This window comes from Labeo rohita, chromosome 21, assembly GCF_022985175.1.
Source record: "Labeo rohita strain BAU-BD-2019 chromosome 21, IGBB_LRoh.1.0, whole genome shotgun sequence".
Lineage (NCBI taxonomy): Eukaryota > Metazoa > Chordata > Actinopteri > Cypriniformes > Cyprinidae > Labeo > Labeo rohita.
Window position 1 is genome coordinate 10942740 of NC_066889.1, and position 245782 is coordinate 11188521.

Here is a 245782-nt window from a genome sequence, read left to right on the forward strand (position 1 = left end):
ATGCATTTTATTCCTTTTTCATTCATGGTATTCATTTAGTAGCTGTTGATTACTCTTGTCTATCTTTAGTAACATTTATTATTTTACAACTTCTGTCTTCCTTGTGTTGATAATACAGTAAGAGGTTCTACAAGTTAGAGATCTCAGCAATCTTTATTATGTGGCATACTCATAACCACACATTAAGTGATCCAAAAATCATAACGTCATCTGTGACATGAGCACCCATCACTACACTAAAAGCAAAATTCTCTACAACGGAAAGAAATTCACAAAATATTTTCATGTAAAATGATCTTTACTTAATATCCTAATGATTTTTTGCGTAAAAGAAACATTGATCATTTTGACTCATACAATGTATTCTTGGCTATTGCTGCAAATACAGTAGTCAACATTTGAAATGGATCAAAACTTTTCATCAAAGTTGTCCTAAAACTAAAATAGTACCCGTTCTTGTCTTAGGACAACTTCGATTAACTTCTTTGATCCACTTCAAATGTTGACTAATGTATACCCATGCTACTTATGACCGGTTTTTTGTCCAGGGTCACATATGTGACACTTGAGTGCATTAAATGTCCAACAATTTTTGATGTCCAATTTTTTCGGTTATTTTAAGAGTAGGGATGGAAATCTTCAGGCACTTTTACGATCTGATCCGATTCCGATTCTGGGAGTCACGATCCGATTCCAAAACTATTCTTGATCTACATTTCCCCCCACTGCTGTGCAAATACATCTGTACAACTTTACATTTTAACCAAAATTGCAGTTTCTTTGCTTTTTGTTTATAATTGGAATCTCTGTATGTCAGTACTGCCATCTTAAAAGAACACTGTTTAATTATTCAGTTTAATTACAATTTTCATTATCAACTCATTATCACTATGCATCACATTCTCAGTTTTCAATATTTCTGCACTTGGCTACATTTTCATAGAAATTTTATATCAAATTTATTTTTTGCAAACTTTGTTTTTTTATTATATAAACAGGCTACTTATAAACAGTCGCTTATTTAAAATAAGTGTTCTTTAAGTATCTAAAAGTTTTCAGACAATAGTTATAGGTTTTTCTTTTTTCCTCTGCATTATTGCCGTTTGATTATTACTGATGAGATCATTTGTCCTGCTCTGAAAACATAGCTGACTGTGTGAACATCAATTTCGTATAAAAGTATTCGAAAATGGAAGTGCATTTAACCGCAGCCGCAATCGATCTTAAGGACAACAAACACAAAGCGCACGTGAAAGTCCAGTCCGTCAGTGCGCGAGTTTCGTGCATCTGATAGTTTCCCGCATTCCAAAAGGCATTAATGAAAGCATATCTAAAGTAAAACACGGCGGGTGGAAGCACACACTTTCAAGCAATGCGCACGTGTCTAACTGCTTTCACACCGACCGTGGAAAGCGCTGCGCTATGAAACCCACTCATTGCATTTGCTTGCGCCCCCCGAGGACGGCTTGTTTCTGCGTAGGCCAAACCACGCGCCTAAGCCGTGTAGGCCGCGCTTAAAGTTCAAAATAAAGTTCACCGCGTTCGGTGTGAAAGCCGCTTCTCACAGCGCAAATTCTATGCAATGAAGCCCGCCACGTCACTAGGGCGCACACGTGCCACATGCGGGGAAAAAAACATGCCCGGAATCCATTCTGAAATATTCGTTGAAGAGAGAATCGCGATGCATCGGAGAATCGATTTTTTTCTCCCACCCCTATTCAAGAGCATCATCCAGGTATTTCAAAGTGCACTTTTTGATTTTGGAATTTTCAGTGTAAACACATTCTTTGCATTTATGCTACAAAATGTCATAAAATAGTAAGCAAGTACGCAATTTGGGAGGCACCCAAGTGGCAACCTCCCGATCTCCCTCTTGAAGCCAACACGGAAGTGACTAAAACTGCAATTCATCGACTGGCCGCTAGAGACTGGCTGCAAAAGGGAGTCAATCCCATAGACTCCCCATGTTAAAATGCCCAACTTCACAGCAGAAAAAAAAATGTTTACAGCCTGGTTCAAAAAGTGATTTTGGTCTATATAGCTAATTTTGCCCTTCATGTCAACTCTGAGGGGGTGAATTTTTTTATAACTCATCCGTTTAATTTATATTAAGTTCTGCATAATTTAGGGCGTGGCCAATTAAAAGTGACAGGTGGATTGCCGCTGCTGTCGTGCTAGGTGGGCGTGGTTTCAGCAACCAGCTCAACCCACATCCCGCCTCTTTGCCCATTTTCGATTATCCGGGAGTGACGTGCAATGACGCGATTCCAAGATGGCGACAGCTGACTCCCGCCCACTAAGAGCTTCAAAAATGCTCTTCAGAAATCTACGGGTGACGTCACGGACACTACGTCTATGTTTTTTACAGTCTATGGAGGCACCTCATGAGACCATAAGGGTGTCCCATACTTCATTTTAACTTCCAGAAGGGTGCTCGCGAGCGCCCCCCTTGCGGTCGCTATTGTGTCCCATACTTCATTTTAGCTTCCAGAAGGGTGCTCGCGAGCGCCCCCTTGCGGTCGCTATGCGCACTTCTACCAAGCCCGAACTGATGCGGTTGTGGCTAGAGGGGATACAGCTCAGACCGGAAACTAAGATTAAAATGAATTGTTCTACCTATTAGATTGTGTTTTATGAACGTCTACACCTACCCCAACCCTAAACCTAGCCCCTACTATAATATAAAAACCCAGTAGCCAGAGCTGTATCCCTTTTAGCCTTTACCCACCCACCGATGCGAGCCCCTTCGAGTTCCGCAGCAGACATCTAACGTTACCCGACAGTCAAAGCGGCATTGCGTCACGACAGTGTGGACTCAATAAAAGACCGCGACTGCGGGTTTAGCGTGCGGTTTGGGACAGGGCCAATAAGAGTTGAAAAAGAAAATCAGATTTCTTACAATATTTAAAAATGTTTAAAAAAAAAAAATAAAAAAAATAAAAAAATAGTTCCTGTTCCGTCCGTTAAAACTGACGACTACGATGACGTAAAGAAGGAGCGAGAGCCCATTGCCTAACTTTATTTCCGGTTTGTGACGAAATCAGCGCGGGATTGTGTCCCGCGCTCAGAACTATTCATAACAAGAGCTTGTGTAAGCGGCTGCTGAGAGACCGGCCAAAAGAAAAACACTTTATCCATCATTAACACCCGATTGTTATTACTATTTTTTAATACTGCTTTTTTTTCAGTGCTTTCTACGGTACCAGAGACCTCAGTCATGCACGTGATTAAGAGAGGTAAAGTCTTCTTCTCCAATTAGTTGCAAAATTTCCAGTATAGTGAAATAATATAACATTTGTATGCTAATATAAACAAGTATAAATATTGTTTATGTAATGTTCACATGACAAGGAAGTCCAATCTTTAAGTCAAACATGTATTGACCTTAATCGTGTAGCACTAGTAGTGTCGAAAACATAAAGAGAAGGCGAATGTGTTCATATAAGGTGTTGATTAAGGTCGTAGGTTTATTGATTGTAGGTTATTATATTGATTTTCCAACTACATAACGTTACTTTTGCGTATGCTATGTGTTCATGTTAGCTGCACCTTATGACTAGCTGCGTTCTTTGTTCAAAGTTGGCGCGAACCTCTTCATTGACTAGATTATTGCCAATAGTAAAATATTTGACTTGAATGGCAGACGCTACATAAATCGTCGACAGGTTATGCTAGCTTATAATTGTTTTGATATAATTATTAGCATCATATTTTTACGCACTTTTCATGTTTTTATTAGGAGTTCTTAACATGTTCATCTATTCTTGATCATAAGTGGTATGCTCGACTTATTTTGTTACCTTGGACCACAAAACCAGCCATTTATACATCTCAATTTCTTCTGAAAGCTGAATATATATAAGCCTTCTATTCATGTATGGTGTGTTAGGATAGGATAGTATTTTAAAATCTGGTTCTTAGCAATGCAAATTAGTAATCAAAATTTACGTTTTGATATATTTGCGGTAGTAAATGTTCAAAATATCTGCATGAAACCTGATCTTTACTTAATATGTTAATGATTTTTGTCCATACAATGTATTCATTGGCTATAGTTACAAATATACTTGTGCTACTTAAAACTGGTTTTGTGGTCTAGGGTCACATAATAATATTAATAGCTTGATTTTATTCATCTGGTGTTTTTCTTGTCTCAGATGGGCGCCAGGAGCGTGTTATGTTCGACAAAATCACATCACGCATCCAGAAACTTTGCTATGGACTCAACTCCGAGTTTGTTGATCCTGTAAGTTATGAAATGCATTAACCTCTTAAGTTTGTTACACTTTCTAAGGTCAACCATTGCCTATTCCAATAGTTTCAATAGTAGATGCCACACAGACCCCCAAAACATGATCATCCTTGCTAAGAATTTTTTTTTTTTTTTTTTTTTCTTTGATGCTTTGATTTATTTCTCTCTCTCTCTCTCTCTCTCTCTCTCTCTCTCTCTCTATATATATATATATATATATATATATATATATATATATATATTATATATATATATTATAAATAATATATTGTGTTTTGTTTTAATCTAATATTTTTTTATTAATAATCTAATAATAATCTCTAATATTTATTGTATAATTTTATTATATTTATTATATAATAATTATTATAATCTAATAAATAATCTAATTTAACTTTAATCTCTTTTTTTGCACATTTTATACGTCTCTAAACACTCCCCCAGCACGTCCTAGAGTTCCTCAGACCCCAGTTTGAAAACCCCTGGCCTAGTCGCTATTACAGTTAGTTAACAAGATTGTTAGAAAATCCAAAACCATAGTAATAGTTAAACACATAAACCATAAAGAACTAACAATTTCAGTGTACACACAAGCATCATTTAGAAGCTTGCACAACATCCTGTCCTTATTCTTAAGTCTTCCTTATTGCCCTGTATTAAAGGGATAGTTCACCCAAAAATGAAAATTATGTCATTAATTACTCACCCTCATGTCGTTCCAAACCCGTAAGATCTTCGCTTGTGTTCCGAAGATAAACGAAGGTCTTAGGGGGTTGGAAAAACATGAGGGTGAGTAATTAATGACACAATTTTCATTTTTCGGTGAATTATTCCTTCAAAATAACAAATTATCTTCTAAGAAGTCAAATGTAAAGCTCTGAACCTCAATCAAATCTGTTTGATTTGCAGACTCAGATCACCATGAAGGTGATTCAGGGTCTTTACAGCGGCGTTACCACAGTAGAGCTGGACACCCTGGCTGCTGAGATCGCTGCAACGCTCACTACCAAACACCCTGACTATGCCATCCTGGCGGCCCGCATCGCTGTGTCCAACCTGCACAAAGAAACCAAGAAGGTCTTTAGTGGTGAGTTGCTATGCATCCCTTGTTTCTTGTCTACAGGACAATCTAAATTGAATCATAATGCTTTTATTTGCTGCTTATCATTTGCCTCCTCCAATAACAGAGGTTATGGAGGACCTCTACAACTATGTGAATCCTCTGAATGACCGCCACTCGCCTATGATTTCCAAGGAAACGCTTGACATTGTTTTGGCCAACAAAGACGTAAGTATGATATGCATATGTATGATTGGTCTTTTTTTTTTTTTTTTTTTCCCAGCAAAGTCATATTATGGGTTAAACGGGGTTCCCACGCTTCATGAAAGTACTTGAATATCAGACACGTGGATCCAAGGCCTGGAAAGTACTTGAAAACAAAAATAGGTCCTTGAAAGCGCTTGAATTAAATATGAAATTAATTTTGTTTAGTAGAATGGTGCTATTTTAAAAATTTTACTATATGTGCGGTCAAAGACTAAATGAAATGGCGTTAATGATTAAGGTGGAGATGGGGTAGCGCAAAAATAAAATCTTAGCATGCAAGCTGATGCGCGCATTGCGCAGCCCTGCATTAACCTATGAAGAAGCAGTGCATTTGCGACTGAAAACTACTGTGTGCGACTATAAAAAAAAAATATTTAAGAGCATCTGCAAATGGCCCTATCAGCATATTTGTGCTTGTGGTGAGGGGAGCTTCAGAGGTTTCTAACGTACTTACAACGTGTTTTTGCAGCAGTGAGTAAGTAATGTATTACAGACATATGTTGATTCCTTGAACACAACTACATTTACATGCAAAATTTTTGGTTCATTCTGACTGAATTAATTCCGATTGATGAATCTGAATGTGGTGTTTACATAAACAATAAATAAAGTGATCAGGTTTATGTGCGCATTTGTCACAAGCTTCAAATTAGAATTGATTTTTTTTTTTTTTTTTTAATTTACATTTTACTTTAATTTTAAAGTATCTTTCTGTTATTTAAATCATTTAATATTTCTATATTCAAAATATTATATATAAAACATTAAACTCAACATGAAGTTATGAATTTCACTGCACTCATGTGACCTCTGAGCCTCATTAAAGCATGTAAAAATACACTTACAAGCCACTTTTTTGTTCTGCACCTCTGTAATACAATTTTTTTTTTATATTGATTTCACTTGATTAGTAACTTATTCTTTTTCTAGTTGTTTTTATTCTGTTGTTTTAATTACAAATTTTTAAAAAAAGCTTATAAATATAATTTTTTGAATTCGACAGAAGATGATTATCGATTAGAAGGTGCTCCTGAAATTTTTGACTGTGCTCCTATTTTTTATTTTTTTTTAAGAAAAGTGTAGAGCCCTTTTTTAATTATTTTTTTTTTTAATAAATTTAAAAATTGAGAAATTCTTGTTAAATGTAAATATTTTACAAGAATTACAGTAAAAAACTGTTTGATGCAAGAATGTATATGTTTATCAATATTTGAGAAATTCAAAATTCCTTTTTTTTTTTTTTTTGAGGAAAACGTTTTATAATTTTTCTCTATATAGTGGACTTCTGTGATGCCCCGAGTTTGAACTTCCAAAATGCAGTTTAAATGCAGCTTCAAATGATCCTAGCAGAGGAAGAAGCAAAACGATTGGTTATTTTCATAAAAATTATTTATTTTACAGGGCTTAGAGTGTGACCTAATTTCTCAATAGTGCGACTAAAAAAAAACTGACCAGCCGTTTGAGGGCAAAAAAAAAAAAAAAAAGTTTCCGTGATTGTGGTTCAACAGACACACATTAGGCCCATATCATGGTCTAAACCAATCAGAGATAGTGAAGGGAGTGTGAGAAGACCATGGCCTGAGTTTAGTGATGCGCGGGTGGCGGTTATATCCGCGGGCGCTGCGGATAACCCGCGGGTCGGGTAATTTAAAAAAATGCCTTCTGATTATTTGCGAGTGGGTCGCGGGTGGATGAGATAAATCAACAATGACGTAAATATTAACTACATTTTCTAAAATGTGAAACCGTTTTAAATACTTTTTTCAACAGGCAAACAATTTCATTTTTGTGTGTGTATGTGTCTGTTCGCCTGCTCGAAAAGTTGTGACAGAAAAGGTGACATTCCAAATAAAGTTTGAAGGGAGTTACGCCTGTGTTAATGCCATTGAATAGGGTAATATGCAGTGGTGTAGTGCAGAACCTGCATATACCCATTTCTTTATCAGTCGACTTTGTGTATACCCAATTCTAAATCCCCTCTGATGTGCATAAAAACGATAAGGACCATGGCGCCGGCTTCCTTTGAAATATGTTTGATGATTGCGCCCATGCCAGCACCTGATTTGCTGCCTGTTCATACGCGAGAGCATGTCAAGGGAGGCACGCCGAGTATTAAATTAAGAATTATTATTGATTACTAATTTGAATCAGTACATTATAACGAAAACAATACATTAAAAATGTAAATAATTAGTTTTTTACGATCAGAAATTTCTTAAATTGGGTGAACCCCTGTAAACTTTTGTCCAAGGATCCAGTAGGCGTTCAAACACCCAACCAATTTCATCAGAGATTGCGGAGAGTCAGGTCCAGATGTCATTTACGTTATTTTTTTTTAGCGTGGAATTGGCTTAAAAGCAAGAATGATTATTAGCTTATGTAAGTGTGCAGATCAGCTGAATCTGCTGTTAAAAATGAAACATCCATTCATCATATCATCATGCAAAAATAAGAATTAGAATAATTGTAAATGGCGATTAAATGCAATGCGGTCGAAAATGTGGGTGCACCTAACTTTTGTGCTGGTGCACCTAAGAAAAAAGGCGCACCAGTGCAAAAAGTTAGTCTAGAGCCCTGATTTTATTTAATTTATATACTTATATATATATATATATATATAGAACCTTGTTCTTTTATTAAACAAACAAATTAAAAAAACGTCTCGGTTACATATGGTAACCGAGATGTTTTGTCAGTGTATGACACTAGGGGTCACTCTTGGGAGCCCAAACACCTCTGATAGTTTTGAGAAAGGCCAATGAAATTGGGTGTGCAGATTTTGCATAGCTGGCCACGCCCCGGCCATCCGGGTATAAATAAGGCAGCGCATGCTCTGCTCACTCGTTCTGATCTTCAACTCACTCAGAGGCGGTCCAGAGTTGTGGCATGGAGGATTACGTCTCCGTTCCCTCCATCAGGGAACGAGGGTTACCATATGTAACTGAGACATTCCCGATCTGTCGTACACTTTGAGTTGTGTCAGTGTACGACACTAGGGGTCCCTATATACGCACGACACTAGGGGTCCCTATATAAGCACGCCACAAGTCTGGCCATGTCACGAATGATAGGGCGCAGATAGTAACAAGCCAAAGTGTTAACATAAGTGCAGCTCACCTCTTCGTGACCTTCCAACGTCCAAGAACTGACCTGTTACAGCAGTGTCCTGCAGCCAAGCCTTCCTCAGTGGAGTGGCTGTGTGTCTTGAGAACGTTGGGAAGTGACTGTTTCCCATAGGAAAAAGGCACTATGGAGATCACAACCTGCCCAGAGGGGGAGTATAAAGTGAATAACATTAGTGACGAGACCTGAGGGCCCCAGTGTGGACCCGGACAGGTCAAAAGATCCTCCTTCCCTGGGCTGCCCATCTCAGGAACGCTTTGAAGCCTGACGAGGGTTCTTTGTGGCCTGTGGACGGGCTGGCGGTGCCACCTGCCTACGAGAACTGGACCGTTGGGCGGGTCTAGCTGCAGGACCGGCAGGCTGCAGGGCCTGAGCTGTTCTTGTAGGGGGCCTCCCTCGGCGTGGAGCAGGTGGGGGTTGCTGCCTCGGTGGAACTGGGCTAGGCACTCGCTGCACGCCAAGGCAGGATGTGTTTGATAGCCTCACCGTGGGGAACTGCTGGGCAAAGTCGGTTTCACCAAAGAGATCAGCCTGGGAGATGGGAGCGTCAAGAAAGCAAACCTTCTCGGCATCTCGCATCTCGGCCAGGTTTAGCCACAGGTGTTGCTCCTGGACCACCGTAGAGGACATCGCCCTTCCCAGAGCCTGCGCTGTGACCTTCGTTGCTCGTAGAGCATAGTCAGTCACCGAGCGCAGTTCCTGCAGTAGCTCTGGTCGGGAGCACCCTCGTGCAGATCTTTAAGAACCTTGGCTTGATAGACCTGCAGGATAGCCATGGCGTGCAGGGTGGATGCAGCTTGACCAGAGGTCATGTAAGCCTTCCCTACGAGAGCAGGCGAAAAAACTCTCCACCTGGGGAACCTCCGTACACCCCCTCGCCGGACCGCCATCGAGGGTGGTGAGGGACGGAGAGTTGGTATATCGTTATCTAGACGACAGAGGGGCTTTCCACGATTTCGTCAACTCTTTATGCACTTCCGGGAAAAACGGGACCGGGGACGAACGTGGCTTTGAGTCACGTCCTTTACCCAGGAACCAATCGTCCAGCCTAGAAGGTTCAGGGCTGGGCGGGGGAACCTACACAACCCTGATCTCCTTGGCTGGCAGTTAAAGTGCGGCGGTCATTTCAGCATCCGCCACCGACTGAGACTCAGCCGCCGGAGCGGTGAGTTCAGCAGAGGCGTCAGCTTCTGATGGCGCACGCCCTCGTCTGTAAATGTTAAAACGCAAAAAAATGGTTTAAATATGATTCCTCCATGTTCCGCTTGGCTCAATATGAATGAATGGCAGAGATGCGGTTTTGTGTACTAGACAAATTGTGAAGCACACGGGAGGCTTGCGGTGGTTTTCGGCTTTTGGGTCTTATTATATGACGACATGAACACATGAACTTAATCTCCAGAAGTGCTGTGAGACTCATGTCATGTGAGTTTTACCGTTTTATTTGAGAAAATTAGCATCATATCATAGTGTGCACACAAAAACTAACCGGCAACCTGTCAAAATAAAAATACAGTTTAACATGTAACAGAAATGTATTAGTCTTGTATTACTTTAGTACAGTGTAATGTAGGTGCTTATATATTTCTATTTCTGGCAAATTTAAATAAAACAATTAAATACTAAAAAAAAATAAATATTACAAGATTAACCACCTAATTGTAGAAAAAAATTACAATTATTTTTTTTTTTTTTTTTTTTTTTTTTTTTTTTTTTTTTTAAACAGAATATTCACACAATTTTTCTTCCATGTATTAATTTTAACAGAAAAACCTCTGTTTGTTTGGCAACAAATAATAGGTTTTTATTTTAAATTTCATTAAAAATAAATAAATGTTTAATGCCTTCATTTAATTATCAGAAAAACTAAAACACAAGAATTTTTGTTAAAAATGTTGAAATTATTGTTATTTTTTTTTTTACTTATTGTTTCACTGAAATAAATGTACAGAGAGTAAAGAGAGAAGTAACTGTTAACGAAAAAAGTACCGTACCGTGCCGTAGATCCAATGACGAAGAGGTGAATGATGCCGCTTCTCACACAGATGCTGCATTCGGCTCCGAAAAACAAAACGAGTGAGCAGAACATGCGCTGCCCTATTTATATCCGGATGGCCGGGCCGGGGCGTGGCAAAATTTGCACACCCAATTTCATTGGCCTTTCTCAAAACTATCCAGGTATACCCGGCTGCAGCCTGCAGAACAGGGCGGGGCTGCACGTGCACAAATGCTTTCATTGGCTAATGACATCTAATGACGTAGTCAACTCTGTAAACAGGAAATGCGGTTACGAGGATAGTTCAAGCTACGATTCATTCGTGATATTAAATATGTTACATATAAAATATTAAAAAATATATTATAAATTCGTTAATTATCTAAATGTGATATTAATAAATGGTTCAGTTGGCTAATGACATGTAATGACGTAGACACCTCTGTATACAGGAAGTGCGGTTAAGAGCACAGGTGAAGATAGATACATATAGATAGAGAAAAATTGGGCAAAATTTCATTATTATTTCTAAGCAAGCATCCACTTCCTGCTTTTGACCCGTCATATTTTTGTGCATTAAGAACTGTATGTTGCAACGATTAATGTTTATTTGCAAATTTAAATTATTTATGGGATTTTTTTTTTTTTTTATTTACGCATTTACTTGTATTTAATGTATTTTTTTGTCACCAACTTAACACTTAAAGTTTCTTTGAAAATGTTGTCTTAGAATTATGAATTGATAAAGTGCCATTTTTATAAGAACTACATGACCGCTATTGCTTGGTTCTGATAACAGAACCTTTCACAATAAATTGTGTGTACATGTAGAGATAAAATATAGAGATTATCTCATGTTAAAGAAAGTTGGAAGTCCAAAAGCGTTGGACTAAACAATATATGAAGAGGAATAAACTCAAAGAACATGAAGATAATGCAGTTTGAGTATTTAATTTTATTGGTCATACAAAACAGCAGTTTAACATCACTGTTTTATTAGCAGAGGCCCACCTGTTGTGTCTTCTGTTGTTACCACATACATTTAACATGTAATAATACACACGCACAAACACACACACACAGACACACAAGTTCCCTCCAGGATAAAAAACAAGACCAACACACACAAACCTTTTGGGTTAACATTGATTCTCCCTTCTACTACGTTCCACAGGCATTCTAGCACTGGCACGTAAAACAGGAGTCCATATCCTCTATATTGTCATAGAATCCTCTCAAGCAGCCACGCCTCCTATTACATTAAAACCCAGAGTAGGATTTGAACAACATTTTGCAATCAAACATTACAACTAATCAAATAAGACAAAACTCGTAGCTCAACTACTCACCAACGCAGCGACAGAGTGGAAATAAAATCCTGCTGAGGGCATTGGTGTCATTAACCAATGATATAATTTGTGGGTGGGGTGACACATGTAGCCCTGCCCCACATGCAGCTCCACCCCGTTCTGCAGGCTGCAGCCAGGACCTTCTCAAACTATCGGAGGTGTTTGGGCTCCCAAGAGCGACCCCTAGTGTCGTACACTGACACAACTCGGAGTGTACAACAGATAGGGAACGGATGTACTCTATAGCGCGGAATGCCACAGAATTTGTCAATTTTGGATGAATAAAGCAAAAGTAGGTCTCTCACTTAATTCAAATTGCGATATGGACTAGTGCCTGTAAAATTTAAAACGCAAAAAGATGGTTTAAATATGAATCCTCCATGCTCCGCTTGTCTCTGTATGAATGAATGATGGAGACGCGGTTTTGTTTACTAGACAAATAGTAAAGCACACGGGAGGCTTGCGGTGGTTTTTGGCTTTTGGGTCTCATATGACGACAAGAACACACAAACTTAATCTCGTGAAGTGCTGTGAGAGTCACTTCATGTGAATTTTACCGTTTCATTTGAGAAAATTAGCATCATATCATAGTGTGCACACAGAAAACTAACTGGCAACATTTTAAAATAAAAATGCGGTTTAACATGTAACAGAAATGTATTAGTCTTGTATTACTTTAGTACAGTAGTATAATATACAGTACAGTATAATGTAGGTGCTTATTAGGGATGCAACAATACAGTTAGTCCACGGTTCAATACGTACCTCGGTTTTTAACCACGGTTTTCGGTTCGGTTCAGTTCTGATATCTTGTCATTTCAGTGTGGTTTTTTGGAACAAATTAACAAAATACTCCCGTAAACCTCTGTACACTAGAAAAAGCGTGGTTTAGTATATGTCTGCTTAATTTTTCTTTTGAGAGAGGTATTTTTTCGATTTTTATGCAAAATAGAATGGGTTTCATTCATATTGGACTCCAGAGGGCGCCCTTGTGCAACAAAACCACATATGCTTTAAAGAAGTAACACTGATTATGTTCCGTTCCAGCTTCTCTAATATGGATAAAAGCATTGCTGTTGCTATAGCTGATTAAAAACAAGATATAACGTTAAACGTTTTGAATGATGAATTGTAAGGACAATAAACACTTGTCTGCAATAATATATGGTTTATCTGTGTTCTTCAAGCCGTCGTGTATTTTCATAAGCCATTGCTAATCGACATACATAGAATATGAGCATAGAATTTATTGTCTGCCTCATTTTGTGATAAGAATTCACATCAGATCACACAAGGAAGTTATCACAAACACTTGACTGATTTTGTGAATGAAAAACAAGTTATAATGTTTTTATAACTTCTGTTTTTATAACTTTTGTTGGACAACAGGTTTAGAAAGGCTTATTGCATGTCATTAGAAGGGAAGATGCTCTGCGTGTGTTGCTTTTTCAAATATAAGCGGGGAAGCATTTCCTCATTTCCAAATCATGGGCACACACACAGCAAATTCCGAGAAAAATAAAATAAAATATTTCAATGCAGAACTGAAAAACACAATTCACAAGCGTGTATTGAACCATGGATGTCGTACCAAACGGGTTCGATATTATATTGAGTATTATGACATCCCTAGTGCTTATATATTCCTATTTCTGGCAAATTTAAATAAAACAATTAAATGCTAAAAAAAATAAATATTACAAGATGAACCACCTAATTGTAGAAAAAAATTTACAATTATTATTTTTTTTTTTAAAAAAAACAGAGTATTCACACAATTTTTCTTCCATGTATTGATTTTAACAGAAACGCTGTTTGTTTGGCAACAAATTTCATTAAAAATAAATAAATGTTTAATGCCTTAATTTAATTATCAGAAAAATTAAAACAAGAATTTTTGTTCAAAATGTTGAAATTGAGATTTTTTTTTTTTTACGTATTTTTTTACTGAAAAAAATGTACAGAGAGTAAAGAGAAAAGTAACTGTTAACAAAAAAAGTACCATACTGTACCATTGGACACTGCAAACACTGCGTGTTCACCGTTAACTTCAAAATCGCCCTATATCACTATTTTACCTTTTTTGTTAAGGGTGCTTGATCTTCTTTGCAAGTTCACTTTGCATAGACTGGGTTGGTACTTCTGCAGCGATGTAGGATAATTTTGAAATGATTTTTGAAGTTGAGGGAGAAAATACGATAAGAGTTATTCGACATACACTAACTGTCTTGAGCCAGAATATACTTGAGCCAGTTCAGGCAGAGCAAGACAAGATGAGTGTTTGAGATGGAAAAAGTATATAAATTGTATTTTATTTTATTTTTTTTTTATTTTTTTTTAATGAAAATAACCAATCGTTTTGCTAGACAAGACCCTTCTTCTTCGGTTGGGATCATTTACAACTGCATTTGGAATCGTTTAAAGCCGCATTTAAACTGCATTTTGGAAATTTAAACTCAGCACCATAGCAGTCAATTTATGTGGAGAAAAATCCTGAAATGTTTTCCTCAAAAAACACAACTTGTTTATGACTAAAGAAAGAATCTTGGATGACAAGGGGTCTGTACATTATCTGTAAATTTTTGTTCTGGAACTGAACTTCTCCTTCAAGTATTTAGAATTAATGTAATTTTTCCTTACCTCCCTAGCGCCTCAACTCAGCCATCATTTTTGACAGAGACTTCTCTTACAACTTCTTTGGCTTCAAGGTAATTCCAACATAGAATATGGAGAATATACACTTGTATACCTAAATATAAAAGTGACTTTGTGGTGTTAATATTAGTTTTTAATGGCTCCTTTAGACACTGGAGCGCTCCTATTTGCTGAAGATCAATGGAAAGGGTATGTCATGATATTCTTATTTGCATTCTTATTTGCATAAAGTGGAACAACAGAACACTATAGTAAATACTAAAATGGAAAGATGACCATTTTAAATAAAGAAAATGCAACTGAAAAAGCAAAAAGAGCAAAGGGACTGACCTGAATAATAAAAATGGAAAATGTTCCTGTGACACGTTGACTGCTTTGTTTTCAGTTGCTGAGCGGCCACAACACATGCTGATGAGAGTGTCCGTGGGAATCCATAAGGAGGACATCGCGGCAGCTATAGAAACCTACAACCTGCTGTCTGAGAAGTGGTTCACTCATGCTTCTCCTACACTTTTCAATGCTGGCACCAACCGCCCACAGCTCTCCAGGTAAATACCAGGAAGGAAAACATACAATCACTATGCACCAATCAGACACAAGGGGGAAGTTTTTCAAACAAATGTTCTGACTTTGGTGTTGGTGAAGTCAATAGACTTCTATGCATCATGTTTAATTCAAGAAACTTTGTTCTGACAAATGTCTAGTTGCTTCCTGCTTGCTATGAAGGATGACAGTATTGAGGGGATCTATGACACCCTGAAGCAGTGCGCCCTCATTTCTAAGTCTGCTGGAGGTATCGGGGTGGCAGTGAGCTGCATTAGAGCCACTGGAAGCTACATAGCAGGGGTGAGTTTTCTCCATCCTCAGCCTTAGATTTACTAGTGTTATTAAACTTAGCCTTTGGGTTAATTAAATTTTTTTTTGTTGTTGTTGTTTTAGACTAATGGCAACTCAAATGGCCTGGTTCCTATGCTCCGTGTCTACAACAACACAGCACGCTATGTGGACCAAGGAGGAAATAAGGTAAGACATTTTAAATGTAACATTCAAGAGAGGGTTTAAGTTGGGCTTAAAAAAACTGACATTTTCTCTCCTTATCCATCAGAGGCCAGGAGCTTTTGCGATGTACCTGGAGCCTTGGCATTTTGACATTTTTGACTTCCTGGAGCTTAAAAAGAACACTGGTAAAGAGGAGCAGAGGGCTAGAGATCTGTTTTACGCCCTCTGGATTCCTGATCTCTTCATGAAGCGAGTGGAGACCAATGGGGTAGACACACTTTAAACTATAAAAAACTGAGATGTATCTTAAATACAGTTGTGCTGAATATTTAGCTTTGCCATCATAGATATAAATGACATTTTAAAATATATTCTAATAGGAAAGTAGTTATTTTAAAAGGTAGTAATATTTCAGGATATTACTGTTACTTTACTTTTGATCAAATAAATGCACAAAAAAATGCATTAGAAATGAAAATAAATGAATGGTTGTGTAATTGTTTGTGATTGTATATTTATTTCCTTAACCACTTAGCTTTATTTTAAGCAAACTCATGTGTGACCTTCTTCCCATGTAGGACTGGTCTCTGATGTGCCCCAATGACTCTCCTGGGCTGGATGAGTGCTGGGGAGAGGAATTTGAGAAGCTCTACACAAAGTATGAAAATAGTAGTATTGCTACTAGTATAAAACTGTTGATGTTTATTAATATCACTGTATAATAATATTCATTGCTCTTTTGTTTCAGATATGAGCAGGAGGGCAGAGCTAAGCGTGTGGTGAAGGCTCAGCAGCTGTGGTATGCCATCATTGAGTCTCAGACAGAGACCGGCACACCCTACATGCTCTACAAGGATGCCTGCAACCGCAAGAGCAACCAGCAGAACCTGGGCACCATCAAGTGCAGTAACTTGTGCACAGAGATTGTCGAGTACACCAGTAAAGATGAGGTAAGGAGTGGAGAATACGTGACTTTTTGACTTCATTTAAAAGTGCTTTTATGAAGGGCCAAATTCTTTCTTGCAGGTGGCTGTTTGCAACCTGGCATCCATTGCACTTAACATGTATGTCACTCCAGAGCGAACTTTTGACTTCCAGAAGTTGGCCTCCGTTACAAAAGTCATTGTGAAGAACCTGAATAAAATCATTGACATCAACTACTACCCAGTGCAAGAGGTGAAGTGCTGTTTTTTTCTGCTTTAGCCATTACATATTGTAATTTCTGCAGAGGCTGATCTTATTTTTCTCATACAACAGGCAGAGAACTCCAACAAGCGTCACAGGCCGATTGGTATTGGCGTTCAGGGACTGGCCGATGCTTTCATCCTCATGCGCTTCCCCTTTGAGAGCGCAGAGGCTCAACGCCTGAACATACAGATCTTTGAAACCATCTACTATGCTGCACTGGAGTCCAGCTGTGAGCTGGCTGCAGAAGTTGGGCCGTATGAGACCTACCCTGGGTCTCCTGTGAGCAAGGGCGTAAGTTTGACGTTATAGTATTTTAAAGTATTAATTCCCATCCACTAATTAGAGAAAGAGTTCACCCAACAATGAAAATTGTCATTAGTTACTCAACCTCATGTCATTCCAAACCTGTAGGACCTTTGTTCATCTTTGGAACACAAATTAAATTTTTTTTTTTTTTTTTTTTTTGATGAAATCTGAGCGCTTTCTGACCCTGCATAGACAGCAATGTAATTACCACATTGAAAGCCCAGAAAAGTGCAATGCATCTGGGTTCTATGTCAGAATGCCAGCTCCTGTGTCAGCAACACCACATGTATGTATCATGGTACTCTTGTGAATAGGTGTTGACTGACAGGGAAGAGAAGAAACTGTTTAAAAAAAAAAAAAAAAAAAAGTTGTTACTTTTGTTGTTTTTGCGCACAAAAAGTATTCTCGTAGCGTCACAACATTATGGTTGAACCACTGATGTCTGATGTCCTTACTGCCTTTCTGGGCCTTGAATGTGGTTGCTGTTCATGCAGGGTCAGAAAGTTCTCAGATTTCATCAAAAATATCTTAATGAATATCTTCTGAAGATGAACAAAGGTCTTACAGGTTTGGAACGACACAAGGGTGTGTGAATGACAGAATTGCATTTTTTTTTTTTTTTTTTTTTTTTTTTGAGTGAACGGTCCCTTTAAGGCCTTAAAAGGGTCTTAAATCAGGGCAGAAAGTCTTAAATATAGACATACAGTCTTGTTTTTTGAGAACTTGTATTTAATTTTTACGATTCCATGCTTAAAACAATAACCAATAGCGCCAGTGGGTTATGAAAAGTTGTTTAATTGTTCTGAGTCTGTTGGCAGATATTTGTTCTTGTTTTAAAATCTGCAGAAAACTTGTGTAAGGAAATTGCATATCATTTGAGATGTACAGAGCTCTAATTGTTCCTGGTCTGATTTTACAGATCCTACAGTATGATATGTGGGAAAAGACACCAACAGACCTGTGGGACTGGGCGGCACTCAAGGAGAAGATCGCAAAGTTAGTAACTACTTGTGTGATTCAGAATCAAAGTGAATCTGTGGAAGACCAGGAAGTATCAGGGGAATTAAAAACATTGACGAGAAAGTGTATTAATACATAACATAATACAGACAAATATGAGATACAAAATAATAGAGTAATACAGAATAATTAAAAATATTGATTTTATGGGATTTTTTTTTTTAAAAAGTATTTACCTTTTTAGTGCTACGTTTGCTGTCAGCTGTCTTCTAGTTGTATTTCCAGATTTATACAGATTTATGAACGAACCGCTCATTTTAAACAGGGTCAATACATGTTATGTTTTTATAAATCATTATTTATACATTAAAGTCCCCATAAGATAAAAATCTATAATCTATTATGTTTCAAAACAATGACAGAATTTACGTTTACAAAAATACACGCATACAAAACTTTCAGTCTTTAACTTCTGCCAATATGGATCAATGGTTTTGATGACATCACCCAACACTTCTGCTTCTCATCAAACTTTGTCCAGTCAAATGCTCTCTAGAATCCAAAACGTCCCGTCCATTACACTATAAATAGATATAAACAGACTTAAATTTGCTTTCCAATGGTGTGAATGAAGTCTGTTTTCGTGGTCATGCGAACCGCTGCAGCGCATGCACAGTCTGCTCCAGAAATGATAGCATGGAGCGGATCATATGTGCAGTTCGGCACAGACAGCAAAAACCTATCAGACCCATTTGAATTCTACACAGAATTATTTTATTATTATTATTTATTTTTTTTTTTTTTGTGATATCGATGAGATTGCGGCTGTCATACGCTGTCAAATGTGGCTTTTTGAGTTCAACGGCTCTGGCCCAAGCTGTGATATAAACAAAATGATATTGGCTATTTAAAAAAGGAGAGGGGACTGCTTGATATTTCTCGGCCTGTCTTCCTGTTTCAGTTTAAATTACGCCAACACAGAATAACGCTGTGTGTTTCAAAGCACTTCAGTGGACCTTTACAAAAATCCTTATACATAGTTACATATCTCATATTTATTTTTGCTCCTCAGGCATGGAGTGCGTAACAGTCTGCTGCTGGCTCCCATGCCAACTGCCTCCACTGCTCAGATCCTGGGCAACAATGAGTCAATCGAGCCGTACACTAGCAACATCTACACACGCAGAGTTCTGTCTGGAGAGTTTCAGGTGAGTCTGGCGTTACAGTGAAAGTTTGCAAGAACAGATAAGCTGATGTCTTTGTATATAATTAACTGTTGGGTTACATTTACCTCTAGATTGTGAACCCGCATCTTCTCAAAGACCTCACGGAACGAGGACTTTGGAATGAAGAAATGAAAAACCAGCTAATTGCTCAGAACGGATCCATCCAGGTTAGTTAGCATTTCCAATTTGGATCTTTTTTTCCTGTTTTTGCTTTTTGTGTACCTTTCTAAACATCCTTCTTTTTGCAGAGCATTCCCACAATACCAGATGACCTAAAGGAGCTGTATAAGACCGTGTGGGAGATCTCTCAAAAGACCGTCTTAAAGATGGCTGCAGACAGAGGAGCTTTCATTGACCAGAGCCAGTCCCTCAACATCCACATTGCTGAACCCAACTATGGCAAACTGACCAGCATGCACTTCTATGGCTGGAAGCAGGTAAGCCAGATACTTCCTGAGCAAGGTTTGGAAGTCTAGAAATTCAATAGAAATCAAGGGATCAACGGTACATGTGCTGTTCTCCACAGGGTCTTAAAACGGGAATGTACTACTTGAGAACTAAACCAGCCGCCAACCCCATCCAGTTCACTCTCAACAAAGAAAAACTGAAGGAGACGCAGAAAACTCCAAGTGATGAGGAGGAAACCAAAGAACGCAACAAAGCAGCTATGGTTTGTTCGCTGGAGAACCGTGACGAGTGTCTGATGTGTGGCTCATGAACTCAGCTTCTGTTGACAGTGACCATTATGATGGTTAACAGTATGCCATTTGTACAGTATTAATCCTTTTTAAATGGGAATGGAAATAGAATAATTATTAATTTACTTTTCTTGTATACTATGCTTCTGTATACAATAACAATAAAGAATTCAGGAAAAAATCAAACTTGGTTCACATTTATGAAGAGGTTTTGGATTAATCTTGAATATGATGCTTGAGGTGGAATTTCATAGAATTCATGGTTAAGGGTTGGTGATACGACAGCACTTGCACGTTGAAAAAAAAATAATTTGTTATATGCAGACAAGATGGGGAATTATATTTTTGGAAGGGTATGTATGATTTGTTTAGCTTTATTAAAATAAAGTATTGAATTTGAGTCATTTTTGAGTTTCACTTATTTACAATTAAACACCTTATAACTGATAATAACACAAAGTTCTATCATGAAAGATGGTGCCAGCTGATTTAACTCAACCTGATGTAATCATGTCATTATTTGCATGTCATAACCAACTGGTTTTAGTTGCATCAGCAGCCAATGAGCTTGCTGCTTAACATTCAAATACTTGGCTAATGTTTGCTATATAAATTGCAGTGCACTTTAGATACCCTCCACCTTCCCCAGCTCCACCTGTATAGACCTGTTATGGGAAAACATAACAGATCTGTTCCACCAAGACCAAGTTTTGGCCATGCAAACTTTTCTCGAGTTTTAATGACAAATATATTAGTGCTACAGATATTGTTGGCTGATGTAATCCCACCAGCATTACCCTGTGTGCCGTAACTGGTCATATATTCCTATGGTTATGGGAACAGGTGTGACGTTCCAGTAGAGGAGCATAGGGAGGGTCTGAGGCTGCAGGTGATTGGTTAATGAATAATCTTTGAGGCCTCATGGGAAAAGCAGCTATTGTCACAAACAGCAAGTGTTGAACAAGCTGCAACATGTACACATGGTCTCTGGGGTGATAAATGTGCTCTCATGCATTTCTGTAACCACCTCTGCATCTATGTATTCAGGGGGGTTTTATATTGAGTTAAACTGATTAAATTATTGCTTTAATAGAAATCAATTTCTATTATGACATTGCATATTTATTATGAGTACAATATTATGGAATGGTGCTCTATGGATTTTAATAACGACATGACTTTCTTCAACAATGACTTAATCTACATGATTTACAAATTATTTTACAGTTTCAGAGGACCAACAACAGACCTGTGCTTCTCTCAAAGTTCATTACATGATATATACAATGGCCTCAAAAAGTATTTTGTCACATAATGTACACTTAAAAACAGACCGCTGTTGAAAAATTTAAGGGAAGCAAAAAAAAAAAAAAAAAGTCATATTGTGAAATTTACAGTTTAAAACTTATTTTCTATGTTAATGTTTTTAGAAATGTATTTTTTTCCTGTCATGGCATAGCTGAATTCATAGCAGGCATTATCCACCTTATTTTTCCTGCAAGCAGCGTTGCCAGGTCTGCGGTTTTCCAGTACAATTGGGCTAAGTTACTTTAACACTTGCCGTGGGTTGTTTCTCATATCCGCAGTTGTAAGATTCAGCTCCTGGAATGTGAATTTTACCAAAGCCAATAAAAGGTAAGCCTGCAACCTTTAGCCAAAAAAGCGTAAAGCATAAAAACAGCTAAAGCTAATGCTTCCGGTCTGGGAAAGACCAGAGGGAGTTTTCTTTGAATGGATGTCAATGGAGGAAAGCCTTCACTACACTGAATAAACAGCTTTTTTTGAGGAAATAGCTTATCGTTTATTGAATAGACAGCCTATCTTCTAAACAATAGTTTTGAATTGAACTATTTTTAGAGTTTACACCAAAAAAACAGTTTTATAAGAGAAGTCACAGACTTTTTGCGACAGGTGATATTCAGCTTACGACACTTTCTATTTTTTCCTATGGTGTCTGTAAACGGCGATTGAGTGTCGCACAACTCTGAACTGGAATTCAATGATGTCAAGGCTCTAATGTAATTGGTTATTAAGGGACATGTGATCCAAGTTAGCTGTTACACTTTCTCCAATAGTAAGAAAGACAGACCCTCTCATATCCCAATAGTGAGAAAATCTCAGATTTTACTACGGGAACTGTTCCAAAAAAAACTTGTATTTCAACCCTACGATTTTTACGAGTGGAATCCCCGCAGTGAAACACAACTGGGCTAGTTTTAAGTGGAAATTGGGCAGGTTTTATTGTGAAAACCTGGCAACCCTGCAAGCAAAAGCAGGCACTTTATGGATCTGGCTTCCTGTTTAATCCACATTCAGTTATTTTTAGCTGTACAAAACAGCTTGTTTTATTGCTTGATATTGCAAATTGGTGTGTCTTACCATATTGTTTTAATGCATTAATTGAATACATACATAATCTTAATTATGAACACACTAGTTTGTAATGCAAACAGTTTTACTGTTTATTGCACGTTGTTATTCTTCTCAGCTAATGAACCTGAAGTCTCGCCCATTGGCAGATTTCTCAGAAATCTTCAGAAAAGACTTTCAGTGCGTTCCAAACGAGTTATATCGCCCTCCAAAGAACACTTAAAAGTGAAAACAATCATGGCCGCCATTTTGAAGCATCGCTCCAAATCAAAGTGCTCAATACTGGGCACTTCAAGGCGAATAAAAGATTTTGAAGAGTATAACTGATGGACACTTCGGTCCCCATGATTCTTTGCATGGTGACAGCATCTCCATATGGGCATGGTATGATGAAATGGATGGCGAAATGCACTTGAAACTGCAGTTTGGTCCCCTACACCCTTCAACCCTTTCGAAGCTCTCACTCCAAAGGGTAAGCCCTTTGAAGGAAATAGGACATAGGGATGAGCCCTTCCGAATGGAACGCAGGGTTTGTAAACTTTTAAATGCTAAAACGATAGTTAATGTGATGAACTATGAATGTGTGAACAGACTCTAAACATTCACTAAGTTACTTTTATAAAAAAGTTTAAAGCTCCAGATTCATTTGTTTTCAGGTGCGACTTGGTTTGATATTTTGTGTGACAAGAGTGTCCAAATATTTTCTGAGGCCATTGCAACAAAGCGTTTTATTATCTTTCAACACTAAAAATGCTCTGAGCTAGGTTCATGGTTCTCATAAGCTAGTCATTTTGAACTAATCTTATACAAACTGATTTCAATTTTAAGGACCGCTAGTTGAGAGGTCAAATTCTTGAGAACCGAAACCGGTGTCTTGGGAGTCATCGCTGCCAGTTGGAGATGATGCTTGGTTTGCAATGAAACTGAAATTCCTTTCTAGCTTTTCCTCTATCCTCTTTGCTAAGAAACTCACTAGGTTTGCTTTATTCAGGTCAATCTTGATGCCCTCACCTGTATTCTCACTGATGACGTCAACTATGTCCTCATTTATATCTTCTGTCGTTCCACTACTTTCCTCAACCTCTCCATTTTCCTCAGTTTCTGCTTCATTTTGATCTGTTTCTCCTGTCGCCTCATCTGTATTATCATTCACTTCCTCCGCTATCATCTCATCTTCTCTGTTCCCACTAGCTTCACTTTCAGCATCTGTGTTGGACTCTATATCTATAACTGTCTCGCTTGTATTCTCTGCATCTGTATTCTTTTCAGCCTCCTCCTCCTTCTCTTCATCCATGCTAATCTCAGTGACATCATCATTTCCTGTCTCCACGTCCCCCTCTTCTTCTCCCCCCTCAGTCTCATTCATGTCTTCCACAGCATTATCTATTTCTCCCTCACTACTTTGCTCTTCATTTGACTTCCTGTCTGGCTCTGTATCAGCGGGCGGTGACTCCTGCACGTCTGCAGTCTCTTCATCATTCTCTTCCACAGTCTTCTCCGCTGGTTCTTCATGGAGTATAGGCTCATGTAATGGAACAGTGCTTCTCTCATTGCTGTTGAAGCCCCTAAAGTTGTTTTTGGCTCCAAGGATGTACTTTCCCAGGAAAGAAGATCCTCCTGACGGGTTTCCTTTGGGGTTGTCTGAGTGGTCAAACAGGTTCATTTGAATGTGTTTCATTTCAGTGTGTAGCTGGCCGATCACTTTGCTCAGCTCTGTAATCCTGTTCCCAACGTCTGGAAGAAAGACATTCCAGATCATGTCAGCATTTGAAATTTGCATGTGAAAACTACAGTTTGAATAAAGTTATATACTCTGCTGTATAAAGGGGGCCAGAGCCCAATCTAGGGGCCTCAAGATGATCCATAAATGCCTTAAAATAGGACAAAACAACAAAAAATTAAGACATTTCTTATTTTAATTCCCCTTAACTTTGAACGTGAACATGAATTCCCACAGTATTGAAAAAAGTGGTGTTTAAAGTTTCTAGAGATAAAGATTTCTAGACCTGGAAAAGTCATGTAAATTAATAAAATCTTAAAACTCCATGGGTATCTTTATATATTTTTGTATTTATACCAAGCTCATTAGTCCTTATCTAGTAAATCACGAACATTTGTAAAAGTAATGGAGCTTTCAAATACTGTTGTGGACAAAATGCATTATACTGACACTACCAGTCAAAAGTTTTTGAACAGTAAGATTTTTAAAGTCTCTTCTGCTCACCAAGCCTACATTTATTTGATCCAAAATACCAAAGCAGTAATACTGTGAAATATTTTACTATTTAACATAACTGCTTATAACTCTATTTGAATATATGTATTTTATTCCTGTGATCAAAGTTAAATGTTCTCAATTTTCTATTCATCAAAGACACCTGGAAAATTCTACTGTTTTTCGAGCAGCAAATCAGAATATTACAATAATTTCTGAAGGATCATGTGACTGGAGTAATGACGCTAAAAATGTAGCTTTGAAATCACAGGAATAAATTACATTTTAAAATATATTCAAACAGAAAAGAGTTATTTTAAATAGTAAAAATATTTTACATTTTGGATCAAATTCAGGCGTGGTGAGCAGACGAGACTTCTTTAAAAAACAATAAAAATCATACTGTTCAAAAACTTTTGAGTGGTAGTGTATATGTATATATATTTCTGAAAGAAAAAGAAGTTGATATATTTCAAATCTGTGCTAAAATGTCTACTAAAAGTACATTTTAACAAATATCAGACTAAACAAATCCAGTCAGATTTTATGGGGTCTTTAACAAAACATGACGAACACATCCAGAAAACCTTGTCAGTCTTACCTTTGCGTTTTGTCTCTTCAAACTCTCTCCTGGCAGACTCAATGTAGCGCTGAACCAGAGCGCGGATGACCTGCTGTCTGTAGGGAATGCGGTTCTCCCCTGCACCCATGTCATCCTTCTGTGTTGTATTTCAAAAAGAGACATAGGAGTAATGTTTGTCAAACATGCTAAAGTCATTTCTTATAAATGTTCAAAAATAGCGATGAACAACATTACTGAGCACGTCAACAAGACTATGCAAGTTTTTCAAAATTTAATATAGAGTAAACATGAGTTGTAATCCTAAAAGACTAAAAAAAGTGTACCATAGATGCAAGCGGAGGGTAGTCTGGAGCAGAGTTACAGTTGAAGCAGCAGCAGCAGATTCGTCTGACAATTCCTCTAAAATATAAAGAAAATAAAAACACTGGGATCAAAATGACATTTTCTCTTCTGCAATTTGTTTAAACTAAACTGAGTGCCACTTAAAAATAAGATGATGGAATAAATGATCAATTTATCAGTTTAAAAATATGAATGAAAAAAATCACTTGTCAAACTGACAAATAAATAGCGTTCATCTAGGCAGCCTTTAATTTAATTGATTTATGTTTTAATAATAAATGTAATAATCACTTTTCAAATGTACAAATATCTGTTTTTATACATTTAAATTTAGTTAAATCCAATTGTAATTATTAAACTTATAAATCACATTTCATTTTGACCAATAAACAGCAGTTTATTTAATTAATATAATTTAAATATCACTTTTCAAACGTCTAAATAATAAATAGATTATAATTTTATCCAATGCATTTTAGAATCATAGTAAAATCTATAAAACTATAATATAATAAATTAATATACAGTTGAGGTCAAACATTTACATACACCTTGCAGAATCTGCAAAAAGTTAATTATTTTACCAAAATAAGAGGGATCATACAAAATGCATGTTACTCTCAAATAAGATATTTCACATGAAAGATATTTACATATAGTCCACAAGAGAAAATATTCATAAAAATGACCCCATTCAAAAGTTTACAGGAACTTGATTTGTAATTTTGTATTATTACCTGAATGATCCACAGCTGTGTTTTTTTGTTTAGTGATAGTTGTTCATGAGTCCCTTGTTTGTCCTGAACAGTTAAACTGTCCACTGTTCTTCAGAAAAATCCTAGAAGTTCCACAAATTCTTTGGTTTTTCAGCATTTTTTTGTATTTAAACCCTTTCCAACACTGACTGTATGATTCTGAGATCCATCTTTTCACACTGAGGACAACTGAGGGACTCATATACAACTATAACAGATGGTCCAAACGCCTACTGATGCTCCAGAAGGAAAAATGACGCATCAAGAGCCGGGGGTGTAAACTTTTGAACAGAATGAGGATGTGTACATTTTTCCATTTAGTACTGCCCTTCACAAGCTACAGAAGATACTTAGATGTTTTCCAGAAGAAAAAAACAATTTAAATTTACCCTGATCTTCAAATTTCAAAAGTTTTCATGCCCCAGCTCTTAATGCATCATTTTTCCTTCTGGAGCATCAGTGAGTGTTTGAACCTTCTGTAATAGTTGCATGTAATAGTATGAGTTCTTCAGTTGTCCTCAGTGTGAAAAGATGGATCTTAAAATCATATGGTCATTGGTGGAAAAAGGTTAAAATAGACAAAAACGCTGAAAAACTAAAGAATTTGTGGAACTTGAAGGATTTTTCTGAAGAACAGCAGGCGGTTTAACTGTTCAGGACAAACAAGGGACTCATGAACAACTATTACTAAACAACCAAAACAGCTGCTGATCATTCAGGTAACAACAGTATTAAGAATTAAGTGTATGTAAACTTTTGAACGGGGTAATTTTTATAAATTCAACTATTATTTTCTTATGTGGACTATATGCAAACATCTTTTATGTGAAATATCTTTTTCAGGTCAGTACTAAATAAAAAATAACATGCATTTTGTATGATCCCTATGTTTTGCTCTTAAGTTAACTCTTCCATTTTATTTTTAGGTGGTACTCCTAGTCCTCAATAACGGACATCAAATAAGAGCTTCAAATAAGCAACCTCAAAAGATAGAAAACGGCCTTTGGAGAGGGGATGATGTTGAAGGGGACAGGCATAGTCAGTCCTTCTCTGAAGTAACTCAGGTAGAGCTTTGAACGGGCAAATTTCCACTCTACATCAGCATCATCCTACAGGGAAGAACAATTTAGGTGAAACGCCAAGCTTATATTGTTACTGTACATATGTTACATCAGAGTCAGTTTCTCAAGCTCACCTCAATCTTCTGAAAAGAGTTGGTGATCATAGCAATGAGCATGTTTAGGAGTACAATGACAATGACCAGGGTGTAGATACCGTAAAGGATTCTGCCAACAAACTCAGCCAAAACAAACTCAGGCATGTCCACATACGTTTGGTCAGCCATACCAAACATAGTCCAGAAGAGGAAGCTGAATGTTTCATTTAACCTGTATATATAAACAGATGTGGTGTTGCTCCATTATGAATATTATCTAAAGCTTTATCTAACTGAATAAAACATAAATTACCTTCCAAGATTAGGGGAAATCATATATGGGACATAGATATTGTTGACGCCACACAGGAAGGCAGTTCCAATGATCACCAAAATGAACATGAATCTAGAGAGAAAAAGAAGCATTCCTTAAATCTTCTTTCAAGATATTTAAAGGGGTCATCGGATGCCCATTTTCCACAAGTTGATATGATTCTTTAGGGTCTTAATGAAAAGTCTATAATATACTTTGGTTAAAAATGATCAATGGTAGTGTAAAACAACACCCTTTTTACCTTGCCAAAATCAGCTCTTCAAAAATCATCCTGTTCTAGTCAAGGTTGCTTTAAATGTTAATGAGCTCTGCTCGCCCCGCCCCTCTCTTCTCTCTGTGGAGTGACGAGCCTATTTACTTTAGCCGCGTTTAGCCGCTAAACTTGCTAACTAGCACTTTATACTCACTTCTGCTGTAAGTGAAACTGGATGACGAATGATTTGCGTGAACATAGACGGATATATGTAGATCGGGAGGCGCATTCCATTCACAAACAAACATAATCCACTGCATCTTCAGCGGCTCAGAGTCGGGAGTAAATGACGACCACTATGTTCATTATTACATCCAGCAACACAACACCTCAATCGCTCAGTCGGAGATATACTTGTCTAACTTACATTCCTGCTCCGGCATCAAAACAATGGAGGTCTGACTGTGACAGCTGATTTAGGGCGGGTCTGAGGTAAGACGCTCATGTCAATCAACTATCATGGGAGCGGCCTCTGTTGGCATCTGAGAACGCCTCGATTTGAAAAAGGGGATATTATTTCTCCAGATTAATCATTATAGGGTAGATGTGTATATACACTGCCAACACACATTAATGTTCAAACAACATGTAAAAGTGAACTTTGCAACCGATGACCCCTTTAATCAACAGGACGCAGCTGAATACCTCATCATGTCGTCAATCATCTTTCCAATGGAGATCTGCAGGGTACCAAGAGACTCGTGTGCTGGTAGGATGTAGGCCAGGCGAGTGAAACTCAGCATGCTGGTCACCGCAAACAGCACCTCGGCGATGAACTGGGGATCCTCCTGATGCCACTCATTACGCACTGTACAGCCACAAATACATTACTGTAGCAGGCCAATGAGTTGCCATATTGTAGGCTAAATTGTGATGGTTAGTGAAATATTTTCTCTCACTGGTCTCGGTGAAGTAGACACACTCCTCCTCTTTGTCAGGCAACTGGCAGAGGAAGTGGACCTTGAGCATGATGACCACTCTCAGGGCGAATGAAGCCAGATACATGCTAAGAACCATCACATCCAGACAGTTCCACCAGTCTAGAAAATAGCTCTTCAAGCCCTCGATCCAAATTTCCTTACACTCAAACCAGAAAAACCCTGTTTGACAAGATTACAAGACCTCTCAATTATTGTCAATTATTATCATGTGTAATGCTCACAAATATAAAGACCTGAAGTTGAAGATCTTGCCGGAAAATGTATTTTTTCATGAAATGGGGTTCCTGAGACCTACCAACTACCCAGACCATGTGGAAGGAGTTGTGCAGGATGGTCTGCTCACGAGAGGCAAAGCTGTCTCGATACACCTCCATGGCAATGGATTCTCCCAGAAGCGTGATCAGGAACCACATATATGAAGCTGAATGGAGAAGGAATTTGATAACTGGGATCCTTAGGGTCTTTCCCAACTGAGAAGAAAACAGAAGATGGTTCATTTTTAAGTAGGAAATGTCTGTTATAATAGTCCTGCAATGGACCATCTGCTCAGGGTATTTCCCTGCCTTCAGACACTGGGATAGATTCCAGCATCCCTACAGTTTTTTGGAAAGTGGGTGAATGGATGGAAGTCTGTTACACTGTAACAACAAACCTATAAAATCGACTCGATAAAACAGAGGAAATAATTTGCACTCAATTTTTTGGGGTTGATTTCTTTCAATTAGTCGAGTCAAAGACTACATATATTAAACAGGTATAACACACACAAAGAAATTAGGTAAAGCCTACCCAACATTTCTTAATACAGGACACAACTAATTACTTATAAAAAGTAAGTAATATGAATTCTTGATTGTTTTTGTATGATTAAAATTCTTCTGTAGTCACCAATCAATTTTTTGCAATGAACAAACAAAAATGTATTTGTCACTGCACTGACATTAGTACAGCTATTGCTCTTTGGTTGTGGGGCAACATATATGCATTCTAAATTTATTATTGAAGCCACCCACAACCTAGCCATAAGCTCTTCGCTTCAGCACAACACCAACCACAAAAACCAACTGAATAGAAATTCTCAGAAAGCATGCTGAAAACCAAAAATTAACTGCCCAGTTTCGATTAATGTAAGAAAAAAAAAGCTGGTAGTTACAGTTTCACTTTTACATAAACTGCTGTTCAAAAGTTTAGGATCATTCAGGTTTTTTGTTTCTTATGCTCATTTCTTATGCCAAGGCTGTATCTATTTGATTAAAAACACAGAAAAAAAAATGTTGTTAAATATTATTGCAATTTAAAATAACAGTTTTCTATTCTACTTCTACTTTAAAATGTAATTTATTCCTTTGAAGCAAGGCTGAATTTTCATTAGCTATTACTCCAGTCTTCAGTGTCACATGATCCTTCAGAAATCATTTTAATATGTTGATTTATTATCAGTGTTGGAAACAGTGCTGCTTAATATTTTTTGGGGTTTGTTTTATTATTATTTTTTTTTAGGATTCATTGATAAACAAAAAGCTAAAAAGAACAGTGTTTATTCAAAATAACAATTTTTTGTTACAGTATACCCTACTGTTCAAAAGTTTGGGGTCAGCAATTTTTTTTTTTTAATTTAGCAAGGATGTGTTAAATGGATAAAAAGTGATAGTAGACTTGTATTGTTAGAAATTATTTCTATTTTGAATAAATACTGTTCTTTTAACTTGTTATTCATCAAAGAATCAAAGAAAAAGTATCACAGGTTCCAAAAGACATGAAGCAGCACAACGGTTACCAACACTGATAATAAATCAGCAAATTAGAATGATTTCTGAAGGATCATGTGACACTGAAGACTGAAGTAATGGCTGATGAAAATTTAGTGCTGTGTCACAGAAATACATTTTTTTTAAGTATTTTAAACAAGGAAACCAATATTAGACACTGCAATAATATTTCACAATCTTTTCTGTATTAATACAGCCTTGATGAGCATAAGAGACTTCATTAAAAATCTTACTGATCTCAGACTTCTAAATGGCAGTGTATTTAAGTTGATTACATAGTCAGGTAGAGTCAAATAGAAACCAAATGTTGAGCAACTGTGTGACTTCAACTCATTTTAATTAAAGGAACTGTTCACCCAAAAAAGAAAAATTGCTGAAAATGTACTCACTTTCTGGTCATCCAAGATCTAGATAAGTTTGTTTCTTCATCTAAACAGATTTGGAGAAATTTAGCATTACATCACTTGCTTATCAATGGATCCTCTGCAGTGAATGGGTGCCGTCACGAGTCCAAATAGCTGATAAAAACATCACAATAATTCACAAGTAATCCACACAACTCCAATCCATCAGTTAATGCCTTGTGAAGTGAAAAGCTGTGTGTTTGTAAAAAATCCACTTTAACTTTAACTTCTGTCACTTCTTGTTAAAATGTGAACCCGTGGTCGTGCCGGTAGCCTTGTGGTTAGTGCGCTGCTCACGGCGACCCGAGTTCGATTCCTGTCTTGAGGTCCTTTGCCGATCCCACTCTTTTCTCTCTACCTAATACTTTCCTGTTTTCTTTCCACTGTCAAGCCGATCCACTGTTCTATCTGAATAATAAAGTAACAACAGCCCCAAAAAAAGTGAACCTATAATAATGCATTCTCCAGTAAGAAAGTCCATTTTTTTCCTCTCACATCAAGATCCACTTAAATATTTGTTTAGAACTTAAAAAAGGACTCTTTTTTTTAAGCCAAAAGAAGGTAAAAATGAAAGCTGTTAACTTCACAGGATATTAATTAATGGACTGGACGCATGTGGATTACCTGTGGACTACTGTGATGTTTTTATCAGCTGTTTGAACTTTCATTCTGACGGCACCCATTCACTGCAGAGGATCCATTGGTGAGCAAGTGATGTAATGCTAAATTTCTCCAAATCTGTTTTGATGAAGAAACAAACTGATCTACATCCGCGTAAATTTTCGTTTGTGGGCAAACTATTGCTTAAAGTAATAGTTTACAGCATTGAATGCTTGAATATTTGAATATATTTGGTGAAAACCTTTGACTTCGGTGCAATCCAGTAGATGAGGGAAAGGATAGGCATGGTCAGGAAGATCCCAAAAGACACCAGGAGCTTCCAGGCCGTTCTGCTGCCCCTCCAGCCTGAAAGGTTCCCACACCAGATAGAAGAGAGCACCTGCTGGCAGATCGGGTGGGCTACAAACTAAAGTACAAACAATGGTTAGCAAAATCAATAAACAGCAATGCATGTTTTTCCTTGTTTAAAGCTTAGGATCGTACTTGTTTTTGATTATAGTTGACGGCAAGCCTTAAGCGAGCCAGGTTTGGGATGCCCTCCTCAAATGCCTGCTGGTCCAGTTCGTCCTCGCTGTCCTCATCCTTATCCCCAAGGCTGTTCAGGATGGTGGTGACCTCACTTTGGTTCCGGCACATTCCAAGCAGCTCCACGGCAAACTCCTGGCACAACTGCTCCAGGGCAAGATACTGAGGCTGTATGAAGCAAACGAGACAGGTTGAGGAAAATAATGGTACATTTTAGTAACACAATAAGGAGTGTAGCGCTACTCAACCTTAAATTCAGGTTCCTTTTTAGACAGCTTGCGGAGATCCCGGCTGAGTCGAAAGGCACTGAGCATGGCATCTTCTGCGGTGATGGATAGGTAAGCACGGCTGGCAATTCCTCGGTAGGTATTGATACGAGACAAAGAGAACTTGAGCAAATCGTACTGACGACCGTTTCTGCACTCCAGACACACGCATGAGATTTTATGCGGCCAAGGAATTTCATGACCTTTCTGATTGAGCATTGTCACAATGTCATATAAATCCTTCTGACAGGCCAGTGTCAATGGTGTCACTCCAGGAGCAAATTGGGAATCATCAATGGAGTGGTCAAAAATGGCCATTGAGAAAGAGCGCACATCCATCTTGTTTCCTTTCTCTAGATCAAGCCGATCCAGGAGGCGTTTGACCACACGAGGCTGGTTGGTGTCCACGGCCACCAGAAGAGCTTCGTGAATCTGCCGGAAATCAAACTTGACTCCTTGGAGAAGGTTGTCCATGGTGTCCTCGTTGCCCAGTCGGATGGACAAGTTCAGCGCTTCTCGCCATAGCCTGTCCTCGGAGTCGTCCAGCTGGCGGATGATGCCGTCACCTGTCTTCAGCAGCGAAGAGACCATGTTCACGTTGCCCTCTCGGATGGCCCCGAGGAGCTCCGGAGGGAAGCGAAACTTCTTGTTCACAATCTCGCGCCATTGTTCTGGCTATTCGGATGGGAGATAAAAATAATTTTAATACACAGCAACACCAAAATATTCATAAAACAGCAATACAACACTGAGGGCTAGACATCTGTTGGAATAAAGGCATATATGTGACCCTGGACTACAAAAACAGTCATAAGAGTCAGTTTTTTGAAACTGGGATTTATACATCATCTGAAAGCTGAATAAATAAGCTTTCCATTGATGTATGTTAGGATAAGACCATATTTGGTTGAGATACAACTATTTGAAAACCACCTTAAAATTTGTCCAAAATAAGTTCTTAGCAGTACATATTACTAATCAAAAATTAAGTTTTGATATATTTACAGTAGGAAATTTACAAAATATCTTCATGGAACATGACCTTAAATTCATATCCTAATGATTTTTGTCATAAAAGAAAAATTTATAATTTTGACCTATAAAATATATTTTTGGCTATTGCTACAAATACACCTGTGCTACTTATGACTGGTTTTGTGGTCCAGGGTCACATACAGATTATTTCTTGTATCATTTCACTAGTCAAACACGGTTTCTTTTTTTAAAAAGTAAAGCACATCTACACTGTAAAAAACAATTTGTTGAGTCAACATAAAATAATTTGTAACCTGGCTGCCTTAAAAATTTAAGTTCAGTCAACTTAAAAAATTTTATTCAACTTGAAATGTTAAATTATACTAAGTGACAACTTAGGTATGAGTTGAACCAACTTAAAATTTTAAGGCAGCTGGGATACTTACCCATTTGTTAAGTTTAGCAAACACAAATATCTAAGTTGTTAGTACAACTTAACATTTCAAGTTGACTAAACTTATTTTAATAGACTGAACTTAAAATTTTAAGGCAGCAGGGCAACAAATTATTTTAAGCTGACTCAACAAATTGTGTTTTTTATTTTTTACAGTGTAGACAATGCCACACAATATATAGTCAATAAATATGTACATACATGAAAATGTGAGATTCAGACCAACTGGGGGGGTCTCGACACATTTTCAAGGTTTAAATCAAGATGTAGGGCCCTATAAAATCCATTTTATTTGTAGCCAATTTTATTTTACTTTTCTCCAAATTCCATTTTATTATTATTTTTTTAAATTTCCATTTTAAAGTCCATTTAATTTAATTTTTTTTAATTAAATATATATATAAATATATATATATATATATATATTTTTTTTTTTAAATTTTAATTAAAAATTAAAAATTTTATATATATATATATATATATATATATTAAAAGTTGAACAAAAAATAAATTTTTAAGGGCCTATGAAATACATCAAATTAAGTTTTATTTTTACCAAATTCTGTTCTCCATATATTCACAGACAATAATCCATATCGCATTTTGATTTAAGTGTACCACGTTATACAGTAAATTCCATTTTTATGACTGGATTCCATGATTCCGTCCACGTTTTTTGCCTTGCGGAAATCATAGGGCCCTAAAGACGTTTGCTGACATTGGATTTATTTTTTTCAATTTAACAACTACCATTTTAATTTAAGAAATAGGATATTCTCGTGATTTTCAAATATAGGAAGGAATTTTAGATTTTTATATTGAAAAAGTCATGGAAATTATTAAAATCTCAAAAAGTCCTGTCATTTTTCTTTTTATTTCAATAAACATACATTTTTCTAGTGATGTGAAGCTCTAAATATAGGGTAGAAATAGCTATTGCTGAGTAAAATTACTAAAATCTGAACTACATTCACTAGTAATAAAAAATATAAACCCTGAAAAATATTAAGTTTTTATTTAAAATAGAAATATGGTAGGAGGCCTTCAGATATGGTTTTATACAATGAGAGTGAAAAGGTTAGGTTGAGAACCAAGATTTCATATATATATATATATATATATATATATATAGATATAGATATAGATATATAGATAGATATAGATATATATATATATACACACACACACACACACACACACACACATATATATATACACACATACACACTACCAGCCAAAAGATGTTTTTTTTAAGAATTCTCTTCTGCTCTCCATGCCTGATCCTTGATCCAAAATACAGCAAAAACAGTACAATTTTGAGATATTTTGACTATTTAAACTGCTTTCTATTGGAATATATTTCAAAATGTAATTTATTGCTGTTATCAAAGCTAATTTTTCAGCATCATTACTATAGTTTTATTATTAAAAAACATTTGTTCAAAAACATTTGACTGGTAGTGTATATTACATTTACTTAGCTTTTACGCTTTTATACTAAGCAACTTACAAATGAGAACAATAGATGCAATCAAACCAACAAAAGAGCAACAATACACATAGTATTTAATACGTATTTTTTCTATTATTTTAGGTCACTAATGAATATTCTACTGAAATTTGTAACTTTTTATCCAAGATATTATGCTGCTAATGAAATTTGTCACAAAAGAATGGAAAAAAGTAATAAATTATATAACCACACTGCTAATTTTGTAGTGCCTTAAATATCAGATCTCACAAATAGACAATAGACAATGCTTACAAAACATATTCACAAAATGCAACATGCATGTTTCTTACCGTTAGGTTTTCCATCATCAGATACACTGGGGATATAAATATTACAGTGAAATTGTATCAATGGATGTCCCACATATCTACTGTATATCCAAAAAGCAAACAAAGCAGCTCCAAAAGCCAGTCAGTAACAGTGTTTTATGAGGCTCTAATCCTGATCTGAGCAGAGTGATTAAGACACTAGTTATGCGAGTCCACTGGTTTGCCACCACTGAGGAGTCAAAACACGGGTGAATGATTTCATTCTGAACAAACCAAATAACAGGTAGAATTCCCTAAAGGACACAACCAATTAAAAACGCAACCGTAACATAATGTTGCATCCCATTAGAGCTCACTAAGGACTTCTGAATTTCCACTCCCCGATCAGTGCATTTCCTCCTTTCAACACCTCTGTAAACACCAGGGCTCAACAATAAGGCAGGCCCCATGACACAGGGTCAGTGTCTGAAAGCGTTTAGGCTGTAATTAAAAATGAATAACATAAATTATTAAAATAATATTTTTTATTTAAAAAGTAAATATTTTAGAGTTTTTTTTTTCCTGACACATATGCACTACAGTTTAAAAGTTTGGGGTCTGTAAGGGAATATTATTAAGAAAATAATACTTTTGCTCAGAAAGGACACACTACATTGATCAAAAGTTACAGTTACAACATTTACAATGTTAAAAAACATTTCTATTTCAAATAAATGCATTTCTTCAGGAGTCTACGATAAATAGAAAGTTCAAATGACTTTCTATTTATCGTAGACTCCTGAAGAAATGCATCCGTTTCCACAAAAATATTATGCAGCTCAACTATTTTCAGTTGATAATAATAAGAAATTTGTTTTAAGCAACAAATCAGCATATTAAAGTGATTTCTGGAGACAGATAGATAGATTCAAGACAAGATTCAAGAAATTGCTGATAAAATTTCAGCTTTGCCATCACAGGAATAACCTATATTTTAAAATATATTCAAACAGCAAAATAATATTTCAAAGTATTACTGTTTTTACTGTATTTACTGTAATAATTGCAGATTTTCTGATTGCATATAGTTACCTTTTAAACCAAAATAATGCATTTATTTTGTTGTTGACCAAGTAAAAAAAAAAAATCTAAACATATGTGAACTTTCTAAATAATATATTTGACATTTATGAGAATATATTGTAATTAATTACAAACAATGGTTTAATTTAATATCCTAATATCACAGAATAAATGAAAAGCAGATAAGATGACAAACATATTTATACTGAAAACATGTTTGCCAGTCATTTCATAATGACCGATGTTATAAACTGTCTCTAAAAACAATAACAACAGTCTTCGGGAGTCTTGTATATTCTACTAATTTCATAAGCCAGTAGAATACACAATGTTTACTGACAGGAGTTTTGTCCAAGGCCTGCGAAACCAAGAGAATACCTGATTTTAATTTGCATGCTGCTATACTGAAACAGTTTCCGAGACCACGGTGTTCTTCTCTCAGTTCAGCCATACAGTACTTGGCTCTACCGTGTCGCCACAGGTGCTGGCGTGCTGCTGGATACGGTCTGGGGGGAATCGGAAGGAGCAAAGAGGACAAGGAACCATATGCTCATCTGTGCCAGAGCCAAAAACAGAAGAGTGTGGTGAGCTCATGACCTCTGTTTCTTCCCTGAGTCCCATGAGGTCCACTGAATCAGAATCCAGGCAGGTGGAGGCATGGAAAGGCAGATAATCAGGACTGAAGGATTCTATGTGGACAAAAAGCAAAAGGAATAGAAGAATTAATATAATAAATTATGACCCAAAGTGGGCTGCAGATCTATGTGCTTGTGGATGTGGATGTACACAATCACATTACCTCCACACAGAGGACATCTTGTTTCAGGAGAGTCCTGCGGAGCCTGGTGGGCACTTCTGTGTGGGCTTGTTGAGCTGGGTTCATGGGTGAATGTTGTAGGTCTGGATCTCTTCCGTGAAGGGCCACTGTTTATAAGACTCTGCCTGAATGACCACAGTTGAATACAGAATACACAGGTCTATAAAAGTTATATACAGAGTGAAGAATATATACAAGAGTCTAGAGAGTCTGGGACCACTGATTTAAGGGTATGAAAACTTATGCAATGTACTTATTTCAGTTGTGACAATTCTATTTTTGCTTTGTCATAATGGTGTATGGAGTGTAGATTGATGTGGGGAAAAAGCAGTTTAACATATGGCAGCAACATAACAAAACGTAAAAAATGAAGGGGTATGAATACTTTTGCAAGGCTCTTTATATAAACACTGAATCACTTTAAAGATTTAAAAAGTCAAATGTGCTTTTTTCAAATGTGCTCTGCAGACACCAATTTGTCTATCCTTCATATCAGACCTTTTTTTCTCACTTCATACCGTGCTTTAGATGTCTTCCTTTGTTCCTGAGGAGTCTTTTTTTGGTCACTGGAAGTCCTAAATCCACCTAATATGGCCCGTAAAGACAGAAACAACTTTGGATTATTAAAAGCATTATTTCCCCACTCTGTCTGTGTGGTGGCAAATAACAACTTGCCTGGTGGGGTTTTCACGTTATCTTCTCTCTGAGGTGTTGTGCTGGATGTAGAACTGCTGGGGGATGTTGACAAGGAGCGTCTGTTTGAGTGGGCGGCTTTGACCATGCGTTCTGCCCGACTCAAACTCCCTGGATTCCCTTGGGCATTTGAGGAGACATCCCTGAAAGGGAGTACAGAGTGTTTTCTGAATATCATGCTACTACAATCTAGTTTTGAGATAAAGAGTAAGTGTCAGACACCCAAATCACACACCCCGTGATTCGTCCAAAGAATGTGTTTTGGATAGCTGGGCTGGAAAGCCACTCCAACACAGATGTCATCTTTTCTGGTGTGTGCTGTGAAACAATTTATGACAGTTAAACCCAACTGCAACGGTCGCTGTGCTACTGGATATATGGTATAAAAGGCAGTTTGTTTTAAACGCAACAATACTTTCAGCAAATCTCTCACCAGTTGTTCAGCAGCAATATCTTCATTTTGCACTGAGGAATCTTCGGCTTCATCTTCCACGGTGCGGATGCGCAGAAAGGACAGACCAAACTGTGACCGTTTGTTGAAAGGCTGAGTGCAGGTGACTCGCAGTCTGTCCCAGCTCTCCTCAGCAGCCTGAGGGAGAAAATCAGCTGAAAATAGACAAATTTAAGACATTACTTAAAGTCTTTCCATTTCAATGAACACAATCAAATCTTATGCTTTTGCAGACAGTTCACAAATGTATCCCTCTCGTAGTCATTTTAGACAGAATAGTTTTACATTTTAAATATTTACAATTCTTTATTTAATCGGTATGTACAAAACTTTGTGGCTTTGGCACTTGAAATCTGAACACACACAAAACAATTGTGGACATGATTAGAAATAACATAATGGGCTTAATAAATAGTAACATCTGTGATCTTCACAACCAAAAATCAGAAGAAAAAAGAAATACAAAATTTTACAAAATATATACACTACCAGTCGAAAGTTTTTGAACAGGAAGATTTTTAAAGTTTTCAAAGAAGTCTCTTTTACTCACCAGTGCTCCATTTATTTGATCCAAAGTACAGCCAAAACTGTACAATTTTGAAATATTTTTACTATTTAAAATAACTGTTTTCTATTTGAATGTATTTTAAAATGTAATTTATTCCTGTGATTTCAAAGCTGAATTTTTAGCATCATTACTCCAGTCACATGATTCTTCAGAAATCATTCTTATATTCTGATTTGCTGCTCATTTTTTTTAATTATTATTAATATGTTGAAAACAGCTGAGTATCTTGACCTTTACTCAAGATCCAAAGATTTAAACATTGAAAATAATAATAATAAAAATATGTTGCTTGAAAAGCAAATCAGCATATTAAAATGATTTCTGAAGGATCATGTGACACTGAAGACCTTGATGCTGAAAATTTATCTTTGACCACAGGAATAAATTACATTTTAAATTATATTCAAATAGAAAGCAGTTATTTTAAATAGTAAAAAAAATTCACAATTTTACTGTTGTAAATGTCTACAATTTACTTTGCTGTACTCTGAATCAAATAAATGCAGGTTTAGTAAGCAGAAGAAAACTTTTGACTGGTAGTGTATACAATTTCTTGGTGTACAGTCTACAAATTAGTCATACTGAAGTAGTCTTGGATAATGCTGAAATACATATCCAAACTGAAACGATTAGTAATAATGTCTAAAAATACTTGTATAATCAACTAGGGACTACATTTTCTATATGACTCCCACCAAACGGCACCAATCTGCCTTCTATGCTTGGATTTTTAAATAAGTTAGCTCTATTTATTAACTTAAACACTTTAATTTAAAACAATTTTCCTAGTATTTACAGTATTTTATATAGAAATAAATGATGCATCATTTACAGATTGTTTAGTACTAAGAAATCTGCATAATTCAAAAATAAACTAAAAATATTAGTGAAGTAAAATATAGTACATTCATTCTTTGTTAAAAAAAAAAAACTCTTTCGTCTGTTTTGACTACCAAGGGTCACATATGTAAACCTAAATGAGGAATACCAGAGGGCTGAGTTTGAAGCAAAGTGAGAGATTTGCATTCATTATACCTTTTTTAAACATGCGCACATTTTGACGACCAGTCCCCTCTTTCGAGTCTGTTGGACTCATTAGGGTTGCGGTGGGCAGCAGGGTGATATAAGGATGGTCTAATGACCAGGACGATCGTCCGACATCAATTTGAATGAATGCAGAGCCACAGTTGCCTTTACAAAGGAAAACAGGAATATCATAAACATTAATATGTCAAGAATCAGATATCAGATAATAGTAGGTGATTTTAAGTTAACACCAACACACCAACATCAATGAATCCTATAGCAGATACTCGCTCCATCTGTAATTCTGCCCTGAGGACTCCACTGCGCTCCTGGACGCTGCACAACCACGGTCTGCTGCTGTTACTGCCATCACACAGATTATTCACACCATTCTTACTATCCTGCAATTCAGTCATGTAAGAAAGAAAGTTATTAGACATTAACGCTTTAATAACTTTCATTAAACAGATTTGGAAACATTGTTACACTACTTAATAACATGGTAAGTATCATGTAACGCACATTCAAAAAGTAGGAAGCAAAGTTACATTACTTTCATATACATATATGTGACCCTGGACCACAAAACCAGTCTTAAGTTGCTGGGGTGTATTTGTAGCAATAGCCAAAAATACATTGTATGGGTCAAATTTATTGATTTTTCTATTTATTGAAGATCATGTTCCATGAAGATATTTCATAAAATTCCTTCTTATATATTAAAACTTAATTTTTGATTAGTAATATGCATTATCAAGAACTTTATTTGGACAACTTTAAAGGCGATTTTCTCAATATTTAGATTTTTTTGCACCCTCAGATTCCATATATTCAAATAGTTGTATCTCGGTCAAATATCGTCCTATCCTAACAACAACCATACATTAATGGAAAGCTTATTTATTCAGCTTTCAGGTGATGTATAAATCTTAATTTCGACAAATTGACCCTTATGATTGGTTTTGTGGTCCTGGGTCACATATATTTGATCTCCGTGTTGTAACAGTACAGGTACGAGAACAGTTTATGTAAAACATCATTTGAATCTGTATAAACTCTTTATCATTACGTAATGTTGTTCATGAAAGTTATCATCATAAAACGTCAGATATTACAAGAATTAATTAATCACTGTTTAACCGTTAACATAACAGTTTTACCACATATTTACCTGTGATGTAAACGAAACGATATGTTTTATTTTGATGGGAGCCATCGCGAAAACAACTCATTTACGTGTTGCGTCATCACGTATTCGTTTTTCCCGCCTGAAATCGATAACTCCACCCACAGTGTCTTCTCATCCGGTTCAGGCAAAACATCAGATGATGCCCTCTTGTGGCTTTTATAATTAGTAGAAAATAATAATAACGCATGTATTTATTACACAGAGGCAAATTATTTAATATCCAACATCTACACTGTGTAAAATACCATTAAGAAATCCCAAATAATAACTGTTACGAAAATGTTAAAACGTTAAAACGACAAAAAGCAATTAAGCTAATATCAAATGAATTTTATGAAAAAAAGATTACACATATTCTGTATCATATTTAGAGATAATAAGGGTGTATAAACTCGTAACATTATATTTCATGTGTTCTTCCACTACAGTTCATATTTCCAGTTCTTGCTCCAGCCCAGTAAACTCATCTGGTTTTGATGCCAGCTGTTCTGTGAGCTAACGAACAGAATTCCCCTAGCTGTCCTGTGGAAAAGCTAAAGACAGCTGCAGACATATATCTGCCCCTTAAAGGGGGAATTACACTGAGCTTTGTGCACATTTAAAAACGCAGAAGAAACCATAAGCCTGACTATTAAAAATGAAAGGGAAAAAACAAACTTATTTTTCTATTAAGAATGATACTTAATGATAAAATATCTGTGTCTTGTCTTACATGCAGCCTGAGTACAACCAAACTGAAAACTTGTAAGATGTTTAGGCTTTAGTTAACCATTGCACGGAAGAAATCAAATTGATAATTTCGAACCGTTCACAAATGAGTTGTTATTGTGACTTTCCCTTCTCCCGCTGTTCTCGGGCCCCTCCTGTAAATCTGTTGTATGTGGGTGTGGGGAATCAGGGGGCCGCCGTAACCCACTGGCTCCACTCCAATAATCAAAACATCTGTCTCCCATCCCCGTCGTCATGTAAACTTCAGAGACATACCATCATCCTACATGAACAGGAAATCAAATAAACACAATCTATGCATGAACTTTCCCTTTAGTTCTCTCGTTTGTAGCTCTGATTTAGAAACATCTTCTATAAAGAGTGATTTTAGGATCATAAGCTCACTGATACGGAGGCAGGAAACAACTGGTAAACAGTTTGTGAATGTATAAATTCCAGTCTTTATGTTTTCCTGTTAGACCAAATGACTGCACTGAGGATTTATTTCTTATTTAGTTTAACATACTCCTTTCAAAAAACATGAATACATTTTTTCCTTATTTCCTAGAAGTTAAAACATGTTTTAAGAATGTGCCTTTAAACGAGATAAGACAAAAAACAGACTAACCACATGTTTAAAAAGCAAATGTGTTATTGAAAAGCAGATTTGAGATAGCAGTGTGGGTACTGCCTTACAAAATACAATAAAACACACCTCTAAGAATGAAAATGCTTAATACACTACCAGTCCAAACATTTTTGTAAAAAGCAACAGTGAGATGTTTAATGTTTTTAAAGAACTCACCAAGCCTGCATTTATTTGATCCAAAATACAGCAAAAACAGTAAAATTTTGAAATATTTTTACTATTTAAAATAACCACTTTCTATTTAAATATATTTTAAAATGTAATTTATTCCTGTGATCAAAGCTAAATTTTCAGCATCATTACTTTAGTCTTCAGTGTCACGATTCTTCAGAAACCATTCTAATATGATGATTTGCTGTTCAACAAACAATATTAGTAGTATTATGATCAATATTTAAAACAGTCCTTTACATATCCTTTTTCCAGGATTCTTTGATGAATAGAAAGATCCTAAGATCAGCATTTATGTGAAATAAAAAGATTTATATTATACACTCTATACCATTCAAAAGCTTGGAGTCAGTAATACTTTTATTTAGCATATAAATAGATCAAAAGTGATGATAAAGACATTTATAATGTTATAAAAAAAAAAGATTTCTATTTCGGACAAATGCTGTTCTTCTGAACTTTCTATTCATCAAAGAAATATGAAAAATTCTACTCAGCTGTTTTCAACATTAAAATAATAATAAATGTTCAGAATCAGAATGTTAGGGTCATGTGACTGGAGTAATGATGCTAAAATCAGCTTTGAAATCAGAAATAAATTACATTTTAAAATATATTCAAATAGAAAACAGTTATTTTAAATAGTAAAAATATTTCAAATTTTTACTGTTTTTGCTGCACTTTGGATCAAATAAATGCAGGCTTGGTGAGCAAAAGAGACTTTGTTAAAAAACATTAAAAATCTTAGTGTTCAAAAACTTTTGACTGGTAGTGTAAGTGAATAAACAAACAAACAAACATAGGTGTAGCCTACACATATAATCATATTTTAAAAAAGATTATCATTAATTTAATATATATTTGAGGGTTAATCCATTTAACCAAATCAATATGTGCCTATTCATAATATATGTGATATTTTACACTGCAAAGTGTAACATGTTTTATGTAAATTTACAAAACTACTTGTACTAAAACTGCTTAAGGGACGATTCACTCAAAAATTAAAATTCTGTTATCATTTAGTCACCCTCAAGTATGAGTTCCTTTCTTCTTTTGACCACAAAAATAGATATTTTGAAGAATGTTGGCAACCAAAGAGTTGCTGGTAGCCATTTACTTCCATACTATGAAAAAAAAACACTATGGATGTCAATGGCAACCATCAACTATTTGGTTACCAACATTCTTCTTACCAAACTATCTTCTTTTGTGTGTAATAGAAGAAAGAAACTCATACAGGTTTGGAACAAGTGTAGAGTATATGTACATAATTTTCTATTTTTAGGTAGACCATCCCTCACTCGCTGACTACCATAATTTATGATTGACATAATTATTTTATCACTTTACTACAGCCCCCACAGCAGGTGAAAAGTATGTATTGCACATGTAAACAGGTAATACGGGAGGCATGAGGCGGTGTCAAATGAAAACCGAGACGGCAGGATGGAGAGCGGATGATACTGTATACCGTCTATCGTTAAACTCTTTCAGCTGTTATTCCGCGCAGCTGCGTTTTTACAGCTGCATCGCTAACCTCTTGTCGCTACAACTCGAAGGACCTGCCATTACGATGATATTCTTGTCATCCAAAGCTCTTTATCACGTTGGACTTCTTGTGTGTGGTGGTAGGTAAAATCAAACTTATTTAGTTAGTTCTCAGAGATGGACATGGATTCTCCAGCCCCTCCTCAGTGCGTGCTGGAGTCATTGGACAGGAATGCCGCGGCATCCGAAGGCAACTCTGAATATTTACAGTCTGTTAGTAGCGAATCGAGCTCATTCATCATGGTTCAGCCCAAAAATCGTCTCGAAGTGCCATCTAAGTTGTGGGTGACAGCGGTGGTGGTCATCGTGATTGTCCTGCAAGTTGCGTCGACCACAGGACTCTTCATATACTTGAACATGTCAATGGCACAGGTAAAACTGCTTGCAACAAGGAGTTGCATTACTAATATTGTAATATTCAGTGATTGAATAGTTTATCTAACAACTTTATCTTATTTGTAAAACCTGTATAGCCTAACATTTGTATAGCCTAATAATAATGGAGATCATATGGAAATGGCATTAAAGTTTTTTCAGCCTGCAGGCTGACATGCTGTCATCTTGATATCAGGTTTACACGTTTTCATTGTGTCAGCACCTCTTTTTTTCTTGAGTATAGTCTTGAGATGGTGATTACTGCTTTTATTTAGCTGCCAGAAGAATTAGGTCATAAACAGTTCTGATGCAAACATCAAGTGAATAAATTCAGCGATATAATTGTGTTCATCAGCTTTTGTAAGGGGTCCTTTGTGTTCTGACACATTTATGTTTTGCGTGGGAAAGTTGTCAAACTCTTGACAGAAATTGTCCCGTGAGGCAAGCTGCATAATGGACTGAATGTAAATGATTTTATGTGTTATTGTTGATATTGTTTCAGAAGAACGTTTTTGACTGGATGTTAAAACTCATTCATTAAAAGTAACACCAGGGGCCGGTTGCATAAAGGGGTTAGACCAGTCTTAAAAAGTAAGTCAGCCAAATTTTTCTTTATGTCTGGTCCTAATGTTTTATATTCAGTTACAGAAAAATGTAGATTAGTCCAAGCTGAATCCAACAAATAAGACTGATTACTCTTTGGTTAACTGCTAGTTGATCAGACTAGTACTTAAGACGCTGTCTTAACATAGAGGCTAAGTTTATGCAACTGGCCCCAGAGGCTAAAAGTGGTTTAGAAAACTCTCCTCAAAGATAAACAAAGATTTGGGGCTCTCTACCCGCATAAATACAAACTTTAATTAAATGAGAGAAAGGCTGTCAGGTTTAATTAGCATATTAATTACTTTTAAATCCTCTGCTTTATGAGAGTTCAAGGTCAGTGGTTTTGAAGAGGGGGGTTTTGCAGTTTGGGCTGCATGTGTTGAGCACGGTAGTCACAATATGCAAGGGGTCCTGAAAACAATAAAACTGTGCCAAAATATAAACCGCAGAAGCTTTAGTTCCGATATCTGTACCTACATAGTCTAGTCTGTTTTTCTAGTGACTGAGGGATTTGTAGGTATTTAGAAAACTTGTAATATTTTTTTCTTATCATATATTATTGTGGTTTCTGGCAAAATAGTTTTCCGTTGTGGGAATTTGTTTGTTCGGCCCCCAAAGGCCTCTGTTTTTCAGTGTGTGTGTCTATAGGAAAAATCGAGAACGAGAGCGGAGAATGATTGTGAGTAAAAAAGTATTGTTTTCTTGTGTTATTATTTTAACATTTTTAACCCTTTCACACTTTGGCTGTCATTTTCGTTTGAATAAATGTCACTAACTTCCCTGATGAAATTTAGCACTTTTAGATGATTTTTGGTTGTTTAGATCTTATTTATGTGTAAATAAATAAGGCCATCATTTGTATAAGCAATTATGCAAACTTTTTGAACTTTACTACAGTAAAAATCTACACTTCTTTAAGTTGAAACTAAGAAAATATAAGACTTTATTATGTATTTGGGCCAGATTGCTGCCATCTTACATTTTAGACTTGGTGGGGGCTTTGGTACTTTGGATGTTTTACAGTCTCAATTCTTCATTTTTGTGTTTTTGTTCAGTATTGTGGCTGATATATATTTCATTCAACACATATTTTTGAAAATGCTATGCCTTAGGGTCTTTTCCATTCATTTCCTATGGTCAGGCAGTTTTAACAACAGCCAAGGTTTGACTTTTTTATGACCACACACTCAGTTGTCCAGTTTTTTTTTTTCCCAATTCACTGAACCACAATTTAAACCAGCACCAGGAATTCGTTTTTATAATTAAAAAAATAAAGCAAAACAAAAATCAGTCTAAAACTACACATGAAAACTACACTACAAATCGACATTTATTTTTGACTTATGAAAGTTCCTGGACTTGTGAATATGTCATTGACAGGCACGGACGCAAGGTGTGGTGGAGGAGCTGAGATGTCTTGGTCTTCTGAATGCTTTGGAGAAAGAACAGGATGTACCTGATGACCTGGTCCAGCTCTTTGGCGAACCATGCATTAAACTGGCTGAAGGACTCAAAGCCTACATCTCCAAGGTAAAGAGATTCTGTATATTTAATAACCATCTAAGTACATCAAAAGCATGTGCTTTTTATCACACAAGTCTTTAGTTTGTAATGGAAATTAGTCTGTTTATGGCATTTCCCATGGCATTTGGGCCTAGAGCCCTTTAGACATGCACATGACCAGTGGGAGACTAGCTGCATGAAAACCACAAAGCACTGGAAACCTTTAACACACAAAAACATTAAGCATTTACAGATTGCTTAATGTGCATTTACATTTACTTACAGATTTCAGGTCCCTCATTTTTAGTCAACTATGTGTTTGCCCTTAGTCAATTTTACTTAAAAATGTTAAAAATTAATAGTACAGTTGAAGTCAAAAGTTTACATACACCTTGCCGAATCTGCAAAATGTTAATTATTTTACCAAAATAGAAAGGATCATACAAAATTGATTTTGAGATCAATCTTTTCACACTGAGGAGAGTTGAGGGACTCGTATGCAACTATTACAGAAAGTTCAAACGCTCACTGATGCTCCAGAAGGAAATACGATGCATTACGAGCCAGGGGTGTAAACCTTTGAACGGAATCAGGATGTGTACATTTTTCTTATTTGTCTAAATATCATATTTTTTTTTTTCATTTAGTACTGCCCTTTAGAAGCTACAGAAAATACTTAGATATTCCCCAGAAGACAAAATAAGTTCAATTTAGCATTGTTTTCTTTATGGAGCATCAGTGAGCATTTGAACCTTCTGTAATAGTTGCATATGACTCCCTCAGTTGTCCTCAGTGTGAAAAGATGGATCTCAAAATCATATGTTCATTGTCGGGACGGGTTCATATACACAAAATGCTGAAAAACCAAAGAATTTGTGGGACCTGAATGATTTTTCTGAAGAACAGTGGGCAGTTTAACTGTTTAGGACAAACAAGGGACTCATGAACAACTATCACCAAAAAAAAAACACAACTGTGGATCATTCAGGTAACAACACAGTATTAAGAATCAAGTGTATGTAAACTTTTGAACTGGGTCATTTTTATAAATTCAGCTATTATTTTCTCTTGTGGACTATATGTAAACATCTTTTATGTGAAATATCCTTTTCAGGTCAGTACTAAATAAACAATAACATGCATTTCGTAGGATCCCTCTTATTTTGGTAAAAAAATTAACATTTTGCAGATTCTGCAAGGTGGATGTAAACTTTTGACTTCAACTGTATGTTTGAAAAATGTTTAAAATCATAGACATGTGTACGATAAGACTCATATCAGTCATATCAGAAACCTAACAAAAAGTGAGCACGTCCCCAGCCATGTTGAAATCACATGACCAGATAGACACTATTCACTTTATCACTGTAATCTCTGACTGTGAATAACACATATCTACAGTGGCATCAGTAGCTGAATTTTTTTGCTATTGCATAATGCTGCATCAACACTACTAGGTGTCTAAGTCCAAGACGACTGCCATATCGGCAGACTGCAGGATGTAATAAATATTTGATTTGGCCTCTTGTGCTAAAAAGTGCTCCAGATAAATCAAATGTAATGAAGCCTATTCTCTCTCATTTGTGGCTTTATTGTTTTTGTTCCACTGTGGTGTTCCAGAAAACAGCTAGGATTGTCTTTCTGACATGGACTTGAATGTGGAAAATGGCTTTTTCAACCATATCAGGAGGGTGCGCTTCAGTAGCACCCTGTAATTTGCAGAAATTTATGTATAAACATGTCTTTTGTTTTCTGTATTTTCTCACAAATCTAAGTACATTCATTTTTTGCTTTCTTTTAGGTCACAGAAACCATAATCTCCAAACACACCTTTCAAGGTAACGTGACACCACAGGAATTCAAGTGTTTCTTCCACTTCAGTTGAAGAAAATCTTTCTGCTGTTACCCGAACTAACCTACAGTCTCTTTTAAAATTTAGTACATCTGTATTTTTATATGACTTCTTCCTTTTGCTCTGTTGATTTGTTTACCCTTTGTTCTGTACTGTGTTTCACAGAAAGAGTTGCTATCCCACCACGTACAAAATTACTCACCACTGGCAGCCCACGGCCGTCAGCTCATCTTACTCTCAGAGACAGTGGACTGCAGGGTGAGTTTGCCAGCATGTTTGGGTGTGTGCATTACAAAAGCCTTTACTTATGTCAGCAAAAAGTCCTTAGAGTTTCTACAGCTTTCTCGTCCTTCTGGAAACAATCTTCACAAACCGCTTCATTAGGAATTCAGTAAAGTAACAAAACATTTCTGCCTCGATACTAAAACTGATATCTCACATGAAAACAGAAACAAAATTAGTTCAACAAATGCTTTGTGATCACAAACAAATCTCAGTAGATCCCCCCACATTCCCCAAAAGAGCCACGTGAAAGAGTTAATGGGTCATGGAAAAACAAGCTTTGCATAGTTTAAAGGGAAAGTTCACCCAAAAATGAAAATTCTGTCATTAATTACTCACCCTCATGTCATTCCAAACTCATAAGACCTTCATTCATCTTCACAACACAAGATGTTTTTGATGAAATTTGAGAGCTTTCAGACCCTGCACAGACAGCAACACAACTGACACGTTAAAGGTCCAGAAAGGTAGTAAGGACATTGTTAAAATAGTCCATGTGACATCAGTGGTTCAACCACTGAACGTGTCAGTTGCGTTGCTGTCTATGCAGGGTCAGAAAGCTCTCGGATTTCACCAAAAATATTGATTCATTTTTTCATGTTTTGTTATGTTGCTGCCTTAAGTTAAACTGCCTTTTTTTCCACATCAATCTACACTCCATACACCATAATGGCAAGACTAAATGATTCCATTGCATAAGTATTCAAACCTTAATCTGGGACAGGTGAAATTTAGTTCAGGAGCATTCATATTGCTTGTAGATCTTACTACACTTCAAATGAAGTTAACCTGTGGCAAATTCAATTGAATGGGTATGATTTTAAAAGTCTTAACAAAATGTCTAACAGCTAAAAATGCATATCAGAGCAAAAACCAAGCCCTGAGGTGCTGAGGTGCCTGCAGAGCTCAAAAACAGGATTACATTAAGCCACACATCTGGGGGAAGAGTTCAGAAAAACTTCTGCTGCATTGAAGGCTCAGAGAAGCATGTAGTCTTAATGGAAGAAGTTTAAAACAACCAGGACTCTTCCTAGGGCTGGCCTCCTGGCCAAACTGAGCAACTGACGCAGAAGGACTTTGGTTAGACTTGTGACCAAAAACCTGATGGTCACTCTAGCTGAGCTCCATGATCATATGTTGAGATAGGAGAAACCTACGGAGGGGCAAACATAACTATAATACTCCACCAATCTGGGGTTTATGGCGGTGTGGCAAGACTCAATCCTCTCCTCAGTAAAAAAAAATGAAAGCACACATGGAATTTGCAAAAAAAGCACCTAAAGGACCCTCAGACTATGAGAAACAAGATTCTCTGGTCTGATCAACCTCAATTCCAAGCATCATGTTCATGTCCAATCATGTCCAAGATCTTCTTATCACCTGCAGAGTACCATCCCAAAAGTAAAGTGTGCTGGTAGCAGTTTGCAAAAAAAGCACCTAAAGGACCCTCAGACAATGAGAAACAAGATTCTCTGGTCTGATTAACCTCAATTCCAAGCATCATGTTCATGTCCAATCATGTCCAAGATTTTCTTATCACCTGCAGAGTACCATCCCAAAAGTAAAGTGTGCTGGTAGCAGCCTCATGCTGAATGTCCTTGAGTGACACAGCCACAGCCTGGGCTTGAATGCAATCAGATATTTCTGGAGAAACCTGAAAATGTGCATCTGCCCCTATCCAACCCGAGAGAGCTTGAGAGGTGAAGAGGTGAGGTGAAGCAGATAACTGCCAAATCCTGATGTGCAAAGCCTGTCATATCATACCCAATAAAAATTGAGGCCGTAAAGGTGCTTCAAGTAAGTACTGAGTTAAGGGTGTGAATACTTATGCAATGTACGTATTTCAGTTTTTGTTATTTTTAATAAATTTTCCAAGTTTTTGCTTTGAAACGTGAAAAAAATGAAGGCGTATGAAGGCGTAAATGAGATTCTCTGGCCTGATTAACCTCAATTCCAAGCAACATGTTCATGTCCAATCATGTCCAAGATCTTCTTATCACCTGCAGAGTACCACCCCAAAAGTAAAGTGTGCTGGTAGCAGCCTCATGCTGTGGGGCTGTTTCTCAGCAGCAGGGACTGGAGGACTAGTCAGAGTAGAAGAAAAGCTCAGTGCACCAAAATACTGAGATAGCCTTAATGAAAACCCAGTCAAGAGCATTCAGAACCTCAGACTGGGCAGAAGGTTCACCTTCCAACAGGACAATGAGCTTAAGCACACAGCAATAGTGGCTAATAGACAAGTCTGTGAATGTCCTTGAGTGGCACAGCCAGAGCCTGGAGCTTGAATGCAATCAGATATTTCTGGAGAAACCTGAAAATGTGCATCTGCCCCCATCCAACCCAACGGAGCTTGAGAGGTGAAGAGGTGAGGTGAAGAAAAGCAGATAACTGCCAAATCCTGATGTGCAAAGCTTGTCGTATCATACCTAAAACCACTTGAGGCTGTAAAGGTGCTTCAAGTAAATACTGAGTTAAGGGTGTGAATACTTATGCAATGTACATATTTCAGTTTTTGTTATTTTTAATAAATTTGCCAAGTTTTTGCTTTGAAACGTGTAAAAAATGAAGGTGTATGAATACTTTCGCAAGGCACTGTATCTTAAATTGTGTTCTGAAGATGAACGAAGGTCTTACAGGTTTGCAACAGCATGAGATTGAGCAATTAATGACAAAATTTTTTTTTTTGGGTGAACTATCCCTTAAAGAAGGACTGATCATGCTTCTGTACACTGAGATGATCAAATTTTGTTGCATCTTCTTCCCTTGTAACACCAGGTACGACATCCTTAACCCCTCAGACCGACCTTCACCAGTCCTGTCGCCATCCCGTTCGTTCCTGGGGGAACCAAAGTTTTGGCTCCCACCTGCACAACATGACCGTGTCCAACGGACACCTGCGTATCCCCCGCGCAGGCCGCTACTACCTGTACGCCCAAGTCTACTTCCGTTATCTAACCCTCTCGGCCGACAATTACCACTCAGGCTCTGTCAGCCACCAGGTGGTGCAGTGCGTCTACAAGAAGACTGCTTACGCCCGCCCTATTCAACTCCTGAAAGGTGTGGGTACCAAATGTTGGTCTCCAGACAGCGAGAACGCCCTTCACTCTATCTACCAGGGAGGCTTGTTTGAACTTCGTGCGGGTGATGAGATCTTCATCTCCGTGTCTTCTCCCACAGCTGTATACGCAGAGGACTCCTCCAGCTACTTTGGGGCCTTCCTGTTTGACCTCTGAGGAACGCTGTTGGGGCTTGTGGTCTCATTCTAAGGGAAAGGAAATTGTTCCTGATGGAAAGCCTCACGTGGGAACTGTGAAGCACAAATAATCCACCATTTAATGGGCTCAAAAGACCAATCCACTCAATAAAACATCTAGTTATTGTGGTCTGAAGACTATTTGACCTTCATAAGCTGAATTTTAAGATTCAGTAGAGTGTTAACTCTGGAGTGCTATCTAAATGAGCATATCTGTGAGGGCTTTGTGAAGACGTTTCTTAGAAAGAAAACCTGAAAATGAGGATTATGACCTTCACTATTTAACCACATGAAAAGCCTAAATAAGTTGTTAAAATTAAGACTTACCTTTAACAAATGCACAAAACTTTGTGCACCCAAACCATGCCAGATTAACACTTTCCAACTCTTTTTTTTATGTTAGACTGTTTGTGTTGTTCATTCTTTTCTACAAAAGACAAGAAGTCTGGGGCAGTGTGAGCAATCATGGACCAGATGTCTCCAGATAATTAAAGGAAACTTTTGGGGAAATGCTATGCCACACATACAGCATTATGAGTCAAACCTGTGTCATTCATTGATGTCTGAAGTACAATAGATTACAGCCAAAACAGGGTAAGATGATAAGTGAGACTCTGCATCACTCAAATATGACTCAAATTCATGGGAACCACTCGATCTCGGGTCCTTTTCGTCAGAAAACACTAGCTATTCGCTTTACCGCTTACGCCACCGGAGACATACATAATTAGCCGTCTTTTGTAGCTTTGTCACGTTAGTGGATAGAGGTAAAATACATCATAAAGGCACTGAACTACATAAAGGACCCACCCACATTTATTTTGCTTTCGACGCCCATGCTCAAATTTATCAAAACAATCTAAAGTTAAACTTACACCTTTCAAAGAATTGTTTCATTAATTACTTACCCCCATGTCGTTCCAAACCCGTAAAAGCTTCGTTCGTCTTTGGAAGACAAATTAAGATATTTTGTATGCGTTCTGACAGCTCTCTGACAATCCCATAGACAGCAATGTAATTACAGTTTTTTTCAGTTGCTAACATCCTTTTGTCCAGTCTCTAGTCACATTTTCAAAACTCTTAACACAAATAGCACAACATCCGGCTGTTGTGACCATACCATGAACACAATTTGTGTTGTTTTACACAATATGCAATCAATTATCATGTTTCTAAAATGCTTACATTTTCTTTTCATACAAGCTTACCCAAAACCAAAATCATGGATCTTTTTAGTCTTATTTACAAATGCTTAAACACAGCATGTCAGAAATGAAGATCTAATGTTCCAAACCTTAAGTATAGTATTAAGCTTCTACTTCTGCAACAACAACAGCTCAAAAGTATTGAAAAAAAATATCTCTTTATAAAATACTGTAACAACTGATTAGCACCTTTAAGTAACAAGATCACTGAAATATTTAGAAAAGCTGATTCCATTCTCAGTTTGAGGAATAGTCAGGTGTTGAAGCTCTTTCCATTACATCAACAACACAAGAGAACAACACAAAAAATCAGAGAGAGAAAAAAAAATAATGCCTGGCAGAGGGAGAGGACTAGTTCAGAAAAACAGGAGAAGAGTTAGGAGAAAGGAGTAAGAATGTGTTGGACTGTGCATTTTTATGTTTGTATGTTTGTTTTTTTTCCCCTTTACACATGTGAAACCAATGAAAGCTTATTTCTGCCATAGAATATAAAGGGTAATTTGACTTTTGTATCTCACAATTCTGATTTTTTTTTTTTTTTTTTTTTTTTTTTTTGCAATTGTGAATATACAGTATCTCAAAATTCTGATAAAGTCTGAATTGCAAGATGTAAACTCACAATTCCAGTAGAAGTCTGAATTGTGAGATCAAAAGATTATTGTTTTTATTTTATTTCTCTTATACTGTGACGGAAACAAGTTTGCATAGTAACCAAAGGCCGTGTATGTTAGATTTTCTCTTGTACATTCTATAAAGTGACTTATTGACGCATTCAGTAGTATGTTGCCAAGAACAAACACATTCAACACAACACATTCAGTAAAAAAGGTAAAACGGGTTTCAGTTGAAGGTAAACTGAAAGCTAAATTACAGAACAAAAATATTAATTTTTATATTGTCTATTATATGCAGGTAGAACTGAAATATGACAAGCAATGCAGTTTTTGTAAAGCCATCAATTGTTAGTATTTTGACAGTCACTGTGCTATGATTGACTATATGTTTCTGTTGGATAGAAACTAGTGGTGATGTTTTGACTGCATGACTCTATTTTGAATCAGGTTTGATGTGTTTTGAATGAGTTAGTATATGTAGAAAAGGGTATTCAGCATTTTGAAATGTAGAGTTTGTAATCATTTAACAAAATGTGGTTTTGGCCACAAAATGAACTGTTTGGTTAATTGTGTGATGTAGGTGTGTTGCTGTGTTAAGAGTTAAAAAAAAATACTTTAAGTATTGGTAAATGCTTGTTAGCAATTGAAAAAAACTGTAACACGATCAACGTCCATAAACGTAACAATGAGATCGGTAAAATAACCCATGTGGCATCAGGGGTTCAACCGTAATTTTACGCAAAGAAAACAAAAATAACTCGTCTCCTCCGCGTCACACTAGCGCCATTTTGGAGCGTGTCCGTTGAACGTAAAGAACGTACGTTATCCTGTGTCAGCTGCTTCACGCGGATACCCTGTTTACGTCGTTTACTATAAAGTTGCTTTGCAACGATTTGTATCGTTAAAGCGCTATACAAATAAACTTGAATTGAATTACACTTTCATTTAAATCAAAATAGCTGGTCTGCGGGACGCAGCTGATACAGAACAGCGTACGTTGTTTACGTTCAACGGACACGCTCCAAAATGGCGCTAGTGTGACGCGGAGGAGACGAGTTATTTTTGTTTGATTTGCGTACAAAAAGTATTCTCGTAGCTTCAAAATTACGGTTGAACCCCTGATGTCACATGGATTTTTTTTACTGATCTCCTTGCTACGTTTCTGGACGTTGATCGTGTTAATTACATTGCTGTTTATGGGAGGGTCAGAGAGTTGTCAGAATGCACCAGAAATATCTTAACTGGTGTTCCGAAGATAAACGAATCTTTTACGGGTTTGGAACGGCATGGGGGTAAGTGATCAATGACAAAATTTCATTTTGGGTTTGTGTAACCCTTTAATTTTTGATTGGTAATATGTATTACTAAGAACTTCATTTAGACAGCTTTAAAAGCGATTTTCTTCATATTTAGATTTTTTGCACCCTCAGATTCCAGATTTTCTAATAGTTGTATCCCGCCCATACATCAGCTGAAAGCGTATTTATTCAGCTTTCAGTCAGGGTTGCCAACTCTCACGCATTTGGCGTGAGACACACACTTTCAGGCTCTGTCTCGCGCTCTCACTTTGCCCATGTAAATCTCACATTATGTTTTAATACATAATTCAAACGATAAATACGATAAATAAATTTTGGCGCACGTAAAGTGGCGTAAATCGTAAAATGTAGCCCTTCTGTTAATGCCAGAGCCATTGAGAAACAGAGCTGAGACAAGCTTCGATCTCGCCGGCGTCGCCGCCACGCGGTCACGTGATTCACGAAACTCAAAACAAACCAGCGTTGACAGTACATTTGAATGTGTTTAAGTAGGATAGAGAGGACAACATAGATAATGTTGGTAAACATTACAGCATATTATGCATTGATTTTTACACCGATGACATTTACAGTGTAATTTTATTCTGGAGATTGACGGAGAGGCAACCCTTACGAAAAAACAATATAGTTTTAATAAAACCAAAAAACCATAGTTACTATAGTTAAACCATGGTAACCACAAATTAACCATGGTCTTGCTACATTAACCATAGTTTAACCATGGTATTTGTAGAAAAACTATGGTTATACAAATGGTAATCAATGCGCCAAAAAAACATGGTTACTACACTTTTACTATAATAAAACCATGGTTAATTTTCGTGAGGTTTTCTTGTATTTAACCCTCAGGTATTGTTTACTTATAATGTGACCATACAGTTTAACTATTTTTCAGTTAAATAAATGTTCTATATTTTAGTTCAGTAATATTTATTTGATATTTTAAGGAGATCATTTAGTACTAAATACTATTTGTCCAATAATTATGGTCCATTAATGGCTTAATATATATATATATATATATATATTTATGTGTGTGTGTGTGTGTGTAGCTTTAGGGTTAGGGTTGGGTTAGGGGATAGACAATATCATTTGTTCAGTATTAAAACTATAGCAGTCTATGGAAAGTCCCCACAAAAACAAACTTGTGTGTGTTTGTGTGTGTGTTACTTATATTAAAATTAGTGTAGTATTTAAGGTTAAATAGAGGATTTTAAATTCCAATGCAAAGAGGCAAATTAGTCATTTTGTGGTCGGAAAACAAAATCATTTTCATTTGTAATGCCATAGTTTACCCACTCGTTCTTCATTTGAATAAATATTTTGAAATGATTAACCACTATATTTTTAAATGTGAAATTTAAAAAGTTAATAACTTACATCCTTTTTTAATGATACTTGTATAAGTACACACAATGAATGCAAGCAAATACTGAATTTAATACACGTTTAAATGGTGCTAAAAAGGCATTCAGCTGCATTATTATCCCCTTATATGTACAGTATATACATATAGATAGACATGGAATCGAGATCACTGGGACATATGATGTCCCTAAGTTAGCTATGTTTTGTGAACGACTAAATGCTATTGTGGATTGTCTCATTTTCTCTTTGTGACACACAGAAAGTTAGTCAGTATAGCAAACGAAGAGTGCCTCAGATTACAGATGTGATACTGATTTTATGCAACTGTTCATCAATAAACAAAAAGTTAATATTAAGAGACTTACGTTTTAGACAGCATTTTGCCTGTTTTTGCTCTTTTTCGCCAACAAGTAAGTTAACCATTTAAAAAAACACAGCAACAGCACTGGTTTGCATCTTTGAGCAACATGAAGGTGTTTTGTTCTTGAATGAATCACCCGTTAAATGATTCAGTTCAATCGCAATGACTCACTTACAACAGTGACTTGCTGACACCGACTGGTGGTATTGATTTCACATTTAAGTATCTTCATTTTAAAAATACACGTAAATATCAGTATTTAGTGTTTTTTAAAATAAAGTATTATTTATGCATTTGTAACTGCAAGTTATATATTTAGTATTGCTCTTTAATAATGAAAAATGACTTCTTATCCGATTACTCAGGATAGAATACTTGATTACTAAAATAATCGATAGCTGCAGCCCTACTTATGACTGGTTTTGTGGTCCATGGTCACATTTAAATATCCAGGACACAGACAACATGAAGAACAACATTCATCACCAAATATCACAATTCACACCGAAAAGAAACACTGAAAAGCATGTTACATGTTACTATATTTCATGTAGTGCTTACAAATAAATTACAATGATAATGTGACATTCATATTTAACACTAATGAATAACGCTGACATAAAAAACAAGTTTACACAATTTAAACAATGAGTATAACAAACCCAAAAAATGACTGCGCACAAACCATTACATATTTTTGCAACAATAATTAGTACACAATGCTCATAAAGTGGCCCTTTATTTATCAAAATGAGTGGCATTTTGATAAAAAATGGAAATTCTGTGAAAGTTAGCTAAACCAACCAAGCTAATGTGCCACTGGAGAAGTTTTAAGCATTTTCTTTATGAAGACGTTAGCATTCACTCTGTGTCCCACTGTGAGATTCAAAAACGTAGAATGGTGTGATATGCTAGCAGAGGAATTTAAATTGTCAAATAAGGTTGAGCCAGATAGACGCAGACTTTAAACGTTAAAATGGAAATGATGTCTGTATAATAAAATTACACAATTCAAATGACTACATATTGCATGCTCAGGTTACATTTGGACATGCATGTGACAGGAATATAAATGGTACAGGCAATGCATACAAGCAGCATTTTTTAATGGAGAAAACTTGCATACCTTTCAGTCAAGCTTCAGAAAATGTTGATTATATGATAATTAGAGATTGTGAAAAGAGAAGGTATTCAGAATTAAAAGGCAAAATCTATAATGTAATGCCATTCAGCATTGATTGCACATACATACAGTCCAAAAATAATGCCAACCTAACTTGCATAGGGAAATGCTACATAATATGTGGTTTTAACAGTGGTATTACAACATTTGATAACCATATAGACTACAAATCAAATATTTCGGGTTAGTGCTATTTTTTTTTTTTTAAAGAAATGAATACTTTTATTCAACAAGGACGCATTAAATTGATCAAAAGTGACATTCTTTTAATCTTATTATTTTTATTTATACAGACTTCTATTTCAAATAAATGCAGTTCTTCTGAACTTTATATTCAACTTTGAAACCTGAAAAGAGAAATGTTTCTTAAACACCAAATTAGCATATCAGAATGATTTCTGAAGCATCATGTGACACTGAAAACTGAACTAATGATGCTGAAAATCCAGCTTTGCAATCACAGGAGTAAATTACATTTAAAAATATATTAAAATAGAACAAAAGAGAAATATTATTTCACAATATTAGTGTTTTACTATGTTTCTGATCAAATAAATGCAGCCTTGGTGAGCATAAGAGACTTATTTCAAAAACATAAAACATGTTACTGACCTCAAATGTTTGAATGGTAGCGTAAAAATGAAGTTGTCATTTTGAAAAGTGCATGTACTATGAAAATATATACAGAACGAGTCTTTTAATGTGTCATTTCTTGGCAGAAACTACACAGTGCTGATTATGACTGATTACAAAGTCTGGAAATGTGGTACAGACTTGACAAAATAAGGAAACTGTAAATCAGCAGACTCATAAAGCGTACAACGACTAAATTATAACATTCATCCCGAGAGCGTTCAGATGCTGGAATACTTGCAAGTGCTCATTTAAAAATAAAAAAAAGGCTAAAAGTGTATATGAACATGTAAACAACAAATAATGCTTTTAACTTAAGATTACCATCCATTCCGTAGTGGAAGGCAGGAGTACTCTAGGGAAATATGCAATGCACATCTGTTACCAATTGCTTGTGACTTCCTTTGGACATACACAAGAATGTCTCTTAAAATCTGAAAGCTGAGAATGTGTTTTGGGTTTGAGTAATACGATCCAACAGAGTGTCTATATTTAGATTTATGCTACAAAATGTTATGCTTGTGATATGTTTTGATGCATTGATATGTTATGATAGGTTGACTACCTGCAAACACCAACACTTGGCTGCACTCAATCCCACCATTAAGCTAGTTGCCAGAGTGCATAGAACGCTGCTGAAGGTCCTCCATCCTGCAGTTGTAGCGCCTGCGCTGATGAGGCTCTACAAATGGATTCACAGTGTGAATGGACGCTACCCCAGTACTGACAGTTCTGTAGTGCAAATCATTTGGCCAGACTGGTGTTTTCTGCCCAGTGGGTGGTTTCAAACTGACTGGTGTTTCCTAACAGCCAGTTTGGCACTTCAGTTGAAGAGAATAGAGTCAGGGTCTCGGTTGGCCATCTGGGCCATATGTTTCAGAATGTCCTTTTTGGTGATGATGCCTAGTAAACGCCTGTGGAAAAACAGTAACAACAGAAGCTATTTTGAGCTTAGGCAAATATGTGATGTGTATGATGGTGTTTTAGTATAATGTTAAAAAAAAAAACATTAAATAAAGTTGAAATATTTCAAGAATAAAGTCGAAATTATGAGAATAGTGTCAAAATGTTTAGAACATAAAGTCAAAAATTCTAAAACAAATTCGAAATTACGAAAATAAGGTCGAAATGTTTTGAGAGTAAAGTCAAAATTACGAGAATAAAGTCAAAATGTTTCGAAAAAGTCAAAATGTGTTGAGAACAAAGTTGAAATGTTTGGAGAATAAAGTCAAAAATTTAAGAATAAAGTTGAAATTACGAGAATAAAGTCAAAATGTTTTGAAAATAAAGTCAAAATGTTACGAGAATAAAGTAAAAAATTCGAGAATAAAGTCAAAATGTTTGGAGAATAAAGTCGAAATGTTATGAGAATAAAGTCGAAATTTTAAGAATAAAGCTGAAATTACGAGAATAATGTCAAAATGTTTTGAAAAAGTCGAAATGTTACAAGAATAAAGTCAAAAATTAAAGAATAAAGTTGAAATGTTTGGAGAAAGTCGAAATGTTATGAGAATAAAGTCGAAAATTTAAGAATAAAGTTGAAATTACGAGAATAATGTCAAAATGTTTTGAAAATAAAGTCGAAATGTTACAAGAATAAAGTCAAAAATTTAAGAATAAAGTCGAAATTACAAGATTAAAGTCAGTGTTTTGAGAATAAACTCGAAATGTTTCGAGAACAAAGTTGAAATATTACAAGAATAAATTCGAAATGTTTTGAGAATAAAGTCGAAATAACGAAAGTAAAGTAGAAATTACAAGAATAAAGTTGAAATTACTAAAATAAAGTCAAAATTCCAGAATAAAGTCAAAATGTTCCAAAAATAATGTTGAAATATTACAAGAATAAAGTAAAAAATTTGAGAATAAAGTCGAAATTAGAAGAATAAAGTTGAAATGTTTCAAGAATAAGGTTGAAATAATGAAAATAAAGTAGAAGTTACAAGAATAAAGTTAAAATTATGAAAATAAAGTCAAAATGACAGAATAGAGTCAAAATGTTTCGAAAATAAAGTTGAAATGTTATGAGAATAAAGTCGAAAATTCGAGGAAGTCGAAATTACGGGATTAATGTTAATGTTTTGAGAATAAACTCCAAATGTTTTGAGAATAAAGTTGAAATATTACAAGAATGAAGTCTTGAGAAAGTTGAAATGTTGAGATACTAAAGCCGAAATAATGAAAATAAAGTAGAAATTATGAGAATAAAGTCAAAATGTTTGAAGAATAAAGTCAAAATGTCAAAAGAATAAAGTAAAAAAAAATTGAGAATAAAGTCGAAATTCCAAGAATAAAGTCGAAATATTTTGAGAGTAAAGTCGAAATGTTTTGAGAATAAAGTTGAAATTTCGAGAATAAAGTTGAAATGTTACAAGAATAAAGTAAAAAAATGAAGAATAAAGTTGAAATTACGAGAATAAAGTCTAAATGTTTCAGGAATAAAGTCGAAATGTTTCGAGACTGAAGTCGAAATTTCAAGAATAAAGTCAAAATTACGAGAATTAAGTCAAAGCAATTAAAGATATAATATTTTGAAAGTATAGCCTTTTGAAAGTATATTTTATTATCAGAAATCATACCATGTGTTATAATAACAGGGACAATATGCTTAGAAATAATATTTTACATTCATTAGGCCTATTTGTTGTGCTCCAGGTACCCAACAATAGCAAAAAGCTTTGTGCTTTTGGTACTTTAAATACAAAATTAAGTCTCAGCTTTCAAAATCAGTTTTATAACGAAATACAAACTATGTGTCTTGCAATAATGTGTTTTACACGCTCTTTAATGTGGTGGGACAGGTCGACTTTATTCTCAAAATATTAAGACTTTACTCTCAAAATATTACAACGTTACTCTCATAACATTTCACTTGACATTTCGACTTTATTTTCAAAATATTACAACTTCACTCTCGTAATCATAGTTTTTTTTTCTTTTTTTACGTGGCACTAAAATGCCATCATATGATGTGTAATAATTGTGACACACTGAATAATATTAGTTGAGAACTTTAAAACTGACAGGCTAAGCTAAGCAAACCCAGGTTTTACCCGTTGTGAGTGACGAGACACTGGCGCAGGCCCAGCTTGCGGAAGATGTCCACCACAATGTCCATGGCAGTGTGGTCGGTAACAGTAAATGGGCTGAGATCCATGATACCACGAAGCTTCAACGGAGGAGGACTGTTGGGGGGCTGTGGAGGTGTGTATTCAGTGAAGAAGATTCGGGAGGCACTAACCACACCTTCTTGACGCTGACGGGCATTTTCTGCAAGAGCAAAACAGAGAATAATAAACCTTCTCATTACTGACCTACAGTATAACTCACATGATCCCTGTAAGAAGGAATGTTTAAACTGCTTTGTCCATACAATGAAAGTCAATAGGGTCCAAATTACCTTTGAACTCTATTAACTTTTATTGTATGGACAAAAAAAAATCATTGTGCTTTACAGACAGAAAGTCATACAGATTTTAAATAACATGAGGTCAGAATTATCATTTTTGGGTGAACTACTTCTTAAATCCAGTTAATGAGCAGAGATAAATCCAATAAATCACAATAAGCTTTATGCTTTTTTACTTTTAATATGAAACAAAGTAACAGATTTCAAATTCTGTCCATTTTATTATAATATTTAAACAATAAATGCTGTTTTGGCATTGTTTAATGTTTAATGTAACAGATTGCTGTGGCGCCTCAGTTCAAAGAGAAGCGGCACGTTAACTGATCATCTCCTTCGTTTTAATACAAGCTTCAGCATGAAATAAACATGAAAACGCATTGTGTATCTTCTTGGGGCTTATTGCTTTAATACAACTTACCAAAGTCCATATCCTGTCTCATGTAATCACTCAATCATTGTTTCAACCATGCAGAGATGCCAATATAACAGCTTGTAAACAGTATGTCACATAAGGTCACATTTACCTCAGGAAAAACATATTCGGTGACCATATGCTTGTTAGTCAGCTAGAAAAATTAACTCTAGAGAGGAGCATTTTGCTAAATATATGCACTATATAACATTCATTACAATTTTTACTGTTCTTCAATATTTATGTTTGAATAATTCTGTCAAGTCTTTATGACAGACACTGTTTAAATGTTTATATTTCAAAAAACAAATTGGAGTAGTAAATAGTATTTAAATAGTAAAAATATTTTAATATTATACTATTTTTGGCGTACTTTTGATCACATAAATGCAGGCTTGGTGAACAGAAGAAACTTCTACATTAAAAAAAAAAAGAAAAATGTTACTGTTCAAAAACTTTTGACTGGTAGTCTAACTTTTTATTATAAAAAATTCTTTGAGTGTAATTTAAGCATTTGTATACAGTTTATTTTAACCTTCAATATTATAGTAATTGAAGCAATTTGGAAATTGAATCAAAACGCAAGCTTGTGAATCAGAATCGAATCGTGAAATTGGTGTCAAAACCCAGTCCTAACGAAAGATGCATAAAAAGTCCACCTAGAATTGTAATCTCTTACCAATAGAGATGACCAGATCTCTGCGCTGCACAAAGCCCACAAGTCTCTGAGACTCGTGTGAGACCACCACAGGGAAACCGCTGTATGATGTTTCAGCAATGAGCGACTCGACTTCTTCCACGCTCATACCATCCTGCGTGATCACGGAGAGTGGGGGGTCACTGCGGCGGGGTCGCATTACATCCATAGCCAGCGTCTTGTGGCTGAATTCCTCCTTGGGCTCCAGGAAGGGGTAACCGTTAAGACGGATGTGAGCCTCATAAATACCTTCTCGACCCAGAGCATCTGCCACCCATTTACTAGTCATGGTGGCAGCCATGAGAGGCACAATGTATTCCAGGCCGCCCGTTAGCTCAAACATAATGACCACCAGAGAGACTGTCATACGAGTCACACCGCCTATGAAAGAAAGACAGACCTGGATAAAAGTACCTGGATGAGTCACTAATGGCACATTTCTAACAGAAGACTGTTTGAATAGACTCTTACCCAGACAGGCGGTAGCGCCCACCATAGCGTAGAGGCCGGGGGTGATGCAGTCTGCTCCAGGTGAGCACCAACCTCTGAAGATTACCCAGTCATGGTGGTAATATGCCAGCTGCTCCATACCCACACCAAGCAGCCTGCCTGCAATCGCTCCCACAGCCATACTGGGGATGAAGAGGCCAGAGGGCACCTGGAGGAACATACGAAAATAAATTCAGACACTATGGATAATTGGAAGAAAGGATGGATGGGTGGATGATGGAAAAAAGGAAGATGGATGAATGGATGGAATGATGATAAAAGGAGGAATTAATGGGAAAGAAAAAAGAAAGAAAGGATTATAAAAGGAGGAAACAAAGAAAAAAAGAATGAATGAATGGTGGATGATGAAAGGTAGGTAGAATAGAACAGAAGAACAAAGAAATGGATGGATGAATGTATTTATGGAAGAAAGGAACAGAAGGAAAGGATGAATGGATCAACTGAAGAAAGACAGGATGAATGGAGGGATGGATGGATGATGAAAGAAGGGAAAATAGAATGGATGGAAGGAGAGAAAGGAGGAAGGAAGGAAGAAAAAACTGCATGTATGGCAGAAATTTTCTTTGGCAATAAAAGTGAGTTGAGTTGAAAGATGGATGGATAAAAACATTTTTGGATAGATGGATGGAAGAAAGGATGGGTGAATGGATGGATGAAAGGAATATATGATGAATAGGTAGAGGGATAAATGGATGGAAAAAAGAAAGAATAGATGATAGATGGATGGGTGGAAGGATGAATGGATGGAATAAAGTAAGACAGAATAGATGAATGGATGGATGGACAGAAGGATGGAAGTATGGATAGATGAAGGAAGTGAAGGATGGATGGATGAATAAATGAAAGAAAGAAAGAAAGAAAGGATGGATAAGAAAGGATAGATGAGAAAGGATAAAGAAAGAAAGAAAGGATGATGGATGGAAAAAAGGAATATGTGATAGATCAATGGGCGAAGGGATGAATGAATGAAATGAAGTAAGATAGAATAGATGAATGGCTTTGTGGGTGGAAAGAAGGATGGAAGTATGGATAGATGAAGGAAGAGGAGGATAGATGGATGGATGAATGTAAGAAAGAAAGAAAGGATGGATGGATGGATTACTGGAAGACAGAAAAGGAGGAAGGATGAGTGGATAGAGGAAAGAAAGACTAGATGGATGGATAGACAAATAGAAGGATGGATGAAAGGAAAGAAGATAATATGGGGCTTTGACCCTGTACCTTCATGCCGAAGGTCACCACTGTGATGAGCATCTTGAAGACCAGGGCCAGTGAGAGCTGCCACATGGCGGTGTAGACATCCTGTCCTGCTGGCCTATCGGGCAGAGAATCACTGCTGCTCTTGGTGACGCTCACATTGGCATAGTTACACAGCTGCGAGGAATCCAGCAGACCGCAATCGTTGAACAGCTCAGAGATCAGTTCACTGGTGCTCATCCGCGTGTAGCTGTTGGGGAATGCCAGCAGAGCCGTGACTGCCGTAACAACCAGCACCTCTAAAACAGGGTAGTGACCCAGCCTTGTAGTCTTACGCCGACGACACCACGCAATGTTTGCACGGATGAAGAAAGCTCCCCAAATTCCCCCGAAAATACCCAACAGAACAAAGGGTATGAGCTCCAGCAAATGCCAAGGGGAGTGGAACTCCACGTAGAAGAGCACCAGCCTGCTGTTACCAAACGGGTTGATGGACCGAAGGGTGAAGGCTGCCACCAACGCAGCAAAGAAAGAGCGCCACAGCGTCTTCAGAGGGAAATAATAACTCACCTACAGGATAAAGTGAGAATGATTCTAGTTAATAAAATGACACTAGATAATGTTGAGAGTAGGCATATATACAGTTGAAGTCAAAAGTTTGCAGAATATTTTACCAAAAAAAAGGGATCAATCAAAATGCATGTTATTTTTTTATTTAGTACTGACCTAAATAAGATATTTCACATAAGTTTACATACGCTTGATACTTAATACTGTGTTGTTACCTGAATGATCCACAACTGTTTTTTTTTTTTTTTGTTTAGAGATAGTTGTTCATGAATCCCTTGTTTGTCTTGAACAGTTTAACTGCCCGCTGCTCTTCAGAAAAGTCCTTCAGATCCCACAAATTCTTTAGTTTTTCAGCATTTTTGTGTATTTGAACCCTTTCCAACAATGACTGTATGATTTTAAGATTCATCTTTTTACATTCAGGAAAACTGAGGGACTCATATGCAACTATTGCAGAAGGTTCAAACACTCACTGATGCTCCAGAAGGAAAAATGATGCATTAAGAGCCAGAGGGTGAAAACTTATGAACAGAATGGAGAAGAGAATGCTTCTGAAGCATCAGTGAGCATTTGAACCTTCTGTAATAGTTGCATATGAGATCCTCAGCTGCCCTCAAAATCATGATCTCAAAATTATGCAATCATTGTTGGAAAGGGTTCAAATACACAAAAAAGCAGAAAAAACAAAGAATTTGTGGGACCCAAAGATTTTTTCGGAAGAACAGCAGGCCGTATTTGAACTTTTGACCTCAATTGTAAGTAATGTATGTTTAAAAGTGTTCTTGCCTCTTCCAGACTGAACAGAACTCCACCAATCGGTGCGCCAAAAGCTACTGACACACCAACAGCTGCTGCAGCAGATAATACCTAATCAACATACAAACAGAAGACAGACAGAACTGAAACAATAGACCAAGCTTATCACACAAAAGGCTTAAATTAACAAATGTAAAAATAAAACATGATCTTATATTTGGTCTCGTTTTTATAAGAAAAATATTCCACCAATGAGTAAGTTTTAAACATAAAACTACAAAAACAGGCAACCAGAATGTCCTTAGAGGAAAACCGCAAAAATGTAACAACAAAAGAGTGAGAGTGATGGAAGTAAGTGCCAAGCTCCTTTAAAACACTGATCAAATGTTTGGTGTTGGTAAGAATCTTTAAAGGAGAACTCCACTTCCAAAACAAAGATTCACATATAATGTACTCACCCCCTTGTTATCCAAGATGTTCATGTCTTTCTTTCTTCAGTCTTAAAGAAAATATGTTTTTTGAGGAAAACATTTCAGCATTTTTCTCCATATAATGGACTGATATGGTGCCCCGAGTTTGAACTTCCAAAATGCAGTTTAAATGCAGCTTCAAACGATCCCAATGCGTTTGTAAATGATCCCAGCCGAGAAAGAAGCTATTGGTTATTTTCATAAAAATAATACAATTTATATCCTTTTTAATCTCAAACGCTTGTCTAGTCTTACTCTGCCTGAACTGTTTTTTAAGGTTCATGACAGTTAGGGTATGTCGAAAAACTCCCATCTCATGTTCTCCCTCAAATTCAAAATCTTCCTATATCGCTGTTTTACCTTTTTTGTTATGCGCGTTTGATCTTCTTTGCATGTTCACTTTGCAAAGACTGAGTCGGTACTTCTGCAGCGATGTAGGATGATTTTAAAATGATTTTTGAAGTTGAGGGAGAAAATATGATTGGAGTTTTTCGACATACCCTAGCTGTCTTGAGCCAGAATACACAGAATTCAGGGAGAGCAAGACAAGACGAGTGTCTGAGATTAAAAAGTATTTAAACTTTATTTTTTTAAAATGAAAACAACCAATCGTTTCGCTAGATAAGACCCTTCTTCCTCAGCTGGGATCATTTACAACCTCATTTGGGATCGTTTGAAGCTGCATTTAAACTGCATTTTGGAAGTTCAAACTCAGGACACCATATCAGTCCATTATATGGAGAAAAATCCTGAAATGTTTTCCTCAAAAAACATAATTTCTTTACGACTGAAGAAAGAAAGACATGTACATCTTGGATGACAAGGGGGTGAGTACATTATATGTGAATCTTTGTTTTGGAAGTGGACTTCTCCTTTAATTTATTTATTGATTTAAAGGGACAATTCATCATACCTCTCGTCTCTTTGCCTCGTTCCTGCGGTACTTGGTAAACAGGTGGCACAGGATGTTCCCACAGCAACAGGCCACATGGACCAGAGGCCCTTCTTTGCCCAGACTGAGTCCAGATGACACAGCCAGCACCAGGGTGATGGTTTTAATCATAAGAGTCCATTTACCCAGGTAGCCCCTGATGATAAACCCACTCAGGATGGTCTTGATCTAGAGTGTCAAACAAGAATTAGGACACTTTAACAGTCACCTTTAACATGTGTGTCAAAACCTCAGATTAAATATTATACTAGTAATAAAATTCTTTTGCTTACCTCAGGTATTCCCGAGCCACAGGCATACGGGGCAAAGGCCCTGACTAAAGACACAGCCAGGAAGGAGAAAAGCAGTGCCCAGCACACATACATCAGGTAATTCATGATGTAGGCGAAAGGACCGTCATTAGTACCGACAATGAGCTCTGCCCAGCTTTTCCAGTTAGGGCATTTGTCTCTCTCCTGGAAGGTCATCTCGTTGGAGTTCCAGCAGCAGTGCTCATGATTAAACCAGAAGCCATTCAGACACACTCCTTCCTTCAGATCTGTCATCCAATGGGCAGAGATGTCAATGCCACCAGCCAGGGCACCTGAAAACAAACAGAACAATACACGCTATAAAACATCATGGAGAAGCCAGATGATATTTCATAGGAAATTTAAAGATCTTTTTAACTTCATGATACTTATGCTTTAATATTATAGAAACAAACCTACCTGACATCAGTCCCACAAGCAGCATGAGAAGCCAGCCAGAGAAAGCATCACTGATACTCTTCATCAGAGCCCAGGCTGACTCTTTACTCTTGGTAGCAATCTAACATTAAGAGAAATACAAGCTAGAAAGTACAGCTCAACAGCATTTTCTTGGTTGAGTTAATACCACATGCATGATTTCTTTCTTTCTGAACACAGATGATGTTTAAAAACAAGGTTCGATAGGGCCTCATGATTTCCACGATGCAGAAAACCTGGACGGAATTGCAGAATCAAGTCATAAAAATAGAATTTACTGTATAATGTGGAATGTCGCAGAATTTGCCAAATTTTGGATTAATAAATCAAATGTAGGTCAGTACACTTTAAATCAAAATCATTCATTTTGTATGACGTGGCAGGGCACACAGTATTGATACAAATACTCCAGCTAAAATATTGGGTGTTTTTTAATAATGTCTAAGTTAATACTTGTTCAAAACAATCACTTATGATAAATAAAAGAATTCATTTTTGTTCAATAAATGTACTATCATTAAAATATGTTAATATAAAACATATTTTACAATACAGAAACCAAATGATTTTAGGGGCAGTTATGGCCTAATGGTTAGAGAGCTGGGCTTGTAACCCAAAGGTTGCTGGTTTGATCCCCGCACCAGCAGGAATTGAAGGTGAGGATTGTGAATAAACTTGAGCTAGGCACCGAACCCCCAATTGCTCCGGGTGTGTGTTCACAGTGTGTGTGTGTGCATGTGTGTTCACTTCTAACTGCTGTGTGTGTGCACTCGTGATGGGTTAAATGCAGAGGACCAATTTCGACTATGGGTCACCATAGTTGACAATACGTTGTCACTTTCTTTCACTTTAAAATGTAAAGTTTCTGAAAGCATTGAAGAATATCCCATAGTAACTGAATATAGATTTACAGCAGTAACAACAAATGATATTTTGTAATTTAGAATTTTATTATATGATCATTTTAAAATGCTAATTTTATTATATGATTTGATTAATATCATGCTTTTAAATATGATGGTTTCATTGTAAACATGGTGATTATCTCTGAGATGGACACCCAACATAATATATGATATGTACCATCTGAATCTAACCATGTCATATCAACAAATACCTACTATTAATTATCATTTTGAAATGATGAAAATCTTGAAGAAGACCTTTGTCTCAAGATATATTAAAAATGTTAGCGATTCTCATTTGCTACTTAAATCTACAACATTTTTTAAAACATCAAATATTAGATCAAGCAAGCACATAATTTGCACTGAGACTTTGCGCTGATGCCTGTGATCATGTCAAAAATCAGGTAAATTTGCACGTGTATCTTGAAAAGCGGATATTTTGGAAAATGCTACGCCACTTTTTCTGCCATCTAGTGGTTTAGAGGAAAATAATATCAAAGGTGCCGTTTTACCACGGTCACCTTTAGCCCTGTTATACCCTACATGAACACATAAACAATCTCCAGAACTGCTCCGATAGTCACTTCATGAGCAAAACTGTCATTATATCATATAGAAACAGAAACATAAAGGTCTTCACAGCAACCCGTCATAATAAAATTTCAGTTTAACTTGAAGAAACTGTGACAGAAATATATTACTTAATTTAATGACTACTACTACTAATAAAATTGTTCTTAAAACATTATTTATTATTAAGCAATGTTTACCAGAAAAAAACTATTTACCAGAAAAATATAAATACACAACACAGTATTTCTGAAAAAAGAAATAAAACAATAAAATTTAATAAAATCAATTAATCAGACATGCTTTTGATTATTACTGAAAACACAGAATATGCTAAAAATAGAACTGAATTTAAGAAAAAAATAAATAAAACATTTCATAGGGCCTTAAAAAATACATTTTTGTGAAACTTAAAAAAAATTAAGTTTTTTTAAGTTAAACTGTGTAGGTTTCATGATTTCAATTAATCTGTCACGCTTTTTGATTCATATTCTGTAATTTAACCATTAAAACAGAGTCTAGAAAAACTCAAATGGAAAAAACGAAACCCAGAACAATTAAAATGGAAAAAACTGAATTTTAAAAAAATTAAACAGAATTTGGGGGAAAATAACACAAATTTGATAGGGTGCTAGTTCAACTGTATTGTCACCTCTCTGTGGCGATCCCGATCTTTAGACTTCTCCCGGACCCAGTCGATGGTATTGAAGTCCTCATATGTGCCGACCCCAGGCACTGGTTCATCTAGTAAATCCATCAGTTTAGGAACCCCATTAGGCCCATCACCAACTCCATATGAACCACCTGCACAGATAAGAAAGACAGATATACAGGTCAAAAGTACAAATTAAATAACCGGACGTGACAGTTAAAGGCCTCAGGTGGAATACCAAAATGATCACAAGAGCCCTTTTCCCACTGACAGGATGTTGGAGACCAATCTGGTACCGTTTCTACCAAAAAGGCCAGAGGGGCCAGAAGACCTGAATATGAACTAGTCCTTTAAACTTGCTCTTCTTGATCTAGGAACAGCCAATGTCCGAAGTCAAATGGTGTCAGAAATCAAACTGCACATCAACTACCATTCAGAAGATTGAGGTTGGTAATTTAAAAAAGAAAAACGTGTTTGAAGGAAGTCTCTTACACTCACCAAGGCTGCATTTATTTTAAAAATACAGTATAAACAGTAACATTATGAAATATCATTACAATTTTAAATACCTACTTTAAAATGTATTTATTGCTGTGATGATTTTAATCCAATGTATTCCAAAGCTGAATTTACATCATCATTATTTAAGCCTTCAGCATCACATGATCCATCTAATATGCTGATATGCTGATTTGGTGCTCAAGAAATATTAACTATTATTATTATTATTAATGTTGAAAACAGTTGAGCTGCTTAATATTTTTGTGGAAACTGTGTTTTCAGAATTCTTTGATAAAATTCAAAAGAACAGCATTTGTTTGAAATGTTAAATGTCTTTAATAAAAGTATTATTTCTTAAAAAAATAAATACATTTGAACAATTGTGTTTTAATGTATGTTGCGCTGCACAGGGACTCCAGTCACTTTATTTTAACTGTATATTTTAATAAATAAATATTTTTTGTTTAGAGTTATGTATTTGAATTAATCATTATTATTACCATTAAATATATAGCAACATTAAAAATGTAATAAAAAGCATTATTACATTTCAATGTAGCATATATACACTACATGTCAAACGTTTTTGAACAGATTTTTAATGGTTTTTAAAGAAGTATCTTCATTTATTTGCATTATTATTGCATTGCATTGCATTTTTATTATTATTATCACTATTTAAAACAGCTGAGTACATTTCTTCAGGATTTTTCAATGAAAAGAAAAATCCAAAGATCAGGATTGATCTAAAATAAAATGCTTTTGTAACATTATACAATATACCATTCAAAAGCTTGGAGTCAGTATAATTTGTAACATTATTACAACATTTTAATTTTTCAGGAGTGAAGAAATTATGGAAATGAATACTTTTATTTAGCAAGGATGCTTTAAATTGTTCAAAAGTGATGATAAAGACATTTATAATGTTACAAAAGATTTCTATTTCAGATAAATGCTGTTCTTCTGAAGTTTCTATTCATTGAAGAAACCTGAAAAAGTTCTACTCAGCTGTTTTCAACTTAATCATAAATGTTTTTTCAAGCAGCAAATCAGAATATTAGAATGATTTCTGAAGGATCATGTGACTGGAGTAATAATGCTTTGAAATCACGGGAATAAATTACATTTTTAAATATATTCAAATAGAAAACTGTTATTTTAAATAGTAAAAATATAAACATTTTTACTGTTTTTGCTGTACTTTGGATCAAATAAATGCAAGCTTGGTGAGCAGAAGACACTTCTTTACAAAACATTAAAAATCTTACTGCAGTGTACTCATTGTGGGTTTTTAGTAATAAGGGGATAAAGGTTGTCACATTACATTTATGGTAGTGCACATTCCTGTGCCAGTGTTCACAGTTCTTCACATGACTTTCACAGAAAGATTTCACTAGTACAAAGAACAAGAAATACATTACACCACAAAAAAACAGCAATAAAATGAGCTATGGTTAATAATTATCAATCTTCTAGAAACCAACCTTAATTATATATTAATTACTACACCATATAGTGTTCACAATGATTCAAACCATAAAATGTAAAAGTTGCTTATGAAAAAAAAAGTTTATACTTAAAAAATAACCCATATACTGTACACACACAGCAAACATCCTACAAAGCAACTTATATCAAACGCTGAGGAAGTTCAAGGGAAACGGATGTGAAAACCTGACACCGCTCAAAATATGAAACTAGCTACAATGGAAATAACTAGAGGGGACACTTTGAACTCACTGATAAAAGGTTTTCTGTTAGGGAGGCGGCAGATACCAAAGTTGTGACCTCAGCGAATTCCCACCACTATTTTCTCACAGACACACAAACACCAAAGAGCTATACATTACACACTTGCCCCCAAACCTATATCATATGATGAGAGAATGGGGAAAAAAAAAAAACTATGGGAACCTTATGAATGACAATAAAAGTGAAGAAAAGAACATAAATGAATAAGGATAAAACCGGTTGCCAGCTACAACTAGGGAAATAATATGACTTATATTGTCACTTCTGCACGTCATCATTGTCACTGTCACCACTGGGGCCATTTTCGACCCCCTCTGTCTCTTCTCACTATAAATGCAACACATGGATATGGAGAGTTTTAGCACTCACCTGAGCCATAATCCCGGTCCAGAGGAGGCACGTCATCAGTGCTGGAGAAGTCCAACGTGGCTCCTGTGATCTCCACCATGTCCTCATCGCTGGTCCCGCTCTGCAGGCTGTTGAAGCTCTCGCTGCAATAGCCTGTGTTGTCCATTTTTCCTCCAGAATGTGGAGGACATGGAAATGTCCTTTGACCAGAGCATAAGAGACGCCATTTGAGTTAAAGCTTGACAGGATCCACCCCAACTATTAATGTTTACCATGCACTTCAAGATTGAATAGTTAACCTAGCTGTGGTTTACAACATGGCTTTTTAATTAGATACATTATGATTTATGATTACAAGCTAAAAAAGCAGATGAACTTTAAATACAGCACTTACAACAGTCGTAAGTTATTTTTCATAACAAGAATTTAATATCAACAGCAGGAAAAGAATTTCAAAACATCACTATGAACTTTTTTTTTTTGTGTTCTAACTGTAATATAAATTACTCATTTTTTATTGTTTGTTTTAAATATTTACAAATACAGCCAAAATAGGATTCAAAAATAAAAATAAACAAATAAATAAAAACAAAATAAATTAAATACACTGGAATGTTTACAAACTATTTTTAAATTGTTTAAAACAACAAAAACTGATTTCCCCCCATATTTGCATTTATGTGTACTATATTTAACTACAAAAAAAGTAGCAGACTGGATTAAAGGTTTACCATCTGAGTTACTAAACCAAAGCTAATGACATCAGCAAACTTCAGATATGGGTCATTTTAGCTTAGCCAGTTAGCTTGCAAAAAATAGGAGCTATATCGTCGAATGCGGCAAAATGGCGTAGAAATACGCCTATTACACTCCTAACCTGCTTCAAGCTGTCAGCAATAAGGTACTATTATGACAAATTTACTAAATACTCATGGGGCTTGTTAGCAGGATTAGCTAAAGGGTTGCTTGCTAAACAGCTGTCATTTTAATAAACGTAAGAGCCGCGGCTTAATGGCATAAAGTGGAACTGTTTCAAAACATATTTATAATGTAAACACATCGTACACTGAATGTGCTAAGATTAAAGTGGAACTAGTTTAGACTTACCTTGTTTGCTATGTTGTGTCACTCAAGCGCCTATGCCAATGACGTACGATCTCTGTGAGACATGTACAGCCGAGTGCCGATATACAAGATTGGACTTCAGTACTCGATTGAGAATGTCTCTCTCAGTTTTGTCTCTAAAATCTTGAAAAAAAAGCGTAATCTTTTTTCTTAATTACACTTTTTTTTCGTGATTTAATACATTTTGTTATTTAATATGAATATTTATTTAATCCCTTGAGAAAATAATTGCACTTTATTGTACTGAATATGCAGGTGTAGTGTACTTCGGATCTTAAAAGTATATTTTAAAAATTAATTTGCAGATACAGTCATATAAATACACTTTCATGACTAGTTTTAAGTACTTACATACTTAAGTAAACTTTAAATAACTTTACAGTCAACAGCATAATTATAAAATATCAAGATATGCTTTGATATTTTGATCCTGCTTAAGTGGGTCTTTCATTGTAAAGTTCAGCTAGTTCCATTTGATAAGAATATAATAACAAACCATAATACACTACCAGTGATTTTTTAAAAAAAAAATAAGTCTCTTCTGCTCACTGCATTTATTTGATCCAAAGTACAGCAAAAACTGTACAATTTTGAAATATTTTTTACTATTCAAAATAACTGTTTTCTATTTGAATATATTTTAAAATGTAATATATTTCTGTGATCAAAGCTTAAATTTCAGCATCAATACTCCAGTCTTCAGTGTCACATGATCCTTCAGAAATCATTCTAATATGCTGATTGCTGTACAAGAAACCTTTATTATTATTTTTTATTATTATCAGTATTTAAGACAGATGCATTTTTTAAAGATCCAAAGATCAGCATTTATCTGAAGTAAAAAGCTTTTGTAACATTATAAAAAAAGCTTTTGTACCATTCAAAAGTTTGGAGTCAGTGTAATTTTTTTTTTCTTCTTTTGAAGAAATTATAGAAATATATACTTTTATTTATCAAGGATGCTTTATATTAATTAAAAATGAAAAAAAAGAGAGAAATGTATAATGTTACAAAAGATTTCTATTTCTAATAAATGCTGTTCTTCTGAAATTTCTATTAATCAAAGAAAAAACATAATAATAATAATTTTATTTATTTATTTATTTGAGCAGCAAATCAGAATATTAGATTGATTTCATGTGGCTGGAGTAATGATGCTAAAAATTCAGCTATGAAATCAAAGGAATAAATTTTAAAGTATAATCAAATAGAAAACAGTTATTTTAACTAGTAAAAATAATTCACATTTTGTTTTTGCTGTACTTTAAATTAAATAAATCAAATAAATACTTGGTGAGCAGTAGAGACTTATTTAAAAAAAAAAAAACATTAAAAAATCTTACTGTTCAAAAACTTTGACTGGTAGTGTACATTTTTTAAATTTAATTGTAAATAACATGCAATTAAGTGTGTGAAAACATTAATGCAGTAACTACACTTAATATATTCTTTTATTGGTTTAATAAACACTCTCTTTATGCTAAAGTATGCTGTACTTCTTTTTTACACAAGACGGTCACTACCAGAAATGCCAAACGCAAAATTACACAAATAAAGAATTCAACCAATTGTATTTAACTACATTACACTAAGCCTTGCAAATCAGCATTAGAAAATATAATAAAATAAGAACAAATAAACAGCTTACTGTATATCTGTAGTAGCACGTCCTTTTACTGAGCATTTACTAAAAAAAAAGTAGCCAACTGAATGTTAGTTTCAGGCCATCCTCCTTATTTTTCAATGCGGAAGTAAGCTGTTTTCTGGTAATGTGTTAGACGTCCGGTTCATAATCCACCATAGGGAAATAACGGGAAGAATATCTAAGTGCAGTAAATGGTAAAACAGTTTGCACTACAAACCAGTGTGTTCATAACTAAGATAATCCATTAAAATAATATGGTAAGACACACCAGTTTGCAATATCAAGCAGCAAAACGAGCTTTTTGTGCAGCTAAAAATAGCTGCAAGTGGATGAGACCGGAAGCCAGACACAAAAAAAAATTACAAATGGCTGAACCCACTCTTATGGGAAAAATAAGGTGGATATTTTGTATCCTAACCATCAATGTTCCACACACAGGCGGTCAATGAGTGGCTCTATGTTGCCATCTATTGGTGACAGTGCAGACAAATTGAGTCTGCAGTACATGCTAGTGATCACGAAGTGTGATCACATTTGTTACCACAATTACATGTTACTGAACTTTACGGACTTTGTGTTGTCCTGAACCTAGTGGACTTTGTGTTGTCATGAACCCTATGGACTTTGTTTTATCTCTTTAAAAGGCATCAAGACTGTTCCCTCAGAAAAAAAAAAAAACAAGAAATCATAAGTGTACATCACAAATAAGTGATAGGCCACAGATTTTCAAAACAAATATTTTTAGAACTCTCCAGTTTGTGCCGATTAAATACATAGATTGTAGGACTGGATCACACTGTTCTGTCATTCGGAGCACATGCTGAACTTTCACCGTTTGCCAGCGTGAGGCTCAGCATGATGCGTGACATATGAACAGAGTTTTTTAAATTATGAAATGAATTTAGAGTTACATTTAAAATGTAGGCTGTATGAACGTTTAAAATGTTTATCGGTCCTATTACTGATCACCACTTCTTCCACTTTATTTTAGGCTTAAATAGCCTGCGTTTTAACAAATAAAAATTGCATAAACTGCATGCATAATAATTAATTACAAGAATAAGCGAAATACTGTTGCAATCTTAGAGTATCTGTTACATTATACTGCCTGTGCAATGTTTTCTATTCATACATTCACTATATTAATTTTAATCATACTTGAAATGACTGACGCAATGGCGTGCAAAATTCTTAGTATGAACAGGCCATATGTTATCTGAGTGAACTTGATGACCTATTGATTTAGAGAGATGAGAACATACTTTTCACTTCAAAGTTATTTGAAGTTTTTTAAAATTCTGAAAAAAAGATAAGCAGTCTTTGTATAATCTTTGTATTATCAGTTGTCAAATACATTCCCTTGCAAAATCTCAGTATTAAATCTGAACTGTAAAAATGTTTGCAATTATTGCAATGGGATTTCATGCACTTTAAAAAAAAAAAAAAAAAAAAACACTGCTAAATATACAGGTTTTGGAAGTGAAATGAACAAGTCTGTGGGAAAAAAACAAAACAAAACATTTATATTACCAGCTCACATTTGATGATTTTTCATTTTAATTATTACGTTACTTCTTAGTTATTTTGTAATCAGTTATGAATATGTTGCATTATATGTTGTTGAAAGTATATTTATTTTATTATTTTACCTTCTATATATCAGTATTTACCAACGCTTACTTGTGATTAACTTTGATTCATCACGTCTTTCACTGCACCTTTGTTTTATGGTGACTGTCAGTATATTATGAAGGCACAAAACAGATTTTAGTACTTTGGAATATTAACATTATATCAGTTAATGGAATATACAATATTTTACAGTAAATTTAAGTTGCATACAACTTAACACGTTTTACCATATTTGTAATGGTAAAGTTCTAACAAGCACAGCTACCATTTTTACAGTAAATTTTACAATACATGTAGTTTTATTGTTATTATCTTTGAACAGTGTGGTGCATGTAATGTTTTCATTTTTGTACTGCAGCACCACCTACATTATGAATAAACTGCAATTTGTTAGTCAGCTTTTATCATTTTTTTATCATATTTATAATCTTTTATCATATTTATAATATTTACACTACCAGTTATACAAGGTTTTTGAACAGTAAGATTTTTAATGTTTTTTACAGAAGTCTCTTCTGCTCACTAAGCCTGCATTTATTTGATCCAAAGTACAGCAAAAACAGTAAAATTTAGAAATATTTTTAATATTTAAAATAACTGTTTTCTGTTTGAATGTATTTTGAAATGTAATTTATTCCTGACATTTCAAAGCTGGTTTTTAGCATCATTACTCCAGTCACATGAGCCTTCAGAAATCTACTCAAAAACATTGATAGAATTATTTTGTAACATTACAAATCTCTTTATCATCACTTTTGATCAATTTCCAGCATCTTTGCTAAATAAAAGTATAATTTCACCCCCAAAAATTACTGGATCCAAGAATTTAAATGGTATAGTGTATGTTACAAAAGCTTTTTATCTAAAATATATGCTGAATTTTGGATCATTTTATTCATCAAAGAATCATTAAAAATGTACTCAACTGTTTTAAATATTGATAATAATAATAAATGTTTCTTGAACAGCAAATCAGCATATTACAATGATTTCTGAACGATCATGTGACACTGAAGACTGGAGTAACAATGCTTTGATCACAGGAATAAATTACTTTTTAAAATATATCAAAATAGAAAGCAGTTATTTTCAATTCCGTAGTAAAAATATTTCACAATATTTCTGCCTTTGCTGTATTTTGGATCAAATAAAATAAGAGACATAAGAGACTTACTGTTCAAAAACTTTTGACCGGTAGTGTATTTCTTTTTTAAATTCATTTATTCATTTATTTATACAAAACCGTCTAATCACGATGTAAAAGCATGATACTGTAAATCTCTAAAACATTTAGGGCAGCACTTCTGAGAGACTGTAATATTTTTACTCCCATCGACCTCAGAAACTACACATTAATGCCAGTGTAAGCTTACGTAAACTCTCAAATATTTACTAAACACGTGATTTTATCTTGGCCATGGCCTTGAGCAGAGTAAGAGAGCAGGAGAGACAGATAGACAGCGAGGGTGGGGAAGTAAGATCAATGCTAGAGGGTTATAAATACACATGGTCATTGCAAAACTTAAGTAATCTTCTGGACACACTGACATACCGGACTTTTGTGGGAAATATCATCACCAAAATGCATATGCATCACGTTAACCTGGCAAAATTTGGAATTTGCACATTAATCTTACTAGTGCTGATGTACCAGGTGAGTACACCTTTTTTACAACTTTTGTTCACAGGTATCATAATTACTAGGTCACACTTTACAGTAAGGTTTGATTTGTGGTAACATTGTTAACATTGTGGTAACATGTGTTTAAGTTAACACTGAACAGTACTTAATCTTAGCTTATGCTCATTTCAACCCATTTCTTAAAATCAATAGTTGTTAACAATAATAAATATGTTAATGTTACTTAATGCACTGTGAAGTAACATGATTAATGAACTACTGTATTTTTAGAAACTTACATTAACAAAGATTGATAAATGAAATAAAAATATACCACTCATTGTTCATGTTAGCTAACACATTAACTAATGTCAACAAATGAGACCTTATTCTAAAGCGTTGCCCTAGAATTAATCAATAAAACAAGAATATATTACTATTACATATGTTAACAACATGCATACTGACTGAGAAATGCTTGTTAGGTGTCTGCTGTGCCAATAGGGACTCCTGAGGTGCAATCAGATCTTCAGTCATCACATATACTTCACCGCAAGATACGAATGTCCCCTTTGTGGCGAATTATGGGGTTCAAACCATATGGAGCCTACTGCCATGACAACATAGAGTGCACTACAGGTTTATGCAGGTAAGTCACCGCTGCCATCACTTCCATTGATTTAAAGTCCTAAAACTGCCCTGAAATCTGAAAACTAATTATATTTTCTACCCCCAGGAACGGTCATTGTTCATTTAATGAGCCTGTTCATTCGTAGCCGGGGTGGAAGCCTGAAATCTTTTCGCTTATTAGTCAACCCAATATATATTTTATAGCCGTAGGCTGTTTCAAGCACTTTAATTTCTGAACTGTATTTAGCGCGGTACATGTACTGTGCAGAGCATGTAAAAAGACTGACTTGAAAAGTTACATTAGTTTCACTGTATGTTTTATGTTCAAGCCATTTAAAAACATTAATTATTGGTCATTAAACAAGAGAACTGACATTGTAAATATACTTAAAAAAGACTGTATTAATCTGTTTAAGCATTTTTAATTTCTGTAATGCAGTATTAACAAACACAGTGCTGTGCATTTGTTACTGTTTAGGACTTGTTGGAAGGCTAAAATTTCTATTTTAAGATCTATATATGTATAAAATAATTATAGTCATGTAATATTTGATGTAAAGTACTGTATAAGCTATGGGGGCTTACAGAAGGCCTCAGTAGTGTCAGTTAAAATCTATACTAGGCACCAGGCCAGTGAGAGAACGTGCACAGCCGTGCATAATTTTTTCAGGATGTTCTATGTTCTGAGAAAACCCAGTACTAATGGCAAAGGGCCCTGAAGTCCCTCAGTATCCACATGTTAGTGAGAGGAGTATTTGCACAAGAATGTACTGTAACAAACTGATGTCATTGTACTGTGAACGGCCTCCACATGTACCCAGATTGCATGTTCTTTTTCTGATGAGAGCAAAGTTTAAGTTGGTCAAATAAATCACTAAAAATACCCATATTTCCTAACAGTTTGATTCTTTCAACTCAGTTACGATTCTTTGTTTATTATTTGTTTTTGTGTATGCAGTTAAGATATGTTCATATTTAAATAAAGCCTTAATTTTTATTGTTTAGAATATTTATAAAATATTACGTTTATAATACGTGTTACATTAGGTGCCAGGTGACTGTTTCTGCTTGAGAGAATCGTTGAATCATCATTTGATCCCTGGTAAAAAAAAACAGCATATGCTGGTTAGGTAGGTTTTGATGCTGGTTTAAGCTGGTCCTTAGCTGGCTTAAGCTGGTCCTTTGCTGGTTTTTGCTGGTCATGTTGCTGGTCAAGGACCAGCATGAACCAGCAAAGGACCAGCATAAACCAGCAAAGGACCAGCATTCCAGCATCAAAACATACCTACCAGCATATGCTGTTTTTTTCACCAGGGTTGTTTAAACAAACTGATTCAAACGCCGCTGTTTTGTGCACTGAGACGATGGCGGATTCAACTTTGACTTTCTTTCTCTCCAGCAAAGTCAAAGCAGCTATAAGATAGGGTGCGCCTCAACACCAGTTACATCATCTAATGTAATAGATATTACTGAACAACTCGTCCTTAAGGCTTTGACATTTGCCCATCTCACATGCATGGTACTTGATACTTGACCAACGGGAGCTAAGCTGAGCACATAGTGCTAGTGAGGTTGTAGAGCTAAACTGCATTTAGAAAGCAGCCATTATGAGAAGTCGCAGTAATTCCGGAGTGAAACTCGACAACTATGCCAGAATGTTGCAACAGACAATCCTCTGTCACCAGGTAAGCCTAAACATCTCACTTTCACTGCTTATAAAGGGACAACAGCATGTGTTGTGGTGCTCTTGGTTTACAAACATAAACACACACACTTGCTGTGTTGACATCTATTGAAATGGCAGCCTTGTGAAAAAAAAACAAAAAAACACTAGCATGTGTTTAAATACGCAAATAGTACACTAGTAATACACTTCAAATGCAAACGGAATGTAATGTTTTCAGAAAATCTAGTGTAGTTTATTTTAATATTAAACATAATTAGTTGAAGTTAAGAGTGATTTTTTTTTGTCACTGAAGTAGGACTAAATTATTTATATGTAATTTTAATTACTTATGCTATATTTGAAATGTGATTACAGTGCACGACTGAACTTACAAGCATTTATGGAAAACTAAAATATACTTAAATGCAATTTTTATTGAAACCTGTATGTCATGTAGTTAAATACATATATAATTACACATTTGTAATGATGAAGCCGCAGTTTTGTACACACAAAAAATATATGAAATTTAAATAGATACTCAATAACACACTACAGTTTTACATGTGCTTTAGTATTTTAGTCAAAAATAGGTGTACTTCTTCAAAGCATGACAAATGGTTATTAAAAATCAAAGTTTAAATTAAAAGTTTATAAGTGCATTTAAAGGGACGGTTCACTAAAGTTTTGCCATCAGTTGCACACCCTCAAATTGTTCCAAGCATTTATTTCCTCTGCTGAACACAAAGGAAGATATTTTGAAGAAACAAACATTTGATTTCCGTTGTATTTTGTTGCCCAGACAATAGAGGTCAATGGAAGCCGAAACGGTTTAGTAACCAGCATTCTTCAAAATATTTCCTTTTGTATTCCACAGAAGAAAGTCTTACAGGTCTTACTTTGAACAACATGATCATTAATAAATAATGACAATATTTTCATATTTGAGGGGACTGTCATTTTGTTAAAGAAAAACAGTCATCAAAGTGTAGCTTTTTGAGTACATTAAGGTGGCTTTTTAAAAAATATTTTTAAATAATCTGCAATTTTTATATATATATATTTTTCATATTTGAAATACACCTCAAGTGCACATTTAGTACACTTAAGCATACTTATTTTCATCAAGGGAGTTTACAGTTTTACTTCGGTTATCAAGCATTTGAGAATATTTTATGTAATTAATTATTTGTGCATATTTAAGGCACCAGGATTGTGCTAATATACAATTGCACATTAATAAGACATAGATTTTAAAGTGTCACATGTATTAAATGTCATAGGCCAGGCCATTGGTGACACTTTAAACTGTCACATATACAGTTAATATAGTTGATTTGAATATGATGGACCCTCAGGATAATGGCTTATGTGACCCTGGACCACAAAACCAGTCATAGGTGTCAATTTTTTGAAACTGAAATGTATACATCATCTGAACGCTGAATAAATAAGCTTTCCGTTGAAGTATGGTTTGTTGGTTTGTTAGGATAGGACAATATTTGGCTCTTTGAAAATCTGGAATCTAAGGGTGCAAAAAAATAAAATAAAGAGAAAATCACCTTTAAAGTTGTCCAAATTAAGTTCTTAGCAATGCACATTACTAATCAAAAATTAAGTTTTGATGTTTACGGAAGGAAGTTTACAAAATATCTTCATGGAACATGATCTTTACTTAATATCCCAATGATTTTTGGCATTAAAGGAAAATCAATAATTTTGACCCATACAATGTATTTTTGGCTATTGCTACGAAAAAAAAAAAAAAAAAAAAAAAAATATATATATATATATAAAATATATGTTTCCTTATGATTATTTGCAGGATCCGGTGACAGGGTTACTCCCAGGAGATGACACGTTACCTCATGCCTGGGTTAGAGACAATGTGTACAGCATCCTGTCTGTGTGGGCTCTGAGTCTGGCCTACAGGAAGAATGCAGACAGAGATGAAGACAAAGCCAAAGCCTATGAACTGGAGCAGGTCGGTTCATGCATATGTAGTGAGTTGAGATACAAACAAAACCATACTATTTTGTCAAAGGGCACCAGAGACCATGTCTGAGCGTGTCCCAGACATTTAGTATTTTCTGCTCATTAGTGTTTGTGTCTGGGAGACCATGTAAAATGCCAGAGGGCAAATCATTTGGCTCATGTTTCTTTCATGGTCATAGCAGATGGGGAGGATAAGGTCATGGTCAAGGCTCACTGCTCTCTTTCTCTCTCTCTTGTTCTCTGTCTTTTCTCATCCTGTAGAGTGTGGTCAAACTCATGCGAGGACTACTGCAGTGTATGATGAGACAGGTATGGATAAACAACATATATCATCAGTATTAACCTCATGCTTTCCCACACTTGTTAGTGGTTGATTGTCCAAACTTGTAGGACACATTCTGATTGAATCGGACCAATCCTGCTCATTTTGCTCAGTAAATCTAAAGCATACACAGTCAGGGTTCTGATTTCATTTGACTGATACTGATTTCATTTGATTGGTAACTCATTCTTATTCTACTTGTTCTTATTCTGTTGTTTTAATTAGAAGTTTTAAAAGCTTAAAAATTTATTATTTTTTAAATATTAACAAAAAAGATGACATACTTTTAACAAAATATCACCTTGTAATGCAAAGGCAATTTTTTTAATCAGATTTTTTGATTATTGATTAGAAGGTGCCCCTGAAATTTTGACTGTGCTCCTAAAGAAAAAAGTAAGCGTAGAGCCCTGACAGTAGATAATATTTTGCTGTAAATGCTAAGTCACCCTTATGGCCATCAGTGTTGCAATTGCTTTGAAGAATATACACTACTAATCAAAAGTTTGGGGTCAGTAAAAATTTGTCATGTTTTTGATAAACGTTGCTAATAGGTACATATTAATACCTTAGAGTAGTAATACGTACCGTTAAGGTACTAATATGTACCTATCAGAGGTAAAACAGGTAAAAAGATGTCCTTTTAAGGGTACTGCTCTAGCGACAAGCTGTTGTACTCCAAAAGGTACAATTTTAAACCGCTATTTTTCTGTGTACACAACCTGGGATCCAGAGGAATTACTTTCCCAATGATTTAACTTACAATATTCAATATTTTAACCCAGAAACAATTAATATTAGTGCATTCCCACATACAATAGAATAAAATTCCCTTCTCTTGTTTACATTTGTAACACACATTCAACACACTCAACCATTTACACTGAAGTAGTCTCAAATGTTCATTGTCTGAGTTTGGGCTTTTAAACATGCTATTTGCCACTCTTCCTCGGTTATGTCAACCTGGAGGTCAGACCGCCATGCTTGAAGTCTGTCATTTAACGATTCTTTAGATTTGGCCGCAAACTGTTTATATAACACAGATATCTGACCTTTACCTTTCAAACAGTTAAGTGTAATATTTTCCTAAGCTACGTAATTGCAAATATTTGAAAAAGTGCTTTTGCGAAAGGGTTTCAAAAGGGTGTTTTTGCAGTGATGCCATAGAAGACCCTTTTTCGGTTCCCCTAAGAACCTTTCAGTTAACAGTTCGTAAAAGAACCATTTTAAAGACCATTTTAAAAATCTAAAGAACCTCTTTTGACTCTAAAGAACCTTTTCTGCATTTGAAAGGTTCCATGGATGTTCAGGGTTCTTCATAGAACCACTAATGCCAATAAAGAACATTTATTTATAATAGTGTTAATGAAGTGTGACACTTCATTAGTTGCAATGTGAATCATGGAACAAATTGAAATGTCTGTACAATATATATTTATATGGTCTATCATATCTGCAAAAATGACACACATTGCCTGGTTTACAGTTAGATTCAGGGAGGATGCTGCATCTGAAACGGCCTTTTTTTTACAGTAACTTTGAGACTATGTTTAATTTTCAGCTTGATAAGGTGGAGAAGTTCAAGTACAGCAAAAACACCAAAGACTGCCTTCATGCTAAGTACCATACAGAAACTTGTGCCACTGTAGTTGGCGATCAGGAATGGGGTCATCTACAGGTGGACGCTACCTCCATCTTCCTGCTCTTTCTGGCCCAAATGACAGCATCAGGTTGAATTTAACTTATCACTTTTAGAGTAAAGTAACACTTGTGTTTGCAACAAGCAGCATAATGCATTGTGATAACACTGTAATAACACATCTAAACCATTTTCTTGTGTGGAACAGGACTGAAAATTGTTTATACACGTGATGAGGTTGACGTTATCCAGAATCTGATCTTTTACATTGAATCTGCGTATAAAGTGGCGGTAAGCACCATAATGCTGTTTTAATACAGAAAGATTTCACGTGTTGTCCATGAATGTTAAGATTGTAAATGATTCTCAGGATTTTGGAATGTGGGAACGAGGAGACAAGACGAACAAAGGGATCCCTGAGATAAACGCCAGCTCTATTGGAATGGCAAAGGTAAAATATTTACATTTTTAGTGATAAATTACATAATCAGTTAAGAATTGGTTTCACATGTGAAACAAGTGTCAAATAATGATATCCATGCGATAAAACAACATGACCTCTTGCGGCATGTTTATCCAGGCAGCTCTGGAGGCCTTGGATGGACTGAACCTTTTCGGTGCCAAGGGTGGCCCAGAGTCCGTCGTGCACTCTTTAGCCGATGACATTCAGCACTGCCAAGTAATAAACTGATTTATGATGTCACACACAGGAAGACAGCATCCATCTTATTTAGAGGTCCCGAACGTAACAAAATGATTTTCTCTCTTTCAAACCTTTACAATAGTCTATTCTCAGCTCCATGCTGCCAAGGGCATCGACATCCAAAGAAGTGGACGCTGGGGTTCTGTCCATCATCTCTTATCCAGCATTTGCAGTCGAGGACATTGACATTGTTAATATCACCAAAGAAGAAATCATTTCAAAACTTCAGGTGAATACTTGATATAATTTTTGTTTGTATAATTGTGATATAAACTCACAGTAGCGAGATATACGGTCAGTATTGCGTAATATAAAATCGTAATTGCGAGTAAAAACTCAGAATTGCGAGATATAAACTGTATAAAAAGTCACAATTCTGACTTTTTTTTCTCAGAACTGAATGATAAACTTGCAAGACTTTTGTCTCAGAATTGTGACAAACTCGCAATTGTCAGTATTGGATGATACAAACTCATAATTGTGAGAAAAAGACTAAATATAAACTGTAAAAAAAAAGTCATAATTCAGACTTTTTTCTCAGAACCGTATGATACAAACTCGCACTTCTGACTTTTTGTCTCAGAATTGTGACATAAACTCGCAATTGTAAGTTGTAAAGTCAGTATTGCATGATATAAACTCGTAATTGTGAGGAAAAAACTGAGAATTGCAAGGTATAAAGACTTTTTTCTCAGAATTGCAAGTTTATGTCGCAATTTACTTTTTTCTCTCAATTTCGAAATTACATCTCGCAATTATGACTTTTTTCTCAGAATTGTTTATCTTGCAATTAGTTTATCTTGCAATTATGACCTTTTTTCTCAGAGTTGCAAGTTTATCTCGAAATTATGGCTTTTTTCTCAGAATTGCAAATTTACATCTCACAATTCAGAATTTTTTCAACTCAAAATTGTGAGAAAAAAACAGAACTGATAGATATAAACTCACAATTTAGACTTTTTTCTCAGAATTGCATGATATTAACTCGCAATTCTGACTTTTTTCTCCGAATTGTGACAAAACTCGCAATTAGGAGTTATAAAGTCAATATTGCATGATATAAACTCGTAATTGCGAGAAAACATTTAAACTTGCAATTCTGAAAAAAAAATTCTACCTTTTTTCAGAATTGCAACTTTATTTCTCAGAATTGCAAGTTTATATATTGCAAGCTTAAATCTCATAATTCTATAAAAAAAATCAGAATGTAATTTTTTTTTTTTTTATTCATTGGTGGAAATGGGCTTCCATAAAGTTTTAAGATCTGTGTGAAGCATTCTAAGATATTTCTTGTGTTTTTATGTCTCATTAATGACAAGTATTACTTGCACATTTACCGAAGAAAACTTTAATCAAAAGTTATGGAGGAAATTATCAAAAGTTATCGAGCAAATTATCTAAACAATAAAAAAAAAAAGTCTCTAAATAATCTCTAATAATGACTGGCCAGTGGGTGCAGAGCACTTTAGTTCATTTATGCAAGTGAGGATAGCAAAATAAAGTAAACTGTGACATATTATACCCAAAACTTCTTTATAGGGTGGACTCCTAGTAAAATTGATAAAGATTTGGGAGTTTTGAGTATTATCATTATTTTTATAAATTATATAAATCAAATAAAAACATGCAAACTGTTGCTTTTATTTTTTACTTATTACAAACACCTTATTTTCCTGTTTTATTTACCTTCATCCATCCTCATAGGGCAGATATGGATGCTGTCGCTTTCTTAGAGATGGACATAAAACTCCCAGAGAGGTAAAACCAAGCTTGAACAGTTTGTTGGACAAAATAGGTCACATCTCTGTGTGTGGTTGTTTTTTGTATGGGCATTTGGAGCTTGTTCCCACACAATCATTCTTTTCTAAGGACCCTAATCGATTGTACTACGAGTCTTCAGAGCTAAAGCTATTTGAGAACATAGAGTGTGAATGGCCACTGTTCTGGACATACCTCATCTTGGATGGCGTCTTTATCAACAGTCCAGAACAGGTACAGACAATTCACTATAGACAATAAATAACCGACTATTCTTTAAAAAAAAAAAAAAAAAACAATGCTTTGCTTATTCCTCTCTTATTTAGGTTCAGGAGTACAGAGATGCTTTAGACGGCATTCTCATCAGAGGGAAAAATGGATTACGATTGGTCCCTGAGCTTTATAGTGTTCCACCAGATAAGGTACAATCTGGACACATTTATTTATTTTGCTCTTAACACCAAAGCACTGGAGTTTGTACTGTTATGATGAAACCAGATTCCTGGTTGAGTGATTCTTTTTGGGTTATTCCAAAGGAAAAATGGACTTTCCCCCATGTGTCATTTCAACTAGGTTGATGAAGAGTATGTTAATCCTCACACCGTGGAGAGAGTGCCAGTAGGCAAGTGTCCACTGAAATGGGGCCAGTCACTGTACATATTGGGTAACCTGCTGGCAGAGGTACAGTAAATTCCACAAAAATCGCTCTATATGGTAATGCTGTACTGCAGTGTTTCTCAGTCTGTTCCTGGAGGCCACACTGCACATTATGTCTCCCTTATGAAGAACACCTGTTTCAAATCATTCATCCTGCTCATCTTATTAGTACAGTTCAATGCAATTATGTATATCAGGGAATGCCCTGCAACAAAACCATATATACACTGAAAAAAATGGTAACCTAAAATGTGGTAACATCTAAATTAATTGATTTTATGCAAATAAAAAATGTGGCTGTATCAACACTACACTGACATGTGCATCAACTACCTTGTGTCTATGAAGCTGAGAATAACATATCATGATCATGTAAAGAATATAAAATAAAAAAATTAATTCTTTTTGATTTTATAGGGTTTTTTAGCAGCTGGAGAAATCGATCCTCTCAATAGACGCCTCTCCACTGTTCCCAAGCCTGATGTTGTGGTTCAAGGTAAGACTAGTGTTTGACAGGAGCTTAATCTGGGTTAATCAATTTAGAAACCTGTGTTTGATGTTAAATCTATTACATAAATATTCCATCTCATCCTATTTACACTGGCTCTTTTCCATTCTTGTGTTTTCAGTGTCTATCCTGGCAGAAAACGATGAGATTAAACAGCTGCTGCAGGGCCATGGCATTGAATCAGAAACCCTGGAGGACGTTCACCCAATCCGAGTTCAGCCCTCCAGAGTCCTCAGTCACATCTATGCCAGACTAGGTGAGTTTAGGGTAGAATTAAAGGGAAGAAGTCATATCACCCTAACCTAAATAGCACTTTATACATTGCAGATTGTTTTAAAGCAACTTATAAACAGAAATAAAAAACAATTGTGCAAAATTCTTCAAATATGAGGCATATTCTGCTATAATGCATCTCTAAAAAAAAGGCATAGTGTCATTTTTAAGCTCAAGTCAGTTCAGTGTTAATTCAGTTCAGTTCGATAACTGTAAGCGTATCAATTATGAAACAGGTTCAATTTAGGTATTTTTTCTGTGATACTGACACTGGTGATAAGAATGATGATTCCATGGCATTACATTTTTTTGATATCATAAAGACCTTATTTAAAGCAAAAATAACTATATTGTGATATATACAGCTGAAGTCAAAAGTTTACATAAACCTTGCAGAATCTGCAATATGTTAATTATTTTACCAAATAAGAGGGATCATACAAAATGCATGTTTTTTTTAAATTTAGTACTTACCTGAATAAGATATTTCACATAAAAGATGTTTACACATAGTCCACAAGAGAAAATAATAGTTGAATTTATAAAAATGACCCCATTCAAAAGTTTACATACACTTGATTCTTAATACTGTGTTGTTAACTGAATGTTCCACAGTTGTGTTTTTCTTGTTTGTTTGTTTAGTGATAGTTGTTCATGAGTCCCATGTTTGTCCTGAACAGTTAAACTGCCCGCTGTTCTTTAGAAAAATACATCAGGTCCCACAAATTATTTGGTTTTCCAGCATTTTTGTGTATTTGAACCCTTTCCAACAATGACCGTATGATTTTGAGATCCGTCTTTTCACACTGAGGACAACTGAGGGACTCATATGTAGCTATTACAGAAGGTTCAAACGCTCACTGATGCTCCAGAAAGAAAAACAATGCATTAAGAGCCAAAGGTGAAAACTTTTGAACAGAATGGAGATGTGTCCATTTTTCTTGTTTTGTCTAAATATCACATCTTTCCATTTAGTAGAAACTTACCTTCAGAAGATACTTACATGTTTCCCAGAAGACAAAACAAGGTAAATTTACCCTGATCTTCAAATTCAAAAGTTTTCACCCCCCGGCTCTTAATGCATTGTGTTGCCTTCTGGAGCATCAGTGAGCATTTGAACCTTCTGTAATAGTTGCATATGAGTCCCTCAGTTGTCCTTAGTGTGAAAAGATGGATCTCAAAATCATAGTCATTGTCTGAAAGGGTTAAAACGCACAAAAATACTGAAAATCTAAAGAATTTGTGGGACCTGAAGGATTTTTCTGAAGAACAGCAGGCAGTTCAGCTGTTCAGGACAAACAAAGGACTCATGAACAACTATCACTAAACAAAAAAACTGTGGATCATTCAGGTAACAGGTATGTGAAATATCTTATTCAGGTCAGTACTAAATAAAAAACAACATGCATTTTGTATGATCCCTCTTATTTTGGTAAAATAATTAACATGTTGCAGATTCTGCAATGTGTATGTAAACTTTTGACTGTAGTTACCATGAAATAAAATACTCAAAAATACCCCTATTCAGGTAAAACAGCTATACAGAAGAAAATAGTGACATTATTTAGTTCATGTCAGTTTCAGGTTGATTCAGTTTAATTCAAAAACAGTATCGATGTTGCAAAATTGGTCAGTAATCAAAATTTAATACAGCTATAAAGCAGCTCTACAGAAGACAACAGTGTTATAATCCAGCTCAAATCAGTTCTAGTTTTGTTTATATCCTATAGCATCAGTGCAGTCATATTGATAATAGTACTGAATATTAAGTGTTTTTAGAATAAATTGTTCACACAAAAATAGAACATTTACTAACATTCATGTCTTTTGCATATTAAGTAAGTGAATGGTGAAGACAGAAAGATATTCAGCAAACAATGAAAAACTATTTTAGTCTGTTTCTCTATCAAAAGCAATCAAACAGCTTCAGAAGGCTTTGAATATTGTGCACAAATAGACTTGTGTGATGCTTTCATGGTGTCTTTTTGGAGCTTGATAGCTGGTCCCCATCCACATTCATTAGCTTGAAGGAATACAATGCCAAACAGAATGTTTTAATGAATTCTCCATTTACGAGAGAGAGATAGAAAATACAGAAAGAGACTGACAGATTTTACTATGTTTTTGTCTATTTTCAGGGCGCAACCAAAGACTGGGACTGACTGGACGGCCATACCGGCGAATTGGTGTGCTGGGAACTTCCAAATTCTACATTATTCGCAATACCATCTTCACATTCACACCTCAAGTATGTCACTCTGTGAATGCAAATTTGCTGTTGGTGTTTAAATATTTAGTATGTTTTGGTCCTGATCAAATGTCATAGTTTGTAGATCATCATGAGTTCTATCTGGCCCTGGACAATCACATGATTGTGGAAATGCTCCGTATCGACCTCTCCTACCTCTGCTCTCGCTGGAGGATAACCGGCCGGCCCACAGTAACGTTCCCAATTTCACACAACATGCTCAGTGAGTGTCCTCTACACACAACGTCAACACCATATGCAGACAGCAGCTTTCTCATTCTGAAAGACTCATTTAGTTTTTATCCTTTGTAGCCGATGATCACAAGCACATAGATCCTGCTGTTCTGGCAACCTTGAAAAAACTACAAGACGGATACTTTGGAGGAGCAAGGTAGCGTATTTGAAGCGGTCAGCACGTTCAATATTTGTTACATACCCAAGCAGTCCAAAATCAAATCAGTTTTACATTTCAAGGGTTAAGACTGGGAAACTTTCTGCTTTTCTTGACACCTCCTGTTGTGCCCATCTTACATTTATGGACTGTGGTGAGTGTGCCGCCAGCTAGCAGCACGTATAATGAGCTTTTCTCTTGAAAAGTCTGAAACCATAAAAGGGTAGTTCATCCAAAAAATGAAAAAAAAGAGACTTTCTTTCTTATGTGCGACACAAAAGAAGATGTTTTTAAAAATACAATGAAAGTCAATTGGGTCCATTGTTGTTGCTGACTTTCAATATCTAAAAAACATCTTTTGTGTTCCACATAAGAATGTAATAAAGATTCAGAACAGCATGACTTTCGTTTTTAAGATTTCATCATTTTCTTCTCATTTTATTGGAATGTTATCGACAGACATTTTTGTTTGGATGGTTAAGTCAGTTGCCATGGGTTTGTTGGCTGTTGACTTGCAGTTTTTCACTTCTCTGCTTGACATTTTATTTTGAAATGTGTGGCCTGTGGTTGACAGTCGCTCTGTCAGACAGTTTGCGTAGCTGCATGGGCGGATGGAGGCTTGAGAGGCAATTTTGTGATGGAGCAGTAACTGCTGTGACAGTTTTATATATTGACACATGTGGTGAAATACTCAATTACTTCTCAAAAGTGACAGAAAACGTGCTCAACCCTCTGAGGTTTTAATTTAATTGTGTGTGTGGGTGCAGAGGTGGATGACCTGGCTGTGTATCTGGACCAGCTACTGGCAGTTCCTCAACAGAGTCCCATTAGTGCCACTAAAGGTGGCCTGAGTCGCTTCAGGGCAGCAGCCAAAAAGACTCAGGAGATGGTGTCTCTGGTGCACAAAGCCAGAGAGCTCAATATACACAGTGAGTTTTTTGACAGTCGTTTTGACGCTGTTCAGAGAACAGTTGCCTTTGCAGATGCTCAGAAATAATTCATGATTTTATTTTGACCTCTCCGCAGATGTGCACATGTACCTTCCAACAAAACTCTTCCGTTCTCCTGCACCAAACCTTAATTTGCTGGATAACAAAGAAAAGGTAGTTAACAAAATTACAGGCTTTCACTGTGAACATTTAAGAAATAATTAGAATAATCATCTGGCTGTCTCTGCTCTCCAAAATGTATGCTGGAAAAATCAGGTTTCAGAAGTACAAATCCCATTCATTTCTACATAGAGACATTATTCTACATTATTAATAATAAGGTGTAAATCTTCCAAGACAGACCGTCAATGAGCTTATATGTGACCCTGGATCACAAAACCAGTCATAAGGGTCAATTTTTCAAAATGTAGATTTATACATCATTTCCACTGACGTGCGGTTTGTTAGGATATGACAATATTTGTTCGAGATACAACAATTTTAAAACCTGGAATCTGAGGGTACAAACAAATCAAAATATTGAGAAAATTGCCTTTAAAGTTGTCCAAATAAAGTTCTTAACAATGTATATTACTAATCAAAAATGAAGTTTTTGTATATTTACAGTAGGAATTTTACAAAATATCTTCATGGAACATGATCTTTACTTAATATCCTAATGATATTTGCCATAAAAGAAAAATCTATAATTTTGACCCATACAATGTATTTTTGGCTATTCCTACAAATATACCCCAGCGACTTAAGACTGGTTTTGTGGTCCAGGGTCACATATATATAGTGCCTTGCGAAAGTATTCATACCCCTTCATTTTTTTCAGATTATGTTGCTTATGTTAAACTGCTTTAAATAACTTTTTTCCCACATCAACCTACACTCCATACACCTTAATAACAAAGCAAAAAATAGGTTTGTAACAACTTTGCAAATTTATTAGAAATAAAAAACTTAAATTATTCCATTGGATAAGTATTCATACCCTTTTCTGGGACATTTCAAAAAGAAGCATTCATATCGCTTGTAAATGTCACTACACATCAAGTGGAGTTAAACTGTGACAAATTCAATTGAATCAGTATTATTTAGAAAGGCACACAGGTCTAACAGCTTAAAATGCATATCAGAGCAATAACCAAGCTCTGAGGTCAATCAAACTGCCTGTAGAGCTTAGAGACAGAACTGCGTCAAGGCACAGATCTGGGGAAGAGTTCAGAAGAGATTCAGAAGAAAAGTTTGGAACAAGTAGGACTCTTCCTAGAGCTGGCCTCCTGGCCAAACTGAGCAATTGATGGAGAAGGGCTTTGGTTAGACTGGTGACCAAGAAGCAGATGGTCACTCTAGTTGAGCTCCATGATCATATATGAAGATACCTACAGAAGGACAAACATCACTGCACCACTCCACCAATCCGGTCTTTATGGCGGTGTGGCCAAACTCAGTCCTGTCCTCAGTGAAGACACATGAAAACACATTTGTAATTTGCAGCAAAGCACCTAAAGCAGTGGTTCCCAACCATGTTCCTGGAGGGCCCCCAACACTGCACATTTTGCTTCTCTCCTTTGTCTGACACACCCAGTTCAGGTTTTGGAGTCTCTACTAATGAGCTGATGATCTGAATCGGGTGTGTTTGATTTAGGAGACATGGAAAACGTGCAGTGTTGGGGGGCCTTCAGGAACGTAGTTGGAAACAACTAACCTAAAGGACCCTCAGACTGTGAGAAACAAGATTCTCTGATCTGATGAACCTCAATTCCAAGCATCAGGTGTGAAGGAAACCAGGCACTGCTCATCACCTGCAGAGTACCATCCCAAAAGTAAAGTGTGGTGGTATCAGCCTCATGCTGTGTGGCTGTTTTTCAGCGGCAGGGACTGAATGACTCGTCAGAGTAGAAGGAAAGCTCAATGCACCAAAATATGAAATACAACCTTAATGAAAACCCAGTCCAGAGCATTCAGAACCTCAGACTGGGCAGAAGGTTCACCTTCCAACAGGACAATGACCCTAAGTACACAGCAAGAGTGGCTTAAAGACAACTCCCAATGTCCTTAAGTGAAAACTGAAGGGGTATGAATACTTTTGCAAGACAGTGTATCTTGATATTAATAAAAAGTTTCTTGAGCTGCAAATCAGCATATTATTATGATTTCTGAAGGATCATGTGACACTGAAGACTGGGGTAATGGCTGCTGATAAATTTAAATTTGCATAACAGGAATAAATTACATTTTAAAATATACTGAAATAGAATACACTTTTTTTGATCAAATAAGTGCAGTCTTGGAGCACATAAAAGATTTCTTTAAAAAACATGTACCATTTGACAAAATACTTCTCGAAGCTGCTGAGGATTTAGGTGGACAGTTATGTACCTTTGCCCTTTTTCAAATACTGTTTTATTTAAAAACACCAGCTGTAATGTATGTTAATAAATATTTTCTGAAGAAGTACTATATGGAGAAAATGAATGGGAAAGCTGCTTTCTGGAACTGTTAAAAATGGCTCTATTGCAGGTGTTTACATCTAACTAAGAGCTGTAATGACTTTCTCCTCATGCAAAGGCAACTGAGACACAGGCCCCTCAACCTGTCAACCTGCCTAGAGACATCAACAGTGAGATTGACTACCCAGCCCTGGTGCAGATGCTGAAACTAAGTCTGAACTTGCAGGATCAGGCTGATATTCTCTACATCCTGTTCAAAGACAAGTCAGTACCTCTGAAACCATTCGACAAGTTTTATTATGTCTGTGTCCTAGAAAAGTACTGTGACTGTGGAGGATAAGGGTTGCTTTGAAATGAAATTTTGTTGGGATATATTTTTTAGGGGAATGGATTGGGACACCAAGCTACATGGGAAAGGTTGGACGGTGAAACGACTACTGAGTGATTTGTATGAAAAGGCAGGGAACCTAAAACACTGGGGCCTCATCCGGATGATCAGTGGGATGCTACGCAAGAAAGTAGAAGAGCTGGATGCTGTGAGTAGCAGTTTCCCCATGTCTGTATGCAAATTAAACTACATTTTCTCTGAATGTGGTTATTAGATTTTTTTTTCCCATTAACAGGCTTGCTCAGATTTGCTAATTCATCAGAAACATCTAACAGTTGGCCTGCCTCCTGAACCAAGAGAGAAAACTATTTCAGCGTGAGTACACACGCATACAGTGAAGATCAAAATTAGAGAACAACCTATAATTTGCTAAATTTCAAAGTCACACTGCTTAGTCCTTTTTGAAGTTATCCTAAGAGGAGTAGAAGGGCAGTTTTAAGCACATTTCATAAATTAATTGTGTTCTGACACCGAGAATAAGAACTTATATTAGATATTTGAAAAAGAACTCTGATCAAAATTAGAGAACACTTAAAAATACTTACAAGTTATTTGTTAATCTGACACCTGGTGCTAATTAACCTACAGTTGAGGTCAAAATTTTACTTACACCTCGCAGAATCTGCAAAATGTTAATTATTTTATCAAAATAAGAGGGATCTGACCTAAATAAGATATTTCACATAAAAGACGTTTACATATAGTCCACAAGAGAAAATCATAGTTGAATTTTTTTAAAATGACCCTGTTCAAAAGTTTACATACACTTGATTCTTAATACTGTGTTGTTACCTGAATGATCTGCAGCTGTGCTTTTTTGTTTAGTGATAGTTGTTCATGAGTTCCTTGTTTGTAACAGTTAAGCTCATATGTTTGAGGTTCAAACGTTCAAAAACGCTCACTGATGACTCAGAAGGAAACACGATGCATTACGAGCCAGGGGTGTAAACTTTTGAACAAAATGAAGATATGTCAATTTTTCTAATTTGACTAAATATCATATTTTTTCATTTAATACTGCCCTTCAGAAGCTACAGAAGATACTTATATCTTTCCTGAAGAGACAAAATAAGTTAAATTTACCCTGATCTTCAAATTCAAAAAGTTTTCACCTTCTGGCTCCTAATGCATTGTGTTTCCTTCTGGGAACTCATGAAGATCATTCTGCAAACGCATGCATCATTCAGGTGCTAATACAATATTGAGAATTGTAAACTTTTGAACAGGGTCATTTTTATAAATTCAACTAATATTTTTTTCTTATGGACAACATGTAAATGTCTTTCATGTGAAATATCTTATTCAGGTCAGTACTAAACAAAAGATAACACACATTTTGTATGATCCCTCTTATTTTGGTAAAATAATTAACATTTTGGAGATTCTGCTAGGTGTATGTAAACTTTTGACTTCAACTGTAATTACTGTACATGACAAACCATATTTATGGCAGCATTCCTCCAATTTTCACTGAGATGGCAAAATGAAGAGCCTCTCTAAGGTGACTGAAACTCTGCGACAGGAGGTTGTCCATATGAATGTCGAAGGAATGACCCTTTCAGCCATTGCAAGAGAAGCTGGTCATTTCAAATCTGAGATTTGTCAAATATTGCAGATTTACAATGACACTAATTCATTCAAGTCCCCTAAAAAGGCTGGTCATCCACGTAAGACAAATTGCATAAGAAGACAGGATAATGCTGAGATTTTCAACGAGTAATCAGTTCAACACTGCAGCTGGAATTGCTTACCAGTTCAATGCTGAACAATGTAAGGATCTGTCTGGGCATGTTTGAGAGAAGTTGAGCTGAAAGTACGCTCTGCAGTGACCAAGCCTCTCATCAGCAGAAATAATCAAAAGACTAAGCTCACCTTTGCAGAGGAACATCTGGTGTGGAAAGAGGAGAACTGGTCCAAAGTTCACTTTAGTGATGAAGTTTAATTTAATTTGGCCTGATGGGTTATAGATTGTTGTCTAATTTTGATCTCCACTGTATGTTCACTTTAACGTTTACCTGTTCATACTTAAATTTTTGTCTCCATGTAGCCCTATGCCCCCAGATAAACTGGCAAGGCTGATCGATGAGGCTAGCGAGAACAACCTCACCACTGCCATTCTCACTCAGGTTAGAGCTGCAGGTCAGATCCACATCTCAACCTCGTACATTTGAATTCCACTGACACTCTTGTACGCTCCTGGCAGGAGATAATGGTGTTTCTGGCTATGAGCATTCGTACCCAGCCAAAAATCTTCAGTGAAATGTTCTGCCTCCGGATTGGCCTCATTCTTCAGGTCATGGTCACAGAGCTTGCTCAGTCCCTCAACTGTTCAGGTATCTCAGTTCATGTTTCATTAAACTCCTATAATAATTAATATTTATTAGAGCACAAGAGGTTGAGATTAGTCATTTTTTTAGGTGAGGACGCTACAGAGAGTTTGATGAATATGAGCCCATCTGAGATGAAGAACTTGCTTGTTCACATTCTCAGTGGCAAAGAGTTTGGAGTTCAAAAAAGTGGTAAATATATTCATCCATTGCTAGCACTATACTCTCCCATTAAGTCTGTGAATTTGTATAATTATAAGTTGTGTTTTTTGCTCTAGTGCGCTCAACAGGAAATATGGTCAGCTCTGCTGTCAGTATTCAGGACAAGAGCAAATCCAGCTCCACCAAAACCGAAGTGAAAGTTGCAAGTAAACAGGGCGGAGATATAAAACTGGTGAGAAAATGCTTGGTTTTAGAACAGTTATTTGCCACTAAACTGACAGTAGTTAAAAACCAGCCACTTTTTCTGTGCCCTTTAGGCTGTCTCAGTTCATTCGCTGGATATTGGAAACATTGAATCAGGGGTGAGTGGACCAGAAGCAAAAACCTTGAATGAGAAGTTCACTTCCAGAATAAAAATATCCTGATAATTTACTCACCTCCAAGATGTTCATGTCTTCTTCAATTGAGGAAAACATTCCAGGATTTTTCTCCATATAGTGGACTTCAATAGTGGCCATCGGTTTGAAGGTCCAAACTGCAGTTTCAGTGGAGAAATAATAGTCTTATCTAGCCAAACGATTTTTAACCACAAATGCTCGGCTTGCGCTCTGCAATGCGCATCTTCACACATTATGTTTTCATGTTGGAAAGGTCACACGTGGTTAGTTCTTCGTCTCTGTATTTTGTTTCAAAAAGACAGAAAAACTCCATCACATTTTCTCCTCCAACTTCAAAATCGTCCAACATTGTTGTTTTACCTTTTTTTGTTAAGGGAATTGCACATTTGCTTTGTAAACACTGGGCCAGTACTTCCGCCTACGTCATGCGTGACTTTTCCAATATCACGTAATGAAGACATGCATGTGCATTGCAAAGCTAATACATTTGTGGTTAAAAAGTGTATAAATATTAATTTTTTAAAGAAACTGACCAATCGTTTCACTGGGTAAGACTCTTATTCCTTGGCTAAGATCAAATAGAGCCCTTTCCTGGTGAAAAAAACAGAATATGCTGGTTAGGTATGTTTTGATGCTGGTTTAAGATGGTCCTTAGCTGGTTTATGCTGATCCTTGACCAGCAACATGACCAGCATAAACCAGCAAAGGACCAGTTTAAACCAGCATCAAAACATACCTAACCAGCATCCCAGCATCAAAACATACGTACCAGCATATGCTGTTTTTTTCCACCAGGGTTTGAAGCTGCACTGAAATTTGGGCCTTTAACCCATTTGCCACCATTGAAGTCCACCAAATGGAAAAAAATCCTGGAATATTTTCCTCAAAAACTTTAATTTCTTTTTGACTGAAGAAAGAAAGACATGAACATCTGGGATGACATGGGGTGGAGTAAATGATCAGGAAATTTTCATTCTGGAAGCAAACTAATCCTTTAACTTCTTTTCCAAGCTTGAGCTTTTTCTTAGTAGGTGTAATCAATCCAATTGTTTTCCAGAGATACAGACTTCCATCCATCGAGTCATTTCAGGGCTCATTAGGAGCCACGCTGGTGCGTGACAGCAGACAGGGCCAGTGGCTTCGGCGCAGACGCCTTGACGGAGCTCTCAACAGAGTCCCTGTTGGTTTCTATCAGAAGGTCTGGAAGATTCTGCAGAAGGTGAGTGGGACACTTTATAGCGAGTGTCGAAGCAGGGTTATTCATCAAGGTTATGATTCAAAATAGCTTCCTTTTCTTGTTATTTAGTGTCATGGGTTGTCCATTGAGGGCTTTGTGCTTCCATCCTCAACCACAAGAGAGGTAAACAACCTTAAGACATAAAATAAAGTCACATTTAGTGATAAATTCACAGAATGATAATAAAATGGTGGCATTTTCAGATGACTCCCGGTGAAATAAAGTTTGCTGTGCACGTGGAGACAGTCCTGAACCGTGTTCCTCAGCCTGAATACCGGCAGTTGTTGGTGGAGGCCATCCTGGTGCTGACCATGTTGGCTGAGGTGGACGTCCAGAGTGTTGGTGGGGTCATTCAGGTGGAGAGGATTGTACAAATGGCCAGTGATATGTTCTACAATGATCAGGTTAGATTCTTGAGGAGGTTGATGGGTCCTTTATACATCTTATTTTTATTTATAATTTATAATTTTAATTTATAATTAAAGTTGTGTGGCTTCCCGCCCATTGTCTAGCAGTGAGCCCTCTACTGCATATGCTTGTCTACTCCAAAATGTTAACAAAATCATCCTTTAGCGAATGGATTTAAAGGGGTCATCGGATACAAAGTTCACTTTTTCATGTTGTTTGAACATTAATGTGTGTTGGCAGTGTGTTGTTTGTGAAGGGAATGCATCTCCCAATCTACATAAATGCGTCTATGTTCACGCAAATCATTTGTGATCCAGCTTCACCTACAGCAGAAGTGAGTATAAGGGTTTTTTATGAATCTCTGCAATCACCTTTCCTAATAACGTTCTAGTTAGCAAGTTTAGCGGCTAAACGCGGCTAAATGGGGCTAAAGTAAACAGGCTCGTCACTCCACAGAGAGAAGAGAGGGGCGGGGCGAGCAGAGCTCATTAACATTTAAAGCTGCCTCGACCAGAACAGGATGATTTTTGCAGAGCTGATTTTGGCAAGGTAAAAAGGGTGTTGTTTTACACAACCATTGAGAATTTTTTAACCAAAGTATATTATAGACTTTTCATTAAGACCCTAAAGAATCATATCAACTTGTGGAAAATGGGCATCCGATGACCTCTTTAAAATATCTTTCCATTCAGAGAAAACAGAATAAATATATTTTACTCATCCTGTGCCATTTACATTTTTGTCCAGTAAAATATTCTCTAGAATAAGAATATTCCTCCTACATGCAAGTGACTAGCAAAGACAAATTAAACAGGATTTGTCCAGAGATTTCATGGTCATTAGCACTAATGACTGAATTCTGTTTCTGCAGAAGGAAGTGGGAGCTGATGAGAGTCTCCTTGAGAGAGATCACATGACTGGCATCTGCCGGCTGATGTACGACAGCGCCCCCAGTGGCCGTTTCGGAAGCATGACTTACCTTTCTAAAGCAGTGGCTAGCTATGTTGAGGACTTTCTTCCCAGTGGAGCTTGTGCCCTTCAGTAAAAGCTCCAAGTATCACATTTTGAATGTAGATAGTGAGGTATTCATGGTCTTTGTTGATGTTTGTGTGAAAAAGGATGAGTGAAAAAGCCAATTTGTCTTAAGGAATTGCGAACAAGCCAAATTAAATGTGAAGTGTGCTACGTATATGCCTTTGGTTGGCCAAGAGTTCTGTCCCAAATGTGCAAACTAGTTAGCATTAGCAAGATAGCCAAAGTTCAAAAGTACCTGTGTTTTCTGATGGTTTATTTTAAGCTTAAGTTGAACACAAAGTGCTTGGTTTGTAGTGCTGTATCTGAAATTGCCCCCTATGGAGTGCTGCAGTGATGTTTTTTGTAGGCTAACCCATTAGCATCACTCTGGTTGCCTCAAAAACCCTGTTTTCTGTTTTATGACAGAAAATAAGCTCTGTAACTTTTTTTCATCAGGATAAGCTTCATTAATAAATACCACTTTTATGAATTTTGAAACCTAAGTACAATCGCCAGAGGTAAAAAGCTAAAGATCACCATCATTAAGCTTCTGACAACTCTTTATTTAAAAACATTTTCCCTGAAATTCTGATTGAAAATAATTGGAAAGTGTGTTTAGAAACCCAAAAAGGCTCTGTAATGACATTTATTGTCCCTGACAACCTCCATAGTCCCATTTAGCCTTGTTAGTAACTGCCTTTTTCAAGACAGGTAAATCACCAGAGGGTATTACTCATATATTTAGTCAGAATAAAATGTGAAAATATTTTTGAGCTTGTCTTAACCACAGGCCTTATTTCAGGCATTTATCTCAGAAACCCATTAAAAAATGATGGAGCTGTATGTGCTAAAATGCTAGTTGTTTGCTAGTTGTTTGTGAACAAATTCAGATGTGTAGAAGTAAGAATTCATGCAGCATAATGCTAACAGGGCTATTCTTTAGTGTCTATTCACTGAGCGTGTACACTCATTATAACTGTATTATTGTACACTCATTATTAAGATGCCTCATGGGATTGAATGTAGGGCTGCAACGATTCCTCGATTCTTTTCTTGTATTCAATTTTTTTTAAAACTCCTCGATTGCATTTTGCGCGTGACGAGTTAAAGTGGCACATTCCACATAAAAATCATAATAAAACATAATGCTATTAAGAATTCACAAACGCTGCTTTTCAGTTAAAGGAATATATGTGATGCAGGTTTAATATACGTGCTTTTTACATGTGTGGTGTGTCTTAAACTTCATCTCTGCATGTTGTTGTGAGTTTGGGTATATTATAACGTTCATCTGGGAACGCAACGTGTGCTATTTCATCAGATTTGTAAGGAAAATAATTTATAAACCTACGCAAACACAGGAGAATACATCAATATCTTTCTCAATATGCTAACTGTTCATCGCAATTTCAAAATAAAAGTTTAAACCCTCACTCTGAGTTTACACGTTTTGATGTCCGCATATTCGAGAAATTACAAATTACAAGAAATGGCCAAATATTAAAGATCAAGTGGACATTTGAATTAAATGTTTGTTGAGTCAATATTAAACAAGGATTGGATCGCGCAGTAGTAAAAACAATCGTCAGGTCGTTGGCACCCTCTGCCGTCTTTTGTCATAATGCGTAATGTACATTAGCTCTACTGTTTATAATACATTATGTATTTGAACAGTTTTGTTCAATAAAACCATATGATTTCTTGCTTTTGATACTTTATTTGAACTAATTATTGTATCAAAGATATTATATATGTATTTTAAATCATTTTAAGGGCTATTGTTCATTTTAGGTCTATTTTTGTTACTACAAAAAAATTATAATTATCTGATTACTCGATTAATCATCAGACCAAAGTAATTGTTAGTGAACTGAATGAGTGCACTCGATCATGTCCACTACTATGGTTTCGAACACCAATACAAATGTTGTCACCTTAAAGGGATAGCTCACCCCAAAATTACTCACCGTCATGTCGTTTCAAACCCATAAAACAACACAAATTAAGATATTTTTGATGAAATCTGAGAGCTTTCTGACCGTGCATAGACAACTGACTCGTTCAAGGCCCAGAAAGGTAGTAAGGACATTGTTAAAATAGTCCATGTGTTATCAGTGGTTATGAAGCTACAAAAATTACGGTTGCACCACTAGTGTCACATGGTCTATTTTAACGACATGGAAGATTTCAACTACCTTTCTGGGGTCAGTTGTGTTTCTGTCTATGCAGGGTCAGAAAGCTCTTGGATTTCATCAAAAATATCTTAATTTGTGTTCTGAAGATGAACGAAGGTCTTGCAGGTTTGAAATGACATGAAGATGAGTAATTAATGACAGAATGTTCATTTTTGGTTGAACTATCCCTTTAAATAGTGCACTATGTAAGAATATAGGGGCGATTTCAGATACAGTCGTAGTCGGGGTCTTGCTATCTGATGTGCACGTTTTGCCAGATATGTAATAAATTGTATAATTTCCATACAGAAACATACTGCTGTATTTTACTTTAATCCAAACAGCCATACCTTACCATACCTGAATGAGGCATTACAAGTCATGTAGAAACAAATCGAACTTTTAAGGTGAAATCCAAAATGTTTGGGGACGAGACAAATGTACGAAAAGTGACCTGTACACATTTCTCCAAGACTCAAGAAATTGAGATGCCAGCCGCTGTGGCACAATCAACATTGACAGTGGTTGATTCGAAACACTATTCAGGCAATGTGCATACAAAACCGTGGCTTGGTTTAGACATTATAAACATTGATTCAAGTGTGCACGATTACAACAATCACTTTTCCAAACGGGAGGGGGAGGGGGAGGGGGAGGGGCTTGACATCATGACAACTTTTCATTCCACTGCAATTCACTGTACACTGTCATTCCGTTTGCATCAGCCAGTGACATCATCAAAGAGGGCTGCCTAAAAACACTAGATTTTGACACTTAGAAATTAAAGGTAACATGTAAAATGACGGAGGACCGTTATGTCGCTGGATGGAGAGGGGGGTATGTTACAAACACACGGGCTAAGGGGGAAAATGCCACATGAACATCTCCAGTCTCTTTGAGCCAGTTGAACCGTTTCTCATGTCTGCCTTGCCATTTTTGGTTTTGGATTGGTTGATGTTTTTCCTCGGGCGTATGTGTCAGTTCATCATGCTCCTCAGTGCTACATGAAGTGCATCTGGAAAAAAGGGATCGTATTATTATCACAGGATAAAAGTACAGGTAAGTACTGAAGAACAGCTGTTATTATAATCTTAAGGACGCTCTTGAGCGGAAGTACCTGAGCTCCAGGGATTGGGGTGAAGGGATTGGTGGTGCGCAGGATGGGCTGGTTATATATCACAGGCTGGGGAGCCATTAAGGGCATTGACCCCATCTGGCCCACAGGAGGAGGAATCTACAAAGCAATGAAATGTTCAGCGTGAGCATTGTACTTGTGGATTCAAGTGTTCTTGAGATGTTTTTACAGGGTTTGTACAGATATTGTAAAATGAAATTCCAGAAGTCCACTTCCAGAACAAAAATGTACAGATAATGTACTCACCCCCCTTGCCATCCAAGATGTTCATGTCTTTCTTTCGTCAGTCGATAAAAAATTATGTTTCTTAAGGAAAACATTCCTGAATTTTTCTCCATATAGTGGACTTCAATGGTGCCCCCAAGTTTGAACTTCCAAAATGCAGCTTTAAGTGGCTCCAATAGATCCCAGCCGAGGAAGAAGGGTCTTATCTAGCGAAACGATCTGTCATTTACAAAACGAATTGACAGTATACTTTTTAACCTCAAAAGCTCGTCTTCTCTAAGTCTGCGTAAACGTGTTTACAAAGTGAACATGTAAAGAAGATCAAACGGCCTTTACAAAAAAAACATACAACAGCGATGTAGGATGATTTTGACGTTGAAGAAGAAAACGAGACGGGAGTTTTTCGACATAACCTAACTATATTGACCCAGATTACACAGAGTATGTATGTGCATCGCAGAGATGAGACAAGACAAGCGTTTAAGGTTAAAAAGTAAATAAACTGTCAATTTGTTTAAAAAACGAATGATTGTTTCGCTACATAAGACCCTTCTTCCTTGGCTGGAACTGTTTAGAGCCATCTGAAGCTGATTTAAACTGCATTTTGGAAGTTCAAACTCGGGGACACCATTGAAGACCACTATATGGAGAAAAATTCGGGAATGTTTTCCTCAAGAAACAATTTCTTATCGACTGAAGAAAGAAAGACATGAACATCTTGGATGACAAGGGGGTGAGTAAATCTGTAAATTTTCATTCTGGAAGTGGACTTCTCCTTTAAGGACTTTTCAAGCACTACGTTTTTGATTTTCAAGGACTTCAATCATAGATTTTACTTATCAAGCAATGTCTTCTCTTTCAAATTCTAAAAAAACGATAAATAGAGAAATAAAAATACACTAATAAAACAAAATGGCAAAAATAAAGTGAAGCAGATGTAAAGTATTACTACGTATACTACACTTTTACAGTAGTAAAACCAGAGTTAATTTTCTTAAAGAATAAAAAATAAAAAAAGATTTGCGAAACCGCTCCGAAATCCTGGAAACAATGATTCGCCCTCTTAAGTCCTGAACTGAATCAAATGATTCGCGATCCATGCTCCAAAGTCCTGATCTGAACTGATTCATGAACCATCATTTCAGATCAGGACTTGGAGCACGGATCATGAATCATTTGACTTCGTTTGGAACTTTGCGTATCATTAATAATTTAATTTAGACTGGGACTTTAAATAGCTTAATGCGAAATCCTTTGATTTGAATCATTCAATTCGCTAAATCATTCACAAACCTGTTACGATCTAAATCAAATGATTTGCGATACACGCTCCTAAGTTCAGATCTAAATCAAATGATTCATGCTACACAAAGTTTTGTTCTAAATCAAATGATTCTTGATACGTGATTTGAAGTCCCGATCTAAAACCAATGATTTGCAAACCCGTCCCAAAGTCCCGATCTAAATCAAATGATTTATGAAACATGATTTGCGATACGTGATTTGAAATCCCAATTTGAAACAAACGATTTGCGATACGCGATTGGAAGTTACAATCTGAAACAAATGATTTGTGATACGAGATTTAAAGTGAATCATTTCATGATGCATTGGTTTCTCATTTGGAGTTTGGAAAAGCTCCTCTGTGCTTTATAAAATCATTACAAGTGATGTCAAAATTCGAAAATGAATGACTCTTTTTATTTGAGCTGGCTCACTTAGCTTGCTAGTTTTATGACATTAACTGAAATAATCAAAAAAGTTTGATGTTTTTGAATTGCGTGAATTTTGCATGAAAAGATATGTTTATTAAAAAAACTAAATATACATTGTATTTCAATAATTCAAGCACTTTTCCAGTACCTCTTCAGGAATATTGCTATTTTCAGGGGTGATGTGCCTAACTTGATTTTAAATCTACAAAATGATGAATAAAGAAGGCACATTGGGTGTGTTTTTGATGATTTCATTTAATTTTTTAAGGTTCTTTAAATTGAATTGTTATTCTATTGTAATTGCACAATGCAATGGTATTTTGTACATGCAGCTTTTAAAATTTTTTAAATTAATTTTAACAAATTTACCATATAATACAGACATGTTTTCTCACAGACACACAACTCGGAACCTCTGGGCTTTGAGAATATCTAAAGTTTCCGACTCATAATTCTGACTTTGTAAGGACATTTGTGTGTGTTCGACAAGTAAATCCATTCTTTCCAGCATTACATGAATGTAGATACTCGAGGCTGGTGACACAAAAATTTATACACTGGAACTAATTCCAAAACTGGAGTAATGGCTGCTAAAAATTCAGCTTTGCCACAACAGGAATAAATTACATTTTAAAAGATATTAAAATAGAAAAGAGTTATTTAAATTGCATCTTCGGACCTAAAATGAATGCGTCATGGTACTCTCGTGAATGTGCGGCAGAGACAAACTCATTATTTTGTTATCTTCAGACAAAAAATATATTCTTGTAGCTTAGTAAAATTATAGTTGAACCACTGTCACAATGTCCTTCCTACCTTTCTGGGCCTTGAAAGCTCTCAGATTTGATGTAGAACAAAGTTCTTATAGGTTTGGAACAACATGAGTGTGAGTAATTAATGACATCATTTTCATTTTTAGGTTAACTATCCCTTTAAGATTCCAATATTATCAAGCTGGCGTGATAAGAAACACTTACCATCCCATACACAGGCACTTGGGGGGTTGTCATCGGAAATGCAACCGGAGCTGGTGCCTGAGGAAGACAAACATTGAAAAAGTCAGAACTAAATGTATAGAAATAACTGTAACTGGTTTATTTTGATAGTTCTTTGAATTTAGCTGATTCAATCATGTTTATGTACAAGCAGGACTTACATAGCCAGTATAAATCATTCCATTCTGTATCATTACAAAAACATGCAGAAGAGAGAAAGACAAAGACATTACTGACAATCACACAAAACCAAGAAGTTATTTTGTGTTCTGTGTAGTGCACAGACCAAGTTGCTTGGATCTTGAATCGCATACATATTTTATTCAAACATATCGAACCGAAGAAGCAGATTGAAATTTCCTAACAGGAGCAAGCCTTGAGCAATGAGTCAATTTCCATACCATCTGTGGCATCGGTATGGGAGCAGGGGCCAGGTGTGTGTGGCTCCAGGGTGCCGTGCCATTCATGGCTTTAGACTGCCAGTGGGAACCTCCAGATGATTTCTTCTCCAAATGAGTCCACTGAACTTCTGGCCTGAAGACACAGGATTCCTGTGTCAGACTGTTACAGTTGTACATCATATAGCAACAATGATTGTTTATGTTGTCAGCAAACCTAAAATATAATTCGCTTTACATGGTCAAAACCTTACTTTTTGGCTGGGGGTCCTCCAAAATGTAAATCTATGACAAATACAACATGTACATTATCAGTACAGGTATCACAGTCTGTGTAATGTTCAGCTGCAATAGAAACATAATAAATAAGACGGCTGAAAGACTTACTGCCCACAAGATTGGCCAAGGACGAGTCCAAATCATTAGTAAGTAATTTTCCTCCATTGTAGAGCTGTGTGCCTTGACTTTGGACCTGTGAGGAGAGTGTGGGCTTCAAAAGTGCTCCTATGTGAAAACCAATCTGGAAAATAAAAGAAAACAAGTCGGTTATTTTTCAGTATTAAAGCTGACAAAATCCCAGCTCGATATGCAGAGATAAATATAAAGGGCTGCATATTAACTGCTTGATTCAGTTGAATTCAGATTTTGATTTTATTTAATGCAATATGGGTGGTATTTCAGACTGGTTCTAACTGGTAACTCATCTTTATCAAATAGAACTGATTCATAAGAGTCATTTGTAGTAAATTGGACTACACTGGATCTGCTATATGTTTTTGATTTTCTAAAAATAGAATCAGACTACACTGGTCCCACTGTATGGTTTTGATTCACTAAAAATAGCTTGTTTAAAAGGGTCACTGAATTCTGAATTTGACTACACTGGTTGTGCTTTATGTGTTTGATTTACTAAAAATAACTATTTCATTATAGTTATTTTTGTGAATCAGACTACACAGGTTGTGCTGTATGCTTCTGATTGACTAAAAATAATTGGTTCATAAGAGTTATTTTTGTGAATCAGATTACAATGGTCATGCTTTATGTTATTAATTCACTGAAATAATTGTTTCATAAGAGTTATTTTGTTTGTGAATCAGACTACACTGGTCGTGCTGTATGTTATTGATTCATAAAACAGATCTAGTTCATGAGAGTTGTTTGTTTGTGAATCTGACCGGTTGTGCTGTGTTTCTGGTCCACTAAAAATCGTTTTAGTCGTTTAAAAGAGTCAAAGAATCGTCTGTTGGAATCAGACTACACTGGTCACGCTGTATGTTTTTGATGAAGTAAACAAATCTGGTTCATGAGAGTTGTTTGTTTGTGAATCGGACTACACAGGTTGCGCTGTATGTTTTTGATTCAATAAAAATAACTGATTCATCAGAATTATTTTTGTGAATCAGGCTTCAATGGTCATGCTGTATATTTTTGATTCATTCAATATAGCTAGTTAAAGAGAGTGATTTGTTCATGAATCAAACTACACTGGTCCCGCTGTATGGTTTTGATTTACTAAAAATAGTTTGGTTATAAGTATCATTTGATTTTGAATTGGATTACAGTGGTAATGCTGTATGTTTTTCATTTACTAAAAACAACTGGTTTATAAGAGTTATCTTTGTGAATCACACTACAGTGGTCACACTGTATGTTTTTGTTTCACTAAAAATAGCTTGTTCATAAGAGTTATTTGTTTGTATCAGACTACTTTTGTGAATCAGACTACACTGGTTGAGCTGTATGTTTTTGATTCTCTAAAAACAACTGTTAGAAGTCACTTGTTTGAATCAGACTACACTGGTCCTACTGTATGGTTTTGATTTACTAAAATTAGCTTGTTCACAAGAGTCATTTGTTCCTGAATTGGACTACACTGATCAATGTTTTTGATTTACTAAAAATAACTAGTTCATAAGAATCATTTTTGTGAATCAGACTTCAACTTTTTGCGAATCGGACTACGCTGGTCACACTGTATGTTTTTGATTCACTAAACAGATCTGGTTCATGAGAGTTGTTTGTTTGTGAATCTGACTACACTGTGCTGCATGTTTCTAGTTCACTAAAAATAGCTTGTTTATAAGAGTCACTTGTTCATGAATCTGACTACACTGGTTGTGCTGCATGTCACTGACCTACTAAACAGATCTGGTTCATGAGAGTTGTTTGTTTGTCAGACTACACTGGTTGTGCTTTATGTTTCTGGTTCACTAAAAATAAGAGTAATTTGTTCATGAATCAGACTACACTGATTGTGCTGTATGTTTTTGATTCTTCTCTAAAAGTAACTGTTCATAAGAGTCATTTGTTTGTATCAGACTACATTGGTCACACTGTATGGTTTTGATTTACTAAAAATAGCTTGCTCATAAGAGTAATTTGTTCCTGAATCAGACTACACTGGTTGTCCTGTATGTTTTTGGTTCACTAAACAGATTTGGTTCATGAGAGTTGTTTGTGAATATGACTACACTGATTGTACTGTTTGTTTCTGGTTCACTAAAAATAGCTTGTTCATAAGAGTCATTCTCTTGTGAATCAGACTACATTGTTCATGCTGTATATTTTTAATTCAATAAAAATAACTGGTTCACAAGAGTCATTTTTGCAAATTAGACTACACTGTTCATGTTGTATGTTTTTGATTTAAGAAAAATAGCTTGTTCATAAGAGTCATTTTCGCGAATCAGACTACACTGTTCATGCTGTGTTTTTGATTCAATAAAAATAACTGGTTCACAAGAGTCATTTTCGTGAATCAGACTACACTGTTCATGTTGTATGTCTTTGATTCAGTAAAAATAACTAGTTCACAAGAGTCATTTTCGTGAATCAGACTACACTGTTCATGCTGTATGTTTTTGATTCAATAAAAATAACTAGTTCACAAGAGTCATTTTCGTGAATCAGACTACACTGTTCATGTTGTATGTCTTTGATTAAAAAAAATAACTGATTCATAAGAGTCATTTTTGTGAATCAGACTACACTGTTCATGCTGTATGACTTTGATTCAATAAAAATAACTGGTTCATAAGAGTCATTTTCATGAATCAGACTACACCGGTCATGCTGTATGTTTTTGATTTACTAAAAACAGCCTGTTCATAAGAGTCATTTGTTCCTAATTCAGAGTACACTGGTTGCACTGTATGTTTTTGATTCAAGAAAAATAGCTTGTTCATAAGAGTCATTTTCGTGAATCAGACTACACTGTTCATGTTGTATGTCTTTGATTCAATTAAAATAACTGATTCATAAGAGTCATTTACATGAGTCAGACTACACCGGCCATGCTGTATGTTTTTGATTTACTAAAAACAGCCTGTTCATAAGAATCATTTGTTCCTAAATCGGACTACACTGTTTTTGATTCAAGAAAAATAACTCTCATTAGAGTAAAATATGTAAAATACTCACTCGATTGAGTCCCAAACATGTAGAGAATGTGTCATATAACAAAGAAATGAAGAAAGAGCAACATTAGCACTGTATTAAAGAAGAACGCCACAACACTCAGAATATAGAAAATGAACAGACAGTTTTGTGCCAGTTCATTTACCTCCCCAGCTGTTGTTACTGGCTGGTAGGGTGGTTGTCTGAGCAGGGGTGCTGGAATTGTGTTGGAGATCAAAATGGTCATTGGTGAAGTTGTGCACACTGTATGGAATAATGAGGGAAATACAATTAAACCTTGAAATGGGAACAGAATCTCTTCTGCAACTTTGGTCTGATTTGTCTATGCATAAATGTGTTTGCTAACTGCAAATACAGTAATACAGAGTAATGTTATTTCATTTTGAAGTGCCACTACACTAAAAAACACTCCAGAAAAACAGGCCTAGTGTACCCGTTTGTGATGGTTAGATCAGGTGGACTGGACAGAAGCTCAGTGGCACCGCTGCTGGTGCAGCTACTGTTGGCACTGCCCACTGACTGCCCGCTGGGGGATATTGTTGGGGTCTGCATGCCAATGTCTTTGAGCTGAACAGCCTGCAGAACAGAAATAACAGCACAAACTGATGACGCTGATTTCAGAGAACACGTAATTGTTTGGATAAAAACATGCAAAAGGAAAGGACTTTAAAAATATGTTTCATGCTGTTGTGAAGTCGGCACCCTTAAGCAATTTGACAGAAATATGAGGCGACAAATGATTTTCGATTTCTTACCTTTGCAGGCTGTAGTCTGTCACCCTCCACCTCCCTATGAAGGCAAAAACACAGTGATTTACCGGAACGTCTGATAGCAGCAGATACACAAACAAATCAATTGCGCTATTTAGGCAAGTTTCAGTGTGTACATTATGAAGATCTGTGAACACCTTACTGTGGGAACCAGAATCACCATGACAACATGATTATGAGCTGAACTGTAATGACCATTCAAACTGGCATCTAATTTTGGGCCAAGTGGATTTTAAATGCAGCTTCAAGGAAAAAGTATTTGTACATTCTGATAAAGTTGCATGATTTATTCCAAGCAACAAAAACTGTGTTTAAAATGCTGCAGCAGAAATAAACAAATGTTCAATTCTGATTAAAATTGATTTTGAGTTTTTTTTTAATTCTAATATTAAAATCTCTAGACAGCATAACTGACTGAAGATTTAATCCGATTTTTTGATAACATAAAAATAATTTATTTACATTATTTCGTTTTGTTTTAATTATATAAAATTGTATTATTATTTCTTTAAAAAATGCAGTGACAAGAAATTCATAAAGTAGAAAGTAGACCCTCTTTAGACCTTTATCACTAAGTATCAAGGTCTGTAAGTTTCTAAAACACTTTTAATAAAATAAAATAAAAAAGAAATAAAATAAAATAAAACAACATAAAATAGAACAGAATAGAATTTAAATGAAATGAAGTAATGAAATTAAATTAAATAAAACAAAATGAAATTAAATACATGAAATAAAATAAAAAAATGAAATGAAAAAATGAAAAATAAAACAAAATTAAATAAAATAAAACAAAATTAAATCAAATCAAATAAAATGTAAAAAATAAAACTAAATAATGAAATGAAATGAAATAAAATTAAATTATGTAATGAAATGAAATGAAATGAAATAGAATTTTATAAAATTAAATAAAATTAAATAATAAATTTTAAATGTGACAATAAATAATAAAATTAAATAAAACTAAATTAAAGACATTAAATAAAAGAAACTGAAATTAAATAAAATGAAATAAAAATAAAACAATACAATAATAAAAAATTAAATAAAATGAAGATAAAGATGTGTAAACTCAAGGTGAAGTATTTTCACACACAACTTATAATAAAAGCTGTGGTTCTCATCCATTTTCAAAGGGGCCTTAAGAAATGATTTGCATTTTACTTTTAATTAATTTACAGTTAGTGATTTCTAGACCTGGAAAGGCCATGTAAATAAAGAATACATATATGTATATATATATATTAGGGCTGTCAAACGATTAATCACATACAAAATAAAAGTTTTAGTTTGCCTAATATATGTGTGTGTACTGTCTGTAATTATTATGTACATATAAATACACACAAATTAATGTATATACTTAAGAGAAATATGTTATGTACAAAACATTTTTATTATATATAACATAAATTATATAAAAATTATAATAAAAACATATACTTGTACATATTTCTTAAATATATACATGAATGTGTTTGCATTTATATATACATAATACTTACACACAGTACACGCACATATATTAGGCAAACTAAAACTTTTATTTTGTATATGATTAATCATTTGACAGCCTTAATATGATATATATTAAACTTTAAAACATTTTTAAAAATAATGTTGTGGAAAATAAGGGACCTTGGAGTCAAAAAGTTTGAGAAATGTTAAAACATGATGGTTGAAAATGTTAAAACATTTTTTTTTAAATCTATGAAATCACTATTAATACAAAGTACAGTTCCAACAACATGGCAGATGTATATAAATTAGATTATCATATTTTTTTATCCTATTCATCATTCCTTACATTTGTATTTCTCACTGACCCTCACAGAAAATCCCAGCATAAATTCAAGTACCTGCTGACAGTAGAGCCTTCTTTAATTTTCTTGCCCTCCAGAGAAGCCAGATGTTGTTCCAGAGCTTCTAAGAGACTGCTGGGAGCCTGGTGGTGAGGTCGAGAAGGGATGAGGCAACACAGGTTTTAGGCAACACAACAAAATGGTTAAAAGCAGCAGCAGCAGCAAATAATCAAAACACACACACATTCACAAACAGACAACCATTTGCACCTAAAATACTTCTATGAATCATAAACTAAGAAATCGCTACAAAAACTCTATATATATTCATATTCTACCATTACTTATTCTCTCTCACACACACTCATACCTTCACACACACAAAGGCTGCGTAACTAAGAGAACCTAACAGTGGTTATGAGATTCTGAAAACAAAGGGGAAACACAACAGTAAAAGTAATTCAAGTGGAAAGGACTTAAGCTGTAAAGCTACACATGCAAAACAAGATCTGTTTCCCATGCAAGTTCTCCGACAGGCCGGTTAAGACCTTCAACTGAGATCGCTCGAGAAGAATTAAAACCATGAAAAACAGAAAGCAGACTGACCTACAAGGGGGTTTTTTCTAATCATGCACAGGATATATAACGCACATACTGCACAGGTATCAAACGCCACAGCAGAACCTGCTCATCTTTGGATTCCACTTGGATTTCTTGGAAATAAATCAGGAGAGAAATTGTAGCCGTGCCACTGATTGTAACGCATGGCCATTTTGATAAGAATCCCAAACGCTTGGAAGCCAAAGCAGGTTAACCAAAGAAAGGCAAACATTGAGGGAGACCACGCCGGCAGGATTTTGTGCACGTACTGCACTTTCGCCCCAAAAAGAGCAACGTCAATTGAAATCGAAATGCACGTGCGTCCTCTCTTATACAACGTTTGCCTTTGGGCCACGAGCTGTGTCCGGCGCGCATGCCAATTCAGAGGAGGAAATTTCATGAATAACAAAAGAGCAGATTTCTCAGACGTGTAATTTTAAGGAAGACACAACAGAGGGAGCGTTCTACTGAGAAATCTGAAACATATGCAACGAAACAACACACTATTAAAGGAGGAAGAGAAGTTAAGACAAGGGTACTACAGGAGCAGGAGTATACAAAAGGCCGTGATGAACATCTAGCTTCCAGCCACTTAAATAGGACTTATGAAATAAGCCTAATCGATGGTGCTAATGATAGAGTACTTGAGAAAAGAACACGCAGGCCTTCTGAATACTGCTTCAGCTTAAGAAAACAAGGCACTCCTTCCAATAAAATGTTTTGTTGACATGGTTGAAGTACCACTCTGTAGTGTGCCAGCCCAACACCTTCAGGAGTCCCTGTCCAATGTAAATGAAAATGTCAAATATGCCAAATGGTGGCAAACTGAAGGGGGACGTCAATGCCCGGCACCCCGGCGCAATCGTCGAGAGACGCCCGAAAAGCGGGTCTGTATTTGCCAGCGCTGCTGACTATAAAACTTCACGAGGTGCCAGGCAGAATTTAGTCCCCGGCTCCAGTTTTAAGGCATTCTTTTAGTTGAGTGCACATTCACTGTTCTTCCCAAGAAGCTATCCAAGCAGAATACCCTACCAGTACAGAGATATATGGCAAAGGTGGAGTGCTTACAGGATATTTAGCGAGCCTGAGCCCGCAACGTCAGACTGGCCACGTACAGCATGGCAGAGATCATTGCACAAGCACCGTTTAGCCATATATCAATCAGTGTAAAGCTGCTTTTTCGCTGTCTCCAACATTCGACAGACTCAGAAGTCATACGTCTCCAATGGAGAATCTCAAATTTGTGAACTGGATTTGAGCTTCGGTTGAGTTGAAATACTTTACCGTATGCGACTGATGTTGTGTGTTCCTATTTAAACCATAAGTGCTAAAACTTTAATCTTTTAACGCTAGTGTAAAATTGACAGCTATTGTTTTATAATTCTTACCCCCGGTTTCACAGACAAGGCTTAAGCCTAACCCCAGACTAAAATGTAAGTCTGAGCTGTTTCAGTTGAAAGAAACTTGCACTGATTGATCTTAAAACATGTCAGAGCCTTTGTTTTGTCTCAAGATGCACACCAGTAATGTTTTTTCTAGGGCTTCCTCCTAATAGTCATCGGGGAAAGACTGGTCGACCACAATTTTAGTCGCAAAAAAGTGGTGAAGTCACGCAGTCTGTGATGGACAAGTTGTTAATGGCTGGTTTATGTGATAATATAGTAGGCTACATCGGGCAGGACTTCTGAATGCTCACCTATCATTTATTGACCTCAAATATGGCTAATCATCTAAAATATGTTAGTAGCAGCTCCCAATCTAACGTTAATGTAGAAAAAGTGTGTTATTCAAGGGCCACAACTCTGCGGAGTTTAGCTCCAGCCAGTTCCAACAACTCACACCTGCTTGGAGGTTTCTAGCAATCCTGAGGACCTTCATTAGCTGAATCAGGTGCGTTTGATTAGGGTTGGAGCTAAATTGTGCAGAGCTGTAGGCCTCCATGAATTAAGTTTGAGAACACAAAAATATAGAGAGTGAAATGTCTGCTTTTAAATCAACCAATTCAAATAGAAAACAAATATTCTCAGATTATGTAATCCATATGAAACGTGCATGCAGGCGCATCACTACTGTGGAGATGACGAGTCAGTTTCTCACCTAGCACTAGTTTATCAATAAATTATTAAAGGGTTCATCGGATGCCCATTTTCCACAAGTTGATATGATTCTTTAGGGTCTTGATGAAAAGTCTATAACATGCTTGGGTTAAAATTTCTCAGTGGCAGTGTAAAATAACACCTTTTTTACCTTGCCAAAATCAGATCTGAAAAAATCATTCTGTTCTGGTTGAGGTTGCTTTAAATGTTAATGAGCTCTGCTCGCCCCACCCCTCTCTTCTCTTTGTGGAGTGACGAGCCTGTTTACTTTAGCCGCATTTAGCCACATTTAGCTGCTAAACTTGCTAACTAGCACATTATTGGGAAAGGCGATCGCAAAGATTCATAAAAAAAACCCTTATACACACTTCTGCTGTAAGTGAAGCTGGATAACGAATGATTTGCGTGAACATAAACGGATATATGTAGATCGGGAGGCGCATTTCCTTCACAAACAAACGTAATCCACTGCATCTTCAGCGGCTCAGATGTCGGGAGTAAATGACGACCACTATGTTCATTATTACATCCAGCAACACAACACCTCAATTGCTCAGTTGGAGATATTCCTGCGCCGGCGTCGAAACAATGGAGGTCAGCTGATTTAAGGCGGGTCTGAGGTAAGACGCTCATGTGAATCAACTATCATGGGAGCGGCCTCTGTCGGTGTGATGCCACGGGCATCATAGAACGGCTCGATTTGAAAAAGGGGATATTATTTTTACAGATTAATTAAAAACCACTGCATGGATTTTTATTATTATAGAGTAGATGTGTAGATACACTGCCAACACACATTAATGTTCAAACAACATGTAAAAGTGAACTTTGCATCCAATGTCCCCTTTAAAACGTTAATGCAGTCTTCTTGCTGTTTTTCCAACACATTTATAACTATTATATCTGCTGGTGCGCTGTGGCAAGCTTTTTTTTGCCTATGTTTGAGCGCTTATTAGGCTATGTAGGCAATTAAACACTGATTATTATGATTTGGGTTTATTAATAAACGTGCAACTAATAGTCGACTGATGTTTAAAATGGACAACTACTAGGCGACCAGCAAAAATCTTTAGTTGAGGGCAGCCCTATTTTTTTCTAAGGCACGTTTATAAACCTTCCTTAAGCCCTGTCTGTGAAACCAGGCATTAAACAATTATTTGCACCATTTGTGAGTAAATCTTCATTCATCCGTATCATGGTGACGGTGAATTAGCGGAAGGTTAACACGACAGCGCGAGTGTCGGAGACGGCGAAAACGCGGCTTTAGAAATTACAAGCAGTCAAATTTCTCATGGGTATATGCCAGTAAGAAATAGTGGCTCGAGGGGCAAGCACTAAGCTTTAATGAGACCTTAATTGACTTTTCATCGCTAATCAAATGTAGTTATAATCAAGGCAATGGCTATCAGAGATAGCACCTGTACAAAATTGACATAGACTAGCTTTGGTACCCATTTACCTCTGGCGACAACAGAAAATGCAAAACAGCACATCTGATTCCTTGGGAGTGCGCAGGTATGGAGTAAGTTTCTTGAGGCCCCTATCCTAAAAGTCTGATAGATGAGGGGGAATCAAAAGAAATCAGGGCTGGGGATGATGGTCTATGGGGTGAGACGTGAATGAGAGATCAGGGTGAAGCCACATGAGAGAAACTGAGATGAAATGTACCACTAACCTGTGAGAGATCTGGGATGTCAACCTGATCAATTCCAACTTGCTGTGACACAAAAGAAAAGGAAGGGAGGGAGAACGGAAAACAAAACGTGAAACCAAACGGTAAAAAGAGAAAAAACCGAGGCACGTGGAGAAGGGAGAAAGAAGAATTAAGAAAAAGAGCCATTACTCCATGCGGTGTATGAGAACCAAAAACGAAAGTATGGACGACTGGATGGACACACACACACACAGACATTTGGAGGATCTGGAGGTGGCGGAGATGGTGAGTGAGGAGACACTTGTAGGTCAATGGTGAGATATTTACATGACTAGGTGAGAAACATCCAAAAGAAACACACAACTAATGTTGACTTTGGAAAAAAGACAAGAAAAACAAATGGCATACACACATTGTTATACAAAGAAAGAAATGTGCTCTTAAAGTCAACTTTAGTCAGTTTTTGGATAGCACTTCACCCTTTTCCTGAAGTCATATTATTCAGCCAGAAAGCAAAAAAGGAGAAAAACAAAACAAAACTCAAGAAGGATGTGCTTAGCATTTTTTCCCCAATATATGCCTCCATACACATCAAAATAATGGGCTTTACAGACAAAAGTAAACAGCTAAATTCCAACCATCGCACTGGCACAGTTGTCAAAAGTATCAGGTCCTTTATCAAGGTGCCCGTTTATTCATTCACCTAAAGAGAAGCAAAGCTTTATCTTTATCGTATCGTATCGTATCTTATCATGTCATTACAGCAATTATTCATCCAATGGTTCCTTTGGGCCAAATTGACAACTGTGCCTGCATCCAAACGGCAAAACAAAGGTTCAACTGATCGTTTGCACATTAAGGGACTGTCGTGGCAGTCGTGTCATAGCTCTGGTCTTGCTGTTGTTGAGAGGGACAGATAGATAGAGAGACTTTCTGCTAAGGCATGCAGTGCAGGCACCAGAACAGGCAGCATGAGGGGGGGAGACCTCTGATACAGGTTCTTGGACCAAAAGGCAAGAGGGACACTTAGCAAATAAGGGCCTGAATAAGATGAGCCCAACCATCCCATGCATGGATTAGATCTGGAGACGTTTTACCTCTGCCACCTTGAGAAACTCTGAGAGCTTGGTCATCCTGATAAGAAACCTCTTGTATATTTCCAGCGCCTCTTTGCATTGATTCTTCTTCATATTAAAATATTTCTCTTTGAAGTGAAGAAAAGAGTCCATTTAGCAAGTTGCATTCCTCTTTGAAGTACAAAAGATTAAAACGTGTAATGTATTCATATAGAAAATCTGCTGTGACCAACAATTTTCGTATGCGTTTACTGAAATTACATGGATCTTTGCTCTGAGGTGAATGCATTACCTAGCAGATTAATGACACCCTCATTGTAAGCAGCAAAGATGCGGATAGAGTCCTTGAAGAGCAGCGTGAAGGCACAATTGATCACCCCATTGGTCAGTTCATTAGAGCTGGCCTACACGGAAGCACAAAGTCACAAATGTAATCAAAGCATTTAAATACCAGATTGCTGTTTTTCTGCATTCCTACTAGGCATCTATAAATCATCATGCAATACCAAGCTTCTGAACCTATCCTTGTGTTGGTACAAAAGCCACATATGAAATCCATACAGGGGTAAGTTGTCACAAGGGTTGTGTCTCAGTGACTGTAAGGTTAAGTGAAAGGTTCTGCTATGTTTTTAAAGGAGAAGTCCACTTCCAGAACAACAATTTACAGACACTTTACTCACCCCCTTGTCATCCAAGATGTTCATGTCTTTCTTTCTTCAGTCATAAAGAAATTGTGTTTTTTGAGGAAAACCTTTCAGGATTTTCTCCATATAATGGACTGCTATGGTGCCCCGACTTTGAACTTGCAAGATGCAGTTTAAATGCGGCTTCAAACGATCCCGAAATGCGGTTGTAAATGATGAACACGAGGAAAAGAGTCTTTCTCAGCTGGGATCGTTTACAACTGAATTTGGGATTGTTTGAAGCCGCATTTAAACTGCATCTTGGAAGTTCAAACTCAGGGCACCATAGCAGTCCATTATATGGAGAAAAATGCTGAAATGTTTTCCTCAAAAAACATAATTTCTTTACGACTGAAGAAAGAAAGACATGAACATCTTGGATGACAAGGGGGTGTGACATTATCTGTAAATTGCTGTTCTGGAAGTGGACTTCTCCTTTAAGAAGATTTTTCATAAACGTCAGGTCAGGAAACACTGAGAGTTTTTGTTTTGTGGGTCCCACTTTATACTAGGTGGCCTTAACTAGGTACTTACATTTAAATTAATCATTTGATACAATCCACTTATTGTGTATATGTTACATGTTAAAAAGACCTGCATGTAATTACATCTATAATTAAACTGTTGACCAATCCCTTAAACTTTAACCCACCCTTAAACCTACCCATACTACCAAACCTGTCCCTAACCTTACCCGTATCCTACTTCAGTAGCAGCAAAAGTGTTTTGCAGTACGATATGAATACAATTAGTACATTAGTACACAATTAGTACAAATAGTTTTTTATGTAATTACATATTAGTTAAGGCCACTTATATAAACTGGGAACATTTTGTGTGTTTTATATGTTGCAGTTTACATTAATTTAAACATTTTTATCTAAAACAACAGTTAAACATTTTATTCCTCTATGTCCTATTTTCTATTTTTGCTGTAGTTTTTGGAATTAACTTAATATTGTAGTATTAAAAATAATATTTTTTATAAATATAGTTTGTATTTATATTAAGTATATTTTATATAAGTATCATTTATCATGATTATATTATATTATAAATGTAAAATTATTTTTTACATAATGCAATTATATATACTGTATTTCACATGCATATACTATGTAAAAAATATCTTTCATTTATAATATAATAATTTACATGATAAATGATACATATATAAATATACTATTTTTATTCCTAAATAGGGCCCTGTGAAATCTGTTTTATTTTGTCCTCAATTCCATTTTTTTCCATTTTAATTTTTCTAGACTCTGTTTTAATGGTTCAATTAAAAAATATTAACAAAAAAGCATGTCTAATTAGTTGAAATAATGAAAGCACAAAATTTACCAGCAATTTATTAAAAGTTGAACAAAAATGACATTTTAAGGCTTTATAAAGGCCTTTTTTTGTGTGAAATTCGGTTTTATTTTTATCAAATTATGTGTTTTTCATTCATTTTCTGAATTCGATTTTAATGGTTTCATTAAATTTTAAGAATCAAATGCATCTCTACTTATTGATATTATTTTTAAAAAATATATTATTTTATTTATTTCTTCTTCTTTCAGAAATACTGTGTTGTGTATTAACATTATTCTGGTAAATAAATTCTAGTAAATAATTTCTCTGGTAAATATTCCTTAAAAAATAATGTTTTAATAATTTTATCAGAAGTAGTAATACTATCATTAGATTAAGTAATATATTTCTGTCACAGTTTCTTCAAGTTAAACCGAACTTTAATTTAGACAGGTTGCTTTGAAGATGTTTATGACGATAGCTTTCCTCAAAAGAAACAGTTAAATGCTCATTGGATTAGAGCATTAGAGTGTGCATTAGAGATTATTACTAGATATTATGTTTATGTGTTCATGTATTCATATATTGAGGCAACGGAGGCTGAAAACACCGCAAACGTCAAATACACTTCAGTTTGTAGTAAATGAAACCATACGTCTGCAAAATTCACACAAAACATGCAGGATTCATATTTATATAACCTTTTTGCAGCTTAATATTCACAGATACTATTCCATATCGCATTCTGATTTAAATTTTTTGATCTACTTTTGATTTATTCATCGTAAATTTGGCAAATTCCATGACTTTCAGCGTTATACAGTAAATTCCATTTTTATGACTGCATCGTGGAAATCACAGGGCCCTAGCTACATCCATGCAAATCCATTCATGTATATGTATCATAAAAATTATTCATTTTATTTATTTTATTCAAACACAACTTTGGCTTTGGTAAATGAGATATATCCTGTACCTCGAAATCCAGAAGGGCATCCAGCTGATTCTGAATGATAGGTAGAGTCTTCATCAGCTTTTCTATGCTCATAGTGCGCATCACTCCATCCGTCCTGTGCAGAACATATTAACGGTGTGAGCGTACACACATTCTTGGAACTGACAGCTGTGACCACAACTGTACACCTTCAAAGCCTGCCGTTCTTTCTGCAGTAAAGCTGCTATTTGTCTTATTTGGCTCATTAAGGAATATTTCCCCCGAGCAGATGCCTCACCCTCTCTTCATCTTGGTGAAATCAGCTGCGACGAGTCTGTAGGACAGAGCCCTCTCAGTCAGATACCTGCTGTAACGTCTAATGTAGATGGACATATCATAACCTAGAAGAGACGTTCAATGACACAGTGCTTTAGGCCACATACAAGAGTAGGTTCACAAACACAATTATTATGAAGTATTAACCATACCTTGTAATGCGCCTTTATCTACGAAATTATTCAAGTTAAAGAGTGTGCTTCTTGATGCAAGGTACTGGATAAACCTCTGGATGATAAAAAGCAAGTGCAAGGTTATCAGTAAAGCAAGCTGGGCAGAATAATAACAATAAACACCTTCTGAAAAACATAAAAACAAGAAATATGATGTTTCACAGCTATCTGAAAGATTTCATATTTCAAAAAATCTGACAGAATGGCCCTGGCAAGTACTTTTGCATTGATTTTGTGACACACCAAATTTTACGAAGAAACTGACAAGAACAACAAGAATTCAAGCATGCAGTGAATCTTACCTCATTGCCGTACATCATAAGGTGGTGTGTAGTAATGAGAGCTTTAAAGACCACCACCCAGCTTTGATTTGCTGTCCTCTCAAACAATGTGTCAGCCAAGTGAGGTATATTCACGTTCAGCTCATTGGTGCAGTGCATTAGATCTGTGGACGATGTGGAAAACAGAGCAGAAACAATGACTGTACATGATCCAGGATGATTATATTGTGCTTGAATGAGCCTGTGAACCTACTGATGAGTTGAGATAGCTGTTCAAAAGCCTGGGGTCCGAAAGATTTTTTTTTCTTTTATTCAACAATGCATTAAAGGGATAGTTCATTCAAATATAAAAAACATTCTGTCATCATTTAGGCCCTTTTTACACTACACGCAATGTAAAAAACAATCTGTTGACTCAACTTAAAATAATTTGTTATTGTAAAGGAGAAGTCCACTTCCAGAACAACAATTCACAAATAATTTACTCACCCCCTTGTCATCCAAGATGTTCATGTCTTTCTGTCTTCAGTCGTAAAGAAATTATGGTTTTTGAGGAAAACATTTCAGGATTTTTCTCCATATAATGGACTTCATTGGTGCCCCAATTTTGAACTTCCAAAATGTAGTTTAAATGCAGCTTCAAAGGGCTCTAAATGATCCCAGCTGAGGAAGAAGAGTCTTATCTAGCGAAACGATCAAAAAAAAATTGTATACTTTTTAACCACAAAAGCTTGTTGCACGTTCACAACGCTACGTATTATTGAATCACGTTGAAAGGTAACGCAGAACGTAGGCAGAACTACAGACCCAGTGTATACAAAGCGAACGCGCAAAGACTAAGAAAATGCAAGTAAGTTTGTAAACGCTGTTTACAAACAAAAAGGTACCACTATGTCCTCCTCTCAAGTTGTAGAAGAAAATAAGAGTTTTTCGCCATACTCAGTACACAGATGATAAACTTATACATGATTTGTTGTAGTGATGGGAAGTTCGGATCATTTTACCGACTCTGACCTTTGAGTCTCGTTCAGCAAAATGAACAAATCTTTTTTTCGGGTCATTTCGTTCATTTTAGCAAAATATAATTAAAATGTTACATGTTACTTCCCTAACACATCTACTGCTAACACATATGTTGATCACACTGCAAACAAGACAAAACTATAATGTTATAAGAAACAGAAAAGATTAATTCATTGTTTACCAGGGTCTTTAGTCTATGATTAGCTCACCTCACCTCTTATCTGACAAGTTTTCGGGTTTGAGTCGTTTGTTTATCACATGACGGCCCCATAAGATGAACGAACAATTCGAAAAACCCGGAGACTCGAAACAGGTGAACTAATTCCAGTGCAGAACCTAATAGGATGTTGCGCATGCACAACTGAACGAATCACTCCCCGAGACGACTCATTCTTCTGAGTCACATTAAAGATTTGTTCAAAATGAAAGAATCGTTCAAGAACGACCCATTACTAATTCGTAGCATCGTGGATGCACATCCCAGAGCCTGTGCTACACAATTTTTTTAAAAAAAATGACAGATTGTTTCGCTAGATAAGACCCTTCCTCGGCTGGGATCGTTCAGAGCCCTTTGAAGCTGCATTTAAACTACATTTTGGAAGTTCAAAATCATAGCACCAATGAAGTCCATTATATGGAGAAAAATCCTGAAACGCTTTCCTCAAAAACCATAATTTCTTTACAACTGAAGACAGAAAGACATAAACATCTTGGATAACAAGGGGGTGAGTAAATTATTTGTAAATTGTTGTTCTGGAAGAGTTCTCCTTTAAGGCAGCTGAGTAACTTACCCAGCTTTTAAGTTTAACAAACCAAATTTTTGGTTAAGTCAACTTAAATATCTAAGTTGTCACTTAGTACAACTTAACATTTCAAGTTGACTTAACTTATTTGAGTTGACTGAACTTAAAATTTTAAGGTAGCAGGGTAACAAATTAGTTTACGTTGACTCAACAAATTGTGTTTTTTTGTTTTTGTTTTACAGTGTAGTGCTTTTTCGTTTTAAAACGACGTTTTAAAGTTAAAACGATCCTCGTCTACACTTGCGTTTTCACTGCATTTCAGAAATGGTATCCGTCTACTCTTCACAACCAAAAACGTCATGTCACATGACCATTCAGGCTACATACATGTCTTATTTAAGAGAAGTAACCATAATAAAATTTACTTATTCATTGGGGTGTAAATATACTGCAATACTTTTTTTTCAATTTGCAATTCAACGGTTACTTTTCTTAAATGAGCCTCCAAAATGAGACGCAACAAATGAGCATGATGTCATTGTTTACACAGTCATCAGGGATACACAGAACGAATGTGAACAGCCACGCCATCGTTTTCAAAAGTCTCCGTTTTGGTCCGTTTACACTGAAATGCAACCCAGGAGTTTTCAAACTAAAACGGGGTCTGCAGCATTTTCTAAAGTCAGCGTTTTCGCTGAAGTAGTGTAAACTACAGGCGTAGCCATAACAAAGGTTGTGTTTTAAAACAAAAACACACTAGTGTAAACAGCCTCAGTCACCCTCAAGTTGTTCCTGTATGTGTTTCTTCTCTGCTAAACACATAAGATATTTTGAAGAGTGTGGATAAACAGATGACGGTTGCCATTGAATTCCACATACTATGGACACCAATGGCTACCATCAACTATTTGGTTATCAACATTCTTTAGAATATCTTCTTTTGTGTTTAACAGAAAAAAGAAACAGGTTTGGAACAACTTGAGGGTGAATAAATTATGACAGAATTTAAATATTTGGGTGAACTGTCCTAACAGTGGGGTAAAAGGCACCTCTGAGATTATTTTCCTCTAAACCACTAGATGGCAGAAAAAAGTGCACTTTCCAAAACATCCGCTTTTCAAGATACACATGCAAATTTGTCTGATCCTTGACGTGATCACGGGCAGCAGCGCAAAGTCGATTCTGTGCTTGCTTGATCTAATATTTAATCTAAAATTCTTGAATACATCTTGAGACAAAGGTCTCCTTAAGGATTTTCAGTTTTGTTTAAGATAATTAAAACAGCAGTTTTTAAAAAACGAAAGCATATGTAAAAGTATGGCATTTGGGGTAAAAAGAGCCCCTTGCTGTTGGGGCTAAAAGGCACTATAATTAACATAATAATTAATGACTTTTCCATTTGTTGACATGACATGGTTAGATTCAGATGGTAAATATATATTCTGTTGGGTGTTCATCTTAGAAATAATCACCATGTTTAGAATGAAACCATTATATTTAAAAACATGATATTAATCATAAAATGTAATAAAATATAATTTGTTGTTACTACTGTAAATCTATATTCAATTACTATGGGATCTCCTTCAATGCTTTCAGAATCTTTACATTTTAAAATGATTTAGTTTTTGTATTTTAAAATATATGTTTTATATTAACATATTTTAATAACAGTATATTTATTAAACAGAAATTAATTGTTTTATTGAACAAAACAAGCATAACATAGTACTTTTTGTTAAAGTGATTCTTTTGAACAAGTATTAACTAAAAAAAAATAATTATTTTAGCTAAAGTATTTGTATCAATGCTGTGTGGCTTTTACCCCGTCATACATTTATACATTTTTTAAACAAAATAAATTACTTGCATGATTTATTTTTACACAAAATCTGTTGCTCCATAAATGTTCAATACAAACGTGTATATCTTTTTCTGCAATCATACACTTTGGGTGCATATGGGACTTATTTCAAATAATAACAGAACCCAGACTTTTGAACAGTAGTGTCTTAAAAGAAAAATGAATTTTTTATGCATTCGAAAAATTACATGGCCAACGAACAGGTTATAATGAACAGGTTTGAACATAGCTGTTCAATTTACTTAAACGTTTAAGTAGAAGCGAGTGCACCAAAGCCCCTTTGGGGGTCCATAAATGAGAAGTCCATAAAGAAATGATTTATGAGTCAGTTTGGTGAATAGCCTGCACAAAGCCCAGACCTGAACCCCTTTGAACACCTGAATCAGAAAGCTGACTACGAGCCAGAAATGTGAATAGGAGCAAATCCCTGCATCCATGTTGCAACATCAAGCCTTCCCAGAAGAATGGGAGCGGTTAAGAACTATTAGTGCCATTAGTTTTGAAATCAAATGTCCAATAATCAGGTTGCTTTGTTCAGGTGTCCACATTCTTTCAGTCACATAGTTAAGTTGGTACAAAAATATAATGTTAATCTAGATGTCATTCCATAGCTTTGTACAAATCAGCCACCAAATGTTAATTCTAACAACATTCTTTGCATACTCACAATATTTATCTGTTGTCTACTTCAGTGGTTTGTAATTATATTAAAGTAAACTGCCAGAAACGTGATGTTTCACTGTAATATAACAATCCTAGTCTGCTATCTAACATGACATTGCTTGAATAGCAGTTACTCAAAAGTTACACTTGATTTCTCCCTAATTAACTGATAATAGAACCTATGTCAGTGAATGCTAGCACAAATTCTGAGAACACCTGCTACCTTTATTACTTTGAATGAGCTTGGAAGTTTATTAGATCTGCAGGCTGCTTTCTTTATGTCCCCCACAGGACATCTGCTCTGGACTCATTAACTGACAGTTTAATTGATAACCCGCTTCATTAATCAGCTACGCTTAGTTATTATTAGCGAATTGAGGAAAAACTCATTTTGACGTGCAAAGGAAGATGCACCTTCACAACACCTTCATACAAAAAAAAAATGGATCCACAAATACAAATATCGGTCACACCGATCACCTTGGCAAGACTGATGGTATTTCGATTTGTATTTCTATCTCCGTTATAGTAATTAAGTAAACAGGATTTTTTACATTAGCTATACTAATAAATAAAAGAGAAATGTTCACATAATCTAGATTAAGGTTAAGGTGATGCAATATGAAACACCTAAGATATAAACATCACTGCATTACTGCTGTCACCTTCAATGACTCAGACTAACAAACAGTGTAAGTCAACAATAGAGAAATACAAACAGCAACAACATAAACACACACACACACACACACACACACACACACACACACACACACAAGAAGAATTAAGGTACAAATCACGAGCAATTGTGTACGCAAGCTAATGTTCATCATGCTATGCCCTTGACATTGTATGTTTCCTATAGGAATTAGATCTGTACACGCTGTCCACATAAGAATCTGCATGGTTATTTAATAAACATCTAGATATCTCCAACGTGGCATGCGTAGAATGTAAATGATCAGAATGCATTTCGAATAAATAAATAAATAACGTCATGTGCAATGCTTAAGAGGTTCCTGTCGTATGCAAATTGGTCAGTGTGTCAATCACGCATTGTAATTTGCATAACGTCCTTACGGGACTGTGAACGTGCCACGGTGACCTTCAGTTAATTGATGAAATGAACTCAATAATGGCTGTCCAGAAATCATCATCTGCTGTAATCATCTGAATGGTTGTAAATAGCAGCGAATGAGCCGCCGGCAAAGAGTGAATGTATATGACAGAGTGCAAAACACAACGGGTGACATTTCGCAGCGGGTTTTTTTTTTCTGCTTTAACCTACAATCAAGGTGCTTCTTCTTGGGCGCGCTGACTTCGTGCGTCGTGGCCTTGCACACGGCTTTGCTGATGGCAGATCCGGTCATGCTGTGCTGAGCCGCGGCGATCCGGTCCGTGATGGACTGTCCCGACATATTACGATTTTCAATAAATCGTCTCTCAAACAGATCTATTCACTGCAGGGGTGTGTGGGAGCCCGCTCCGTGGGCTTAGTCGGTCTTGCGGAGAGCGCTACCCTGATACGAACCGGACACGGGCGAGGATGCTCTGACATTCAGATAACGGCAATCACCGAGCGCTGAAACGATGACAATATAATGACAGATCGTTATTTAAATAGGCCTACCCGTTCAGCACTCGCAAAAAGGGACACTATGTTACTCGCTAGCCTCCGGTGTTGCCGGTTAACCATGTAATTGCTGTTCGAACGAATCTAACCACGATCTCCGCGAACGTAACGTTAAGTGAAAATCGGAGCGTTATCGACGTCTAGCCGTGGAGAATCTCGCCCTGCTTCATTGCATGCGCGAAGTCGGTGCATCACGGAATTTGATACCGAGCATCATTTTCCAAATTCCTTCAGCGCCCTTGCGCGTTATATAAATGCGTGCGCTTTTGAGAATACGAAATATTATATGGATATTATCCCAGGCGAACAGCTGCAGCGGTGCTCCTAAATGTGAAAATTCAGCATCTCGTCGATGACATCTTTGATGAAGCAACAATTCCAATTTCCTATAGTTAACAGTCGGACGCTCCGCGCAAAATGGCAGTATCAGAATCAGGTGACTGGAGAGGGGGGCGATTGGCCTGTGTCAGAATATCTGGGGTGGGCACCTTAAGGTGGAATTTCCGCACTGCTTTAAACCCCCTCTGTACATACATAAGAATGCATCAGACGGCCATTTCAGAGTCTTTAATGCTTCTTTCATTGCACAACCCTGAATTGCGCAGGACTACAATAACACATTCAAGAGCTTACATGGAGGAAAAACACTGCGTGCTTTATTTTTGTAATGCAAGAGGTTGCAGAACATTCCTACATACTGTAGCTGTGCAAGTATTAAGGCATTCTGCACATGAATCTAAATCAAAGGCCACTTTTAATAAATATCACAAGCTTTAAAAGAGCTTGCACACAAAATAGCAAGAAATGCATATTTGACTGACTTGTGTTACAAAAGACTTTGTACCTGGCTAAAATCGCAGAGCATTCACCTGTAAACATATCACTTCCAAATCGCCATCAACACGGTGCATCTAACAATGTGAGATTTCACGCTACATAATCAGCACAATCCTTCTTTACAGTTCCCACCATTTTGCTGCATTTCTTGAAGATCAATCTCATTGTTTTGGGTTTGCCATTAAATGGCTGAGTCCCCTTAAATCTATTACAAACCGCTACATGTTTTCATTTCATCTCTCTGGCTTTCATCGTCCTGTATTTTAAAATTTGGAACACGTCACGCATCTGGTTCGGACCCGTTCTTTGGTGTTGTTGTTGTAGCCGGGAAGGGCCACCACATCTGGGTCTGTGTTGTTTGTGATGTTCTCCTCATAGGCTAAAATGTGCTCCACCAGACATTTAGCTGCCGCCTCGATGTTTGTGTTGTCCTTCAGTAGGCGTAAAATGAAACATAAAGAATAAGGGTGTCAATAAAATTACAAAGCATAACCCTATATTACAGCCACAAATATCACCACTGAAAAGTCTGGGGTCAGTACAATTTCTGAATGTTTCTGAACGTAAAATATCAAGAACATGGACATTAAATGATCTTATGCTCACCAAGGATACATTTATTTGATCAGAAATACAGGAAAACTGTAATATTGTAAAATATTATTTTTATTTAAACCTCTTTAATGCTTAACGTTCAATGTTTTAAAACATTAAACTTTAAGAATATGAACATTAAAGTATCTTATGCTCACCAAGGATACATTTGTTTTAAGAGACATACAGTAAAACTGTAACATTGCAAAATATTATTACTATTTAAACTTGTTTAATGCTTAATCTTGAATGTTTTATAACATTAAACATTAAGAATGTGAACATTAAAGTCTCTTATGCTCACCATAGATACATTTGATCAGAAATACAGTAAAACTGTAATATTGTGAAATATTGTTACTATTTAAACTTGTTTAATGATTAATATTCAATGTTTTCGAACATTAAACATTAAGAATATGAACATTAAAGTCTCTTATGCTCACCCAGGCTATATTTATTTGATCAGAAATACAATAAAAACTGTAATATTGTAAAATATTACTACTATTTAATTTTTTTTAAATATAAAAATATCATTTTTTCCTCTGAATTCTTCTGAAGTCTTCAGTAATACATGATCCTTCAGAAATCATTCTAATATTAATATTACAAATTATTTTAGAGGCTGATCTGGTCCTCAAGAAACATTTCTTATGATTATCAATGCTGAAAACAGTTGAGCTGCTTAATATTTTTGTAGAAACCATGATTTTTTCAAGATTCTTTGATTAATAGAAAATTCAAAAGAACATAATTTATTTGAAATAGATTTTTTTAGGTGATAATTTATTTTATTTATTTATTTAATGCATACTTGCATTCTTACTTTTGACCAAAAGTATATATATGTGCGTATGTATGTATGTATATATATATATATATATACACACACAATTTTTTTCTTTCACATACATAATTCCTAATTCCTTATTCTAATGCATATGACACTGGATATGCCACTCATACATTACTATAACATGCACCAAAATGCCTATAACCTCGTTATAGGCATTTTGTCACATAAATTCAATATAGTACATGCACAATTTTTTGCCTTGTCCACATGTAAAGAAAGCACTGTCTATACAGCTCAGATCATGTGACATTTACCCGGGGATGAATGCAACAGTTGTATGACGTAGCATTTAATGCAACTCCACACCAGATTATGGTTTAAAATATATAGAGGCACTTGTAAACTGCGTGGTGGAATTTTAAATTGTATTAAAAAGTTAAAAACAGAAAAGCTAAATCAAATAAAAAAAGCACAGTTATAAAATGATAAGGGTGAACCAGCGTTAAAATGTTTCAGACAGTCGGGTGTCATGCCATTTATTCCAGGAACCACTTTATACCCTCAAGCACAACTATGTAACTCATTAAAAAGGGACTGTAGATAGTAAACAAAGGCCTTCCTGCTAATTAGCACAATGCATTCCTAATGTATGTGTGTTAAATGCAAACACAGCTATGCATACACAGATCCCGACATCTGTGAAAACAGAGCAGAACCAATGGATGATCATGAACATCCATGAACTATCATGAACAGATACTAGCCTGCTCAGGGTCACAAAATAAACTCCTCACCTTTGCCGAGGTCTCAAACCAGCCCACAAATCCATTCTCTTTGCAGAACGTATCAAGCTTTGGAATCTGGGAACGCAGACCCTCACGTGACTGGTCAGACTTGTTGGCTAGAAGCACAGCGGGGACAGGTTTGCCATTACTGAGAGTGACCTTTAAGTCCAGGTCGTCTTTCCATTTCAGCACTGCATCAAACGTGGAGGCTCTGGTCACATCAAATACTATGAGGGCTCCCACGGCCTCCCGATAGTAAACCCGTGTCATGTTCCCATAGCGTTCCTGTCCTATGATGAATGTGGGATGGGAAATTGGAGGTTAAACATCACTCAGACAAAAATAGAATCATGTTTTAAAATATTTAACTGTGTTATTCCTAATAATAAATCCTACTCCACTGTGTTGATCTACACTGACTGTCTCTCTGTGTGTGTGTGTGTGTGTTTATGGACTTTACCTCAAACTCTCATGTGACTTTAGCACGAGTATGAGACCAGCTGAGATTAACACAAGATACATTCCTTCACATTCACACAAGGAAACTCAGCGGGAAGAGATTCTAGAGAGGCAGTAACACTCCCTATAATGGTTTATCATATTATATGGACCACCAACACTATACAACAGTTGTCTAATATATGTTGTGCATAAATTGCCTTTTGACTAGCACCCTAAATAATGTGAATTTACCATCTTGTAAAGTAAATAAAATGTGTAACATATACAATAAAACATTTTAAGAGGATAACGTACCTGCTATGTCCCATAACTGCAGTCGGACCACTGTTTGACTGTCCCAGTGCAGGACTTTAAGAGCAAAATCCACTCCAATAGTTGCACGATAATGTTGAGAAAATATCTGATGGACGTATCGTTTGATTATTGACGTTTTTCCAACTCCGAGGTCTCCGATGACCAGAACTTTGAACAAATGTTCTTTCTGCATGACGACTTTTTTTTTAAAAAAAAGCAAATAAACACCCGGATCATAAACGCACTGACCTACTTCTTTGCAGTTGTATCACAGCTTATCCACTGATCATTGTTGTAGGATTACGGTTTGTAAGAGGCACGCGGTCTTAAAAAGTTTATATAAAGCTGAAAGTTAGGTCAAACCGCTGTCATGTTTGGGCTCGTCCTCCTTATTGAATACAAGCACAGATTGTTACACGCTTTGCCTTCCCATTAGATCCACACGAGAAAGAAAACAAAAAGAAATAACATTGATAAAAATGTATTTTAAAGTCTTTTCCTCTAAAGAACACAAATGGTAAAAGCCACGGATGAACTCTGCTTCTTCAACTACTGTCAAGTACCGAAGTGATGAATGATGGAACGCGGCCCGCCACGCCCATTAACACACGTTGCGTCATAGCCACGCCCCGTCTGAAAAAAATCTAAATATTTATTTAAAAACATTTTGTTACGTCTGTTATAATATTTAATACATTTGTAACATTTGTAAAAATCAAGATAACTTCGTGGCAGCAGTAGTAGAAATAAAATAGGCCTTATTTACTTTTATACTTTTACACCTAAGGATTATTTAATATCAGCAAAAGTGGGGTTTGCAGCATCTCCCAATGTACCTATTAAAATGCAAAATGTCAGATTGGTTTAATAATATTATTTTGATTATATTTAAATTGTATGCCTATTTAACTTTGCGAGAACAGAAGTAGTAATAATAATGTGCTTTTATAGACTACATTAAACATTTTACGTTTTGAAGATTATTTAATATCACCAAAAGTGGGATTTGCAGCACCTCCCAGTACCCATAAAATTGCAAAACGTAGGATTGTTTACATTTGTCATTATTTGGTTGACCCCAAATATTTGGTTTTACAGTAATATTTTGATTATATGTAAGTTGTATTTACACAAATAGAATTTTATTGAAGTTCTTATGAGTTTTGTGGCATTTAAAAAAATTTAATTGAGTTTCATGTCAATGTTTAAAGCAGCTGAATCTTTATTTATTTATTAATTTATTCTCTATGTGTTTGTTGCTTCAATTTATTATGTTTGTGTTTAACAATTGTAATGCATATATAAAATGTCTGTTTTAAAACTATGGTTTATGCATTTGTTCTGTATTTAGTGTCCACTTTACTTGATTTTTATACACTACCAGTCAAAAGTTTTTGAACAGTATGATTTTTACAGTTTTTTTTTTTTTTTTTTTTAAAGAAGTCTCTTCAGCTTTCCAAGCCTGCATTTATTTGATCAAAAGTACGGCAAAAACAGAAATATTTTTACTGAAATATATTTGAAATATTTTACTATTTAAATTAACTGTTTCCTATTTAAATATATTTTAAACTATAATTTTTTCCTGTGATTTCAAAGCTGAATTTTTAGCATCATCTAATGTTCTGATTTACTGCTCAAAAACATTTTTTATTATTATTATGTTGAAAACAGCAGTAGATTTTTTTTCAGGTTTCTTTGATAAATAGAAAGTTCAGAAGAACAGCATTTATCTGAAATTGAACTATTTTGTAACATTATACATGTCTTTATCATCAATTTTGATCAATATAAATCATCCATGATAAATAAACTTATTAATTTCTATAACTTCTTTACCAAATATTGATTAAAAAAATGTTTCTTGAACAGCAAATCAGCATATTTGTTATTATTATGTTGTAAACAGCAGAGTAGAATTTTTTTTTTTTCAGGTTTCTTTGATAAATAGAAAGTTCAGAACAGCATTTATATGAAATAGAAATCCTTTGTAATATTATAAATGTCTTTTATCATCAATTTTGATACATTTAAAGCATCCTTGCTAAATAAAAATATTAATTTCTACAATTTCTTTCCCAAATATAGATAAAAAATGTTTCTTGAACAGCAAATCAACATATTAGAATGATTTCTGAACGATCATGTGACACTAAAGACTGGAGTAATGATGCTAAAAATTAGCTTTGATCACAGGAATAAATAATTTTAAAATATATTCAAATAGAAAACAGTTAATTTAAATAATAAACATATTTAAACCTTAAATTGTATTTGCTGTATTTTGGATCAAATGAACGCAGGCTTGGTGAGCAGAAGAGTCTTTTTGAAAAAACATTAAAAATCTTACTGTTCAAAAACTTTTGACTGGTAGTGTATATAAAAATAACAATTTGAATTAAAATGCTCAAAATGAAATGAAGCTGAGGGTAGTGATGAGAGCTGGCATATTAATTATTTTGAAAAAAAAAAAAAAGAAAGCATCAGTTATGCTTAAGTGTAGTTGCCAGTATAACGCCTCCTGAAAGTGCAGAACGAGGAGGCAGAGATTTGCGACACCGCCAGCAGTGCGTCGCTCCATCAGTTCTTACGGTAATGGTACTGATGAGGGATGAGTCAGGCTATATGATGCTGATGATACTGCCATTTCATCAGCACATTTTCACAAACATCTCTTTATCCCTAATCATGAGACTGACAATATGAATTTACAAAGAATTTATGGGCATTCCGAAAGTAACAGGTCTTAATACAAACGCCCCAGTCGATTATGGTCAAGCGCTTGGTCTTTTAGTGCATATTCAAAGCGGGACTAGTTGCACATTTATCCTCAAAAACATTCGGGTGTGCTTGGATGCCTTGCCTGGGAACGTCACGGTATTTTACGCTTTCTGCCTGAAAGACAGCGAAGAATATGGGGCTTGCCATCCTCAGACACTGAGAAGCATAACCAAGGTAATAATTACACGAAAGATACATTATTATGTGCTCACAGAGCGATTTCTCTAAACAAGTGCTATGCTCGACTCACAGGCCTGCAAGCATCTACAATGCTTTAGCTAGCTTTAGGAACTCGTAGGATATAGAGACGCGATGTTGTTTTAAGATTCATAATGTTTTGGGTACTAGGTCGTGATAAACAGTTTATTATTAATTAGGAAAATATAAAAAATATATTACGTTTTAACATAAAAATACAGCTCTGATACTTACACAACCGCTGAGATACACGTAGGCCTGGTCAAAAATGAATTTATAAACACATTTTGGTCATTCTGACCAAATTTGCAACATCATTCCAGTGTGTAAATGTATAATAGTTTGGACTGCCATACAAATTAAGGGTCTCGCATCATATGTGGAATAAGGTAATTACACATAACATCTATTTGAATGATAGTCGTCCATTTAAAGAACGAGGCTCAGCTGATAGTCCACTCTAATACACATCTACATGACCTGATCCTTAAAAATGCCTTTCATGATAATAAGGTCATAATAATAATGTCTTTGAGTTAAATAAAACACAAAAATGAAAATTCTAAGGATGATCTAGGTGAACTATATGCACATTGTTGGGTTTATTCAGAAAATGTTTTTCACTTTTTGACTGACAAAACACTTATTTGTTGACAGATCAAATAAGATATGGAAGCTATATGGCTGTACCAGTTCCGGCTGATTGTCATTGGCGACTCGACGGTGGGGAAGTCATGTTTGATCAGACGTTTCACAGAAGGACGTTTTGCACAGGTGTCTGATCCTACTGTTGGCGTAGACTTCTTCTCCCGTCTGGTGGAGATTGAACCAGGCAAACGCATCAAGCTTCAGATCTGGGACACGGCAGGCCAAGAGAGATTCAGGTACATCTGGTGGTATTTGATGACATTGTGCATGTAGCTATCCCAGGCACTATTTAATTGTGTAAAGAATTCAAAATAGGAGATTAGTGTACACCTAAACATCGACAAAATTCATTTTTTGCAGATAATTGCATTTCAAATGTACAGTCTTTCTCTTCCAGGAAAACAAGCCAAAACTATTAATGCCTCATGTGCTACATAGACTTTTTCACCAGTCAATTGTTTTGTAAAATGAGAACGTCCCTCCCCTGCAACCCACTAACGTAGTAAACCCGATTGGCTATTTTTTGAAAGGCACAAGCTATTTTATACGTACATATCAACACAGTTGTCCAATGATTTCATTGTGCTTAAGTTAATTTTAGGATTTACATTTTTTTATTTAAAAAATCTAAATTGGAATGGCCTCACATGCTATTTTTTTCATATTTAGATTTTATCGATTTTAAATTTTCCCTATAAGAGGATGGTACATATAATCTAAGACATTAAATACAAGTAAAATTTTAGTTACACTGACAGAATAAATATTACTTTACTAATAATGTTAAAGAGATAGTTCACCCAAAAATAAAAATTCTGACATTAATTACTCACCCTCATGCCGTTCCAAACCTGTAAGACCTTTGTACATTTTCGGAACACAAATTCATTTTCATTTTTGGGTGAACTATCCCTTTGATAATCAATAAAAATATTCAATAACCATTGCAGTTGTGGCCTTATTAACAGTGAAAAAACATGAAGTAAATTTCACAAATAATTACATAGAAACGGCAAGTCACACATTGAAATAAATCTTAAATTATGAAGAAGAAAAACTTTGATAATAGATAATCTTTGTTTTATTTACAACTTCAAAAACCTTTTTTAATGTACTAGCTTAGTACCAAATCCATATGTAAGTTTATGTTTCTTATTACACATTTATTGAGACTATATACACAAAAAAGGACACATTTGCTTCACACATTAACTTTTTTCCATAGGTGGATATTTTTATGATTTCAAACTTTAACATTTTTTCTTATCTTAAACCTAATTCTTCAATACAATTTCCTGTTTGAGTTGTTAAAATTCCTATACTAGATCTCGTCTTAGTGGAAAAATATAATCATCCACTCACTGTGTGCATAACTAAATGATGTCAGAACAGATATTTTTGACGTTACGCATCTGAAAAAGATCAAGAATGAATTTTTTAATTAGAAATGAAAAACAAGCTCATGATAGAAGAGGTGTGTCATTACAAATAAACTGCAGTTTTTATGAATTTTTTAATTACATTGTGAAATATGAGCATCATATTAGTCACTTCATTACATACTTATACTCTTTCAAACCAGTCACTAATTTGTGGGGCTGTAATAAAATTTTCCTTATAAGGGTCTGGTACATGCAATATAAGACATTAAATACAAATAAAATAACATTTAACACATTTATTGTGACTATATACACAAAAGAGGATACGTTTCCCTCATAAATTAACTTTTTTCCAAATCTGGATATTTTTATGACCTCAAACTTTCCCCTTTTTTCTTACATTAAACCTGATTCTTCAATAAAATTTCTTGGTTGAGTTGTTAAAATTCCTATACCTGGTGTCAGTGGAAGAATATAATCCATTAATTGTGTGCATAACCTGATAAATTTCTTCAGTTGTAAATAAAGATTCATCAGATTCTTGATTTCAGCCCTAGTGAAAAATAATATACTGAAATGTATTTAAAATACATTTATTTTATGCTAAGCATACTACAAATACACTTACAAATTATGTACTTAATAAAAAAAACATGCAATTGTATGTTTATTATACTAAACTGGTATATTTAAAGTTTGCTAAATTGGAACAACTAATTTTGTACTTAATGCACTTTAATTGTGCAGAAGTAGTGCTGAAGTCCAACTGAAGATATTAAGGATATTTCATTGTGCTTAAGTGGAACTACTGCAAGTATATTTTAGGTACACTTTAAATAATATCATTATTTAAATGCTAAATATTTAAAGATCATACAATCCTCACCAATAGTGACATTAAAACATATTTTAGGCTTAATATTAAGAAATGTGCATTGTGCACAAGTAGTACTCCAAATCAAGTTCAATTACAATTTTTATATCAGTAAGTCTCGAGTGATATGTCAGTAAACTGATAGATAATAGACTTGAACTACACTTAATATGAAATAAATGCATTTTGAATCTTACTTTTCTTTTTTTTTGGACCAGGGAGGACAGATATTTTTGACTTTACGACCTCCAAAAAATATCCAGAATGAATTTTAACTCAGAAATGAAAAACATGCTCATTATAGAAGAGCTGTGTCATTACATATGAATTAGATTTTTAATGTATTTTTGAATTACATTGATAAAATCTATTTTAAGCCAGTCCCTAATTTCTGGGATTTCAGGCTGTAATAGCTTTCATACCGGCTATCAGCACTAAATCCCATCATGTATTTACAGGCTAGTTTATTTCTAATTATATAAAAAATTATTTATCCATTTGAATATAAAATACTGCTCATCCACAGCCGTTCATTCGTATGATGTAATATGCAACGTGTTCCCGCCACCTGTCTGATACCGTCTGCTCTTCTCCTCTGTATGTGATCTAGATCTATCACAAGGGCTTATTATCGTAATTCAGTGGGTGGCCTTTTGCTTTTCGACATCACCAACCGCCGCTCCTTCCAGAATGTCCACGAATGGCTGGAGGAAGCGCGCAGTCACGTGCAGCCGCATAGCATTGTCTTCTTACTGGTCGGCCACAAGTGTGACCTGGAGCAGCAGCGGCAGGTGAGCCAGCAGGAGGCCGAAAAACTGGCGGCCGCTTACGGCATGCGCTACGTGGAGACCTCGGCCCGTGACGCCATAAACGTAGAGCGGGCCTTCACGGAGCTGACGCGCGACATCTACGAGCTGGTCAAAAGCGGTGACATCACTATCCAGGAGGGCTGGGAGGGCGTTAAGAGCGGTTTCGTCCCCAACGTGGTGCATTCGTCCGAGGAGGTGACCAAGAGCGACCGTCGCTGCCTCTGTTGATCAAGTGACTTCTGTATCATGCTCCTTCACTGCAAAACCAGTGCTGTCGTTCTCCCTTAGCTTGACAACCCACAAATACTCTCATCCCTTCGATCAATGTTTCCTGCTTTCATAGTTAAAGTTCCGATTCTCTTTAAAGCCAATTCAAGTAATGACCTTAATATCAGCAAATGTGAATTTCCTGGAGCTTTAGCACTTCTTGTTGGTTAATCTGGCAGGATGGAACCTGGAGAACTGAGTCGTGGGAACAAAATGCAGAAACACTGATTCTTTGGAGCAAAGACTGATCTGAAGTTTATACCAAAAGTAATGATGGACCATTTGAGAGCATGTACAGGAGGACCACACCAGTCCAAACATCCCATTGGACTATATAGCCCCTAATGTGTTCACTAAAGATACCATTAATAATAATAATTTCCTGTAATTCCTTTTTGAGTGAAATTCCTAGTTTTGTTCAGCAAAGATGCATTGAATTGATCAAAGGTGACAGTAAAGACATCAATAATATGTGACCCTGGACCACAAAACCAGTCTTAATAGCAATAGCCGAAAATACATTATTTGGGTCAAAATTATTGTTTTTTTCCTACTGTAAATATATCAAAACCTAATTTTTCATTAGTAATATGCATGGCTAAGAACTTCATTTGGACAACTTTAGAGTTGATTTTCTCAATATTTAGATTTTTTTGTACCCTCAGATTCCAGATTTTCAAATAGTATTTCAGCCAAGCTACACATCAATTGAAAGCTTATATATTCAGCTTTCAGATGATGTAGAAATACAAATTTACCCTTATGACTAGTTTTGTGGTCCAGGGTTGCGTATTACAGAAGTTCAAATATAAAAAGTATCAATGGATCATCAACAACATTAAGCAGCACAACTGTTTTTACCATTGATAATTATAAGAAATGTTTCTTGGCCACCAAATCAGCATATTAAAATGATTTCTGAAGCACCGTGAGATACTGAAGAACGGAGTTTTGACTATTGACTACTTTGCTGTTACAGGAATTAATTACATTTTAAAATATAATAGAAAACATTCAAACAGTAATAATGTTTCACAATATTGCCATTTTACTGTTTTTGATCAAGTAAATGCAGACTTGGTGAGAATAACAGACTTAATGTTCAGCAGGGGGTGAAATTCTGTTCCTTATGGTCAAGCCTTATCGCCTGACGAGAAGAAGATGAGAAATCTCGTATTGGCATATGGATTACCATTTGCATAACCAGTTTTACTACAAATACAGTAGAGGTCAAAAGTTTGCATCCCCCTTCCAGAGTAATTAAAAATGTTCTTTTTTTTTTTAACCAAAATAAGAGGAATAATACAAAATGCATGTTGTTGTTTATTTAGTACTGACCTGAATAAGTTATTTCACATAAAAGATGTTTACATGTAGTCCACAAGAGAAAATAATAGTTGAATTTATAAAAATGACCCTGTTGAAAAGTTTACATACACTTGATCCTTAATACTGTGTTGTTACCTGAATGATCCACAGCTGTTTGTTTTTTTGTTTTTTTTGTTTTTTTTGTTTAGTGAGTCTTTTGTTTATCATGAACAGTCAAACTGTCAGAAAAATCCTTTTTGCATTTAGAGCCGGGGGTGAAAACTTTTGAACAGAATGAAGATGTGTACATTTTTCTTATTTTGTCTGATCTTCAAATTTAAAAAGTTTTCACCCCCCCGGCTTACTTCTGGAGCATCAGTGAGCATTTGAACCTTCTGTAATAGTTGTATATGAGTCCCTCAGTTGTCCTCAGTGTGAAAAGATGGATCTCAAAATCATACGATCATTGCTGGAAAGGGTTCAAATACACAAAAATGCTGAAAAACCAAAGAATTTCTGGGACCTGAAAGATTACTCTGAAGAACAGCAGGCAGTTTGACTGTTCAGGACAAACAAGGGACTCATAAACAACTATCATTAAACAGAAAAACACAACTGTGGATCATTCAGGTAACAACACAGTATTGAGAATCAAGTGTATGTAAACTTTTGAACTGGGTCATTTTTATAAATTCAGCTATTATTTTCTCTTGTGGACTATATGTAAACATCTTTTATGTGAAATATCTTATTTAGGTCAGTACTAAATAAACAATAACATGCATTTTGTATGATCCCTCTTATTTTGGTAAAATAACTAACATTTTTAATGATTCTGAAAGGGGGATGAAAACTTTTGACTTCAACTGTACCATGGGTTAAACTATGCTTATTGTAGCAAAATCATGGTTAATTTGTGGTTACCATGGTTTAACTATAGTAACCATGATTTTTTGGTTTTATTTGTAGTAAAACCATGGTTAATTTTCATAAGGTGAGGTCATACCAATAATAGGGAACGTAAGAAGTCCTTTTTTTCTTCAGGATGCACCCTCATGATTGTTAAATAATTTAATAAAAGGCATTTTGAATCGCTACATTCAAATCTCTGAGATCATCTGTCAACCTTCCAGAGAATGTTCAGTTATGGGGAGCTACATTTGAATTTCCCGCCTTTTTCCCCTCATTCAGAATGGGTCATGATATCACCACAGGCAGATTTCCAGAGACTTTACCTACATATCTATTTGTAAAGCACCGTTAAATCATGTCCCTGATTTTTCTGGTTTGGTTCTTCTTAATAAAGTTCACTCTTTCATAACTGTTGCCTGTCACTTGAGGTTAGTAGCTGCTGAGATGTACGTTTTTTGACTTACAGACTAATACAATGTCATTTAGCTGACTGAAATGACTATTAACTGTGTATTTATTGATCTTGTGTGAGAGATGAGATGAACTATCAATAAAATGTGTGACAAAAGACTGTGTCTAACAAATGATTTCCTTATGTATTAAAGCCACAACAATCAGCCTCCGTTGTTTTGCGAAACATTTTATTTTAAAAAAAGAAAAACATGAACAGAATTTTTATAATACAGCTCATTTTCTTTGTACATGGCGTGAATATTTACAGTTTTTAAAAAACCCCAAAGACAAAATATATATATTTATATACTGATAAACATGTAACACTACAAGTGTATCTCAAAGGCATATGACTCGGTATGTATTGATATCTACCAACCACCTTTGAGGTACATTTGAAACTTCAGGCACGGATCTACAGGAGACGTACGTCTCCACATTGAATCAAAACTTGATTGTAATGCCTGGGATCAGACAACAATGCGTCATCTGACATGTTTACATGCTAAACTTTACATGTCTGCTACATGTAAACAAAACCATTTTCAGCTGATTGTGAAAGACAAATATAATAGCAAAGCTATACAAAAATATGCTTCTAATCAAGTCATAATGTTAATATAGTAAAGACAAAATGGGTTTAAAAATAATAGTGGTTTTAAACAACTTCTACTCTATTTCGTCCTGTAGACAAGCCTCTGTTGCTCTCCGATTATCTAAACACAGATAGGTTACATTACGGAGCTGAATCTCAGCATCCTGAAAGACTTAAATATTCATACTACTGTATAAAACATCACAAAGGTATGATGGGAGCACAAGATAATCGACAAGTTTGATTGAGCAACAGTAAACTAGTATTCCACTACATTACAAAAAAATCTACAATAAACAACAGAAATAGGTGACGTGAGCTCAACAGCCAAGCTGCCAAGAAAAAGTTTCAATAGAAACTAAAATAATAATAATAATAATAATATATAACAATAATCTGGTCAAAAATAGTGACACTTTTTTCTTAAGTATCTACACCTTCAGATATGAAAGAAAGGCCATACGAAGCCAGTTTTTGTAGTTCTTCATTCTTCAGGCAAGTTTAGGTTTAAACCTTGACCTGTCAGTTGGTTATTTTTGCAGACAAAGTTAGCATAGTTCCTGCTCAAAGTTAATCCAGTTAAAAATTAATGATTATTATGAGTTATTTCCTTCAAACAATATAAGTAGCTTTTAGAATCCTTCAAGTCAGTGGAGGTTATTGTAAAATTACAAGTTGATACAGATAACCATAGATACACTACTGTTCAAAAGTTTGGAGTTCTTACAATTTTTTTAAATGCTTATGACAAGTCTCTTATTAAACATAAAATATTAAACATGTTTGAAATAATCTGACTGGATGGTGGGGTTTTTTCCCCCTCCAAATTCCATTTTTTCCGTTGGTTTTTCTTTTTATTTGTCCATTAAAATTTTTCTGGATACCATTTTAATGACTAAATTTCAGTATTAAAAGCATGTCTCATTTGTTAATGAAAATTTAAAATACAAAATAATTTATTAAAAGTAAAATGACATTTTAGGACCCTATAAAATCTGTTTTGTTTTTCCCCACAAATGTTGTTTTATTTTTCCTAAATTCTATGTTTTTTGTTTCTTTATTTCCGTAATTAATTAAAAGTTTAAGAAAAAAATTAAATTTTAATGACCCTATGAAATCAGTTTTGTTTTACCCCTTAAATTGTGTTTTATGTTTCCCAAATTCCATATTTTCTTTTTTAATTCCTATAATTAAAAGTTAAAAAAAAAAAATAAATTTTTTAAGAACCCTATGAGATCTGTTTTGTTTTTCCCCCAAATTCTGTTTTATTTTTCCCAAATTACATGTTTTTTTGTTTGTTTTAATTTCTAAAATTTCTAAAGTTTAAGAAAAATTAAAATTAGTTTTGTTTTCATCTCCCAAATTCTGTTTTATTGTTCTTAAATTCCATGTTTTCTGTTTTATTTCCTATAATTTATTAAAAGTTGAAGAAAAATTACATTTTTAGGACCCTGTAAAATCTGTTTTGTTTTTCCCCACAAATTCTGTTTTATTGTTCTGACATTCCATGTTTTCCATTTTAATTTTCATAATTTATTAAAAGTTTAAGAACAATTAAAAATGTTTTAGAACCCTGAGATCTGGTTTGTTTCCCCCCAAATTCAGTTTTAATTTTTCCCAAATTCCATGTTTTCTTTGTTTGTTTGTTTGTTTGTTTGTTTTGTTTTAATTTCTAAAATTTATTAAGTTTAAGAAAAATTAAATGTTTAGGACTCTGTTTTGTTTACCTCTCCCAAATTCTATCTAATTCTATCCAATTGTTCTTAAATTCCATGTTTTCTTCCATGTTTTAATTTGTATAATTTATTAAACGTTTAAGAAATTCTGTTTTATTTTTCTCAAATTCATATAAGTCTTCTATACTCCTTTTATTTGTTTGAAAAAAACTGTAAAATTATGAAATAATATTTTAACTCTAAATAACCCCTTTCTGTTTTGATATATTTTAAAATATAATTTATTCCTGTGATGGTAAAGCTGAATTTTCAAAAGTAATTACCCCAATTCTCAGTGCATTTAGAATTCATTATGATATACTAATCTTGTACATTTAATATTTTAATGCACTCTAAAGTTAATCATTAATATTATAATCATTTTTTTCAAGATTCTTTGAGGGCAATTATTTAAAATAGAAATATTATGTAATATTAAACATGTCTTCAGTGTCAATTTTCAATTTAAGGCATCCTTCCAGAATAAGAGTATTAAATTCCACTTCTTCAAAAAATAAATAAATGAATTAAATTAAACCTCTAAACTTTTGAACAGTAGTGTAAATAGTTTTGGCAGAAACAATAGTTACGAAGGCAACCTTCCAGAAGCAGTTTGCTAAAGTAAAATCATCAAGTTTAAGGAAGTTGGATGGGTAAACTATATAAAACATGTCCATATAAAACAGTTTGGCCAAAAAATAATTTAGTATTTTGTAAAACGGAACAGATTCTGGAGCAACCTCGTATAATCCATTCAAAACTCTCTCTCTCACACACTCACACTTTAAAATACTTTCATTTTATACCACATCGGCGAATAACATTACCTTAACATACAGCAGTCATACTTAGTAACGGAAACCGTTTTTCTATCCATTCACTCTTATACACGTGGGATTTTAGCAATGCTAAAATGTCTAAAAGCTTTTAAGTCAGTTTCAGTTCTTCAATTATTCTGTCTAACAGTAAGCAATGACCACAAATACTGTTTAACGGTGTTGCCATTTTCAAATTCTGAACACTAGGGGTCCCTGTGGTACTTCACAACCTCATGTTGAGAAGCCAGGAGGTGGAAGGAGACTATTTGGACCCAAAGGCTTTTAGTGCACAAACAGTGTGCTTGGATCCCGAAAATTAAATACCCTGTACACAGTCAGCTCATTGTCTGCCAGACAATATGGCCATTACAGTACTAGCGATTACAGCAGCAGCCGCGGGACATTCAAACCAGCATTTACAGCAATGGAGGGCCAAGGCTGCACGACGACCTCTAACGGAAAACTCTTGACGGTTCTTTTAAGGCAAGGCAAGGCAAGGCAAGTTTATTTATATAGTACATTTCATACACAGAGGTAATTCAAAGTGCTTTACATAAAAGGAAGTAGAATAATCATAAAAACAATAATCACAAAAAAGGAAGTAGAACAATCATAAAAACAATGATCACAACAATAAAACAAAAAATGTAAAATGTAAAAAACTGATTGATATAATGATTTAAAAATTGATTTAAAATAAATTTAAGACAGTTAAAAACAGAAAATGATTATACATAATGCAATCAGTTTGGACGAAGCACAGTGCTCATTCAGTAAATGCACAGCTAAACAGATGAGTTTTGAGTCTAGATTTAAATGTAGCTAATGTTTTAGCACATTTGATCTCTTCTGGAAGCTGGTTCCAACTGCGGGCAGCATAATAGCTAAAAGCGGATTCCCCTTGTTTTGTGTGAACCCTTGATGTTTCTGAACTCGATCCTAATGATCTGAGTGGTCTGTTAGGTTTATATTCAGTGAGCATATCTGCAAAGTATTTAGGTCCTAGGCCATTGAGTGATTTATAAATGAGTAAAAGTACTTTAAAATCAATTCTAAATATAACTGGAAGCCAGTGTAGGGACCTGAGGACTGGTGTGATATGCTCAGATTTTCTGGTTGTAGTCAGAATCCTGGCAGCAGCGTTCTGGACGAGCTGCAGATGTCTAATGGTTTTCTTGGGAAGGCCAGTGATAAAGGCATGAACAAGTTTCTTGACTGGAAAACAAAACATCTAATTCTTGCAATGTTTTTGAGATGATAGTATGCTGATTTAGTTACTGCTTTGACATGACTACTGAAACTAAGGTCTGACTCCAGAATCACACCAAGATTCCTGACTTGGTTTTTAGTTGTTTGACCCCTAGCATCAAGGTATGCATTCACCTTAAGAACTTCCTCTTTGCTTCCGAATGCAATGACTTCAGTTTTCTCCTTGTTTAACTGAAGGAAGTTCTGGCACATCCAACTGTTAATTTCATCAATGCATTTGTAGAGGGAATCAATGGGGCTGTAGGCATTTGGCGATAAAGCTAGGTAAATCTGGGTATTTTAAGAAGAACCTGATCATTTCAAGAGGATGAAAAATCCTTTTTGGGGCAGTTTTTACAAAAAATAAGCCATGATTTTCACAACAAATCTGTAACTTCAACAAAAATATGTATTTGTACTTTCTCTATCATGGAGAAATGCCCTCCACTTCACTCTCCTCACCGTCTAGATATATGGGGCTTTTGTTCTGAAGGGCCGGTTCGTATTTTCGGAGGGAGCTGTTCTGGATGCCGTAGCCGAAGTAGATTGCGAAACCTGGGAACGGACATGAGAAAAGGAGTGGGTGGCTTGGAATGATGGAAACAAATGGGACACTGTCGCAGCCAGGAGCTAAATGAACAGATGTACTCACCGACTCCCATCCACACGGCGAAACGGCACCAGGTGGCCATGTCCAGCTGCATCATGAGATAGATGTTGACGAAGATACTGAACAGAGGAAGACAGGGCAACAGAGGTACCTGCACACAAGAAGATTTAAATTTAAGTTTGGAAATCAGTGAATGACTTTTAATAAGTTTAAAATACAAGGCTTCATAGACTTTGTGTAAATGGTTACGTAGGAAAAACTGAGCATCTTATACTAAACCACTTTCAGGATGTTCTGAAAACAAACTGGGCAGAAATGTGCACCTTGTTGCTAGGAGACGCATGACAAATGAAAACGTGTGTGCTAAAATCAACTCAAAATATTAAACGTTTATAATCCCTCGACTGGATGGATAGTTTGGTGGCATTTTATTATTATTTCCCCAAATTCCATTTTTTTCCCCCACCCATTTGAGTATTTCTGGATTTAATTTTTTCTATTTTAATTTTTCTGAATTCCATTTTAATGGTTAAATAAAATTTTGGTATTAATAAGCATGTCGCCCCCAATTTTTCCCAAATTCTGTTTTCTTTTTAATTTCCATAATTTAGCAAAAAAAAAGAAAAAAGAAAATGTATTAAACATTTAAGAAAAAATACATTTTTAGGACCCTAGGAATTCTGTTTTATTTTTCCCAAATTCCATGTTTTCTTTTTTAATTTCTATAATTTAGCAAAAAAAAAGTGTTTTTTTTTTTAAAGTTTAAGAAAATTTAGATTTCTAGAACCCTAGGAATTCTGCTTTATTTTTCCTGAATTCTGTTTTCTTTTTTTATTTCCACAATTTAGTAAAAAAAAAACAAAAAAAGAAAAGGAAAAAAGAAAATTTATTAAACATTTAAGAAAAAAATACATTTATAGGACCCTAGGAATTCTGTTTTATTTTTCCCAAATTCCATGTTTTCTTTTTTAATTTCCATAATTTATTAAAAAATTAAGAAAAATTAAAATTTTAGGATCCTAGGTATTCAGTTTTATTTTTCCAAAATTCTGTGTTTTTAGTTTTAATTTCCATAATTTAGTAAAAAAAGTAAATTAAAAAAAGTTGATTTATTAACATTTAAGAAAAATTACATTTTTAGTACCCCAGGAATTCTGTTTTAATTTTCCCAAATTCCACGTTTTCTTTCTTAATTTCTATAATTTAGTGAAAAAAAAAAAAAATACATTTATTAAAAGTTTAAGAAAAATTACATTTTTAGGATCCTAGGATTTCTGTTTTATTTTCCCCAAAATCTATATTTTCAGTTTTATTTTTTCTGGATTCTATTTAAATAATTTCATTACATTTGAGTATTCAAAAAACATGTCTTATCAACCGAATAGGTAAAACTTTAATAATTAAATAATATATTTAATTATTATATATCTTAATAATAATGCCATTTTTTATTTTTTCGAGAACTTCTCTGTTGTTTGTTTGAACTTTTCTGAATTTATGTTTTAATACAAATTTATTTAATCAAATTCTATTTATTACCAAATTTAATTAATCTTTCTTTATTTCTGGCAAACAGAGAAAAACATAAAAAAGGAACAAATATTCTGTGATATTATGTGTTATATTATAAGTTACATTTTTATAGGGCCATATACTTGGTGATACACAGCAGAAAGAAATTCATACAGGTTTGAAACGACATAAGGGTCCATAAATGCTACCAGAACCTTAATTTTTGGGTGAACTATCCCTTTAAGTCTGAGAGTATTTGTGTTCTATTAGCACATTTCCTTTTACATCACTTCATTGCTTACATGAAACCCGAGGCAAAGATTTATAGCATAATAAAAGGCAAAAATCAATAATGAGGACATCTGGTACCTTGAAGGTGAGAGCTTCCTTGCTCTCAGGCTGCCTACAGATCACAATGACACACAGGATGCACAGCAGGACCAGAATGACACACGCCGTCACCCACACGATCTCGAGATTCACGATGGCTTCCAGACGCAGAGCCAAAACCATGCACAACACGGTGATCAGCACAGCTACACAGACAAGAGGATATTGGAATTAATCCATAATCAACAGATTCAGGATCAGCCAAATCAATGCCAACTATATGACTGAATCGCAATAAAATAAATTCAAATAACTGGGTCTATGCAGAATGTACACACACTGCACATACACTACCATTCAAATGTTTGGAGTTTTTTTAGGCTTTTATGCTCAGCAAGCATTTATTTGATTAAACTAGAGTAAAACAATAGTATTGTGAAATACTATTACAATTTTAAACAACTGTTTTCAGCAGAAATAATTTTAATATGCTTATTTGGTGCTCAAGAATAATCAATATTATTAGTGTTGAAAAGAGTGTAATATTTATTGCTTAATATTGTTGTGATACCCTTTTTTTTAGGATTCTTTGACAAATATAATGTTTAAAAGAGCAGCATTTATTTGACAGAGAAATCCTTTGTAGCAGCATCAATATCTTCTCTGTCACTTTTGATCTAATAAATGTATCCTTGCTGAATAAAAGAATTCATTTCTCTCAAAAACAACAACAACAACAACAACAAAAAAAATCTTTACTCACAGATAACAGCAGTTGTGCCGTAGACAATAGTTCCTGACATTTCAGTTGGCGAGTCTTTGGAGGGAACCAGGAGGAGTTTCAGGGAGAATTTCTCTTTGCGGGGATTGTCATCCAGGTCTATGCCATATTCATCTCCACTATCTCCACATACAGCCACCTTCTCCCCACCAACCAGTTCGACCAGTTTCTCAGTCTGACTGGAAGAGCTCAAGATGCCCGGCTGATATCTAGAGACAAAAAGATTGGTTAAGTCAAAACAAGTACAGACATGAAAGCAAAACTCACAACATGCAGAAAAAAATGTAGGGTCAGTAAGATTGTTTAAAGGAAATGAGCACTTTTATTCAGCAAGAATTCATTAAAGGGATAGTTCGCTAAAAAATGAAAATTCTGTCATTAATTACTCACCCTCATGTCGTTCCAAACTCGTAAGACCTTTGTTCATCTTCAGAACACAAATTAAGATATTTTTGATGAAATCTGACGCAATGACCATGTTCAAGACCCAAAAAGGTAGTAAGGACATCATTAAAATAGTCCATGTGACATCAGTAGTTCAACCTTAATTCTATGAAGTTACGAGAATACTTTGTGTGCAAAGAAAACAACAATAGCGACTTTATTTAACAATTTCGTCTCTTCCATGTCAGTCTTTGATGCGTATTCACGACTGTTAAAAATGTAAAAAATATGACGACGCATGACAATATTAACAACGTCCTTACAATCTTTCCTTGTATGTGTCAGTTGGATTTCTGTCTACGCAGGGCCAGAAAACTCTCAAATTTCATCATAAATATCTTGATTTGTGTTCCAAAGATGAACAAAGATTGCAGGTTTGGAAGGACATGAGGGTGAATTATCAATGACAGAATTTTCATTTTTGGGTGAACTATCCCTTTAAATTGATACATTTATAATGTAATTTATAATATTTCAAAAGATTTCTATTTTAAATAAAAGCTTTTTCAAATTTTCTATTCATCAACTAATCACAGAAAAAAAACATCTTGCGGTTAAGCAACAACTGTTTTCAAAACTTATAATAATACAAAATGCTATAAACTACATTTTAAAATACACATATTTAAAAATACAAAACAGTTACTTTAAATTGTAATAATATCTGAACAATGATACCTAATTTTACTACATTTTTGATCAAATAAATACAGTCTTAGTGAAAGAGACTTCTTATAGACTCCAAACTTTTGACTAGTAGTTGTACAAAACATTTGGCCAAACATAACAGAGGTAATTTACATAAAGGTACCATAGTTTTTAAATGGAAATGATCATGTCATACTAAATTATGACTGTTTTTGTAGCAATAAACTGATATAAACACGTTTACAATAACGTGTACAATATGGCCTGTCTAAACAGTTTAGGCAGTTGATAGTAGCGTAGTGTTTGTGATGTTGGTTTTAGCCTACCTGAGGATGAGAACACACACGGCCACCAGAGAGTAAGCAAGCAATGTCCCAATGGACATGAGATCAACCAAAGCAGCCAAATCAAACAGAAACGCCATGAGAGCTAAAAAAAAAATAAAAATAAAGAACACAGTTTGAAAATCCAACCACATCAAATCTTACATAACATCACCTTAACATATCACCACTTTTAGGAGAGTAACTCCCACGTCATCATGTAAATATACATTTTTATCAGTAGCAGCCACAAAAACAAACATTGCGTTTCCATTTCTGCAGCACTGCACTAAGTAGCTCTGCCCACAGTGAAATCTAATCTATTGTTTTTATGATTATTCTACTGCCTTTTTTGTGAATTATTGTTTTATTATTATTTTTAGGATTATTCTACTTCCTTTTATGTAAAGCACTTTGAATTACCTTTGTGTATGAAATGTGCTATATAAATAAACTTGCCTTGCCTTGCCTATGGAAGCTCGTTTCCGCCACTGAATAAAAAGGTTATTGCGACTTTTTTTCCCCTGACAATTTTGACTTTTTTTCCTCAGAATCGTGAGATATAAACTCGCAATTGTGAGTTATGAAGTGAGAATTGCAAGATAAAACTCACAGAACTCCCCCCCTCACAGTTCTGACTTTTTTTCTTCAGAATTAAGTGAGACAAACTTGCAATTCTGACTTTTTTTCCTCAAAATTGTGAGATACAAACTTACAACTGGAGTTATGAAGTGAGTATTGCGACATAAAACTCACGGAACTTTTTCCCCCCCTCACAGTTCTGACTTTTTTTCCTCAGAATTAAGTGAGACAAACTTGCGAATCTGACTTTTTTCCTCAGAATCAATTAAGACAAACTTGCAATTCTAACTTTTTTTCTCAAAATTGTGATATAAACTCACAATTGTAAGTTATGAAGTGAGAATTGCGAGATAAAACTTGCAGAACTTCTTCCCCCTCACAATTCTGACTTTTTTTCCTCAGAATTAAGTGAGACAAACTTGTTACTCTAACTTTTTTTTCTCAGAATTGAGAAAAAAAGTATTAATTTTGAGAAATTAATCAGAATTGTAAAATATAAACTCGCAATTGTGAGTTACAAAATCAGAACTGTGAGAAAAATCTCGCGATTTGGGCTTTTTTTCCCCTCAGAATTGCGAGTTTATAAAATCCAGGAGAACAAAAGACTGATGTTTTTAGACTTAGTAATAACTTGCAATTGCATGTTATAAAGTCAGAATTGTGAAATATAAACTCGCAGAATCAGAATTCTGAGTTTACATCTTGCAATTTTTACTTTATTTCTCAGAATTGCAAGTTTATATCTCTCAGTTGTGACTTTATATCACACAAATCTGAAAAAAAAAATTCAGAATTGCGAATGTAAATTTAGAATTGTCAGATAAAAAGTCGCAATTACCTTGTTTATTTTTATTCAGTGGCAGAAATGGGCTTCCACAGAAATCTCATTGGTCCAAAATGCACATAACAGTATATATAAACAAACAAGCATGTTCTGATTGGCTGCCGCATTTCTAATTTAAGTGAGAAAAAAAAAAATATGTGAACGCCAACAAAAAAACGTCTCTCACATGCCACTATTCCAGACACGACAGTCGCCAGCAGAGGAGTTTTGGTTCTCTTGTTCATCCTGGAGAGGGAACGGAAGAGCAGCCCGTCCTCTGCCATAGCGTAGATCACCCGAGGCATGGGGAACATGGAGCCTAACAGACTATGATAAAAATAAAACATACATTCAGATTAATGGAAAATGCTGAACAAAAAACAATACATGGCAAACAGAAAAGTCCTTAAGCTACCTTGTCGAAAGGGCACAGAGTGAACCAACAGCTACAATATAGCGTGCCGGTGCCCAGCCCACGTAACTAAAGGCCTCGGGCAGAGGACTCTGTGTGTTGAGTTTGTAGTAGGGCATCATGAGCGTAAGAGCAGCTGACACACCAAAGTAAGCAAAGAAGCAAATGAGCAAAGAGGCCACGATGCCAACGGGAATAGAGCGCATCGGGTTCTTGGCTTCCTCACCTAAAGGAAATGTGAAGAACATACATTTATGAGTCACCCTGCAGATGGTTTCAGAAGAAACAAAAACAAAATGTTCAGCAATCAGTATTCGTGCTCTATAATTATGACATTTAAAAGACGTACTTGTTGTAGCAATGCAATCAAAGCCCACAAAGGCGTAGAAACAGGTGGCCGCGCCAGATAAGATGCCGCCGAGGCCGAACGGCGCGAAACCGCCACTTCCAAATGTGCTTTCGACCCATCTGTGAGAACAAATGGATTTGTCAAATCTCTCGCATGCATTTTGTGCACAGAATCGCATTATCCACCGCACAACTGTAAGAGATCCTCATTTGCACCACTTCAAATGCAGCTTGTGGCTGAAACCAGGAGCGGGTTAATTTCATGTGAAACTTACTCTGGTTCGGTGATGTTTGTATCGTTGACAAAGTCCTCATATGTGAGGTTCCAGTTGGCTGTGTTGCCTTTGACAAAGCCAGAGATGATGACAAAGCCTAGCACGATCAGGTTGATCCCAGTGAAGATCTTGTTTACCAGAGCAGACTCACTCACACCAAAAGCAAGCAGTCCTGAGGAGGAGATTGCACATCAAAATCAGAAACCTCTTATTTAATAACTCTGTTTTTTTAAATAATGATAATTATAACACTTTTAGTTAGTACTATTTAAACTTCATACTTGGGAATAAATGTTCATGAGGTTACTACTACTTTTTGCATCTAATTTATTACATCGTTTTAACATTTGAAATTTATTACTTGATAATAAAAACTAGGGATGCACAATATATTGGTACCAGAATGTTTACCCGGTTGATATTAGAGTTTTTTTTGGCCTGCATCCGCCAACGTCAAATATTGAATTATTCATGCTCATTTCCCGTTTTTGAATCCGTGTCATCTTTTTCATCATTCAACCCTCATTTAAAGTTAATATTTAACACTTAAATTATTTTGAATCTGTAATTTAATCATGTAAGAACAATGGATATGTACATTACCAGTCAAAAGTTTTTGAACAGTAAGATTTTTAATGTTTTTTTAAAAAAAAGTCTTTTCTTTTTAGCAGAAGAAAATACTTAAAAAACAAACAAAAAAAAAAACAAAACAAAAAAAAACATTAAAAATCTTACTCTTTTGACTGGTAGTGTAGTTTTAGCCAATATCAATGAAGCAAATTAATGAAGAATTATAATATTGTTGTGATGCCTGAATTTACTTGTAACATTAAAAATTTATTTACACAAAATAATATATAACTTAATTTGGCAAAAAAAAAAAAAAAAAAAAAAAAATATCACATCAAAATCAGAAATGTCTTTTTATCAATGATAATTCTAACACTTTTAGTTTGTTTTTCACTCAGATGTAAAGAGAGTACATGCGTACTGATTACACTATTCAAACTTCATACTATTTACTAATATTATTTTAATTATTAATTTTTAAATTAATATTTATTGCATCTTTTTACCATTTAATATGTATTACTTGATAATAAAAACTAGGGATGCACAATATATTGGTGCCATACTGTTTACCTGTTGATATTAGAGATTTTTTTTTAATAATCTACATCGGCCAACATCAAATATTTAATTATTCATGCTTCCTGTTTTGTGCATCTGTGTCATCTCTTTCATAATCTAACCCTCACTTTTAAATTACCCTCATCTGTAATTTAATTCTCTAGTAACTTAAGGCTTAATTTTTATTTGCTCATTTGTTTAATTAAAACGAATGAGCAAATATCCAAATTAATTACGAATTATAATGTTATTGTGATGCCTGAATTTACTTGTGGTTGATTTTTTATTTATTTATTTACACAAAATAATATACAACTTAATTTGTTTATTATATCATTAACAGCTATAAAAAAATAAAATAAAATCACTTAGTGAGAATTTTAATATTTGTGAATCCCTAATAATAAGTTTTTATAAAAAGTTAACATTTTAGAATTTAACAAGTGTTTAACAAGTGTTTATTCTGTTTATCTTTATTAAATAATAAAAAAAACTTTAAATACCATATTTAAATGATGTTTTCTATATTTAGATTTCTCACCAGTGAGTAGCAGGATGAGAATGAGGGCAAACAGGTCTGGATATTCTGCAAGAACTTTTCCAGGAACCTTCATGGCCATGGATGCCCTGAAGAAATTAGAGATCTTCTGCTCGATCAGGTTATCGAACGTAGAGCTCCAAGCTCGTGCCACACTAGCTGTACCTGAAAACAAAAAACGGCTTTTTTATTACGCTTATATTAACAACTGATTTTTTTCAGAATGATCTTCAACTGCTCCTGGACACACTTACCTATAACATAAGAGAGGATGAGGTTCCAACCAGTGATGAAGGCCCAGATTTCTCCCACTGTCACATAGCTGTACAAGTACGCAGACCCAGTCTTAGGGACTCGTGCGCCGAACTCCGCATAGCACAGTCCGGCAAGCATGGAGGAAAGTGCGGCCACAAGGAAGCATAAAACGATAGCAGGACCTGCCTTCTCTCTCGCAACCTCCCCAGCCAGCACATACACTCCAGCGCCAAGTGTGGAGCCGACGCCGAGCGCCACCAGATCTAGAGTGGACAGACAACGTGCGAACCGCGTTTCTTCCCCAGAGCAGTCCAGCACACGACGGCGCAGCAGCGCATGTCCAAAAGAGGCCATTTTGTCCACCATGGTTAGTTGGCAAATCTGGTGAGGTTCTTGGTTGTGTTTGTTTTGTTAGGATCTCTCCGTTACTTATACGCCTAGAAGAGAACATAGGAAGAGGAAGGAAGACTTAGACATATTTGGGTGTGACAGGCGGTTGCCCAAGGCAGTACACCAAGGTTTGATCTAACTGGTTCAGTCAGGACATGTCTACTTTTTTTTTTTCTGCTGAACTTTTTGTTCCTCACCCCTCACTGCCAAATTTCAGTGAATGCGTCATTTTGTGATTCTCAGAATTCCTACTGCATAAGGAAATGCAAAGTATTCCCAGAATACAAGGAGTTCTTTGGAACAAGGATTTGTCCCAAATCTTGAGATTTCTGCCCTCTAATTAAATAGTCGGTTAGGGCCAGATTTAAAAATGGAATCAATTACACACTGATCCAGTAAAGTCGTATTCCCAGAGGAAAAGTCAGGCAACAAACTTCATGACACGAATGTGGAACTTAAGTTCCATAACCAAGACCGCATCTGATTTGATTAACAAAAGTGAAAAATAATAGCAATCAAAGACCAAGCGATAGAGCACAACAGGCAGCAAAGAGGAAAATTCACTTTCATTTTTTCCACAGATATTTGGTTTTTAAAAATAACATACTGAATTATTCAAACATTTGGGGTTGGTAAGGTTTTAATGTTTTTGAAGTCTCTTATGCTCACCAAGGCTGCATTTATTTAACCAAAAATACAGTAAAAACAATAAGAAATGTTTCTGAATTTAATATCAATGTTGAAAGCTGTTAACAATTTATCTTTTAAAAAATTACTGCCCCCAAGCTTTTGAATGGTTATGTATAAACTTGTCAAGACAGACCTACAATGAGATCTGAGGTTTTAATCCAATGATAAAAGCTTCCATAGAAGCCACAAAAAAGCAGGGTTAATTAAAATTTATAAAAAACCCAACCAAACGAACAAAGATCTAAACTACCCCAAATCCTAAAATGGCTAGGATCTACCAATTAGATAAGTCAGTGTTACCACAGAAACAAGTACCATGCCAAAAGTGCTCAGCAGTGAACTCGCAGTCTCATGACGAAATATTATGATTTAGCTTAGAACTCTTTTTTAGGAATATTTTTGAAATTCCTATGGGAGTAATTAATGCGCAAAAAAAATTCCAGTCACTTTAATTGGAATATATATGAAGATTTCGCAACAGGTTCAAGTTGGTCACATTAACATACTTTTTTTTTGCTGCAAAATTTTGCCAAAAAATTGCTAATGGTACAAAAATGCATTAGTCTGAAGTCTGGGGGAAAAAAAAACCTTCAAACGTTCATTTACACATTCTTTCAGGTATATTTAGACAGACTAGTGGTGGGCGATATTCCAGTAGACACAATTAACTGGTAGAAATTTCCGACTTTTGTAACTTGTGTAAATATGAGTAAATTCTGAGTAATACGCAAAAACTCTCCCAAAAACTCTCTTCCGGATTTAAAAGTGCTTCTTAAACGTCCGATTTGATAGTTAAACTTGTATATGTTAATGAACTCCAATCATTCGTAAATAAGGGCGCTCATGCACGCTCATTCACAATTAGCATAATCCCCGCCTATGAATAACAGCTATGCAAATTGCGTGTCCAAGGAAGTAGTGGAATATTCTGGTCTACTTTCTCAGGTTTGACTCCAGTCAGTGAAACACATTCAATTATCATTTCATGTTAAAATGTTGAATTTTGCTGTAAAATCATACCCTATTTATTGTACTATATACTGACAACTCATCAGTTAAGTATTTACAATCTTAACCTCTGCACAACTGTACGTCTTTAAATAAAAACTAACAAAAACTATATAGGTTTTTGGGCTGGACGATATATATGACATTATATAACTGCTTACTTGGTTTTAGACTATTCTATATTTACAAAATGAGTTCACATGCAAATTTGCTTTATGTATTTCCCCCGGCATCAAAACTACTACTTTGACCTACTTTTCATTGGGCGCACTGGGGGGGGCGGGCTGCCCCCTTAATATAATGGCAGGGGAAACACTGATATTGGATCCGGGTAGCTCTTAAAGTGACAGCAGTCTAATATTCCTGCTGTCTGTCATTCATGTTAATCAAACAACAAAAGAGAGAAAATCTCTCACTGCTCTTCACTAAATCACATTTGTAACTTTAATAAGAAGAAATATATATTTAAATGACACAGTAAAGAATATGCTTTTTTTTTAGGCTAGTATTCGTTTTTTGTGACATTGACACTGCTGACAAGAACTACGAAATTTCATAAAGACCTTATTTAAAGCAAAAATAACCATTACCGTGAAATAAAATTATTCATATAGTCAAACCAAAAATTATATCTGGTGTCTGAATAATTTTTGATCATTTTTGGTAGTTCATTTATGTAAGTGAGGGTAGCAAAATAAAGTAAATAGTGACATATTATACCCCAAAAAAATTCATACAATTGACTACCAGTAAAACTGATAACCCTTTCGGGACCAAAAACATGTTTTGCTAAGTGTTTTTAATTGCTAATGCGACCTTTTTTACACCACAGACTGAACAAAATTAACCATTGCTTGGTAATTGGTTGACAAAGTACTAAAAGTTGTGTAAATATTGTCATACTAGCTGTCTGAATTTTTGGTTGATTATAATCCATTACATACCAAAGTTATACATGCATACACAGTTTAACTCTGAGTTCATGTCATATTTTATTATCATTTTCCAAAACTATAGTGAATAAACTTTAATGTGAGAAACGTTGAAGGTGTCTGAATAAATTTTGGTTTGACTGTATATAATTTTAGTCATACTGCCCCTAAGACAGACGGACAAAAAGCACAATTATAACTGCTGATGTAAATTTACTGAGTGTTGCACTCTACCAACAAGTTCCACATTGTTTCTGTGTGAACCTTTCAGTATCTTATTGACCCGCTTGGCTCCTTATCGGAGCTGTCTGATTCCAAAGCACCCCTTGCCAGCTCATCAGGTTACATGGTCATGTTTACGTCTGAGCGAGCCGTAGTACACTGATGTTGACGTTCCATGCAGTTCTTTACCTTACTAGTGACGTTAACAGTGATGCCAAACAGAAATGATTTGGAAACATGCACAAATGAGGACACGACTGAACCTTGAGTTGCAGCAACAGCTACTAAAACCACACAAACACTGACGCAACTACAGTGAAGAAAGCTGGAACATTGAGCACAGATTCGAGTCGATTCTTTCTCCTTACATTTCGCACAAACCGCCGTGACGATTCGACTTCCCATCCCATGACCGAGATCAATTATTTAACACTTATAAATAAAACTTGTCACAAAAACAACAAAACTAGAACAATGAAATTGCTAAAAATGGCTTCATGAAAGTTGTGGAAATGCTTGCAAAGAACCCCATGTCCTGGATCAAAGACAGGTTTGACAAAGAGGACAGAGGAGGGGGGGAAAAACAAAAACATCCCTGTAATTCACTGTACAATGGAGGGGCTGAAATAGACTCTTTTTATCTGTAAGGTGGTTTGTTTCACTTGGCACGGCAGCTGGCAAGATTCTTAGCGGTTTGAATCGAGCTCAGTCCGGGCAAGAGCTCAGAACTTTAAGCCACTGTTGTGGTCTTACACAACGCAGACAATAGCTGCTTTCTTTCACTACTCGCTGCGTGAAATGTATACGCATATACAACATATTAAATGTGGCACTGATATAACTGGCGGTTGGGAAAGACCGGAATTATGCCTTCCTTTGTACCAGATTGGAGCCTTGACCTGTCTTGGAGGTTATACAGTACAGCCGTATCAGTTGCCTTGAAAACGTTCCCTACCAGGGGTTTCTTTTTGGGCTGTACAGTACACAAATCTATGATAGGCCACAGTGAGGGCGGCAGCACTAATCTCTTTCTTGTGGTCTCCACGAGGATGGCTGGGTGACACGTAGGCGAAATTAAATCTGTAAGGCTTTTGATCTGGCCATGAGAAATTCATGAATGCCATGACGTCTGTTATCCCGTGGAAACTGGCACACCGGCGAGACCTACACATTTTAATGTAACTCTCTGTTTTGGCTACACTTGGGTGAATGAAATATAAGAATCGTCTCAAAATCTAGTTAAAAACACATTTGGCAAGAAATGCACTCTTTCTATTCATGTATGCTTTATATGGTTTTGCAAAACTTTTATACTATTTTTAAAAAAACACTGAAATGCAATGTCATGTGGTGCAAAAATCAATAATATACTTACATTACCATTGCTATTTTATTATTATTAATATGATTATAATATTTATCAATATTTGATTAACTTTTATTTTTATATTTTTGGTTCTTTATTATATATTTGTTTTTTATTTTAGATTTAGTAATTTTTAGTTTTTTTAATTTTATTGGTAAAATTAAAATACCTTCAATTCTTTCTTACAAGTATCATGAGTTTTCATTTACAAATGCCATATGACCACCATATGACAATAATTTTACAAAGTTTTAATATATATTTGTTTTTCATTTTAGATTTAGTAATTTTACATTTTTTTTTATTTTATTTGTAAAATAAAAACCCTTTACCCTTTAATTATTTCTTACAAGTATCATGAGTTTTTCCATTTATAAATGTTATTAAGTTGCACCATATGACAATAATTTGACACGTTTTTAATAAGGGATTGTTAATTTTTTTTTTTTTAATAATAAGATAAAAAGTTCCCTTTTCAGAAATTGAGTGGTTGTTTTTTTATTTACAAATGTAATTATATTTATATATATTTTATAAATATTATTAAGTTGCAACATATGACAATAATTTGATGGAGGCAGTGTTAAAATATTTTGGTTTCTAAAAAATAAGATTATGTCAGATAAAGTTTCCTTTTTATAGGTTTTTGTCATGGTTTTTTGTTTCTTAAAAAAAACTTTTTGTTCAAATTTGTTTCTAAAAAATAATAAGACTATGTCAGATAAAGTTTTCTTTTTAGAAATTCAGTGGAGTTTTTTTCCATTTTAATTGTAAAATTTAAATATCTTTTTCTATTCATGTATATTATTAAGTTGCACCATATGACAATTTGACGAAAGTTTTTCAGATTTTAATAAGGTATTATTATTATTATATTTTTATTTCTAAAATCTAAAATAATGACAGATGAAGTTTCCTTTTCAGAAATCTTATTTTTGTAATGTGGCTTGTTTCTCCAGCCTGACATTTTTTTACTTGACGCTCCTAAGTTTAAACAATAGACGCGCAGGCTAGTAGCAACAGTGAATGCACAGACTTAGACGTGAAGGAACGCTGAAGTACACTCACAGGCTACAGTATCTATATTCTTACAGGGCTAATCATGTCTGGGGTTCAGTTAACCCCTATGTGAGTGTGAGATGTTAGTCTGTTGAAGTGACTCACTGGGCTTTTCTCAAAATAAATACCTCAATGGTTTCTAAGAGGCTTACATAAAGACCCGCCAACCGGTTAACCTTCTTAACAGCAGAGCGAGGACTCGATTGGCGTACACTAGGTGTTGTTTTTGTTTTGGTTCGGTTTTCTGCACAATGGATTTTGTACCGCTGCAACTCAGTTAATGTGTTAGTCCAACATCTGAAATTTCAAAACAAACACCACAAGCCCCCATTCAAAGTTTAATAAGGACAATTTCCCTGAAACCATTTGTGAAATGAAGGATGTTACGTTTGACCCCCTGAGAGACATTAAAGGCCAATTCAGTCTTATTGAAGTTCCTCCTTAAGACAGGACTTGCCAAAAACAATCATTCCCAAGCTCCGCTTCTTACTACATCAGGGTCAGTGTTACTTCTTGATTATTCCAATAACCCTTTTAGTTGATTTAGCACACTAGTAAGTAGGGTATCTACAAGCATGAAGTGATATCTGTGGGTAAATGGATATTTAATAGTCTGCACGCAGTGCACATAAACAGAGCTGGAATATATATTTCTTATACCAAATAACAAAAAAGCCACAGAGATACTACAAAACTGTTTAGGGATCCACAGGTTCCACTGGTCACGGGTGCCAGGTTACAAACAGAAACCAGCATGAGAGCTGCATTCTTCAAGAACTCAACTGTTCATGGTTATGAAACGGACTCATTCAGGTCTCAGGGTGGCACACACTGCTGTGAATGAACCTGGCAACCTCTCAAATAGCTGGCTTAATGCCATCACAGCCCCCTTAACGGGGCTCCACAGATTGTGCAAAATACCAACCTGAGATGCTTCAGACTGAACAGCTTGAGAGTTTGCATTATAACTGAAAAAACGCAAAATTGTTTAAGCAATGCTACTGCATTAAAAACTGGAGTTAAAATAATATTAAAGATACAATAAACAAGAGAGCTAAATGCTTTGTACAGCAATCACAACAGTACTGTCTATTACTATATTCCCCATGGAAAATATGAAACGGTTGACATCGAAAATCTGTTTAACCAATGTTCCTAGACATATTTCCACTTATCTTTTATCAGTTCTTTAATATCAGGACTACTAATGTTGGTTGTTCCTTAAAAAAAAAACCAAAAAACATCCAAATGCCATTAAGCAGGACGCAATGGTGTTCACAGGAAAAGTCCTATTAATTTATTCAATAATGATGCATCTATTACAATTTAAATGATGTATTTACAAGTAATACATTTTTAATTATTAATTTTCAAGTGGTAAATATTTAGCAATGTAATTATTATTATGTAAACTATTGTATAATAATCACTAACCAGTTTTGCATGTTGGTTTTCAAATCAATGTAAACACTGGTTGGTTTCTACTAAAATCAGCACTGTGTTGGTGAAGACAACTGGTTTGATGCAGATTAAACCAGCGAGAACCCGACTACCATGTTCCAAAACAGTAAATTATCGTAAGGTGATTTTTTTTCAGCAGGGAAATATGGCAACACAAACTAAAAACAGTGGAAGTCACAGGATGAGTCAGGTATGCGTCTGACGTAATATTCATAATTTGTTGCAGGTATAGATGTGATATCCGGGCAGTCTGAACTGGCACCACTCGGTTTTGGGCTGATGCAATTGTTACAATAGATAACAACTTCCGGGGCACAATGTCCAAACGTGTCAGATGAGCGGGACCGCGCTTCAATGAATGAAACGCGCCTAGATATAAAAACCGCCACTTTTTGCCAACATTTAAAACAAATATAACATACAGCAAATGTGGGGAACAAAAACGAGGCGGGTGAGAAATTTAAACGGACGGTTGAATTATGTTTACATACCGGCGTTCGTTCTGGCTCGGCTGCCACACATATGATTTATTTCATTGAAAAATAATCCTACAAAACAGCAGAATAAGAGACGGACGAATAGTTGTGATCGACAACACTGAAGGTGTGTCATTTTAAAATAATAATAAAATAATAATTAGACGAATATATGCAGCAGTAAGTTAAGTTACTACGTATGCGTGTAAACAAAACGACATTTATTTCTTAGGATGAAATGTCAGTTTACTCAATACGTTAACAGATTAATTTACAACTGATGAATGTACATTTATCGTTAGCTATTTTATGTTTTACTGACAAGAGTGTGCTAATATAATATAACGTTGTTTTTTTTTTTTTTTTTTTAAATTATTTTATCATTGTATGGATAATTGATGCAGAATATTGTGTTATGCAATATAGTTAATGTTGTGGATGTAAGTTAATTTGACGAGATGATTACATGCATGTCTTCGATTGCATCAGATCATTTACAGTATGGTGCTATACAATAGAGCCAGGCAGCAACATGGAGTCAAGATGGATTAATACGAAATTAATGTTAGTTATTACAAAAAACATTGTTTAATACAATTAAAATAGTAAAAACAAATTACCTCTTGGTTTCTGATGTGAAGGCGCCGAGTCTGTTGTATTTACCTTGTCAGTCTGTGTGAGAATGGTCAGTATGGGCTCGTGCGTCTACGTTTTGACGCTTGTAGCAATGGATGACGTAGATAAACAAATGATGACACGCCCATTTCTTCACCCGTTCGCGGGGTGTAAACCAATCAACTTCGAGGGGCGTTTCCCTTCGACTAACACGCATTTCAACGTGAAGGGTGACGTCTGTAGTATAGTATTTTAGTAAATGATTCATTTTCATATCGACCAGGACGCAACAGCATCTCAACAAATAAAACTGGTAAATACAAAACATAGCCAGGGGTGTCAAAAGTGTAGATGTTATTACTTCTAAGGGTATTAAAATGAAGTAGGTTATCTTAACCAAAACATACTTGAGTTAAACTAAATGCAGTTATCACATTTAATTAAGTATTGATGAAAAATAGGTAGGCTGAAAAACATGAGGCAGGGGAGAATTTGTGAGTAATGTTAACTTTAATGCAAAAACTGTACAAAAAAAGCTCTAGTTTAGATGTTTTTAACCTTTTACATGCCTCAGACGTCCAGATATATGAGTGACTCCATCCTAGAATATTAAAGTCTGTATATTTTCATGTATGAAGACTCAAATGCTGTGGGAAAATATATAATGTGTATATATTATTTGGAGTTATTTTCTTTTTTTTTCTCTTACTACTTCCTTACGGCCCTTTGCTGAAACTTGTCACCTGAAATGGTCAAATAAACTTAGCCGAAGCTTTAAAACAACTATAAAACTGCCTAAGATTAGATTAAACTCGTCATTGTGCGCAATCAGTGGCTCTTTGTTCTGTGCATGATGACAGTAACGTGAAATCTAATCTGATTTTAAAGCTGAATATGCTGTTTACACACTGTGTAAATGACTAGTTACTTAAAAATTATATTGAAATGATACTTTAGTGCAATAGCACTTAAACATAACCTTGTTGATGTCCAAAGGTCATGCATTATCAAACCAACCTTTTATGCACTATTACATGTCTATATTTCAGAATTATATGGAGTAAATCAGAAGGTCCTGTCATAAAGAGGTATTAGCTGTACCCATGTGATCCATTAACAGCGCAGATATTCCTGTCAGTTTGATTGTGTCAGTAAAGAAGTATTGGGCGGAGATCCAGAAGGAGAGAAAAGTGGCTTACCGATCAGTTTCAACATTTTTGCACTGTTGATACTGTCTAAGCCCAGCAGGTTTACTATGGTGTCCGCTTCAGCTTTGCTGTGAAATAAAATAAACTTTAACGTGGGATTCATACCCACGGCTCTTTCTGAGGTGTAGCGTGAGGGAGAATCTCCTAGTGTTAGAAAATAAATTTCCCATCGGCCTTGGTAAAGTTCAGATCGCTCTCCCAAGCAGGGGGCCCATTATCCGCAGAAACATAGACTTAATCTGAAACTTTTCCAAGAAATGAACTTGAACGAGCGTCAACAAAACTAAGGAGAGATGAAAATCTACACTTCCAGTCTTGATTTGTAATGTTTCTCCTGCTCAAGAAGCCTGCATTTGTTTGATCCAAATACAGCAAAAGCAGTAATATTGTGACATACTTTTACTATTTAAAATAACTGCTTTCTATTTAAATATATCTTAAAATGGAATTTATTCCTGTGATCAAAGCTAAATTTTCAGCATCATTACTCCAGTCTTCAGTGTCACACGATTCTTCAGAAATCGTTCTAATATGCTACCTTGCTGTTCAAGAAACATTTTTATGTTATTATTATTATTATTATCAATATTTAAAACAGTTGAGTACATTTTTTCAGGATTCTTTGATGGATAGAACGATCCAAAGAAGTCAGTATAATTATAGAAATTAATACTTTTATTTAGCAGGGATGATTTAAATTTATCAAAAGTAATGATGAGGACATTTATAATGTTATAAAAGATTTCTATTTCAGATAAACACTGTTCTTCTGAACTTTCTATTCATCAAAGAAACCTGATAAAATTCTACTCAGCTGTTTTCAACATAATAATAATAATAAATGTTTTTTAAGCGGCAAATCAAAATATTGGAATGATTTCTCAAAGATCATGCGACTGGAGAAATTATGCTAACAATTCTGCTTTGAAATCACAGGAATAAATTACATTTTAAAACATATTCAAACAGAAAACAGTTATTTTAAACAGCAAAAATATTTCAAAATTTTACTTTTTTTGCTGTACTTTGGATCAAATAAATGCAGGCTTGGTGAGCAGAAGAGACTTCTTTAAAAAACATTAAAAATCTTTCTGTTCAAAAACTTTTGACTGGTGGTGTACCTTATATTCAATGTAACATAATTCATGCATACTCTCTTAAAAACAGGTTCCAAATGATGTTATTGCATTAATGCCATAGAACACTCTTAAAAATTAAGATTCTTTATTGGTATTGATGGTTCCATTTAGAAATGTTAAAATTCATGTAACTTTTCCATTCAAAAAAAGTTTCTTTAGATTATTAAAATGTTCTATACACTGTAAAAATAATGCTTTACTGAAAGATTTTCTTAAAAGAATCATTTTTGTGTGTGTGTAAAGAACATTGTAATAATCTAAAGAGCCCTTTTCTACTATAAAAAGACTTTTGTGGAATGGAAAGGCTCCAAAGTCAATAAAGGTTCTTCATGGAACCATCGATGACAATAAAGAACCTTCATTTTTAGCAGTGTACAGTTGGTTTTGTTGGTTCCTGTCCAGACAAAAAGTCTGGTGCATATCCTCAATTCTTGTTTAATCTTTTTCCATCCCGTCAAGTTGACTGAAACATCATAAAACAATGGAAAGCAGGTCACAGCCTTGCATTCTGTGATCTCATCCACTGCCGTTTCAGAGTTAACAAAGCACATGTAATCTCACGTCTGTCCATTTGGCTGCTCCTTTTAGCATGTTTTCATAGGGAGTGTTCAAGTCTGTGCATCAAAGAAAGCCTTGTGGTCTTTGACATCGGTGGATATGTTGTGTCAGTTTGTGTAGGCATCAAAAATATCCCATTTAGCTTCCACTTCACGGAATAATGCGTCAGTCATGCGTTATGCGCAAACTCATTTACAATCTACTGCTGCTAGTCAGAGAAAGTCGTTTAAAGTGAATGGCAGTGAATTACTTAATGAATATTTATTTCTATTCTTCTCTGTAATGTTTGTGAGAATGGGTGATAAGGGCAAGCCCTCTTTTTACACCTTGTGAATCAAAATGTGGAAACACCAAAATAATCCAAAGGGCACAGTGAAAATAAAATCAATTTTGAGCCTCTTTGTCCATGTGACTCGCACACCGCTGATTAGACTCGACCATTAGCATATCCAAAAGTATCCAGGATCTAAATGAGGAACATATTAATCCTCTTAACAGGCCTCTTCTTGCAGTTGTAAGAAGTAATGGTGTCAGTTTATCCACATTCAAGCAGCTCTTACACAGCTTACATGACAGGCTCATTCAGGTAGATTTTACCTGCCCGCCAACGCTTGCCCTCCCCCATGTTTAATCCAGGCTGATCAGAGCAATTCACACAAGGGCAAGTGGCCTGAAAACACAGTTGTATGCAGTTAAATGGTCTTAAAATAAACTGGGCACACCCAGATTTCTCTGATTTTGTAGTTCATTAGCACAATAATATATTACAATTTATACTGCCTGTTATTACAATTTTCTTTTCTTTTTTTTTTAATAAATTTAAAATGTAATTTATTTGTGATTACAAGCTGAATTTTCAGCAGAATTTCTGTAGTCTTCAGTGTCACCTGTTCCTTCAGACATCATTCTATTATGCTGATTTGCTGCTCAAGACTTTCTTAGGAAAATCAACGTTGAAATCTGGTTTTGCTCCTCAATTTTGTTGTGGAAACTATGATACACTACCGTTCAAAGGTTTGCACGATTTAAAAAAAGGCAGAAGTAGAAAAAGAAGAAAAAATGATTATTATTAAATTAATTAAAAAGTGAGAGTGAAGACATTTATAATGTTACAGAAGAATTCTGTTTCAAATAAATGCTGTTTCTGATCTTTCTAGTCATGAAAGAATCCTGAAAAAATTATCACGGTTTCCACAGATATATTAAAGGAGTAGTTCACCTTCAGAACAAAAATTTACAGATCATTCACTCACACCCTTGTCATCCAAGATGTTCATATCTTTTTTTTTTTAGTTGTAAAGAAATTCTCTCCATATAGTGGACTTCTATGGTGCCCGTGAGTTTGAACTTCTAAAATGCAGTTTAATTACAGCTTTTAGGGGCTCTAAACAATCCCAGCTGAGGAAGAAGGGTCTTATCTAATGAAATGATGTGAAAAAAATGACAATTTATATACTTTTTAACCTTAAATGCTCATCTTGTCTAGCTTATGTCGAAAAACTCCCATCTCATTTTCTCCTCCAACTTCAAAATCATCCTACATTGCTGCAGAAGTACCGACCCAGTGTTTCCAAAGTAAATCAAATGCCCTTTACAAAAAATGTAAAACAGTGATTGTCGGATGATTTTGAAGTTGGAGAAGAAAATGAGATGGAAGTTTTTCAACATAAGCTAACTGTCTTGAACCGGAGTACGCAGAGTTCACGCAGAGCTAGACAGGTCTTGAGGTCAAAAAGTATATAAATTGTTTTTTTTTTAGAAAATAACTGATCATTTCGCTAGATAAGGCCTTTCTTCCTCGGCTGGGATCGTTTAGTGCCCTTTAAAGCTGCATTTAAACTGCATTTTGGCAAACTTGGTTCAAACTCAGGGGCACCATAGAAGTTTACTATATGGAGAGAATCCTGAAATGTTTTCCTCAAAAAAACACAATTTCTTTATGACTGAAGAAAGAAAGACATGAACATCTTGGATGACAAGGAGTGAGTACATTATCTGTAAATTTTTGTTCTGGAAGTGAACTTCTCCTTTAAGCAAACACTGAAGACTGGAGTACTGATGCTGAAAATTCAGCTTTGCCATTACAGAATAAATTCTATTTAAAAAAATAAACAATAGAGAAAAATAACATATTTTGAAATTGTAATAATATTTAAGTGTTGCTGTGTTTACTGTATTTTTTTTTAATCAAATAAATGGAGCCTTGGCAAAGAAACTTTCCAAAAACATCTTAATTATTCCAAACTTTTGACCAATAATAGTAGAAACTATGATCCACTACTGTTCAAAAGTTTGATTGTTCAGTTAATTAACACGATGCATTAAGTCGCTCACTGATGGTCCATAGGGAAAAATGATGCATTAAGAGCTGGGGGGTGAAAACTGAATTTGAAGATCAGGGTAAATTTAATTAGTCTTGTCCTTTGGGAAACATGTAGGTATCTTCTGTAGTCTCTGAAGGGCAGTACTAAATAAAAAAATATGAAAATTGTACGTCTTCATTCGGTTCAAAGGTTTCACACCCAAGCTCTTAATGCATAGTTTTTTTCTTTTGAAGCATCAGTGAGTGTTTGAACCTTCTGTAATAGTTGCATATGAGTCCCTCAGTTGTCCTCAGTGTGAAAAGATGGATCTCAAATCATACAATCGTTGGAAAGGGTTCAAATACACAAAAATGCTGAAAAAACAAAGAATTTGTGTGACCTGAAGGATTTTTCTGAAGAACAGCAGGCAGTTTAACTGGTCAGGACAAACAAGGGATTCATGAACAACTATCACTAAACAAAAAAACACAACTGTGGATCATTCAGGTAACAACACAGTATTAAGAATCAACTTTTGAACCGGGTCATTTTACAAATTTTATAAATCTTTTATGTGAAATATCTCATTCAGGTCAGTACTAAATAAACAATAACATGCATTTCGTATGATCCCTCTTATTTTGGTAAAATAATTAACAATTTTAATGATTCTGAAAGGAGGATGTAAACTTCTGACCTCAACTGTACAATATCTGTATATAATAAGGTGCTTTTGCTGCTTAATATTATAGTGGAAATTATAATACGCTACCGTTCCAAAGTTCGATCGTTCAATAAAAAAAAAGAATAAAACTAAATCAATCAAAAAGTAACAGTAAATACATTTATAATGTTACAGAATATTTCTGTTTCAAATAAATGCTGTTTGTGACCTTTCTATTCAAGAAAGAGTACTAAAAATAATGTATCAAGGTTTCCACAGAAATATTAAGCAGACATTGAAGACTGGAGTAATGATGCTGAAAATTCAGCTTTGCCATCACAAAATAAAATACATTAAAAAAAAAAAAAAAAAAAAAGAAAAGAAACAATAGAAAAAAAATAGTTGTTATTTGTAATTGTACTATTTACTGTATTTTTTTTTTTTTTTTTTCAAATGGATTCTTGGCGAGCATAGATGTGTCTTTTAAAAACATCTTAATTATTCCAAACTTTTGAGAAATATAATATAATATATGAAAAGCGCAAGTTTAACTTGTGTGGATTGACCCTACAGTGGCTACAAGGTTTAATTTGCAAGTTTCTTTGCATGAAATGACGAAATTTCTGCAGCGCTGCCACCTCGTGGCTACATTGAAGAAAACAGCCTTCTTAATCTGGGACTGATGAATTACACCAATAAAATAGAAGCTTTAAATCGTTGACGTGTTGACATATACTGTATGATTCGATTAACTATGTAATGCATGGTCTCATAGAACAAAACGAGGACACACACTGAAGGAGACAGAGAGGGTTTATTCATGGGTAGAAAGGATGGCTATCCGTTTAAAAATCAATTAGTGCCCTTTTCTTTACACACAGTCCTGAAAGTAACCAGAATAGAAAGAGCCAGAAAAGAACATAACTCATCTTAGGAGATCATGGCATATAGAAACATAACAGCAAGTGTGACACATTTGTAATGGAAATCAGTTTTTCACAGTGATTGAATATGTACATTCCCAAAGCTTCTCATACACGGACACAAACGAAAATACATTTAAACATGGTTGCGAAAGCCTTGTAATAACATATTTAGTCAAAGTCAAAAGGATACGAATGAAGTACGGAATGTAAAGGAAGACGTCGTCGAGAGGCAATCCCAGTTTTAGCTTCTGAAGTGCTACATTTGGTGAGCTGGCGCCATCTTCATAACAATTGTTCTCTGGTTTTGTGTCGTGATATCGTTTTTTTCTTTTGGAATTGAAGCTTTTTGCTGTAAATCTAATTAAAGACTTAAACTTGACGTCCTGACTTGGCCTGATCCAATTCTCCTTATATAACATTTTTTGGAGAAAAATCTGTGGGTTGCCTTAAAGTTTTAAGCCAGGAGTTTTAACACAGAAAGCACTATTTAAGGAATGTTTGCTTTAAAGAACGTGTCTTTCCACAAAAAGAGTGCATGAGGTATAAATACAGCACTGAGATGAGTTCATCCTCAGGGTGAATTAGATGTTGTAGCCTAGTTCTATTCGAGAATAGAAATATATACAGGATATCATGGACAGCAGCTGTGAAAGGCTTTGACTGATGTGCAGAAAAGAGCTGGTGGAGTAGATGGGTCCAGGATGGGGAGGGGGGTTTACCAAAACCTTTGGATCACAGGCCAGGAGACATGAAACAAGATGGTTAGAAGTCTTGACTAATGCACTCAAGGCAAACTATGCTGCCTCCATTATTCAATTTTAATTTAGAGGGAAAGATTGATTGGAGAATAATAATAACAGTTTGAGTGTGGTCTGAACTATTCAATTAAAGGAGTAGTTCGCTTTCAGAACAACAATTTACAGGTAACTCACCCTCTTGTCACCGAAGATGTTCATGTCTTTCTTTCTTCAGTTGTAAAGAAATTATGTTTTTTGAGGAAAGAAATTCAGGGATGTTCTCCATATAGTGGACTTCTATGGTGCTCACAAGTTTGAACTTCCAAAATGCAGTGTAAATGTAGCTTTAAAGCGCTTTACTTACTTTTTAACCTCAAATGCTCATCTTGTCTAGCTTTGCATGAACTCTGTGCATTCCAGTTCAAAACAGTTAGGTGTTATGTCGAAAAACGCTCATCTCATTTTATCCTCCAACTTCAAAATCATCCGACATCGCTGTTTTACCTTTTTTTGTAAAGGGTGTTTGACCCTCCTTGCATGTTCACTTTAACACCAAAGAAAAAAAAATGAAATGAGAGGTTTTAGTCCTACCCTAACTGTCTTGAACCAGATTGCACAGTTTACGCAGAGCTAAACAAGATGAGCATTTGAGGTTAAAAAGTATATCATTTTTTTTGTTTTGCTAGATAAGACACTTATTCCTCGGCTGGGGTTATTATTTAGTCCTTTGAAGCTGCATTTAAACTGCATTTTGGAAATTCAAACTCGGGGGCACCACTGAAGTCCATTATATGGAGAGAATTCCTGAAATGTTTTCATCAAATTTCTTTACGACTGAAGAAAGACACAAACATCTTGGATGACAAGGGGGTGAGTACATTATCTGTAATTTTTTGTTCTGGAAGTGAACATCTCCTTTAAGCGTGTTCACCCGAAAATAAAAAATAAAAATGCTGAAATGTACTCACCCACAGGCCATCAAAAAAAAAGAAGATGAGAAATTTAGCATTGCTCACTAATGGATTGTCTGCAGTGAATGGGTGCCGTCAGAATGAGAGTCCAAACAGCTGATAAAACATCATCATAATCCACAGCACTCTAGTCCGATTAACATAGCAATTAACATCTTGTGAAAAGTTGTGTGTGTCGGTAAATAATCAGTCATTAAGGCATTTTAATTTTAAAATCATTGCTTCCATAATCCATAACACTTCATCCAGCAAAAAAAGTCTGTCCCCTGTTGTCCTCTCACCTCAAAATCAACTGCTGTCATTTATAGCGGTGGTCTCAAACTCAATTACTGGGCCACAGCTGTGCACAGTTTTGCTTCAGCCCTAATTAAACACGCCTGATCCAACTAATCAAGGTTTTCAGGATTACTAGAAACTATTAAGCAGGTGCGAGTTGGAGCAGGCTGGTGCTAAACTCTGCAGAGCTGTGGCCCTCCAGGAATTGAGTTTGAGACCTCTGGTTTAGAGCTATTTTGACTTGTAAACAGTACTTCAAATGTGCATGATTCAGACGACTCTTTCACTGGAGAACGTGACATTATGCATAAGGGACTAGGGACTAAGCAACGGTTTAAAGTTAAAAACATCTTCGTGTTAAATTTGCTTCTTACAAACATATACCTTTTCGCTTCACAAGACTTCAGTTGATTCGTGAGTCGTGTTGAGTCGTGTGGATTATTGTGATGTTTCTATCCTTCTGACGGCACCCATTCACTGTACAGGATCCACTGGTGAGCAAATGCTGCAATGCAAAATTTCTCCAAATCTTTTCCAATGAAGAAACAAACTCATCTATATCTTGGATGTCCTAAAAGTGAGCACATTTTCAGCAAATATACATTCCTGGGTGAACCATTCCTTTAAAAATAAGAAATTACAACAAAGAGCATGCAATCAAGACGTGCAGCCGGCAGTAATTTTACAAGTACACGTTGACTGTAAAGGACATGACAAGCAGATGCAAAATAAAAATTAGCAAAGCGACAGGATGTCAGACAACATTCAAATGAGTTTTGTAAGTACGACCAGGAGACGGCGTTTCCCCAACATATAACTGATTTGAATTATTAGCATTCATGCAGACATTGTTTCCCCCACATCAGTTACAACATACTGAGAGTAAAAAACAAAAACTTACTTCATTCACACCTAAAATGGAAGAGAGAATAAACACAATAAGGAAAACGAGTTCTGATATTATAAAATCTCCAGCCGGTGCTCTATTTCGTTTTACTTTATTTACAGACAAACGTCACAGGCACAAATCGATGAACACAGGAGATAACATAAATATAGAGTCATTCTGAGGTAAATGACTGAACTTTGGCAGGACAACCTTTACACAGTTGGCACATATTTTGTCCTCCTAGAGAGCCGTTTTTAGGTCTTCCGCACAACTCAGACTCACAATACAAGTCTTAAGCACTTATTTCATACCAAAAATAGGTACATTTGTTTATTACTTTGGAAAACTTTATAGTGTTTGACAAACGGACATTACAGCACTTCACCTCTAATATCAGTTTTTAGAACATACCTTCCAACTATTTAAAGCATATTAATGGGTAATACATACTTAAAGGAACACTCCACTTTTTAAAAAAAAAAATAGGCTCATTTTCCAACTCCCCTAGAATTAAACAGTTGAGTTTTAATGTTTTTGAATCCATTCAGCCGATCTCCGGGTCTGGCGGTAGCACTTTTAGCATAGCTTAGCACAGATCATTGAATTCGATTAGACCGATAACATCTCACTCAAAAATGACCACATATAGTGATGATTTTTTTCCTATTTAAAACTTGACTCTTCTGTAGTTACATCGTGTACTAAGACTGACGGAAAATAAAAAGTGATTTTCTAGGCTGATATGGCTAGAAACTTTACTCTCATTTCGGCGTAATAATCAAAAAAAATTATTACACAGTGCCAGAAAGTGACCGGCACTAAGTTGGTGTAGATGCAGAGTTGCAGCCAGAGTTGACGGCTGCGTAATATCCTTGCGCCTGGTGCACCTATGGTACGGCAGCAAAGTTCCTTGATTATTACACCGAAATGAGAGTATAGTTCCTAGCCATACCGAGCTAGAAAATCGCAACTCTTTATTTTTTTGTCCGTCTTTGTACACGATGTAACTACACAAGAGTCGAGTTTTAAATAGAAAAAATATTGAAACTCTTTGGTCATTTTTGAGCGAGATGCTAACGGTCTAATCGGATTCAATTATCTATGCTAAGTTATGCTAAAAATGCTACCACCAGACCCGGAGATCGGGTGAATGGATTCGAAAATGGTAAAACTCAACTGTTTAACTCTAGGGGAGTTGGAAAATTAGTCTATTTTCAAAAAAAAGTGGAGTGTTCCTTTAACAGGCCTGATATATACTTTATTTAGTAGGTTTTCGAACTTACTTGTTTGCTAACAGAATTTGTGAACATTAGCATTAATCTTCTCACGTAAAATTCAAATTAAAAGGCTCTAATCTCTTCATAATCCAAGATGGCTGGAAGTTGGCAAGATGGCAAGTGCGTTAATCATATTGAAATGCAACATTCATATTTGAATGAAGTGGTACTTATACATTTTATTCAAATTATGTAGTGGACAGTCAAGTATGGAAGCTTGTTTCTGCCACAAAAAAAAAAAAAAAAAGTAACGGAGTTCTCACAATTTCGACTTTTTCTCACAATTCTGAGCTTACATCTCACAATTGTTTCTGTTGCAAAATAAAAATGAAAAAACGGTTAACTGTGATGGTTTTCTCCCTCACAAATTATCTTTTTTTTTGCAACTTTTAATTGCAAATGTGAGTTTCTCACAATTCTTACTTTTCTTCTCATAAATAAGAGCTAACATCTCAGTTATGCATTTTCCCCTCTCAGAATCATGAAGAAAAGGTAGAATTATAAAAAAAAAAAAAAAAAAAATATCTGAGATAAAAAACGTTGTACACTCTTAAAAATAAAGGTGCTTTAAAAGGTTCTTCACCGATGCCATAGAAGAACCATTTTTGGTTCCTCAAAGAACTATTCAGTCAAAGGTTGTTTAAAAACCCATTCACCATAAAGAACCTTTTGTAAAACTTCTTTATGGAACCATGTAGACAAAAAAAGTTCTTCTATGGCATCGAAGCACCTTTATTTTTAAGAGTGTACCAAGCTTCCATATTTAAACGAGTAACAAGCAACATTTTATACAAGTTCCATTTGCAATTATGAATACTGGCTAGAATTTTACAGTCTTGCTGATGGTCACGCAACTACAAAAACAATCGCAAGCTTCAAATGTCTGAAACACATCCCAGAACATTTTTTTCAGCTTGCTTCTGTCAAACTGTGTAACGCTTTACATCTATGACCATTTTTCTTATCCTCTACAAAATTGTTAAGCATTTGCACTGTTTGGAATGACACCCCGACTCTTGAAAAGTACGCGTTTCTTTCAATAGTCGCCAGAGAGGACAAAGATATGAGCCAACAACCCTCTTTGCTTTACAGTGCTACAGCTTAATGTATAGTTATATAATGTATACACACACACACTAACAAGTACATTGTATAGATGTAAAAGAAATACAATGTGTGTGTAAAGAGAAACTCTCAGACACATGTACAAAACATGATCTGTTAAATAAAACCAAGTCCTGCGCGGTTCATCAGGTATCTAGATTTTGCTCGGTGTAAAAATAAATGTTACTCTGCACTTTGTCTGCAGACGAATGGGAATAGAAGCTGACAACCGAAGAAAGAAGACCCTCCCTCGTCCCAGTTTGGAAAACCCTACTGCCGTACTTTTCCGGGAATGTAGTTCCGGTCAATACTTTCTTCTTGCAGGAACATGTGAAGACAGCGTTCGTTCTGGGCCAAAGGATGACCTGCAATTCTGAAGAGGAATATGAGCAATCGATTTACGTATGCAAATTTGGACATACTTTTTTAAAATCATTTCAGGCCCTCAAACATTAATAGTTTGATTAATTGTCTGTACATTTATAATTTAGAAGTGTCCATTAGGTGTCATTTCGATGGCTAACCTGTTGATGAACTGTTCAAGCCCAGCTCGTCTCTCCTCAATGAAGGACTCCTCAAAAATGCCTTCATCTCCACGGAAGGGAAGCTGTCTCTTCAATGCCTTTCCAGGCAATGGAGGCACAACAATCTAGAAAATATTTTCACACATTTTAAAAACCATTGTAACCCTATAAAGCATACTGTGTCATACTTAAAAGACTAATTTGTCAGGCTTCTAAATGATCAACATGATGAAAACTTGAAAAACCTGTTGCCCACAATCTACTACATGCCTTTTGTGGTCTGATAGTTTATACTTTTTCAGTATGCCTTTTAGTATCATTCTGAAAACGTGTATACACTACCAGTCAGAAGTTTTTGAACAGTAAGATTTTTAATGTTTTGTCTCTTCTGCTCACCAAGCCTGCATTTATTTGATCCAAAGTACAGCAAAAACAGTAAAATTCTGACATATTTTTACTATTTAAAATAATTGTTTTCTATTTGAATATATTTTAAAATGCAATTTATTTCTGTGATTTCAAAGCTGAATTTTCAGCATCGTTACTCCAGTCACATGATCCTTCAGAAATCATTATAATATTCTGATTTGCTGCTTAAAAACATTTATTAAAAAAGTTTTTGAATGGTTGTGTATAATGTTACACAAACTTTCTATTTCAGATAAATGCTCATCTTTGGATATTTCTATTCATCAAAGAATCCTATTAATGTACTCAGTTGTTTTAAATACTGACAATAACAATAAATATTTCTTGAACAGCAAATCACCATATTACAATGATTTCTGAAGGATCACGTAACACTGAAGACTGAAGCAATAATGCTGAAAATTTAGCTTTGAAATCACAGGAATAAATTACAATTTAAAATATATTCAAATAGAAAACAGTTATTTTAAACAGCAAAAATATTTTAACATTTTACGGTTTCTTTAAAAAACTAGGGCTGGCAAACGATTAATGCAAAATAAAAGTTTGAGTTTGCCTAATACATGTGTGTGTACTGTGTGCAATTATTATGTATATATAAATACACACAAATTAATAGATATATTTAAGAGAAATGTGTTATGTCCAAAATCTTTTTATTTTTATATAATATAAATTATAATAAATACATATACTTGTAAATATTTATTAAATATATACGTGAATGTGTTTGTATTTACATACATAATAATAACAGAGTACACACACATACATTAGGCAAACTCAAACTTTTATTTTGCATGCAATTAATCACGATTAGTCATTACTAATCATTTGACAGCCCCACAAAAACATTAAAAATCTTTTGACTGGTTGTATACACACACACACACACACACACACACATATATATATATATATATATATATATATATATAAAAACTAAACATTTACATTTCATCTTACGAAGACATATTATTGGGATATTTAGATTGACAACTTATATTTATATTCATTTTATGTAAGTAGCTATACTACTACTATACTGCTATAAAAAATAAATAAATAAATAAATAAATAAATAGCAATAACCACACTAAATAGCAAATTTTTGCTTAGTTTGAATAAAGCCGAGATGTTTTTTTCTTCTCAACTCAACTACTATTTGATAATCACTATATGGCTGGCGTAAAATAAACCTAAAATAGATTGAAAATTAAAAATAAGACATACAATTATTGGATAAATCAGTGATAGTCAAAAGATGAACATATTAAAAGGTTAAACACATTAATAAATATTAATTTCCAACCAATTCTGGGTTCATTTAAAACTAAAAATACAGTAATTTTCATAGCTGAGTTAAATAAAACTGCCCAGCAGGTTGTGTTAAACATTTCACCAAAACAACCAAACCACTGGGCTTGCTCATATTTAACCCAACTTGGGTTGTTTTTAACCCAACATTTTTTAGAGTGTTACATACTAATATGATAGAAAACTCCTAAATTTTAATTATTAATATACTTTAGCTAAAGGTTCAGCTGTCCTATCTCTGTCCTTATTTCATATGTCAGGTTTTTCAGAGTTTCTTACAATCTTTTTAAGTAACACGTTTTCTGCACAGGATATGTAAAGACAACTATATGTTCAATACAATTATTTTAAGGTGCAAGATGTTTCCTGCAAGGGCTTTAGGATGTGATACCTTGCTGTCTCTTTCCAGCTCATTCTTCAGCCACTCGAAGTCGCTGTATCTTCGTCTAACACACGACTCCTTCAGTTTAAAAATGGGAAGATTTGTCTGGATTTCAACGGAGAAAACAGAATAAGTCACATGATTATTAAATAATGTCAAGATATGTTAGCTGTGTACACGGTGCAGAATGTTCTCGAATTCGTCCAACACAAACTGACAGATGTTATTAAACCTACAAAATCATACATTTGTAACAGTAAAGGCTTCAAATGTTTATCTTAATGGCTAAGATGCAATTCGCTAGATGTTGTTGATGGTTGACAGAATAACAACAACAACAGCTAAATTAGCTCAGTCTCTCTCGGCCGACACTGCTCAAACCCAACTTGCTCACACAGAAAAACTATTTTATACCAAAAACTAGCAGCTCGTGTAATTAAATGACGTTTTTAAAGCTTTGCAAAAGCCTTCTTTCACGTCGAATGGGGTGTTAGTTAGCATTAGCGCACAGGCTAGCTAGGCCGAACCGAGCCCCAGCCTTTCTGACACAAACACACAATTACACTCATTCACTGGGCCAGCCTACCCGCATCCGGACTTCGTAAGTAGTGAAGCGATTGCGGCCGACTCCTATAGTCTGCGGGTCGTACACGTCGATTTCCAGAAAGTTGCTGGGAGGGCCGTAAGCGTCCGTCAGGTCCTGCGGTTTAGAGTTTAACCGGCGAGTATCGGCCACTGTGGCTTCGGACATTTTTGATGACTTCTTTCAAGACTAACTATGTCGAGGTGTAGTCTAGAGCACGTACAGATGAGAAGGTTTTGATTAAGACATTAAATCAATGGACGTTAAAATGGACTAGGTACTTCTGCGAATCTAAAACTTGAATGTGTCCAGTTCAGCAATACCACAGGAAATCCTGCGTTTCCCGCACCCCCGATGCGATGATATGTGCAGCAGTTTAGGAGACGTATTTCACGAACCACCTATTTTTTGATCTGCTAGCCAATAGACGTTCTGTTTTTTGTTGACTGACAGGTCATTGACCTATAAGATTTCAAAAGACCGTGAAGGGGTGGGCTCTTTAAGGTTCCATAAAATTTCATAACTGAAGAGACTGAAAAGGTGTGGATTGGAAAAAGCGGACATGTCTGTATTTTAAAATCTTTCATTTTTTAAATCCCCATTAAAACTTTTTAAGTACACTTTGCCTTGTTGTTCTCTTTAGCATATTTGTTGATTTCAGTGTTGTGACAAGCCTAATCATGATGAATAAATTGTTTAAGAACTATTAGTATTTTTATAGGTCTGTCTATATTAACCGACCTGCTTTGAAACATACAAACGTACCAAAATAATGTATAGAACATCATAAACCAGTGTTATTTTATAGTTTATTATAGCTTGTATTATCCTGCTATTTTAAATACGTTTTTATTTTTTTATTTTTTTTCTGCTTTCATTGTAATTTTAGTTAAAATTTTAGTCATTCTGTTGTATGGTTTTGTTTTTTATTAGTTCACTTATTTTTATTATTTTTATTTATTTTTATTACTTGTATTTTTTAGGGCTGTCAAACAATTAGTCGCATCCAAAATATACTATATGTGTGTGTACTGTGTATATTTATTAAATATATAAATACAAATACATATATGTATATGTTTAAAAAAACAAAGTATATATATATATATAATACATTTATTAAATATATAAATACAAATACATATGTTTATATATATATATATATATATATATATATATATATATATATATATATATGTATATATAAAATTTAGTTTATATATAAATATTTTATATATAAATCTAACATATTTTTCCTTAATGTATAAATGTATGTGAGTGCATTTATATATACACAATAAATATACACAGTATACATACATAGTATGTAAACATAAACTTTCCTTTTGGATTAATTATTTGACATTAATTTAACTTAATTTATATATGTCTATATAGTTTTCATTTCAGTTTTAGCTTGTTATTTCAACAAATGAAAAATGTGAAATGTGTCCTTGAAAATTAGCTGAAATAAAATGTTTGAGGTTGAGAATAAGTAACAAACATGTTTTGCGGTTGTAGTTTTAGTTTTAGACTACATAAAAACCCTGCCATCAACGACAGAAACTTTACTTTTAATTAAATATGTTTAAATATAAATTGTTCCACATTATTTTGTTATATGGCAAATGGGTTAGATAATATTAGATGATAGATAGATAGATAGATAGATAGATAGATAGATAGACAGACAGACAGATAGATAGATAGATAGATAGATAGATAGATAGATAGATAGATAATATTAGATACCACTATGTGTCCTTCATTTTTCTTTTTTGAAAGGATTTAAATCTAATATCCAAACATTAGATTTACTCATGTATATTTAGTGAAAATTACAGGATTTTATATTAAATAACAGTATAAAGACCTTGTCATTCCTCTACCTCTGGAGGGTGCTAAACTTTAGCATCTAAAAATATGTTGATGCTAAATCCAAATCACCTTGAATGATGAGGCCTACTTTTGACTCCCACCCATAAGTGTGACTGCCTTATTTATTGATGGATTGATTGATGTATTATTTATGTCTTGTTTTTTGAATGATAAATTGAAATGTTGATACACCAGTTATTTTCTGCAGTCTTGCTGTGGACAGATGTGTAACTCTCTCCAAACACTGTGCTGGAATAAATCATAATTCACGCATCAGATGGTTAAAAACACCAGCGGGATGACGTTCGTTTTGCCTCTGTGAACTAGCCGTTTATTACCTGACGAGCACTAGGACCCGGATGAGCAGAGAGAGTCGGAGTGGTCTCCACGCGCCCCTGTCAAAAGTGTAGTGTTGGCCACACGCGCTGCACAAGATGCTGGTGTACATTACAGTGAGGAGAGACTGCTGAAGTCAGTTACGGAGTACTCAAGAAAATTATTCTCTTCGACATGGAGATCACCGATTCCAGTTGTAAGTGTGATTTATTTTTTTCACACAAAAATAGTCTTACAGTTATTGTCTTCGAAATAAGTAATAATGCATTATTTTAGCTTATTATCATTACTAAAGTAACTCAATTGCACATTTTCTGTGTACCTGTGCTAGAAGGTGAATGTTGTTACACATTTTAATATTTTTTGGGATGAAAAGGAAACCTTATAATCACACGTAAGCAGTTCTGTTAGTGATGCAATATATGGTTAATATCTGAATGGATGGAATGCATGTCATCACTATGTCTGTGTCAGACTAGGGTAATTTCACGAAATGAATGGCTTTTTGATTGTGTAACTAATTATTTAATTAATTACTATGCCTTATAAGCATTTACAATTACAACCATTTTATATAGATTTTAGTGGACATCATTTTTTAAATGCCTTGTTATTATGTCACCAGAATATGTGTCAATTTTGTTAGTATCATAACTCCCCCTTATGGTAAAGATGTACAATTCATTAAAAAAACATAATGATGTCATAATGACATCATCACCCTTTCATCATGTGTTTAAGTAGGGGACAATCTTGAAAAATCAACCCTTTTGTCATGATTTTTTTACAGTAAATAAAAATGTCTAAAATTTACTTGCTTCTAAATGCATATGCTGTTATGTATAAAAGCAAAATCAAAAGGCTGCTATTTTGTGGAATGACACATATTGACTAAATATTGTTTTTCTGATTTCGTTTACCTTAAATTTATGTTTTGTTGAAGGCCCAAATGAATATGTGTAGTGTAAGGAAATCATACTGTTTAACAAATATAACAACAGTAAATGTTGCAAGCAAGACCTTTCACAACCATGCTGGTAAAATTACATTACTGCTGTAAAATATATAAAAATGCACTACCAGTCAAAAGTTTTTAAACAGTTTTTTTAGTCTCTTCTGCTCACCAACCCTGCATTTATTTGATCCAAAGTACAGCAAAAGCAGTAACATTGTGAAATATTTTTATTATTTAAAATAACTGCTTTCTATTTGAATATATTTTAAAATTTAATTTATTCCTGTGATCAAAGCTAAGTTTTCAGCATCATTACTGTCACATGATCCTTCAGAAGTTATTCTAATATGCTGATTTGCTGTTCAAGAAAGATTTTTTATTATTACTATTATTAGCAATATTTAAAACAGATGAGATCATTTTTTTCAGGATTCTCTGATGAATAGAAATATCCAATAATCAACATTTATCTGAAATAAAAAACTTTTGTAACACAAAAATATAAATATAAATAAAAATATATAATACAGTATACCATTCAAAGGCTTGGAGTCAATATACATTTTTTTGGGGGAAAGAAACAATAGAAATTAATACTTTTATTTAGCAAGGATGCTTTAAATTGATCAAAAGTGATGATAAAGACATTTATAATGTTAAAAAAGATTTCTATTTCAGATAAATGCTGTTCTTCTGAACTTTCTATTCATCAAAGAAACCTGAAAAATTCTACTCAGCAGATTTCAACATAATAATAATAATAAATGTTTTTTGAGCAGCAAATCAGAATATTAGAATGATTTCTAAAAGATCATGTGACACCGAAGACGAGTAATGATGCTAAAAATCCAGCTGTGAAATCACAGGAATAAATCACATTTTATAATATATTTAAATAGAAAACCGTTGTTTTAAATAGTCAAAATATTTCAAGATTGTACTGTTTTTGATGTACTTCCGATCAAATAAATGGAGGCTTGGTGTGCAGAAGAGACTTCTTTAAAAAACATTAAAAAAACTTTTGAGTGGTAGTGTATATCTCATCCTCTCATCCTGTATTCTTTATATCCCTAACTTTTCACTGAAACAGCTATCAGCTCCTTCATCCTGCTGTTCTGAGCTGGTTGAAGCCAGTTCAGCATGATGGCTATTCATGATCTGAAAGAAGACTTCCTTGCCTCTCATGCAGGATATCCGCCTCAGAATGTGTGTTCAACTCTGAGTTTGTTTGCATGGATGCCAGGAAAAAACAGCCCATCAGCTATTTGTTGCTGTTTTTAGTAATGGGGGGTTTTGGAAATGCCCTTTTAAGTGTTGGCTTGCTTTTTGTGAGGAGCATTAGTGAGTTTAGACATGTAGGTGAATCTTAAACCTTCAAATTGAATGAAAAACATTTTAAATTAAAATTTGAATTTTATTGTGTTCTAGTCAGATATATGACAATATGCAAGACTTCATGCAAACTGTGAAAGGTGGGAGTGGTGCTGAATTGCACTGATTCCTCCAGTTCCTTATGCACATGGCTTACATCTATAAATACTCATGGCCAAATAGACAAAGGCTTCTCTCTTCTGCAGCTTGTGAGCCTGATGGGTCCGCACAGGCCTGACACTGTCTCTCACTCCAGCATTCCTCGGCCCAAGCGCAGCCGTCAAGGGCGGCTCTTGTCTGTAAAGAAATCACACAGAGTTATTACGATACACAGGGGCCGGAAAGGTCCTTGTGTGCGACCCTGTAGGCACTTCTACACTTGTGTCCTCAAAGAGTGGAAATCAAAGGCAGTCATCACAGGGGCTTGCTGTGGATGACCAATGTATTAACCCCTTCTTGAAAGAAGGTCAGATGCTGAGGCCCAGAATAAAGCTGGAAGAGCTTTTCCTAATCAGTCTTCCTCTATCCCATTAGTCATGCAAAGTAGCAGCTAAGATATGGGTGGGAGCAGTGATTAGAACTGAAATATAAGAATTATGATGATGTTTTGGCTGTCTGAGTCTAAATGTGTCTCAGCTGTTTTTGTCATTACAGTAAAAGTCAGTTGTGCCCAAAACAAAATCAAATCATTGATTTTGATTGTGTAGACATAAAAGCACTTTTTCAGAATGTCTTCTTTCATGTTAAACACATAAAGAAAGTCATACAGATTTGGAACAACACAATGCCCTGAAATGATGACAGACCATTCATTTTTGGATGAACTGTCCCTTTAAGAAAAGGATAGTTTCAAACTGTCCAGTCTTCCACCTGCTAGATTAGTATTGTTTTGAACTAAAATTAAAATTAAACTGTTAAAAATATTTTCATTAATTGAAATATAGCTGAAAAATACCAATTAGATGAAAAACTTAAAAATGTTGAATTGGCAACATTTAAATAAATGAATATGTGTACGTTGAAGTACTTAAAGAGATAGTACATCCTCATGTCGTTTTAAACCTGTAAGACCTTCGTTCATCTTCGGAACACAAATTAAGATATTTGTGATGAAATCCGAGACCTTTATCTTGAAATTACTAAACCTGAAGCTGAATTTAAAATGAAGTAAAAATAACACTAAATAGAAAAAAAGCACACAACAAAATAACTAACACTAAAATTAACACTTAAAATATAAAAATAAAGATTTTACAGACGGGGTTGTTGTTGTGCAAATGTACAAATGCAACTCTCATGACCGCGTGCCTGAAGTCTTATGACTGCGGTGCAGAAACAGAGAAGATGGGAATAAGATATAGCAAAAGGCTGCTCTGTTCCTTCACTATAAATTTCACCTGGTTATGAGCTGACACTTGTCTTGTTTTGGGATTGTGATGTTCGTTATTGATGTACTTGATGTTCTTCTGATATCTTTTGACTGCCGTTCTTTTACTGATCGGTTGCAGAGTGTCATAATGCAACTTTATAGTACTTGGTTGCAGATCTCGAAGAGACATTCAATCCTCCAAGTGTTTTATGTGAGTGAAAGTCAGTGTGAATGCCAATGAATAAAAGCGTCATCCCTGTGGTTTATAGAATCTGAAATGTTAGCATTATCCTCCAACCAGAAAACATCTCATGGGATGGAAAAACATTTAGGACTTTAAATGAAACATCTCTAGTTTCAGTGGTCAGACAGAGCATGAAGTAAACAATAATAAACCTCTATGTAAACTATCTATCTATCTATCTATCTATCTATCTATCTTGTTTGTTCATTCCTTCTTTCTGTTGGTCTGTCTGACATTTGTTTTGTCTGTCTGTCTAACGTTTGTTTATTCGTTCTGTCTGTCGTTCATTCACTCTGTCTTCTGTCGTTTTTTTGTTTGTTAATTAATTTGTTTATTCTTTCTTTCTTTCTTTCCTTTCATTTGTATATTTTGTCTGTTGTTCCTTTGTTTGTTCGGTCCTTCTTTCTGTCTGTCTGTCGTTTATTTGTTTGTTATGTCTGTCTGTCGTTCCTTCGTTTGTTTGTTCCTTCTGACTGTCTGTCTGTTGTTCCTTTGTTCGTTCGGTCCATCTTTCTGTCTGTCTGTCTGTCTATTGTTCCTTCATTTGTTCATTCCTTCTGTCTGTCTGTCGTTTATTTGTTCGTTATGTCTGTCTGTCTATTGTTCCTTCGTTTGTTGGTTCAATTGTTCTGTCTGTCATTCCTTCTTTCTGTCCATCTGTCATTCGTTTGTTCATTCTGTCTGTCTGTCACTCATTCATTAGTTCTGTCTGTCATTCGTTTGTTCCTTCTTTCTGTCTGTCTGTCGTTCTTTTGTTCCTTCTTTCTGTCTGTCTGTCTGTCTTTTGTTTGTTCATTCTGCCTGTCATTCCTTTGTTCGTCCGATCTTTCTTTCTGTCTGTCTGTCTGTCATTTGTTCATTGTGTCTGTCTGTCATTTGCTCATTCATTACTTTGTTTGTTCCTTCTTTCTGTCTTTCTGTCGTTTATTTGTTCTTTCTGTCTGTCTGCCTGTTGTTCCTTCATTTGTTGGTTCAATCGTGCTGTCTGTTGTTCCTTTGTTCATGAGTTCCTTCTTTCTGTCCATCTGTCATTCTTTTGTTTATTCTGTCTGTCTGTCTGTCACTCATTCATTAGTTCTGTCTGTCATTCGTTTGTTCCTTCTTTCTGTCTGTCGTTCTTTGTTCCTTCTTTCTGTCTGTCTGTCTTTTGTTTGTACGTTCTGTCTGTCATTCCTTCGTTCATCCGATCTTTCTTTCTGTCTGTCTGTCTGTCTGTCATTTGCTCATTCATTACTTTGTTTGTTTCTTCTTTCTGTCTGTCTGTCGTTTATTTGTTCGTTATGTCTGTCTGTCTGTTGTTCCTTCATTCGTTGGTTCAATCGTTCTGTCTGTCGTTCCTTTGTTCATGCGTTCCTTCTTTCTGTCTGTCTGTCATTCGTTTGTTCATTCTTTCTGTCTGTCTGTTGTTCATTCATTCGGTCTGTCTGTCATTCGTTTGTTCCTTCTTTCTGTCTGTCTGTCGTTCTTTTGTTCCTTCTTTCTGTCTGTCTGTTGTTTGTTTGTTCGTTTTGTCTGTCATTCCTTTATTTGTCCGGTCCTTCTTTCTGTCTGTCTGTCTGTCATTTGTTTGTTCTGTCTGTCTGTCATTTGCTCATTCATACATTCGTTTGTTCCTTCTTTCTGTCTGTCGTTCGTTTGTTCCTTCTTTCTGTCTGTCTGTTGTTCATTCATTCGTTCTGTCTGTCTCTTTGTCTGTCGTTCGTTCATATGTTCGGTCCTTCTTTCTGTCTGTCTGTCTTTTATTAATTCGTCATGTCTGTCTGTCTGTCGTTCCTTTGTTTATTCGTTCCTTCTGTCTGTCTGTCGTATATTCGTTAGTTATGTCTGTCTGTTGTTCCTTCTTTCGTTGGTTCAGTCGTTCTGTCTGTCATTCTTTTGTTCCTTCTTTCTGTCTGTCGTTTGTTTGTTCGTTCATTCCTTCTTTCTGTCTGTCTGTTGTTCGTTCGTTCATTCTGTCTGTCTGTCGTTCATTCGTTTGTTCTTTCTGTCTGTTGTATGTTCTTTCTTTCTTTCATTATTTCTTTCCTTCTATCTGTTTAACATTCTGTCATTCCTTCTCTTCATAAGGCCTATAAACCTTTGAACTTCAAGTAGTTTAAAGTTTTTTTTCCAAAATGTTCAAACAGCACTTTGTTTTTCTAGTTAAAAGCTACAGTTGATACATTTATTTGAATTAGAAATTTTAATTCTAAATGGTGCACAGTCCTGTTCAGCATGTCTTCAGACGACCGCAATGTACTGCAACTTGTTGCAGGAGGATTTTTTCCCCCAAGCTCATTAAGCCATCAATAACCATAGTGTCATCCTCAAAGCCTTCATCTCTTCCCTTTCAATTATGTGGCCTGTTGTTCCTCTGTAATTGACCCCACCCAGCGAGCTGTCATCCACTAAAATACTGAGCTTTAAATTACAGCCGTCTCGCACTGATGTCAATGTGGCCTCCATGTGACCTTGACTGGTGTTCATCAAAGTATCGGCCCTGCTCGTGTGTCTTGTATAGCTGTGGCACGTGACGTCAACCCACCCTGGATCAGACAGCTGATAAGCTTTTTTAAGGACCGTGTGGTCGCGGTATTCTGCATATTAAGCTTGTAGGATCTGAACCCTCATTCCTCACCATTACAGGAGAAACCCAACATGGTCTGTGGATAAAACCACTAAATAGGCACAGATGGTGTGTAATGTAGATGTGGTGTGTACTATGATTTTTGTAGTGTTTTACTGGAAGCGGTCCAGATGGGAGGGTCCGGAGCTGAGTGAGAGCGTGCTAGTTAACGGAGGACTGATGGTATGTCATTTTTGGGGGTGTGTGGAGGAGAGGAATAGGAAGCAGAAGGTTAGGGATGATAGAAACTGCTGTCGTCAGCCCAGACAGGAAGCTACAGCTGCAGGACATATCCCCTTACCCACAATGCCCTTGCCTCAAGACCGCACAGCTGCTTTCCCTAGAATTTGTTTTGTGAGTGTAAGTGTATTTGGGATTGTGTTCAGTGATGTATTTGGGTGAATGAATGTTTGCCCTGCATTTCTGAATGCTATGCGCTGCATTGTCCTCTTTTCCTCAAAGGTGATGTCACTGGGTAATTTTGGACTTCACAATGCCACATTGTCTAGCTACTTTGCCGAGCCACTCAATGAAAGTTCAGCTGGAATGTGCCCGGTCTATACAAAGCAAGTACTTTTTTTCAAATCATTGAATGTAAATGGCTGTATTGCTGATTCCTAAGATAAAAAAGCAACTTGGTTGTTTGATCTATAAGTTGATACTGTTTTACTTATTTATTCATTTATTTGAGGATACTGATTACAATATTACAATTATAATTGAACGGAAACAATAGAAATATTTTCTTTTATTAAAACATTTTAATGTATTACTATTAATGAAATATAGAGTATATTTAAATATTCATATGTGTATTCATGTGTGTTTTATGTATTTTATTCATTTTACAATTTTAAATGTATAATTTGTCATTGTAATAATTATATAACATTTATTATATAAGATAATAAATAAAATATAATAATAATAATAATAATTAAACAATTTGTGTATTACATACATTTTATATATATTTATATAACTAATTATATATCATTAATAATTAATCTAATAATGAATAGTGGATAAATATATATATTTTTAGATGTTAATACATTATATTTTTAATAATTTATTACATATATATTTTTACATACATATATATTTTTAAATATATTTATACAACTAATTATATATAATTAATAATTATAATAATAGATAAGCTATATTTTACTTTTTTAGGTTTTAATGCATTTGGTTATTCCCTTATTCTGTGCAATATATCATTTAAAAATAATTACATTTATTTTTAATAATATTAATATTACATATTATGCAATTATTTGTATATTACAGATTTTTAAATATAATTAATTCTATTTTTATATTGAACAAATATAAACACTATTAATTATTAATTATGTTTAAGATGTTTTGCAATCTGTTGTCCTATTATTCATGATTTATGTTTGACTGTTAAGCTTAAAATGCTATGTGTTTCACATTTGACAAAGTAAAAAGTTATATAATTATAATGAATTTACGTATCTAAATTCTGTCTAAATGCATAGTTGTGTAATGGCAATGTTGGTTTTTATAACCAATTACTGATTGGAAAAGTGTTTATCTCTAGAATCTGGTCAATTATCTCTATTTGGATCACTTAAGCTTCTTTGCATGCACATATGACTAATAAAAGTATTCATGATTGAAGTCTTTATTTTCAGTTGGTCTGTCTTTTGTCACTTTATACTTAAATACAATGTGTCTTTGATCTGTGAGAGGCGGCAGACAGAACAGACACATTAAAAGAACCACTGAAGCAGTCAGATGGGGTTCAACAATCCCACATTCCCACACTTTACACACGAGATGCACAGCAGCAAAAACAGGCGAGCCTTCAGAATAGCTGTAACTGAGCTGACTGTGCTTAGTTCCACAAACTTGACCCAGTTTCCAAAGCGAAACATGGCCAGCAGAAGACACAGAGGCACAGAGGGTGTTGTGTGGGAACTCGAGTTGCTCGGAAAAGGGACGGGTCGCTCCCTCGCCCGTGTCAGCGAGTGCACACCCAGACAATGGCCCTCTGGAGAGTTGTGGCCCTGCAGTTGTGATTGCGCCGCTCTCAGTACAATAACAGAGTCATCCTCTCTTCTCTGAGTTTCCGCATCCTACTCTTCTTCCGCCCCTCTCTTTTTCTTGTTTCCCCTAACGGACACACACACATCCACGTTTCCTGCTCTCTGAGAGAGAGGAAAACTCTTAGGAGGAGTTTACTGGCAAATTAAGCACATTCAGCAAAAGATGACTGAAAGATAGCTTATCATTGGCTGTGTGTTTAGAATCATGCCTTTTGGAGATCTAGCAGATTCGGAAGTGATATTAAATTTGTTTTGGACTTGAGGACACAAATTTACGACTATTTAAAGGGATAGATCACCCACAAATGAAAATTCTGTCATTTATTACTCAATCTCATGTTGTTCCAAACCCGTAAGACCTTTGTTCATCTTCAGAACACAAATTAAGATATTTTTGATGAAATCCAAGAGCTTTCTGACCCTGCATAGACAACAACACAATTGACACGTTCAAGGCCCAGAAAGGTAGTAAGGACTGGTGGTTCAACCGCAATTTTATGTCGCTATGAGAATACTTTTTGTGTGCAAAAAAAAAACAAAAATAATGACTTTATTTAGCAATTTGTTCTCTATTCTTTGTCTTCGATATGCATTCACGAGAGTATCGCATATGCATCGTGACACTCGTGTATGCACAGGAAAAAAGAATTCATAAAATTAAAGTTGAACCACTGATGTCACATGCAGTGTTGCCAAGTCTGCGTTTTTTCCGTGGTATTGGGCAACCCCAATAACGTCATATTTATCCCCTGGAATGCGAATTTTACCAGGGGAACCCCACCATAAAATGCATATTTTACCCCCAGAACGCTAGTTTTACCGGGGGATTTGGCTAGTTTTGAGTAGCAGTTGGGTGGGTTTTGTGGTGATAACCTGGCAACACTGGTCACATGGACTATTTTATCGATGTCCTTACTCCCTTTCGGGCCTTGAACATGTCAGTTGTAATACAGGGTCAGAAATAGGGATGGCTCGATACCATAATTTTGGCTTCGGTACCAGAATGTGATAATTTGGTACGATACCAGAATGTGACACTTCGGTATCGATACTAAATTGATACTATAGGTGACAAATATAAGTGAAAGATAAGTGAATTGAAAACAATTTAGTAAATAATGTTAACATACCAAACATGTATTAGTTCATTAATCATTTATAACTAATTATTGACCTAGATTAATAAGGGCTGTAATACTGTTAGGTCAGCTTACTTAATGAATTTTAACAAAGGTTGCTTAACTGTAAAGTGTTATTTTAACAGTCAAAGTATTCAAAATCACGTTATTATCTCTTTCTCTCTGATTGTTTTCAGATTTCAGACTCGATAGCCAAAGACTATAGCTAGACCATACCTTTAATACAAAAATTACTTTCCCTGGAAACGTTGTATTGTGAACATTGTGAACATGTATTTGTACTCAAAAATTCAAATTTTAATACATATTAACAATTTATATATTTTTTCTTAGCTATAGATTGTACACTATGCAAATATATGTAACATTTACGGTAAAAAAAAAAAAAAAAGGCAGCTGTGGTTGCCAGAATTTTACCATAAAAATACGGTAGCAACGTTTAAAGGGGTCATCGGATGCCCATTTTCCACAAGATAATATGATTCTTTAGGGTCTTAATGAAAAGTCTCTAATATATTTTGTTTAAAAATTCTCAATGGTTTTGTAAAACAACACCCTTTTTACCTTGTCAAAATGAGCTCTGCAAAAATCATCTCATTCTAAGGGGTTGTTCCTTTAAATGCAAATGAGCTCTGCTCACCCCGCCCCTCCCTTCTCTCTGTAGAGAGACTAGCCTGTTTACTTTAGCCGCGTTTAGCCGCTAAACTTCCTAACTACCACATTATAAGGAAAGGCGATCGCAAAGATTCATAAAAAACTCTTATACTCACTTCTGCTGTAAGTGAAGCTGGATCATGAATGATTTGAGCGAACGTAGACGGATATATGTAGATCGGGAGGCGCATTCCCTTCACAAACAAACGTAATCCATTGCATCTTCAGCGGCTCAGTTGTTGGGAGTAAATGACGACCACTACATTCATTATTACATCCAGCAACACAACACCTCAATCGCTCAATCAGAGATATTCTTGTCTAACTTACATCCCTGCTCCGGCATTGAAACAAGGAAGGTTACTGGACTGTGACAGCTGGTCAGAGATAAAACGCTCATGTCAATCAACTATTGTGGGAGCGGCCTTTGTCGGTGTGACAGCACATCGACAGGCATCTGAGAATGGCTCGATTTGAAAAAGGGGATATTATTTTTACAGATTAATTAAAAACCACTGCATGGATTTTTATCATTATAGGGTAGATTTGTACATACACTGCCAACACACATTAATGTTCAAACAACATGAAAAAGTGAACTTTGCATCCGATGACCCCTTTAACTTAAATACCGTAATTTCATTAAATGATATAATGTTAATGTACCAACCTACTGAAGTACTGAAATCTGTTTTGTACCTTTATAACACACTTATAACCACCAAAAGCAGGTGGTGATAATAAAGTCACATAATGAACCAAATCTTATCACAAGCAGCTTTTAAATATTAACATATATAGAAAGTGCACATTCACACAATGTAACTCGCATGAAAATGAAATATTGCAATGAACTTGAAACACTAGAAAAAACACTAAGAAGAAACAGTTATTTCAACAAAAAAACATTAAATTTAAAAAATGTAATGCAGAGAATTCTGGAAATGTCAATTTACAGTTATTCACGGTTATATTACCGTAAAATTACATGCAATGTCCAATACAGTTCTTTACTGTATATAGTAGGGGAACTTACTGTTAACCATTTAAAAGGTTTTTACTGTAGCATTTTTACAGTTTTTACTGGTAAATTCAAAGTCATTTTTTACAATGTAGATAGTAATGTAGTAGAAGGAGAAGAGGGGAAAACAAGAGCAAGTGAGAGTTGATCCAGTGCAGATGTTCCCACAGAAATCACACCAATGAGGATAATCTGAGAGAGTAAAGAGCTCACAAAAGAGCTCCTCAGCAAAATGTGGCTCACTTTTGGTTTTGTCTGAAAATGGTGGGTTTACGGTGAGCAGTTAATTGGTTTGCTTTCTTTATCTCGGTCAGCTCTGTGTTTGTGCTCTGCTGACAAAACTGCAAAGGCATTTGGAAATCTGCATTGTGAATTATATGGTTTCTCCTTTGTTGGTAAAAACCATGAAAGTTCCTGTTCAAGAGTAATATTATATTTCATTGATTGAGTTTTTTTGATGCATTTGTTTGAAAAAAAAATATGCATTGAGATGTCAGAGAGCTCTCTGATTTAACCATAATGTCTTAATTTGTGTTCTGAAGATCAACAAAGGTCTTATGGGTTTGGCACAACGTTTTAAAGGAATATTTCACCCAAAAATGAAAATCTGCTGACAATGGACTCCCTCAGTCCTTCCAAAATGTAGATGAGTTAAGCGGTGTCCCAAATGACACACTATGCACTTATTCTGTGTACTATATTCTTAACTGTCTAGTGTATGAATTTTCTAAAGTTATTTTGTCATCCAACTTCAGATTCTGATATCCCCTTCCCCTATGCAATGTAATTAAAGGGGTCATGATATGCATTCAGCATAGTTAAGTGTCAGCCGTTAAGCGACTGAACGCCAGTGGGCGGGGCCTATGGTGAGAAAATGACTATTCGTCGATGTGTTGCTCTGTAGGCTCTGTATGCAAACGATTGTGCCTGGGTAATGTCCCCTCGCACCTTGGATCTAAACGAGCTGTTTTCTGAGGGTTATTATGTAAATGCTATTTTACTGATAATGAGGACTTTTTTTTTTTTTAAGTTATGAAACTTATGAAAGCAGGATGTATTAATAGTACAAAGACCTCTTCTATGTCAAAATATCAAGGGAAATTTGGTTTCTCATATCATGAGCCCTTTAAAGCTGCAGCAGTTGACTGCATAAAATGTTTGACATTTCACACTTTGTTTTTACCAACTTTGTTGGTACATTAAGTGCATCATCTGGGCGTTAGAAGTGCACTTCATCTAGTTGGTATTTTCAGTGTACTAAAAAAAGGTCATAAAATAGTGCATAAGTAAATTGGGATGCACCATTTGTTTCTTCATCAGCACAGATTTGGAGAAATTTAGCACTGCATCACTTGCTCACCAATGTGTCCTATGCAGTGAATGGGTGCCGTCAAAATGAACATCCAAACAGTTGATAAAAACATCACAATAATCCACAAGTAATCCACACAACTCCAGTCCATCAGTTAAAGGAGAAGTCCACTTCCAAAACAAAGAGTCACATATAATGTACTCACCCCCTTGTCATCCAAGATGTTCATGTCTTTCTTTTTTCAGTTGTAAAGAAATTGTTTTTTTGAGGAAAACATTTCAGGATTTTTCTCCATATAATGGACTGATATGGTGATAAACGATCCCAAATGCTGTTGTAAACAATCCCAGGGTCTTAGAAGGGTCTTATCTTGCAAAACGATCAGTTAAAAAAAACAATTTAAATACTTTAATCTGAAATTCTAATCTTCCCTGGCTCTCCCTGAACTCTGTGTATTTTGGCTTAAGACAGTTATGTATGACAGGGTATGTCGAAAAACTCTGACCGTATTTTCTCCCTTAACTTCAAAATCATCTTATATCACTGTTTTACCTTTTCTGTTAAGGGTGTTCGATCTTCTTTGCATGTTCTCTTTGCAAAGACTGGGTCGGTGCTTCTGCAGCAATGTAGGATAATTTTGAAATGATTTTTTAAGTTGAGGGAGAAAATACGATTGGAGATTTTTGACATACCCTAACTGTCTTGAGCAAGACTACACAGAGTTCAGGGAGAGAAAGGCAACACAAGCTTTTGAGATTTTTAATGAAAATAACTGACCGTTTCGCTAGATAAGACCCTTCTTCCTCAGCTGGGATCATTTACAACTGCATTTGGGATCGTTTGAAGCCACATTTAAACTTACATTTTGGAAGTTCAAACTCGGGGCACCGTATCAGTCCATTATATGGATAAAAATCCTGAAATGTTTTCCTCAAAAACATAATTTCTTTACGACTAAAGAAAGAAAGACATGAACATCTTGGATGACAAGTGGGTGAGTACATTATCTGTATTGTTTTGGAAGTGGACTTCTCCTTTAAAATCTTGTCAAGAAATAAATCCATCATTCAATGCAGAGGAATCATTGGTGTTCTCCAGATGAAGAAACAAACTCATCTACATCTTGGATGTCCTGAGAATGCATCCATTTTCAGCAAATTTTAATTGTTGGGTGAATTACAGTATTCCTTTAAAATGGCACAATACAAAGTCACGTAGTAATAGAAATAAATGGTGTTGTTTTCGGTTTTATTTCAGCCACTGAAGTGTTTACATTTGTGGCCTCATTCCACTGTTTATCTTGCATCATCTTACATAGGACTTTTTTTTTCCATTTTTTGGTTAAATGACTCACTGAAAAGTGAATTTTTACAGCCCTCTAAGTAAATATGCTGACACAAGCTTTCCTACAGTCTTCACTGTTTCATTCATCTTCCCTCTTCCTCTGCTGCGTACAGTTTAGAAAGTAATGAGTAATCCCAAAAGGCAGCTTTTAATTGCATTTTTAGTTACTATTTATATTCCCATTAACATCTTACATTTCCATTCCAAGAAATATTAAATGAACAGGATGATCCTCAAAATAGAAATGCAAGCTTAGAAAAGCTTGAATTCCCCCTGTTTGCATAGCAGTTTGCAACCTCTGCTTCAAAGCAGTGTTTGTTTTCGGAGCGGTGAGGGTCTAGAAAAGAAACATCATGAGCTATGCAACAGGTTTTTTGATCTGGTCCAGACAGATAGAAAAAAACCCTCTCAGGGCAAATGCAAAAGAAAGGTCACATATTGCAGTAATTACTTGTGGCCAAGAAAAATAACTCCTAGATCAGCAAAGCTAAATGTGTGGCAGGTATCCTTGAAAAGGGGCTTTTCCTATCCCATCCCTCTCTCTGGAGCAGAGTCCGGGTGTGGTGTGAAGTGCTTACATGTGTTTTTGTATGAAAGAGACGAGTTTGTCAGGTACTTACCCCTGCTTTTTATTCCTTAGTATGAAAGATGTGTGACTCTGATTTCTTTAATCTGTTTCCCAGTGAACATTCTTTTTGGGTTCTTTAGGGAAAGTGTTCATTGAACGTTTGTTAATGTCATTCAGAATTTTAAAACTATATTTTCCAGGTCCAGAAATTGAAGCTTTTCCTCGTGTTTCCTTCCTAAAATGAGTAATGAGAAATGTCCGCACCTACAGACAACCGTTATGAATGTTGTTGCATTGTTGACCACCTCTATATACGTGAATGCTTATTCCAGGACTTTCTAAAAATGTTGTTTCTCTTTAGGGGGTTTCTTGTTTCCTGTGTTTGTTGGACCATTCATAACAGTGCAGCTATTGTTCGCCGTGCACAGATTTGGAAGAGCGTTACCATAAGAAATCAATTCAGGTCATACCCCTAGCTTGTTTATTGCATTAAACCTTCAGGATATCATATTTGGCATTTTGGCAAGGTTTCCTCAACAAACAGCCACGGAAATCAGATGTCCAACAGCTGAGGCTTGCCTCATGATGGATTTTAAAAAGGTCAAATGGGCTGAATGGGCTGGAAATGCCTAGTAACTCAAATAGAAAATAAATTAAAGTTAATCTGATGTATATAAATGCAATGGGGTCCAAAAGTTTTGAGTTTTCCAGATCATGTTTCTGGTCACTGATCCTTGTTTTGAATGTCTGTGCAGGTATGGAACACCTGGTGAAGGAGCTGAGTTTGCTTCTCAAGCTGCTGGAGAACGAGAGCGTGAGTTCAGCCACGGCAGAGAAGATGAGTGTGGTCAGAAACTTGGTCAAACAGCTGCAGCCATCCGGTGAGATTGAGCAGCAAATACATAACAGCTGAGCAGAAATGCTTGGCCAAGGCCCCACTGAAGAGATTCACACATTAGTAATTATAGAACTGTCAAAGTATTTTAGACAGCAGAGTATTTCATGTAAGAAAAATGTAATTCCTTTTACGTATGAAGGGTAAATCGCACTTGTAATATTGCAAATTCATTTAATTCTGTTTATTAATTTGTTTATTGAAGTGAATGGATCTGACTTCATATACATGAACACGTCCCTCTATGGAAATGGTACCAGCTTTGTTGAATCATTGTTTGAAGAATTTGGTAAGTTTATTGCTATGTTTACTAAAAGTTAGACATTTTATGTTTAGTCAAAACAAACAATTCTGTTTTTTCTACATTTAGTTTTGCAAAAACTAAAACTTTGACATACGTAAATACTTGTAGTGGGTCCTGCTAAAACTAGTAGGAAGAATGGCAGCTTTGCATGTGTTGTAATTGTTCAGTTCTGATGTTTGTTCTCAGACTGTGACCTGCAGGATCTCAGGGACTCGCCTGAAGAGATGAAAGATGTGGAGCAAGACGAGGCGTCCAAGCACTCGCCCACAAAATCAGTAAAACAATATATATCAAATATAAACTACCATTTAAAAGGGTCATCGGATGCAAAGTTCACTTTTTCATGTTGTTTGAACATTAATGTGTGTTGGCAGTGTATGTACAAATCTACCCTATAATGATAAAAATCCATGCAGTGGTTTTTAATTAATCTGTACAAATAATATCCTCTTTTTCAAATCGAGCCGTTCTCAGATGCCTGTCGGTATGGCTTTACACTGACAGAGGCCGCTCCCACGATAGTTGATTGACATGAGCTCTTACCTTAGACCAGCTGTCACAGTCCAGTAACTTTCCTTGTTTCGATGCCGAAGCAGGGATGTAAGTTAGACAAGAATATCTCCGATTGAGCGATTGAGGTGTTGTGTTGCTGGATGTAATAATAAACATAGTGGTCGTCATTTACTCCCGACATCCGAGCCACTGAAGATGCAGTAGTTTACGTTTGTTTGTGAATGGAATGCACCTCCCGATCTACATATATCCGTCTACGTTCGCATGAATCATTCATGATCCAGCTTCACTTACAGCAGAAGTGAGTATAAGCGTTTCTTTATGAATCTTTGCAAACGACTTTCCTAATAACGTGGTAATTAGAAAGTTTAGCAGCTAAATGCGGCTAAAGTAAACAAGATCGTCATTCCACAGAGAGAAGGGAGGGGCGGGGTGAGCAGAGCTCATTTGCATTTAAAGGAACAACCCCTTAGAATGAGATGATTTTTGCAGAGCTCATATGATAAGGTAAAAAGGGTGTTGTTTTACAAAACCATTGAGAATTTTTAATCAAAGTATATTAGAGACTTTTCATTAAGACCCTAAAGAATCATATCAACTTGTGGGAAATGGGCATCCGATGACCCCTTTAAAAGTTTGGCAGCGGTAGGTCTTTTAAAGGTGACCTATTATGCCCCTTTTTTACGAGAAGTAAAAGAAGTCTCTGATGTCCCTAGAGTGTGTATGTGAAGTTTTAGCTCAAAATACGCAAGAGATAATATTTTATAGCTTGTTAAAACTGCCCTTTTTAGGGTATGAGGTAAAACGTGCAGTTTTTGTGTTTGTCCCTTTAAATGCAAATGAGATGGTGCTCCCGGCCCCCTTTTTAGAAGAGGGCGGAGCTTCAAGAGATGACACAAACAAAACGAGACAATCTCACACGTTGAAAATGTGCAGTGGCAGTGTTCAGCCTTATATGTTCGAACCAGAAATGGGTTTAAAAGTAAGTGTACTGTAAGTGACTGTACTGTGCATAATAAATGCACGTTTATGAATTACACAGATGGGGAGTACGGTGCAATAAAAGTAGCGACATAGCCAGTCTCATGGTGCCATCGTGTGCTATCACAAACTTTATAAGTCCCACTTGTGATTATGGGCTCGACAAATTCAAGCGTTTGACTTCACATTGCTTTCGTATGCAATTTTTAACTACCACATTCCTATTTACGATCATTCTGGTAGCGCGTGAGGGCAGCATCTGTGAAAACAGGCAGAAACAGTGGTAGCAACATTAGCTTTACAGATTGACAAGAAGCTATTTCAGAAAGGCAATTTAGAAAACAAACATGTGATACTTACTTTGTCTGGAACTGACATTCGTGCACAAAGTGTTGGTGTTGATCCCTAAACACATAGGGGACTTTACCGATTTTTTCTGGGACATTTCCTTTAAAAATGAAATGTAACTATTGTTAGATTTTACTGTATTTGACTGACCAGTGGTTTGGGTGGCTCGTCGTGTGTATTAGATTTCTCTAATACATAAAATAAGTAAGCTTGACCAGAGTTCTTGTGGGGAGAAGAATTTATTGAAGAAAGTTGTGTAGCATAGCTGTCTTCTAGATCTTAACCCGTGTAAGGGTCCAAAGCTTCTTCCTAGTTTCTGCCAAAGTTCTTCATAGCTTCTCCTTAGCTTCTACATAGCTTCTCCCATAGTTCTGTCTTTAAGACAGAACTTTATACCTAAAGACAAATGGCTAGAAACAATAGATACTGTCAGGACCCCCTGTTGGGGATCCTGTAATCTACAAGAAGTTCCTGAGAAATGCTGTTCCTTTGTTATTCTAAATGTATGGACCATTTGGTTCACACCTTTACAGAGACAGTTCCTGTTGATTGCATCTGGGGCACAGTCACAATGTAAATGCATCTGACTAAAATTAGACATAATCTTTTAATCAGATGGAGGAAGTCTATAGAGACTCATATGTTCGTTGGTGCATCCCAAAACACAACACTTGCAATGTCCCTTTGGCACTGACATTGTATCTCCAGCAGCTACAGCAAGAAAACAGTAATGGCGGACTGCTGCTTCTCTCTCAGGGCTGTTTCTGTGCTAATAGGGTAGAGACTGTCACAAACGAGTGGGGATTTCTCCATACAATGGCATGTTTGTAGGGATAAATCTGGAATTGCTTGTTCAGAGAGATTGTTTATGATTTATTAGGGTTATAAAAAATGAATGGGTAGATTTTTACCATTATAGGCTGGTTGTTTTGACTCACTGTGGCCAAACAACTGTATTCAAATACCTTATGAAAGTGATTTTTGCATAAAAGTTTCTCTTTAAAGAAATTAGTAATGTTTATTTAGCAAGTTTGCGCTAAATTGATCTAAAGTGACAGTAAAGACATTTATAATGTTACAAAAGACTTGAAAGCTGTTCTTTTAATTGTTCTGTTCATCAAATAATCCTTATAAAATATTTCAGTTTTCACCAAAAATATTAAGCATATAGAATATATTCAAATAAAAAGTAATAATGATATTTCACAATATAACTTTTAATTATTACTGTATTTTTGATCAAACAAATGCAAACTTTAAAATGCAAACGTTAAAAAATCTTAACGACCAGTAGTCTATTGCTTCATTTATGGCAGCTAAAATAAATGTAAAAAATAAATATAAAAATAAATTCATTTTTCAGTCAGTGAATGCCAAACGAGAATAATTAAAAGCAAACTTAATAGTCTTTTAGACAGAAAATCATTTTATTTTATTTAAGCATGCAAACTGAACGGGACAGTTCACCTAAAAATGAAAACCGTCATGTCGTTCCGTAAGACTTTTTTTCTTCTTTGGAACACAAATTAAGATATTTTTGATGAATCCGAGAGCTTTCTTGACCCTGCATAGACAGCAATGCAGCTGACACATTCAAAGCCCAGAAAGGTAGTAAAAACATTGTTAAAGCAGTCCATGTGACATCAGCGGAAATTTTTTTTTTGTGCCAAGAAAACAAAAATAACAACAAAATTTCAACATTTCATTGAAAATATTGATATATATGTTCCAAAGATGAATGAAGGTCTTGGGTTTGGAAAGACATGAGAATGAGTACTTAATGACAAAATTTTTATTTTTGTGTGAACCATCTCTTTAAATTGAATAATTATTGGTGTTGTTTTGTCAGAGTCCCACAGACACACCTCCTCCCCTCCCTACCACGCCTCCTCCTGATGATTACTATGAAGAAGCCGTCCCGCTCGGACCGGGCACAGCGCCCCAGTATATAACTACTCGCAGTAAGTGCAAACACATTCAAGCCTAAGAAGGCACAATAACAGCCAGTTATGAAACCTAACGCAGTGTGCTTGTTTACCAGATAACTCCAGCCCTCCAAACTCAATAGAGGATGCTTATTATGAAGATGCTGACAACAATTACCCAATAACTCGTCTAAATGGAGCCAGCAAAAACTCTTGTAAGAACCCTGTGCTGTTTTTTATGCTTGTGCCTGTCAAAATGTACTACATTTGTGTGGAGCTTTAATAGCTGTTAATATCAACAGACAATGATTCAGATGCACTCAGCAGTTCTTATGAATCCTACGATGAAGAGGATGAGGAAGCTAAAAGCAGAGACAGGACGCACCAATGGCCCTCAGAGGAGAGTCCAGTGGGTCAAATGAAAGACTGCCGGAAATGCGCCTTCCTGCTTCGCAAGAAACGCTTCGGTCAATGGGCTAAGCAGCTAACAATCATCCGCGAGAATAGACTTCAGGTAAATCGCACCGGAACTGTTATAAGAGGGGAGACAATCTTAACATCTGATCAGTTCGGCAAGCTCTAAACATAGCTTTTATTCTCCACAGTGCTTCAAGAATCCCAAAGATCGCTCTCCACACGTTGACCTCCCCCTGAATCTCTGCAATGTCATCTATGTGCCTAAAGATGGACGCCGCAAGAAACACGAGCTTCGTTTCTCCATGCCGGGAGGAGAGGCGCTAGTACTGGCTGTACAGAGCAAAGAACAGGCCGAGAGCTGGCTCAAGGTGCTTCATCGCAATATATAATGTAATACAATGGATATTTACAAACTAAATGAGTTTAAATATATTTTATTATGTGAAAAGAAAGAGATGAAAGTCATGCACATTTATGTGGGAAATCCAGGGTTCCCATGGTTGTTCAAAATTTGGAAATATCAGGGAATTAAAAAAAGTCATTGAAATCAATCATCTTAAAAAGTCAAGGATATTTTTATAATGAATGTAATGTTTTCTGCTTATGCTTAACAGTGTTATTTTAGTATTTTTTATTTACTATTGTAGTATTTAATAATGTTTTAATTAGCTCATATATAAACTCACAATTCAGACTTTTTTTCTCAGATATGTTCTCAGATTGGCCAATTTATATCTCACAATTCTGACTTAACTCACTATTACATGTTATAAAGTCAGAAATACAAGATATGAACTCCCAGTTTTGAGAAAAAATAACAGTTGCAAGTTATAAACCCCCAATTCTGAAAAAAAAAATTGTGAGTTTGTCCCACAATTCTGATTTTATAACTTACAATTATGAGAAAAAATCACAATTGCAAGATATAAACTCGCAATTCTGAGAAAACGTTACAATTATGAGGTTATATCTCACAATTCTGACTTTATAACTCACAATTGTAAGTTTATATTATGCAATTCTGAGAAAAAAGTCAGATTTGTGTTTATATCATGCAATTGTGAGAAAAAAGTCAGAATTGCAAAATATAAACTCAAAATTCTAAGAAAAAAGTCAGAATTGTGAGTGTTATATCCTGCAATTCTAAGAAAAAAGTCAGATTTATGAGTTTATTTCTCACAATTCTGACTTTATAACTCACAAATGCAAGTTTATATCTCTTAGTTCTAAGAAAAAAAGTCAGAATTGCCAGTTTGTATCATGCAATACTGAAAAAAGTCAGAATTCCAAGATAAGAAGTTGCAATTACCTTTAATTTAATTTAATTTAATTTTATTTTATTTCAGCTTAATGTCTAAAGTTTTAATAGTTTTCATTTTAAATAGCAATACCAACACTGATGCTTAACTCCGAAACATTTCTTTGGCTGGAAATGAATCTTTGACATTACAGTATCCATGAAATTGTTAAAAAAAACTTTTATTAGTAATTAGTCAAAAATGACAGATTGGTGGAGATTAATTAGTCGCAAAGTATGGGAACTCTATAAGTCATTTTCCTCTAACAATGACTCTTAACAATGATACAGCATCATTATGCAAAACTGTTTGACCCATCAGAATCAAGAATTAATCACGCTAAAACTGATGACTATAGACGAGTCAATTCTTGTAAATGTATTTGGTAACAGTTTATTTTTAAGTTCCAGTTCTCACTATTAACTGGTTGCTTATTAGCTGTTTATTTGTTTATTAGGCACATATTATTGCTTTATTCTGCATGACCATGTTCTAGATCCCTTAACCTGCCTAAATACCTAAACTTAATAAATGCCTGAATATTAATGAGCAGCAAATTAGGAGTTTATTGAGGGAAAACTCTTAGTTAACATCAAATTCTAAAGTGTTATCACTTATTCACTTTAATGTTCTGACTGTTTTCAGATTTCATAGTGTCATGATATCATGGATGAGAACAAATCTGGTTCTGACAGATTCTCTCTTCCGTCAAAACTATGTAGGTCATTCAGGAAGTAAGTAACCTGGCCAGCAACATTAATGTAAAAGAGAGTTCATCCTCTCCGATGATACTGCGAAAACTAGAGCTGGATAAGGTAAGTCTGAACAGATTACTAGTATCATGTAGCCTAAAGTACACTAGACTAAACTATACTGATTATGAACATAACCAGCATGTTGATCCCTATAATTGCTCTGTCGTCTTCCCGGTTCTTCCAGATGATGTCAGCAGATAAACATACTTCTGATTCTGACAGCGCAGCCAATGGAGACGTAACCCGTGAGATCTGTGAAAACGGTATGGACACAAACGAGCAGCTTCTTTGTTTAGCGAATGCTTTCGGGGTCAGAGTCGGTTTTCCAGGTGTAGAGCGTTTCCTCTTGTTAGTTCTGTGATGTCATGCTCACACAATGGGATTAGGAACTCAGGAAGGATGTAGCTGCTCTGTGCAGTACTTCCTGTGTCTTTGATGTGTCCTGAGGTTAAAGTTTGTGCCTTTTAGTATGTCACATCCTTCTTTTCTTTTTCTTTTTTTTAGGTTTTGTATCAGCATACATGTTATATTGGTACTTTATGGAATATCAGCCGATGTTAGAAATTGTTTTAAGAGCTGGGCAACGATTAATCACGATTAATCGCAGCCAAAATATGTTACGTTTTTGTGTACACAACATATGTGTGTGTACTGTGTATATTTATTATGTATATATAAATACACACACATGCATGTATATATCTAAGAAAAATATTTGTTTATATATTAAATATATTTATATATAATATAAATTATATGAATATATACATGTAAATATTTTCAAAATATATTATATACTGTATGTGTGTGTCCTTATACATACATAAATATACACAGCACACACACATATATTATGAACAAAAAAACTTTAATTTTTGATGTGATTAATTGCAATTAATCATTGCCCAGTAGTAGTTTTTATTTATTATTATTGACCAGTATTGAAAATTGAACTTTGCATGTGCATTTGGATTACCTTTCTGTCATCTAAATCTCACTTAAAGTTAATTTTTTTAAACAGTAATAGTTCTTTAACATTATTAATGTTATTTTTAGAAAATCTCAAAATAATTTTTCATACTGTACATTATAATGTTGTGATGCCTAAATTAAGTTGCATTTAAATAAACTGATTTTAGTTTTTTATATTTTATTTTTATTTACAAACAAAATAGTATAGCATTTTAATATCATATCACCATTTGCCAGTTATCACCTAAAGATTAAAAAATAGTTTATTGGTGTCATTTAGATTTTTAATAGTGTGTACCCCTAGTTTTAAGTTCAAAAATAAAATGAATTTTTTTTTTAATTATTAGTAATATAGTATTTGTAAATGACACTAGTTTTAAGTTCAAAAATGAAATTAATTAAAAAATATTAGTAATTTAGCATTTGTAAATTACACTAGTTTTAAGTTAAAAAATAAAACGAATTAAAAAAAATATTAGTAATTTAGTGTTTGTAAATGACACTAGTTTTAAGTTAAAAAATAAAATGAATTAAAAAAATATTAGTAATTTAGTATTTGTAAATTACACTAGTTTTAGGTTCAAAAATAAAATGAATAAAAAAAAAAATAGTAATTTAGCATTTGTAAATTACACTAGTTTAAAGTTCACAAATAAAATGAATTAAAAAAATATTAGTAATTTAGTATTTGTAAATGACAGAAAAAGTAATGGACATTTATTCACATCAAAAATTAAAAAAAAAAAGGTTTTTCATGCAATACTTTACGCTATATTGTCTTAATCCCTAAATTCAGTTTCAAATGATTGATTTTATTATTATTTTTTATAATGTTTTAATGTTTAATTATGATTTATTTGGACAAAATAGTAATGAATTAGGCATTCAGCCATTTTTTTTTTCCATTTTATATTATATGCTTATAAAATTCAGGATTTCAACAGCACACATTCCTACCTTTGTTAAGTTCACTTTTCAAGTGTCACAGATGGCTCGTAATTTAAAGTATGCATGAAAACACTTGAAAACTCATTGCCGCAAGAAACAGCTATAGGCTTAAGTATGCTGTTTTTTTCCTCAGCATTGCAAACAAAGGAAGTCAGCGGCATCTTCGTAAATAGATTCCAAACATTTGTTTCGTGTCTTGTCCTTGCACTATATGCATCCTCTTATGATGTTTCCTGTGCTTCTTCCTGTAGGGAAGGGCAAAAAAGGGACATTCTCTGAGCTGACTGGATCTATGAGTCGAGCCGCTGGCAGGAAAATCAACCGCATCATCAGTTTCTCCAAGAAGAAGCCGCCCCTTCCAGGCGAAGCCAACACGCTTTCCCACCTGGATGACAATCCCCGTTGTGGTAAGGGGACATAAATCCATTTTCCCTGTTGATCTTTTGGATCTTTTAAGACTTTCCTGCACGTCTCTAATGGTTTCATATCTTTCGCTAGGTTACTTGAATGTCCTAGTCAACCAGTGTTGGAAGGAGCGCTGGTGTTGTGTGAGAAATGGGACTCTTTATCTCCATAAGGACAGAGGGGATGTTCACACCCATGTTAGTGCTTTAGCCCTCAATGGTGTAGACGTCTTACCCGGCCTTGGACCCAAACATCCCTTTGCCTTCCGCATCATGCGAGCGAGCACAGAAGTGGCCGCCCTGGAGGTAATAAAACAGATCTTTGTTACATTGTAAGATCTTTCAGTAAAAAATATGGCTAATTTTATAATATAATCGACCTCAGGCGAGCTGTTCTGTGGAGATGGGCCGCTGGCTGGGGGTTTTGTTGGCTGAAGCAGGCAGCGCTACCACCCCTGAGGCTTTGCATTATGACTATGTGGATGTGGACACCATCAGCAGCATCCAGAACGCAGCACGACACTCTTTTCTGTGAGTTGAGCTGAGGATATTTAGCCTGTTCCAGTTGGGATGTTTAAAGAGTTCGCTCAGATTTGTAGTATTTTCTTACTAATTCTTGATTTTCACGCCATAGGTGGGCAACCTCCTCCAGCAGCACCTCTACAGATCCAATAATGTATGACGAAGTTCCCTATGAAAGTGTGTTGGTAAGGTTAAGTTAAAAATGTATCATATGAATTACAAATGTTTTGTTAAATCATGCCCCTCAGCAACAGTAAAGATTATTCTGAATCAAACAAATGCGGTTTATTTGAGATTTTAAATCATCAAAAAGTCCTGAAAGAAATCACTGTTTCCACAAAATTATTAAGCAGCAGCACTGATAATAAGATAATGATAATAATGTTTTTGAGCACCAAATCAGCATATTAGAATGATTTCTGAAGGATCGTTACATTTTAAAATATATTCAGATAGATAAGTTTATTGTAATAACATTTCACAATATTGCTGTTTCACTGTATTTTTATACATTTTAAAATATGGAGTGTCTAATTACACTAAGTGCAAATAGCCTACCTTGTTGATAGATTATATTTACACCGACTCTAATTACCAATGTGTAATGGGTGTAGCCAATGATACAAAAGATGGATATCAGTTGTCAGCTCCAGTGGGGCAGAGGGTAACGCTTGTACTTGTAACGCTTTTGTTCAAACCCGCCTTTTGCCGAACTTTTTCTTCTGTTTCAAATCTCATATCACATTGGAAAGGCATTTATTTTCAATAAAAATGAAGGAAATAATTCAAAAGTTTAAAATGAAGTATTGGGTAAGGTTAGTGTAGATGTAGGGAAGGCTTTATTGTCCCAATAAGGTGGCATTCATTTAATAATTTGAATTAAAATTATAATTTACACACAGTGTGTTATTATTGCATACTGTTTCATAATGTAGTACAATACTGAAGTGCAGATAATTGCCACTATTTGCAATAAGTAGTATAAATAGCAGAAAATCCTGCTATTTTAACATACAGTGTAAATAAAATCTATAGCTTTTTGCACTTAGTGTAAATAGCATATTGCTAAAAATACTGCTGTTTTCACTTATTGTAAATAGAATCCATTGCTATTTGCACTTAGTGTAAATAGCATATATATCGCTAAGAAAATATGTTTTCAAGAAAATATGTGTTTTCACTTGGTGTAAACAGCATCTAATTGCTATTTACACTTAGCTGCTGTTTTTATATATATATTTATATATATATTCAGATAGATAAGTAAATTGTAATAACATTTCACAATATTGTTGTTTTACTGTATTTCTATCAAATAAATGCCTTGTTGAGTATAAGAAACTTATGGGAGCCTGTTTCCGCCACTGAATAAAAAATGTAAAAAGGTTATTTCGACTTTTTATCTCACAATTCTGACTTTTTCTCAGAACTGTGAGATATAAATTCGCAGTTGTGAGTTATAAATTTAAAATAGCAAGATATAAACTTACAATTCTGACTTTTTTCTCAGAATTGTCAGATATAAACTTGCAATTCTGAGAAAAAAGTCACAGTTGCAAGATATAAAGTTGAAATTTTGAGAAAAGTAAGAATTGTGATTATTTCTCAGAAGTGCGAGTTTATGTCTAACAATATTGACTTATCTTGCAACTGACTGACTTTTTTTCTCAGAATTGTGAGATGTAAACCCAACTGTGAGTTATAAAGTCCAATTTTGAGGGAAAACAGACTGAGTTTATATCTTATATTTCTGACTTAACTCATAATTGCATGTTATAAAGTGAGAATTGCAAGATATAAACTTGCAGTTCTGAGAAAAAAATGTCACAGTTGTGAGATATAAACTCCCAATTAAAAAAAAAGTCACAATTGCGAGATTTGTGACTATTTCTCAGATTTGTGAGTTTATATCTCACAATTCTGAAAAAAAGTCACAACTGCAATATATAAACTCACAATTTTGAGAAAGGAGATACAGTCGCAATTTTGAGAAAAGTCAGAATTGTGATTTATTTCTCAGAATTGCGAGTTTATGTCTGACTTTGTAACTCACAATTGTGAGTTTATATCTCACAATTCTGAATTGCGAGATAAAAAGTTGCAATTACCTTTTTTGGTTTTTTTAGTGGCGGAAACTAGAAACTTCTGTAGAAACTTAATATAAAAATATAAAAAAATCTTACCCCATAAATTTGAACAGTAATGTACATTCTTGTGTTCACAATCAAAGAGTATAGTAAAAACTGATAGATTTTGCTGTGTGTGGGAGGTTACTTTATATAGAGCTTTATATGACATTTGAAAAGAAAGATTCGGTCCGCTTGAGTGTTGTTTCTGGAGTTCAGCATGATTAACCACAGTTCTCTCCGAGTTTTAGTTCATTTTTGAATTAGCCCAGAAGGCAGCAACAAATATGTCTTGCTGTTTGATTTTCTGGTTTACTTCCTAAAAATTTTTGTAGTACCATTTCTTTCTTTGTTGAGTGGTTAAGTTGGGCAACTGTCTATGTTATGTCTAGTCAGCTACAAATCTTCTGTCATTGCAAGTGTGTGCTAGGAACTGTTCAGGAAATCCTTAAGTAAGCTAATTAAACTGTGTAATGCTGAAGTAAACACTATCATACTGAAAGTCAAGAAGTTTACAAGAAGTGATTCAAGTTTGTTCTGTTTCCACACAAACTGTAATTACTTCTCTTTTTATCCCCTCTACTCTGTCTCTCTTCCACCAGCAGGTTGATGAGAATCAGTCTAAACTGAAGCGTTATTCCTCCATGTCCAGTGTGGATACAGCCAAGGGTGACACACAGATCACAGTGAAGCGACACGGCTCCTGTAAGTTGTTTCCACTGAAAAAAACACTTTTTTTAGGTTTATATATATGTATATGTACACAAACACAGCCACTGTGTCAAAGCTTTACTGATTACATTTTACATTGCCATTTATGACCAGTTGCATCTTATTTTTGCTGTAGCTGTGAATCACTACGGTAAATATGGAAAGACGAGGGCGGAAGAAGATGCACGGCGGTATCTCAATGAGAAAGAGCATCTGGAGAAAGAAAAAGAAATAATCAAGAACAACCTGTTGTCCCTGCGTTCAGAAAAAAGGGTGGTGAAGCAAGAGATGAAAAAGGCGACTGGTGAGAGAATTGACTGGTTTGAGTGTTAATAACATGCGAGGTAGTTTCGATTTTTGCAGTATTTGGCGCCACCTGCTGACAATAATGTGCATGTGTGCATCAGATAAACAGCAAAAAGCCATGGAGCAGCGTCTGGCCCAGCTGGAAGAAAGCTGCCGTCAGAAGGAAGCGGAGCGAGTGGACCTCGAGCTGCGACTCACGGAGGTGAAGGAGAAACTGAAGAAGTCTCTGACTGGAGGAATGCTGGGGGCGCCTGTGGAAAGCAAACCCACCGTTAAGGTGCCTGCATTCTTGACTCTTAATATGCCTTGCCTTCAGATAAACCTGATTTTACAGTGAAATTCATTTATATTTTAATACCTGTAGGTTCCAGTTAAAAAAAAGGAAGATATTTATAATAGTGCCACTGTGCCGGTCAACTGTGCGTCTGAAATGAGGAAACGCCCCCCATCCATCTATGCATCTACCAAAGGAAATGTCATGCAGAAAGCCAAGGTATGAGGTTGCACAAATATTCAATGAAACATTCAAAACCAGTGTTTTGTACTGTGTTACAAGTAATGTAATCAGATTACTTTTTCAAGTAACTAGTAAAGTAACACATTACTTTTAATTTACCAAAAAATATCTGAGTCCCATTTGTTGACTGACAGCTGTCTTGTCCCTATGTGTGCACTGTATAAACATGAAGTTACTGTAGTTCTAGACTAAATGTAAACATGCATTTTCTCATCTCACCTGCACAAAAACAGATTCGGTATAAGTCAAAATGAATAAAAACAGTAAAATGCAAATCAGAATATGAAGCAAACCTGCAATAATTAAATGTTGAAGGAGAAGTCCACTTCCAGAACAAATCCATTCATCCAAGATGTTCATGTCTTTCTTTCTTCAGCCATAAAGAAATTATGGTATTTGAGGGCAACATTTCAGGATTTTTCTCCATATAATGGACTGATATGGTGCCCTGAGTTTGAACTTCCAAAATGCAGTTTGAATGCAGCTTCAAACGATCCCAAATGTGATTGTAAATGATCCCAGCCAAGGAAGAAGGGTCTGTTTGATCTTCTTTGCATGTTCACTTTGCAAAGACTGGGTCGGTACTTCTGCAGTGATGTAGGATGATTTTAAAATGATTTTTGAAGTTGAGAGAGAAAATACGATTGCAGTTTTTCGACATACCCTAGCTGTCTTGAGCCAGAATACACCAAGTCCAGGGAGAGCAAGATAAGACGAGTGTTTGAGATTAAAAAGTACTTAAATTGTATTTTTTTGAAAATAACCAATTGTTTCACTAGATAAGACCCTTCTTTCTTGGCTGGGATCATTTACAACCACATTGGGATCGTTTGAAGCCGCATTTAAACTGCATTTTGGAAGTTCAAACTCAGGGCACCATATCAGTCCATTATATGGAGAAAAATGCTGAAATGTTTTCCTCAAAAAACATAATTTCTTTACGGCTGAAGAAAGAAAGACATGAACTTGGATGACAAAGGGGTGAGTGCATTATCTGTTTAAATTTTTGTTCTGAAGTGGACTTCTCCTTCATATCCTTTATGTATTTAATCCCATTTTATTAAGCAATGTCTTTGCTGCTGACCTTCGATGATCCAAATCAACCATACTAATAAGCAAAAATGACTTTAGGAAAACATAACATTTGTTTCATTTTTTTAATTGCTGAAGAGTGTTGTACTTTCTTCTTGTGAATTCAGAATGACAGCACAGCTGAAAGCGCCCTCTACTGTGCAGACGTGAATTCACATTTCCTTCAGCCTGAGGCCTGTTCATTTCACTTTTAGTGTGAAAGGTCATTTACATTTGACAAAAACATACAGATGAAGTCAAAAGTTTACATACACCTTGCAGAATCTGTAAAATGTTATTTGACCAAAATAAGAGGAATCATACAAAATGCGCATTATTTTTTATTTAGTACTGACCTGAATAAGATATTTCACATAAAAAATGTTTACATATTGTCCAGAAGAGAAAATAAAAGTGTTGAATTTATAAAAATTAATTTCTTAATTCTTAATACTGTGCTGTTACCTGAATGATCCACAGCTGTGTGATTTTTTTTTTTTTTTAGTGATAGTTGTTTATAAATCCCTTGTTTGTCCTGATAAGTTAAACTGCTCGTTGTTCTTCAGAAAAATCCAGGTTCAAACGCTTACTGATGCTCCAGAAGGAAAAAAACGATGCGATAGGAGCCGGGGTGTAAACTTTTGAACAGAATGAAGATGCATACATTTTTCTTATTATGCCTAAATATAATTTTTTTTCATTTTGTACTGCCCTTCAAAAGCTACAGAAGATATTTACATGTTTTCCAGAAGACAAAATGAGTTAAATTTACCCTGATCTTCAAATTCAAAAAGTTTTCACCCCACTAACTCTTAATGCATTGTTTTTCCTTTTGAGGCATCAGTGAGTGTTTGAACCTTCTGTAATAGTTGCACATGAGTCCCTCAGTTGTCCTCAGTGTGAAAAGATGAATCTCAAAATCATACGGTCATTGTCGGAAAGGGATCAAATACACAAAAATGCTGAAAAACTAAAGAATTTGTGGGACCCGAAGGATTTTTCTGAAGAACAGTGGGCAGTTTAACTGTTCAGAACAAACAACGGATTTATGATCAAATCTCTAAAAAAAAAAAAAATTAATAAATAATAAATTCAACTATTATTTTCTCTTGTGGACTATATGTACACATCTTTTATGTTAAATATCTTATTCAGGTCAGTACTAAATAAAAAATAACATGCATTTTGTATGATCCCTCTTATTTTGGTAAAATAATTAACATTTTGCAGATTCTGTAAGGTGCATGTAAACTTCTGACCTCAACTGTAGCTTTTCATATTAAAAACAAACAAGTAAGTCCAGTCTAGATGATAAAAAGTAATGCAAACGCAACATAACACATTACTTTCAATAAAAGTAACAAGTAACAAATAAATTTAGGGAGTAACACAATATTGTAATGCATTAACTTTCCCCAACACTGGTCAAAAAAGTACTGGTGATGCTTGAGATGTAGAAATCTGTCAATAATAATATCTTTTGCATTCTGTTCTAATGTGTTCTTCTAATCTTTGTTATTCATTTCTTTCTGTTTGATTTTATGTTTAGGAATGGGAGTCAAAGAAAGTGATGTAATTCTAGCATTGTCATCAGGAGAGTCTGCGGATCTGTGGCTTTGTTTAGAGTGTTAAAGGAGCAGTTCGTCCAAAAATTAAAATGTGCTAAACATTTACTCACCCTCAGACCATCCAAGATGTAGATGAGTTTGTTTCTTCATCGTAGCAAATTAGAAGAAATTTAGCTTTACATCACTTGCTCACCAAGCAGTGAATGGGTGCTATCAGCATGAGAGTTTCAACATCAGATAAAAACATCACAGTAATCCAGGACAGAAGGACATGAGCACATTTTCGGATTCAGAGTTTCTTTTTTGGTTAAACTATTCCTTTTAAGCAAAATAAGAGATTGCATCTGTGATCATCTTGTCTGTACACTACACTGCACTTATGCATGGGACAACTGTCCGTATATTTCATGTTAGTGTGTATGTAAATAAAAACGAATGTTAAATAAAAATTGCGTGGCGATGGCAAGGATAAGGGAATGTTCAGGAAACAAAGTGTTTTATAAACACCTCTTTACTGAGTTAAAATAGGTGCCTAAATTGTATTAAAACTGTTTTATGTCTTTTCACATCTTACTGTATAATGCCACAGGATACTAATGTGGCCTTCCTGCTGATTTCTTTGTGCAGTTTTGAAATACAGTGTTAATATCTCTCTCTTTTATAGGTTATGTGAAACTGAACTGGATTGCATTCAAAGGATTTTCCCTTTTGTTAACACTAGGGCACTTAATTGAGCAGATTTATTTATTTCTATTTTGTACATAAAACCAGTTTAAAGAAAATAGTCATTGTTTTTTCTTTGCAACATCTAGGTAATTGTTCGTAATAAAAGTGTGTTGGAATTCTGATTATATGAGTAAATGTCTTTTTGAATATTAATTATGGATTACACTAATAACATCAACTAAAACTGGTTTTGCTTCTGAAAGCTGTGAAATGGGAAAAAGGCCATAAATAGGCTTACCAGCATTAATAAACATATGTGACCCTGGAGCACAAAACCAGTCTTAAGTATGGGTATAATAGCCAAAAACACATTGTATGGGTCAACATTATCAATATTTCTTTTATGCCAAAAATCATTAGGATATGAAGTAAAGATTATGTTCCATGAAAATATTTTCTACTGTAAATATATAAAAACATTGATAAGAACTTCATTTAGGCTACTTTTTAAAGGTGATTTTCTTAATATTTTGTTTTTTTTTTTTTTGCACCCTCAGATTCCAGAGTTTAAAATAGCTGTATCTCTGCCAAACATTGTCCTATCCTAACAAACCATACACAATGGAAAGCTTACTTATCCAGCTTTCAAAATGATGACCCCCCAAATATTGACCTTTATGATTGATTTTGTGGTCTAGGGTCACATATAATCACCAGTCATTTATTAAATAGATCCAGAGTCGTCAACCAGGCACGGGACCACAGACTCATATAGGTTCATGGGTTCATTCAGGGGGTCGATAGACAGAGTTTCCATGAAAAATTCACAAATAATTCACATATGTGTGGATAATGTTGAATATTGTTTTCTTCTTAATGTTAATGTTAGCCATTCTTTTATACAGTGCTACAAATAAAATTACCCTTTATATTAGGGGGTGCTGCACAGGCTGAGAGTCTGTGTGGGTGGTCTTTGCCTGAGGCACAAAAGGTTTACAGCCCCCCTTGAAGCAGATTATCGTGTTTAATACAATATTCAGTTAGTCAAATACAATACATAAGAGTGAAAACGCCTCTGTGAATTGAAAGTTTTATAATAAAAGATAAGCTGTGGTAAATACAGGATTTTCTCCACCAGGCCGGTGAGATTCAGAGTCGTTTTAGTGAATCGACTCACTGATTCTAAACAGTGACTCATCGAGCATGTCACGCGCTTCAACCACCCACACAAGCTACTGAGGAAATGGCCGTGCGCTTTCTGTCCGCAACGAGAAGATATCACATCGATTTGTTCAGGTTAACACCGAGTGCAGTCAACAGGTAACGTCTGATTTATAACGTGATATTTAGACAAACTTGCGATTTATACGATAAAAACAAGGTTTTGTTAACATTATCGCCGTTTTAACCGTTTGAAATGTTGTGGTGTAACGTCGCTGCTAACTGCTAACGAGTGAGTTAACGGTTTAGCGGCACTCAAACCTCTGTTTAACCAATAAATACAACTCAGACGAATTTAAATAAGTTCAGAAATGACAAACACGTCGACCGTGGGTCGTTTAGGAGTTTATATTTTATTTGAAAATTGCTTAGCAAGATCATCAATCACATCTGTCAGCTTTAAGATCACATCTGTCTTGCGTCTTAACGTATCGTCTTTCTTAGTTACGAGCGGTTAAATGTAACGATACTATTATAAACTGTATTAAAACAGTGTCAGATATCGTAGTAAGTCCGTCGGCTAGCCCTCTGGTGGATTTTCTTCTCTTTCATGGGTTGTTTGTAGTTTTCCAAACTTTACTTTGTGTTGTGTAATCATCAATCCTACGGCTCATTTACTTTCACATCTATACGTGTTAAACGTACTGAACGTGTAATTATTCGTGATGATGAATGGCTTTTATTGCATTCCTGTGGATTTTCTTTGTTCGTGGCACATACCGATGTAAACGGGTCAAATTGACCCTCCTATTGTCTTAAGAAGCGGCAGCCACCTGTTATTATTTGGATCAAATTTAAGCCACATTGAAAGTCATTAAAAATTAAAGAAGTCGTAAGGATATAGTGAGTATCCAAAGTGTCTTAAAGTTTTCTTTTAAAATCTATTTAATATTTATCAACAAATATTTTGTAAACTAAAACGTGTGCCTGTTCATGACAAGATATCATGGCCACAAATTAATTAATATTCCCTTGTTTTAGGTAAATTGTGGTCATGTTGTGCTAATGTGTTCTCGTTTTAGTTCAGTTATGATAAAAACTAAAATATGAAAGTAAATTATTACATGCCGAACAATTTGTAAGTGCTATTACTAGACCTGTGTTTTAGGAGAAAAAAAAAGTCTCTTTTTGGCTTGAGCCACAGAGCTCAAAGCTTTGAAAATATAAAACAATATTTGGGGATTAAATGAACTTTTTTTGCATTTGTTTCATGTAATATTAATATGTCAGATGCAGAAAGTGCTATAAAGAAATGTGTTACATGAGCATTGCAGCATTATGCACAAAGCTAAATATCACAGTACTTTACATAGTTAAAAATAAAAATAAATAAATTAAAAAAATGCACATCTTTAGGCCATCCGAGATCTAGATGAGTTTGTTTCTTCATCAAAACTGATTTGAAGGAATTTAGCATTCATTTTAGCATTTAAATTTATCACTTTCTCACCAACGGATGCTTTGCAGTGAATGGGTGCCGTCAGAATGAGAGTTCAAATAGCTGATAAAAACATCACAATAATCCACTTGAATTAAGACCTTTTTTAACTCGAACCCCTGGCTTCTGGGAAAAATCAGTCAGTTATCCATAATGTTGCTTTGTCCAATGTAGTTTCATCTGAATCAGTAGTGAAATATGCATAGATCAAACACTGTTTACATGAAAAAACAGTTCTGAACAAAAATATTGGTGGATTTTGATTTTACTTTTTACTTCAAGATACTAATTATTAAACTGCATTTTTGTGAATTACATGTGAATTGTTGAAACATTTTTATCTCTTTCTGACAGCACCCATTCACTGCAGTGTAAAAGAGGCAGTTTTGTCTCATACAGTATGTACAGGCTTTAGAAGCTGTCTAATATAAAAAAAAGTGCATTTTTGTTGAGTGTTTGACAACTTTTTTTTTTCTTTCTCCCTCCAGGTCCGTCGTAGGCCTCTTCAGCACTGCAGCGGAACATCGCAGTGCTGGTGATGACTGCCATGGTGACGATGGAGATGATGACCAGAGTCACTCTGTGACACATGTCAGGACCTTAGAGATAAGAGCGAGAAAACTGGAAGAGCAGGTTCACGACCTCACGGTAAATCACATTTGTTTTTGAAATCATTACTCTTTTACCCCCTTGTCCATCACCAACAGTGTTGGTTCCAGACAGTGTTTGTTCTCAAACCATTCTGTGCATTCCCACTACAAAAAGCGGGGTTCAGGGTTTCGATTCAAGCCCTAAAAATTTGCTGTTGGGTGGAGGAATGCTGACACTGCCTATGGCGTTTTTGTTGAGCAATGTAAAAACGTTTTGCTCTGGATGTCTAAACATGTGAAACTTGTGACAGAGCAAATGACTTAACATTTTTTGTCTTTAAAAAGGAGAGATAAGAGTACCAGCAGTTTATGCGAGCTGCTGGTATTTTAGAATAACTTCAAGTTCCGTAAATAACAAAGAAGCAAAACCGACGTGCTGAACTGCCTGCACAAACACAGGGACAAGCAATGTTCATTTTTCGACTGGTTATAGTCAGGTAAACAGCACGTACCAGCATTGCATCATCGTTCGCTCCACAAGCCAAGAACAGACTCTGGCTTCAGAATTAAACCATTCTGGTGGAAAAAAGGGGTATGTGTAAGCTATTTTAGCTTATTAAGTAACCAAATGTATTCGTGAGTGAAAACATGTTTTTAAATGGTGTTCTGGAGCAAATGCAACTTTAATAAGAGATAATTATCAACATCTATATTGACCCAGTCAATATTTAGTCATTTTGGGAGCATTTTCTTTGGCCTAGAAAAAAAGAAAGCTTGGAAAGCTTGTGTGGTTAGTTGTGTGTGTACTCCGGTTCAAAAAGGTAAGGTAGGGCAAGAAACTCCATCTTCAAAATCATCAGACATTGTTGTTTTACTTTAGTTTTTTTTTTTTTAAAGGGCTTTTGACTGTTTTTGAAAGTTTGCTTTGTGAACACTAGATTAGTACTTCTGCCTACATCATGCATGACCTTTCCAGCATAACTACATAATGCGTGAAGTCGTGAATACAGATCTAGTGCAAGATGAGCATTTGTGGTTGAAAAAAGTATATAAATGTTTTTTTGTTTTCGGTTTTTAAGAAAATTACTGTTTCATTAGATAAGACCCTTATTCCTCAGCTAGGGTCGTGTAGACCCCTTTGAAGCTGCATTGAAACTGAAATTTTGACCTTCAACCAGTCGACTCCCATTGAAGTCCACTATATGGAGAAAGTCCTGCAATGTGATGTCAATTCGCTTCACTTTTGGTGTGCATACACCATTACTTAAACTTTCTATGCTTTTCACAGGAGAGATACAAACGAGCCCTAGCTGACTCGGACAATGTCAGAAGAAGAACACAGAAATTTGTTGAGGACGCCAAACTATTTGGTAACCTACTTTAATTAGCTACACATTATAGCTGTTCACATTGTGTTATTATAGCGGCATTACATTAAACGTTACTTTCCTCTAATAGGGATTCAGAGTTTCTGCCGTGACATTGTGGAGGTGGCAGACCTGTTGGAGAAGGTTGAGGAGAGAGATGATGGAGTACAGCAGCTGACGCAATACATGGCACACATACAGGGCCGGCTGCAGGACATCTTCACCAAGCATGGACTGGAGAAGATGACACCCGTGGGATCCACCTACGACCCATATCAGCATGAAATAGTCTGCCATACTCCAGCGGAGGGAGTCGAGCCCGGCACCATAGCCGTGGTGAAGCAGGACGGTTACATGCTGCATGGACGTACCATTCGCCATGCCCTTGTGGGTATAGCTGTGAAGACGCAGGAGCACTGACAGGGCTTAAGTTCAGTCCTCTCCTGCTTAGATTTTTTTTTTTACACTCTTAGTATGTACGATACCGTTGTTCTTACATCTCTAGACAACTACAGATTTGACTTACTCTTGGAAGTAATGGTTATTTATGTATTTATAAATGCTTTTTTTTGTTTTTCTAACCTGTAATCTACACAGATTAATCAGGCTTTTTTGTTTTGTTTTGAACCCCGAATTTACAGAATGTCCAATGCCCATTTAATGTTTGAAAAGATTCAATATTGTCTTTTGTGTGTTGAAGACACTACATTTGTAGTGGAATAAGAATTGTAGTGTTAAATTGACCCGAAAATTGCACTTTACACCCTTGTCATAGTGGTTTCTGTAAATGATTAGTAGTTTTGGAGCTTAATGACTTTCATAAAAAAGTTAGTAACACTTTACAATAAGATTCTATGTGTTTAACAGTAGGTAATGAAGTAGGGGTCAATTAACAGCCATGTTTAAAGCATGTATTAATCTTGATTGTTAATTTGAATATACTTTCATTCTACTTCATATTAGTTAACTTTAATTTTAACACATAGAATGTTATTGTAAAGTTTTCAGAAAGTCTGTTGTTGTGAAATGTGTCATATAAGTGTTATAGGTCACCAGTACCCAAAACTAATTCTAAAAGATTTCTCTTTTGGAGGGGAGAAATGCACAAAAGGTAAACATGTATCCAAAGTGGAATTGAACTAAATGTTATTTGGGAGATAAAATGAACATACAAATATTTATATGTATTTATTTTGTTTGTAACAGTTTGCCCTAAAAGTTTTTGTTTTTGTTTTGTTTTTGTAGCTGAGAAGAAAAACTGCAAGCTATTTTCCTTTCAACTAAGGTTTTTACAGAAGTATTCTTTGTAAATGTTGTAGATGATTAGTTTTGAGTGTTTGTGTGCGAGGCGGATGTTTTGACTGAATAAAATCTCATCATTTGTTCATTCTGTGCACTCAGGGTCATTGCTTATAAATGTAACTCACAGTAATACAGGAATGTTTATTTTAGCTTCTGGAACCTTATTTTTACTGGTGGAACTACCCGAAATGCTTTTGGGCTAGTTTTGTTGTGAAAACCTGGCAACCCTGCGCCAAAATACGGTAGTCTGCTCTGTGTCAAAGAGTAAAAGCACCAGACGTACAGTCAGAGTTAAGCTTTCTTTTTTTTTTTTTTTTTAATTATGCCACACATCGGAACAACACAATGAGAAACAATCAGATGCAAAGGAAAAACAGAAAAGATGAACAACATCCTACAAGATCAGATATGAGCACATTAAATCCTCCAGAATGATTTGTCAGTCATCTCTTCTTACTCTTGTCTTGACCCATGGTTAGTTAAATCTGATTCCTGCATCTTGTGTTGGATGCAGGGTTGCCATATCTGCATTTTGCATGGAATTGGGCTGATTTTAAACTGTTAAGTGTTTGAAATAGTACATAAATTATCTTTGACTAAAATGCTTGTATTGTAACATTTTGCATTCTACCTGTGATAAAACTGTGCAAGATCTTAAGTTTTGGATGGTAGGAAGCCTTTTAGCTGTGTTTATGATCAGTCTGCACAAGGGTGACTGTAAAATATAGTCATTTTAGGTATGGAAATGAAATGAGTTGTGATGTGGGATATGGTCATTGCGCTACTTTGGGGGCTTTTTAATTATAATAATTAAGATTACAAAGAATAGCTTGCCAGAGTTTCAAAGGACCATCACTTGGCCAGGTGCAGAGCTGAATATTCTTCAGTTTTATGCAAAACAGAAATACGACAAATGGAATATCAGATCATATAAATAAAAATGCAAAGTGCAAAAATAAATGCAAAAAAAAAAAAAAAAAAACGTCATAGTTTTCGTAGTTGTAATCGAAACATGAAAACTGTAACAATGTGTCTTACAAGGTAACACAATGTAACCTTGCTTTCTCTTGAAATGTGTCCCCACATTAAGTCCTTGAATTTGAGGGTATTGGACCTGGAAAGTCCTTGAATGGTCCTTGAATTTGAAGTTAACCAAGGTGTGGGACCCCTGTCTTAATACGTAGTGATTTGAAATTGAACAAATATCCTTCTTTGGTCACCACTTAAACATTTTACTATACTTTTTAGGTTATATTCTACTATAGCTGTTCCCCATAGCTGAGCCTTTCTTGTATGTCTCGCATGAAATAAATATATGTTTAATTGTTTCTTCCTCCTGGCATTCATCACATAATCCCGTTGGATGTTTTCCTAACACATGAAGAGTCTTGTTTAGCTTGCATTGTCCAATCCTCAACCTAGTCATGATGACTTATTCTCTCCTTTTATTTCCCTTTCCATACCTACTTTATTTTGGATCGAATACAAGTGCCTTCCTTTAATTTAATGATCTCACGGCTGTTGATATTTTTGCATTATCTTTTTCCACACTAGACTCTTTCCCTCTGATTTTGATCATTTAATTTTGACATCAACATGTTTTTTTTTTGCATCGTTTGCCACTCTCTCTACTTTCTCATTCCCCTGGATGCCCACATGCACTGAAGCCCACATGAAAGCAATGCAACGCTTCTCCCTTGCCTGTTTTATGCTATTCATTCAACTTCATATTAGTTTATTTTAATGTTAAACTAATGTTAATGCATAAAATATTATTGCAACAATATCAGAAGGTCTGTCTGTTGTGAAATGTGTCACGTAAGTGTTATAGCCCACCAGTACTCAAAACTAATTCTTAAATATTTCTCTTTTGGAGGGGAGAAATCCACAAAAGATAAACATATATCCAAAGTATATATATTTATTGTGTTTGTAATAGTTTGCCCTGATAGTTTTTTTTTTTTTTTTTTTGAATAACTGTAAGCTATTTTCCTTTCAACGAAGGTTTATACAGAGGTATTCTTTGTAAATATTGTAGATGATTAGTTTTGAGTGTTTGTGTGCATCATCTCATCATTTGTTCATTCTGTGCACTAGGGGTCAGTGCTTATAAATGTAACTCACCACACGTGTGTTGCCAGGTCCGCCGGTACCCCGCGGAATTGAGCTACTTTAACAACTTTTGCCGCGTGTTGTTTGTCATGTCTGCTGGTTGGAGACGTATTCCTTGATTTATGCGAATTTCCCTAGGGGAACCCGGCCAAAAAAACGTGTATTTTATCTCACGGAACGCATTTTTTTTTACCGGTAGAACTCCCCTGAACGCGATTAGGCGAATTTTGTTGTGAAAACCTGGCAACCCTGCGCCGAAATACGGCAGTGTGTGAAAAAACACCGGAAGTGCGGCCAGAGTTGTTGCACGTGTGTTCAACAGCACCGCAAAATCGCCCTCAAGTTCATTTCTTCGGTTGTTTTACGTATTTTTGTGGAACATGACAAAGGTAAAGAAGGAGAAAAATGTCGAAGAGGAGACCGGAGGAACGGAGAAATCATATCAAGAATTAATAGCTAGTGTAAACCCAATCGCAAACCCGCTTGCATCGCGTAAACTAAGCAAAAAACTCTACAAATGCGTCAAAAAAGGTAAACTTGTTTTAAAAACTTTTTTCTATAGCTACTATAGCACATTTAAATTTGAGTGAAATGTATGTATATGACTGTATATAACGTTAGTTGTATTGTTTAACAGACAGCCACGTGGTGGCAGTCAGTTATTCATTATAAATGTTCGTCATTATTTTCCACAGCGGCTAAAATCAAACAAATCCGGCTAGGAATAAAACAAGTACAGAAGTTTATCAACAAAGGAGAGAGGGGGTAAGAAGGGGTTTCTTTTCCTCTAGTATCGTTCAGTCACTGTTTGTATTGTGTTGTTGTTATTTCATCACATGTTCTGTCATCTTATAGTATTGTGGTGCTTGCTGGAGACACTCTTCCCATCGACGTCTATTCCCACTTACCAATCGTGTGTGAAGAAAGAAACCTGCCCTATGCTTATGTGCCATCTAAAGTTGTAAGTTCATCAGAACTGTATATGTGACCCTGGACCACAAAACCACTCATACGGGGCAATTTTTTAAATTGAAATTTACACATCAAATTAATAGGGTTGAATAAATAAATAAGCTTTCCATTGATGTATGGTTTGTTAGGATATGACAATATTTGGCTGAGATACTATTACTATATAGAACTATTTGAAAATCTGGAAATTAAAAATATTTAGAAAATGATATATTTACCTTGATTTTAATATCCTAATGATGTTTGGTATAGAGGGAAAATCTATCATTTTGACCCATGCAATATATTGTTGGCTATTGCTATTACTATACCTGTGCTAGTTATGACTGGTTTTGTGGTCAAGGGTCACAACAAATATTATCATATCTGCCTTTCTAAATCGAATACAGCTCAGAGTTACAATAGTCACGTGTTTGTTCCTCTTTCTGCAGGATTTGGGCTTATCAGCTGGATCGAAGCGTCCCAGCTGTGTTGTTATGATCAAACCAAATGATGAATATAAAGAATCCTATGACGAGTGTCTGGAGGAAGTCACAGCTCTGCCCAAACCAATCTGAGGAAGCTTGAATGTTTTGGAGTTTATTTTTTAAAGAATGATTGAGTATATCAAATCAAATTAGAGTGGCTGAGTGACTTTGCGTGGTGTTCATGTTCACCGGTGCATCTGTCATGTCGTTTAGAGACTGAACCCAGTTATTGTTTTCTTTGTGGACTTCTTTATTTGCTGAAAGAGGCACAAATGTATGATAGGAGTTAATGTGATGTTTTATAAAGGAAGCTAAGTTTGTCACCGGACAGTGGATGGAGCTGTAATGTTTGACACTCTTGATCTCTGTAGTGCTTTGTGTATTGGTTTACTTTGCTTTAATAACTGCTTTGTGGCAGTGGATCCCGGAGCGCTCAAAGAAAATAAACCTTTCCATTTTTTTGTACTGTTTCACATTATCTGAATCTTTTGGTCTTGATTTAACCATTTCTAATGTTTTAGTGGGTATCATACAGAAATTTTTCATATGTGTGATGTTTAATTTTAAAACGCAGTTATAAAATCAGCAAAATAAAACCATAGAATGCATTCTGCATAGAGTACAATGCATATTAATTCTCAGAGAATAAATCTGATATTGGCCCTGTTCACTTCCACATGAATTATTTAAAAAATCATAAACGTGTGATCGGCCAATGTTAATGTAACACTAAAATGTGTGTACATAGAGAGCGAGAGAGCTGGGTAGTAACTGATTACATGTAATTTGGATTACGGAATCAGATTCCAAAAATTAAGTACTTGTAATTAGATTAAATTACGTTTTTAAAATACTCAGAATCAGACTACACTGTAAAAAACAACTTGTTGAGTCAACTTAAAATAATTTGTAACCTGGCTGCCTTAAAATTTTAAGTTCAGTCAACTCAAAAAAAGTTTATTCAACTTGAAATGTTAAATTATACTAAGTGACAATTTAGATATTTGAGTTGAATCAACTTAAAATTTTAAGGCAGCTGGGTTACTTACCCATCTGTTAAGTTTAGCAAACACAAATATCTAAGTTGTTACTTAGTACAACTTAACATTTCAAGTTGACTAAACTTATTTTAGCTGACTGAACTTAAAATTTTAAGGCAGCAGGGCAACAAATTATTTTAAGATGACTCAACAATTGTGTTTTTTATTTTTTACAGTGTAGTTACCTTTTAATTGATTACATGATTACATATTATTTACCCAGCAGCAATAAACTAGCAGTAAACGAAATATTTGATATTTTTAGTGTTTTATTTTGATTTATGTTATTTAAAATGCCTTATTTAATTTATATTTTTATTATTTAATTAGTAATTAACTTTTCAAACCCTTTCCTTCACGAACCCCAGTTTGGGAAACCCTAATAATGAAAAGTTTAATGCACTTCATGTTGTTAATAACAACAAACGGTATATATTTTGTTACTCTTTGTATTTATATATCAATATGGTACAAGACTATCCTATTTAAATAAATGTGATGGACGAGTTAGGTCAAAATTAATCTAAAAGTAGTCTGATTATATTACCTAAAATGTTTAATGATTACGTTACTAATTACTTTTTATGTAATTTGGAATCAGTAACGGACTACTTTTATTTTAACATAAGATTTGCAGGATGCCACATAACACAAAACTCAGTAGAACTTTATTTATTTATTCTTTATATATTGTTTATTTAAATTTTTCTTTATATACATATTATGCCTACTTTGTAGAGGCATTGTTTTCCTCTTACAAAAACTAGAATAATCTGCCTATAAAGTAGTAGCCTATGTAAAGTCGGACTGAAAAGAAGTTTGACAAACCAACGTAAAAGGAAGTACTACATAACAGTAGTTTTACCAACAGTGCACATGGTGGCAGTATTGTCCTTCCGGAGACAGTCCTTAGCCTAGTACTTCTAGTCAGTGTTGCCAGGTCCGCGGTTTTCCCGCGGAATTGGGATGCTTTAACACTTTTGCCGCGGGTTGAAGATTTAGCCCCTGGAATGCAAATTTTACTTCGATAACCGCGCCAAAAACGTGTATTTTACCCTCTGAAATGCGATTTTTACTAGTGGAACTCCCCGAAAACGAAACTGGGTTAGTTTTGAGTAGCACTTGGTGGAGTTTTGTTGTGAAAACCTGGCAACCCTGTTTCTAAAAACCGTTTATTGTATGTGTGCTGTGTATTGTATCAAGACATGATGGCTATCCGTCATCATTCTCATATATTTACTTAAAGCTCATTACTGTAATAGAATATGACCATAAGTAAAGTAGGGCCTCTTTGTTTGGTGAAGCAACACAGTGTGTGTTAGGTGTTGAAACTGATAAACAGACTCCACTGCTTGTCTTTTTCGTTTCGCTAGGCCCAGATTACTGGTGCTTGTTCAGCCTGTGTTGACATCTTAAATATTTAATACTGAAATGCTCTTAGTCCCATGATGTTTGTTGTTTTTTGGCACATATTACTCCCAAATCATGTATAAAAGCACAAGAGAGGGGTTTTAGTCTCTCAGTTCGTCAAAACCTGAGAACTGGATGGTTGTCGCTTCAGACTACTGCCACTGCTTCCATGATTAAGACATATAAAGACGCCAGGTATGGAGGATATGGATAATACGGCTTCACATTTCATCATCGTATTGGATTATACATGTTTTTGTTGTCTTTTGAGAAACCAGGAGCACAGTCCACCAAGTCAGAGGAGGTACTTGGAGGAATGTATGTGCTGGAAAAACAACAGCGCTTAACAATACAGATTTTTTTCTTGCACAATCGTGGAAAATGCAAATGAATTCTGATTGGATTTTTAGAAATGTTTGGTGTTTTGGTGCCTGAGATGTTTATCAAAATTGTGTAATCAGACACAGGCTACTGAACTGCATATTCGTTCTTAATGGATGAGGATCTTGGCGGAACAGAAACTGCATTAATGCATAAAGAAAAAAGGTGACAAGGACAAGCAAATGTCCTTCCTGTGAGCCACATTCCAGGCCACGTGTTCAAGTATTTACTCCCAACAGCAGGACGGGGTCTGACGTGAGTCACCTGTGTCCAGGGGGTGGTGACACAGCCAGTGCCATGAGTTTACCAAACAAGCTTTAAAGTTCAGCCATGTTTTAGTGTACACACTTCAAAGCATGGTCAGTGTTTAATATGGGCACTGGAGGATAAACAAACCAAAGGAACAGAAAATTAAATTCAAGTAATTAATTATTTTAGTTACAGAGGTGTGATATTGTTTGCCTGCACTGTACCACCACTAATTAGGTGTTCTTGCTAAGGTAAGCATCACTACTGCTATTTGAACAAACCCTTAGGCATAGGTATTATTAAACTTTATTAATATAATATTAAACTTTTGAAGAAAACTCATAGTGTTACGTGCACAAAATGATTCCTCAAGTCATGCAAGTTGCTGAGGAGAGGTGAGATGTTACATTTCTATGTGATCATATTTATGATTTGCAAGCAGTGGACTACAAAAAATTCAAACCTGAGCTATATCTATGTAGAATATCATTGAAACTTCAGATGTGGAGCACCCTGAAAACAAAAAACAAAAAACAAAACAAACAAAAAAAACCAAAGCAAAACAAAACGAAAAACATCACTTTAGATCTGTAGCACATAGCAGGAAAAAGACAGAAACAAACAAACAAAAAAAAGAATATCATTGAGTCTTTAAATGTGGAGCACCTTGCTGGCAGAACAAAACCAAAGAAAAAACAAACAAAAAAAACAAAAAAACAGAATATTGTTAAGATTTTAAATTTGGATCACCCTGCTGGAAAAAAACAAAACAAAACAAAGAAAAAACAAAACAAATCAATTTTATTAACATAAAAGAGAATATCACTAAGATTTTAGTTTTGGATCACCCTGCTGGAAAAAAACAAACAAACAAAAAAACAAAACAAAACAAAAAAAATACAGAATATCAATATAACTTTAGATAACTTTAGAGACTTTAGATGTGGAGCACCAAAAATACTAAACAAAACAAAACAGAATATCATTAACATTTTAGATTTGGATCACCCAAACAAACAAACAAAGAAAAGGAAAAACAAAACAAAACAAAACAAAAAAATACAGAACATCAAAATCATTGAGACATTAGACGTGGAGCACCAAGAACAAAACAAACAAACAAACAAACAAACAAACAAAAAAGGATTTTAGATCTTAGATCTTTTAGATCAGCACACCTTGCTGGTAAAAAACAAAACAAAACAAAACAAAAAGCAAAACAAACAAATAGAATATCAATATCACTGAGATTTTAGATGTGTAACAACACACAAAACAAAACAGAAGATTTTAGATTTGGATTACCCTGCTTGAAAAACACCAAGCAAACGAAACAAAACAAACAAAAAAAAAAAATACAGAATATCAGTATAACTGAGACTTTAGATGTGGAGCACCAAAAACAAAACAAAACACAAAACAAAACCAAATATCATTAATATTTTAGATTACCCTGCTGGATAACAAAACAAAACAAAAATATAGAATATCAATATCACTGAGACTTTAGATGTGAAGCACAAAACAAAACAAAACAAAAAGCAAAGCAAAGCAAAACAAAACAAAACAAAACAAAACAAAAAACAAAAACAAATAGAATATCAATATCACTGAGATTTTAGATGTGGAGCACCAAAAAAAAAACAACACACAAAACAAAACAGAATATCATTAAGATTTTAGATTTGGATCACCCTGCTGGAAAAACACCAAGCAAACGAAACAAAATAAAACAACAAAAATACAGAATATCAATATAACTCAGACTTTAGATGTGGAGCACCAAAAATAAAACACAAAATAAAACAAAACAATATCATTAAGATTTTAGACTTGAATCACCCTGCTGAATACAAAACAAAACAAAAATATAGAATATCAATATCATTAACATTTTAGATTTGGATCACCCTGCTGGAAAAACAAACAAACAAAGAAAAGAAAAAAACAAATATCAAAATCATTGAGACTTTAGATGTGGTGCACCAAAAACAAAACATGAAACAAAACAAAATTTCGTGAAGATTTTAGTTTCACCCTGCTGAAAAAAAAACAACAACAACAACAACAAAAAAACAGAGTATCATTAAGATTTTAGATTTGGCACACTCTGCTGGAAAAATAAAACAAAACAAAAAGCAAAACAAACAAATAGAATATCAATATCACTGAGATTTTAGATGAGTAGCACCAAAAAAACAACACACAAAACAAAACAGAAGATTTTAGATTTGGATTACCCTGCTGGAAAAACACCAAGCAAACGAAACGAAACGAAACAAAACAAAAGAATATCAATATAATTGAGACTTTAGATGTGGAGCACAAAACAAAACTAAACTAAATATAAAGATTTTAGATTTGGATCACCCTGATGGAAAAACACAAAGCAAACGAAATGAAACAAAACAAAACAAAAAACAAAACAAAACAAAACAAAACAAAACAAAACAAAACAAAACAAAAAACACAGAATATCAATATCGTTGAGACTTTTTTGACGTGGAGCACCAAAAAAACAAAAAAAAAAAAAAAAAAAAAAAGGCTTAAATAAATCTTCATTAGCTGGTTTTAGAGGGATTTTAGGAACTTGTCATCTGCACAGGTTGAAAGACCAGCTTAAACCAACCAAAACACCCTAGCAAGCACACAGTAATATGCTAAAACCCACTCTGAACAACTTAGCAACCCATAGCCAGCCTTACAACCACCCACAGCACAATAGCATTGTATCGGTATGTTTTGCACAATTGAAATGTAGTTATACATAAAAATGTTCGCACAGTTATGGCTTTAGTTCTAGGTTTTTTGGTTAATTTAACACTTGTTCTGATGTCAAGCTATTACACAGCACAGACAAAAGGTCACTGTGACTTTAGGCCTCGTATGACACAACACTAGCTGAAAGATTAAAAAAACCAATGTACGGTTGGTTTTCTTCCAATATCTTGTCTATCACTTCATGTTTGTCTTTATCTCCCAGATCTCCACACATTTTCTTTTTTTTTTCTTCTATCATTTCTCTGTTGACATGTTTAACGTACCAAGTTGGCTGTTTGAGATGGAAATGGAGGAGGATGCAGGTCCCGGCTCATCTACTTTTCTCAGTATCTTAGCCGAAATGTCTTTTGCAGGGCTTGGCACTGTCCTTGCACATGTTTAGGGTGTCAACAATACACCTGCTGCCTGCCATCCCCTCTCGAACACCAGCACGCGCCACCGTGACACCCCCTCACCTCTCACCCACTTCACCCTGCTTCACCCTGCCAGCTATAACCGGTTAACAGCTTATATCGTTCTTATAAATCAACATGTCGGACTCTCTGCTGTCTGCGCAACTGTAGCATTACTGGAAGTCTAGTTCTGCACATGTACTTGTGTGGCCCATCTTTGCTTCCCCTCTCTCTAAGGTCTGGGACAGTTTCTATTCCAGACAGGTGCTGGTGATAAAGCAGGTGTAGCAGGAGATTTACTGATTTCATCGTATTCTGTTGAGCAATAATTCTGAGCCTGGGGCGTGAAGCAGGTAAACCCTCCGACCGCCCGCACCCACTGACTCTTTCCACCCAGGAGTGACAGGCAAGAGTAATGTCCCTGTCAGCACCGCACAAAGAGCGGGTGTAGCATACTCTACAGAAGAAACTTCATTTATTTTCCTGTCTTAGGATAGAAATTCCATTTCCAAATGAAATTATATTTACACTACCTTTCAAAAATTTGGGATTGTTAAGATTTGTTTATTTAGTAAAATAAATCTCTTATGCTCATCAAGGTTGCATTTACTTGTTAAAAACAAAGTAAAAACAGTAATAATATGAAATATTTCTATTTGCAATGTAATGTAATTTAATTTAAGGCAAAACTGAATATTTATCAGAAATTCAGAAATCTATTTTGCCGATTTGGTGCTATAGAAACAGTTCTCATTATTATTAATGTTGAATATCTTTTCTTAATATCTTGGTGGAAACTGTCTCTACTGCCACTTTTTTAATCAGTTTGTTGGATATTCATGAAAATATTAATTTCTTTAAAAAAAAAAAGCCCAAACCTTTAAACTGAGGTAAATATGTAATAATTTTAATATACAGTATACAGCACTACATGAAATATATTAAAAATTACAAAAATATTATTATAATATATTATATAACAGACATAATGAATTAAAATATATAAAGTATATATAGTATATTATATATATAATTTATTTAATATACAATAATACATATAATTAATATACATAATACTGTAATATATTAATATTTAAAAAATGTTTTAGTTTTAAATATAATTACATTTATTTTTTATATAATTGTAATGTTTAGTATGAAAATGAAAATGAACATTGTCTCAATGTTACAATTTTGTGATTAAAAAACATTATATATATGTATACATACATATATATATGTGTGTGTGTGAGTGTGTTATAATTCTATATACATACATATATTATATATATATATATATATATATATATAATTTTAATTATAATTTTAATTACAAATTAATTTTTAATGTTAAGTAGTGTCAGTATTACAGTTTTGGGATAAAAAAATCATATATATGTTTGTGTTATGATTTTATATGTAATTAAAAGTATTTTCAAAATATGTTTAGTGTTATTACAATAAAAAAGAACATTGTCTCAGCATTACAATTTTGTGATAAAAAAATAATTATATATGTGTTTTTAATTTTACAGAATATTACATTTATTTTATATATAATTTTATGTTTAGTATTATTAAAACAAAAAGAACATTGTCTCAGTGTTATCATTTTTTTTTATAAAAATCATGTGTTTTAATTTTATAATTTTTAATTTAATTTATTTTTATATATAATTTTAATATTCTTAGTATCATTAAAATAAAAAAGAACATTGTCTCAGTGTTAAAATTTTGTGATACTAAAGTGAATTTACTCAAAAGTTAACATCAAATCTCAGAGACTTTTCAAGTCAAAAAAGTTCACTGCTGAGTCTAAGACTTGTTTACGTAGAAAACTATTAACGGGTTAGGAGTGATGCTTAATTGCTCGTTGTAAAAGCCAAAATATTTACATGAAAAGAGAAAAGAGATGGACATATAATAGAAAGATCAGAGGGCAGCGAATTATAACACTTGAGTAGTTCGAAGCGTGTCGTTTAGAGCAGTGAGATGTCACGTCAGGCTTAAGATCACCAGCACTTTAAGATCTTCATATAAACCAGCAGCTTGACCTCCATTTGCATAACAGTGACATTTTTGTTTGTGTTCCAAAGCCTTTGTTTGTGTGAGTGTGTGTGTGTGTGTGTGTGTGTGTATCGGGTTATTGGGGTGTCAGTGTGCCATCAGGACAGCCTTGGGGCGACCAGGGGCTTGTGAGGGCATGTTCTCCACCTCTGACAGCTTTGCAGTTCATAAACTCCTGTCAGCCCTGTCATCCAATTCACACTTGAGTGCACCATCCACGCCCATTGGGAGATCAGTGCAGAAATCTAACGGGTCGAACAAGAGAAAGCCACCAATGAGAAACCGCTAGTGACAAGCATCTGTGTGACACGAGCAGTACGATACACAATGTTCCAAGAGCGCTCGAAAACAAATTCATGTCAGTTTTGTGTTAGGTTTTTATATTACTTTCAAACCACTCCTCTAAGAAATGAGCGGGGTGTTATGGAAATCCCTCACACAGACATGCAAAGCACAACTCCCCTCTTTTAAATATTAAAACGGCATGACTTTCGAACAGTTTTATGGTTTTGGAAGTTAGGCAAATGGCACACGGCCAGACGTGTTGGTGGTGCCTGCGTATGACAGACGGGTAAAGAAAGTGATGCTCTGATTTATCACACACTTACGTCTGTAGCCACAGGCTTTAACAGAAGACCCCAGTCCTCCATTAGGAGGGAAAAACAGCATTAACGGATGTAAATTCATCTTTCGAGGTTCTGACACTCGTTTATGACTTCATGATCTGAAAATATGGAAATGAGTAGCTCCACAAAGGCCGACGTTTGCATGTCCACCTGCACAGACTTGTAAAGACCCCTAGTAAGACTCATTTGGACTGGTGTTTGAAATCATAAGTGTCTTATTTATGTTTCTCTGGTCTTCCCCGGTAATACACCAGTGTCACGTTTCATAGACAGTTGGGAGATCTAAATAATGATGGTGTGTGCACCAGAAGGAAATGCTAGTAGATGACATACAAAGTCAGTGCAAAGACACAAATAGAGGGTTTGCACTTACGTCACGGTTTGGTCAGTTACCCCAGTGAGCGGCCATATTGACAATACTCGGATGTAAACAACAGTATGGACTGCATGGTTCATGTACTACTGAATATGTTTTATGCTAATTTATGGTGTCTAAACCACAGAAAAACGTGTGGAAGCTGCTAAATCATATAGAGAAGGACTCAGTAAGCAAGAAAGGACGCAGTATTTTGACAAACTAAAGTTAATGTGTGGTAAAGATACGTATAAGCAGTGTTAATTAAGATATTAGCCTAATATTTCACCTACCTGACTGGAAATGATAAGAACACACACAAATGTTGTCAAGGTTCTTGCCTTAGAAATCCAAGTTCAGTTTGGTCAGCCACAAACGCCTTTTGTTTCTCAGATTGAACAGTTTTTTGAACACATCTCCTTGGTTTGTTATAACTTTTGGCAGTCTACTCTAAATGTTTTTCCTGGTCTGACCGATTAATACACCCAAAACATGACAGTAATAAGCGAAATTTGCGAGCTCCGCTCGGTTCAGTGGCAGTGTTTACGTTCTTTGCCGCCAAAAATGGCCGCGTCGTGAAAAGACTCGCGAATTCGCGTCGGGAAATGACGCGAATTGGGCGACACGATTGCGGTGAATCCCCGGACGTGTCAATAAACTTTTCACTGATTGACTTGTAACGCATCATGCGAATTTTCCGGTCGAGGAAGACGCGATTGAGACGTATATGGCGCGTTCGCGGCAATCGCGTCGACTGGCGCGAATTCTCGTCTATTCGCGTATTTGCATTTACTTTGTATGTAATTGTATCTACTCCATAACGAACACACCATAATCCTTGCGCTTCAACAATGTGATTTTGCATAATTCTTCCTGCCTGATTTTTCTGATTACAGTGTTTGGGTGTGAATATTTATTGACACTGAGACAAATCTGTTGACGCTTAGTAAACCTAATCCTTCGGCCAGACGATGACAAGCCGGGATTCACCACAACTGTCGCCAGAAGTGTCTTAAGGTGTGAGAGTTTGTGTTGTTTTCGTACCTGGCCTCTCTCAGGCGTCCTGAAGGAAACCCGTGGGACTGGTGCTGGGCTATAGGGGTAGAGAGCTGGGTTATAGGGGTCCGACAAGCAATCAACGAAAATGAGGCATGCTGGGGCAGGACATTTACCACAGTTAGAGGTTTGTTCATATCTAATGTTATCTAGGACTGATGTTCAATTCACTGCCTACACAATGATCTGCTCTAAGAAAAAAGCGCTCTGTACAGTTTCGCTTGCATTTTTCCTTCCTTGAATTTTCTTGGGACTGACCACAGCTTTAGAAGAAGTACATTTCATGTTTTGTTGAACTTGCATGCAATGATGGCTTGTTCCCCATTTTAGGAACCTTTATGGTGCATTTAATAGAATTGTGTACAAATTATGTAGAAATACTACATAATAGAGGAGACACTGCTCATGTTTTACTTTTTTTGGTTTTGTATTCTTTAGCTTTAGTATTTTATGGAGTTTTTCTATAATATAATTGTTATGATTTGTAAAGATTTGTATGAATTTTATGGTATAAATCAGATGGAAGTTAATGATATAAATGAAAACTGTGATAAATCAATCATTTAATAAATCTCAAATGTGTTAAACATTTAAATAAAATATAAATAGTGAAAATAAGGAGTGGACATGGAAATTTTTATTTTATTTTTGTGATTTTTATTTTGATTAACTTTTTTTTTTTTTTTTAAAGTTCATTTGTATTATTTAATTTTTAAACATTTTTATTACATTTTAAAATCCTCTTTTTGTAAAAAGGCTGTGCAGTTTCCTTCAGGTCGTTTTAATCACCAAAATGTTTTTTTTTTTTCTCCTTTGGCAGGAGTTCAGTAAAGCAAGACAGACAATTGGGATCATCATTCCTCATTCCTGATTTTATTCCAGCACCAATTTTCCCTCGACATTTACATGCAAATTGCCACTGCAATTATTGTATAAGAGAATCTGGAATACTAGCCATGTCAGACAAAGTGTATATCTGTGAGAACTGCCAATCTTTATACTAAATCAAGCACACACACACAAAGCACAGTGTCCTTAGGCAACTCATGCATTGGATTGCTATGACACGTGAAAACCGTCATGGTGAATGTAACAGTTTTGCTCAGACATGCGCTGTAACTGAATCTTGAAGTCTGCTCATCAATAAACATGACATTTACCAAGAATTACTGGGGGGTTTCTGCGATTTTGCTCAGAATAAGGAACAACAAGCAACCGTGTAGATGCAATAGAAACCATTTCAGATAATGGACAAGCAGTAGAAACCAGAAAAGCTCACTGAATATGTACAGTCCGACCCCACAAAAGACCACAAAACCAGTCATAAGACACACGGGTATATTTGTAGCAATCACCGTAAATACGTTGTATCAGTCAAAATTATCAATATTTCTTTTATGACAAAAATCATTAGGATATTAAGTAAAGATCATGTTCCATGAAGATATTTTGCTTATTTTCTACCATAAATCTGTAAAACTTTATTTTAGATTAGTAATATGCATCGCTAATTTTGACAACTTTAAAGGTGATTTTCTCAGTATTTTGATTTTTTGGCACCCTCAGATTCCAGATTTTCAAATATGCTAACAAACCATACAACAATGGAAAGCTTATTTTTCAGCTTTCAGGTGATGCATACATCTCAGTTTAAAAAAATTGACCCTTATGACTGGTTTTGTGGTCCAGGGTCACAAATACGCAAAAAACTGAATAAGTGTGACTTAGACATGCTCAAATAGGGTCAAGAATCTTAATCATGTATTTATTGTAAAGTGATTATTAATTAATTTTGGGGCCAGTAAGTTGTTTTTTTGTTTTTGTTTTTTTTTTGAAAGTTTCAAAATTGTTTTTTGGTTGTTATTTTAAGAACACACATTTACATACACACAGACAAAAACAATATATTTATTAATGTGTTTATTTATTTTAAAAATACGTTTTTTATTATTTTATTATTATTATTATTTTTATTAATACATATTTACACACACACACACACACACAAACACAATCACAATATATTTATTTATGTATTTATTTGTCTGTGTGTGTGTATGTTTAAACTAAGTGTAGAATGTAAGTTTTTTTAATTGGTATTTTTTTAAAATTATTTTCTAAAATCATTTATGCTCACCAAGGCTGTATTTGTTTTACAGTGTAAAATAACAAATTATAGTGTAAAATCTGTTTGTTTTAATATATTGTAAACTGTAAGATATCCATTTGATGACAAAACTGAATTTTCAGCCAGTACTTCAGTGTTCAGTGTCACATAATCCTTCAGAAATAATTTTAATATGCTGATTTTTTTAAAGAAACATTTGAGTAAAATATCTCTGAAATATATTCCCATTCATATTTACATTTTTAGCACACCAGGGTGGAGGTAGGAGCATGAAACTGTCCAGCCATAACTTCTTGTTGCACAGGATTTAAAATATGAGGAACACAAAGGCCAAATTCCCTTAATTGTCCATCACAAGGAGTAAAACCAAAGAACATAGTTCTGATGTGCAGAACAAGATTGCTGAGCTTCACAAAATAGGAACTGACTGTAAGAAAAGAGCTAAATACCATCAGGGGAATAATTAAGCAGTTTCAATCAACTGAAGATGTTATAAATCTGCCTAGAACAGGACGTGTGTCTGTATCGTTATAATGTATGGTGAGGAGGAGACTTTAAGTGGCCAAAAACTCTCCAAGGATCACAGTTGGAGAATTGCAGAGATTAGTTGAGTCTTGGGGCCAGAGAGCCGAAAAAAAATTCAAATAGCCCCTAACATCACCACATGTTGTTGAGGATGGTTTCAAGAGAAATCCTGCTTGCTCAAAAAAAAAGTCCAGCATATTTAGTTGTCAGATACGACTAGAACTTCAAACGGGACTGGCTTCTATGGTCAGATCAAACCATATCCCTGTTTTGCAAACAGGAATAAAAATACACATTTAAATAAACTGCTGGATCTTTAATGTTCTGGGCCTATTTTTCTGCCAGAGATCCGGGACATCTTGTTTAGATACATAACATAGTATCTAAACATCATGGATTCTATCAAATACTAAGAGATAAAAAAAAAAAAAAAATCTAAACCTGATTGCCACTGCCAAAATGAAGCTTCTGCCATGGCTGTCCCAGTTCACTAACCTGAACCCCTAACCTGGGTGAACTAACCAACATGGAGCTGGGAATATGAAGGATCTGGAGAGATTCTGTATGATGGAATGGTCTCTGATCTCCTGTCAGGTGTTCTCCAAACTCACCAGGGATTATAGGAGAAAATTCAGAGCTGTTATCATGAGAAAAGGACCTTGCAGTAATTGATTGCCAAGAATTGTGGCCAGCGTGAACTAGAGAAAAACATTTATTTCATAATGAGATTCAACCCCCGCCCCCCATCCCCCCCAACACTTTTTATCTTCAATGAAAGTTTATAATTTTGTGAATTTTTAAAATAAAAGATCAAAAGGATAAACAACGCAGATTTATTTCCACAGCTGCCTTTGCTCATATTTACCAAGTGTGCCAATATTTGTGGAGGGCACTGTATATAAACACACATACATATACATACATATCTAAACTAAATTCACACACACACACACAAATAAACAAATAAATAAATACAAAAACATATTTAAAAAAGTGTAAACTAAGTATTTTTTAATTATTATTTTTTTTACTATAATCATTAATACTTGATTCTTACAAAACTGTTTTTGACATGTATTATTTAAATGTAAATATATCTGCAGTGTATGATTATAAATATGCACAGTGTTCATTTATGTAGTGTAAAAACATTTATCTGAATATAATTCATTTATTCACTTAGAATAAACACTTCATCTTTCACATTTATCCTTCTATAATTTCTGATATGTAAATACAACTATTATCAGTTTTCAAAATGATCTTTGCGTAAAGTGATTTGATACTAAAATCCTTCTTCAGTTTATGCAGTTTTCAGATTGATCAAACAGCATGTAAAAAGCATATTGCTTCACTTTTACAGCTGCAGAATGTTCACTCTCACTTTTCACTTTTACCGTTTCTTCCATTGACCATGAACATCTCCTCAGAAACATCTGCTCAGATGGATGCAACAGGTTTTCTCCACACCTGCACTTGAAGGGGCCACAGGGCGTCTTTAATCAAGTTGTCTCCATCTATCTCCCCATCGGGCCTTGTGTTTACAAACAACACCGGCCCATTGATGTGGCATGTGTCAGTAAACAGAAGGCACACTTACAGCGTCGTTGGACAAGAGACAGCTCATCGGATCTCAATAGAGTAGACACCTCGACAAGGCCAGACAGCACTGAAGCCTTTGTGTGTGTGAATGGAGATGAAGGAACGTGTGTATGAAGGCAGGGCGAGGTCTCTAAGGTCTGGAGATGTGTGTGAGTGAGCGGCACATGCCAGCTTTATCAGCCAATCGCTGATGACCTGGTGATCACGAGGTCTCTGTTGTCATGCACAGACGCCAAGACTGAGACCTTAACGTTACTTTAAGTGGATTTAAATGGGGAGGCGGCACAGTTTCACTAACAGACAGCAATCGTTAGCATAATATTTGCAAGAAATGTAAGTAATTCCATCAAATGTTTCAAAAACTAGGAGGTTTTTGGAATTGCTAAAAAATAAAACCCCCATAACCCTCAGCAAATGCAAAATGAAACACACATGACATTTTATTGAACTGTGATCAACATAAACACATTAAGCCACAGGCATTAAGTTGATCTAGATGAGAGCAGGAGACAGCAGCTGAGGCACCTGGCTATAAACACACGGCACACTCTCAGTGTTGTTAGATCCAATCGATTAGATCAAAGTGACACATCTAAATGTAGAGTCAATGTGTTGTGAGGAGACAGTGAATCTTGTGTTTTGACAATAAACACCTGAGGAATCGCGAGCTGGAGGGAGGGAGGGACTCTGGATGTTATAGACTGAGATGATTGTCATATCAGTATATCAGCACTGACTGGGCTGACTGTCTTATTGTTGTCATGCGCTGCCGCTGGGCTATAAATCTTCACCATTCACACTGCTAAAATAGGGCATTTATTCAAGTAGGCAGCATCATTATGGTTCATTATTACATTATTGTTTAACATAGTGGGATAGTTTACATGTAACTGCTTTGTAATTATTTTTACTTTACATGAAATTTAAACTTGTTTAGACTAACTTAATAAATGCAATGAAAAGTAGACTCTACCCCCATTTAAATACAAGGAAAATCAGACTCTAATATAACTGGGTAAATGCAGATTTCATAGTGTGTATGTATGTATTCACACTTATTTTTGATACAAATAGTAAAAATGCTTCAGTTTTGCATTTTTCCAACTTAATAGGTTTTTTTCATTACGAATTGTATTATTAGCATAACAGATTGATTCGAAAGTTAATTAGAAAAATAAACAGACATAACAGGGATTTTAGAATGATTTCAGTGGAAACAAGAATATTGGACCTTTTTATCATTTTTATCATTCCGAATAGGTTTCATTAAATTATTCATTATTATTTATTTATTTTTATTTAATTACATTTAATTTAATCTTTTATTTTATTAAAAATAGTAAAAATAATTTAATGTTTTTTTCCCATTACTAATTGTATTATCAGCACAATAATTTAAACCAGAAGTTAATTAGAAAAATAAGAAGAAATATTTACATGGAAATATATCAAAATATCGGATCTTTCTGTACAGATGTAGTTTGGTATTTTTATTCTTTCAAGTAGGTTTTTTTTATTTCTAATTAAATTTAATTTAATTTACACTACAAAAAATGCTTTAGCATTTTAATTTTTTTTTGTTACATTACAAATTGTATTACCGGCGCAACAATTTGTCAAAAATTATTTAGATAAAAAAGCAGAAACATTAATATGGATATTTAGAATTTAAGCAAAAATATCGGACCTTTTTGTACAAATGTAATTTGGCATTTTTTCCTTCCAAGTAGTTTTTTTTTTCATTAACAGTGTATTTATTATTTTATTTTATTTTATTATTATTTTATTTTATACTAGTAAAAATGCATTTTTAATTTTTTTTTTTTTTTGTTACATTACAAATTGTATTATCAGCACAACAATTTAAGTTGAAAGTTAATTAGAAAAATAAGCAGAAACATTAATATGGATATTTACAATTAATTCAATGGAAGCAAAAATGTTTGGACCTTTTTGTCCTCACAAATGGGTTTTTATTTATTTCTTTAGCAGAGTATTTTATTTTATTTTGTTTTGTAATTTTATACTAGCAAAAAGGCTTTAGCATTTTTAACTTTGTTTGTTTTTCATTACAAATTGTATTATCATCACAGCAATCAGCACACAGTAAAATTTTTGTTTAATTTAATTTAAGAATTTAATTTTACTGTTTTATTTTGTTTCATTTTTCATTACAAATTGTATTATCGGAACAAGAATTCAAGATAAACGTTAATTAGGGGAAAAAGCAGAATCATTAACATGGATATTTAGAATTAATTAAAATGAAAATACGGGACCTTTTTGTGCATTTTTACCTTATATGTAAGAGGCCTTATTATTTAAACAGAATTTTATTTATTTCTTTAATTGTGTATTCAGTAAAATTTACATTTGTGAAACACTGTACATTTTTCATCAGATTTGATTAACTCCCAGATTTTCAGTGTGGTTTAAGACTTTTAACCCCTGTGTATTGTTTAGGGGGAGGTAGGAGGAGGGAACAGGTTTAGGGAACTGAAAGGTGAAACCCTGTTGAAACCAGCGAATAACAGCTGACTCACTTCTCTCTAATCTGAAGGAATGATCTTCCTATTTTACATCAGTGTTTTATCTTTCACCTTACCTACAAATTCCTCATCCAAATGAGACGGTGGAAGCCATGCATGAAGCAGTTTCCCTCCGTTCGGTCAGAGGGAGAGGGGCTGAAAGGCGATTCCCACGGCAGGAATTAGTCAGCGGGTCTCCTCCTCAGCATTTCTCTGCTTGTTTGACTTCTTTCATGACCACCAAGGACAGAATACCTATGGAAACCAACCAATTATCAGCTTGTTGAATCGGCTTTCAATTTAATATTCAAATTTTCTGCACTCTCAAGTGTTGACACGCAATAATAAAAGAACCGTCAAGTAGTCTGTCACATACTCTATAGGATTTGTATCCCACTATTCAGTGAATGCCAGTCAGCAGATTCACTCCCTGAGGGAACAAACGAGATAGGTTTATTGCATGATATAATGTACAATAAACTACACTGTATGTCAAAATACACCCCCAGCTATCATGCTGGCAGTACGTTCAATTTTAACAGCACTTATAACATAATCTTGGCTACCACAAAAATGAATGTCGGACACTCTTTTGGGGGAAAAAAGAGACGGAAGTGGATCTTTAAATGTTAAAATGCTTTCGGTTTCAATATTACAGCCACAAGAATTACTATGCATGATAATGTGATTTGAAGTGTAAAAAAACATATTTAAAGGCACTTATATTCATTTTAACATACTTTCTATGACACTCAAACAACTGTAAAACTGACAAACAGTTTTGCAGCTTAAATACACTGTAAAAACAGATTTTTTAAATTGTAAATAAAGTTTTTTTGAGTATGTTATACAAGAAAAAATGATTTTAGTCAATTCTACTACAAAATGTCATGTTTAATTCAATGTTACTTGCTGTTTCTTTGAAATTATTTGTAAAATGTAGCAATTTCTGAATGAACATGGCAAATCCTAGACTTTTTTTCTGTGTAATACATACGTTTTTACAGAAAAATTAAAGGATTAATTCACTTCCAGAATAAAAACTTCCTGATAATTTACTCACCCTCATGTTATCATGTCTTTTGTTCCTCAGTCGAAAAGAAATGAAGGTTTTTGAGATAAACATTTGAAGATTTTCGAAAACATTCTCACTTCCATCTTGTCACATTGTCTCCACTGCTTTAATTAAAAAAACATTTAGCGTCAATATGCTGACGCAAAAGGCACCGGGCAAATTGAAATGTATTAAACATATACTTAATTAAAAACAACAAAATATATGCCAATATTTTCTGTAAAATAGGTAAATTAGCCAGTTTGGTTTAAATGAAGGATTGCAGAAGCGAGTACACCCTAGATCTAATTCAGCAAATGTATAATATTCTAATACTTAGTATGTCCTCCATAACTTTAAGTATACTGCTCTGACTTTTTTCGGCACTGAGTTCATGACAAATTTTCACATCTGCTTTGTTTAACTCCTGGAGGACGATCTCCTTAATGGGGAGCTTTGCTCAGCTTGTCTCTACAGAATCCCCCACAGCTGCTCAGGAGCATTAAGATACATGTCCACTGAGGGATTTTCACATTTGGGAGAATGAATATCTTCACTTTCATGCTGAAAAAAATGCCCAGTAATGCAGAGAATGAGAAGAGGGTAGCATCTCCAGTTTCGTTTTTATGCATTACATCACACAGCGGTGTGTGAATTCACGCCGCATTGATAAAGCACAACTCCCTCGCACCTTCAGCACACACAGATCCCTATAGAAGAGTTTTACTACCACTGAACATCACCTGGTACCAGGCACTTCTCACTGTACTCCTCCTCTAGCAACACCAGAACATTTTGTATGCTTTTGGATCTGAAATGACTGACGTGGTCTCTTGAGACCAGAGTATGGATTCACAGAAGTCTATATTTTGTAAATATGGGCCTTGGAAGAGGTTAAATAAGTTTATTGTGCTTTGGCTACAGTTGGTAATTCTAGTGGTGACAACAACCATGCATGTCACCTCAGCAGGCTGCGTCATACTCTGTGAGATAAAGTGTCTTTTCATAGATTTTGCCAGCTCTGAGACCCTTGTATGGTATTTCTACTGTCTTTTTCTAGCAAAAATTCACTCATCACTAAATGAAAACTTAAAGTGAAGACCTGATTTTTTCAGGAGCATTGTCACAAGTCCATTGTTTTTGAATGTCGGTGTTACTTCTGCTATATTTTCACACTTAAAACAATAATTTGGTATTCCTCTTGTACCATTGTGCCTTCAGTAGGCTATAAAACACTTTTACCTGTCAGGAAATTACTTGTCTTTAAAAGTTTTGGTTCAATATACTTACCTTTTGATCAAAAATAGCCTTAAACCTACACTATCTTAGTTCAATGTAAACAGTCAAAACAATTTTTTATATTACACTATTCACACATTTATGAGGATGTTACCCAACACCTGCCCCTAAACCTAACCATCTGTTAATATAAAACACGGGATGCAACAGGTATATACAGCTACGTCAATATCTGACGAGTTGGGAGTGAGAATGTGTTGACGTCAATGGGGATCAACTGGTGGAAGGTCCAAACTGCAGTTTTAAAGAGCTCTGCACAATGGAACACAAGGAATAGGTGTCTTATTTAGCAAAACAATCAGTCATTTTCTAAAAAATAAATAAAATTGTATACTTTTTAATCACAAATGCTCATCCTGCACTAGCTCTGCAATGCGTATCTTCACACATTACGTTATAATGCTGGAAAAGTCACGTGCGGTTATTTCTTCATCTGTGCACTTTGATTCAAAAAGGTAAGACAAAAAACTCACTTTCTGTTCGAACTTCAAAATCGTCAAACTTCATTGTTTGACTTTCTTTGCACGTTCACTTTGTCAATACGTCACACGTGACCTTTCCAACGTGACTACATAATGCGTGAAATCGAGCATTATTTTCAGAAAATGACCAATCGTTTAATTAGATAAGGCCCTTATTCTTCGGCTGGGATCGTGTAGAGCCCTTTGAAGCTGCACTGAATCTGCAATTTGGACTTTCAACCTGCAGATCCCCACTGAAGTCCACTATATGGAGAAAAATCCTGGAATGTTTTCCTCAAAAACCTTAATTTCTTTTTGACTGAAGAAAGAAAGGCATGAACATCTTGACATGGTGGTGAATAAATTATCAGGATTTTTTTATTCTGAAAGTGAATGTAACCACTTGTAAATATATAATCTTCAAATTTCTGCTTTTCAAGTTTTCCAAAAATAGGCCCCATTTTCAATGTAACTCTTAAATGTTGTTAACCAAAGAGTTAACGGTAACCGTTTAAAGAAGAAACCCTCAACTGTTTGGTTACCAAAATTCTTCAGAATGTCTCATCATACAGGTTTGGAAGAAGTGGAGGGTGAGTAAATGATGACAGAATGTCAGATTGGAGAATTTAACTTGAGTATTCTATTAAGTTCTTTTTTGGATGTTACCAGATATGTTTGTAAAGAAATACATACTCCGAATAATAGAATGTTACATTACAGCTTGGCTGATACCAACAAAGATCTGTAGTATTGCGAGGAATATTGTCTATCATCTGGGTAGCTGTTTGCAACCCAAGACTTTGAGACCCTGAGGAACAAGTTTTGTTTCATATATCTTTTTTTATCCCTCTGGCTGTCAAACCAGTCTTTTCCTCTCGATTAGGGTTTGTTGTTTAACGGTTCCTTTAGCTGTGTCCCCCCCCCTCACCTTCCTTTTACTGTGGGTCAGTGGCTGTAATGACAGGCTGCAGGTAGTTTTGACAACTGAAGTGACAATCACATGTTGGCTTGAAGTGTTCTTGGCTTTTCACACATTAGGCATTTGTGTTTATTGTCCCTTTCGCAGTCTTTTCTCCTGCCTGACCTCCTCTTTAGTGCGACGGGGCTTAAGTCAGCCAAAAGCTCTGATAATTACCACTTGCTCTCTTGCTGCTAATGATGGCTGTTTCTTCTCGTGTTTAAGGCGTGTTGTTTAACGGTTCCTTTGGTGATCTTCCTCCTCACGTCTCCTTTAGTGTGGGATGGATCACTGACTCTACTGGCAAAGAGCAGGTAGTTCTGTCACTTTAACTGAGACGCAAGTGTTGACGTTCACATCTTGATAAGCACTGAAATCTGACTGAAATACGGGTAAAAGTTTTGTGATGCGTTGCATCTCTGCTGTACTGAACATTTATCAAATTCACTCATGGGGTGATTTATTTTGCTTTTAAGCTGTTTTATACATATGACTTACATTTTGCTTCAGTCTTCCATTTACAGTGGAAAATGTTTTCAGTATGAAGTTTTTAACAACAATAGCACTAAATGAAGAGACATTTCATCCAGAAAATTAAAATGCTTTTATCACTTACTCATCCTCTTGTTGTTACAAGCCTGTATGCATTAATAACAAAAAAAGATATTTTTAATTTTTCAAAATATCTTTTGAGTTCAGCAGAAGATTTGGAATAACATGAATGTGAATAAATTATGAAACTTAATTATATATTATTATATTATTTATATTTTAAATTTGGTTTTATTTTTAGTTCATTCCGTTTCAGTATATTTGTAGAAATAGCCAAAAATACGGGTCAAAATTATTGATTTTTCTTTTATGCCAAAAATCATTAGGATATTAAGTAAAAATCATGTTCCATAAAGATATTTTGTAAATTTCTTACCGTAAATATATCAAAACTTCAAAAACTTCATTTGGACAAATTTAAAGGCAATTCTCTCAATATTTAGATTTTTTGCATCCTCAGATTGCAGATTTTCGAATAGTTGTATCTCAACCAAATATTGTCCTATCCTAACAAATTTCCATCAGTGGAAAGCTCATTTATTCAGCTTTCAGATAAATCTCAGTTTAAAAAAAATCGACCCTTATGACTGGTTTTGTGGTCCAGGGTCACATTTAGCTTTAATTTATTTTTATTTCAGGTGTAGTCATTTTAGTATATTAGTTGTCAAGGCAACTTTTCTATTTTTGGTAACACTTTCCAATAAGGTCTCATTTGTTAACAATAATTAATGCATTAACTTACATGAATTATCAATTAACAATATATTTTTACAGCATTTATTATTCTTTTTTAATGTTAATTAATAAAAACCCTCATGTTCATGTTAATTCACAGTACATTGACTAATGTTTACATTTTAATAATGTTTTAGTATGTTCTGTACTTAATATTAACTAACATTA

The 245782-nt window shown here is 35.2% G+C and overlaps 15 protein-coding genes across 18 annotated transcripts; 8 read left to right on the forward strand and 7 right to left on the reverse strand.

Annotated features, from left to right (window-relative positions):
- Positions 1–2953: 2953 nt before the first annotated feature.
- On the forward strand, positions 2954–20479 carry rrm1 (ribonucleotide reductase M1 polypeptide). Of its 2 annotated transcripts, XM_051093758.1 has the most exons (20): positions 2954–3091; positions 3189–3236; positions 4158–4246; positions 5162–5339; positions 5440–5540; positions 14696–14755; positions 14852–14891; positions 15088–15250; positions 15407–15548; positions 15642–15725; positions 15808–15969; positions 16280–16359; positions 16450–16651; positions 16728–16877; positions 16959–17180; positions 18115–18191; positions 19228–19363; positions 19453–19548; positions 19630–19818; positions 19908–20479. In XM_051093758.1, exons 2-20 carry the CDS (start codon positions 3218–3220, stop codon positions 20097–20099), a joined length of 2382 nt encoding a protein of 793 aa, XP_050949715.1. In that variant the 5' UTR covers positions 2954–3091; positions 3189–3217; the 3' UTR covers positions 20100–20479. The 2 variants fall into 2 exon arrangements, with proteins under 2 accessions (XP_050949715.1, XP_050949714.1); XM_051093757.1 differs by having other exon boundaries at positions 3024–3236.
- A 690-nt stretch (positions 20480–21169) lies between these two features.
- On the reverse strand, positions 21170–36238 carry trpc2b (transient receptor potential cation channel subfamily C member 2b). Its single transcript, XM_051092221.1, has 13 exons — positions 35846–36238; positions 32596–33288; positions 32306–32515; positions 32064–32228; positions 29324–29498; positions 28987–29187; positions 28733–28895; positions 27814–27906; positions 27540–27732; positions 27326–27453; positions 25571–25646; positions 25266–25383; positions 21170–24183 (listed from the first exon to the last, which is right to left on the reverse strand). The coding sequence occupies exons 1-13, from the start codon at positions 35861–35863 to the stop codon at positions 23273–23275; spliced, it is 3144 nt and encodes a 1047-aa protein (XP_050948178.1). The 5' UTR covers positions 35864–36238; the 3' UTR covers positions 21170–23272.
- Positions 36235–41685, reverse strand: xndc1 (xrcc1 N-terminal domain containing 1). The gene is made up of 9 exons (XM_051092222.1): positions 41613–41685; positions 40701–40842; positions 40451–40606; positions 38830–39002; positions 38632–38714; positions 38379–38539; positions 38222–38288; positions 37686–37828; positions 36235–37575 (listed from the first exon to the last, which is right to left on the reverse strand). The coding sequence occupies exons 1-9, from the start codon at positions 41655–41657 to the stop codon at positions 37325–37327; spliced, it is 1221 nt and encodes a 406-aa protein (XP_050948179.1). The 5' UTR covers positions 41658–41685; the 3' UTR covers positions 36235–37324.
- Positions 41686–44606: 2921 nt separating this feature from the next.
- tnfsf10l3 (tumor necrosis factor (ligand) superfamily, member 10 like 3) lies at positions 44607–53108 on the forward strand. Its single transcript, XM_051092226.1, has 5 exons — positions 44607–45081; positions 47068–47217; positions 48992–49028; positions 49208–49300; positions 52100–53108. Exons 1-5 carry the CDS (start codon positions 44827–44829, stop codon positions 52555–52557), a joined length of 993 nt encoding a protein of 330 aa, XP_050948183.1. The 5' UTR covers positions 44607–44826; the 3' UTR covers positions 52558–53108.
- A 5712-nt stretch (positions 53109–58820) lies between these two features.
- clcn5a (chloride channel, voltage-sensitive 5a) lies at positions 58821–74874 on the reverse strand. The gene is made up of 12 exons (XM_051093308.1): positions 74803–74874; positions 73717–73895; positions 71092–71243; positions 68944–69043; positions 68506–68816; positions 68195–68401; positions 66842–66922; positions 65510–66055; positions 64250–64436; positions 63761–64159; positions 62314–62530; positions 58821–60174 (listed from the first exon to the last, which is right to left on the reverse strand). The coding sequence occupies exons 2-12, from the start codon at positions 73859–73861 to the stop codon at positions 60084–60086; spliced, it is 2436 nt and encodes an 811-aa protein (XP_050949265.1). The 5' UTR covers positions 73862–73895; positions 74803–74874; the 3' UTR covers positions 58821–60083.
- Positions 74875–79561: 4687 nt separating this feature from the next.
- si:dkey-22f5.9 (liver-expressed antimicrobial peptide 2-like) lies at positions 79562–81231 on the forward strand. Its single transcript, XM_051092391.1, has 3 exons — positions 79562–79751; positions 80204–80367; positions 80455–81231. Exons 1-3 carry the CDS (start codon positions 79581–79583, stop codon positions 80492–80494), a joined length of 375 nt encoding a protein of 124 aa, XP_050948348.1. The 5' UTR covers positions 79562–79580; the 3' UTR covers positions 80495–81231.
- Positions 81232–81841: 610 nt separating this feature from the next.
- phka1b (phosphorylase kinase, alpha 1b (muscle)) lies at positions 81842–103263 on the forward strand. Its single transcript, XM_051092791.1, has 32 exons — positions 81842–82033; positions 83840–83998; positions 84271–84318; positions 85890–86058; positions 86176–86258; positions 86338–86418; positions 86548–86646; positions 86753–86899; positions 88375–88428; positions 88540–88662; positions 88755–88850; positions 89002–89109; positions 89503–89581; positions 89715–89849; positions 92005–92114; positions 92193–92337; positions 92427–92505; positions 92589–92659; positions 93273–93434; positions 93532–93608; positions 96015–96160; positions 96279–96432; positions 96520–96599; positions 98332–98410; positions 98488–98617; positions 98702–98803; positions 98890–99005; positions 99091–99135; positions 100229–100390; positions 100478–100531; positions 100612–100812; positions 101688–103263. The coding sequence occupies exons 1-32, from the start codon at positions 81956–81958 to the stop codon at positions 101859–101861; spliced, it is 3546 nt and encodes a 1181-aa protein (XP_050948748.1). The 5' UTR covers positions 81842–81955; the 3' UTR covers positions 101862–103263.
- An 886-nt stretch (positions 103264–104149) lies between these two features.
- On the reverse strand, positions 104150–129953 carry LOC127152239 (phosphatidylinositol-binding clathrin assembly protein-like). Of its 3 annotated transcripts, none has more exons than XM_051092792.1 (19): positions 129181–129953; positions 123621–123763; positions 123298–123373; positions 123108–123210; positions 122852–122945; positions 120186–120297; positions 119915–120021; positions 118839–118880; positions 114525–114610; positions 112648–112681; positions 112326–112468; positions 112038–112135; positions 108860–108976; positions 108727–108757; positions 108476–108635; positions 108236–108259; positions 108057–108113; positions 105122–105238; positions 104150–105019 (listed from the first exon to the last, which is right to left on the reverse strand). In XM_051092792.1, the coding sequence occupies exons 1-19, from the start codon at positions 129308–129310 to the stop codon at positions 105005–105007; spliced, it is 1689 nt and encodes a 562-aa protein (XP_050948749.1). In that variant the 5' UTR covers positions 129311–129953; the 3' UTR covers positions 104150–105004. The 3 variants fall into 3 exon arrangements, with proteins under 3 accessions (XP_050948749.1, XP_050948751.1, XP_050948750.1); XM_051092793.1 differs by having other exon boundaries at positions 104152–105019; positions 108476–108608; positions 129181–129952; XM_051092794.1 differs by lacking the exon at positions 118839–118880.
- A 150-nt stretch (positions 129954–130103) lies between these two features.
- On the reverse strand, positions 130104–133887 carry rab38c (RAB38c, member of RAS oncogene family). Its single transcript, XM_051092449.1, has 3 exons — positions 133297–133887; positions 132550–132830; positions 130104–130793 (listed from the first exon to the last, which is right to left on the reverse strand). Exons 1-3 carry the CDS (start codon positions 133487–133489, stop codon positions 130626–130628), a joined length of 642 nt encoding a protein of 213 aa, XP_050948406.1. The 5' UTR covers positions 133490–133887; the 3' UTR covers positions 130104–130625.
- Positions 133888–135911: 2024 nt separating this feature from the next.
- rab39ba (RAB39B, member RAS oncogene family a) lies at positions 135912–143378 on the forward strand. The gene is made up of 3 exons (XM_051092448.1): positions 135912–136251; positions 136933–137159; positions 139790–143378. Exons 2-3 carry the CDS (start codon positions 136945–136947, stop codon positions 140214–140216), a joined length of 642 nt encoding a protein of 213 aa, XP_050948405.1. The 5' UTR covers positions 135912–136251; positions 136933–136944; the 3' UTR covers positions 140217–143378.
- Positions 143379–147586: 4208 nt separating this feature from the next.
- On the reverse strand, positions 147587–164647 carry slc7a3a (solute carrier family 7 member 3a). Its single transcript, XM_051092446.1, has 12 exons — positions 164541–164647; positions 156316–156753; positions 156065–156226; positions 154393–154564; positions 154119–154237; positions 153773–153995; positions 153545–153684; positions 151956–152058; positions 150520–150746; positions 149796–149962; positions 147957–148065; positions 147587–147859 (listed from the first exon to the last, which is right to left on the reverse strand). The coding sequence occupies exons 2-12, from the start codon at positions 156680–156682 to the stop codon at positions 147732–147734; spliced, it is 1917 nt and encodes a 638-aa protein (XP_050948403.1). The 5' UTR covers positions 156683–156753; positions 164541–164647; the 3' UTR covers positions 147587–147731.
- Positions 164648–171202: 6555 nt separating this feature from the next.
- snx12 (sorting nexin 12) lies at positions 171203–180199 on the reverse strand. The gene is made up of 5 exons (XM_051093299.1): positions 179826–180199; positions 179249–179344; positions 177112–177236; positions 174219–176960; positions 171203–172058 (listed from the first exon to the last, which is right to left on the reverse strand). The coding sequence occupies exons 1-4, from the start codon at positions 179988–179990 to the stop codon at positions 176858–176860; spliced, it is 489 nt and encodes a 162-aa protein (XP_050949256.1). The 5' UTR covers positions 179991–180199; the 3' UTR covers positions 171203–172058; positions 174219–176857.
- A 1924-nt stretch (positions 180200–182123) lies between these two features.
- afap1l1b (actin filament associated protein 1-like 1b) lies at positions 182124–214128 on the forward strand. The gene is made up of 19 exons (XM_051093764.1): positions 182124–182232; positions 197455–197580; positions 197800–197883; positions 198085–198173; positions 201590–201701; positions 201782–201880; positions 201968–202179; positions 202271–202450; positions 204103–204195; positions 204320–204398; positions 206307–206462; positions 206554–206765; positions 206845–206990; positions 207094–207166; positions 209710–209812; positions 209955–210122; positions 210226–210401; positions 210489–210617; positions 213262–214128. The coding sequence occupies exons 1-19, from the start codon at positions 182211–182213 to the stop codon at positions 213286–213288; spliced, it is 2286 nt and encodes a 761-aa protein (XP_050949721.1). The 5' UTR covers positions 182124–182210; the 3' UTR covers positions 213289–214128.
- Positions 214129–215139: 1011 nt separating this feature from the next.
- Positions 215140–219949, forward strand: grpel2 (GrpE-like 2, mitochondrial). Its single transcript, XM_051093726.1, has 4 exons — positions 215140–215266; positions 217094–217253; positions 218484–218565; positions 218654–219949. Exons 1-4 carry the CDS (start codon positions 215190–215192, stop codon positions 218980–218982), a joined length of 648 nt encoding a protein of 215 aa, XP_050949683.1. The 5' UTR covers positions 215140–215189; the 3' UTR covers positions 218983–219949.
- A 2285-nt stretch (positions 219950–222234) lies between these two features.
- nhp2 (NHP2 ribonucleoprotein homolog (yeast)) lies at positions 222235–223888 on the forward strand. The gene is made up of 4 exons (XM_051092357.1): positions 222235–222507; positions 222672–222741; positions 222832–222937; positions 223380–223888. The coding sequence occupies exons 1-4, from the start codon at positions 222357–222359 to the stop codon at positions 223503–223505; spliced, it is 453 nt and encodes a 150-aa protein (XP_050948314.1). The 5' UTR covers positions 222235–222356; the 3' UTR covers positions 223506–223888.
- The last annotated feature ends 21894 nt before the right edge of the window (positions 223889–245782 follow it).

What these genes read in the sequence shown, in the direction of transcription:
- rrm1 (XM_051093758.1), top strand. An exon ending in CTGGAAGCTACATAGCAGGG is followed by an intron (nt 15,549 to 15,641) that starts GTGAGTTTTCTC and finishes TTGTTGTTTTAG; the next exon opens with ACTAATGGCAACTCAAATGG. An exon ending in AGTACACCAGTAAAGATGAG is followed by an intron (nt 16,652 to 16,727) that starts GTAAGGAGTGGA and finishes TCTTTCTTGCAG; the next exon opens with GTGGCTGTTTGCAACCTGGC.
- trpc2b (XM_051092221.1), bottom strand. An exon ending in ATGATTGACGACATGATGAG is followed by an intron (nt 27,907 to 28,732) that starts GTATTCAGCTGC and finishes TTTTCTCTCTAG; the next exon opens with ATTCATGTTCATTTTGGTGA. An exon ending in ATTTCCCCTAATCTTGGAAG is followed by an intron (nt 27,733 to 27,813) that starts GTAATTTATGTT and finishes TTATATATACAG; the next exon opens with GTTAAATGAAACATTCAGCT.
- xndc1 (XM_051092222.1), bottom strand. Translation starts at nt 41,657, where the DNA reads ATGGCTCCCATCAAAATAAAACATATCGTTTCGTTTACATCACAG. An exon ending in TATAGGATTCATTGATGTTG is followed by an intron (nt 40,607 to 40,700) that starts GTGTGTTGGTGT and finishes TCCTTTGTAAAG; the next exon opens with GCAACTGTGGCTCTGCATTC. An exon ending in TTCTTTGGACGAATCACGGG is followed by an intron (nt 38,540 to 38,631) that starts GTGTGTGATTTG and finishes ACTCCCTTTCAG; the next exon opens with GGATGTCTCCTCAAATGCCC.
- tnfsf10l3 (XM_051092226.1), top strand. Translation starts at nt 44,827, where the DNA reads ATGGACATGGATTCTCCAGCCCCTCCTCAGTGCGTGCTGGAGTCATTG. An exon ending in TCAAAGCCTACATCTCCAAG is followed by an intron (nt 47,218 to 48,991) that starts GTAAAGAGATTC and finishes GCTTTCTTTTAG; the next exon opens with GTCACAGAAACCATAATCTC. An exon ending in CAGAGACAGTGGACTGCAGG is followed by an intron (nt 49,301 to 52,099) that starts GTGAGTTTGCCA and finishes TTGTAACACCAG; the next exon opens with GTACGACATCCTTAACCCCT.
- clcn5a (XM_051093308.1), bottom strand. Translation starts at nt 73,861, where the DNA reads ATGGACAACACAGGCTATTGCAGCGAGAGCTTCAACAGCCTGCAGAGC. An exon ending in ATCGGGATCGCCACAGAGAG is followed by an intron (nt 69,044 to 71,091) that starts GTGACAATACAG and finishes TCTTAATGTTAG; the next exon opens with ATTGCTACCAAGAGTAAAGA. An exon ending in GGGCGCTACCGCCTGTCTGG is followed by an intron (nt 64,160 to 64,249) that starts GTAAGAGTCTAT and finishes TTTCTTTCATAG; the next exon opens with GCGGTGTGACTCGTATGACA.
- si:dkey-22f5.9 (XM_051092391.1), top strand. Translation starts at nt 79,581, where the DNA reads ATGCTAGAGGGTTATAAATACACATGGTCATTGCAAAACTTAAGTAAT. An exon ending in TACTAGTGCTGATGTACCAG is followed by an intron (nt 79,752 to 80,203) that starts GTGAGTACACCT and finishes AATGCTTGTTAG; the next exon opens with GTGTCTGCTGTGCCAATAGG. An exon ending in TGCACTACAGGTTTATGCAG is followed by an intron (nt 80,368 to 80,454) that starts GTAAGTCACCGC and finishes TTCTACCCCCAG; the next exon opens with GAACGGTCATTGTTCATTTA.
- phka1b (XM_051092791.1), top strand. Translation starts at nt 81,956, where the DNA reads ATGAGAAGTCGCAGTAATTCCGGAGTGAAACTCGACAACTATGCCAGA. An exon ending in TCTTCACATTCACACCTCAA is followed by an intron (nt 92,115 to 92,192) that starts GTATGTCACTCT and finishes CAAATGTCATAG; the next exon opens with TTTGTAGATCATCATGAGTT. An exon ending in GGATACTTTGGAGGAGCAAG is followed by an intron (nt 92,506 to 92,588) that starts GTAGCGTATTTG and finishes TTACATTTCAAG; the next exon opens with GGTTAAGACTGGGAAACTTT.
- LOC127152239 (XM_051092792.1), bottom strand. Translation starts at nt 129,310, where the DNA reads ATGTCGGGACAGTCCATCACGGACCGGATCGCCGCGGCTCAGCACAGC. An exon ending in CAAGAAGAAGCACCTTGATT is followed by an intron (nt 123,764 to 129,180) that starts GTAGGTTAAAGC and finishes CATCGTCCACAG; the next exon opens with ATCTAATGCACTGCACCAAT. An exon ending in ACAGACTACAGCCTGCAAAG is followed by an intron (nt 112,469 to 112,647) that starts GTAAGAAATCGA and finishes TCTGTTCTGCAG; the next exon opens with GCTGTTCAGCTCAAAGACAT.
- rab38c (XM_051092449.1), bottom strand. Translation starts at nt 133,489, where the DNA reads ATGCAGAAAGAACATTTGTTCAAAGTTCTGGTCATCGGAGACCTCGGA. An exon ending in GCAGTTATGGGACATAGCAG is followed by an intron (nt 132,831 to 133,296) that starts GTACGTTATCCT and finishes CATTCATCATAG; the next exon opens with GACAGGAACGCTATGGGAAC. An exon ending in GGTTTGAGACCTCGGCAAAG is followed by an intron (nt 130,794 to 132,549) that starts GTGAGGAGTTTA and finishes CGCCTACTGAAG; the next exon opens with GACAACACAAACATCGAGGC.
- rab39ba (XM_051092448.1), top strand. Translation starts at nt 136,945, where the DNA reads ATGGAAGCTATATGGCTGTACCAGTTCCGGCTGATTGTCATTGGCGAC. An exon ending in GCAGGCCAAGAGAGATTCAG is followed by an intron (nt 137,160 to 139,789) that starts GTACATCTGGTG and finishes TATGTGATCTAG; the next exon opens with ATCTATCACAAGGGCTTATT.
- slc7a3a (XM_051092446.1), bottom strand. Translation starts at nt 156,682, where the DNA reads ATGGTGGACAAAATGGCCTCTTTTGGACATGCGCTGCTGCGCCGTCGT. An exon ending in CGTGTCTGGAATAGTGGCAT is followed by an intron (nt 152,059 to 153,544) that starts GTGAGAGACGTT and finishes TTTTTTTTTTAG; the next exon opens with CTCTCATGGCGTTTCTGTTT. An exon ending in GTGTGTGTTCTCATCCTCAG is followed by an intron (nt 150,747 to 151,955) that starts GTAGGCTAAAAC and finishes TTTTGTCTCTAG; the next exon opens with ATATCAGCCGGGCATCTTGA.
- snx12 (XM_051093299.1), bottom strand. Translation starts at nt 179,990, where the DNA reads ATGTCCGAAGCCACAGTGGCCGATACTCGCCGGTTAAACTCTAAACCG. An exon ending in AGCTGGAAAGAGACAGCAAG is followed by an intron (nt 177,237 to 179,248) that starts GTATCACATCCT and finishes AATATTTTCTAG; the next exon opens with ATTGTTGTGCCTCCATTGCC. An exon ending in CTTGAACAGTTCATCAACAG is followed by an intron (nt 176,961 to 177,111) that starts GTTAGCCATCGA and finishes ATTCCTCTTCAG; the next exon opens with AATTGCAGGTCATCCTTTGG.
- afap1l1b (XM_051093764.1), top strand. Translation starts at nt 182,211, where the DNA reads ATGGAGATCACCGATTCCAGTT. An exon ending in GGATGACAATCCCCGTTGTG is followed by an intron (nt 206,463 to 206,553) that starts GTAAGGGGACAT and finishes ATCTTTCGCTAG; the next exon opens with GTTACTTGAATGTCCTAGTC. An exon ending in ATGTCATGCAGAAAGCCAAG is followed by an intron (nt 210,618 to 213,261) that starts GTATGAGGTTGC and finishes TTTTATGTTTAG; the next exon opens with GAATGGGAGTCAAAGAAAGT.
- grpel2 (XM_051093726.1), top strand. Translation starts at nt 215,190, where the DNA reads ATGGCCGTGCGCTTTCTGTCCGCAACGAGAAGATATCACATCGATTTG. An exon ending in AGCAGGTTCACGACCTCACG is followed by an intron (nt 217,254 to 218,483) that starts GTAAATCACATT and finishes TGCTTTTCACAG; the next exon opens with GAGAGATACAAACGAGCCCT. An exon ending in TGAGGACGCCAAACTATTTG is followed by an intron (nt 218,566 to 218,653) that starts GTAACCTACTTT and finishes TTCCTCTAATAG; the next exon opens with GGATTCAGAGTTTCTGCCGT.
- nhp2 (XM_051092357.1), top strand. Translation starts at nt 222,357, where the DNA reads ATGACAAAGGTAAAGAAGGAGAAAAATGTCGAAGAGGAGACCGGAGGA. An exon ending in CTACAAATGCGTCAAAAAAG is followed by an intron (nt 222,508 to 222,671) that starts GTAAACTTGTTT and finishes TATTTTCCACAG; the next exon opens with CGGCTAAAATCAAACAAATC. An exon ending in ATCAACAAAGGAGAGAGGGG is followed by an intron (nt 222,742 to 222,831) that starts GTAAGAAGGGGT and finishes GTCATCTTATAG; the next exon opens with TATTGTGGTGCTTGCTGGAG.